The sequence below is a fragment of the Notamacropus eugenii genome, chromosome 6 (genome assembly GCF_028372415.1).
Source record: "Notamacropus eugenii isolate mMacEug1 chromosome 6, mMacEug1.pri_v2, whole genome shotgun sequence".
NCBI lineage: Eukaryota > Metazoa > Chordata > Mammalia > Diprotodontia > Macropodidae > Notamacropus > Notamacropus eugenii.
Window position 1 is genome coordinate 118,937,701 of NC_092877.1, and position 288,358 is coordinate 119,226,058.

Here is a 288,358-nt window from a genome sequence, read left to right on the forward strand (position 1 = left end):
TGCAAGCAGCTAGAAAGAAACAATTCCAGTATTGTGGAAATACAATCAAGATAACACAAGATCTAGCAGCTTCTACGTTAAGGGATCGAAGGGCATGGAATAGGATATTCCAGAAGTCAAAGGAACTAGGACTAAAACCACGAATCACCTACTCAGCAAAACTGAGTATAATACTTCAGGGGAAAAAATGGTCTTTCAATGAAATAGAGGACTTTCAAGCATTCTTGATGAAAAGACCAGAGCTGAAAAGAAAATTTGACTCTCAAACACAAGAATGAAGAGAACCATGAAAAGGTGAACAGCAAAGAGAAGTCATAAGGGACTTTACTAAAGTTGAACTGTTTACATTCCTACATGGAAAGACAATATTTGTAACTCTTGAAACATTTCAGTATCTGGGTACTGGGTGGGATTACACACACACACATGCACACACGCACACACACATAGAGACAGAGTGCACAGAGTGAATTGAAGAGGATGGGATCATATCTTAAAAAAATGAAATCAAGCAGTGAGAGAGAAATATATTGGGAGGAGAAAGGGAGAAATGGAATGGGGCAAATTATCTCTCATAAAAGAGGCAAGCAAAAGACTTCTTAGTGGAGGGATAAAGAGAGGAGGTGAGAGAAAAACATGAAGCTTACTCTCATCACATTCCACTAAAGGAAGGAATAAAATGCACACTCATTTTGGTATGAAAACCTATCTTACAATACAGGAAAGTGGGGGGATAAGGGAAAAGCAGGGTGGGGGGGATGATGGAAGGGAGGACATGGGGAGGAGGGAGCAATTTGAGGTCGACACTCATGGGGAGGGACAGGTTCAAAAGAGAATAGAAGTAACGGGGGACAGGATAGGATGGAGGGAAATATAGTTAGTCCTGTACAACACACCTATTATGGAAGTCATTTGCAAAACTACACAGATTTGGCCTATATTGAATTGCTTGCCCTCCAAAGGGAAGGGGTGGAGAGGGAGGGAGGTAAAGAAGTTGGAACTCAAAGTGTTAGGAACAACTGTCGAGTAATGTTCTTGCCACTAGGAAATAAGAAATACAGGTAAAGGGGTATAGAAAGTTACCTGGCCCTACAGGACAAAAGAGAAGATGGATCCAAGGGCAGAGAGGGATGACAGAAGAGAGAGCAGATTGGTCATAGGGGCAATTAAAATGCTTGGTGTTTGGGGGGGGAGGGGACAAAAGGAGAGAAAATTTGTAACCCAAAATTTTGTGAAAATGAATGTTAAAGTTAAATAAATAAATTAATTTAAAAAATAAAAAAATAAAAAAAAAGAAAAATAGTCTAGTCATCATCTTTCAGAAAATTATCAAGGACAACTGTGCTGATATTCTAGAACTAGTGGGTAAAATAGAAATAGAAAGAATCCACCAATCCTCTCCTGAAAGAGATCCCCAAATAAAAATTCTCAGGAATATTATAACCACATTCCAAAGTTCCCAGGTCAAGGAGAAAATAATGCAAGCACCCAGAAAGATATAATTCAAGTATCATGGAGCTACATTCAGATAACACAAGATTTAGTAGATTCTAGATTAAATAATCAGAGGAATTGGGATGTGATATACTGGAAGAAAAACTAGCTAAGATTAAAGGCAGGAATCACCTACACAAGAAAACTGAGAATAGTTCTTTAGGGGAAAACGTTGTTCTTTCAGGGGAAAGAACATTCATTGAAGTAGATGATTTTCAATTATTCATGATGAAAAGACCAGAGCTGAATAGAAAACCTGACTTTCAAAGACAAGACTCAAGAAAAGTATAAAACAGCAAAACCAGAAAGGAAAATTATAAGTAATTTAATACATTTAAACTGCATACCTTTCCACATGGGAATCACTCATACCTGTGAATAAGAATGGATTAAACATTCCACTGCATGAAAATATCTGACAGATTAAATAAGCAAATAAAGCCCCATGAATCTTGTACTTACGGGAAACAAACCTTAAAAACAAAGACATGCAAACAAGAAACCAAAATAAAATTTACTAGGCATTAGATGAATTCAAAAAAGCAGGAATCATAACTATGCCACCAGACAATGTAAAAACAGATATTGACAACTGAAACTACATTGTACTGAAAGGAATCACAGAAAGCAAACCAATATCAGTAATAAACATGTTCTCGAAACACTTTAGTCCAAAAAAAGAGGCTGAACTTTGAGAAGTGAACATTGCAACATTACATGTAACAAATATTGCTCTGAAGGATAGATAACACCCACTCCACCCCTTTGCACAGGTAAGTTGACTATGAGGGGCCATCCCTTGAGTAGCTACTTGAAAAAGATTATTAATTGAATAGGTGTATCTCACTCAAAGTGAGAATGTGATAAGACCTTAGTCTGAAAGAGCCAGGGTCTCCCATTGCATCCTGGGCCATCTCCAGTCATCCTGATGACTTAGGTGAGGAAAGTGAGGTTGGTGACTTTGCACAACCTTCCCTCAATCAAATCAAAGTCAGCTGCAAGTCATGTCATCATCTTGATGTCATGGTCCTCTTTGAAAATGAAGGACAAACACAACCTGTGAGTAGCAGCTCCTCTCCTCCTCCTCCTCTTCTTCCTCCTCCTTCTTCTTCTCCTTCTCTTCCGTGTTCTACCCTGGGGAAGGTACCTTTCATGCCCAAAAGTTGCCTTTTTTCCTTGGGGTTTACTGGTTATATATCTTGCTCAAAGATCAAGCCTGAAATCCAGTTCACTCTGGAGTTCATAGACTAACCAACAAATCCCCACTCACCTAGCACAGAGTAATTGTGATTACCAGAGAGTAATTTTTTCCTTTTACTCAGGGACCCTGAGGGTCTTCCCCTCCCAGTTTGATTTTTTTTTTTTTTTGATTAAAGGAAGGGACCATCCCTTGAGTAACTACTTAAAGGAGCATATTCAGTGAATGGGTGTATCTCACTCAAAGTCAGAATGTGAATAAGACCTTAACCTGAAAGGGCCAGGGTCTCACATTGCATCCTGGGTCAACTCCAATGATCTTGATGAATTTCAGTCCACTGGACCCAGATGACTCAGAAAAAGAAAGTGAGGTCAACCAGGTTAAGCCTGTTTGCCTCAATTTCCTCATCTGTAAAAGGAGGTGGAGAAGGAAATGGTAAGCCACTCCAATATGTTTGCCAAGGAATATGCTCCAACATGTTTGTCAAGAAGCATCAAATATGACTGAAACTACTGAAGAACAACAAACTCAGAAAATGAAAAGGGAGGCATAATAAAGGAAGTTATAGCAATGGTAAAAAACAAAAAAATAATAAAAGCAAAAGAATTAGGTAGCATAAGGGCAAGTAGGTACACACTACACCTATAATTCAGAAGTTGATGAATAAAAATAACTGTGCTGACCCACATAGCCTCTAACTTCTTTGTTGTTCCTAATATATACCATTCCACATCTCATTTGTATAACTGTGTAAGCCTGGGTTATACTCCTCATGCCTGGAATATATTCCCTCTTTTCTTTTATATTTTCAAATTTCTAGTTTCCTTTAAAGGCCCACCTAAGTATTATCTCCTCCAGGTGGCATCTCCCAATAGCCCCAGCAATTTAATACCATTTCTCAAAACTACCTTGCATAAATTTTATAAATGCTTAAGAATGTACTTGTCATTTTTGTTGATTAAATGAATTTTAACTTTTTTTTCATATGTCCAGTCCCTATGACATAATAGGACAGGCACAGGTGTTAAAGGACAGATCTAAATAGAGAACTTTTCAACTTTCATTCTCCATTGTTCTCACCTTTTATTAAAAGCAATATATGTAATTTTATCTGTATAGGCAGCTTCCAGTGAGAAAACATCCACTATCATGACAAAGCAGCACCTAATTTGCAATTTAGAGTGTTAGAGAGATATGTGAAGTTTAAGTGACTTCTAGTGTCAAAAAGCCAGTACATGACTTGAACCTAAGTTTTGCTGCCTCTAAGGGCATCATCTATACTCTGTAATGAAATCACAATGGTTTTGACATTTTCCCAGTGTTACACAGTCTCTAAAGTCAGATTTCAGAGTCAGATACTTAGTGACTTTATTTTTTTATTTTTATAATTTCTTAGCTTATTTTCTTTTTGCTTTCTTTTGTATTTTTTATTTTCCACTATTACATATAAAAACATTTTTGAATATTCTTCTTTAAAATTCTGAGTGCCAAATTCTCTCTCTCCTTTTACTAAAAAAAGCAAACAATTTCATATAGATTACACATATTTTGTATAGATTACACAAATTTCCATGCTGTGAAAGAAAACACACCCCCCCCAAAAAAGTATGCTTCAATTGACATTCAAACATCATCAGTTCTTTTTCTGGAGAAGTACATCTTTTTTTTATCATGAGTCCTTCAGCATTGTCTTCTTTTTGGGGGGGTTTTAGGGTTTTGTTTTTTTTTTGCTGAGAAAAGTCAAGTCATTCACAAGTGATCATCTTACAGTACTGTTAGTGGGTACAGTGTTCTCTTGGTTCAGCTCGTTTCAGTTTGCATCAGTTTATGTAATTCTTTCCAGGTTGCTTTTATGATTTCATCCTGCTCATCATTTCTTAGAATACAATAGCAATCCATCACAATCATATACTACAACTTCCTCAGCCACTCCCCAATTGATGGTTATCCCCTCAATTTCCAATTATTTACCACCACGAAAAGAACTGCTATAAATATTTTTGTATATATGGTTCATTTTTCTTTTTTAAAAATCTCTTTGGGATACAGACCTAGTAGTGATATTGCCAGGTCAAAAAAATTTTCATGACTTTTGGGCATAGTTTCAAATTTCTTAACAGAATAGTTAAATCAGAATACAACTCCTCCAACACTGTGTTAGTGTCTCAATTTTTCCATATACTCTCCTACATTTGTCATTTTAAATTTCCGTCATATTAGCTGATCTTAAAGGTAGGGCGTGGCACTTCAGAGTTGTCTTAATTTCTCTGAGTAATAGTGAGGTAGAACTTTTTAAATCTGAGTATAGATATCTTTGATTACTTCATCTGAAAACTGTTCATATGCTTTGACCATTTACCAATTGAGAAATGGCTTGGATTCTTATAAATTTGACTTAATTCTCTATATATTTGAGAACTGAGGCATGTATTAGAGAAATTTGCTGTAATTTTTTCCTTGTCAGGATTACTGTGCATTTCCCTCTATCTTATTTTCCCTTGGGTTATCCCATTCTCTCTCTCTCTCTCTCTCTCTCTCTCTCTCTCTCTCTCTCTCTCTCTCTCTCTCTTTCTCTCCCTCTCTCTCTCTGTCTCTCTCTCTCTCTGTCTCTCTCTCTCTCTCTGTCTCTCTGTCTCTCTCTCGTCTCTCTCTCTCTCTCTCTCTCTCTCTCTCTCTCTCTCTCTCTCTCTCTCTCTCTCTCTCTCTCTCTCTCTCCTTTCATCCTGTTCATCCTCAAAAGTGTTTTGCTTCTTACTACCTCCTCTTCTAATTGGCTTTTTGTAGTATCAACTCCTGCCCCTTCCCATATCTCTTTCCCCTCCTACTTTTCTCTAGACTTCTCCAATCTACAAATACACTTATCTTCTCAACTGAATGTGCATGTTATTCATTTTTTGAGCCAATGACAATGAGAGTAAAGTTAAATGTTCTACCATTCTATCTTTCCCATCTTTTCCTCCACCATAAAATTTCTTTGGAGCCTCTTTTAATTGAGATAATTTACCTCATTCTAGCTCTTCCTTTCCATTTCTCTCAGTGCATTTCTTTTTAACATCCCTTAATTTAATTTTTTTTTAGATACCATCCCATCAGATTTAAATTCATATCCATGCCTTCTGTTTATGTATATGTGTACTCTTTTTAATTGCCTTAATAATGAGAAAATTTCCAAGAGTTACAAGTATCATCTTCCCATTGTAGGAATGAAGCAGTTTAGCATTCTTGAATTTCTTATAAGTTCTCTGTCTTATTTACCTTTATATGCTTCTCTTGAGTCTTGTAATTCAAAGTCAAACTTTCTATTTAGCACTGTTCTTTCCTTTAGGAATGCTTTAAATTTCTATATTTCATTGCTTGTCCATTTTTTCTTCGAAAGTTATGCTGTGTAAATGATTCTGTGTTGTAGCAGTAGTTCCCTTGACTTCCAGAATATCACATGCAATGCCTTCTGATCTATCAATGTAGAAACTGCTAACTCTTGAAATCCTGACTGTGATTCCATAATACTTGAATTGTTTCTTTCTGATTGCTTGCAATATTTTCTCCTTGGCCTAGGAGCTCTGGAATTTGTGTATAATACTTCTGAGAGTTCTCATTTTGGGATCTCTTCTAGGATGTGATCAGTCGATTACTTCAACTTCTATTTACTCTCTGGTTCAATGATATCGGGACAGTTTTCTTTAATTATTTCTTAAAAGGTGATGTTTAGGCTCCTTTTTTTTTCTCATGGTTTTCAGGTAGTCCAATAATTCTTTAACTATATCTCCCAGATCAATTTTTCCAGGTCATTGCTTTTTTCAATGAGATAAATCACATTTTCTACTTTTTATTTTTTTTTATTTTTGTTTTATTGTTTCTTAATATCTGATTGCATCACTACATCCCCAATTATAGTTTTTAAGGAATTTTTTTAGTAATCTTTTCCATGTGTTCAATTCTACTTTTTAAGTCCTTCTCTTCAGTAGATTTTTGTGTCTCTTTCTCCATTTGACCTATTATGTTTTTTTTTTTTAAGTTGCTATTTTCTACAGTAATTTTTGTGGCTACTTTTCTAAACTATTGACTTTTTTTAATGATTTTCTTGCATCACTCATATTTATCTTCCCATTTTTTTCCTCTTCCTCTCTCATTTGGTGTTTAAATTCCTTTGTGAACTCTTCTTCAACTTTTTTTTTTTTTAAGCCTGAGCCAAGTTCCCATTTTTTTTTTGAGGTTTTGGATTTTGACTTTGTTGTCTTCTTAGTTTGTGTTTTAATCTTCCCTGTCACCATGGTAACTCCCTATGGTTTCAGTTCTTTTTCTATTGCTCATTTTTCTCCATCATTTCTTGATTTTTAGCTTTATGTTAAAGGTAGGCTTTACTTCCAAGGTAGAGGGCTATCACACCAATCTTCAGGTTTTTTGTGAACCTGCTTTCTGAGGTAGTTCTGGGAGTCTGTAAGTTAACAGTTTTTCCAAAGTGGTATGATCTAAGAAGAGGTGTATTTACTATTATCCTGGCCTATCCTTTGGCCTGCAAGAAACCACAAGCACATTTTTCCATCCTGGAAGTGTGACGAGTGCTTCCACTTCACTGAGCTCACTAGCTCTAGTGTGGTAGTGCCCCTCCTTGGCCTGGGACTGTAACCCAGAACTGTGAATTGGATGTGAGTAGGCAACAGAGTCTGGCACTCAGTGCCTGCAAAAGGACCCCAGTAATCTCCTTCTGACCAGTTGTCTGACTCCTTGCCATCTTTGGGCTAAGAGCTCCAGAAGCCAATACTACCATTGTTGATTCAGTTACCCCCAATGCCTGCTGTTGGTTTGCTGGGTCTCAACCTATGCTGACATAGCCAGAGCCAATTCTTAATGTTTCTTAGGGTCAATATTCACCACTCTTTACCACCTAAGTGCTTTATAAATGCTATAGCTATTACTACTACTACCACTACTACTACCAGTACAATTATTATTACTACTACTCCTATAACAACTACATTTACTACTATTATTACTATTACTACAATGACTATTTTCTTTCACTGAAGCACTGAGTGTGTTATTATTCTTTGGATTAAGTTTCTATACTGGTTTTGTCAGCCTGTGTTGCCTGTAGAAAATCTCATCCAAAACCAAGAGGATTCAAGAAAGCATAAAAATTTCTATCAAAGTATAACAAGGAAGTATATGAATTTCTATACAACAGTACAAGGGAGATAGAAAGGTACAATAGTATGTTTCAGTACAAAAAGAAGCACAATTATTTATATCCAATAATTTCTGTTGTTAATAACAATAGATAGAATCTGTCTTCTATATGAAACTGCAATAATCAGAATCTCTCTTTTCTAGTATCTATTTCCCTTTGCTTGTATTCAGTATTTTATACCAATAGGCTTATGTGTGTGTGTGTGTATGTATGTATGTATATATATATATATATATATATATATATATATATATACATATATATATATATATATATACACATACATATATGTATATATATATGTGATTTTTCTTCTGTGTGAAGCCATCTTAATTACAAAGGCCTCCAATTTTATGTGATCACCTAGATTTTAAGCTCTTACGCTTTTTTATTGTAAAGTGCCTTTTAAAATCCTTCTTGAATTCTATCAAGAATGTTCTATGGGCTTGAGACAAGTTCATTTTCCCTTTTGAAGTTTCAGATATGAGTCCAATGTCAATGCTGTCCTCTTCCGTATTCATATTTTGGCCTTCTCTGTCTCCATAGTAAGATTCTATGGTCTTTACTTTTTATTTTTTTTTGCTTCTTGCTCATGGTGATTGCCTTTTTCCTAGCATTTAAAGTGGATCTTTCCTTCTGGGGCACAGGAGGCTCTGTCCCATGCTTCTTGTGTTGAGAATTGGAGGCTTTGTGTGCTGTGGCCTCTGGTTCTTTGAGCTAGAAGCTAGAATGCTGCAGCTTACCTGGTGCTGAGCTGCTTGGGGTGTGCCAAGGCCAAGACCAAGTGAAGTCTTTTTGAATTTCCCCAGGGTTACTCTCAAGGTGTGTAAGGGAGGGGTGGTTTGGCCACAGGAGGTCTCCTCCTCCTCTGAGCTAGAGCACAGGCAGTCTCAGTGAATGGTGAGGCACCATCTTCAATGGGGTCTACCCAAAACCCCTTGCTGCACTAAAGGATTAAACGTGTTTTTTGGGGTCCTGGTGTTGGCGTTTACAGGCTACACACCCCTGTCACTCAGAATCTCCTCCTGATTTGCTGAGGTAGAGCTGTCTGGGACACCTCTAGTCCGCCATTGGTCCCCTTTAGCCATGGCAAGAGAATCTCTTCTCCTCCATCTCCTCAGTTTCCTGACCTGATAGAATGCAGTGCTCCTTCTGCTGATCCCACTATTTCAGGATTTTTCCTGAGAAATATTCTCTGAGTTTTTCAAGGTCAACAAGGGGAAGATGAGAGCACTTACAGTTTACTCTGCCATCTTGGCTCCCAGAAGTACAAGTGTGTGACTTTCAAACTTCTAATCTGTGGGCTGATAGTCTCAGGACTGGCTGCTGCTGCTACTGGGGTCCCTGTGTTTCTCTTTCACTAAGTTCTGCTGGACTCCTGTCCTGTGCTGATATGTTTGAGAATCCACATTGCTGCTTCTGCTTCAGTTCATCCCAGAGGTTCCTGTTCCAGTCTACCATGGCAGAGTGTGTTGCACTGGTGCAGCCTGTGGTCTGTGTGCTCCTTCAGCCTTATGTAATAGAGCCTTCCTGTCAACTTTCTGGGCTCTCCTGGGCTGGAAATCTGCCACTCTCTGTCTCCTAGAGGGATTCTGTCACTTTATAATTTGTTCAGATTCTCTTTTTAGAGGTATCTGAAAGAATTTGTAGTAGGGTTTAGATGAGTCCATGCTGTCATCTTGGCTCTGCTCCCTAGAGCATAATTTAGTACCTAGTATAGTTCCTTGAAAAATTTCTTGACAATTGATTAAATGAGCCTGATATGTAAAGTTCTAAATTTATCTAGGTTTTAAAATTATAACATATTTTTGTGCATTACTTTTTATGATTCTCTTGGCCCTCATTTATAACCTTTCTTTTATATTCTATCATTTTGGTAACACAAAATGAAAATCTGTAGTTACCAAATAGAGCTCTAATCTCAAAATGTCTTCAAATCTAGACCATAGCCCTGGCTCCCTACTTAATCTGGGTAAGTAAAGAGATTTGTTCTTTCTTTGGTTATTCTCTCTAGCCCATCCTGTATAAAGCAGGATCAAACTGTGATCTGTTGAATCTAATCATCGACTAACAATCTAACCATTGAATCTAACCATCTGTTAATTTAGGACATTATTTTTTATTATTTCCATTTGCTACATCCCACAGGAAGTCAGGGCACCATTCCCCCTTGGAAAAGTCTGACACACAATGTATTTTAAAGCCTTTTATTCCTAAGGTAAGAGATAATATAACACCCTTTAATTTAACTGAAGATCTCTCTCATCATGATGATTCTATACTGCTTTAACTTCACAATGAGCAGATGTTAATAATAATAAAAAATACAACCTTTTATTCAACACTTGAATTAGTGGGCAAAAATCTTCCCCTAAAATTCATTGTCATTACTCTCAATAATAAGGATATTTGTTCAAAGAATCAATTTAAAGATGAAAATTTCAAAGAGCATCTAGAATATAACTCAATATTTTCACTTCATGAATTCTCTACAGATTAGTACTAAGAGAAAATGATGGATAAATATGATTTGTGAAGTACGCTATTCATCCTAAACATATTCAGTTTTGAAAAAATTCTGTAAAGTACAAAAGATATTTCCATAGTGCTTTAAATTTTGGCATATACGTGTAAATGTATGTGTGTGTGTATGTGTATAGGTATGTATGTATATGTGTTTACATACATAATTTGTTTCATAACAACCATAAGAGTTAGGGACCATAAGTATTATTCTGTTTTACAGATAAGAAAACTGATGCTATAAGAAATTTTGAATTTTGTCCATGGCCACATGACTCTGAAGTGTTAGGGATAAAATATGATCTTAGATAGTTTTACATAAATAGATAGATGGATAGACAGAGGTCAAGCTAGCTTGCACCATTTCACAATAGTAGATTGAAAATGTTTTAGTGGGAGCATCTGTGCCTCAGAAATCAGACAACACTTAAAAATCAATACTTGTTGGTTAAACTTAAGAAAGTGATGGAGTAGGGTGTAAGAGCCAAGATGCTGAATCAGAAACAACAACCCAGTCAAATTCTCCCAGCATTCCACTCCAAACAACTTTAATGTCTCAAATCAAATTTTGGAACAGTTGATCCAACAAACCTCAAGATACATTTTTTTTTCAGTCTAAGGCAACTTAGGTTATCAGCAGGAGAAGCCTGTGACATGAGGGTTGGGGCTGGACCAGAGCGCATGCAACTCAGGATAAGGAACAGTATCAGCAGCAAAACCTTGGAGGGACAGCTGTGGCAGCAGCAGAAGCAGCTTCATTGTCTTTCAGCACAGAGATGACAAGAGAATTAGACAACTAATTCAAGAAATTATGGGTGACTCTTTGCTGGCACTGGCTATAGCAGGTGCTGATTGACAACTGTATCACCCATCAGTGGTTCTGGTTCACAGTTTTAGGACAGAGAAGTGTACTTCTGGTCAGTCACAAAAGAGCAGGGACTCTGGTCTCAGTTCCAGAGCAAAGAGAAGCAATAATGCACACTGTTACAGGGGATGACACCTTTCTTGGGTAAAGAGCAGAGCACAGACCAGAAAGGCAGTAACCTGTCCCTGAATCACACCACCCTGGAAGCCCTAAAAACTTGTAGACTCCCTAGAATAAGATCTGAAAACAGCATCACAAAAAAACCTGACCCTCTGGACAGAGCTTCCTGAACCCAAGTGCACAGAGCCCAACTTTGAAATGAAGTTCAAAGACAAGAAATAGGCTGGAAAAAATAGCAAAAGGAAAAGAAAAGAAAGGGAAAGGAAAGAAAAGAAAAGAAAAAAAAGAAATATTTGACTGTGAAAAGCAATATAGTGGCACAGAAGAAGAAGCCATAAATTCAAAAAAAAACAACAATGTGAAAAGAGTTATGACTGAAACCTCAAATAAAGAAAACTAAAACAATGCTAATTGGGCAGAAGGCTAGCAAGAGTTCCTGGAAGAGTTAAAGAAAGGGATGGTAGAGAATAAATTGGGAAATGAAGCGAGATTAATGCAAGAAAATGGTGAAGGGAGAATTAGTAGCTTGGTAAAAAGATGCACACAAAAACATACTGAAGAAAATAATATCTTAAAAAAAAACAGAATGTTCCTAGTGATTTAGTAAAAAAAAAAAATAAAAAAAAAAGACACAAAAGATTTACTGGAGAAAAGAAATCCTTAAAAATTTGAGTTCACCAAAAGAAAAAGGAGATAGAAAAGTTCACTGAAGAAAAAAACTTAAGATTAGAATTCAGTAAATGCTCTCTCTCTCTCTCTCTCTCTCTCTCTCTCTCTCTCCATATATATGTAATATATTATATATACATATACATATATAATATATTATACATATACATATATAATACATATATTATATATAATATACATACATAGATACATACATATATATGCATGTATACATAAATTTGCAAAACATATATGTGAACTATTTCATAGGAAAAAGAACTGACCTGGAAATCTAGGAAACTGAGGAAAGATAATTTAATAATTATTGAGCTACTTGAAAGCCATGATCAAAAGAAGAGTCTAGATATTATCTTTCAAGAAATTATCAAGGAAAATACCCTAAAACTGATGATAAAGATAAGACAGATTAAGGGAGTTAATGGTCAGAAACAAAACAGACATTTTAGGAGGAATAAGAGACAGAGAGAGTGAAAGTGTGTGTGTGTGTGTGTGTGTGTGTGTGTGTGTGTGTGAAAGAGAGAGACAGAGAGAAAGAGACAGAGAGACAGAGAAAGAGAGTAAGAGAGAGAGAGAGAGAGGAGAGAAACAGAAGAAAATATGAGGAAGGAAATACGTAGTTAGTAGTCCTAGCTCTACAGGAGCTAGATGACACAGTGAATAGAGAGCTGGGCCTGGAGTCAGAATACTAAAAACAAATAAATAATAGCTTTGAAAAATAAGAAAGTAAATGAGAAAATTTTAATTATGAAAATAAAACTTAAAAGTATGTCAGGTGAATGTCCCCCCCAACCTGGAAAGCCAGTTGTTAAATATTTAACAGCACACTCCTAAATATAAAGGTTTTATGATATATTTAATTTCATTTGGATCATTTCCTGGAAAGTAGACCAGTAGGAAGTTTTGCTTCTTTCCTTTTCTATCTATCATCACTAACTGTTTAAATAGCTAAGTTTCATCCAGAATAGTTGCCCATTACACTACCTTCCCTTACCTAGTAAATTCCCAGTTAGACATTGGGAAATGGAAAATTTTGTTGTGCAAACAAATTCTTTCTCAGGAGAATAGTAATGTTAATAAGTTTGGGGGAAGAAAATAGTTATAGAGTTGTGTTTTTATTGTGTTTATTTTTAGTTTGTATTTCTTTTCAACAAGAACAAAAAACAGAATTAATTACTCAAAACCAACTTATGTGTCAATCACTTTTGACAATCTGCCCTTCCTAAATTTTAAGCACTTTGATGGCAGGGACTGTGTAGTGTTTGATCTTTATATGATGCTAAACGATTCAAAATGAACCCTTGTGAGACCTCAAGCATATTACATACCAAAAATTTATTGGAAAACAATGACAAAAATTTAACAAGTAAAAAGGTATAGAGGATAGATTCAGAATGAGGAAATAGGTCCCTGATCCACTGAAATAGCTAAGGAATTGTTACTTTACATTTCCTTGGAGTCAGAAACACTGATGGCATCAACTTCCAACTTGGTCACTTATTCATAGTGTGATTCTGTGCATCACTTAACTTCTAACTATCCAGGCAACTCTCTAAATATTCAAGCTACACTGAAGGTTCCCATATGCATTGGAAAAGGAAGTTCCTCAATAGGAATTCTTCAGTGATAAAAACACAGGTGAAAAAAGTACCAACTAGATTGTAAGCTTGAGAACAAATATTGCATCTCCTATGTCTTTCCATTGTTTGTTAACAAATATTTGTTTATTGCTTGACAGAACTGCTCTCCGTAAACACTTCATGAATTGACTTATTTATTTTAGTGTCTCTTCTATCATTTTTGCTCATGCTTAAAATTGACCTATGATTTTAATGTTAAAAATGGAAAAATAGATATTTTAATAAAATATAAAAATAAAATCTTTACATTATTTTGCTTGAAATATTTTTATAAAGCTCTAAATTGAAGTATAATGAAGTTACAATATCCATTAGATAAAAATTATGAAAAATGTGCTTCATTGATCTATTCACCCATACATATATGCCACAAGTAAATGAGTACGTCTGTGAAAGAGAGTGCCACAGGTGGTTTAACTGATACAAAAAAAGGAATGAGCATCATCACTGCACTAATGGAGTGATCTAGCTGAGGAAATTATACATGTATGCAAAGAACCACAATGCACAGTAGAAGAAAAAGTGTAAGAATAAAGACAAAAATTAAGTGTTATATGGAAGTGGGAGTGATTGCTTCATGATTAAGGCATTAAAAAATATTTCCTGGATGAGATGGCATTTGGGCTGGAATTTGAAATGTGTGTTGAAAAAATAGAAAAATGCATTCTAGCCAGAGGCAGTAACATAACCAAAGGTGAGATGAAGAGAGTGCCCATGATGAGGAATGGTTTAGAAAGCAACATCTGGAATATAAGGTGAGTGAAGGAGAGTAATGCTAAATGAAGCTGGGGAGGCAATGTGGGGACTAATCATGGAGACCTTCTAAATGCACTTGGACACCACTGAAAGTTTGGGAATGGGAGGAGGTCATGATATTATCAGTGCTGCATATTCATAAAGTTACTTCATATAGATTAGAGTGTAGTCAAACTAGAAACACATTTATCAAGGGAAAAAAAGCTTTAATAACAATTCTGGGGTGGGGGGGGAAGTAATCAATTTCTGTTAGAAGTAGAAAATGTGAGAAGAAAAGTTTTCCTTTCTTTGAAATGGAGGTAACATAGACAAGGTTTGGTAGTGAATGGAAATGGATCAAGGAAATGAAAAACATCCAAAATAATACTGGGAACTAAAAACTACTGAAGGTTTTGACTTCAATAATCAATCTGATAAAGTCATTTATTAAGGTTCTATGAAGTATTGGGCACTACGTAAGAAATTATAGATAAAGTTAGAAGAATCAAGTAATCACTGATTATAGGGACCTTATAGAAGCAGATATTAAGAGAAGACCAAGTTTAGGGGAAGGATGATAAATTAGTAATAGAATTTTTTCCCCTAGAGTTAGTTATTTTTGAATGGTAGTTGACTAGAAAATTAATCTCACCTGTTACTGAGCTATTTTCAAACAAAATAAGTTTTAAAGTGTTTTGAGGGGGAAAACCATTATTTAGAGGACTAGCATATTCTATTTAAATTAATATGTATGTATATATATACATACATATATATGCATTATCATAAGTGGATGTGAGTGGTTGTGTGCTAACTACCTTTGTTAAGAAAAACAAACAATTTGTAAAGAAAAATACATCATCTTTGTTGATTATTTGTAGAACTTCAAAGACGTTATATTAACTAAATGAATTCAGACATTTTGCCTAAATGCAATAGAAACACATTCTCTGCTACAGGGGAAAATAATTTAAAACAATGTGAAAGGTGGACTTTCAACTAATGTATTGTTAAATTCATAATGAAAGGCTATATGTGAGCAAAATTCCTGAAAATGGAATTTAATTTTTATCATATTTCTCAAGAGATATTAGTCACATTACACTATAAATCACGTAATTATTATAATTACACTTTGTAAATGATGTTCTGCTAAAAAAGAATTGTGTAAAGCTGGCATTTCCAAAGCAGTTAAATGTGTTTTATGTTATTACTACATATTGTTATTATACTGTGACACAATGTCGCATAAATAGGGAAAGGAGTAAAACACAAATGTAATCATATGTGATTTTGCTTTTTGCAAAGATGATTCAAACACTGTCATGGCCCTTGTAATTTTGAAGTAGAAGGCTTGCTTCAAAATGTTGCAATATTTTATGTTTTATGAGGGCAATAAATGCATTACTTTGTGGAAATAGATTCACCATCTCATACCAGTGATTAAACATTTCCTCAAACCTTAATAGCAACATATTTGTTTTAAGAGTTCCCTGGAACTATCTGATTATAAGCATAAAATACTTTTTTTACACAAATTAAGTTAGATCTAAATAATTGAAGTACTATTTACTGTTCATGGGTAGGTAAAGCCAATATAATAAAAATGGTAATTTTACCTAACTAACCTATTTATGTAATGCTATCTCAATTAAATTACTAAAAAAGTCTTAATGAGTTACAAAAAAAATTATCACCAAGTTCATTTAGAAGAATAAAAAGCCAGGAGCTTCAAAGAAATTGGGGAGAGGGAAGATGTAAAGGAAGCAGATCCAGAAAAGTATCAGACCTTAAACCACAGTATATACAAACTGAGAGCATTTCTGAACTGCTTATAAGGTGAGAGCACTGTTGAAGTACAAAATGGATCATTTTAATTATTTTAAATTAATTTTTGCAAAAATAAAACCTATACAGCCAAGAATAGAAGGAATGCAGAAAATTGGGCGGGAGGGGAATCTCATAAACAAATTCTCAGAATGGGATTGGGTTGGAATATTGATGTGGTACAGCAAAGATGAAGCAGTTGATTTACAAATACATAAAAAGACTTTGATTTATGAAAGAAGATGTTATCCACCTTCAGAGAAACAGATGACAAGTAGAAATGAGAATAGTATGATTTTACAAAAATGTGTATGAGTGTATATGTATATATATATTTTTTATAGATATCTATGTACATGCATAATATATGTGCATATCTATGGATATATGTATATGTTCCCACAGTTGTGTGTATATACTAATATACACATACATACATACAAAACGTATACATATATATGTATGTGTGTGTGTGTGTATGTGTGTATCTCCATGTACTTAATTATAGCCTTCTTTGGAGAAGGAAGGGGAAAATAAATTAAAATGTATGCAGGAGAGAACAAAAGAAAACCTACAAGGAAGCAAAGAAAAGCTGTAAAGCTTTGAAAAACAATGTGTAGTATTTATTATATAAGTTTTCTTGAAATGGAACTTTAGCACATTGTACTGAAACCACTCTTATGTTCTTCTGTGTATATGGCAACATTTTTTTCTTTTATTTTACATTTAAGTTTAAAATAAATTTTAAAATTTGTAAAAAAAAAAAAAAAAAGAATTCCCTGAAATTGTGAGAGAAAAAGAGTGATAAATTAGTATGAATATTATTAGTCCTATTGTTTTTCTATTATCATAGGTCTATCCCATTTCATGATTTATTTAATATGCATTTATGATCTTATTGATAGACATATGAGAACAAAAGAGGTTTTTTTTTTTTTAAGTTACAGATTTTTGCAAATAGTCTTGAATAACAAATTGTATTTTCAAGGTCATCCAATTTAGTTAGAGCTATAGAAAATATAAAATCTTGCTATATTTACTGTTTGTTGATTACAATACAAGTTGGTTCTTGCCCTTTGTTCTCTAACAGGACTAAAATAACATCACTATGTTAGAGTCAAGTTGCAGTGTGTCCAACTGTAACTGATCAGACCAATAGGAGCTTGGCATGTTCTACCATGGGTTGAATACAAATATTCCATGTGAACCTTTACATTAGATTCTCTAAATCTGCAAACCTTGCATTTCTTTTGAGCTATTTCAGTTTTGCTTTGCTCATAGAGCACATTGCCTTCTATGATGTGAGCATGCCATGCTGAGTAGTCCTGTACCAGTATCTACTATGTCACACAATTGATTTCAAAGTTATTAAGAGAAACCTTGAGAGTGCCCTGGTATTGGTCTTCTGACCACAATATGTATGCTTGCCCTGTGTGAGTTCTCCATAAAATCAACTTTTTGAAGGGATCATAGGGCTTGGAATATGATATTCTCGAAGTAATAGGAGATGGGATTAAAATCAAGAATCCCCTACCTAGCAAAACTGAATATATTTCTTCTGGGGAAAAATGGATGTTCAATGAGAGAGGACTTTCAACTATTCTTCATGAAAAGATCAAAGCTGAATGGAAAATTTGACTTTCAAATACAAGAGTGAAGAAAAGCATGAAAAGGTAAACAGGGAAGAGAAATCATAAGGGACATCTTAAAGTTGAACTGTATACATTCCTACCTGGAAAGATGATACTTGCAATTCATGAGAGCTTTATCAGTATTAGAGTGATTGGAGAAAGAGAGAGAGAGAGAGAGAGAGAGAGAGAGAGAGAACACATGGTGAGTTGAATTTGAAGGAATGATATTTAAAAAAATAAAATTAATGGATAGGAAAAGAATGCACTGGGAGAAGGAGAAAGGAAGAGGTTGAATGGGGTAAATTATCTCACATAAAAAGGCAAGAAAAAGCTTTTACAGTGGATGGTAAGAAGGGGGAGGTGAGAGGGAATGAGTGAACCTTACTTTCATTGGATTTGGCTTAAGGGGGGAATAACATATACACACAATTGAGTATGGAAATCTATCTTACCCTACAGGAAAGTAGGGGGGAAGGGTATAAGAAAGGGGGAAATATAGAAGGCAGGGCAGATTGGGGGAGAGGGTAATCAGAAGCAAATGCTTTTGAGAAGTGACAGGATCAATGAAGAAAATAGAATAAATGTTGGTAGGTGTAATAGGATGTTGGTAAATGTAGTTAGTCTTTCATAATACAACTATTATGGAAGTGTTTTGCATGAGTACATATGTATAACCTATATAAAATTTCTTGCCTTCTCAATGAGGCCATGTGGAGAGGGATAAGGCTAGAGAATTTGGGACTCAAAATTTTATAAATAAATGGTAAAAATTGTTTGTACATGCAACTGGGAAATTCAGTATACAGGCAACGAGATATAGAAATCTATCTTGCCCTAAAGGAGAAGTGAAGGGAATAAGAGAAGGGGGCATGACAGAATGGAAGGCAGATTGGGGGAAGGAGTAATCAGATTGGACACAATCTTGGGGTGAGAGTGGGGATAGATGGGGAGAAAATTTAGAACTCAAAAGCTTGTGGAAGTGAATGTTGAAAACTAAAAATAATTTAATATTAAAAAATATTTTTGGCAAATGTACATTTTGCATTTGAACAATGTGGCCACCCCATAGGAGTTGAGTTTTCTGCAGTAGAGTTTGAATGCTTGGTCCAAGAAAAGACCATGGTACCTGGTATCTCATCCTGTGAGGTGATCTCTAGAATCTTCTTAAGACAATTCAAATAGAAGCAATTCAGTTTCCTGCCATGGTGCTGGTATACTGTCCAGATTTCACAGACATATGACAATGAAGTCCACACAATGACTCAGTAGACCTTTAGTTTGGTAGTCAGTCTAATACCTCTTCTCTCCATACTTTTCTTCAAAGCCTCCCAAACATGGAACTGGCTCTGGCAATGCCTGTGGCAATCTCATTATCAATGTGTACATCCCTGGAAAGTACACTACCAAGGTAAGTGAACTTATCCACAGCTTTCAGAACAATAAATAAACAACAAGGAAACAAATAAATGAAGAGATAGATAGATGAATAAATCAATTACTCTTTAATAAAACAAGTACCTTTGTACTTTAAAATGTTACCTATGAGAGGTTATTGTAACTATTGAACAGTGTGTGTGTATGTGTGTGTGTGTGTGTGTGTGTTCGTCCATCATTGCTGAAGAAGACCATGCCATCAGAGAAATAATGACATGACTTGCACTTGACTTTGTTTTTGAGTGAAGGAGGACTGTGCAGGTCACCAGTCTCACTTCTCCTCCAGAGCCACCTGAATCCAGTGACCAGATATTCATCAGGATAACTGAAAATGACCCAGGATGAGGCAGCAGTTGGGGTTAAGTGACTTGCCCAAGGTCACACAGCTAGTGAGTGTCAAGTGTCTGAGGTGAGATTTGAACTCAGGTCCTCCTGATTCCTGCACTGGTGCCCTATCCACTTCACCACCTAGCTCCCCATTGAACAGTGTAAATATTTTTTAATAGATTGCACTACAATCTTGGTAAGAATCACCACAAGTACTAGGTTTGCATGATCCTGAATGTAACATGGTCATATCCATCTTTCAATGTTTGTTCTTGATCAGGTAGGAAATAATGAAATCAGGAAGAAAGTATTATAGAGGGTTATGCGTGTGTTCAAAAATTATATTACTTAGAGTTCTGGAAGTACATTCTTAGCTGATGGGGAAATCAAGATGCCATATTGGAGAACATGGCAATTTTATGAATCTTTTGACACAAAACTTCAAAGTGGTAACACATTATTACTCTTTGATGAGATTTACTAGAGTAAGTGAGGCCCCAGGGGAGTGATGGAAGAGATATAGATATAAAACTTTTTGCCCTGTAATCTATTTATTTTGGATCATTTATCATACCCCAACCTACATGGAGCTTCAGCTTTAGCTAAATTATCACAGAGGGAATCCCAAGAAAATGAGTGCTTGAAAGTTTTTCTTTTTTTTAAGTGTATGTGATCATTCTATGAAAATCAATGCTCTGTCATCAGAGAAACTGGTTTGTCCAGGTGGGTTGGTTGTTGTCCATTGTTCTCCAAGAGGACCAAAATGACATCACCATGATAAAGTGAAGTTTCACTGAGTACCACTGTGGCTGACCAAACCAATATGAGCTTGGAATTCACTACCACAGATTTGGCACCAATAGTCTGTGCGAGCATTTGGGGTGCTTCCTCCAAATTTGCGCATCCTATGTTTTCTTCATGCTATTTCAATTCTGCTTTGCTCAAAGAGCACAGTAACTTTTCTGATGAGGGCATGCTATGCTGAGTGGTCCTGTGCCAGTGCCTCCCATCTCCTACAATCAAATCCAAAGTTCTTGAGGGAGACCTTGAGTGTCCTTGTATTGTTTCTTCTGACCATCATGTGATCACCTGCCCCATGCAAGTTCTCCATGGAATATCTTTTTGGCAAGCATACATTTTCATTCAAATTATATGGCTAGCCCATAAGAGTTGCTCTCTCTGAAGCATAGTTTCAATGCCTGACAGTTTAGTTCAAGTACGGACATCAGTGTCTGGTACCTTATCCTGCCAGGTGATCTTCCAAATCTTTCTAAGACAGTTCAAATGGAAGCAATTCAGCTTCCTGGCATGGTGCTGATAGACTGTCCATGTTTCACAGGCATACAAAAATGAGGTCACCACCACAGCTCTGTAGACCTGCAGTTTGGGAGTCAGTATAATACCTCTTCTCTCACAAACTTTTCTTCAGAGCCTCCCAAACACTGAGCTAGCTCTGGCAATGAGTGCATCAACCTCATTGTCAATGTGTACATCCCTGTAAAGTACACTACCAAGGTAAGTGAACTCATCCACAGCATTCAAAACTTCTCCATTTGTTGTAATTGATGGTTCCACATAAGGATAGTGTGGTGGTGACTGATGGAACACCTGTGTTTTCTTGGTGTTAATTATTAGGCCAAAATTAGCACAAGTAGCAGAGAATTGTACCACACATTGTTGCATCTCAGCTTCAGAGGCTGCATTGAGTGCACAATCATCTGCAGACACAAAATTATGCACTAACACTCCCTTCACTTTGGTCTTGGCCTTTTCAAATTGAAGAACTTGCTATCAATACGGTAGTTGACCTTGATGCCTTTTTGATCCTCATTGAAAGCATGTGACAACATGGCTGAAAACATCATGCTAAATAGCATGGAAGCAAGCAACACAGCCCTGTTTCACTCCAGTGGTGACTGGGAATGCAGGAGAGCTTTGTCCATTATGTCTGCCTGGGCAAACATGCCATCATGAAACTGACATGCAATGCTGATGAACTTCTCCAGGCAGCCAAATTTTGACATAATTTTCCATAAGCCCTCATGACTAATAGTGTTGAATTCCTTGGTCAGATCTGCAAATGTGTACAGAACTCTGTTCTGCTCCTGGCATTTCTCCTGGAGTTGTCGGGCAGCAAACACCATATTGACTGTTCCTCAGCCCTTTCTGAAGCCACACTAGCTCTCAGGTATATGACCATCTTCCAGGTGAATGATCAGCCTATTAAGGAGGACTCTAGCAATAATCTTGCAGAAATGACTAAGATCACACTTAATGACTAATCACAATGACTAATCACAATGACTGTGACTGTTGCAGGATAATCTATTCCCTTTACCCTTATGGAGATGGACAATGGAGGCATCCTTGAACTCCTAGAGGATAGCCTCCTCTTGCCATATAACCTGGAAAATTTCAGTCAACTTTTGTATGAACAATGGTCCCCCTACCTTGTAAGTCTCACCCACTCAGAAGAATCAGGCAATGAATGGGAAAGATTGTTTCTCAGAGGTGCTTAGAGTTTTTCTAGTTGGGTAGTAATTTAGGTAGGTGATACTGGAAAGAAAGAACTTGAAGAGAGTCCAGACATGCAGACAGGGAATGTCTAGCAGGTCCATCAGTAGATAAAAGTCAGGCCTGATGAAGGATAATTATAGAGGAATCTAGAAACAGGAAAGAGGAAAAGATAAAATTAATCAGATAAGCAGTTTAAAGCAGGGAAACACAGAAGTTGAGAGCAAATGGATAATCTGACAGAAAGGTAAAATGCAATATCAGTGCAGTCTAGCAAAAAATAATAGACAAAAGCCCCGAAAGGTGAATGTTTAATGTCAAAAAATAGAAGAGTTTAGCCTGGACTCAATTATAGAGATTGAAATTTGAAAGTAGGGCTCTAGTCCTCTGGAAAGTAGAAGGAACAAGGGAGGCTACTGAGAGTAGTGCAATAGGAGAATGATATCCTGAGGAAAAATCTTGTGCATACTTGATACTAAATTTAAATTCTATCTTGAAATATTGGGAAGATAGGATTTAATGGAGCAGAATAGGATGAGTATTCTAAGATTAAAGTAAAATGACTAGGCATAAGTGTAGGTGTGGATGGAAAAGTACAGGACAATAGGGTTTGTATTACTTTGTACTAGGAAATAGTGTTGCATAAGCAGGGCAGGAAAAGGGCAACTAGGTAACACAGTGGTTAGAGCAACTGGCCTTGAATGCAGAAAATATCTTCCTGAGTTCAAATCCAACCACACTAGCTGTGTGACCCTGATAAATCACTTATCTTCTTTACCTCAGTTTCCTCATCTGTAAAATGAGTTGGAGAAGCAAATGGCAAACCACTCCAGGATCTTTGTCAAGAAAAACCCAAATGGGGGTCACAAAGAGTCACAAACAACTCAACAACAAAAGTAAGTATGACAGGGGCAGATTGAAATCTAAGTGGTATTTAGATTATAAATGTTAGGTGAAAGTCAACCTTTTGTATGATCTTGAGAGGAACAAGGTCATTTGCATTCCTCAGTGTCCAAATATTCTAATATCAAATTTAAAAAGTCAAAAACAGCATTTTGTGAATGGATTTTGTGTCATTTTGAAGATTTAATTCAACAGCTAGAGATCTGTTACCATTTACAAATTATAAGCAAATAATTTTATATCAAGATGGCAAATTACAAAGGGATATATGTGCTGTTTTTCAGATTAATGTGGTTGCAATGACAAGCAGCATGATCCCAGTGTGAGGAAGAGTTGGGTTCCAGTCTAGCTTCTGCCACAAAGTTAGTTTATGACCCTGAGCAGGTCACTTATTTTCTAAGTTCCCTGAGGCAACTCTCAAACTATTAGTGTCAGAAGTATTGCTGACCTACATGGGTAAAGGGAATGTCCAAAATAGGAGTTACCTTCACCATTCAACTCATAGGTCTAGTCCATTTATTTTTGACTCAGCAATATGTAGGAAAAATTGAAATTAGAAATTGACTATATAGTGGAAAACACAGTAATCCAAGAGGAGATTGATGAGGGCAAAGGAAACAGAGAGAGGAAGTTATGAATGTATGAGATAACATAGATTCAATAGGATTTTGTGCCTAATTCACATATGTTAAAAGTGAAGAAGGAGGTAAAAAAAAAAAAAACAGATGTGGAAACTCTGAGAATATCAGATCCATGAAGAGAAATAAGGAATTTAGGAAAAGAGATTGGTTTGAAAAGAGATGTTTAGTTTTAGACAATGTGAGCTTTAGGTGACAGTGGGTCATTCATATAGAACTTCATTTGTTTTAATGGTAATTTAAAGAAGGAGATCTTTTATATTCATTAATAGGCCCATGTGGCTTGCGTGGGCCACATGGAGGTCTGAGTAGCCTGTGGTGGGAGGAGTTTGCTGAATAGGTAGAACAGGAGGAGTGGAACAGGAAGAGGCAGAGTTAGAGCAGAGCTGAGAGAAAGTTAGTCTTGGGAGCACTCAGAGCTAGGAAGGATTCAGGCTGCTGGCTATTGTGAATGAAAGAGCTTGCTTATCAATTTGTTTAAGGAAGCCTGCTTATGTTTTGTTTAATGGAGCTGGTTTGTGGAAAGCCTAGCAGGGGGAAGGCTTGGAGATCATGTTGTTCTCTATATTGTTATTATGTATAAATTTTTGTTACTGTGATGAATTTGGCTTTCTGGTGTCTGAATAAATGTTTTGGTTCTGTCTTCTATGTGGAGACTGTTATTTCGCAATTCAGAATTGTACCAAGATATTCATGGCCAGGGTAAGCGTTAACTATTGCATTGGTGCTACATTTGTTTAGACATGACCCTGGGGAAAGAGTACTATGAGACTGTGCTTGATTCCATTAGGGGCTCAGAAGCATATCCTCACCATGGTTGTCATGCACACAAAGGGATACTCTGATGTATCATCTATGGCTCCTGGAGCATCATGCATGTTTTATGGAGGCAGCTCTGCCCCTTGGTCCAGTCTCTTCTGTAAACTAAGAATTAGGGTTCAAATTTATCCTATCAGACTCTTGGTTTGTCATATACCTATGTACTAAAGACTTTGTCTCTTGTTTTATCCCTTCTGTTTCAATTAAGGTCGTTCACAAAAGTATACTGCATATGACTCTTTAATTATAGCATTAATATATTACATATATTATATATTAAATAATATAGAATATACATAATATATATAATATATATCTAATATTATAATATTTTTTAAAAAGCACCTTCAATATATCAACCTATCAAAATAACTAGTAAAATTATCTCCTTTTAGACTCCAAATTCTCTCCAGATCAGATAACCATTGTTTTTTGTGAATTTTTGTTGTTCAGTCATTTTAGTCATGTGCAACTTTTCATGATCCCATTTGGGATCTTCTTGGCAAATATACTGGAGTGGTTTACCATTTCCTTCTCCAGTGGATCCATGGCAAGCCCAAACCCAAGAGCACAGGTCTTTACTCCAGGCACTCTAAATGAAAGCAGGCAGTTATTTATATCCAGAGCTCTTCCACTTATAACAAAACTTCCTGAAAGATCTTTGTCCAAGCAGTAGAAGAGACTCAGGCACCTTAGGGACCTTCAGTTTGTCTGTATTTTGAGGTAGCTTGACATTGGATCCCTGTGGATTGGTGGCTGATTCCCTCCTGTTCATGACCCCATCTCTGCTTCATTCCACATGAATTCATCACTTAAGACTAGAATGTAACACATCTAAAGAGCACATTGCCTTACTATTAAAGTCTTAATCCGTGAGAGGGCAAGAGAAGGCATGCTTTGTGCTGAAGACAAATTTGTTCCCTTGACCATAGTTTACCACTGTCCTTTCCATTCTAATGATACTATGTTCAACATTAGGCAAGTTCGCTTTTCTTTTCATTCAGACTTTTTCCTTGGTTTGTTCTTAGACACATCCCCAGAAACCTACCCTTTGTTCAGGAGCAGATTGAAGAGGAAGTAGTGGGGGTTGGGAGGAGACTTATACAGCAAATTAAATGGGCAAATTAAATGCCTAAGTGAAAATTACTGTGCAATGGGGATCTATAAAAACATTTAGCACATTTGAGAGATTATTGAGGCAGCTAAGATGTACTATCATAATAACTGATATTTAATAATATCAATAATAATAATAATATTCCATGTTATTTCAGAGGATAAAGATCACCTCTGAAAAGACAAGGATATCTTCATGAAAGAGATGCATAAATATATATATTTAGAAATGGATTATATGAAAGTGGAAAAAGAAATATTGCATGGTGATTACTGATATTTTATATTACTTTCTGTAAGGCGTTTTTTTTTTTAAATGAGTGATATATTCACCAGTTTTTTAGATCTCTTGAGAATTTATCCTACAATCCCCTCAAAATTGTTTTATGAGCAATATAGACCTCATCTCCATTCTTCACTCTAGGCTCTGTGATGTCAGAGTACAAATCCGTTAGCCTCATGTTACTAATATTTAAAATAATTTTAATATATTTCCATTATTTTTATTTTCTTTGTATTTCCAGTTTCATCATGAAATGTCTCCAAGATGGTTTTGTTCAGTTGCATTTCTCACCAAGGTGTAAACTTGTTTTTCTTCCTCTGATTCAATGAGAGGATGTGACTTATCATCTTCCACCATCATCCTATGATTGAAAATCAATTAATATTTTAAAACTGTGTTACCACCATTATCTTTTCTGGGGAAATAAATCAAGTTTTTAATACAAGAGATTTTTACCTCATTAGAACAATTGGATTGTATCAGTTAACCTTTATAAGAAGTAGTGAATCAGTGCTAATGTTTCTTCTTTTTCTCACTTTCAGTTTTTCAATGTTATCATTATATTAACAAGGTCAAGTTAAAATTGTTTAAATTATTTTTACTATCATTTCTTTTTAACTTTATTCAAATCTTTTATTTCTTTTGATATTTGCTATTACAAGTCTGACTGCACATCTAGTAGATTTAAAACTACTCCCACATTAATAAGCATTCATTTTCTGTTCAAATCAATTTCACTTTTGTGTCATTTGATATATACCATATTCACTACTTCAACTCTCTTCTCAGAAAAAAAAATGTTCATGATATAGCTGTGAATTTCCTACATATTCTTTATGTATTCCTGTATTTCCTACTCCTGAAAGACATTTTTCAATATATCTTTATCCATCCTTCCTTATGGACACATTTTCAATGAAATCAATTGTTATTAAAATGTAAACTAATTTAATTTGTTGGGGTCTTGTTACATTATTCATGAATATCCCTACCTCATTTTCCTCTGTGCTGGAAATTGTTGTATAAGCTACAATCATTTTCTTGGTGGTCTCTTTACAAATGCTTATCACGTGTAATGCAAAATTAGTTGACCAAGGGCCCCATGAAATTACGTTTATGAGTCCTTTTAGAAGCTTGACAGAAACAACTCTTCCAACTCCTTTGTCTCTTCATGGAAAACCAATAAGTTTATCTGCAATTTAAACTCCCTCTTTTCAACTGAGAATGCCAAGATTCATATGAATCAGTTTCTCCAATAATGTCTACTTACTGGTCAATAGATGAAAATCTCATATTTAAAGTGCCAATAGCTAAGTTAGCATTCTTGAATTGTCCCCAAACTGGATGATTTTCTTTGTGCCCTACTTTCTGCCACTCTGTTAAAGTCTCTGTGAGTGAGCCAATTAACAACCATTTAAGGGCATGTTATGTGTCGGTCAGTGTTCTAAGCACTGGAAATCAAGGGAAAAAAAAAAAGAGAGAGAGATCCATGTACTCAAGGAGCTTATATTCCGTTGAGGAAATACAACACAGAAAAGGAAAGGACACCCTCAGGACTAAGGGCCAGTTTGTCTTTGTTTTTTGCTGTTTCATGAGTAGACATGGCCAAATAATTTATCATTAATTGAAGATGAACCTCTCTTTAATTAGCTAAGCTGTTCTTCAGAAACAGATATAATCTATTAGAATTATAATACTCAGAGCCCTTCAAGCCCAGGAGAATCCCCCCAAAATCTTGCTCTCTTGGCACAAGCTTATAAAAACCAGGGTCACTTTCATGCCACATTAAGGCTTTAGAGTAAGGTTTTGTGGAGAGTTATAGCATTTAGTCAACAAAAAGCTAAGGCAAAAATTTAGTGTAAAACTAATCAGGAAAAAAGTAATACACCATGAATGCATTCTGCACCCCCCAAGCCCCAAAATGAGAGAGACTCTGCAATATTGACTCTGCCAGAGTTCTAACATTCAGTAATATCCCATCAGTGCACACTAAAGAAAATGGAAAGCAAATGTCATGCCAAGATTAGACATTTGCAGTTCTGTCTGCTTTTCCAACTCTCATCACACAGAAGCACTGGGGACTGAAACAACATCATTTTAAACTTAAAAGTAAATTTTGTCATGTGAAAATTGAAGATGAAATAAATCCTAGATAAGCATGGCCTTTTCTCTTAGAAGGAAAAAAAAAGTAAATTGGATTATAGGGATTAAATTGCCCCACTGCTTGGAGGGATGCAGAAATGTTCTGATCTGGGCTAGGCATTTGAATTGTGTGCATTTTTTTTTTTTATCTAGCAATGTTTCTGCTATGTTCTAGTGCTGGATAAACAGAGTTATGTAAAATAAGCTGTACTTAAATGAGGTTAAGATTAAAACGCAATCCCTTCTCCATCCCTTCCTCCTCCCCCCCCCAAAAAAATCAGAAAATGCAATGCTAAATCTGTTACTATGTCCTTAGACTGTTCTGATGAAAGACATTAAATGTATTCCCAAAGACATGGGTGAGAAGTAAAAATTTTAAAGTGTACTTGAACAGGGTTTGTTTATGTCTAGTTCTACTTGATCTCCCTGCCATTATTTTATCCTTCACACTATTTTGAAAGTGAATGTGCTAGGACTCAGACCTGATTACATGTTTTCCAAGCTCAAAAACCTTCACTGGCTCTCCATTACCTATGAATAAAATAAAATTTCTTCTGGAATTCAAGGCCCATCACAATTACACCATAGCTTACCTTTCTAACCTTATGTCCTTTTTATACCCTGTTCCCTCCATCCAAACTGGACTATTCACTTTTTTTTTCTTTGATTCTATCTACCCTTTATCTCCTCTACATTTTGTTTATCTGGATCCATTTTTTTCCATCCCTTATCCCAAGGCATTATCTCTCTCCTTTAGCAAGGATCTCTATTGTTTCTTGTTTATTAGGTTTTCCCAGACCACTCATATAGAAGCAATGCTCTATTGTTTGAAACTCACACTCCTCCAAGCTCTTCTAAGAATTTAATAATTTTTTAGCATGTATTATATTTATTCCTGAACGTGTTACATTCTCTATGTCAGATCATAAGATCCTTAAAGTCAGGAAATGTGTTGGTTTTGATCTTTTATCCTCAATACCATTTATGCACTATGACCACACTAAATCTTCACTGAATTATTAGATTTGTTGAATATAGTTCTTTTAATTTATCATTAAAGAAATTCTGCACCAAGTCGCATGTCACATTACACATAGAGTTCAAATTCTTACATTTTACTTGTTCAGTAATTTAGAACAGTTACTTTACTGATGATCAAACCTATCATGGAAAATTACTATCAATTTTCTGTGTCCTGCTGTATCCTAAGGCTTTGTTTTTGGGTTATTTGTTCTTGTTGTTGTTTTGTAGCATGATTTTTTGTTTCAAACACTTATGTACTTTCCTATTTCTCTCAAGATTTTTAAGGTTTGGAATTATTAGCCACTTATTTATAGTTGGAAGAACAATATAATAAAACAGATAGAGTTCTGGACCTGGAGTTAAGAAGAAATTGGTTTGGGTCCCAACGAGTATATAGTCAGCAGACACATACTACAACATTGTGTTGTAATGAGAAAACCATTTAACCCATCTGAAATTCAGCCAGCTCCCACACTGGGAGTTCCTACACTGAAAACTGACATATAGACCCTCTTAACACACAATAGTGATAGAAACTGAGCAAAGGAAGGTTAGTTAATATAACAAAAGTTACAAAGAGAGTTTGGAATCCTTTAATTATACTTTACCACTAATAAAGCCCAACAGCAAGAGATAGAAAAAGAAATCCTGTTTAAACCTATGGTAGTCACTATAAAATATTCGAGAGTCCACCTGCCAAAACAAACCCAGGGACTATATGAATACAATTACAAAACACTTTTCACATAAATAAAGTCAGATCTAAATAACTGGAAAAATATCAGTTGCTCTTAGGTAGGCTGAGCTAATATAATAAAAATGAAAATTTTACCTAAATTAATTTACTTATTCAGTGCCATACCAATGAAACTACCAAAAATTATTTTCTAGAGCTAGAAAAAAATAATATTAAAATTCATCTGGAACAATAAAAGGGCCAGAATATCAAGAGAATTAATGAAAAGAAATGCTCCGAAAGGTGGCCTAGCCATACCAGATCTCAAATTCCGTTATAAAGCAACAACCATCAAAAGCCCTCAGTAGTAGCTAAGAAATAGAGGAGTAAAATAGTGCAATAGGTTAGGTACTCAAGACACAATAGTCAGTGAATATAGCAGTCTCCTGTTTTATAAACCCAAGGACCCCAGCTTCTGGGATAAGAACTCACAGCTTGATAAAAACTGCTGGGAAAACTGGAAAACAGTGTATTGAAAACTGGGCATAGACCAATGCCTGACACTGTATACCCGAATAAAGTCTGCACCAGGCCTGCCCAGGGCCGTCGCCTAGAAGCTTACCTCTCCTGTAAGCCACCCGCTGTACCATTCTTCCAGTGGTTCCGGCCCCCTCCTGTGGGGGAGGGAAATGACCAAACAGTACACCCGAGGAGGTTGCTTACTGCACTTTATTGCTTACCCCAGTGCTCCCGACCTTCCCGTGTTCCCCCTTATATACCCTGCCATAGCTCCTCCCATGTTCCGCCCTGGAGGCAGAGTTCAGCCCCGTAAGGGGCGTTCCCAGCACCCGAAGGCGGGTTCTCACCCCCGGGCGTCTCCGGGCTCACCAGGGGGCCACGGTCCAGAGCTCAGCCCTCTACAAAAGTCCAAAAAATGGGTATGTGATATAGGTATAAAGGCTGATACTATAAACAAGTTAGGGCAGCATGGAATAGTTTATTTGTCAGATTTATGGAAAATGGAGAAATTTATGACCAAGAAAGAGATAGAGAATATTATGAAATGCAAAATGGGATATTTCGACTACATTAAATTGAAAAGTTATTTTTCACAAACAAAGTCAAAGCAACAAAGATTAGGAGGGAAGCAGAAAACTGGGAAATATTTTTTACAAACATTGTTCATGATAAAGAACTTATTTCTAAAATATATAGAAAACTGAGTCAAATTTATAAGAATACAAGTTATTCCCCAATTGATAAATGGTCAAAGGATATGAACAGGTGGTTTTTAGAGGAAGAAATTAAAGCTGTCTGTAGTCATATGAAAAAATGGTCTAAATCACTATTGACTAAAAAGATGTGAATCAAAACATGGGGCAGCTAGGTGGTGCAGTGGATAGAGCACCAGTGCCAGAGTCAGGAGGACCTTATTTCAAATTTTACCTCAGACACTTGACACTCCCTGGCTATGTGACCTTGGGCAAGTCACTTAACTCCAATTGCCTCATCCTGGGTCATCTCCAGTCATCCTGATAAACATCTGGTTACTGGATTCAGATGGCTCTGGAGGAAAAGTGAGGCTGGTGACCTGCACAGCCCTCCTTCACTCAAAATGAAGTCATATACAAGTCATGCCATCATCTGATGGCATGGTCTTCTTCAGCAACGAAGGATGAACACACACATCCAGAATCAAAACAACTCTGAGGTACAACAACACACCTATCAGATTGTCTAACATGACAAAATAGGATGACAAATATTGGGCAAGATGTGGGAGAGTTGAAATACCAATTCATTGTTGGTGGAGCTGTAAGCTGATCCAACCATTCTGGAGAGCAATGTGAAACTGCCCAAAAGGCTACAAAAATGTTCATGTCCTTTTACCCAACTCCATCACTTCTAGGGCTGTATCCCAAAGAGATCATAAAAATGGGTAAAGGACCCACATGTACAAAAATATTTATAGGAGCTCTTTTTGTGGTGGCCAAGAACTGGAAAACAAGGGGATGCCAATCAATGGGGGAATGACTGAACAAGTTGTGGAATTTGAAGGTAATGGAATACTATTGTGCTATAAGAAATGACAAACAGGTGGACTTCAGACCAGAAAGACTGATATGAACTGATGCTGAGTGAAATGAGCAGAACCAGGAGTACTTTACACAGTAACAACCACAATGTGTGAGGACTATTTTTAATAGACTTAGTCCTTCACAGCAATGCAGGGACCTAAAACATTTCCAAAAGATTCTTGATGCAAAATGCCTTCCACATCCAGAGAAAGAACGATAAAGTTGGAACACAGAATGAAACAAATTATTTTCTCTTTTGTTATATTTTCTTTTGCTTCTCCTCATGGCTTCTCCCATTTATTTTAATTCTTCTTTGTGACATGAATAATGTTAAAATGTATTTAATAAGAATGTATTGTAGAACCCATACAAGATCATATGCCATCTTGGGGAGGGAGGGTGGAAGGAGAGGGAAAGAATTAAAATTTATGGAAGTGATTGTTGAAAACTGAAAAGAAATAAATTTATGTTTAAGTAATTTCTACTTTACCAAATCTATCCTTTACCTTGGAAGCTAGATGGTTTAGTGGATAGAGTATTGGACCTGGAATCAGGAAGACATCTTTGACAAATTTGACCTCAGGTACTAACCAGCTATATGACCTTGATCAAGTCACCTCATGCTGTTTTCCTCAATTTCCTCCTCTGGAAAAGGAAATAGTGAACTGCTCCAACATTTTTGCCTGAAAGTAGCCATGGATAGTCAGACATGATTGAATAGAAACAAAATTATTTTCCTAACACAACCAAGAAGGAATGAAAAGAATGTTTCCATCAAAACACATGACAAATAGGCTAGCATTGCTAAAAGAAAGAGTTTACATTAAAATATATATTGAACATGATATCATCTGCCTTTGATGTTCCAGAAGGCATGAGATATTACCAAGTCCTGCATGGTTATCTTATGAATTTCAGTTTCTAGAATACTGTAGTTATCCAAACAAGTGTCAAATAGTGAAATCTGATTAACAGAAATACCAGATTACAGGTAGTTTGTGGTTGCTGTTTTTGCTTTTTGTTGGTTTGGGGTTTTTTTGTTCGTTTTGTTTTTTTTATTATTATTTTTTGCCATAACAAGTACCATGTTCATAGAGCATTACAGTGAGATCTAAAATCTGTTATAAATATGCTAAAAAGCTACCATCAATCTAGGTTTATTCAGAACAGAAACCAGAGGTAAAAATCTCCATATATCTTTACTTAAAAACTCTGAGATTCATATTATGACATGATTTCTAAAATTTTTTTGATTAACCCTACTTCTGAAGAATTTTCGTATATCTATCAGATTATATTTGCTTGCTTTGAAAAAATTTATTTGATCTGCTCTATCATATTAGCTTCTAAAAAACCAAGTAAAGGAAAGGTTCTTAGTGGTATGCATCTCATAATCATTTTATTTCTGTTTCTTGATTTACTAATAATGAAAACAGATGAGATAGGGAGCTGATATGTGATTGGGCAAATGGGTCACATGGAAGCCAGTTCTTTTAGTTGGTTTTTACATTTTTTGTAAGGGTATTTTAATGATGTCAATAGCAAGTGACATCCTAAAGTAGGGGAAAAGGACAATCAATTGCATGTCAGACTCATGTTTGTCTCTGGGATTTGTGGAGAGATTCTAGTTGCAATGATATGATCTAATAGTTTTCTTCCAAAATTTAATTCTCTTTCCTGTATGCCTTATGTAATAATATTAGCTATACCGTCAAGCCCTTCTCTTTCCTTCATTATTACTATCAGCAATTGTAACAGCAAGTACTTAGAAAAACATTGGATTATAGGATTTGGAGTTTGAAGGAACTTTCTAGATCATTTAGTCAATTCAAGTCTTCTTATATACAAAAGTTTACATGAGCAGACCCAGAATCCAAAAGTCCAGCAACTGTTGAATACTGGCATCTAAACAAAACATTTTTATAAGATAGAAGACAGTTCAAAAGTCTTTAGCACCTCCCCCTTTATTATCTATAATAGAAAGTGCAAGCTCCTATCTAACATTTAAAACCTTCTATAATCTGACTCGAACCTATTCAGCATTTTTTGTTGTTTGCATCATCCCTTCACATTGCAGCTTAGCTGGCGTTCTTTTATTTTATCTTCATCTTCTGTGTGAGGTTATTCCCCATGTTTTGAGGGGTTCCTTTGCCTCTGCCTCAAAGAAACTCAAAAAACTCTGCCTCAAAATCTTTACTTTTCTTCATATCTCAGCTCAGAGACTAACGTCTCTTTTCTCTAACTTTTCTAGCATATTTTGTCTGTACCTCTCCTTTGTTTTGATAAAACTAAAACTAAAACCATAATACTTACATTTTATTTCATGTTTTTTATCCCCGCAGCTGAGTATAAACTCCTTGAAGATAAAATCAGTGCTTTATCAATAACTACTGCACTGCCTTGAACATTTCACATTTTAATAAAGGTTATTGAATGGATTTGAACTGAATTTCTTCCCAAGGGGTAGTCTATTCCCTTAGGGAGCTAATAATTTAATTGAAATCTACTGTCTAGCTAGAACTAGATGGTTCTATGGCATCATTCATTAAACATTCACCCTGCATGCAGATGAGAGTCCAGTGACCATGTATGCCATGTAGCCCTGAAAGAGACAGGTTAAATGAAGGATAGCTTCTTATTATAGATTCCCCAATTTAAATGGACATGATAAAGCCATCTGGGCATACACACAGATGCACAGCTTGGCAGCAACGGCAGCAGTTTACAGAAGGTCATATGCTAAGTTTGGCCGTAGAGGCTCTCCCTTTGGGCTAAATTTTCAAAGGACAATACTGAGCAAAAGAGACAAGGATTTAATGCACATGGAAAGTTAGCAACATTTTTATCTGATATATTTGAAATTAATTCTACTTTCCCTATGCAGTGAGATCCTGTCTTCTGAGCACAATGTGAAAAACTCAATTCAGATCATTTGATTTCCAGTCATGTTCCCTCTGACATGTAAGTTAGTTGATTCATTGAGTGAGTCGTATTTGTACCCTAACTAGCTCTAAGGTAAACTTTGTTATTTGTTGAAAATCTAGTCTTTTCTCAATGGAAATCTAAGTATATACACATTACATATTGTGTATATGCAAATCCATGTACAATACATCCAGTCTTGCTATAATGTTATTCAATATTTCATTTTAAAAATAGACTACAGCACTGATTTAGACCACATTATGCTAAAAATTAAAGAAATAACAGGAGACATTTGTCATAATTTCCATTTCATCTAGGACAGTTCTCTGATTTTTTGAGCATTTTAAGTGAAAACCACTATGTTATAGTGGATAGAGGTCAGCCAGCTTTGAAGCCAGGACCTGTCTCTTATCTGTACTTGACATATGAACCTGGCAACCCTCTAATATTATAAATCTATAGAAAAGTTGCTCATCTACATCAATGAATGGAATTTTCCATACCAGGGAGTTCCCTAAACTGTTGAAATCACAGATCAAGGTCAAATAAGACCACGAACATGCAATTCAATCTTTATTGTATCCGTCTGACCAAGATTTGCCTTCCCATTTTTTTCTCTTCAATGTAGTTATCAGCAAATCCATTTTAAGGAGACATTGGTATGAGGAGGTAGATGCTCTACAGCGTCTTTCCTAAAGTGTAATGGTAAGCATCCCAACATACACAGGGGGGCCTGCTATCACAGTTTCTTAGATCTGCATTCATAGAAGGAAAGGCAACTTTTGAGGGGTTAAGAGTCACTTTAATCAAGCACATATATCATTCACTTAGATCAGGGGAGTTAACACCCTGAACTTCAAAGAAAATACACAGAAATCAAAGATCAACAGACACAGGTTTCTCTAACTGACCATAATTCAATAGGCATGTCCAACTGTCTGACCATGGTTACCAGAGAGGAAAGCATAGACATCTCAGTTTTTCAAGCTGAGGGAGAAGGGAAGGGAGAGCTCCTTTGCAACTTCTCAGAGTCCTCTTCTGGCCAAACAAACACTTCCACTCAGCCCCAAAGTAAAAACCTCAACTCAGAGTATGTATACCTTTTTTAGAGCCAGAAGACATCACAGCCTTTGAGAACCAGTACCTCATTAACAAAAAAGGCCTGGAGGCCTTCCTACAAATCTTCTCTAATCAAACTCCCCTTAATGGGCAGACCCATTAATGGATGGGGAAGATCTTTAATCACATTAACAGTACAAATACATGTACTGTTTCCAGTTAAAGAAACTTGTTTCTGTACTTTACTTGTAGTAAAGACTCGTTATTGATAAAGGCAAGATTCAATCAGAGGCACTTGATTTTACTAAAACAAAAATAGCAAAATATCCTATTTTGTTTGCCATCACGTAAGATTCCAGCACTTTGGACAATTACTCCAGGGTACATTTAACCTTTTTTTTTTTTTTAATTGCAATACATCATTACTTTACTGCATCACATACCTTCCCTCATCCCCTTTAACATGCTATGTGGGATATATTAATTTATAAAATTATAAGGTATTTCAGTTTAGATTGCATTTTTTTTTTAAAAAGTGCTGTGATTCAGTCTGATACTGTCTCTTGGTATGACAAAATGGTTTTCACATATCATTGATATAAAATTTAGCTGCTCTAGAAGTGGTAGTTTAAGTATAATAATGCTCTCACCATTTCCTTTGCAAGTTTAACTAGTATAAAGTTATCAAAACAAAGCAAAAGTTTGGAGAGAACTCTACCTCTCTCTCCTGAATCCAAGCCTTTTCATTAGCTGCCCCTATTTCTGAATACTCTCTTGCCACCTCTTCACTTCCCTGGCTTTCTTCCATACTCAACTCAATTTATACCCTCTGCAAGAGGCCTTTCCTTCCCAGTACATTCTCAGCATTAACACAATTACTATTACCTTCCCTCAGAAATTCCCTTCAGTTTACTCTGCATATATTTTGTTTGCACATTTTACTTTAGGTATTGTCGTCCTTATTGAATTGTGAGTTCTTTGAAGGCTGGGGCTATTTGGCTCCCCCCTCTCCTTTCCTCAATCCTCAGTGCTTACCAAAGTATCTGACATGTAATAGACACTTAAAAATGGGTGTTAACTGACTAAAAGAGGTTTAAGTTATAGGTTTGAGTACCACACACATCTATCCTATCACCCCCACATTTGTCTCAGGCCTGCATCACACAGCAGGATTTCTTTGCCTCTAGCTTTATCTGGAAACATGAAAAGCTAATGTCCTCACACTACATAAGTATTTTGGCTTTTTTATAGCAGTCAGGCTGCATTCCCTTGGTTCATCATGTCTTAGTGGAGCAGGAAGTCTATATGCTTCATGGTCATGGTCACAACAACCTCCAGTGGGGTTGAACACAATAAAGGTTGTCTACATGTTGAAAGATGATTTGCAAATAGATGAAGAAAATCTGCAATCCTGACTCCTTTCAAGTGCTCTGCACATCACTGCATCCCAGAAACAGATAAATCAGTGTATGTTTGAGGTCGTTATTGTATATAAAAGAATGTCTTCAGTGAATTTGGTAGAAAGAAATCAAAAAAGTCTTTTAATTCCAAAAAAACAACAGGAGAAGAGCATTCTTCCCTTTACAATTCTGTGAGTTTATTTTGGCATTAGGTTGAAAGAAGGGTAAATAATGATGGTAAAAATTTCACCAATTTATGGCATTAAATATTACAGAATGAATGTATGAAGTCAGGAAAAGAGAAAAAGGTAATCTTCAACTGGGTGAATTACAAACCTCAAAATCAGTTGCCAGGCATACTAATACATGTGTGTTATCTGATTTCCTTATTCTGGTTATAGTAATAGCATCGAGCCTGCCAATGGAGGGGCATATGATGCCCTTTAGAAAAGAATGTGCTAAAGCTGAAAATTTTGGCTCATTTTCATGTACTTTCCAGGGAGCCAAACTTCTAGATGTTGTGCCCTTTTCTGTGAGTGGAGCTAGCTGAGAAAAGTGTTTGGAATCCCACACAGTAGAAGTGTGTGGTTATTCAGCCTGAACCCATGATTCATTCATGTGGAGAGTTTACAAAAGAAGATAAGTACACACATGTTTGTCAGAAGATTAAGCATAGGAAATATGTGTGTATGTAAGTATATATATATGCATGTATATATATATGCATATATGTATATATTGTGTATATGTTTATAGAGATATGTATATATAGATAGCTATGCAGAGATATGGATATATAGATATAGATGTATAAAAGTATTTCGTAATTTTAACAGCATTTAGCAACAGATTATATGAGGTTTTAATAAATATAAAGACATAAAGAAATAAGAAAGAAGAACCCATATATCAGGGGTAATACTCTCAGTTATTAATGATAATAAATCACAAAGTACTGATAATCAAAATAGAAGCTAGTGCAGAATCAGTTCCTCTTCAATGATAAAATGCATTCTGTGATTATTTTGAGGGAAAAAAATCAACTTTATGTTATTTCACTCATAATTTTAATTTGGATATATTATATATATATATATATATATATATATATATATATATATATATATATATATATATATATATAATTTTATAAATTTGTTGACAATAGTAATAGTAGCAGCAGCAGCAGCAGCAATGACAGTAGTATAAGTTCATCTGTTTGTTGGTTTGGGAACTCACTCTCCCAATATGGATCTCAACATACCTACAAAGTCTAAAGACTCTTTCTTGCCTGAGGCCCACAGAGGATAAGTAAGAATAGTCCTGGTCAAACAGCTAGTAAATGTCAGAAGTAGAATCAAGTCTGTTTGAAACTAATCCAAGCAATTGATCTAATCTTCCACATTGCCTATATTTTTCATTTCAATAATATCAATTAGAATTTGGTTCTGAAGTGTGTGAGGATAAAACATCTGACACTATAAATTTCATTATGAATAACGAGTAAAGTTTATAATATGCAAACATGAAAGAATTTTTTTATTAGAGATATAATGAATTTAAATGTATCTGTCCTCTCCTCAATTTTGGTATTCTCTTCTACTATAGATTTGGGTCCATCCATGCCCATTCATGATGACCACAGTGTATATATTACTATGAATTTACCACATAGTGTCTACCCAATATACTGGATGTTTTTCTCATTCTATGTTGACTTTATGAAGACTATCATCCTATGATTAACTCTTTTCTTTTCCCTTTTGTACACTTCTCAAGTATAACCTTTTAGTTCCATTTTTCAAAGTTCCTCATTGCTTTATGCTGCAGCATGCTTAACCAACTCCATGAGCCACTCCATGGGTCACTCCATTGCCCTCTGTACAATATTCTTTTTTAGCAACTCACAGACTACAGAGTTCCACGTTTCACAGTGGTGGGACAATATTAGTATCATATTGATATTAAAAAGGTAGACCTTTGTTTCTTGAAGAATTTTGGTGGTAATTAAAGGAACTTCTCAATATCCTTGAAAGCTATGAGAATCACTATACTTTTTCTTAATAATTCTGGACCCAATTTGTTTTCCTTCTGAACTATCACACACATATACACATATTTATGTATATATGCATATGTATGTATGCACACATGTATATGTTTTGTATGTATGTACATATACACATGCATCCACACACATGTGTACATAAATATACACACATGTGGGGGGGGACTTACAACTAAATCACCTCCAGACATTTTGAGGATTAAAATAAAAGGAGGAAAACAAGAAAAATTGAGATCTGTAAATAAGTAAGTAGCAAATTATTTTCACCATCAGTGAAAATAGAGTTGATTACTCTTGATGTTGCCTTTACCATATCCCCTGGAATATGGTGAGGAAATTTTCCAAATTCTGTTGAAATCTATATTCCACCAGTCTTAAGATCTTAACAGAAAATCAAATGAAATTGATCTGGATTGAGCTGATCTTGAATTTATGCTAACTTTTAGTATCAATTCTTCCCTTTCTATATGGCCGCAAATGATTCCTTTTTGCTTTTTTAGTTTAATATTTTATTTCCACCAAATTTTATATAAAACAATTTTACTATTTTTTTTGAGTTCCTAATTATCTCCCTTATACCCTCTCTCCTCCCCCATAGCCTCATTGAGAAGGAAAGCAATTTGACACAGGTTACATATGTGTAGTCATACAGAATATATTTCTATTTAAGCCATGCTGTGAAAGAAAACACAGGCAAAAAAACCCCAAGAAAAATAAGGAAAATAAAGAAAAAAGTATACTTTCACCTACATTCAAACTCTATCAACATTTTCCCTTAGGATGGATAGCATTTTCATCGTAAGCCCTTCAGAATTGTCTTGTATCATTATATTGCTGAGAATAGTTAAATTATTCACAGTACAATGTTGCTGTTACTGTATACAATGTTCTGGTTCTGTCCATTTCACTTTGCACCAGTGCATTTAAGTCTTTTCAGGTTTTTTTTTTTTTTTGAGAGCATTCCACTCATCATTTCTTATAGCACAATAGTATTCCATCCAAATCATACACAATAATTTACTCAGACATTCTCCAAATAAGCAGAGTCATGAAAGCAATATACATAAAGTTGCAACAATGAAAATGGAAATAACTACAAAACAATTGAAAATGCATTTTATAAAATTACAAAAGAAATAATTTTAACCTGAAATAGTATATATGAGAATATATAGCCTCCTGTTCTCTTGCAGAGATGGGTCTCTTTTCTTGTGGAACATTGTACATATTGTAAGATTTTTGTATTTATTGGTTTTGCTGATATTATTTTCTCTGTTTCTCTATTTTTTTCAAAAATTCTTTCTAAAGGATAGTTCTCTGGCAACTGAGAGAGGTGAGGTATGGGAGAAAATTTAGGTAATGTCAATATAAAAATATCAATAAAATGTATTTTAGAATAAGCCAAGTAGCACCCAAGTTTAAAAAAAAGTGAATAGCAAAGAAAATAAAGCAATCTCAGTCACATTTCCAAATCAATAGTAATTTCATCCTTCTTCCCCTCCTCTCACCAGTAGTTTGGGAAATGACTTCCAAAAATCTTGTGGCTCCAATCATTTCAGTTCCCTCTCTGAAACTGGAATGAATAGTTCCTAATGTTCAGTTTGGATAGTCTCAAAATCACTGCTTGAAATATGTTCTCTGTGTTATCTGATATCTACTTTTCCATTCCCAGCATCCATGATGTTTCTTATTTGACTTTCCTCTGCTATTCTGTATCACTTCTGGACTTGGTAGCAAGCAGACAATAAAGTTATCTCAATTCCATGTTTTATTCCAGAAAGAATTTTGTATCAAATCTAACAATTAAAAAAATACTTAATACCACTGATCATTCTTGGAAGTGTTCCTCATGCTCAGAGATTCAATAGCTACTTCTATTTATACACCTTGTTGCTGTCTCTTTTCAATGACACCCCTTATTCCCACCTCATGTAGCTTACTGGGAATTGAAGTGATAGCTCTTCTAATAAGAATTAAATTCCAGGTATCTGGAAAATGTGAGTCTCTCCTCCCATCTGTCTAATATTAATACATATTAGCACATATTAACACATACCATAATTTTTCAAGAAGTCAATTTTTATTTAGTGGACTTCTATTTCTTCCTCCTTTTTTTTTTAATTCGATGTGTTTGCCCCCAGTTCTGAAACACTTCCTCCATATTCCACAGTTGGTTAAAGATCACTGCCATTTATCATCCCCACAAGGTGTTTCAACATTCTTAAATATTGTTAATTAGGGTCTTGAGACTTCAACTTGGGGAGTAAGGAGGAGGCAGGGGTTTTCTTATTTCCTTGTTTCTCTTAGGTTTCAATTCTGTCAGTCATTTTTGGTCTATATTTCTCAGTCTGAATTTCACTCTTCTTGACAGAGAAAACAAAATTGAAGTAAGATTTGGAATTTTTTCTTCTTCTCTCGGTTTCCATTTTGATCATGTTAAACCATCAAGAGCAGTAAGTCTTAGAGAGGTAGAAAGATAGAGTATACAGAGAGTATACAGTGCACCTTGAAGAGGCTTAGTGGAAAGAACATCAGAGTTGGAAGCTTTAGGTTTGAATTTTAGTTCTGATACTTGCTAACTGTGTGATTATAAGAAAAAAATCACTTAAACATTCTGGGTCTCAGTTTCCTCATATGTCAAAGAAAGAATTCGAAATAGATGATCTTTCTTTTCTATTGGTAAATTCAATGTTAAACTCTTTAACTTTCATTTTTCCTTTAATATAACTAAAATTCATTATTCTCATTGTCCTTATCATTCATTACAAACTTCAATTGATTTTAGAATCTTCCTTAAAGTCACATTGCTATTTCAATGCAATGAGGCTGTCTCAATACGTGACTCTAAAGGAGGTGAGAATAGACATCTCTAGTATCACCTCCCCTCATCCTTCTACAAGGGAGACTTCATTTCCTGCAAGGAGGGAAACAAGAATTTGAGCCAGAGTTTGGTTATTCTGTCCTCCTCAGATAGAGGGGGGGAACCAAATTAGAATTATATCTGCTCCGTTAAGATTATTCATCTAATGAATATAATTTTTAGGGTTCAAGTTAAGCTACTGATTGCTATTTCTTAATGTGGAAATGGGAGACAAGCTTCATTTGTAAGTACTGACCTTTCCTTCCCACCGAATACAAGCTCCACAATGAACACAAATAGAAATTAGTGAAAAAGTCCATTTAGCCAAGTTAACAGCAAAATAAACCAAAGGATACATGCAAGAATACGTACCAGAGAACAGAGAGTGGAAGAGTTCTTCCACTGGGCCAGGTAACTCAACAGAACCAAGAGGGAGAATTTTAGATCTTACCCAAAGGGAAATGTTCAGAAAATTCTAGTGTAGCAAACTGAGAAAAAGGACATCCTTTTAGTTCTACATATTGGTTTCATCCCACAGTTTTCCCCCCTTCTTTTCATCACTGAAGGGAAGTTGAAAAGGAAAGCCTTCTTTCTTGATGATAAAGGTTAAAATGACTACACACACCTGAAAAATAGTAGATTTATATTTTCTCCTACTCTCATTAACTTTGCTTGCTCCTCATGCAGGTCCAGTGCATTGATTTCCACCAATGAGGAAAGACTCCCCATGATTACATTTAAAAAAAAAAATCTCATTCCTTACCCTTACTGCCATCATTTAAACTTCATCAATGAGTTTCCTGTGCATCCATACTGGTCACTTAATAGGGCATCAACATCCCTTCTTATTGACGTCATCTATATCTCAGTTGTGAAAATACGGTTCTTTGTAAGCATCTCATCTCCCTTACAGTGATTTGTCCTGTAGAAATCTAGGACATGGGGTAAAAGGAATTATTTATTTGAGCTCTTTGAAATCTACTCTCCTGAGTTCTATAATGTGTCAGATAATGCCTGATTTTCCTTTCTTCATCTATCAAGAACTCTAATATGCCATGATGATTTTTCCCCGAGTTTTCGTCATTGCTACTAGAGCAACTAGTTTCTCATCATTGTTCAGAATCAGGCCAGAATAAAAATTCTACTCATCATTTATTCTATATTTTGAAGAGTGAATGCATTATTTAAACAAGGCAACAACAAAGATTTATTAAGGTGACAGATAGTTCATTAAACACTTACTTTGTGCCAGTCACTGTGCTAAGTTCTGGAAATTCAAATACCAACAGAAAAGACAGCCCTTGTCCTCAAACAGCTTACATAATTTAAAATATAATCAGCTGCTCTGCTTTCAGCAGAAAGACTTCCAATTTAGTTGAAGTCTCCCATCATTGTTGTATCATTCCCCATCCCAAGTTTGTGATTTACTTCTAGAATTTACAATACATTTCTAGAATTCACAATCCTTTAGACCGGTATAAGGATAAAACTCAATATTTTTATTTTAAAAAATCTTTTATAAGTATGGTTGTCAAAAATTTATTGTAGGATAGCCACATTTTCTAGGCTATGATAAGTAGGCATGACTTTGGCCAAGTTGTTTAGAATATGCTTAGAAACTGATGGGCAGAAGTTTAATCAGATTGTATCACATTGCAATGGAGGAAGTGCCAGTTTAAGAATGAAAAGATTTGGTACTGAGTCTAGACCCTACAACTCAGTAACTGCAGTGACTTTAGCTATATCCTTTGTTTTCTCTGTATCCTGGTTTCCTCACTGTTGAAACTGAGATATCCACTGCCCTATCTACTCATTGAATTGTTAGGATTGAGTAAGCCCAACCTATAAGAAAGTTGCCTGTGCTATGACTCTAACACAGAGAAAAATAATAAGGAAGAAAAGAGTAAGATACTAGAGAACACAATAAATACATAGATGATAACAATAATAAAAATAAGGATATAAGGGGGGCAAGATTGTATAGTGGAAAGAGGATGGGTCTTAAGTCAGGAAAACCTGGATTCAGGTTCCATCTTTGCCACTTGCTGGCTAGGTGATATTGAGCAAATCAGTTTCCATGCAATTCTCTAAGTTTATAAGTTGTAGAGAAAGTGGTTTGCTCACCAAGAGTTCCACACACCAATGAAATCACAGTTTTCATATAATAAGAATAATACTTCAAATGTTCCTGACATCTGAATACATACTCCCTCTATTAATACAACCTTCCTCCTTTAGGCAGTATCCCAGTAGGCAGTTTTTTATGATTGCTGAGACTAAAATAATTCATTATATGATGGACAGTCCTTAAGGATGAGCTTCTTCAAAGTGAGTTACTACAGACTAGTCTTTGAGCCCTATCATATATATTGTATATAGTAATATACCATCTTTTACTAGGTTAGTGTTATACCACTTCCCAGTTTTACTAGAACTTGACTAACACTTTATTGGTATAGACTTTGATAAACCAGTGCCATCTCGATATTACGATGAGGTACTGGAGTAGTAATTTAGATGAGGCATAATAGTCAAAGTAAAAAATATATATATTTATATAAGAATGTTAAAATTGTCATAGAATGGAATGAGGAATAAAGAAAAACTAGATACAAATAAGAGGGAAAGCAGAATACAGGCACCAATGGTTTGTGCATTTAATTTTCCTTAAGTGAATCAAGAAAAGAAAGAACAAGTGAATCCATTTCTTGGGGGAAAAGAGGAATGTGGGAATTAGCCTCTATCTCAAAGAAATTAGAAGCAGAAGGGAAATTGGAGATCAACCAACTCAAGGATTCTTCACCTGGGTAAATTTTCAGGGATCTATAAACTTAGGTGAATAAAATACATATTTATTTTCACCAATCTCTAACTTAAATTTAGTGTTTCTATAAATTATTTTTCCCCAGAGGAGCAGTCCCTAGACTTCACCAGACCCCAAGAGGGTAAATGATGCCAAAATAAAAGATTAAGAACTCTTGATCTCATACAATCTCATTTTACAGATGGAGAAACTGAGGATTAGAGAGGGTAAGTGACTTGTTCAAAGTCATATAGGTGACCTTATAAAGTTGCAGAGCTGAATTGCAACCCAGGTTTCAGCACTGGACTTCGAATACTGTGTTCTGGGAAGATTTCCAGTGAGAATTGTCTTCACAAAGGATCAAAGTCCCTTATTATTAATTCACCTGGAATGAATCCAGGAACAAATATGGTAATTCAAATCGCAGGAAATAAGATATTGCTTTTAAGCTCCAGCTCAATAGAAAAACCAGATTTATTTTGGAGACTATAACAGGGGAGAAGAACTTGTATTACTGGATGAACTTCATGATGAGTTCAAAAGCAGAAGTTATACTAACCATTTTCTTCAAGAAGTAAAACATAGATATACAAGAAATAATATCACAGATTATATTACATATTAATTATTACAATAAAGTTAATATGTGTGTGATGGGAATAGTAAATGTGAAATATTATAAGGAGATGACAGGGTTAAAAATCTCTGGCTCTATTCATTTAGGAAAAGGAAGTATTACAGCCTATATAGGGATAAGAAAAGATATCCTATAGATGTGGATCAAGAAATCATTAGAGTACAATGAGAAAAAAAGTGTTTTAGATATGGAGAACAAGAGCCCAGCAGTCCTTCCCTTTAAAAAAAAAAAAAGAGAGAGACTGTATATAACTTTTGTGGGGGGAAAGGGCATATCTTTTCAAACTGCCCAGGAACTCCTCATAATGAACGGGAGAAAGGAACTGCTGGGCCAACTTCAAGGGCTCAGAAAGAGAAAGGAAATGAACAATGTACCTTGTAATATCTGTTCAAATGGATGCAAGGAAATCTCCCATGGCTGAAGGAATAACAAGATGGGGTTTGAGGAAGAGGCAGGAAAATAACTATTTTAGGTGTCAGTTTGTAGTGGAAGAAAAGAGAAGTAACACACCTAGAATTGAACAAGTGATGCCAAAAGAGCAAAGTAAGAAGATAACTTGTTTTAGAATAAATCACTGAATAAAATATACATTAGAGAAAAGGAAGGCATTTAAGGGGAAAAAAAAACTAATGAAGGGAAAGGCCCACTATGAGAATGAGGACTATATGAAAAAGAATATAATAGAACGTGCTATAAAGGAAAGATAAATGGGGAAAAATATGGGATGTGGAGGGAGTAACAAAGAAAGTTTTGAAGAACTAAATAAAATTAGAAAGATAGGAGTAAACTAGAACCTACTGTAAATTACAAAAACAAATTATACTTAGTATAAAAATATAGACAGCTAAAGTTGTGTCCTATATGGTTAAAAGTGAAAAGGATATACTTTTAGGAAAAACACACACATGCATGCATGCACACACACACACACACACACACATGCACACACACACACACACACACTGAAATGAGGAGATATATTTGCTGTGTGCAAACTGACTGTGTCCTGAGATCTTTATATTTGTTAATAGGGGTAGGCAGAAAGCTAATAAGGATGGTTTTGTTATTAGAAACTATGAGACCATGAGGCGGCATGGCATATTAACCAGAAAGCTGACCTCGGATCCAAAATGAGCAGGAGGCAATTCTTGCGTCTGACACATACTGCTACATGACCCTTGGCAAGTCAGTGGACCTCTTAGAGACCCCAGACAACTCTCTGAGACAATAAATTTTAGAGTAGATACTAATCTGCATTAATTAGGGGAAAGAGGTACTTCGAAACTCAATTCCCCTACATTCACCTATACCAATGAAATCAGAGACAACTAAATAAACAGACATACAGTTGAATTTAGAAGAGAAGGAAATATACCATTTACCAAAAGGAAAAAGGGAGGGAAAATTATGTTAAGACTATATGTGCATGAGTGTGTGTGTGTGTATGCATGTATAAAATCAAAAAGGGGCAGATCAGGAAAGAAGTCTGTGTTTTAGTGAACTGAGGTGGAATGAAATATAACCTGACCAGTCCCTATATTTAGCATTAGTTGGTAAGAATGTAGGATTGGAAGGTTGTTGCTTAGTTACTCATACTAAAAGTCTGGAACATACTCAGAAAAATAGGAAATGGGAACTGGAATTAATAGGATTTACGTGTGAGAAGAAGGAACTCAACACACTGGGTAAAACATATATAGAGAATCATACGATGGGAAAGTAGTAAAGAAATTGTGGTCTACATCAATGGAAAGAACATTTACGTCAAAGAAGTCAGAGATCCAAAAAAACACCAAAGGATGTGCAAAAAAGAATGGAAATTAGGGAATATGTTGCCAATTTGTTTTAAACTGGAAAAATTTGTAGAGATATAAAAGTAATGAAAAATTTTTCTATCAAAATAGGAAGAAATCTGTACTTATTTTCATGTCCTATACTCATGGTTGGAGGCCAAAATTGCTCTTAGAGCTAATAGGCAAGAATCACATAGCATGCCCAAGAATTCAAACAAGTAACCTTCCTCCCATTTTACATAACATGCATGCCAAATGTGAAAAACTCTTGCAGTGATTTCTCCATATTTTTATTCAAACAATTTCTATCATATTGATCTCTCCTCTCTGTTTGTATGTGTATATTCTTCCTATACATAGCAAGACTGTAATTACAATTATACTTGTCCTAGAAGTGTGAACTATTAAAAGAATAATCATCTTGATAAATTTTTTAAAATGTTTTTATGTTTAGAGAAAGTTCTTCTTTTTGAAACTGTAGTATTAATCTGAAGCTATCTCCACAGAAAGCTGATGCCTTCTTATGGTACATTAGTGATCTTGAGCTTTTGAAGGCTATGTTAGCTAAGTGTTAGCTTATCAGGTTTTAGCAGATTGGAAAAGCTTTGGATATGTGTCTCCTGATCCTCTGTGTCATTGCCCAAGTATTAGCATAGTCATGTCTTAATAGATCTATGAATTGAAAATCTATTTGTTTGGTCTGCACTTTTCTAGCATTGCTGGGATAATGAGTGTGTGGGATCGGAACCCAGGCATATACATTCCTACAGATATTTCCCCTATTTAGGGAGATTTTCTCATATTCGATGATTCTTAATGTCTTCCACTCTCATCTTCCAGGTAAAAAGTTATGTATAGCTTACATAATTTCTCATATGGTGTGAATCTTGAAAAGATGCATGGGGAAGAAGCATGTGATTTATGTTATGAATAAGTTAAAAGACAGGTAATTGAGTGCAGGCTAAATATAAAAAAAAATTAAAAAAATTCCTCACAAGTACATATTAACACAATAGAATTCAGAAACTTAGCTACTGGCACAATATTCTGAGAGGATGCTATTAAAGCTGCATCCTCCCACAAAGCAGTTTGTGGTTCACTTTGGCTTCGAAATATCATGCCACTCCACACTCCTGCTCTGCCACTTCCACCACCAGTGGCCCCTGAGTCTATCCCTGCTACAACAACACTCTCCAGTGCTGGCAATGATGTTCTGGTGGACACTGCTATTCCTTGAACTCACAAGGTCACCTCCTACCCTGGACACAAACATTGCAAAGTTCTTGCTTGATCACCTAGTCGGGAAGAGAATCCAAAAGAGGCAGCAATAGCAAGGATTCAGAAAGAAAGCTTATCTCAAAGAAGTGAGCAAGGTTACCATGATGCTGGGCTGAGGATATCATGTACCTTGGAGAGTCCCAAGTGAGGATCAAGCTGAAAGCTATCTTTTATTTGAAAACAGGCCATATGTTACCCTTCTACTCCTGACTCTGGGTGACTTAAGGTGTAAGGAGGTCTCTTAGGATTTGCCTAATTGTTCTACAATGCCAAGTTCTTTGACACTTGGGCTACTTCATGATCAGAAACAGTAAGTCTGTCATCTCCAAAAGTATCAGGCAATGAGAAGTTATTTCCTTGGACCCTCTGGAACTTCCCAGTTGCACTTGGATCAAACACTCTCAAAAATATTCACTATATACTCTCCCTACATTTTGTACCTAATCTATTTACCTGTTGAATGTTCTTCCTCATGGTAGAATATTAAAAAAAGTAATCGAGGGCAGAAACAATTTCTGTTTTTGTGTCTGAATCTCCAGTGCTTGAACACAGTATTCATTTAAGAAATCCCTGTTGAACTTTTTGTGCCAGGCCTAGAGGCCTGAGGGCTACCCGAGTCTTACCTTACCTGTCCCAGGTCTTCGGTTGGCCAAACCGGATAAACGTATGAGAGAAGAGACTTTCCGGAGTCGAACAAGGGTTAGGCTTTATTCAGGGTCCTGGTTACATGTGCAGGGGGAGGTCTTCCTTAAGAGGGAGAGAGAAATCTCCCAAGGAGGCAAAGATCTTACGGTAAGAGATTGGAAGCAGAAGTGTAAGTGGGGAGAGAGGGGGAGGGGAGAGCGAAGAGAGGAAAAACGGAGCCTTCTGTCCTGTCAGAGCCCCTCCGCGCTAAGAGCGCCTTCAGGCTTTCCTGACCCTATTTAAGCTCTCTGGCCGTGTAGTTTGCACCTGAATACCGTGCCTGTTAGATAACAATAGGTGTGCCCAGATCCGGGACAGTCTCGAGGGCGGGGATGCTCCTCCCATCACGTTTCTCACGGGAAGAGGTGGAAATACACGAGATAGCTCGGTCTCACTCCTCGATTCCCTGCCGTTTCCTGGGAGGCCTCATGAGAACTCTAAGATTTAGAAGTTCCCACCTTTACCCACCTGAGACTGTCCACATGGAATTGAGCTTCCATCCCCAACATTTTTGCAATAGTCATTCATAAAGGTTGTTTAAAAAGGGAGTGTAATCTGTGTCAATGGAGAGACTATCTATATCCTCTAAATAAAACCATGGATCTTTGGAAGTGTTCAAGCAAACTGAAGTAAATGAGTATAACATCCTTTTATATTAAATTAATTCTAGAGTAGGATGATATCAGAAACAGATAAAATGCATATTTATCTCACAGATACAGTCTATTCCTATCTTCATGTAGCCTATTTCCTTTAGGATAATGCTATTCTATATAATTTTCATGAGTTATCTGTAATCATTGGTCCTCTGGTTTGACTGAGGTGAAAAGATATGAAGCTATTTCAACATATAAGTGTAGATTTTCCCTCAATACAAGCATCTTATGTAAACTATAATTTTCACTGTTGCTGCTTTATTGTAGTAAGGGAAAAAATTCATTGCCTATGGAGCTTATGGTGCAAGGAAGTTTCATGATATTTTTTTCCTACTACAAAGAAGCAACAACAGTGAAGGAAATATCCTCATCAAAGTCCAAACCAAAGAAAGATCCATGACAGGCAGTGACATTACCTAAATGCTTCTACTTGGAGACAATAATCTACAAAGATATTTAACCCCAGAACAACAGGCAATTTTCTAAGTGAAGTTCACAGCAAATTTTACCTTAACAATAATCCTCTCTACAATCTCTTTCCCCTCAAGTGTACAATGATAATTTTCAAGCAATGGGATATGCTGTTACCAAGACTGCTTGAAAAAGTAACCCCCACTCCAATTTCTACCAACTCGCAAGTCAGTTTCTCCCAAAATCTGTTGGAGTATTAGGGTTCCTGGGGACTTTTGGCCTTGTTTAGAACATACTTTTAAAGATGAATCACCCCCAAGAAACAAATATAGAGTTGTGCTGCAGGGAAAAAAAGTAATTGGGATTGACAACACACATATATTAAAGGAAAATTCTTGGGACAGTAAATAAAACAACAATTTGTGAAAAATGACTCTTGTACAATGAAAACAGAATCCTTGTTGCTGCTAGAAATAAAAGGCACACAGTAATTCTTGATAATGATTCTGGATCACCTCATCTAGGTCAATAAGGACAGAGATCCAAAAGAACACCAAAGAATGTGTAATAAAATGGAAACTGGGGAGTATAATGCCAATTTAAAAAAATACTGTAAAAAGTTGGCACATAGCCACAAGAATGTTATCAACAGAAAGAAAAGGGGGAGAACACAAGAATTCCATTTGAACATAGGAAAGGACTAAGAGCTAAGAATAGAAAAAATAGAAAGGTTAGGAAATAGAGAGGTAATGGTAAGAAAGTCAAGGAAAAACAAACAAAAAAAATAGTCATAATATAATGTTCCCTATGGTTACACACTCAATAAGGCTAAAATGCAACACCCCCTTGCAATGCCCAGTCCAAGACTCATTTTCTCAATTTAGGACTACCTACCCAGTACTTTGTACTGTCTTGTTCTTTTTATATATTGTACAGCTCAGCTGAGAAACGGGGTAGGGTAGGCAGATAAGAAAATTCTATGAGGGAGATATTTAACTCTATCTGTCTATCTATCTGTCTGTCTGTCTGTCTATCTAGTAGATGCATTATGCTTAATGAATGGGTCCCTATCTCTCAACATCTAAGCCTAGAGCAATACCACAAAATTTCCTATTAAGTCGTAGATGAAATATGCATCTATTTTGGAGAAGGGCATTCTGTATGTTAACTACATAATGTCAAGTCATATCCACTGACATCTAATTTGTTATGTGATGACACAGGGATTATGGCAAGTTAAGCTATTTTTAAATTTAAACGGACACTTTAATTGAATATGGATGTATTCTAAATGGAACAAGCAAACACCCAGTATATGAAGAGTTACTGTCTATGTGAAAGAAAGATGTTCTATATTAAGAAGATGATTACTATTATTCAAAACAGGTACCCTGTAATCTTATGAAATAAGAAGTACTTCTGAAAGAATCTTTCACAGATTTATTGCTTCTATCACTTTTCTCCCGAGCACTCACCAAACCACTCTGGTTCTCCAAACTCTCACCCTTCCTTGCTGTATCCTGTGGTACAAGGCAATCAGCACAGCTGACTGACTGAACATTAAGCATTCCAACATTTGCATTAGACATGCAGCCTTCTGAGATGTGTCTAATATGCACATTGCTAATTAAGTCAGCAAGCCACACCTGGGCCTACTGTCCATGGCCATGAGAACATTTTCAAGAGATAATTTGAAAGGCAATTCATTAAACTTTGTCCCTCTTTCCAAATCAACAACAACAAAAATATACAAAGGAAAACAGATTTTAATGACTAATTCGACTTCGGAGGAGAACATCTGCCATGGAGCTAAATTTGGTTTGCTTTCATTTTTTGTTTTGCAAAATCAGATACACTCCAATCTGTCAAATGCAAAGGAGCATGTAGGGGCACAAAGAAAGATGGCATTCATAGAGAAGAAATGGGTTGAAAGAAAAGTCTCTTTAGGAGGTAGGTTTATGCGCATAGGGTACCTGAGAGTTCCTGAGCATGTGTATACATATGCACAGTAAACTGAAGGAAATTGAAATTATAATATGTATTAACTTTTTCCATTGTAGAACATTTTAAGATAACTTGAATCAAATAATCTTTACTTTAGAGGGGAAAATAAGTATCATAGAATCACAGGATTCAAACCTTAGAAGGGCTCTCAGCAACTATCAATTACTCAACAAGCAATCACCTGGCTTTTCCTACAAGACATCCAAGGAGGGGATACTCACTTCCTCTCAACTTCCACTGTTCTCTTCCACTGCTCTGCTCAAGTTGTCTTTCGTCCTGTCACTACTGTAATTGGACAACTTCAACCAGCAGGTGTACCTTTTTCTCATCAGTGCTATCCCTCAGCTTAATTTCCCTCTTACCAAAAGTTCAGCTCTATTGCAAATGATACTTTTCACATGCTTTCCTGGGGTATCAATCTACTAATCTGGGCCCCCTGGATTTTCTATATAGGCCAAAACATGCACCTTTCCTTAATTTTACAAAATTTGCCTACTTTTGCATGTGGTCTCTGCATTCCAGAAGTCTCCCAGGGTAGATCTAGAAGGGCATGAATTCCTTCTTCTTATATAGTTCAATTGAATCTCTGCTGTCAACCCCTAAGAGGATTATGAATCAGTACTGATTCTCTTCCCTTGCCACCAATGCCATGAATGGTACATCTCCTGCTGGCATTAGTACCGTCTGCTCTGCTGGGTTTTGGGGTTCCAGGAGTCATCATCACTCTTTCACTTTCTTCATCAATCCCCTGTCTTCCTCTTGGGCTGAGCAAACTTGATTAGATCTTCAAAAGAGAGGAAAAGTAGGGTAGCTCTAATTGCTAATGGGGCAGGCAATTTAACAGTGGCCACTACATTATCTAATCTGAACCTGAATCTGCTTGTTAGCTCAACTTCTCTCCCTACCCATTTTGAATTTGATAAGCACACTCTCCATTCTCTGATCTGTCATCAATAAACTGTGTTACACAGTCTATGCCTAAGAATGACTGTTCTCATTATATCCTCAAGCTAAGCAAACCTCCAACCATTTCTGTGATCAAATAATGGTTGCAAGGACTGACTTGTGCTTCCATAATTTCTTCTGACAGAAGGCATCAAGTGGCAACAGGGGTAGATAACAGGTTGAGTAACACCTGAGGTCATATCTTTACTGGCCAGCACCAGCTGTAAATTGGAAAACCTCTGAGATCCATTACTATCTGCTTCTCAGGGGCAGCCGCCAGTGTTTGGCTCCCAGTAGTTTCCATTGAATTTCTTCAACGTGTTCTTTGGACTGATGACCTCTGAAGTTAGAAGACAAGATGATTCCACTGTCCAAATGTTACTCTTGGAGCTACACTGGGTACACACACTAAGCTCATCTTTGGCTTGTGTCCTGGAGATGACTGGGTTGTTTTTCTGCTACCGGTATTGACTTACTAAATGGAACACTGGCACTCAGTGCCTCAGAGTCCCTACAGAAGCGCGTGTAATTATATTCCAAAATGTATCTCAGAAATTAGTGAAGCAGCACCAGTGTCTAGGCACAAATCTCCAGAAGGGTAATAAGCCAACAAACAAAAACCTAAACACTGAAGGGTGGTACATAGGAGAATAAATGAAATATGGACTTTTCCCTCAAAAGATCATTTATCATTCTAACAAAAAATGTTACTGGAGAAAGTAATGACTAAAAGTTTCTTCAGTGGTATTTCACTTCATTTTACGTGATTGTATTTAAAGCATTTTAATGTACTTCCCCTAGGCTAAGTGCCAAGGCAAAAGTTAATGGGAGCTGCAGTTAACTGTACAACCTAGAGAAATTAATATGACTAATATTGACACTAGTTTGCACTTTTTCTTTTTTCTTAAGGAATTATAGGTGCTGTGCTACAATATTTGAGTTGAGGACATGTGATGTAGAAGCTGGCCTCATTACAATATGACAGGATGGCAGGAAGTAATCAGCCTGATTCCTGTCTCCCTCTGTTCCTCTAGCCCACTGGACCACACTCCTGCAGAGCTACTCTAAATCGCTGCAGTGTGTGAGTGTGTGAGTGTGTGTGTGTGTGTGTGTGTGTGTGTATCAGAATGCCCTGCTCTGTGAGTATACAGAGAAGCAGATGAGAAGGCTGCGGGCTGGGTCATCTGTCAGCAACCACGGAATTCTAATATTATTGCAGAAAGATCTCATATCCTTTAATGATTAAAACCAAATGAAACATTTGGAAAAGAGAGACAATATTTTCTATTATCAGAAACTGTTCAAATGTGTCTCCATTAAAGAAAAAGACTATTCAAAAGAATGAATAATTGTTTGTATCTGCATATATGAATGTTATATATCACACATATATATACATATGCATACATATGTGTGTATATATCACTTATATCATGTTACATCATATCATATTATGTATTATATTGTATATTGTATTATCATATATTATATAATATTATTATATTATAGTAAGTTCCAGTGGTCTTAATTCATTCACCAGGAGTTCCATTTCTTAAGGAAACAGCAAAGTTTTTTTTAATAAATAACAGTTATAATATAATATAGAATATAGTTTAACATAAATAATATATTATATGATAGAAATAATGTGATACAGTATAATGAAATATCATATAAAAATAATGTTTTTAAATTTTTGTTACTACCTCCAGCATCTAGGACTGTGCCTGACATTAAACAAATTCCTGTAGATAGACTATACGATTTTACTTGTAAACTAACTTTATCCAAGTCTGAGTCATATCCTAACTTCTAAAAAAAAATTGAATACACTGTTACTAAATTTAGATAATTCCTATGAGTTGCTTCTACTACCCATTCAGTGCAGGCTATATAGTAATTTTGTGTTTCAGTAGCTGGAGGTGTAGTACATAGAATGCTGGGCCTGACTTGAGGAAGACCTGAGTTCAAAGCTGGTTTCAGATCCTTATTATCTGTGTGATTCCACGCAAATCACTTCATCTCTGTTTGTCAGTTTCCTCAACTGCAAAATGAAGATAAAAGCACCTTTATGGGATTGTTGTTAGGAACAAAGGAGATAATAACTGTTTAAAAAGAAAATACTTAGCCCAGTATTTGGTGCTGCAATAAATCCTATTTCCTTCCCTTAAATCCAACCATTTCCTAGTTTTGTCCATTCTACCTTGACAGTAGGACATATCTATCTTGTCTCTCTACTCACATGGCCAGTGTCCTAATTCAGGCTCCCATTCTTTCTTTCTGGTTCTATCATAACAGCTATTTAACTGAATTCTTTGAGGATAATAATCTTCATTCAAAAAGCAATAAATGAAGAGAGAAAGAAAAGGAGGATGGAAGGAAAGAAGGAAGGAAGGAAGGAAGGAAGGAAGGAAGGAAGGAAGGAAGGAAGGAAGGAGGGAAGGAAGGAAGGAAGAAAATGTCAATGAAGTTTTTTAATCTACTTCCCCAAAAAAACACAGAAGAAATTTCAAAGTTCAGAAATAATACCAGTAAAATTGTATTAGAACTATAGGATTACAGTGAATGTATGTGTGTATGTATACACACAAAAAATATGTGTATATATGTATATGCATATGCATGTGTAGAGTGTGTATATATATACATATATATGTGTGTGTATATATACATATATATATATTTAAAAACAAACTTTTCTGTTGTTTCTGTGAAGAAATGAAATGAAAATATCCATAGCTCTTCTGAAGTATTAAAGAATGGGAATCTGAGGGGGAATGATAAATGTTATGGTGTATAAATGGGATAGATAATAGTTGTTATGAATGATGTTTTAATGTAATGAACAACCAGAATATCTTATAATTCATAATGAAATATGCTACTCACCTCCTGGTAGACAGTCAATAGACTCAGAGTGAAGATTGCTACACACACACACACACACACACACACACACACACACACACACACACATTTGATATGGCTAATGAGAAACTTTGTTTTGTTGACAATATACATTTTTAACAAGGATTTTGAGGGTTTTGTTTTTTGCTTCCTTAATGGGGGCAAAAGAAAGAAAGAGGGATGAGGATAAGGCTGCATTGTTTGAAAATAAGAAATACAACTGAAAATACAATTTAATTTAAAAAGAGGTTTAGTTCATTTCTTTGGACTGAAGAAAAAATATGACTATCTCACAAAGTAACATAACTTGTTCTGAAGAAATATTTCTCTACCTTCTCATGTGGTCAGTTCACATCCCCTGTGAAATAGTCTTTTCTATTTATTGCAACAGATTTGATCATGGAAAAGGTGGGAAAATGTTATAAGAGACTGGAATTTTTTTAGTCATTCTTTTTGCCTTGGACTTCATCACTAAATTCTATTATGAGCAAAATAGCATAGGAAAGAAAGTGGTTAGAGGCATATTCAGAGATGAGGACCAATTAACATGAAAGGTTTATCCTTCCTTCTAGTCAAGAGGGCTGCTTTACTGTAATGTAGAGGATACATTTCCAGAATTATCCTAAGGAAGTGCATTGCCATGAAATTTTCAGCTGTTTTGCCAACTGTGGAATATCATATTTATAGGTTGAGAGGCATATCTGAAATGAGCTTCTGAACCTTTCAGAGTTTCTAACATAGGTTTGGTACAAAACACATTTTCATTTGTCACAATCTGGAATGTGGAAATACCCTCTTGGTGAAACAGTGTCAAATGTGACAGTCTGTGTGGTATTAGAAAAACATTTACTTTATTTTTTTTAAATCCATCCATCAAAGAAATGAAAGGAGATTTTGATGGACTGTACATATATTATAGTGTTAATGGATTTTGTCAACATGGACATACTATGAGCCTTTTTATGATGGGAATGTAATAAGTTCTTTTAAAACAAAAATAAACAAAACAACAAAAGAATGAGCCCTTGCTTACTACAGTATTGATTCTTCATTGGTTTACATCAAAATGAAATGAAAGCCAATGTTATTAGCATGACAAAAAAAGAAATTAGGTTTGTTGTTGTTGTTGTTTTTTTTAAATCTACTATTCTTTCACAAAGCTAAAGAAGGCTTTTAGGGGCAAAATATCTATTATTTGGAAATAACCCATGCTAGTTCCTGAGAGGCAATATAGTTTAGAACACCTGCCTTGAGACCAGGAACACTTGTGTTTCTCCCTCTGACACGTAGTGGTTATGTGACCCAGAGCAGGTCACTTAACCTCTCAACGCTCTAGGCAACTCTCTAAGACTATAGAGTTTGCAGACAGTGACAACTTGAACTGGGGAAAGGAATTTCCTCACTCAGTTCTCTGTGATGAAATCACAGATCCCATTCTTATCCCTTTGCTAAGACTGACAATTGTTGGCTGTCTGACCATCCCAATTCAATTAGTTAGTGCTCAAGGTAAATCTCTAAGACTATGAGTTAATGATCTATAACAGGGGAAAGAATTTCCAGAAAAACAAATTCCCTACAGCCATGAAATTAAAGAAAAAAGGAAGCAAGGAAGAAAGGAAGGAAGGAAGGAAGGAAGGAAGGAAGGAAGGAAGGAAGGAAGGAAGGAAGGAAGGAAAGAAGGGAGAGAGAGTACAAGAGATTGAAGCAGGGAGAAAGAGAAGTAGGGAGAGAGAGAAAGATAAAAAGGAACAGAAAAAAGAAAGAGAGAATTAAACAGGAAAGAAAGGGAAAGAAAATAAGAAAAAAATAAAAAATATATCTAATTAAAGGAAAGGTAAAAATTATATTTTATTACTATTTTATGACAAATCTGCCAGCTCAACTGTATATGCATTAAAGTTTTATTCCAAATGAAATAATTATTATGACATCTACCTTCTCCATCTGCCTTCTCATGCATCACTATAGAATTTCTTATACCAGAAACTATATGATTGTCTTTCTGTATAATTTAAGTCCAGAAATGATAATGCAAATGGTATTTCCACACAATACAGTCTACGTATAGAGTGAGGTACATGGAAATAATGTTCTTCTTTAAAGACTGTCTGCCCTATGTCATCCTTTTGCCTTTACCAGTCCGTTTACAACCCATCTCTCAAAGCACAAAGCCTGTGATGCCTTCCCTCATTGTTGACAGGTGGAAATAATCAATTCCTTTATTGAACTTGGGTGGCTTTTAAAAAATACACCTTTTAATACACTTTCACACATTATTGTTTGTATCCATATTTCTTCTCTACTAGAATATAAGCTCCAGATGGGCAGGGGCTATATTTAATTCTTTTTGTATTCTCAGCATTTAGAACTGTGCCTTACCCTCAATTGACCAATAAATCTTGTTTGAATTGAATTGGAAATACGGGAAGTAAGCCTTACTTGTCTTTTCAAATCTGATGGAAGAGAAAGAACGAACGCAGTAATTGGAGGCAGAGAGCCAAAGTACAAATCCCCAGCTCTACTACTTCCACCCTACATGGCCTTAGGCAAAACATTTGATTTATTTATGCCTTAGCTTCTTCTTCTCTAAATGAGAAGGTTGAACTAAATAACTTCTAAAATTTTTTCCTATTCTAAATTTAAGATCTATGGTTCTATTCTTTGAACTTGAACTTAGAACTAGGGATTGGCAAGGCTGTTATTTGTAATGCTAAAATAGACAAATGTTAACTTGACAAGATCTGATTTAGATTTGGAATTATTTTTGCCTGTGAACTCAACACTGAGGTAAACATTTAGGTGAATATGCCCCAAATGAGACATTCATTAACTAAGACATTTGTTTTCCACCATAGCTATGGCAAGAAAATGACTCTTGAAATGAGGATGCCATTACTGGGGTGTGAATTTTCATTTCAGGTACAGCCTTTTCATGCTTCATTTAGTTCCCTTGTTTGGATCAGAAAATAGCAGCGGGAGTCATTCTGAGATTATGAGAAAATGTCACTGTGTCGTGAAATAAAACCAAGCACCCAAGGTAATTTTAATGCCTAAAATAATATGTTAACCATGCTGTGGATTTGAAAGTATGACATAATTTGAGACTCCATTATGATCTCCAGTTCCCAAACTGGTAATCTCTAAAATTTGACTTTACAGTTGTATAAGTAATTTTTTTTTTTTTTAATATATTAAGGTCCATTTCAACTGTAATATTCCCTGGCAATTTACCCTGAGTCCCCCAGCTGGTAATGATCTATTCCTCATCTGAACTTGAAATTTCTTTTTCTATAGGGGATCCTACTCTTATTCTCTCTTTGCCCTCCCACTATCACTCAACCACCTCTTTTGAAGTAAAGCGACCATTATTACCTTCTTCTACTCTGTTGCCTTCTTCTTTAGGTATTGAAAACTATCTCCCACTTTTCTGAACACTTTCTGCACTTGGTTTCATTTTTTCCTCACTAATACTTCTCCCAACACTTGGTGCTTATCAAAAGAGCACTGACTGTGAAGGCACACAACAGGGATTCAGATTCCACCTCTGAGACTTACTACCCTTGAGACTTTAGCTAATTCAGCTCCCTGAGACATGGTGTCCTCATCTCATACCCAGAGGGAATTACACTAGATGAAATTCCCTTCCATCTCTACCATGATCAATATTCATGGTGATGACCTAGCCAACAACCTAGCATCCAAATTCCTTAATCTCCTCCACTTCTCTAATCTTCAAGAATACATGACTTCAGTTCCACCACTCTTCTGAATCTGACTTTGAAATATCTTCAGCTTTATTTTATCCTATTCTTGACAAATACCATAGCCCAGTCAAACTGGACTAACAGTTCCTAATCTCATCCTGATCTCTCCTGCTATCATATAATTTAGAAAATAATTGTCCCATGTAAGGGACAGACTTCCTTTACATTTCCACCTTTAGCATCAATAAGGCCAAGTTAAGTTATCTTTTGAACTCCAACATGGATCCTTCCCTCAAATTCTTCTAAGAAAAGGTTTCCCCTCTCTTCAAATATTTTATACCGCTGTTTGTCATCTCTTAGGAAAGGCATACAGTTCTCACTTTTCAGAAATAATTACTTTTGTTTATATCTCATATGTCTCCATTACAGATAATTAAATACTTATCTAATTCTCCTTACTACCTAGAGAATAGATTCCTTGAGGACAGGAATTTTGCTGAACTTTATCTCTGAAACACCAGAATTGGGTGCATTTGTATCTGCTAATCTGAAATAAAGAGGAATGTCAAAGCAGTAAAAACGAGGGTGTTGAACTGAGGCAAGCGAATTGCAATTTGGGATATCATGCAGCACTGAAGTGTTAGAGCGCCCCCAGTGAGCAGAAGGGGCACTGCAATACACTTGAACACATGGAGCCTCATGGAAGGCACGCACTCTCAAAGTTATCACGTTAGTTGTTTTGCAAAATTGCTGAAAATCCATAGAAAAGGCTGGAGAGGCTCTGGGAGTGGTGACATCTGATTAGAACAGCAAAGTCCAGGTGTAGCATATAGAAATCACAAGATAGGCTCCAAATGATTGATACCTGCTTCAACCATGGGGTCAGGGTTGCCCCCCCCAATGGCCCCAGCATTCAAAGTATTATACACACATGTACATATATACACACACTAACATACATACATGCATATGCATGTGTGCATGCAAGTGTATATGTATGTGAATATATAGTTAGTTATATATAGCTATAGTTTTCTCTATATGCATGTATATATGTATATGTATAATACATATATTTCTATATATGCGTGCATATATGTATACATAATACACATATTATATTACACATGTAATATATATCATATATTGTATATGCATGTATACATATATGCGCATACATGTATATATACACAGACAGAGAGACATATAGAGGGGGAGATACACACATGCACAAATATATCTGCACACATATATGTATGTAGGTGCATACTGCAGTGTGTGTGTGTCTGTGTGTGTGTGTGTACGTGTGTGTGGGTGTACACACTCTCCTGAGTGAGGATTCTTTAGTTTCTGCCTTTGGATTACCAGCACTAGCTCATTGTTTGGTCCATCAGAAGCACTTCATAAATGCTTATTGCCTGATATCTCTCGAATTAAATAAAACTTAATTGAATTCAATTATGTTCTACTTTGTAATACATGGAGGAAATGTAGAGATCTGGGTTTGCTAGTAGTATGTAGAGCAAAGGTCACCAGTTCTATTTGCTCTATCTCCGTCTTTTTCATTCTGCTCCCTTATTGAACTGTGGGAAGCCATGAGTGGGACAGGAGAGTGAAAAGGAAATCTCTTTTTCTCCAAAGAGCTCCTCTGAAGTTTTCCTAAGCAGAAAGCTCTGGAATGATTAAAAGGGACCCAGTATAATGACAATGGAATATGATCAGACTTTCAATTGTCTCACTTGCTTACTTAAACAAGAGTTTAGACTGAAGCACTTGGAATGGCGGCAACAGAAAAAAAGAATTAAAAAGACAATTTAAGCCTGAGGGTTTCTGCAGGCTATAGTAGATTACCTGAATGGGTGTGGCGCTAATAGCTCTGGGCTATGGCTAAATGAAAGAAAAACCTAAGACTTCTCCTTCGAAGAGGGATGTTGTATAACAAAACCAGTTAAATGCTGAAGGGAAAGTGAGGAGAGGAAGCCAGTTCCTGGCCATGGAGAAGAAAAAGAGTAACAAAAAAGTGAAGACATTTAGATATAGATCGTCAATGAATTAGAATCAGATTCAGAGAATTTCAGTACAACGTTACTTCAGAGAAATTTCCCCTAACTTATACATATAGAGGAATCTCCACAGCGTAAACCCTAGTGATCTCACAACCTTTGCTTAAAGACTTTAGTTGAAGGAAACCTCCTCTGCTTCAAAGTAGTTCATTGATTCTGCTTTTGAATAGTCTAATCAGGGATGTGCTGATAAATATTTAAGAAATGGCTTTCTGGAAATACATGCATACACACACACACATACATACATACATGCGTATGTGTGTATACACACATTATATATAGTCAGACAGACAAATTTAATTTGCATTATTGATGTTTTCTACTTCACTATCTTCAGTCTAGACAATAAAACAATAAAGTAAATCTGGATTTTTATCATTTGCCAGTTTCCCAAATAAATACTTTCACTGAAAATTTAACAATTGGCTCTCAGATGAGCTGTCTTTCATATACCACTGGCTCTAATTGTTAGGAACTCAAACATTCTGTGCTTCTATGAATTTTTTCCTTATGAATATCACCCTGAAATTTGCCTCTCAAATTTCTTCCCAATACTTTCAGTTCTTCCACTAGGGGCTAGTGGTACACATCTTCCATTTGACAAGTCCCCAGATACTTGAAGAGAGCCATTAGTGCTGCCCCAAATCTGCTCTCAAGGACCTTCAGCATCCTTGTGTTTCTGTGTACACCCAACAGTTTTATGATTTTCTTCCTTAAAGGTAATGCTAAAAACTAAACATGATATTCATAATGTGCTCTGGTCAGGGTGGAATGGAGCGACAACATCACCTTCTTCATTCAGGGTACAATGCATGGTATTTAACTAATACAACATAAGACTTTTTATACAGGAATATATACTTCTGATGGGATGCTTGGATTCCAGTTACAAGATCACATTTCTCCCTAGCTCCATCACACTATTCCTGACGGTTTTCTCCCCAGCCCAAGGACACTATACCTAGCAATTACTCATGAGTGGCATCCAGTAAAACAAACTATCTTTCCCCATCATAGGAATAAGTTGACCTCTGAAGAAATTCTCCTATAAAAATAGGTCTTGTAACCACAGAATTATTATGTATTGATTTTCAAAGGTATCATATTCAATTTGATGTGGTACAGGCCCAAACTGAGACCTTTGTCTCTTACCTCTCTTATCCCATTTGTCTAAAGGGCCCTGGAAAATCTCCCCTTGAAAGCTCTTTAGATTCCCCCACTTGATCTGGCATTCTCTTGAGGCCCATAAGCTTTTCATTATTACTAGGACCAAATCTCTGTTATACTTCCCACCCTTGATCCTATCAAAATCCCATTCTCCAGACTACTGGACACTCCCATCAAGACCATCCTTGGAACCCTCAGACTACTAGACCACCCCAGATCCCTCCCATAATTTTTCTGAATATAAGATCCTTCTTGTCTCCATGAAGGCACTCAGATTCAATCTAGCTCAGACTCAATCTAGCTCAGATTGTATCTGGCCCACTTGTTAATATGGAGCTTCTTAAGAGTCAACCCAATATGGTGAATCTTTAAGAAACTTTCTTTTACTTTGGCTGAAAGAAGGCTTGGGTTGAATCCATTTGAACAGGGCCCAGATTGTCAGTATTTTGGGGTCCCAAGCAACCTAAACATCAACAATTCCAGAAGTCAAGCCTCAACTCTCAAAACTATCTTACTACAGACAGACCAAAAATATACCCCTTAGAAACTCCTTCCCCTGGTTTCCAGTAGTGAATGATGCCAGTGATCAAGGCTGTAAGTTATCTCCTAATGAGCATATCTGCCAGATAATCCAGCACTTTCCTATATAAACTTTAGCATTACTCCAGTTAAGTTGCAAGTTCCTTAAGAAATGCAAGTTCCCAAAGTAGCTCTGACCACCATTCTGGCATTACAATAAGCCTTTACCACCTTGACTTGAAGAATGCTTGAGTCCAAGAATTCATTCCAGATGACCCTCTCCTGTACTTCAGTACTTGAGGGGTCCCTGAACGTCTCAACCCTACACCCTATCAAACTGCATCATGTCTTTGGTGCCCAATATGGGACACAGTTTGAGGTCTCAAGCATTCTCCAAGTCAAGTTAAACTCCACCCCCCTCCCCTAAGATTTTCCTCCCCCTCAAGGAGCTTCTTAAGCTTCCCTTTTCCTTACATGGTAGTCAGGTTTCTACCCTCAAGCACCTAAGAATAATCACATATGTATAAACTTACTTCTCCCAACAAATAAGGGGTATAATTCTCCTGTCTCTTTGCCCTTTAATTCCTAGAGAGGGGAAAAGGCTCCTAAATTAGTTTGGTTTCCCTAGAGCACTGTCTCAGTTCCAAGTCTAAAATTCTCCTTCGGATCAAGCCCAGATACCCTGGGTTCTCAGGGCTTCCTGGAAAACCTAGCTTGTACCATCCCACTCACATTTCTGACTCCAAGGTTACTGTGGTTGGAACTCTCTGGTCCAAAAGGATCATCTCTGTCCCTGAAACAGAAGACAAATATCACAGAACAGAAGTAATCAACACCAGACTGATTTATCAGAGATGGGGTAAAAGAGAGATAAGAAGAAGAGATCAAGTCCTTCACCTCTCACTGGTTTGGCTCATTGTGTCCATGGTAGGCAGAGCAGATAGGAATCATCAAAAAGAACTGAGCCAAAGAGAGGGTGACAGAAAAGAGCACCTAATGAAAAAAGCTGTTTGATTCACCCTTGCCAGTTTTAAAAATTCAAGCAGTCAATTAAAACAGGTACCTATTTGAGGCAATCTAAACATTCTCCAAAGGCACTTCAAGGGTATATTCATTAATTAAATTAAGCATACAGCTATAATGTCATTACCCAGAAGCCTCCAGAGTTTTAATCCCAGCTCTTCAAAGCTTCAAACTTCCATTATTTCCCAGTTTGCAATGCTTTCTGCCTTCTTTTATAACCTGGAACACTTGGCATCTGCAGCAACTATTTTATACTCATTTATTGTCCCAATTAATAAATAAATATGCATTTATCAGGTGTATACTCTATACTGTACTCTGGGTGTCTGAGCAGCCTTTTAAGGATCACACTGTTCATCTCCTGGTGTGAGGAAGGGGCTAGAAAAGGTACCCTGAATATTGTATGCTTACCCTCTGGCCTGATTACCATGGCAGGCAGGGAATCACACTATGTGGTCACAACACCGAAAAAAAAATATACAAATTGTACAAAAACATCTGCAAAGATGATTCCACTCACCATCAACATATGGAACATGCTGCTCTTGTTGCAAGAGAACTCAACAGGTATCGCACCTAAATAGCAGCCCTGAGTAAAACAAGGCTGGCAAATGAAGGCCACTTTTCTGAAGATGGAGCTGGATATACTTTTTTTTCTGGAGTGAATACAGTGAAGGAGAGCACTGTGAAGCTAGTGTGGGTTTTGCGATCAAAACTAAACTGCAGTCAAAACCTTCTCATCACCAACACTGTTTTCCTCTTATCTAAACACAATAAAACTTCATGGATGCACCCTTGCAGCAAACATTGGCATCTAATAGACTATGTGATTCTAAGGAGAAGAGACAGACAAGAGGTGAGAGTGACAAAGGCAATGTGTGGTGCAGAGTGCTGGACTGGTCATAGACTTATCCTTTCTAAGCTAAATATTTGCATTCATCAAAAGTGCTACCTCCAAGACAAAATGACTACCAGAAGAATCAATATCAACAAATTAGAGCACTTCTCTGAGCATGAACACTGTTGCTGACTTGGAGGGAAAGTTGAGCCAACACTCACTTGGCAACAGTGGAGCAGAAAACGAGTGGACAACTTTCAGAGATTTGGTGTACAGCACTGTATTTGCTAATCTGGGTCAGAACACTCTCAAATACCAAGATTAGTTTGATGAAAATGATGGGGAAATGCAGAAGCTGCTAAACAAAAAATAAGAACTCCACAGGAACTCCACTTTATCAGTAGGATAGTTCATCCACCTCTAAGAAGGCAGCATTTAATTCCATCAAAAGGAAAGTATAAGCAAAGCTTAGAGAGATGCAGGATTCCTGGTTCAGTAAGAAGGCAGATGAAATTCCATTTTATGCTGATAGTATCAATCCAAAGCACTTTTATGATTCCCTGAAAGCTATTTATGGACCAAAAACCTACGGTGCATCACAACTACTCAGTGCTGATGGAGCCACATTGATTAATGATAAGGACATGATCCTACAGAGATGGGCTGAACACTTCCATAGTGATCTCAACAGACCATTATCAATCAATGCTGGGGCCATTGACCATTTACCTGAGGTTGAAGTCAGTCCCTCCTTAGCTGAACTTCCAACTAAAGAAGAGGTTTTGATGGTCATTAGGCTTCTTTCATGTGGCAAAGCACCTGGTACTGATTCTATTCCAGCTGAGATTTACAACATAGGGGGACCATTGTTCATACAAAAGCTGACTGAAATTTTCCAGGTTATATGGCAAGAGGAGGTTATTTCCCAGGAGTTCAAGAATGCCTCCATTGTCCATCTCTATAAAGGTAAACGTAATAGATTGTTCTGCGACAATCACAAGGGGGTCTCTCTATTACTCATTGCTGGCAAAATTCTTGCTACAGTCCTCCTTAATAGGCTGATCATTCACCTGGAATATGGTCATACACCTGAGATCCAGTGTGGCTTCAGAAAGGGTCAAGGAACAGTCAATATGGTGTTTGCTACCCAACAACTCCAAGAGAATTTACAGGAACAGAACAGATGTCCATATACAACATTTTTAGATCAGACCAAAAGTCTTTGACATTGTTGGCCATGAGGGTTTACAGAAAATTATGTCAAAATTTGGGTGCCTGGAGAAGTTGATCAGTATTGTATGTCAATTTCATGATGGCGTATTTGCCCGGGTTTTGGATAATGGACAATGCTTTTGTGCCTTCCCAGTAACTAATAGAATGAAACAGGGCTGTGTGCTTACTCACATGCTTTTTAGCATGATGTTTTCAGTCAAGTTGACATATGCTTTCAATGAGGATGAACACGGCACCAAGGTCAACTACTGTCTTGATGGTAAGTTCTTCAATTTGAAAAGGCTACAAGCAAAGACCAAAGTGAAAGGAGCATTGGTGCATGATTTTCTATTTGCAGATGATTGTGCACTCAGTGTAGTCTCTGAAGCTGAGATGTAACAAGGCATGGATCAATTCTCTGCTGTCTGTGCTAATTTTGGCCTAATAATCAACACCAAGAAAACACAGGTGCTCTATCAGTCACCACCATGCCATCCATACATGGAACCACTGATTACCACAAATGGAGAAGTTTTGAATGCTGTGGATAAGTTCACTTACCTTGGTAGTGTAGTTTCAAGAGATGTACACATTGACAATGACGTTGATGCACTCACTGCCAGAGCTAGCTCAGTGTTTGTGAGGCTCCAAAGAAAAGTTTAGGAGAGAAGAGGTATTAGACTGACTCCCAAACTTAATATCTACACAGCTGTTTTGTTGACTTCATTGTTATATGCCTGTGAAACATGTACAGTCTACCAGCACCATGCTTAGGAACTGAATTGCCTCCATTTTAATTGTCTTAGGAAGTTTCTAAGGATCACATGGCAGGATAAGGTACCAGATACTGGAGTCCTTGCTTGAGCTGAACTGCCAATTTTTCACACTATGCTTGAGAGAGTACAACTCCAATGGGCTGGCCACTTTGTTCTAATGTAAAATATATGCTTGTCAAAAAAGACTATTTTATGGAGAATTCACATGCGGCAAATGATCACATGGTGGTCAGAAGAAGTGATTCAATGACACTCTCAAGGTCTCTTTCAAGAACTTTGGAGTTGACTGTGTGACCTGGGAGACACTGGCACAGGACTGCTCAGTATAGCGTGCCCACATCAGAAAGGGTGCTATGCTCTATGAGTAAAGCAGAATTGAGACAGTACAAAGTAAATGTAAGATGCACAAATCTGTAGTATTCACCCCAAAAATGCATGCAGATGATCTGTGCCCAACCTGGGGTAGAGCATTCCGAGCTCCTATTGGTCTGATGAGCCACAGTAGGACATATTGAAACTTCACTTTATCATAGTGATGTCATTTTTGTCCTCTTTGAAAATGAAGGACAACAACCAACTTCATACCAGGCACTGTGAATAAAAGTAGAAAAAATGAAGCAATCCCTACTTGAAAGGTGCTACTAACATTCTTCTTGTGGTTTTCCTTTCATGTGGACTAGACTCACCACACAACTAAGATCTACACTGCAATCTTTGCATAGTGATCATTCTTTCCTCTCCTCTCACCTTCTTAACGTCTTACAATCTCCTTCTGATCTTATTCTAAAAGATAATTGCTGTCTCCAAATTTATTTGTGATCTCTTAGTTGCAAAATCCAATTGTTTTTTCTGCCTGCATTCTCCTCATCTCTCCAAGGTCTTTGAAACTATTGATCATTCTCTTCTTGACACTCTTTTCTCTCTAGATTTTCTGGACCTCCCTCTCTCATTTTTGTTTCTCTACCTATCTCACTGCTCCTTTTTTGTCTTCTTTGATGGATGCTCATCTAGATCATGCCCTCTTAGTATAGGTATCCCTCAGAGTTCTGTCCTTATCCCTCTTCTTTTCTCCCTCTATATTATTTTACTTGGTTATATAATCAGCTACCATGGATATAATTACCATCTCTATGCTGATGATTCTCAAATCTAACTACCCTGTCCTAATCTCTCTTCTGACCTCCAACCTCACATCTCCAGCTACCTTTCAGATATCTTAGTTTAGAGGTACAATAGATATCTTAAACTCAATATGCCTCAAAGGGACCTCATTATTTTTCCCCTTAAGCCTTTCTCTCTCGTATATTACCTATTATCATAGAGGGCTATAAGAGTGTAAGGAATGTTCAGGAAAAACTCGTGTTTGGGTTACTCATCTACCATTGGTGACCACCTACCACCTAGCTCTCACCTGTGGCTTTATGAAACTGTAGCATGTGCTGTGTCCACACATAGTGAATCCATCTCAGCAGATATACTGAACCAAGTTAAAGATAACAGACCATGGTGGACAGGGAGGGTGTCTACCCCATGTGAAACATGTGAAGATTTCCTCAATAGAATAGGTAGATATGGTGTACATCACATTTACTTCTCTGGTCCATAATACTCACAAACATTAGTATTGATTTGATGAAGATAATGGGGAAATTAAATGAAAAAATGAGAACCCCATGGTTTACCAGTTGAATAGTTCTTCCATCTCTAAGAAGGTAGCATTTAACTCCATCAAAAGTAAAATGAAAGTGAAGCTTAGATAGATGCAGGATTCTTGGATTAGTAAGATAACAAATGAAACTCAGTGTTATGTTGATAGTAACAACTGAGCTTTTTTGGCCATAAATAACCTATGATGCATTTCAACTACTCAGTGTTGATGGGGTCACACTGATCAGTGATAAGGACATGATTCTAGAGAGATGGGCTGAGCACTTACTTCCATAGTGTTCTAAATATACTGTCTTCAACCAATGATAAAATCATTGACAGTATTCTTCAGGTTGAAATCAGTCCGTTTCTAGCTGAACTTTCAAATGAAGAAGAGCATGAAGTAGCCCAAAAGAAATGTGAGATACATAAATGTAGAGCTATCTTCATCCCACATGTTCATATAGGCTATTTATACCTGACCTGTTGTAACAGCAAGCACTCTAGCACACCCAGGATGGCTGCTAGCATAGGTTCTTTAATCTACTTTTCTTAAAGAAAAGGCAACTTTTAAAGGGGTTAACAATCTACTTTAATTACTTTCACTATTTCACTGAATGTGGAGAAAATAGAAGCAGAAAAAATAGCATAAAGCCCAACAGAGAGGGCTCTGACTGCCTGAATCAAAACAATATTTCTATATGCATGTTAGATACAAGCCTGAATTGAGAAAACCTTTACGTCTAAGCAGGCAGGGAGCTCTGAACATATGGCCGCTCAGAGTCTCAACCAGGGAATCACAAGGTCCTTTTCATAAGCAAGCTCTGAAAGTAAAATACCAATTGAGAGTATATATACACTTCTCAGAGCCAGAAGGCATCACAACCCTCATGACTTAATGCCTAATTAGAAATGAATAAAAGATGTGAAAACTTTCCTACAAGCAAGGATCTCCTAATCAAGCTTCCATTAATGGGCTCCATGTGAGACCTTTTAATGGGTGGGGAAGATCTTAAATCCCATTCACATTATAGCTGTGATAGAGCATTGCCAGCTCATACTGTTCTGATCAACCCAGTCAGACACACTGTAAGATGACCCCAATATAGTGATATAATTTTGGTCCTCTCAGAGTATAAAGGACAACAACAAGAGGGTAACTTTCTCCTCCTAGTCCCTCAGACTTGAAAATGAGGAGTCATCCTGTATTCCTCACTCTCTCTCACTATCCATATTCAAGTTGTTGCCAAGACTGGTTGATGTCACCTGTGCAACATCTCTCAAATATACCGTTTTCTCTCCTCTGACACTACCTACACTTTAGCACAGGTTCTCATCATATCTGAATTATTGTAATAACCTACTGGGAGTCTACCTGGCTCAAGTTCCTGCACACTCTAATCCATTTTCTATCCAGCAACTAAAGTGAATTTCTTAAAGTGCAGATCTGATCCTGTCATACACACACAAACACACACACACACATCCACACACACACATCCACACACACACACACACACACACACACACACACACACACACACACACACACACAAAACTCCAGTGGCTTCCTATTGCCTCTGGAGTAAATACAAAATCCTCTGCTTGATGTTCAAAGCCCTCCATAACCTAGCCCCCTCCTACCTTCCCTGTCTTCTTACACATTACTTTCTGATAAATATTCTCTAATACAGAGGCATGGTCTTATGACTGTACAACAAACAAGACATGCCATATGTAGACACCAGGCATTTTCTCTAGCTCTTTTTCATTCCTAGAAAGCTCACCTTTCTTGGCCCTAGATATTGACCTGTCTGGTTTCCTTTAAGTTCCAACTAAAATGCTACTTTTATAAGGAACTTTTTCTAACCCCTAAATTCTATTTCATATCCTCTGTTAATTATTTCCCATTGAGTCTGTATATAGTTTACTTTGTACATATTTATCTGCATCTCTCCCAATATGTTATAAGCTTCTTGAAAAAGGACAGTCTTTTGCCTCTTTTAGTATATGCAGCACTTAGCACAGTGGTTAGAATATAGTAGGTACTTAATACAGGTTTATTGATTGATGAATTGTTTTACACAAAGTCCCCAGCAGAGGTCTTGGCATGGATTAAGGACTAAGTATTTGTAGATGATAATGGCCTACCTTGGAAGGAATGGCCTATCTTGGAAGGAATCCAAAGGAAAATAACCCAACCCATACATGAGCTACCTGTGTGACTTTAGGCAAGTTAGTTCTCTTTTGCAGACCTCACATTTCTCATCTTTATAATAAAGGAATTGGAATAGATGATCTCAATGTTTTCTTCATATACTATATCCTCTGACATCTAAAAAAGTGATTTTTGTATCCTAAACCCTTAACACAGTACCACGTACTGTTGTATTTTGATTACTGATCTCAATAGGTTTATGCAAACTGAATGTAATAATTTTATTTTTTCTTAGTGATTTCTAACAGTCTGGTTACAGAGCTGCATAGAATTTTGCCTTTTAAAAATTTTTAAGAGAAGGACAGCAGGAGTAAGGAAAACTGGGAAGCTTCCATGAGAAGAATGAGATATGGCCCTATAGTGTAACACACAACAAATCCTTGACTAGTAAATGAAAGGTGGTACCACCACTTTTGACTGTAGTTGAGATAAAAGTAGACCAACTTTCAGAGAGGCACAAGGGACTTATAGTTAGGAGAACACTCTGGTCTTAGATATTATACATAAAAAAGTAGAATAACTGGTAGAAGACTTTCTACTCTTACTGTTAAAGAGTTTTAGACATTGAGAGGCAGAGACAAGATGGTGGAGAAAAGCCAGGAAATTGCCTGAGATCTCCCCAGGTTCCCTTAAAAACAACATTAAATCAAGTCTTCAAATGGATTCTGGAGTGATATAAACCACAAAAAGACAGAGTGAAACAATTTCACAGCTTAAGACAACTTAGAAAGTCTGTGTCACTTGGGTAAAAATGAGCATGCATCCCTGTGCAGATAGTGTCTGGGAAAGCCAGTGAGAGGCTCTTAGCTACAACACAGATCAGCAACTGAGACCCCCACAGCCTTGCTCAGCAGTATAGTGGCACAGCAGACCAGCTATGAGGACTCCAGCCCCAGCATAGAGGGCAAATTGCCAGCTTGGAAACTTAGAACAATAGGCAAGACTAGACTGGGTCACCTCAGGGCAGTGGGAAAGCCATCAGCACTGAGGCTACCACAGAAAGCCAGTGACCAGGCCCCTTAGTCCCCCGGTGCAAGAAGCTTGGGGCAATGTCTCCTATACACCTAGAGCAGCACTCTACTTTAAAACTTATGAAATAGGCTAAAAATGAGCAAAAATCAGAAAAAGAATCCTGCCCATAGAAAGCTACTCTTGTGACAGGAAAGATCAAAACACAAACTCATAAGATGACAACAGTGCCAAAATGCCAACATGTGAAGCTTTAAGGGAGAATATAATTGGTATCAGGTCCAGAAAGCCTTCTTGGAAGAGTTCAAAAAGAATTTTAAAAATAAAATAAGAGAAGTGGAAGAAAAAATGGGAAAGGAAGTGAGAGTTATGCAAGAGAGAGTGAACAGCTTGGAAAAGGAAGGACAAAAATTGATGAAAGAAAATAACTCCTTAAAAAGTAGAATTGGCCAAATGGAAAAGGGGACGCAAAAGCTAACTGAGGAAAGCAATTTCTTAAAAATTTGAATTAGGCAAGTGGAAGCTAATAACTCTGACACATCAAAAATCAATCAAATGAAATTACAAGAATATGTAAAATACTTCATTGGAATAAAAACAGCTTACCTGGGAAATAGATTCAAGAAAAATAATTTGAGAATTATTGGACTACCTGAAAGCCCTGATGAAAAAGAAAAAGGTTAAATATCCTTTGAGAAATTACCAAGTAAAACTGCCCTGGTATCCTAGAACCAGAGGGTAGAGTACTCATTGAAAGAATCTACTGATCACCTTCTGAAAGAGATTCAAAAATGAAAACTCCAAAGAATATTTTACTAAATTGCAGAAGTATCAGGTCAAGGAGAAAACACTCCAAGTGGCTAGAAAGAAGTAATTTAAATATCATGAAATTGTAGTCAAAATTACGGAGGACTTAGCAGCTACTACATTAAAGAATTGGAGGGCTAGGTATATGATATTATGGAGGGCAAAAGAGCTAAGATTACAACTAAGAATCACGTAACCAGCAAGTATAGCCCTTTGGGGTGGGAGAGGGGAGAATGTACATGTGATGAGATAGATGAATTTAAAGCATTTCTTACGAAAAGACTAGAACTGAATAGAAAATTTTACTTTCAAATACAAGATGCAAAAGAAGTATAAAAAGGTGGCAATTAGGTAAGATTAAACTATATCAATATATGAGAAAAATGATACAACTTCTAGACACTTTCTCATTATTAGGTCAGTTAAAAGGAGTATACAAAGATAGAAACTAGAGGTGTGAGTTGAATATGATGGTATAATAATCTAAAAAAACTAAAAGGATGAGAAAGAAGAATGCATTGGGAGAAGGGGAAAGGGATAGGTAGAATGGGATAAATTATCTTATGTAAAAGAGGGCTGAAAGAGATTTTATAGGAGAGGGGAAAATAGGGGTAGGGGAGCAATGCTTCTTATGCTCATTGGAATTGGCTCAAAGAGGAAATAATAATATACATCTCAGTTGGATGTAAAAATCTATCTTACCATACAGAAAAGTAAGAAGGGAAGGGAATAAGAGAAATTGTATGTGGGTGTGGGAGAGGGGGAATTGATAGAAGTGAAAGCAATTTGAGGGAGGTAAAAGTCAGAAGCAAAATATTTATGAGAATAGACAGGGTAAAAGGAGAAAGTAGGGTAAATGGGGGGAGAATAGGATGAAGGGAAAGACATAGTTGATAATCATTACTGTAAATAAAATTTATAATGAGTTTCTGTGATGAAGATTTCATTTTTCACATGTACTGAACACTTAGTCAAATTATTAAAATAAGAGCTATTCCTCAATTGATAAATGATCAAAGCATATGAATAGGCAATTCTCAGAAATAAAAAGGTAATCAAAACTATCTATACATAGTAATATTAAAAATGCTCTAAATCACTACTGATGAGAGAAGTGCAAATTAAAACAACCCTAAACCTCATACCTGCAGATTGACTGATATGACAAAAAAGGAAAATGACAAATGTCGGAAGGGATATGGGAAATTAAAACACTAATGTACAATTGATGATTCAATACTGATTCAATCATTCTGGAGAAATATTTGGATCTATGCCCAAAGGGCTATAAAATCATGCGTACCTATTTTCCAAACAATACTAATATTAGATCTTTATCCTAAAGAGATAAAAATCAAAAAGGAAACAGACCTATGTGTACAAAAATATGCATAGCAGCTCTTTTAGTGGTAGCAAAGAATTGGAAATTGAGGGGATGTTCATCAATTGGGGAATGACTGAATGAGTTGTATATGATTGTCACTGAATAATATTGTTTTTTAAGAAATGATGAGCAGGTTGATCTCAGAAAAAACAAAAAACACAACATTGAAAGTCTTACATGAATGGCATTGTCCATCTTCAGAGAAAGAAATGGTAGAACCTGAAGGCAAATCAAAAATATTTTTTCTTTATTTATTTTTCTGGAGGTTTTAATTGTCTGTATTTTCTTTCATAGAATTACTTAGGTGGAAATGTGGTTTGCTTGACTGCACATGTACACCTCTGTCAAATTGCTTGCCTTCTCAGTGGTGGGGAGGGGAGAGAATTTGGAACTCAAAATTTGAAAAAGAAAGAATGCTAAAATTGTTTTTACATGTAATTGGGAAAAATAAAATATTAGAGGCAAAATAAAAGAAAAAGCATTTTTCTCCCCTGAATTGTATGAACCAATATTTTTATTTCTCACATTTTGGCACAGTCATCCAAAAGCATTTTGAGAGTGTTACTTGCCCCTTTTCCCAAAGATAGAGGAAAAAATGGAAAGTACCCAGTCTTTTCTTTTAATGCTGATCTGTATGTACCTGAACTATAGCTCTTTCTTTCTAATTGATCCATTGTCAGGTAGGGCTTTCTGGGGTATATGAAAAAAGCTTGAAAAATTGGAAATAAAAAGTATCACTGACTTTTCCAAGGTCTAAGTTCATTTCCTTCCTTTAAACCTGAATTTTCTTATAAGTGCTACAAATTTTTTAAAGTATTTTATTGCTAACTTATGCCAATCCTCCTTTCTTCAGTATTCATTTGGCCTGAGTCTTTTCAGTTCTGGCAGGAATAAGATGTCCTGATGCTTTCATGTCTTGATTTTCAAAACACTCATGCCGTGTCCCCTTAAATCCTCCCTATTTAGAAATATTAGAATTTTTTCTTGAATCTGTAAATGCAGTCATCCCGTTCCTGATGGCATTTACTTTTTGATACCTTTCTACTTTTTCTAGCAATCATCTGAAATCTAGAGAGAAGAATTTTTCAAAATCTCTTTTCTTAGTTTACTGTCTAAAGAGGCACTCTCAAGAGACCAACTTCCCACAGGCCATCATGCATAATGTGAAAGAAACCTTCTGAATTATTGATCTAGCAGAGACATAGACACAATGTGTTTAGCTTGTATAGTGTGTTTACTATCAGTTCTCTGATTTACCAGGTTCTCTAATAATGCTCTCACTTTAGGTGACCAGAAATTGTAACATATTTGCAGGTTAATAAATATTGACTTTCAGAAAATTGTACCTCAACATATATTTTATTTCTCAGTTTTCTGAAACAGTAGTAAGAGGCACTAGTTGCTTCTTTGCCTGTATTTGATTACTTGGAGTCATCAGTGTCTAACAAAAAAAAGAATCACTGCACAGAAAGAAATCAAAAAGTATTTGTCATGCCCTGCCACATACTCAATACTATATTAGGTAGTAAGAAGAATAAGAAAACAAAAAATCCTACCCCTTTCTTCCAAAATGATTCACTTGAGAAAACAACACCAAAATATGTGAAACAATTAGGAATTGTTGTAATAAGAAAATGATTCAGTCCTTTGAATGTTAAATTGAGTGGTAAATATTTCATTTATGAGAAAAAAGAAAATAAATTGGGCTAGAAAAGTTGGGGATGTATGATAAAGATACAAGGCTTCTGCTAGATTTTAAATGGTGGATTTAATTTAGTCAGGTAATGGGAAGAAAGGAAGACATTCTAGGTAGAAAGAACATAATTAAAGGAATAGATTTGGGAAGGAACAGGGAAACTTTTCTGGCACAGAAGAATATGACCTGGACAAAACTGAAGAATCAGTGTTGGCAAGAAAGCTGAAATGAATTTGGATATGTATAGTGGTACCAAACATTGAAAATCAGAAGGAAGAGTTTAAAATTTTATGCTATAGGCAATGAGGAGTGATTAGTATAGAGAAGTATCAAGAACTGGAAGCAAAGTCCTATCTTGACAAACAGTTAAAAAGTCAACAATTTGGCTAAGAATATGAGCAGACAGAGTAAAAAGAAAAACTCAAATTATAGAATCTTACTTTGGTGACAAAAATCAAAACATACAACTAGAAAACAAAGTCAAGGCCTCCAAGAAAAATATGAATTGGTCTCAGGTCATGGAAAATCTCAAAAAGGTTTTTGAAAATCAAGTAAGAGAAGAAGAGAAAAAATTGGGAAGAGAAATGAGAATGATAGAAAAAAAATCATGAAAAAAAGAGTCAACAACTTCCTAAAGGAGACACACAAAAACAATACTGAAGAAAGTAACACCTTAAAAATAGACTAATCCAAATGGCAAAAGAGTTCCAAGAACCCAATGAGGAAAGTAATGTCTTAAAAAGTGGAATTGGCCAAATGGAAAAGGAGGTCCAAAAGCTCACTGAGGAAAATAATTCCTTCTAAATTAGAATGGAGCAAATGGAAGCCAATGACTTTAGGAAAAATAAAAAAAAATATAGAACAAAGGTGAGAGAGGAGTATATTGGAAAAAGGAGAAAGGGAGAGATAAAATGGGGCAAATTATCTCACATAAGAGAGAGAAGAAAAAGATTTCACAATGGAAAGGAAGTTGAGAGGAGGTGAGAGGGAATGAATGAACCTTACCCTCATCAGATTTGGCTTAAGGAGGGAATAACACACACTCAATTGGGTATCTTACCATATAGAAAGGTCAGGGGGAGGGGGATAAGGGGGGGAGAATAATAGAAGCTAGGGTAGGTTGGTTGAGGAAGTATTCAGAAAAATCACTTTTGAAAAGCGATAGGAGCGAAGGAGGAAATAGCATAAGTTAGGAGCAGGATAGGATGGAGGTAAATATAGTAAATCTTTCACAACCTCTATGAAGGTGTTTTGCATAACTGCACATGTATAAGCTATACTGAATTGCTTGCCTTCTCAGTGAGGGTGAATGGGGAAGGAAGAAGGGAGACAATTTGGAACTCAAAGTTCTAAAAAAGAAATGCTAGAAATTGTTTTTTTATGCAACTGGAAAATAAGGCAATACAGTGTAGAAATCTGTTGTCCTATAAGAAAGTAAGGGGGAAGAGAATGGGAGGGTAATATAAGGGAGTATGGACTGAGGGAGGGAGTAATCAAAATTCATGCTATTTTGGTGTGAGGGGAGGAGAGTGATGATGAGAAAATTTGCAACTCAAAATCTTGTGGAAATGAATGTTGAAAACTAAAAATTAATTAAATAATAAAAAATAGAATGAGAGGGATGAATCTAAAAAAAAGCAAATGGATGAACACAATTGGCAAAAACAAATAATAAAATAAAACAAGTGAAAAAATATATAAAGGAGTAATTAAAGAAATCATCAAATCATATCCAATGACTTAACAATGAAGTCAAAAATAATAAAATACATAAAGCCAGGCATATATAAAAAAATAAAAATAATACTAACCAGTTCAGGATGTAACAGAACTGAAAGAGCAACTATTTATATGTAAAAAATTGTTTTTGGAGACTATATAATGAATAAAAATCTTGGCTTATATAGCATCCTAGAAGATACAGGAAAAGTAAAAGAAAGACAGATATATTGGAGAACATAAATGGAAAGAAAAATCAAAGGAACAAAGGCAGGAAATAGTAAAAAGATGTGATGCAGAGTGCACTATTAAATAGAAATATTAAATGTGATTCACACTCATTAAATCATTAATTATAAACACAAAGAACAAAATACTCCAAGAATCAAAGAGGGGGAAAAAAGAGGACCTATTTTTAAAATAGAAAAAATTATTTTCAAAAAAAACAAATAAAATACATCAAATTTGTACCCAAATATATAAAAGTCATAATTATTTTGGACCCTTGAATCACAAGTCTTTGTGTAAAAACTAATTATACCTGGAAGATTTTATGAATACATTTTTTGAAATTAAGGAGAATTCTGAAACAGCTAAGGAAGAAATCAAAACTGACTGAATAAGTTCTTAACTTAAAGAAAAACCTTTAAGTCTATGATGATTATATTAAACATACATATTGCTTATAATTAAGTGTATCTATATAATGTATTTATTTGTGTATGAATAAGAATTAATGAAATTTTGCCTTTGTAACATCTCTTTTCTATATGACCTTATCCCCTCTGATACTGCTACCATCACCCTAGTATAAGCTATCATCATTTCACATTTGAACTTCAGTATAGCCCCCTGGTTCTCCCTCTCTCAAGTCTCTCCTCACTCCAGTTTATCCTCCACTCAGATATCAAATTAACCTTTCCTAGAGTACAAGTCTGACCATATTATTCTCTCCCTTCTGCTCCCTCACTGCAATAAGTAACAAACTGAAGTTGTTCCCTATCACTTCTAGGATTAAATATAAAATTCTCTTTTGGGCATTCAATCTTTCAGACCTAGCCCTGTTTTACCTTTTCAGTATTCCTAGACTTCATTCCCCTCCAGTGATGAATCCAGTGACACTGTCCTCCATGCTGTCTTTTCTACAAGATTCTCTAGTCTCCCAACTCCAGAGCAAATGACAACCAAACTCTCAGAGCTCCAGATGAGTTTCTAAAACCATAAGGTACAAATTAATAGCTGAGCTGAGCTGGTAGAGGAAACTTCCCATGAGGAGCCCACTATTCCACTTAAATAGGTGCACTCCAAAAGAAATCAAAATAACTACAGATGGTTAAAGTCTATTTCCCTCCCTCTAAACAAGATCAAAAATAAGAAAATGAAAGAAATCAAGATTATTACTTATAACAGTAATTGGGAATGACCTAAATTAATCCCTCAAAAGACATAGATTTAAAGTACACATCAAGAAATAAAAGCTTTCAATATGTTGCATGTTTAATTTATTTGTTTCATCCTTGTCTTTGTATCCATAACACAATGCCTAGCACATAGAAGGAACTTCAGTAAGAAAGCCAATAAACACTGACTAATCATCTACTATGTTCTAGTCACTGTGCTAAGTGCTATAGAGACAAAGAAAGACAAAGGATAAATCCTGCTCTTAAGGAGCTCACAATCTATCGAGGGAAACAGTATGAAAACAAATCTATAGATAAAAGATAAATTGGAAATAATCAATAAGGGAAAGACATTATAATTTAAAAGGATGAAGAAAGGAATAGTACAAATGTTTGTGGATTTGCTCAGTTGAGAAGTAGTAAATGTCATGAAAATTGAAAAGGAATTTATTTTTACAGTGATTTGATTAAGTTAATATTAGAAAAATCAGAATATTTAAATGACAATAATGAGAATATCCCATATCAAAATCTGTGGGATGTAGGCATAGTTATTATTAAAAACAATTTTTTGTATTTCAGTGCCTGTATTAATATGAATAAAATGAAAAAAATGACCTTTCATTGACTTTGTACTACAGAAACAAAACAAAATAATAATCCAAAAGAAAGTAAGAAAAGAGAGTTTATAGAATTATGTAGGTTTTAAAACAGCTCATGAGGAGGAACAAACTTTCTATGGAACTACCTGGAGCCATCTATGCCAAGAGTTTCGAAATATCTTTTAGTCCCCAAACCTCTCCTAGGGTAGATTCAAAGATGTTTACCATGATATAGTATAATTTCCCAATCCTTGTTATGTGAATGCAAATAGCTTTGCTTTCACATTCTCCCAGGAGGTATTGATAGGGACTTACCTTTTGACTCTCTTTGAGATGTATGACATTTTCACCTTTTTTTATATGGATTCTGAGAATGTTATAATACTTGATACATGTCATTTTCATTTGTGGTGCTTTAGGCATCATAACATAAGGAAAAGAACTGTGGGTTTGTAGTCAAAGGACCTATATCCAAATATTGCCTTTGATGGTACCTGAATGACATTGAGCAAGTCACTTAATATTTCTGGGTTTCACTTTCCTCAGCTGGAAAATGAAGTGATTGTACTAATTGACCTTTGATAATCCCTTCCAGTTCTATATTAATGATACTATATCCTAATTAAATACTTCTTGTTTTTGAATTTTTGCCTCTGATACGTCTAGCAGCAAAGTCATATGTATTGGCTCACCCATATTTTAGTTATTGATGTCACCTCAAAGTGGCTATGTTGAATTTGAGAATAGAGTGCATATTTAACCAAATGGCCCTCAACGTGGTGGTGTGTGTGTGTGTGTGTGTGTGTGTGTGTGTGTGTGACTTTCTCTTCCTCTTTTTGTCATTCTTCTCCTACCCAGAGCAGAACAACAAATAATTTAATGGTCTAGTAATATCAATAATACTTACTCCATTAAAAGTAAAGAAGGCAAGGAGGAGTATTTCTACTGTGGAGCTGGAGCTCCTCAAGAAATAACTTGATATTGAGAAGGAAACAGTGGAAGTCTTATGGATCAATGACCATTTCATTTTGTTGCCCTGAATGAAGTTGAGTCCCTAGACCCAGATCTATATCACACTGGGGTACTGACATCCTGTTGCCAACAAATACTTTTTGAATCTTTCAAAGAATTTCAAAAATAAGAATCAGTTTTAGAAGAACATTGACTTTGATAAATCATTCTCATCTTTAAGCAGATTATACAAGACATGTTATTTCATTAGTTCACTTGGTAAATTAATACCTTGATAGATATTTCTCTGGGATAAACCTTTGGAAGCCTGTAACTTTCTTAGTTGTGGTTTGTACTAATTAGAGTGATAAATTAGCAAATTCATTGCATATTGGCAAGGAGCAATGGGAATTCAGGATAGTGGGTTATCACATTTTTGACATACACATATAGTCATGTGATCTTTTTCTCTCTCTTTCTCTTTCTCTCTCTCTCTGTCTATCTGTCTCTTACATAAAAACATTCCCAAATCTTAACAGTTGATTATATTTGGATGAAAAGACCATTATTATCTTCCACATTGCCTAATTACATCATCCAAAGAAGAAGACAAATAGACCACATAATTCACTTCAACTTTATTTAAACAATGCTAGCCCTCAACTTCATGTATTAATTGCTATATCTCTAATCAAACTAGACATTAATATGGAGGTTAAAAAATAAATCCATAATTCTTATTTTCAATTTTTTGTAAGAATATGCTAATATACTTTGAAATCCTTTATGTTAGGATCTTTTTTCCAAGTGGAAAGAAATCCTTTTAATGACTATAAAATAATGAGTTTATTACAAGAATTAGTAGGTAACAATATTAGAAATGATATGTGGAATAGAGTGTGTTATCTTCCAAACAGTATTATACCCTTAGCAACAGGTACTCTGCCTAAAGAATGTGCATTTTGATTATTGAAACCTGAAAAGATTATTTTGGGGTTTATGGGCTAGATTTTTTTTTCCTTAAGGACCATGCCTCAAACCTAAATTATGGCTTTTATTTATTTGACCAACTATAGATCCTAGGCTAAGCCCCACTTAGTCATTGTTTTGACCCTGATTGACTCAAAATGAATGTAGATAGCTATTGTTTTTGTTTTGGCCAGAAACTCTAAGGGTCTTTCTCTCCCAGATTGACCTTTTTTTTTTTTTGCCCAGGTAAAAGAGGCCATTCTCTGCCCTATTTTTTACTTTGTTTAGGGATTACTGAGAACTGTTAAAGATCTTAGCTTAGAAAGGCCAAGGTCTCCCATTGCATCTAAGGTTATCTCCAGTCATTCTGATAGGAGAAAATGAAGCTGGTGACTTTGCACAGTCCTCCCTCACTTAAATCCAATTCACTTACATGTCATGGCATTACCTCCCTAATGTCATGGTCCTCTGAGAATAAAGAACAAAAATGTTTCAATTATTAGTATTAATTAGAATTAGCCATTGTCTTACAGGTCAGAGAGTAGTGATCAAAGTCTTACATAATATGCCTCCTATTAATTTGGCATTCTAACTAATTCAGTGGAAATGAAAGAATAATAAACTTAAAGCCATAGAAATTGTATATTACAGAATTATGGAGAATAAACCAGATCCCAAGGAAGAACTGTGAGAAGGCACCTTTCCCCCCACTCTTTTCACAGGACCAAGGTCCATGGGTGTGGAATGCTGCATTATAGTTTCATATGTTTCCAATTTATTGATTAATTTTACTGATTTTTTTCTTTATTTCCTTTTTTTTCCTTTAAAAATAGTCTTTGTCATATGCAGTAGTTCTTTGAGAGAGTCCAGAGGAGACAGAAATCTAAGCAAATTCAAGCAAAGTTTTCAAATATTCATGTTTTTTAAATATAAGAGCCTTGAAGGCAAGAACCATGCCCTTTGTGGGTGCAGGGTATATCTTTGGAGAGACAGCAAAGGTATAGAGGATTTATCTTGAATCATGAATAACTGAGTTCAATTAGCTTATGACCATGCCAGCTAATTTCTCAATGTGCCCAGGCAAATATCACAAATGAAATAACAATCTTAAACTCTTTTCCTCTAAAAATAAAAATTCTCAAGATGTAGGTATATTGCCTTGAATGGAATAGCTGCTTAACAAACATATGTTAAAAGAATAGGTTGAGGGTGGAGTCTTTATATACATTTCTACAAGTAGAAAAAAAAGAAGAAAAAAGATCTATAGCTCCTCATTTATTTTCATTCTGCCAGAGGCATCACCAGCCCAATTTGTTCTGGACTTTGTCCTAAGGCACCAACATTAGACCTGCATCATGCAAAATATTAGAGATCAGCAATAATGTGGTCATATAGTGGCCTCAGTAGACTAAATTCTCTGTCCTCATGCCTTCCCCTCCTCACACATACACTCTCTGGGTATTTCCCATATGCCAGTGTCCAGTCACTACTCTGACTTCCACTCTCAGATACACAGAGTAAAATTTGAAAGAATTTTTTTTCTGAAGAGAGTTGAATACACAGTTATCTGAAATAATATAAGATAAAGTCAATTTTTAATAACAATATGTAACACAAATTCTGTGTAGAGTACTTCTTGCTTTTCATCAAGCCTTTATCTTTTCTTTGGTCATTGTTCTCCCTATTTTCTGTTGGCTATTGAGGATCACATAGTAAGTCGGTAAAAAATCTCCCAGGGAGAAATCAGAGTCAACTTTTTGAACTAATTGTTACATAGAATGTCAATAAGCTCATAATCTTTAAATAAAAATTTAGATGAGAGGAATTCTCTTTAAATTTTCGTTGTGGAGAAAGACATCCAACAGAAAACATTTCTACTAAGTCCTTCTAGAGTTCTCATATTTAAATTATAGGCCTAAGAGATTAGGAAATAGTTTAGAAATTTCAGATTGGAAATTCTTTAAAAGTGCTATATCGCATACATTTAAAGGTAAATCAATAAAGTTATTTGGACTTAGACACAGACTGTCTTCCCTTATTTGACCAAATGCTGCCTTAGATAGAGCCTTTGTTGCAAAGTAATGAGATATATTTCTATTGACCATTGATTATTATTATTTTTCAACTATTTTTGATACCCACACACCCCCTTCCTCAATCAATTTCCTATCAGGGCTAATGGGTTTGCAATTCATTTATAATGATCATATTGGCAGGGTTCAGCTGATGTTGTCAAATACTCAATAGGAAAGGTTTTTTTTCACCTTCCTGAATGCCTCTCAACTGCAGGAAAAATGTTACAGTTGGTTGAAAGAGCTAATTGGAGCCAATTACAACTTGAATGACCAGCAGTGGCATTAAAATGCCTGTCAGATCTACCATATCTTTGCAAGACAGAGGTCTTACTTACCTACAAATATAATGTATTGAAACATTAACTATTTTATGGAATGGAAGACAACAGCCACTTAGATTTAAAAATAAAAAAAAACTTTTCCAAATCAATTTTGAATATAATATTTCACTAGCTAGATCTCAAGTGAAACACCTGTTTTGTTTTTCAAACTTAACACAATGTTGAGATAGAATGACAATGTATGACAGAGTACTGATGCCCTCTTAGAATTAAGTATTGTCAATCTATCATTTCTCAAATTATATGCATTGACCCAAAACTCTTACTATTTTGTATATCAGAATGATCCTCAACTGTCTGAATCTTCTCTGATTTGGCTTTGCTTTCATCCTATTATATTCAAAAAAGTATGATTGATAACTTTATAAAAAAACATTCTTGCCACTTCTGCTTTTCTATCATCAGCTCATTAGACAGCAAGCCACATACCATTTACATGCCCCCAAACCAACAACAATGTTGTCATATTTGGGCAAAAAGTATGTGATTATCTCCAGAAATAGACAGTAACCTCACCTTATATTGAGAGAAAAAAGTATAATGTAGTATCTCACTAAAAAGTGCTCAGCCAGCCTACCTGACAAACAGAAAGATATCTAAATGAATTTGCTTTACTGTAAATACTTCCTATATTTTTATAGTATCAGGAAAATGGATAAGTGTAACATGGGTGTCAATCAATGATTTATTGAGTGCCTATAAGGTTCTCAGGTGTGTGCCAAGTACAATGGTTGAAATGAAATAAGTATAATCCATAATCACTCAAGAATGATGCATAACAGACAAATATAAAGTCTTATACTTGGGTGCAAAAACTTCACAAGTACAAGATGGGGAAAGACACAGATATGTAGCAGTTTGTCTGGAAAAAAAACTGTATATCTATATCTACATATCTATATCTACATATCTATATCTATATAGATTTGTAAACTCAATATGGGTCAACTATGTGGGTTTAGTCTGTTTGGTTGTAACCTATGACACTGATTGGTGAATTAATTTCTTCTGTGGAAACTTCTTGTATTAAAATAGATTGATCTACACTTGACAAAATCCTAGAGGGCAGCCTACATCACCAAGAAATTCGGAAACTTTCCAAGGATCGTACAGCATATGTTCAGAGAAGGCTCTGAATTCAGATTTTCCTGACCTACTCATCCAAAGTGCCCCTCATTGGCTTTACCAAACACCATAGTCCAATCAATTGAGGAACTCAGGGAAATGGGGAAAAGCTATTTTCTGGTATCTGACTTCACCTCAAAGATAGCTACTGGCAATCTGTATTAGATATTATTTCTTCTCTGACTGTGTTTTCTCCAGTCTCTCTGTTCTCCTTGGATAATGTACCTTCACTGTCTCTTAACTTTCTCTTTCCATCATGTACCAGCACCCATTTAGCAGCACAGATTTCCACTATAGGTTTATCACAAAGAGTGTCCACAAGGCCAGGGAAACCTTTCTTTACATGCCTATGAACATCTTGCCTTCTCCTTTCTTCTAATATTTCCCCCTTTAAACTTTAAATGATTGCTTGAGATATATCCACCTAAGGTTTCTTTTTAGCAGTTCCATTTGAGGTTCAACATGTTACAGTGTGTAGAATGCTAGCCTAGGAGTAAGAAAACGATGGGTTCCAATATTCCCTTGCTCACTTAATTACCTATGTAACCCTGGATAACTCAATAATCCTGTCTGACTCCGTTCCTTTAGTTTTAAAATGAAGATGTTGGCCTAGGTTGTCTTCAAAGACTCTCTAGCTCTAAGTCTATGGTCCCCTAGCTAACAGCCGAAGACCTATAGATGCATTTATCTGGATACAGGGGTCTATGTTTAATTCTCTCAACTCCTATGCCCTCTTTTGAAGTAACCTCAGATGGAAGTTATATAACAATTCTATAGTGAGAAGCTATGAGTCTTTTATATATGGCTAATAAAATAATCTAGGAGGACACAGTGTCCAAAAATAACTTTAGACTGTCTGGTCAAAACTGTCTGCTATAAATATTACCTGGTGGGGTTTTCCAGAAGTTTTAAGGATGGAGCATTTTATAAATGGGGAAAAAACTGCAATTAGAAAATATATCACATTCCAGTAAATAAAAGTAGATGGCATTAGAAGGCATTAACATAACCAATCTTCTAAAAAATTCAAAGACCCCAGCCTCAATTTGTTATGTTCCAATGTCAGCCCATAACGCACCATTTTGTAAAACTCAAAGCTATAGTGTTAAACCACAATTTATAAGGTGATAATCAATCATTTCTGACAACTAGAAAACAACAACATTAATTAACATTTTAAAAAAATAACCTTCTTTTAAGATGTGCAATTCTAAACAAATTACTTTTTTTTTCTAAAAAGATATATAATGATAAAACACTTCATGGAACTGTTTGTCCTTACTCAAATTCGGCTATAGTTATGACCCTGAGAGATGATTAGTAAATTAGACTTTTTAATTAGCATTTTGCATAATTCATTGAAATTATAATGTACTCATGCATTCGATTGTCAAGGTGCAGATGTGCTAACATGGAGTTATAATTTTCTCATTTAAATGACTTTTAGTAAAAATCTCAAGTTTTTTTTAATAATTCTACTGTTTAGAATCCACTATCCCTCATTTAAAAATTTTAAAAGCCATATGAGTTCAGAAGTAGATTTTGGAACCTGCTTGCATGATTACAGTAGTCTTTTGGGGAGAAAGGGTGGGTGTAGAGAGAGTTTGATATTTATAGCTTACTATTCATTTACAACTACTAGGACTAAAGTTAAAAAGATATTTCTAACCAAAGTGGTTTTCTATTTATGTGTAATGACTTAATTGCACAAAAATTAGTCCAAACACAAAACTAAAAATAAAACTAGCTGGAAAGAAAGTTGTGTCACTGAGTACCCTGCAGAGTCATGGCCCAATTTATACTTGATTAAGCCCTGGCCATGGAGTAAGCAACTTGAAGATGTCAATGAGATTGGAGAGGAGACAGTAAAAGTCAAAGAAAGATCTATTGTGTCGAATGATGGTTGCAAGGTTATGCCACAAAATATGGTTAAAAGAATGCCTTTGCCCACTGTGAATAAATATGAAGAAGAAAAGTAAAGCAATCCCCCAAGAGGATGGTTATTCCCCAGAAACAGCAGGTTGGCCCTGGAGTCTCCATTTGGAAACCTATAATGACAGTTGTGGCTGATAAATAGAACTAAATATTAAAGAGATGAGAAAATGAAGGGACCAGAATTCTTGGCTGCCAGTCACAATTATGTGTGAGGAAAACCTCTCAGCTTCAAGGTGGGAACTTCCTATTTGTTAGTGTAGATTTCCTTGTTAATGGTACTAAGAACACCAGTCACTGATGGCTGTTATTACTGCTAACACGTGAGAGTCAGTATGAAAAAGGTTTCTCAGAAGGAGGGTACATGAGGAATGAGAAACAATATTTGAGATAAATGTTTCCTCTGTGTATATGTATCTCTGTGAGTTTTTATTACCATTTTTCTTTTGAATATAGAATTTTAAGATTTGTGGAAAGTAAAATTTGGAAATTTAGGGACCTAGTGTACATATATACATGCATCTGGATGTATGTATAACCTATATACCTATAACTTATTCCACAACCAATACAGAATTTAAGGTCCTTGAAACATTTTTATGTGTTTGTATTCCCATTTCCTAGCACAATAACTGGCATATAGTAAGCACGTATTAAAATGTTATTGACTAATAGAGTGATATGTAAATACATACACACTCATTTATGTGTATGCACACATATTTTTCTATCTATCTATCTATCTATCTATCATCTATCTATCTATCTATCTATCTGTCTATCTATCTATCTATCTACATACCTGCACATACATATGTGTATATACATATATATGTACATCCCTTTTTCTTAAGATTTTCATAATTTCATAAAAAATAAATGACAATTTAAGAAAACACTTGGCAATGTACAGATGTGCATGCATACATATATTTTTGTATACATTTTTTGGGAATTTGAATGTCATAGTAGGGGACCAGTCTTGGAATGAGAAAGACTCGAGTCTGAAAATAATACCTGTTTGTGATACCTACCAGTTGTGTGACCTTGAACAAATCATTAGCTTTTCAGTGAGTTAGGCTATTCTCTAAGTCTCTCAGTTACAGTGTCATTTTCTACCCTGGTACTGGACTGCACCATCATGTTACCATATTTTGCACTTTCTCCACCCCACTCTTTTGCAACTTTTTTCTGTGTGTTGTTTTCCCTCATTAGATTGCAAATTTTTTGAGGGCAGGGACCGGTGTGAGTGTGTGTGTGCGCGCGTATGTTTGTTGTTTTGTTTTGTATTCACAATGCTTAGCACAATGTCTGGCACCTAAAAAGAATTTAATAAAATTTAGTGACTAAATGATTGACTATGTGGTTAGAATGAATAGTTCCCTATACTAGTGAAATCACAGTTTTATACACACACACATATATATATATAAGTATATATAGTGTGAGTGTATGTGAGTGCATATGTGCATATGACTTTTTGGTTAACTCTTCAACTTTCCAGAAAACTTATATTACTGTGCATTCAAATGGCTAGCAGCATGAAAAGACCTTTATGTGGTTCTGACATGCCTGGCTTCAGTCTCTGAGAGGTAAGCCTTCACAGAAATTTTATAATATCTGGCTCTAAGTAACTCATAAAACGAAGTGAAACACTTTCAGCAGCCCAGATGAATAGACATTGGCTGATATGGAGTTGCAGCAATGCATGGGCAAGTAGCACTTTACTGTTTCTCGTTATTCTTCCATCACAGAATACCTGGTTTTTCCATTAAAATTTTATATAGTATTTTTTATATAAGGTGTGGCACCAGTAACAAAATGGCCAGCAGATTGTCGTTTTAACAAGTGGGGACTTTGGCCACATATGACCCCAAGAGATATAAAAATGATGTTTTATTTTAGATTTTAAAAATTTTTATCATTTCTTTTCTAAATTTTTAATATTAAAAATAATTTTAGTTCCCAATCTTTCCTCTTCCTTACCCATTGAGAAGACAAAGAATATGATGCCCATTACATACGTGAAAGCATGAAAAAATATATTTTCACATTAGCCATAATCATAAAAAAGCAGCAAAACTGAAGCAAGAAAATTATACTTCAATTTGCACTCAAAGTTAATCATTTCTCTCTCTGAAAGTGGACAGGAAGTTTTATCAGGAGTTCTTCTAAATTGTCATGGATCATATATTGATCAAGGTAACTAAATCTTTTACAGTTAATGGTCGTTGCAATATTGCTGTTTCTGTGTCCAGTGATCTGGTTCTGCTCATCTCATTGTCAGTGTGTCAGTTGCATTGGTTCATCTTTCTAACATAATCTACTCACACCCATACACTCTATTTGGAATCCGTCTAACTGCCCTAATAATGACAAAATTTTGATAATGATAAAGTTTATGTATATGTATATGTATATATACACATATACATATGTATATTTATATATATGTATATATATATATGTGTATATATATATATATATCACCCTCCCATATATACAATTTTATGTGAGCAGTATAATTTTATCGAATCCCTTATGATTTCTCTTTCATGTTTACCTTTTTTATGCTTCTCTTGAGTCTTGTATTTGATAATCAGAATTTCTATTCAGCTCTGGTCTTTTCATCAGAAATGCTTAAAACTCCTTTATTTCATCAAATTTTCTTTTTTATTCTTCTTGAAGAATTAAAACCAGTTTTTCTGGAAAAGTTTTTCTCAGTTGTAATGCTAGCTCTTTGGCCTACTTGAATATCCTATCCTAATAACTTCTAAATCTTGTGTTTTCCTGACTGGCTCCTTTTATGTGGAAGCCATAAAATTTTCTGTTATCTTGACTGTGGCTCCACCAAATATGAATGATTTCTTTCTGGCTGATTCAAATATTTTATCTTTAAACTGACCTTTGAAATTCGATTATAATATTCATAAAACTTTCCATTTGGGGATTCATTTCAAGTTGTGATCAGTGAATTCTTTTAATGAGATTTTTACATTTATATCAAGAATAAATCCAACAAAATTAAAAGAAAGAAAAAAATAGAAGAAAATGTAATATATCCCATCAAGAAAACAACTGCTGTTTTAAAAAATTGAGAAGAGATAGTTTAAGAATTATTGAAATATCTGAAAGCCATGTTCAAAGAAAGAAACTGAGGATTATATTTCAAGAAATTATCAAGGGAAACTATCCCAATGTTCTACAAGCAGAAGACAAGATAGAAATTGTTTTATTATTTCTTGATATCTTCTGGAGTCATTATCTTCTAATTGCCCAATTCTTATTTTTAAGGAAAATTTCAGTGAGGTTTTTCTCAATGAATTAATCTTTTTCAGTATACATTTTTTTTCCCATTTGGCCAGTTCTGCTTTTTAAGGAATTTTTTTTTTTTTGAGTGAATGATTGTGCCTCTAGGCCAATGTTGTTTGGTAAGGTGTTATTATCTATACTATTTTGTGCCATTTTTATAAAATTTTTAATTCTCTTTTCATAATTTTCTTTTATAACTCATTTATTTAATCAATTTTCCCTCTACCAGTCTTATTTCTTTCTTCAATTCATCTAGGAATTCTTCTTGATCTTGTGCCCAATTTACATTTTTCTTTGAGAGTTTATTTGAAGTTTTTCCCATATTGATGCTTTCTTTTGAGTTCATATCTTGGTCTTGTCTGACATGATAGTAATTTTTTTTAAGGTCAAGTGCTTTTATTTGTTTTGTTTACTTTTTCAGACTATTTTTTTGTCTTTGAATTTTATGCTAAAATTAGGTTCTGTTCCCCTATGTGTGTGAGTGGGGCTAGAAAGGGGAGGGGGGAGCTTTCCTAAGCTTCAGTTTTCTTTCTAGTGCTGTTTTCAGAACTGGTTCTGAAGTTCTGGAAGTTCTCAATGCTTCCAAGTTGGTGTGATCTGGGGAGAGGTGTGGTTATTGCTCTTCTGATCTGTGCTGATTCCTACCCTGGAAGGGCCCTTATACTTTGGGATTATAATTCATAGTCTTTCTCATGGTCTCTGTATCTACGGGACATAAGTGGTACTGCTTCTCAGGGTGCCAATCCTTTGTGACTGAAATTCACCCTGAACCATCTTGACTGACCATATTCCTCTCCCCCCTTGAACTGTAACACAGATAGGCAGTGGAGCTGTCAAACATTGTCAGGTCCTGCATCCAATGTTAGCACAAGTTCCCCTATCATCACTTTCTAAGTAGTTCTCAGGTTTCCTTACCATCTCCAGCTTTAGAGCTCCCAAAGTTACTACTGTTTTTGTCACCACTGCATAGTCCCATCACTGGTGATACCTCTAAGTGGGCTCCAGACCTCATATCACAGATCCTTCCAACTTCCTCAGTCATCTTGTGTTGAAAGAATCTCTCACCCTGAACTTTTGTTGCCTCTGTCACTTGAGAGTTTGACTGGAGGCATTATTTTTAAGTTGTTTGGAGGATTATTGGGAAAAACTCACTGAATGCTTCCTGTACCCTTCCATCTTCCCTCTACCCCCTCCATCCACCTATAGGTCCCTGACTTTAATTCTATTAACCTGAAAATCTTTTGTTCATAAGAATTATCTGTTACATTTCTCTTCTTAGAGATATTACACAACTAACATTAATTCCATGCAGAAGAATCCTGAGGCAAAATCGTGGAAATTTCTGTTACTTATTCATCTCCATTCTGAGCCCATCAGTGCTTATCTCCATTCACTTTCACAAGCATGCAGAGTTCTCACACATTCACAGTAGGTCAATCCTTCCTTATTTATAGGAAAATGTTTTGAAAGCAAGGTGGATCTTAACTATTCCAGGAACACAATAAACACAGGAATTCAAGCACACATATGTTTTAATATATTGTGCACAATGAGTAATTCAATTTCTTATCACAGAAAGAGGATGATCAATCTTGGAACCCTGTACTATAGTCTAATTTCTTCTCTTTCTTGTATTTTATTTTTACTGCTGTTAGAAGACCTGTGTATCCATACAAATACATATCTTCCTTGGTTTTAGAAGAACTTGTTTTTATTTATTACCATCCCCTTAGTCACTGAATTGTTCCTGCTTAAGGTTGTGGTTTAGTTCATGTGGTAATTCTTTTAACTTTCATGATTCCTCAGTCCCTCCTATCATTAAGTCAACAACTTATAAGCAGTGTGGTACAATGGGAAGGGTAGTGAATTTATAAGCAAAGGGAGAAAATAGCATGTGGGCATTGGGAGTTGAACTTGGATTAAATTCCTGGTTCTGCCACTTGTTACCTGAGGAAACTCGCAAAAGTTGGTTAACCTCTCTAGGCCTCAGTTTCCTCATTCATAAAATAAGGTTACAATGGATGGACTCTATGGACCCTTCATACTCTAATTCAATGATCCTAAGTTACTAATAACTTACTGTTAATTATTTGAATGTTCCATACCTTCCAGGAATATTGACATTTTTCAAAAAATCTCCCTAGTGAATGTCTCTATAATGGTGGCATTTCATAAATTGAGATACCTGGAAGGAAAAGGAAAATTAGAGATAACGAGGCTTTCTTAAAGTAGACCAAGTCATACTAAGTAACCATATATTTGCGTATATATAAGATTATGTGTGTACGTGTCTATTTCCTAATACCAAAGTCTCAGGAAAGAGGGGCTTGAATATTTTTAGAATTCTTTTTTCAAAAGGAAAATAGCTGAAAAATGAGAGATATAGTGGAGAAAGCTGTAATCTATTTAGAGGCTGTTTACTTTGTTTATAAATTGGCAGTCAAAATGTCTGTTCTTTTCATTTTTAATTAATCTAATTATTTGATAACATTGGTATACTTTTCTCAACCATAGCCTTAAAGGCTAAGGTTTAGCCTTAAAGGGTAAGCATTACTATTCTAATCCATTGTCATATAACCACATTATTTTAAGAAGATCCATATTCTTTTTTTGGATAGAGTATCATTACTGTACTTAGCAGCCCTCTGAGGTTGATATGTGATATACATGAGAAACCTAAGTTTTAGAAATGTTAAGTGATATGGTCAATCATGTATGTGTTCATAGTCAAAAGGATTTAACAAACAAAGAGCTGAATATTCAGGTATCTGGTGAATTTGACTAATGTGGACAATGTCTGAATTATCCAGCAACTCTATGCCTACAGTTGAAACCCATATATTTGGACAAAGATCCAGGTAAAAACTTGAAAAATCATTTCTGTGCTCTGTTTAACAGTTCATATAATAGCCCAATAATAGACTGCAGTTCTTGGCCTGATCATGATTACTTTAAACTTGAATCTGAAGAAGAGAGAACAATGTGTAAATAGACCTTAAAAACAAATTTCAGAGAGAAATAAATGACACAAAGTAAAACAAAGCAACATAAAGATGTGCGTTGTGGCTATTGGAAGATTAAACTATAAGAGGGATCAGACAGTGTGTGTGTGTGTGTGTGTGTGTGTGTGTTTGTGTGTGTGTGTGTTCCCCAAAAGACAGAACATTGACAGATGGAATGGGTAGAAGCTATAGTAGAATACATCTCAACTTATCATCAAGGACTTCCCAACAATTAGAACCAACCACAAAAGAAATAAAAATCTGGAGATAATATGTTTCTCTTCATTTGGATATTCCATCAGAAGTTTAGTAGGGATAATGTCAAGGGGTTCACATTTGAGACCAAAGATGTCACCTCACATTCTGGGATTTTGTGATTTTTGACTTAGAAAAAATATGTAATCATTTCTTCAGATCTTTATTAATGTTATGTATTGTGGGTGACAAAAACTACTTCAAGTATCAGCCCTTCTGATTAAATTTCATTCATATCATTGAGACTTGGTAGGATGCACATTAAAATTAGAATAGAACAGAAGAGCATATTTTATTCAGAAGTAATACTTCTCATCAAACAATAAGTAGAATTTTATGTCAAGAAGATGTATACATATGCAGAAATTCAAAAATCAGAGAGTGAAAACATAGTAGAAAACAATTAGATACTGATGAAATGAGAGAAAAAATGTTGAAATATACTATAGCCAAGCTAGAAGACACAAGTGATACTCCGCTACTAGGCATGACACAACTGAGTATTAGAAAAATATATTTCAGTGATTCAGCTGTCTAGCAATCTGAAAATACTTTTATCATACTAAAAATCTAGCATTTGAGAAATATCTGGCCTACCTAGCTGATGACTTTATTTTTCCACAGGTTAAGAAGCAAGAAGATCCCCTATCCTGGAATTAAATCTATCTAAAAATGAAGGACTTATGTATAAAGAGAAAGAAACGTGATTTTTGGAAGACGAGTCCCCATTGTCATCTTACCATTCAGTAGGACTAAGAAAAGTAGCTCTGGGCATGGATGGACAGAAAACTTGGACCTTACTTAGTTTAGGAATGAAAGTGATAGATACTGCCCTACAATTAGAAATTTTATATGAGTATGTAGCTCAATAAGCCTGAGAAATGCTCAAAATAGATTGCATAATCAATGATACATTGGAAAGAGTAGCACAAGTTTGGAAAAACAATTTCATTGAGATGAAATATTAAGGTAGAAAAATAAACTTTCAGAATTTTGTGCTTAATGCAAGAGGAGTTTTCTTTTTGAACCCAAGATATATTTGCTGTTTGGAGCCAATGTATATTGTTGAATAACAAGGAGAATTTACTTCTACGTATTGTTTTTTTTTTCTTCCATTTCTGTTATCAAGCAGAATGATATCTAAACTGGAAATGGTAGTTCAGAGGAAACTGACGCCCACATTAAGAGAGGAGATAAGAGGAAAAGATTTGTTTTTTGTGTGGTTTTTTTCTCTTTTGTTTGTTTTACTTTGTTTCAGTTTTGATGAATTCAGTTCTCTGGATGTAGACAAATTATATCGCAGGATACTGAAATAACTTGTAAATGTGATTGAGTGGTCTCTGTAATTCCTAGAAATGATAGAAAGTAAGAGATGTGCTAGAAGGCTGGAGATGGACTGATATCCTGATTATCAAAAAGATATGGGGTATATTATTTTCTGGAAATTATACCCTAGTGAGCTTGACAATTAATTTAAAAATTAAAGGGTAGGTTTTTTTTACAAGATTTATAGGCACTTAGAAAAGAAAAAACTGTCTACATGTATTTCTCTGAGAATAAACCATATTAAAAATAAACACATTTTCTTCCATTATAGAGTCTCACCTGGATTTATTTTAATAGACTTATTCTTGCTTACTCCTTTTCCAATCTCCTCTTCACTCAGATGATATATCTCATGCTCATGTGATCATGTTTTGGACTCCTACTCATAATCTCTCATTGGACCTCCATTTCTAGTGGATAGATGAAATGCTTCTCATAGTCCTTCCTTCAAGCAAGTCACAGCAGTACCTTTCTCATGTCATGGTCCCCTTTGAGAATAAACGAAAAACAACAGCAACCTTTTAAAGTATTTGATAAGAATCTGTTGTGCATAAATCTTGAAGAATTAGAGGGACCTCAACAGAAGAAGAGGGGATGGGAGAAGGGTAATCTATTCCGTGTACTGAGATAAACAAAAGCTTAGAAACAGGAAAGGGTGGGAAGAAAATAGAGGACAGAGGATTTGATAACAAGAGAAAAGACTTGAAGAAAAGTAGTACTGACTACAAAGCTTGAAATCAGTTCATGGATCACCCTAATTGTCAAGATCAGATTTTTTTGTTTTTGTTTGTTTCTCTGCTTCATTTATTAGACAATTAGAAGTCACTAAAGGGTTTTGAGTAAAGAAGTGATGCGGTCAGAGTTATGCATTAAGGATATTACTCAGGCAACGGTGTGCAGGACAAATTAGAGAAGAGATGTTCTGTAGGAAAGAAGTCAATTATAGCCTATGTCATCGCTGAGGCATCCTTATCCAACTTCCACTCCTACTATTCCATGATACTCCCAGAGATTGGCTCTATCTGTCCTCAAGTTTCCAGTTAGTGGTAACTATCTCACTTCCATTGAATGACCAATCACAGCCCCAATCTAAGCCCCTGAGACTCATTGTTTAGATTTTAAAGACTTAGAACGAGTATAAATAGAATTGTTTTCTGTTCTGTGCCAAAAAATTAAAGAGTCTTCCCCTCCCAGACTAATATTTTTGAGATGGAAAATTTTGTCTTAATTCTTACCTAGCCTTTAATCATTAAATGGGTGTTCCAGTAGACAAACTCAGACTTGGTCGACCTTAATTTAGAAAGGCTACTTACTGTCCACCACTGCCATGGTTAGTCATCTTGATTTTACCTTGCCACTGGACTTTGTTGATTTTGGAGGAGGGAGTGAGACTGCTCCAAGCAGCTTTTAGACAGGTATATTTACTAAGCTGTTACAAAAACAGTTACAAAATATATCCCCACAAAAAAAGAAAAATGTGTTATACTCAGTTACAAATAAATACAGAGTGCAGGAAAAAAAATAATTTCAAGCTTAGAGAGCACGTGGCAAAGGATAATTCCAAACTGATTTGAGAAAGTCCTTTTTCCCATTCATGAAGTACTTCAGAAGCTTCCCTTAGGCATGGTGTAATTGGTTTTCTGGGTTCCTTGTTGCCCTAGGAGATCAGTGCTCAGGAATCAGAAGGAAATCCAAAACCCATCAGATCTTTTACAAATTTATAAGCTTCTTCTCTGGACAAAGGGGAGACACCTGACCTTGGCCAAAGCCCAGATCCTGCTTTCCCCACTAGGCAGTTTCTCCTTAGAGGAGTGTTGAAAATCCACATTGACTCCTATTGCTGGAAACCAACCCCTTTCCAACTTGCTTGATAATTTATAGATGACCCCTGGAGCCTGGCCAGGTTTCTTTGGGCTCCAGAGTAGCTTGGCATTGGAAGCCCCCCAATATTACAATTCCAACATCTTTGCAGACTTATTTCACAGAAAATCCCTTCATGTATTCAACATCTTAGATAAACCATACAGCATTCTACCCCCCAATGATATGATGCATTCTCTCCATGCATTTGCACAGTCTACATAGACACTTTTCCTGGATTAAATGTTACTTCTATCTCACAAAGTAAAGCTGGAAATATTTTACACACTATTTAACCCCACTATATGTTTCTTTCTCCACTACAATTCTTATTTTATAATATTATTGCTTCATGATTTACAGATAGCATTACTAGAAGAGCATAACGATTTTTAAAAAGGGAAGTTTTTTGTCTTCTTACTCTTAAAACACTGTTATTAATATTAGTTTCAGTGGTGGAAGGCAGGAGGAAGGAGAAATAAAGATGATATAAAAACAAAAAAAATTTATTTTTTTTAAAGATCAACTTTGTATTAAGGATCAACTTGGGATAATTAAAAATGCTACAAAGCTTCCCTGATACAATTTTATCACTCTCCCTCTTATGTAATTCTAGAACCAGTTCATCCTTCTTTGGCAATGGACATTGTCTTGGTCAAGTAGCATAACATCTCTAAGCCTAAGTTTCCTTATTTGCAAAACAGGGCTAATAATACCACTAACAGCAACTTCAAAGATCAAATAAATGACTTGCTTATGAAATTTATTATTGCATCATAGCTTATACAATAGACAATTTTCATCATTTTATGCTTCCTTTACAATATGGATCGAAAATAAAAACTCATATATAGTTATATATCTTATTGAGTAGGCCCTATAGGATTCTGGGATTTCAGCCTACAAGCATATTATCCAAAAACAGAAACATTTGATGGATCTTATCACGTATAAGGACTTTCCTTCCATTTGGACTCTGCTTTATATCCTTATATACCATCCTTATAGTATGCTATATAACCTTATAGTACAAACAACTTTTGTGAGTATGCTTTCTTATTTTATGAGAATTACCACAAAGTTATCATAATGATTGCATTTACAAAGGAAAGTTGTAGGATCTTAACATGTATTAGAGACTTCTTGCTAAAGGAAATCCTTCAAAACTTTGTGCCCTGCTGAAGACAATATACACACATACCGCACACACACACACATTTAATGAATGACAATCACACTGGGTTCTTAAATTATCTTAATTCTTAAATTATCTACAATTTTCAGTCAAATATAATGTTGTAAAAATGTGGTTTGTGGCAGAAAACTGAATCTCTCTTCCCCTGTCATATTTGCCTCAAGGATACTCTTGGAAAGTGCATAGCTTATTCTCATAAAGGCTTTCTTGACATGAGAACATAAGTACACGAGTAGGCAGCTATTGATTTCTTTTTGTTTGCCTTTTTTTAAACAACATTATCCATGATCTTTTCTAGTTACTTGATCTCTTCTCTTTTGGAATCAAGGAATCTTGAAAATAATTCCTCTCTGCTCAAATCGTCACCTCCGCACAATTATATTCTATTTGTAATCTGTTTCAAAAATTTGCTTTTCCTATTTTTAACTGCTTTCATATCATTTTTCTTTATATAGCCCTTTTCAAACTAGTCGGAGTATAAATTTTGTGAATTTCAACTAGCTTGTTAAAAGAATGTTTACTGATTTCTTTTCTTTTTCCATGTTTGCTGTCCTTCCAGTTTAATCTATAGATGGTGGTGGAATGTTCTAGCATTGTTGGTCAAATGTGAAACCTTTTGATTTTTTTTTCTCTTTTCACTGTTCCCTGCTGTTTTATTAGGCTATACTTTGAGGTTTCATTAGATTTTTGATCATGATGTTATACATATTAATTCCAAAAGCATAGATGGAAATTCATTTAACCTTTCCATCCTGCAAGATTCTTGTCTACATACTCTTAGATCCTCCATTGGATTCCATTGTATGTGTCTATCAGATGTGGTGAAGAATTCTCTAGACTAGTAGTATCAAGCTCAAATAAAAATAGAGAACATTAAACTATACATAAAGATCCCTGGGGCTACATATTGACTTGGTTTTTAAGATGTGATCTGCCTTATTTTACTTTTATTTAATTAACAAACATTTCCCAATTACACTTCAGTCTGGTTCAGGCTGCAATCAGGAGTTTGGTGGACCATGTGGTCAGTGGGTCACATGTTTTATGCTTCTACACTAAATCACTTGACATTATAAGGCCACCAATAGAGCTTCAGCTATTACCCTTCACCCTTGCTATTAATCCACTCATTTTAAAGCCATTGAAAATATCTTTTATGGCATTCTGGCACAGAAGTGTTTGTTTGTGTTTATGTCTTCTTGTGTATTTTCATCAATCATATGACTCTCCATTGCTCTTTGAGTGACCAGTAATTTTAATACTTAAAAGACCAGAGTATTCCACAATGCACAGTTTCTGTCTTTTCTCCCCATAAATATTTACAAGTAAATTTATATTTTAAACCAGTATTGCCCTTGGCTTCCATTTGTCCCAAGAATGAAATATTTGCTGTCTGAAGTAGTTTCAGCCCTCTCTTGCTGTATCATTTTCTTTGGGGTTTTGATTGCTTTACAAACTTTAAATGTCCATACAAAATGATATTGTGTAATAAATGTTGACATCCTTTTCTTTATCCATTATCCATTTTTACACCATTGACTTATTTGAATAGGTCAATCTGGAGCTGTTCTAATTGCATGTCATTAGTTCTTGTCATCTTTGGCTTTGCTTTTATTTATGTGCTGATTTTGACCTTTTCCCTAACAAGTCACAGTATAACTAGACAGATATTTGCTTCTGAAATGATTCCCACATTGAAAACTAAGTATTTTTAGCATGTTAGTACATTTAAATAATTTTGGTTACTATTCCCGTTTGTTCACCATGTTAATGGTGTCACATGAAGTTAAAAATCTTAGGCTGTTAGGCAACAGTGGCTTATGATGGTAAAATGAATTAAGGAAGACTTGCAAATCATTAAAGATGTACCACAAAAAGACTATTAAAGAGAATACCCGTATTGATGGTATCACTGATCTTTTCAAGTATTGAAAGAGTAGGCTTCTTGGTCCTGTTGAGATATGTCAAATCCTAGATCAAATACACCTTCTCCATAGAAGCTCTCCTGTTCTTACCAGCTAAGCATAACCTCTCCATCCTCAAAATTTTCATATTAACACTTTGTTAGCATCTCTCCCTTAGCTCTATTACAGCACACTCTATCATTCTTCTTTGTATATTTCTCCTTGAAAGGTTTCTAGTGCTTTCTTTGTGGACAAGACAATAAAGTACAAAAAAGTATCACTAGATTCACTTAGTAGAAGTCAAATGATTACACTAGATTCATTGTTGTTAAATGTAATTAATGCCTTGTCCCTCCCCCAAACCCACAATTTTTCTTCAGGGCACTCTACTGGAATGTAAGTTTCTTGAGGGAGGTAACAGCTTTTTTATATTTTCTGCATGACATCCAACATAATACCTAGCACATAGAAAGCACTTCATACACTCTTATTGATTGATTGAAATTAGTGGAAGATCATTAGTAGTATAACTCAGGGAAATACCCTTGCCGCCATTTTATTTAGCATTTGAAAAATGAAAAGAAGAGTTGGAAAGCTTATTACCTTTCCCAATGACTCAAAGCTGGGAGGAACAGTTAATACACTCAATAACAGACAGAAGGGGAAAAATGGATCTCAATAAAGTATAACCAAAGGATGAATCTGATAAGTTAAACCTAAAATTTAAATCTCTATACAAGTTAAAAAATAATCTACATCACAATACAAGAACAGAGAGTGAGGAGAGCTATAGGTACAGGTAAGTCATAATTCATGTGAAAAACATCATAGGGTTTAGGTGGACTTCAAATTCAATTAAAGTGTATTAATATTGGTTTTAAAAATTAATCCACTCAAGCTACATTTAGAGAACAAAAATGTCCAGTATTATATATGATAAAAATCCCACTATACTCTGCCCTAGTTTGATTGTATCTGGAATGGTGCACTCAATTATAATTGATTTATTTTAGGTAGGATATTTGCAGTTCTATGACCAAAATATAGGAAAAATAGTTTAAGGAATTGTGACATTTAGTTTTGAGGAAAGAAAAACTGGGAGAATCACAACATACACACACACATAATGCTAGAGGTTAGATGTATTCTCTTTAAGTACATTGTGAAGGTTTGAAGCAGAAAGACAGGTTTGGATTCTGAGTTGTTAGGTAATAGTTTCTTTGTTTTATTTTCTTCTGATTTCTTTAAAGTCAATTTTTGTTTCACTCAATATTTCCCTTTCACATTTACATTCTTTTAGCATTCTTTTAAAAAAAATAACTTCCAATTTCTCTCCCTCCTCCCACACTTTTCCACCCAGGAGACAAGTAATGTGACATTGTTTATACATGTGAGGTCCTGAAAACCATATTTCCATATTAGCCATGTTGAAAAGAAATCACACATATTAAGTGAATTTGCCTCAGAGTTCATGCCTCTCTCTCAAATTAGGTAACACTTTTTATTATGGATTCTTTGGAATTGTCTTGGATCATTACCTTGATTAGACTAATTAAGCCTTTCACAGTTTATCATCCTGACAATATTATTGTTATTATGACAATGATCTCTTAGTTGTATTCACTTCCTTTTGCATCAGTTCATTGAAAACCTTTCCAGGTTCTTCAGAAACTATCCTGCTCATCATTTGCTGTAACGCAATGATAATCTATCACAACCATACACCACAAATTGTTCAGCTATTTCCAAATTGATAGGGATCTCCTCATTTTCATATTCTTTCCCATCACAAAACAAGCTGCTATACATATTCTGCACAACTAGATCTTTTCTCTTTCTCTTTGATATATTTGGGATACATACTTAGTAGTACTATTGCTAGATCAAAGGATACCCACAGTTATATATTGGGCTTATTTCCAAATTGTTCTCCAGAATGGTTGGGTAGTTCAGTGCATTAGTGTCTCATTTTTTCCACATCCCTGCCAGGAGTTGTGCTTTCCCTTTTCTGTCTTGTTATCCAATCTTATGGGTGAGAGGTAGCATCTCAGACTTATTTTAATTTGCATTTCTCTAATCAATAGTGATTCATTGGATTTTTTTTATGTGACCATTGATAGCTTTAATTTCTTCTTCTAAAAACTACTTATTCATGTCCTTGGCCTATTTATCAACAGGGGAAGAGCTCTTATTTTTATAGATTTGGCTCATTCTCTAAAGTTTTTTTTAATTTGAGAAAGAAGACCTTTAGCAGAAAAACTCGTTGTAAACCCTGCCTCCCACCCCCAGTTTCCTACTTCTAATTTTGGCTGCATCAGGTTTTGTGTGTGCATGTGTGTGTGTGCAAACAATTTTTTTGTAATCAAAATTATTCATTTTACTTTAGGGAAGAATTGCTAAGGATTATATCTGTCCTTATAGGTTGAACATGAAATAGTTTGTGCTCTAACACTGTTCAAGTAGAGCCTCGATAAGTACTTACCAGTTATGCTTTAGAGAAATTTATAGCATATATGGGAGGGTGGACAAGAGGACTTCTGAGATTCAGTTTTGATCTAAAAGTCCTATTCCACATCTCATTCTCAATCCTTAGGGAAAATTCTCTTGGAAGACAATTCTAGGATTAAATAAATAGGAATGATACTTCATTAGGTAAACCCATTTAATATACTCAACAGGCTTCCATTCTACAACAGTTTACATTACTTAGACTTTTTAAAAAATCATTAATAGTAATCTTTGTAAGATAGAAGCTAAAATTGTAAGTTACAAGTCATTTATTTTCTTTTATTCTGCTCAATTGTGCTTTAAAATATGCTAAACATTTCTATGCCTTGGTTATCAGAAAGATTTACTACTATTCTAAATACAAGAAGGCAGCATTCAACACTTACTTAGGAATCATATTTTGCTGAAAAAATTGTACGATATGTATTTCAATTTTCCTTAATATTTAGTGTGATAGCTTCCATATTAAAATAGCATTAAGTATTATATACTCACTTCAATGTATACCCAAAAACCAACATCACAGAAGGAGAATTACTTTTGCAATTTTATCTCACTGATCATTTCTGATGAAATGTGTTGAAATTGTGGTTTGACAGAAGAATATCGGTCACTGTAATAGTAATTTAAAATAGAAAGATCTTTCTCATTAATTAATAGATCCATATGATCTGCTTAAATTGCATGGAAGCCTAGGTCACATGTGGTAGGAGGATCTTGCTGATAACACAGAATAGGAAGGGTGGAGCAGAATCAGGAGGAAGTGAGTGAGTGGGGTCAGGCAAGAGGAAAAAGAACCTAGGCAACTGACACAGGTCAAGTGATACATTGTGACAGTAGATAGTGAGAAGGCCTTGTTTGGGGGAGGGGAGGTCTGAGACTGACACATTGTGACAGTAGATAGTGAGAAGGCCTTGGATGGGGGAGGGGAGGTTTGAGAATGGCTTTGCCCCCTGCTGTGATCATGTTTATTAACTTGTTGGTCACCATGATGGATTTGGCTTTCTGGTTCTGGGATTTGGCTTTCTCGTGTTTAAATAAATGTTTTTCTTCTGCCTTCTATATGGAGAGTCTTTTATATTTTGTGATTGAGAACTATGCTGGCATACTCATAGTAACTACCAGTGTACCTTGGCGATACATTTGGCAACATGAACAGGATCGAGAGGAAGACATTAATATTCCAGGATGAGAGAATTTACTGTTTTCCTCACTGGAAAGGGAATGGGCTAAAAGCACTGGACCCTGTGAAAACTGGGAGGAGAGGTGACAGGAAGGGGAACCTAGAGATTTGGAAAGGTGTTTTCAAGGAATACCAATAAGACCAGGGAAGGAGCTGGCAGGGGCAAGTAGGAGAGGCTGGATTTTATTAATGGCTTAATGTATTATGTATAGAAACAGAGATGAGCTGCTTAAGGAAAAAAATCAGATGGAAAATGAGTACAAGAGTAGTCTGGGGTGGGGGGGTGGGGTCTCAAGTGGAAGGAAAGGTTGTTCATTTAGCTCGGAAAAAGCTGAAGCCTAACAAAAGAAATGTGCTTTTGACCTTTGTACAGACTCAGCCTTGTTGCCACAGTGACAAAGAAAGTGAAATAATTTTAGAGGAATAAATTTCTCAGTCAGAAGCACTTCAAATAGTGAGGCCGAAACAGGAGAACCAAGGAGGTGATTCAATGTTTAGGGAAATAATTGAGGGTTTTACTCAGCAAGAGGTCACATAAATTTGGAGTAAATTCACACAAAGGATAGGAGAATCATTAATATCTTGGATGGTGAGAATCAGTGACTATGAAACTGGAGGAATAGCTATTGAACCCATAGACTGCCTGAAATTTATAGGTATTAGTCAGAATCCTTTTGTATGGCAAACGTTTAGAGACTACAATATGCAAGGAGGCAAAAATGCAATTAATCTGTTAGCTTTAGCTGCAGTATCCTACTGACTCTGTGTGGCCTGGTGGAGACAGCCCCTGGTATTCACGTAGGGACTGTATGAGAAAGTCAAAGGAGGAGGTAATGAAGACTGCCCTAATGACCAGAAATGCAAATGCATACTATGATACTCCCTTTGTAGTTTACCGTAGGAATATAACAGTGAAGACAGCTCCTCCTACTTATAAGAACTTGATTTTGACTCTAATAATTGGGGAAATAGGGCACCCTCTTTCAGAGGAACTCAACAAGATTTCACACTTGGATGACTTAGGAGACTGGGGAAAAGACACTGATGGAGAGAGAAGAGTAAATAACCAGAAGATTCAAAATCAGAAAAAACTGACAAGGAGAGAATTGTTTACTCTATTGAGATTGGGGGTAGATTTTAGAAGTATAGATGGTATTCCAACTAATGAACTATACAGAACGTGCTGAGAAAAGGAACTTGATACTAGATGAAATAGAGAAGTAAGAACTGCCCCTATAAATCTTACTGAACCCTTGTATTCAAGTTTGTCTCCCCTTCAGGGAGAATAGGAAGTTGGCCAAACCCCAGTTCAGGTTAGGATTAGCAGCCCAAGGAATACATGTATTGGCTGGAGTGATAGATTCCAATTATCAAGGAGAAATTATAACGTTTCAAACTTAAGGCGATGGACCCATATAGTTTTGTAAAAATAATAAAAATCATTCAAGTGTTTATTATTCCTTGTGAAACAAGACCACTTGTGAAAATTTACTCTCCCTCTGAAATAACTAACAGAGGAACTGAAGAACTGTGTTCTACTGATAGAATAAAATCAGAAGCTAGAGTATGGGTAAAACAGAAGTCATACGATGTTCCAAATGCTACAGAAATTATAGCACTGGAAAAGGTAATACTGTAACTGTTGTTTCTTCAGGAGAGGATGATTACCAAATTGTACCCTTAACTCATAGATTCTACCATGAATGAGGCTGTGATAGTGGGTTTATGGACTCCAGAGCCACAGCTGACCCCACTCTACCCTACTTCTGATTATTGTTTCTGTGTTTTGCTGGTTTGTTTGTTTGTTTTTTTGACTTTTCATCTATTAAACTTGCTTGCAAGTTTTGTTCCACATAGGCTTAGTACCCTGCACTTGCAGATGCCTGATTGCTTAAGTTGGATGTCACTTCCTATCCATGACAGTGATGTGTCATCTCTGGACCTGAAGTTGATCAAACTCCAGATGCCAGCTAAAAAATTGATCTCTCAAATGGGATCACTTGGGGCAGGGACAGCTCTATGTCCAATTTCAGCAGGAAGTAGTTGTAGAAGAAGAGACTTTTGTCCCTTACCCCAAGATTTTGGCCCCCATTTGTTCAGGGGGAATGATGGGGAGCTTGTAATAACAGTGACTTAACCAATCTATGTAATGAATATGAAAGATCTTGGGGCCGAATGTAATAGTAATTTAATTAGAAATATCTTTCTCATTAATTAATATGCCCATATGATCTGCTTAAATTGTCTGGAAGCCTGGGTCACATGTGGTAGGTGGAGCTTGCTGAAGATGTGGAACAGGAAAGGTAGAGCAGAATTGGGAGGAAGTGAGTGAGTGGGGTCAAGTCAGAGGGGAAAGAACACAGGCAACTGACACAGGTTAGTGACAGTGAGAAGGCTCTGGCTGGAGAAGAGGAGGTTTGAGAATGACTTTGCCCTCTGCTGTGATCATGTTTACTAATTTCTTGGTCACCATGACAGATTTTGCTTTCTGGTTCTGGAATTTGGCTTTCTAATGCATAAATAAATTTTTTCTTTCTGCCTTCTATATGGAAAATCTCTTCTATTTTGTGATTGAGAACTATGCTGGAATATTCATAGTCACTACCAGTGCTGTGAATATTGCCTTGGTGATATAGTCACTCATTAAACAAGCACAGAGAGCTGAAGAAGCTTCCAAGATGGCCAACTTGATTGTCTGGAACAATTATAATGTCCCCACCCAAATAGCAAAATAGGAAAGTTAGGAGTAGACATGGATTTAAGAGGAAAGAATGAGTTTTTTTGTTTTGTTTTATTTTGTTTTTTAATTTGGATATGTTGAATTTGCTGTAATTTCCAGATAGGGAAAGATATCCAACAAGTAGTTGGAGATGAAAGTCTAGAGTTTAGGAAAGAAATGCAGGTTGGGTATGTAAATTTGAAAGTCATCTATGGAGAAATTACATTTGGAATCCTGAGAGACAATGAAATCTCTAATAAAGAGATCATACCTGGATAGAAGAGAAAATGAATGAATTATATCTGAAGTTCAAGCTTGATTAACTATTGCCTATAGAAAGGGAAGCAAGTTACTATAGATGTTGCTCCTGATCTTCATTTTACATGATGAACAGAAAGGAAATTAGAAAGATTCAATAGACAGATTCATCTACAATTATTTTTTTTGATATCCAAAATAATTGAGAGATATTTTGCTTAGCAAATCATTTGAAAATGAAGCAAAGAAAACTACAGGGAGCAGGGTCAAGGTGGAGATAAAATAGTGGATTAAAAGCAAGGACTTGCTTGAGCTTTCCCCCCAAACCCCTCAAATATCTATAAACTTTAAACACATTCTGGAGCTACAGAACCCACAGGATGATGTGTGAAGCAAATTTCCAGCCCAAGACAATGGGGAAGGTTGATGGGAAGCAACTATCATGCCAGACTGGGAGCAGAGCCATAGTCCAGATTGGGCTATATTGCCACAGATGAGGCCTGAGCAGACCTTGGGGGACTGAATCCCTGGCAGAAGTGGTGGTTTCCAGAACTCTTGACCCATAAACACCTAGGACAGTACAGAAGATCAGTGGGAAACCTCTGTTGGGCCTGGAGGAGAGAGTAGTGTGGTTTAGGTCGAGTGACAGGGCAGCAGAGGGTACAGAATAGCCTATGGCTTCCTCAGCAGCAGCAGTGGCAGTGGCATTTCTAGAGTTCTAGGCCCACAGATTCTGAGGGAATTGAATGGCTGAAAGTACATGCCCCCATCCCCACTGAAAGCAGAGAACTACCCTGACAAAGAGCTCAAAAATCAAGTATCTGACTGGGGAAATGAGTAAAAACCAGAAAAAAAATCAGACTATGTGTAATCTTACTTTGGTGACAAGGAAGATCAAAATATACACAAAGAGAAGACAATAAATCAAAGCTCCTACATCCAAAGCCTCTAAGAAAAAAATATATATATATGTATATATACACATATCTGTATATATATGTATATATACATATATATATATGTAATTCAGTCCATGGAAGAGTTCAAAACAGGATTTTGAAAATCAAGTAAGATAAGCAGAGGAAAAATTGGGGAGAGAAATGAGAATGAGACAAGAAAATCATGAGAAATGAGTCAACTTCTTGCTAAAGGGGGAACAAAAAATGCTGAAGAAAATAACACCTTAAAAAAAGACTAACCAGCATGGTAAAAGAGATCCAAAAACCAATGAGGAGAAGAATGCCTTAAAAAGAAGAAAAATAATTCCTTCAAAATTAGAATGGAGCGAATGGAAGCTAATGACTTTATAAAAAATCAAGAAATTATAAAAGAAATCTAAAAGAATAAAAAAAATAGAATACAGTGTGAAATATCTCATTGGAAAATTGATCCAGGAGAGACAATTTAAAAATCATGATCAAAAAGCCATGATCAAAAAAAGGGCCTAGACATCATCTTTCAAGAAATTGTCATGGAAAACTGCCCTGATATTCTAGTACCAGAAGGCAAAATAAATATTGAATGAATCTACCAAATGCCTCCTCAAAGAAGGCAAGGAAAACTCCTAGGAATATTGCAGTCAAATTCCAGAGTTCCCAGGTCAAGGGGAAAATATTGCAAGCAGACAGAAAGAAACATTTTGAGTATTGTGGAAACATAATCACAATAAGACAGAATCTAGCAGCTTCCACATGAAGAGATCATAGGGTTTGGAATATGATATTAAAAAGGTCAAAGGAGCTAGGATTAAAACCAAGAATCACCTCCCTAACAAGACTGAGTACAGTAGACCCTCAGTTTATTAATGTAATTCTGAGATTTGTTTGTCATGCAATTTGTCTTGCAAAGAGAATTTTCCCATAGGAAATAATGTAAAGTTGGATGATTGGTACCACATCCCCAAAAATTTTCATATAAAAATAATTATTTACAATTTTAAGTAAGTACTTTGTCCCAATGAGCCTGAAATACAATAGTAATGATTATTATAAAATACAAACCAAAACCAAAATAAATTTACCTGCACTTTACCTTTGAAAAGAGTCATGCCTGGCATGAGAGAGATGAAAGGGAAGAGGATGAAGTGTTATTGCTTGAAAGGAGAATCTTCTTCTATAAGAATATTGGGGAAAGGGTCAAAAGAGGGAAAAGAATGAATGGGGGCCAGAATAGGATGGAAGGAAATATAGTCAATCTTTCACAGCATGACTGTGAATGGAAGTGTTTTGCAGGACTTACATATGTATAACCTGTAATGAATTTCTTGCCTTTGCAAAGGGGGTGTGTGGGGAGGGAGGAAGAGAGAGAAGTTGAAACTCAAAGTTTTAAAAATGAATGTTAAAAATTGTTGTTACATGCAACTGGAAAATAAAACATACAGGCAAAGACACCTATCTTTCCCTACAAGAAAGTAAAGAGGAAGGGGATGAGAGAAAGGAGGGGTGTGATAGAAGGGAGGGCAGATAGGGGAAAGGGGTAATCAGAATGCACACTGTCTTGAGGTGGGGGGAGGGAAGAGATGAGGAAAAAATTTGGAACTCAAAATTTTGTGGAAGTGCAGGTTGAAAATGAAAGATAAATGAATCAATTAATTAGAATAAAAGAGAAACTGGGCATCTGAGAGTCTTGTGGAAAGCTAAGATGACATGCTTTTTATGTCACAGTAAATATTCAAAAACAGCTCATTTTAAGTAATCACAAGGCAAATAATATTTTCACTGGTGGACTAGAATTATTTAACATCTAAAAGTTAATAAAAACTATTGTAGCCAACCCCTGATTATTTGTGAACAGTTTCTTTTCCCCATCTGCCAGGCCTAGAGGCCTGTGGGCTACCCGAGTCTTCTTACCTCACCTCTCGAGGTTTTCGGCTGGCCAAGCCAGATGTTCGTATGAGAGAAAGGACGTTCCAGAGTCGAACAAGGGTTGAGCTTTATTCAGGGTTCTGGTTACAAGTGCAGGGGAATTCTTCCTTAGGAGGGAGCGAAGAATCTCCCAAGGAGGCAAAGATCTTACAATAAGAGATTGGAAGTAGAAGTGTAAGTGGGGAGAGAGGGGGAGGGGAGAGAGGAGAGAGGAAAAGCGGAGCCTTGTGTCCTCACACGTGGCCCCTCCGCCCAAGAGAACTTTCAGGCTTTCCTGACCCTACTTAAGCTCTCCCGTCGTGTAGTTTGCACGTCAATACCGAGCCTGTTAGGTAACAACAGGTGTGCTCCAATCCGGGACAATCTCGAGGGCGGGGAGAGCTCTCTCCCATCACGTTTCTCACGGGAAGAGGTGGAAATACACAAGATAGCTCGGTTCACCTCGATTCCCAGTCGTTTCCTGGGGGGCGTCGTGAGAACTCTAAGATTTAGAAGTTCCCACCTTTACCCGCCCGAGACTGGCCACACGGAATTGAGCTTCTAATCCCAGCATCTCCCCTTCTTTGTTTTGCGCGGCGCGCACATGGCTCTAGAGCAAATAGTGGCTGGAGGCTGAGTGGATTAGGAAGGCCTTTAGCATATGAGTACCCCACAACAAGAACTTCATTTACACAAAAATCTGCAGCTAGCACAACTGACAAAGAGAGGCATCAAATAAAACAAAGATGAAGCTAAATGGCTGAGTTACAGCAAGAGAAAGGGCAATCACATTCCAAAGCATATTCTAAGAGAAGCAGCTAGTGCTGGCGCCTTACACATCACCACCCCCTCAGTCATGCAAATGGATCTCAACGGCCAAGCCTGAATGGCCAAGCCTGTGGTATTCAGGCGAAAAGTTGGTCATCTCCTCCCCCCCCCCCCCAATGTCCTGGGTTTGTGATATCAAAGTCCTCCTTCAGCCGCTGGAAAGAGATGCCTAGATGGAGTGGTCAGCAATGTCAGTGGTTGGGATGAGTGCTGCTTCCTCTCTGGGCAGCAGGGTTAAAGCTGTTAGCAGCAGACTCAGGTGGTGCATGATCCTTCCCCGGGGTCTCCGGGCTTTCCGGGGTCTCTGCCTCCTGTGTCTCCGCCGTCTCCGACACCGGTTTCCACCTACGGATCCTTCTAATGGGAATCCACGCATCCCCTTTTCCTGTGGAGACACAAACATACCCTGGACCCCATATTAGTATCTTATACGGACCTTTCCATTTCCCTGAGGCCATATCCTTTACCATGGCCCATGTGTCCTTATTTCCAGCCTGGGTATTACTTTCCTTGCGGAGTTGTCGTGGAATAGTCACAAAATGTCTCATAGCTGGAGTAGTATGTGAGTTTTTTGAGATATGCAAAAAATTGTGTGTATACACAGCTGTATCAAACTCTGATTGTGTTAGGCGATCTCTTTCTCCCCTTTTTTGTTTAGCGAGGATCGCCTTTAAGGTGAAGTTGATAAGAATCCATACTGGCTGGTTACTTTGGTATAGCTGCTGCCAGGTGCTCACAAATGCTTGATTAACATCTGTAAGGAACCTGAATTTCCCGGATTTTTTCTTTATAACAAACACAGGAGCATTCCAGAGTGCTGTGATGGCTCTATATTTCCTTTTTTCTAATTGCTCCTTAACCAATAGTTGTAGTGTCTGGAGTTTTTCTGGAGTCAGGGGCCATTGCTCCACCCAAATCGGGGTGTCTGACTTCCAATTCAAGTGTGGGGACTCCAGTGCAACTGCAATGGCCCTTACTAAAAATTTGATAGCCTCATCCCCAGGCGGCTCATGATGTCTCTGCCCCAGATGTTAAAACTAAGTCCTGGAATCACCAACGGCCATACGGTCCCTTGGCGATCCTCTGCCCCCCACTTTACTGGGTGCATTGTCTCTAAGGTATTTTGGCACCCTCCTATTCCCCACACTGGTCTCTGGCTTTCTTTGAGCTTCCAGTGCCGGGGTACTGAGCGACCGCTAAGGCAGGTCCTATCCGCTCCAGTATCAAGGAGGCCAGTCATGGGAATTCCATTGAGCCAGATTGTACACTCAGGTCTATTCTGTCCTATTTCCTTTAGTAACTGGATTTGAACTGAGTGCTTTAAGGGAAGGGCAATAGCTATGGGAAGCTGATCCTGGCCCCTCCCTGTACTTATTTCTTTCTGTCCAGGGGTAAGGCAGGCTCTGGCTAAGCTCTTCCAGTCATTAGGAGTCAGAACGAACTGACCACTGAGAGTCTCAAGCATGGCTATGACAAAGGGTGAATTAGGGCCGTGCTTGGTACAAGCCTCTTTGAGAGTCGCCACTCTCTTCCACTCTATAGGTATGTGGCTCCTCCGAACCCCACCGGGGACACTGGGGTCCGCTATTTCTAGCACAGGAAATGTCCCTACGTCTTCTCCGTTCTCTATGGCCTTTCGTATTCCCTTTTCCAAACTGGACTGTGGCCCTGGACTGTCTGACCAATGGAGCATGCTATAAGGAGGCGCAGAGGGAAGACACGGCGTATGCTCCCCTGCTTCGCCTTTCCCATCAGCTAGATGGAGCTCCGAATCTATTTTTTCTCTACACTCCTTAACTTTCTGCTTACCAGGGTTCTCCCCTCCCCTCTCTCCGTTTCCACTCTCATTCCAATCCCGCCCTGGCCTCTCTGGCCCTTCCAAAAGGCTCTTAATTACACTGAATATCAGGAAATCTAAATCCTCCAGCTCCTCGGGGCATAGTTGCTCATAAGCGGTCATTTGTTCTCCGACCGCTCCCCATCTTTCTCTTGATATTCCTGTCTGCTCGAGCCAAGGAGAAACTTTCCAAATCGTTTTACAAAATTCTCGGAGGTCGTTTAACTCTATAGTGACCCCCGCCTCCCTGTATTCCCTGTAAAGTATCTCAGCCCAGACCTCCTGTTCCTCTGGCTTTATTACTGGCAATTGATTCCCCATCCCTGCCCTTTTCCCATGGGTGTGGGAAGCTGCTCTCACTCTTTCTCTCCTTCTGAATCTAGGATTCAGGACTCGCGTCTTTCACAGCCCCTTCCGGGTGTTCCCAGGCACCCAGGATATCTGTGCTCCTGTCCCCTGTTCGGAGACGCCAACTGCCAGGCCTAGAGGCCTGTGGGCTACCTGAGTCTTCTTACCTCACCTCTCGAAGTCTTCGGCTGGCCAAGCTGGATGCTCGTATGAGAGAAAGGACGTTCCAGAGTCGAACAAGGGTTGAGCTTTATTCAGGGTTCTGGTTACAAGTGCAGGGGAATTCTTCCTTAGGAAGGAGTGAAGAATCTCCCAAGGAGGCAAAGATCTTACAATAAGAGATTGGAAGTAGAAGTGTAAGTGGGGAGAGAGGGGGAGGGGAGAGAGGAGAGAGGAAAAGCGGAGCCTTGTGTCCTCACACGTGGCCCCTCCGCCCAAGACAACTTTCAGGCTTTCCTGACCCTACTTAAGCTCTCCCGTCACGTAGTTTGCACGTCAATACCGAGCCTGTTAGGTAACAACAGGTGTGCTCCAATCCGGGACAATCTCGAGGGCGGGGAGAGCTCTCTCCCATCACGTTTCTCACGGGAAGAGGCGGAAATACACAAGATAGCTCGGTTCACCTCGATTCCCAGTCGTTTCCTGGGGGGCGTCGTGAGAACTCTAAGATTTAGAAGTTCCCACCTTTACCCGCCCGAGACTGGCCACACGGAATTGAGCTTCTAATCCCAGCACTCATCAACTAGCAAGGCTATTCTATTCCATATCGAATTATTGTTATAGTGGACTTGGTGTCATGCAATCCTCTCTTAATTGAAGTTAAAGCAGATACAGTGTATTAGGAAATAGGGATTTTTATCCTTTTTGACAACTGGGTAAAAGATATTCCTCAACTAAAGTCTTGCTTATATTCCTTATCACAGTGTGAAGGTGACACTGTCTTCTTAAAAGCATCACCCGCAGAGTAAATTCTGGGACATCTGACCAAGTTATAAAAGCTCTGAATGCATGTCTCATGATAGTTTGTATGTGCATTGACTGAGGGCTAATGTAATTAAGTTCAGAAAGGGAGGTTATCAGGTTGCTCAGAGATCAATGTAATTGGGGACCACAAAAAATCTCGATAATTTTTCACTGAATTATACAAAAGTTACCATCTGTAGCAATGCTGACAGCAATGAAAACAAATTTCCTTGTAGTACTGAAGAAGTATGGAGCTAAACAGTCACCGAATGTATATTAAACATGCAGAAGATCCTTAGTTATATGCTCAGGCCTCAAGGGGGATATAAAGAGAATAAGAGACATAGGGCCTTCCCCACAAGAAAATCAGAAAGATTAAATAGGAGAAAACAAAACACATTAACCACCACATTCACCTTATTACGATTTACATAGAAGAGGAGGATGTACTGATGGTTTAAAGAAATAGATTGAATCAGGGAAAATTTTCTAGAGGTTAATGTTTTGCTTAATTCATTTCATGGAAGAAATTTTCCACAAAAGTTGTCTTGCAAATATAAAAATTCCCAGCCATAAGATCAGAAGCAAAAGGTGGATGCAAAAAGAGGGGATAATGCAAGCATGTTTAGATAATGTGATCACTGTATTTTTCTTTTGTCCTAGACCTATGATTTCATTTCTATAAGTAACTCTCAATTAGGAGACTTTCTTCTTGTAGATCAGCAATTGGTCTGCAGTTTGTAGCTTAGAGGGTTGCTCTGCATAATACATAGGATACAGGACCCTGGGCATAAGAAATATGAGATACAACTGTTGTCATTAAGGCAACCTACAATCCTGTTGAAGGGATAGGACCAAAGGAATAAATAATAAATATAAATGATAATAAATCACATTTCTATAAAGCTTAAGATGTACAAAACACTTTTCCCCAAATTGTTTTGTAAACTAGGGCATGCAAAGTATTGTTATCTTCATTTAACAGAAAAGGGAAATGAAATCCATGGATAATTGACTTATCCAGGCATCAGATTGGTCAGGAATTTTTTCTTAAATGTAATTAATGTGTTATTTTTTAAATCACAATTATTTCCCAATATCTTCTCATTTTACCTATTAAGCCTTGCCTTATAAGAAAGGAAAACAGTTCCACAAAACTGATAGACAAAATGATCACATATGGAACAGTGTCCCACAATATTTTGCTGCTATAGCTCCCCCCACGTGTCTTTATAGAAGAGAGGAGTATATTTCATCTTCTATTTGGTGAGACCAAGATTAATCTTTAAGGGTAACCTCAATTGTTTTTAGTCATATTATTGTAACCTTAGTGTACATGGGGAAAATATAAAATCTGAAAAAAGATTTAACATAAACAATAGGAATTTGAACCAAAAGATGGAAGAGATTCAGATGGAAAGCAATGCCTGAAGCAATTCTACCTAGGGAGGTTGATACTATGGCTTTCCCTATCTTCATAGGAGGTCAGAGAGAATCTTGAACCTGAAAAAATTTGGAGGCTCATACTGGCTGAGGCTTTGGCAACTTTTGGAAGGGCAACTTCTATACTAATGCAAAAAAGGGTAAAGTTTGACATTCAAGTGCTAGACACACAAGAAATTTCTAACCCTAAAAAAAAAAAAGAGGTAACAGGCAGAGATAAGGTTTTGGTGAGCAGGAAATTGAGGTTCAAATTAAAATGAAAATCTGCAGACACTTCATGTTTGACTGGCTCAGTTTTCCAAAGATGTTTGATTAAGCCTCTTAGTTTTTGAAGAGGGAAATGGCTAAGACTCTGTGGACTGGCATACTCTCTTTATGGGAGGGAAAAGCCAGCAAGACTTTTTTCTTGGTATGACAGCCAGTATGTGTCCTGATTTCTAAAAGACTTGTCCTAACTCAGTCTTTTGAGCTTTAATGGTAGAGGGACGTACTCTTCCTCTTCGAAAAAAATAGGCAGCGTAGCAGCTAAGGACTGGATGAAATTAGGAGAATGAAGCACAGACAAGTTTCCTGATCTTCTACTTAGTGGAATCCACCTTCTAGTCCCCAGCAGTGGCCATAGGGTAAGTGAAATACCAAAAAGAAAATGATCATGAAAACAGAAACTGCAGTACACAAAACCAGTAGGAGGCAGGCTCAGATGGAACACTATACTTTTTTTTTTTTTTATTAAAACATTTATTGTTTCTGACACTGAAGAGTCAAAAGTCTCCTGAATTTCTCTTTAGACATCTACTCTGCTTCTATATGCATGCCTCCCTGTATATGTTCTTTAAATGTATCCAATCATGTCATTGATAATGCATATATTAGTAAGTGGCAGGACAAAGTGAGAAATGTGTTGCTACTTTCCATACTTTAGTGTTTCGTGAAATGTCTTTGTTTTGAACTAACTGTGTACTCTGGCTAATTAGTAAAATCAAATATTTGGAGTGTGCTCATGAACTATACTTTTAAGAAGAAGGAACTGCAGAATATTAAGAACCTTGGTCATTAAGTATCAGAAGATCAGTGTAAACGTTTTAAAGAGGCTTCCAGTCCCTGTATGTATGCTGTTTACCTAAATCTGTTAACATCACTCTGTATCAGTTCAGACAAGCCTTTCTATGCCTCTGAAGTTTTGCAGTGCAATAGAATTCCATCAGAATAACATATCACAAATTATTTGTTTAAACAATAGAGATCCAGTTGTTTTCCAAGTTTTTGCTATCACAAAAAATGTGGCAATGTATGTTGTATTGTGCATGTATGCATTCATATACATATGTATACTCATATGCCTCAGTGTGTATATAGAGACACAGATGTATACAGAGAGACATATGTATGTGTGTATATATAATGTATGTGTGTATATAGAATGGGTGTGTGTTTATGTATTTATTTGTGTGTTTATGTGTGTGCAAAAATATGTCTTGCCTTTCTAAAAGATCCATAGCTTAATTCTTTGGGCTTAAGCTAAAGGACAGTTAAAAAAACCCTACTCTTCCTCTTATAGAAAATAGACAGCATATGAATTGACAGTGTGCATATACACGCATGCAAAAATACAAAATGTACACACATACATATGTATATATGCCATTGTATCTACATATACACATATCACATATATACACATAAAATATATATGCATTTGTGTAAATATAGATGGTTTTGTTTGTATATATGTGGCTTATAAATACACAAATTTTGGTATAATGTGTGTTCATCTATGTGTATATATGCATATATAGCATATGCATGTACATGTACAGGTTACATATGTATATGTATTATTGTATGTGAATATAGATACATATGCATATACATGCATACATACACACATATATATATCTACATATTTGAAGGTATATATGTGTGAGCATATACACATGTAGAGTCTCCTGGTCTTTAATTTCCTTGGGGTACATACTTGGTAGTGGCATCACTGAATCAAATCTTATTAACAGCTTAGTAGCTTTTTCCCTTTAAAACTGAGTCCTGTTTTCAAATGTGTATCTGCTAGCTGTAAAGCCCATGTTCTTCTCATATCACGTAGTTTCTTCTCAACATCATACATGCAGCAATAAAGATAAAGCAAAAATCCAGTGTAATAAATATTGTGCCAAATTGCTTACAAGGAGAATAACTGGAAATAAAGGTGGAGTTCTGGTGCAGTAAGGAAATAGACAAATTTTATGTGCCTATCTAAGGTCAACATCCTTAATTGTTGCTATAAGAAGTTTGTATGTTGATACAGACATCCTCCAAGGGTTAAAAAAAAATGGCATGACAAAGTAAAATTGATGGGTTTGGAATTCCAGGAAGAAATAACAGGTGTAACACGTGTAGCAGTGCTTCTGATAGGTTCTTGTGTTCTAGGGAGCAAATTTTACAGTAGAAACAGAGGAAAAGGCAGAATATTTAAACAGTGCTGTGAAGAAAGATGGCTGGATTTGGTAACTGGTTATGGTGGCAGTTTTGAAAAATGTATAGATGAATGCTATTCTTTGCAATCATAAAAATGATAGTTTTCAATATCTACTATGTGAAGAAATATTCGGAACTACAATCAAGGGATGACTGAAGTGATTTCTGCTTTCCTAAAATTGAAAGTACACTTATATTTTTCAAAGTCAAATATGCTACTATCAATCATCATTCATTTTAATAATACATTTTTTCTCCGTGACATGTCTCAGTCCATATTATTAACTACTCACTTAAGTTGAACTACTTGAAGCATAAGCTTTTAAGCACCTTAACTCATATATCAGTCCAATAAAACATTTCCCTATTTGTCTTCGCCCCTAAATGTCTGAAATAGTTATGAACATTTTCTGCATATGTGAGCACATCTTTAGAGAAGTGGCAAGAGGCCAGCCAGAAGGTGGCAGAGATTCAGGAACCATTTAACTTAAATCTTTCACCTCTATGTACTTAAGGATTTCATACAACAACCTTATTGACAATGTATTCATCCTTTCCCACCAGTGCATTGCATTCATCCTGTTGTCTGATGGGATGAAAAATAAGTAGATATTGACAATGAAGAAAGATATACTATATCTATATGAAAGAGATGGACAGAGAAGGAAGGTAAGATATATGATGGAAGTCATTTTCAGAGACAGGAGAATAAACAAATGGGTAAGGAAGCAAACCAGGGTGAAGGACAAAATGCAGAAATTATAGTAATGTATTTGGTGTTAAGCTGATCAGGTCAACTGAAGATGAAAACAAGGTAGATAACTGGTGGACAAGAAATAACAAAAAGGATCAGGAAATTAGAGAGGGAATGTGTTCTAGTTCATATGAATTATTTGTTGTAAGCAGCATGAGTTACCTAAAGAATTAAGAAAATTCAATGTTCTTGGGTTATTTTTTAGGGGTTTTTTTTGTGCTCTTCCTGTCTAGGAGTGTTGGCAAACACCAATCTATGAACTGTGTGTGAATACTTATGTATATCCATACGTATAACACATACATAACATATAAAGTTTAACAGAATGCAATTTTTGTGGTTGATGTGGGTAAGTGGATATAAAAATCATCACATAGAGATAATCATTGAATCTATGGGAGCTGCAGACATCAACAAGTAAAATAGTATGGAGGGAGAAGAGAAGAGGGACTGAGGGACACCCATGATTAGCCAGCATGACCTGGAAAAAACTCCAGTAAACGTGATTGAGGAGTGGTAAGGTGGATAAGGGGAGAACCAGCATAGCATTATGAAAGCCTAGAGAGAAGAGAGTATCAAGGGGAAGCCTTAGAAGGATGGGGATTGAGAAAATCCCATTGGATTTGGCAATCTGGAGTTCATTGGGAACTTTTGAAAGAGCATTTTTGGTTGAAATGATGAGGCTATAAGCCAGAGTGGAGAGTTAAGAGGAAAGAAACAGGAGAGGAAAGAGAGGTATGTGCTGAAGATGGCCTCCTCAAGGAGTTTAGTCCCAAAAGTAGGGGAGATATGGGATGAAAGCAGTGGCAGTAGTTTCAAAAGGAAAAGCAATATGCTCATAAGTGTGGGGTTCTTCCTCTTCTCACATTAGAAAAATACGTGGGGATTTAGTGGAATGAAATTTCCATATGAATGTGATGGCCAAAATGATAATGAGATCTTAAGTTGTAAGATCTCATACACTGAAAAATTGTAAGATGTTCACAGGATAATTAGGATGGTGAAAGGCATTAAATCCAGGCTATATGAGAGTCCGTTGAAAGATCACCAACTTTAACTTGGAGACTCATTAGGGACATGACAGTTCTATTAAAGTATTGAGTGACAACTCTATGACACAGGTATTAGACTTATTCTTTTTAGACCCAGAGAGCACAACCTTGAGAAATGGTTGGAAGACAAAAAGAGGGAAATTTAGACTTGATATACAAGAAAATCCTAAAGCTATCCAAAAGCAATGGAATGGGCCCTTAATAGGTGGTGAACTCTCTCCCCACTCCTTAGAGGTCCTCAAGCAAAGACTGGTCAATCCCTTGTCAAATATGTTACAGTAGAGATTCTTTTCAGATATGAATTAGACGATATTGCCTCTGCGATCTGTGTCAGTTCTCAAATTCTGTTATTCTGTGACCTCTTACACTCAGGGTGCTTTTTCATTTTTTGTGAACAACATTTCCAACACTGTAAGTCAAGTTTCTATAGTATATCTTCATTCCCATACGTTGAACAGACAGACCATATGAACCATATGGTCAGATGTTACATCTCCTATCACCGTGACTGGATCATCCTATTGACCATAGTAGAATGCTTTTTACAGCAACGTAGTTCACACATTCAGCCTAAATACTTTCCTTTACAGAAACAATGGTTCTCAACCACAAATATTCACTTTATTCATTTCCCATTATCAATTTTTACCTGAAGAAGTTTTAGAAATGCATAACATGACTTAAAACCCAGAGTCATCAAAAGCTCTGCATAAGTGGGAAACTAAGTGCTTCATAGCACCAAAAAGTATTTGAAATGACTTATCATGTCTTTATATCTACCTAAACCCAGCTCATCAACTGGACCACTAGGAAATGAATAAACCAGTCAAGAGAGCCCTTCACAGGTGAAGTCAACAGAGCATTAGATCTGAAATGAAAAAGAATAAAGTTCAAATCCAGTCTCAGACATTACTAGCTATGTCACCATAGGCAAGTCACCTGTCAGTCTCAGTTTCCTCATCTTTAAACTGATGATAATAACATCTACCTGACAGGGTTGTTGTCAAAATATATTTTGAAAGATTTTGAAAATTTTAAAGTATTTACTTTAAAGTAAAGTAAATTTTAAAGCTAGCTATTTTTATTGTTACTGGTGAGGATCAGCACTATTGGAAATGGAGCCATGTTGAAAAACTCCAAGTCAATTCTTGGTCAACCACACTAATTATTTATAAATGATGACAGATTTTAATCCAGATCTTCCTGCCATCCAGCCAGAAATCTGTTCATTATGTTGTCCAGCTGCCTTGGGGGGACCTTTCAGAGATGTGGTTTTATAGATGGATGCAACTAGTAGAATATTGGCATTCCAAGGATAGTAAAAGAAAAAGAGGAAGTTCTCTGGCAAGACAGTTAAATCATTTAAACAGTATTATGGAAAGACACGAAAAAAATATTCAAGATAAGAATGCTTTGAGGCATTAAGATCTGCATAAGTAGAAAGATCTATTAAAGTACCAACACATTTATTAGAAAAGTTTTTTTATTTTAATTAATTTAATTTGTTAATTGTAGGAGGGGTATGCAAAATCTTATAGAAAAGAGATAGAATAGTAGAAAGTGAAAAGCACTGGATTTAGAGGAAAGAAAACCTACATTCAGATCTCATATTCACTGCTTATTAGTAATGTTTTGAACAATTTTAAGGTTCTGTGAACTTAAAAGACTTTCTTTTGTTTCATCTATTTAATGGAAAAGCAATAAATTACTTCAACGATCTATTGAACTTTACTTTAATTTCTTCTTGTATATCTTATCTATTTCATTGATCTACTATTCTAATTCTTAACCACAATACCTATCTTTGATGAGTACTTCTTTAAAATATAGTTTGAAGTCCCTTTATAGTCCTACATCCATAATATTAATATGCCTTTAGTTTTTGTCTTCCTATATGAAAATATTGTTTTATATTCTATTTATGTATTTCTAACATGTATCCTATTGATTTATTAATTTCCAATGATAATTTGATTGATTAATTGATTTTCAAATATTTGATAGATTTGAATGAGATATCACTTTGCAGTATTTCTGTCTGGAGCTAAAATTTCCTATGTAGCAATGAAGATTAATTTAGAATATTTATTAAGGTGGCATTTTAATAATATTAATTTTCTTCATTTTTGATGATTCTCTTTGATTTTAGAAGTACATTGTCATATTATCAAGAAATAGGCTTAATATTTCCTCTTCACCAATATTAGTGCTTTTAATTTATTTCTCCTATAATTGCCATTGAAATCATTTCTAGATGTGTGTCCTATAATATTTGTGGGAATGAAGCATCCTTCATTTACTCCTATAGTTATTGGGAACTGTTTAGTGTTTCTCTGTTGCAAACGATGCTAGCTTTTTTAAAAGTAATGATTTAAATTCTTCCCTCTTGCTGAATATTCAATTATTTCCTTAGATACTTAGATTAAGTTTTAAAAAAAAAAACAATATTTGGGGAAGATTTCTTTGGTTTTCACAATAATATAATTTATTTTTTATTTTCATTTTTATCAGTAAATATGTTGTTGTAATCAACTATTCTTGGTCTGTGATGTTTTATTTTGTTTTTCTTGCTGCCTACAGAAGTTGCAGTTTGATATTACAGTCCTGAAGTATACCTACGATATTAGTTGGGAAGCTCAAATTAGGGTTTATTTAGGGATTTTCTTTATCTGGTCATTATCATCTGTGTTGAATCCCCCAAAGATCTATGCCTGCATGAGATCTTTCTTCCGGGCGCGAATGAATGAGGCAGGAGCAAGGATGGTATACACTCAGTTTATTCTCAGCTAGCTCAGAGTATATATAGGCATTTTACTTCCATGCATGCAAGAAGCTTGTATATACTGTGTACTGAGCTTACGTGTTTGGCTGTTGCTTCTCTTGCTCAAGATAATTGTGAAGGTTGGTTATTGCATAAGGGTGGTCCATCATGTAAGTCATGCAAGACATGACTGCCCAAGAAATTTCTCCAGAGGACACCATGACCCTGATAACCTGAGAGTTCCAAACCGCTCACACATCTACTTTTAATATTTGTGGGTAATTTCGTATTTAGATTTTTATGACTTTTTTGAAGTCCTTAGATTTTCTGTATACTTCCTATCCTCTAAGGTTATCATTCCTGTTTTGTAAGGTTTCCATGTGTTGTCCCTATATTGTTGAATTTTTCTGATCACTTACTTTATCTTCTGAAACCAAATATTTGCATTCCAGTTCTGTCATTCTTTTTTTTCCACAAAATCTTTGAAGTCTCTACCTTTGATTTTTAATTTTCTATGCTTATTAGACTTGTGATTTGGTCCTTAATTCTAATGTTTTGCATTTTTTGATATTTCATTTAATTTTTTGATTACTCTTATGAACAAATCCAGAGGATCCTAAATTAATTGAATTTAGAAACTTTGCTCAATTTGACCTTCCAGGTTTCATTTCTCATAGGATCTCAGCTCATTTTTTCTTTTGTTTGTGACGTGTTCACTGAGAAGTTAATTCTCGTTGTAGATGTATTTCACCTGAGTAAGATATTATCTTTCTCTGCTTTTCTCTGTCCTCTTTAGTCATTCTGCTGTTGTTTATGGGGTGTTTTTCTTGCAAAAGTGCTTCTTACAGTCAGTCCTTCTCTTTCCATATGCTCATCATTGCTTTAGTCCTCATTCATCTCCTTCTGCCTATTCTTTTTCTCAAACCACCAGTGTTAAAAATCATCTATAGATATTAAATGGTTAGTTACTTATTTGGATTTTGCTTCAGGAAGACTAGTTGGCCATTGTATTAGATCTGTTTCTCCATCAGTTCCATTCTTTTGAATTCCTCCTTCTTTTCTTTGACTTTTTTTAGTTCTTAAATTGACCCTGGCAGCATGATTCAGACAGGCTTCAAGAAAATTCACTCACCTCTCCCTATCCCTTTTGGGGAAAAGCCTGAGAAACTTTTGCAGTTCCCTACCTTCACCTTCATCTCAGTCTTCAATTGCCTATCTGTTTCTTCTTTAATAGTATAAAACACTAGTAACCAGCATTATGCTTCTGATCTACTTGCTCAATAATTTCTTCTAGGCTCTACAGTCAACTCCATCCCATCTTCTTGAGCCTCAGGACTATTACTATTCATGAGTTTCAACCCATTTTGGAAAATGAGGTTTCCCTTTAGACATCTGAAAAGGGTTATGTCTTAAAGTCTAAGTCTAATATCAGTCATCATAAAAAGACATCTGACCAGTGAGACCAGGAGCTTTAGGGGGAGATGTCAAAATTAGGATCAATAGTGAGAGGATCTGAAGTTTAGTTTTGATCAGTTTGGGAATGCTTTGGCACAGTGGATAGAATGCTGGATAGACTGGAATCATGAGGACTCATTTCCCTGAGTTCAAATCTGATCTCTGACATTTACTAGCTGTGTGAACCTTGGCAAGTCACTTAACTCTGTTTGCCTCTGTTTCCTCATCCATAAAATGAGCTAGAGATGGAAATGGCCAACCAGAAAACCTCAAATGAGGTTATAAAGAGTCAAACATGACTAAGCAAACATAAACTTTATTTTAGTTTAGTTTTCCCATCAAAAATTATCTTCTGGTAAAATGTTTCAACTTTCCTCTTTGAGATGCTATAAATCTTATTTCATTTTGGTACATTTTTCTTGTTTATTTGAAATGGTTAAAAAGTGTTCTGCTTTGGGTTTCCTCTCACTCTGCCATATTACCAGGATTCTCTCTACTTTTTTTTTGTTAATGTATCTTTCTAAAGGATTATTTGTTTTAAATTATAGGTTCTGAATTCCAAGCAGAATATTAGGGTCACTTTACCTAACAGTCATCGTTTTACTCTAAAATCTGATTTTTTTTTTTACTTTTTTTAAGCATATACGTACATATATATTTTTGTTTTTGTTTTTTTCAGAAGATGAAATGATTCATTGGTAATAAGTTCAGATCGGTTATTTCCAAATTTTTAACAATAATTTCAGATGTTATAGTCATAATTTTGTAGCATGACTACTTCTGTAAGTGTGGCATTTCTGGGATCAAAAGAGGGATCTAAAATATACAAGAGATTATTTTTTATGTTCCACATAATTTTTCAAAGGAAAATTGCAAATGAGACTCTTTTCTTACTTCAGAAATTGGATATATATTATTAGGTTCCTTTCCCTTTTCCCTTCACAAGGATCCATTCCAAAGAAATATTGGTGAATTATCCAAATGGATATCATGAACGAATTCTTAGGTAGAACAGTCTTTTCATCATGAAACATATAAGCTATATTTTATTAATTTAAACTTAAAATTAATAACACTGAATTGTAATTATTGGGAGACCACTGTCCTAGAAGACATGAAATATGACAAGTATTAGAAACCAAAAAAAATTTCTAAATGAGAGAAAGCATATGAAGTTCAATTTGTTATAATTTTATCAATAATATCTCAGTGATACTCAAGACACATTGGTTCCTAAGTGTTCTTCAAGCAGGCAGACACCTAAAATAAGAGCAAACTTACTTTGAACATATTAGTTTCAAGAGGCTTCAGCTTCCCATTTTAATTGAATGTAAATGATGCATTCAGTATGCAAGGTACCATCCTTTCAAAAGTCTTGAAAGAGGAAAAAAATGTATGTGTTCTGGAAATAGCACATTAAAAAGCTGTGAATAGCCTAGTTATGCCACTAAACCAGCATAGTGTGTATGTTAGCAGATCACCTCAGTGAACAAGATGTATTATAATCAGGATGTTTATCATGCATAATTACTGAACAGGAGCTGTATTATACTGCACTGACAGCCTCTGATCTTCAGCTATAGATTTATGCTCTTTTACATTACTAAGCAGGGCCTGTTCTGTAGTGAGCTGCCAGGAGCTGATGGACTGCCCTCCAGAGCATTCTTGAGAAGTACTGTAGAATTACTAAAAGGGACAAAGCTTCCTATCACAAAAGTGATAGGACAGAAACACAGGCATCCAGGAGGAAGAAACCTATGGGCATCTACAAAGAAATCTTGTTTAGAATTTAATCTGGGATGAATGGTGTTCAATCTGATAGATTGGGGAATGTGATATATGCCAGGATTAAAGGAACAATGTTACTCATTTTGTTCCTTTTCCAATTTTCTTGTTTCATTCTTTTTAATATCCTATAACTATAGGCTGTAAGGTTTCCAGAATTAGGCTTTGACCTGTTTGGAGTCTGGAGAAAATAAAATAATATCTTGTAAGATGGCCAGATGATTCCTTTCTTGATTATTTTCACTGGACAAAACATATTTGCTCTAGACATGATAAAGATGGGAAATGGCAGGTAATATAATTCCACTCTCAAGTAATCCTAGTAAGAAACTAAATGTGGCTTCCACCTTACTGTCTGAATACACACTCTGCTTAATAGGACTTTGGAAACATTAAACGCTACCTACTTTCAGTACACATATATAGAGATATCATTTTTATTTTGAAAAAAAGAAAATAAAGTACCCTAAACATAAAACTTCTCATCACCCCTAAGTAATTTAAGATTACTTACCTATTGGATGAGTTTGAGAGAGTATTGAAAATTTACTTCTCTTTAACATTATTGATTACTATTTACAGATTTAAATTTTGGTGAACAGCCTGGTGAAAATTTTGATATTTAAACTGCAGAGATTTGCCTCTCAGCACTGTACTTCAGGAGATTATGTAGATCAGAGGTGTCAGACTCAAATAGAAATGGGTCACTACAGTGTACAGAAGGATCTCTGCAGGTGGCATATTAACTTGGAAAGTCATATTAAATATTATTCATCTCTTAATGTATTTTTATTTATTTTGTTAAATATTTTGTTAAAATTATATTTAATTCTAGTTTGGGCTTCACTGGTGACTTGCTGACTGAAATGCCCCAAGAGGCACTGCCTGTTTCACACCTGTGGTGCACATGACCTGTAACAATCATTTCCTATGTAGAATTCAGGATGGAGTTTGTATTGGCACTACGAGCTTATCAATGATGTCTGATGACAAGGAAATTGCAATTATCCATAATAAATCTTGTCTCTAATGAGAGGGCAGGCAATTCCTGACTTAGTATGATTAGATTACAGGAATTCTACAGCATACTGTACTAGGCTCATACGTCCAAAACAGAAATAAAGAAGAAAAGGTCATATATTTATAAAAATATTTATAGCAGTTCAATTTGTCTTGACAAAGAAGTAAAAGTTAAGGAATTTGTCATCAGTTAGTAAATGACTGAACAAATTGTGGCATATTAATGTTATGGAATACTATCATAATGTGAGAAATTATAAAAGTAGCACTTTTAGAGAAACCTGAGAAATATTTATATGCAGAGTGAAGAACCAAGGGAAGAATTTATACAAGAAATGATCATAGCAATGATCAATCACCATTCCAGAGGACTGGTGAGGAAGAATGTGACAAGTGATGGATTAATATCCAAAATGAGACATTGTATTTTGGCTATGGTCAATGTGGGAATATATATTTCACTTGACTGTGCTTTTAGTTATAAATATTATGCATTTATTTTTTGCATATATGCATATATATATGCCTTATAAATATTATGCATTTATTTTTTCCCCTTCCCAGTTCATGGGGAGTAGGGATAAGTTGGAAGGAGAAAAAATAATTGTTTGATAATTCAAAGTTATAATTAAATTTTAAAATGTAAATATTCATATATATTTAAATTTTAACAACCTTCAGTGGATAACACAGTTTCTCTAAATTGCTTTCCAGAATGGCTGAATCAACTCATAATTCTATTAACAGTACCTCAGCGTACATTTTTGAATCAACTTCTTATATATTTTAGAAATATTGGAAATATCAGAGCAATCTGCAGCATAATTTCCCCAATTAACTCTTTACCTCCTGACTTAGTTATATTTGCTTATTAAGAAAAATAAATTTTATGTAATCAAATTTATCCATTTTATCATTGACAATACTCTCTGTTCTTTGTTTTGTCATAAACTTTTCTTGTATCCACGGGTGTGAAAAATAATTTGTTCCTAATTAGTTTTTTTCATGAAAATCATTTATATTTGTCATGTATCTACTGGATTTTATCATCATAAGGTGATGTTAATTTCTTCTCTAACTGCTACCTAGTTTTACCAGCAGCTTTTTTTTTATCAAATATTGAATCCTTTCCCCATTAGCTTAAGTCTTAGAGTTTATCAAACACTAAGCTACTGCTTATTTGAATTGTTACATGCTATACCTAATCTGTTTAACTTATATACCTACTTTCTTCGTTCCTTCCTTCCTTCCTTCCTTCCTTCCTTAACAGTACCAAATTAATTTAGTGATTACTTCTTTATAATATAGTCTGAAATTTGAAACTGCTAGATCTCTTTCTTTCCAACACATATATACATACACAAGTATATATGTATATATCCATATTCATACATACAATATATACATACATAAAATGTATATACAGAATTTAAATACATAATATGGAATGTGTGTGTAAATATGCATAGATGTATGTGTATGTATGTATTTCCCTGGAGATTTTTGAACATTTTTTCCTTCCAAATGAATTTTATAACTTTTTTTCTAAATCTCTAAAGTAATATTTTATTAGTTTGATTGGTATGGCACTGAATATAAAGTGTAAGGGAATATATCATTTAATATATTAGCTGCACCCTATCCATTAGCAATCAATATATCTCCAATGATTCAGTCCTAGTGCTATTTGTACATACAATGTTTTGTAAGTGTAGTCATATAGTCCTTTTGCTTATCTTGGTATATAGATTCCCTAGTATTTTATACATTCTATTGTTATTTTAACTGGAATTTCTATTTCCATCTCTTCCAGGTCACTGATAAATTAAAGACCCAAATAAAGTTTCTGCTCTCAAAGAGCTTTTCACAGTAACTCATATCTCTTAACATCAGGAAATCTTGATAATGGGAGGATCAATAGTGAGTTGCCTGAGGATAGTCCATGAGATCAAATCTGGTCTCAGATACTCACTAGCTGTGTGATCCTGGGCAGGTTACACTGTATACCTCAGTTATTCATCTATGAAATGAGTTGGAAAAGGAAATATCAAAAGATGCCAGTTTCCTTGCAAAGAAAACTCTACCTGGGGTCATGAAGAGTCGAGCACAATTGAAAAACAATTGAACAATAACACTGTTTTCAACAGCTCATATAAAACTTCTTGAGTTGATGGTGACTTTGATTTTACAGTATTGTGTCAGTAATAAGTAAAGGCTTTCTTTAAAAATCCATTCTGTAGTTTTCTTTCATTTTATTTAATCTCTTAATTCATTCACAGTAAAGATAATAATGCTCAGATTTGTATTTTCCTCCATTCACATCCTTTCTTCTATAAGTTAGCACTTTGTCCCTCTGCCTCATTGACAACACTTTTTATGCTTGTCTTTTGTTGAAAGGTCTTTGTCTATAACAAATGACAACAGGCTAGGCACTTAGTAAATGCTGCTTGAACGGAAATATAAAAGCGAAATAAAAGAGGGAAACTATTTTTAAACAATCAATTTAGGTTGGGATATAGAGAGTGTGAGGTGTAATTTTGACAGGAAGGTGGCAGTATCCTAGAGATCATTGGAGATGGAGCTTGAAGCTTCTGAGAAAAGTCAGTACTGAGATCTAATTTGGGATTCATCCATATAAAAACATTTTGGAGAAGGTTGGAAATTGAATGAAATTTCCAAGGGATACAATGCAGAGTGAGAATAGAAAAATAAAGAAAACCACATGGGTATCATATATATCAAGGACTTAGGAAAAAGAATGAAGAACCAAAGAGTCTAAGTGAAAGCTTGTGTGTGTGTGTGTGTGTGTGTGTATACATATGTATATTATGTATGTATACATACACTACATATGCATATACACATACACACACACACTCCTGTTTAAAAATACACCATTGCAGACAATAGATATTCTTACTACATCTTCAAGATTCGTATGAAATGCTGAGATACTGCCAGTTGTTCTGGTAATATTGAAGGTAAGGGAAATAGCATTTTTTAATTGTCTACTATTTGGCAGGAATTAAGTATTTCACATATATTATTTTATTTGACCTTCACAATAACCTTTAGATATAAGTTCCATTATAATTTCCACTTTATAGTTGAGGAAACTGAAGCAGATAGAAATTATGTGCTTGTCCAGAGTCACATCACTAGTAAGGATCTGAGGTTGGATTTCAATTTAGTTCTTCCCAGTTCCAGGGCAGCACTCTATTTACTGTACCACCTAGTTGAGGAACTAAGAAGAGAGAAGATTGGAGAGAAACTAGAGAAGAGATGGAAAAGTAGTGTGAAGAGAAACATCTCGTGGAAAACTCTTTAACTCAGAGAATGAAGAAATGTTATTTTAAAAAATGGAAAGTTTTAACTGTCATATTACCTGCCCTGACTTAGAAATATATTCAGTGAGGTACTGAGAGAAAGGACTAAAAACTTGTTACATTTTTTTTAAATCAAGAGCTGAAATATTGTAAAAAATGTATTATTATTTTTAACCTTATTTTAGAGACACCTAGGCAGAACAATGACTAGAGTGTTAGATTTGAAGTAAAAAATATCAAAGTTTAAATCCAGTTCAGGCACAACATGACAGTAAACAGAAAACTTAATCTTGTCTCTCTCAGTTTTTTCATATGAAAGATGGGGGTAGTAATAGTACTTTCCTCCTAATACTGGTGTGATTATAAAATTAGATAATATTTGAAAAGGGTTATATAAATAATAGCTATTTTATTAATAAATTTTATAGACATTAACTTTAATATTTAAGTTTAGGAGTTTAAAGGTTTTGAAATGTAAAAAGATTCAAGAAACTTATCATAAAGGAGTTTCTCTATTTTTGTCAAAGAATTAAGAGCATTAGTTCATACCTTGACCTGAGTGTGAAATCAGTATTGAGCAAAATTTGCCTGAGCAATTCAAGGCATTCAAACATAAAACAAATAAAGAACTCAAGTTATAAAGTGTAAGCCTTTTATGGGGGAGGCCACATTATTTTCCCAAAAACAATTTGTTGACAATATCTTGTCAATAGTAGTACAATCTAGTACAATTGGAAATTTTCTGCAATAAAAACAGTTCATAGAAGGAACTTATAAAGGCCTTTGGTGGATTCTAAGGTCTAGTCCTTGTATAAAGAAGACTTGGTTTCAAATTCTGCCTTTGATGCAAAGTGACTATTGGGAGGCATAAGCAAAGGGCTTCATGTCTAAGGGTCCACTAAGATGTAAGCTACTAATCTCAATGTTTTGTTGAGTTTTCAGATTGGGAAAGGGAGGTCTTCTGCACTAATTAATTCACATGTCTAGAGTAAAAATAAGGGGAGAGGGAGAGAAAAGGATTTAAATTGCTTGACAAGGTACTCAGGAAATTCTGTCAAACGTAATTATTTTCTTTGGCAAGTGAGCAAGAAGGCTTGATTACAAGCCCATATTGATTTGTAGTAGTAATTTATGCAATAGTAATTTAAAGGGAAAGATCTTTCCCATTCACTAATAAGCTCATGTGACCTGCTTAAATCACCTAGAAGCCTAAATCACATGGTGGGAGGAGCTTGCTGAATGAGTGGAACAGAAAGACTGGAGCAAAACTGGGAGGAAGTTCGTGAGAGTGATTAGGGCAGAGGAGAGAGGATACAGGCCAGCAGGCATAGCAAGGCTCGTGAGTGTTTGCTTGTGGGAAAGTCCAGGCAGGGGAGTGGGGAACACTTGGAAATGCTTTAGTCCCCAGCAGTGCTAATGTGTATTGGCTTCTTGGCTACTATGACAGATTTGGCTTTCTGGCTGGGATGTGGCTTTCTGTTGTCTGAATAAATGTTTTCTTCTCTCTTCTATATGGAGAGTCTTTTATACTTTGCAACTGAGAACTATACCAGCATATTCATAGCCATCCTCAATGCTGCGAATGTTGCTTGGGTGATAAAATATGTCAAAAAGAACTACTCAATTTTCTTAATTTTCAAAATGACCTGAAGCACTCATCATTCCATCCTAAATGCCAGTTTCAGTGATCACAACTTTACTTTAGTTATATACAACACCAAGAGTGTCAAGATATTTTGATAATGGGCCTTCAGGAATTTGTGATATGAATTTTTTTCTGAGCTACTAGCATAATATCTAATCTATTTCAAATAAATAAGTAGATTGAAAAAATAGTGTTAAGTGATATTGGTCTAAAGAAAGTTGTGAAGTAGGTAAAATTTGTCTGTGGTGCTTTCCTATATATTCTGTTACTTTGTTTTCTTCTTTATTTTTCTTTTAATAAAGCAAAAACTCTTGTGGGATTAGATTAGAGAATTGTGGGATAGAGAATCATAAGATAATAAACTGAGAGTTGGGGGAGACCTTCATCCAATACAACCTTTATATTTCACAGACAAGAAAACTAAAGGACACAGTCCCAGGAAAATGGGCATCTCCTAGGGACTAGACTTCCATTTTCTTCAGCATAGCCCTGAGCAAAGGCAAAAGGACTCCACTGGGCCTCAGCACACATCACGCACAACCAGTAGGGAACCAGCTCAGCCTCAGATAAGCTACCAGATCCCTGCAGCCTCCAGCAGTGTCAGCCACTCCCCAGCAAACTTCCTTAGCACAGCACCAAACATAAGGGTCCACTGGGGGCATCAAGGCAATATCAGTGTAACACCAGGTAAGCAGTTAGGGCTTAAAGCCCCTGGCACAAGAAGCTTGAGGCAGTGCCCCTTTCATCTGAGGTGCAGAGTTCCAATTTAAAGGAAAGGTAAAAATTAAAAAAAAAAAAAAGAGAAAAAAGAGAAAAAAAAAATCTGACAATAAAAAGTTAGTGTGGTGACAGGGCAGATCAAGTCAAAATACAAACCCAAAAGAAGACAACAATGTCAAAATACCAATAGGCTTGAAGAAAAATGGGAAGTGGTATCAAGCGCAGAAAGAACTCAAAAAGGAACTTAAAAATCATCTAAGAGATGTAGAAAAAAATGGGGAAAGAAATGAGAGTAATATAAGAGGTTTTTGAAAAAAGAGTCAATAGATTGGAAAACTGTTTTGAAAAAGGGTAGAATTGGCCAAATGGAAAAGGATACAAAAATCTACTGAGAAAACAATTTTTTAAAGAGTACAGTTGACCAAATGGAAAAGAAAGTAAAAGATAATTGAGGAAAACAAGAACTTAAAAGTTAGAATTGTGCAAGTGGAAGCTAATCACTCAATGAGACATTCAAAAATCATTCAAACATATTCAAAAAAATGAAGAAATAGAAGAAAATGCAAAATATCTCATGAGAAAACTAGCTGACCTGGAAAATAAAACCAGAGGAAACAAGAAGAGAATCATTGAATTACTCATTTGCCTTGATATCCTGGAACCAGAGAGCAAAATAATCATTGAAAGAATCTATAGATCATCTCTGGAAGGAGATCCCAAAATAAAAACTCGTAAGAACGTTGCAGTAAAGTTCCAGGTCAAGGAAAAACATACTACAAGTGGCCAGAAAGAAACAATTCAAATACCAGAGAGTCATAATCAGGATTACACAAGATTTTGGCAGCCACAACATTAAAGGATCTCAAGGCATGGAACTTAATATTTTGAAAGGCAAAGGAGCTAAGACTACAACCAAGAATCACTTACTCAGCAAAGTTAATCATAATACATCAAGGGAAAAAAATTCTCATTCAATGAAATAGAAGATTTCAAGCTTTCATATGGAGAAAACCAGAACTACACCAAAAATTTGACCTCCAATATCAAGACCCAAGAGAAATATCAAGTAAAAAAAGAAAAAGAAAACAAAAGAGATTCAATAGAACTAAACTATTTACATTCCTAGATGGTGAGATGACACTTGTAATTCTTTAAAATTGCATCACTACAGCTAAAAGCAATATACATTGACAGAGGGTAGAGGCATAAGGTGAATTTGAGGAAATGACATAAAAATAAGAGATTAGTGGGTGTAGAAAGGTGTAGAAGGAAGGAGGGAAGTGATAGAATGGGATAAATTATTTGACATGAAGATCCACAAAGTGGAGGGGAAAATGGGAAGGTGGATGATGAGCATTGCTTTAACCTTACTCTCATCAATATAGGTTCCCAGGGGGAATCATACACAGCTAGTTGAATATAAAAATCTATCTTACCTAAAAGGGAAAAAGGAGGGGAGGAGACCAAGTAAAAGTGGGGAGTGGCAGTGAGGAATGACAGAAGAGAGCATAGATCAGGGGAGGTGGTAGGCAGAAGCAAAACACCAGTGAGGAAGAAAAGGGTAAAAGGAGAGAGAGGAAGATTAGAATGGAGGGAAATACACAGGTAGTAATCAAAGCTGAAATGTGAATAGATTGAACTCTCCTGTAAAACAGATGCACATAGCAGTGTGGATCTGGTTTTTACCAGAATTGTACAAAATGTTGTTTACAAGAAGCATAGTTGAAGCAAAGAAACAAACACAGAGTAAATGTAGGGTACTGGAGCACAATCTATTACGCTTTAGCTGAAGTTTAAAAAAATAAGGCAAGGGTAGCAATCCTGATCTCAGACAAATTAAAAACAAAAATAGATGTAATTGAAAGAGATAAGGAAGGAAACTGCATCTTGTTAAAAATGTACCATAGACAATGAACCAATATCAGTACTAAATATACATTCATATCAAATGGTAAAGCATCAAAAATCATAGAGGAGAAGTTAAGTGAGTTACATGAAAGAATAGATAGCCAAACTATACTAGAAGGGGACCTAAACTGCCTCCTCTCAGAAGTCAATGAATCCAACCAAACAATAAACAATAAATAAACTATGAAGGTAAGTAGAATATTAGAAAAGTTAGATATGGCAGACCTTCAGCACGATTTAAATAGTAACAGTAACATCATAAGCAAATTTAATGAACAATGTGTCTACCTGTCAGATCTATGGGTAAAGGAAGAATTCATGACCAAATAAAAGATAGAGATCATTAAAAATGTGAAATAGATCATTTTGATTACATTAAATTAAAAAGCTTTTCTGCAAACAAAACCAATGTAACCAAAATTAAAAGGAAAGCAGAAAGATTTGAAACAATCTTTAAAGCCTCTCTGAAAAAATCTTCATTTCTCACATATATAGATAACTAAGTAAAATTTACGAGAATACAAGTCATTCCCTAATTAATAAATGGCCAATGGATATAAACAGGCAGTTTTCAGACAAGGAAATAAAAGCTATCTACAGGCATGTGAAGAAGTGTTCTAAATCACTTTTACTTATTTTTATTTTTTTTATTTTTTTTAAATTTAAGTTTTCAACATTCATCCCCACAAAATTTTGAGTTCCAAATTTTCTCCCCTCCTCCCACCCCAAAATGCCAAGCATTCTAATTACCCCTATTACCAATCTGGCCTCCCTTCTAACATCCATCTGTTGCCTTATCCTCATCTTTTCTTTTGTCCTGTAGGGCAAGATAAATTTTTATACACCATTACCTGTATTTCTTGTTTCCTAGTTATATGCAAGAACAATACTCAACAGTTGTTCCTAAAACTTTGAGTTCCACCTTCTCTTCCTCCCTCCCTTCCCACCCATCTCCATCGGGAAGCCAAGCAATTCAATATAGGCAATGTCTGTGTAGTTTTGCAAATAACTTCAATAATAATTGTGTTGTGTAAGACTAACTATATTTCCCTCCATCCTATCCTGCCCCCCATTTCTTCTATTCCCTCTTTTGACCTTGTCCCTCTCCAAGAGTGTTGAATTCTAATTGCCCTCCCTTTCATCATCCCCCCCAACCTGATTATCCCCTTCTCCCCCACTTTCCTGTATTGTAAAACAGATTTTCATACTAAAATGAGTGTGCATTTTATTCCTTCCTTGAATTGAATGTGATGACAGTAAGCTTCACATTTTTTTCTCTCACCTCCCTGCTTTTTCCTTCCACTGAAAAGTCTTTTACTTGCCTCTTTTATGAGAGATAAATTGCCCCATTCCATTTCTCCCTTTCTTGTCTCAATGTATTCCTCTTACTCCTTTATTTCACTTTTTAAAGATATAATCCCATCCTATTCAACTCACCCTGTGCTCTCTGTCTGTCTGTGTATGTGTGTGTGTGTGTGCGTGTGTGTGTGTGTGTGTGTGTGTGTGTGTAATCCAACCAACTACCCAGATACTGAAAAGTTTCAAGAGTTACAAATATTGTCTTTCCATGTAGTAATGTAAACACTTCAACTTTAGTAAGTCCCTTATGATTGCTCTTTACTGTTTACCTTTTCGTGCTTCTCTTGATTCTTGTGTTTGAAAGTCAGATTTTCTTTTCAGCTCTGGTCTTTTCATCAGAAATGCTTGAAAGTCCTCTATTTCATTGAAAGACCATTTTTTCCCATGAAGCATTATACTCAGTTTTGCTGGGTAGGTGATTCTTGGTTTTAGTCCTCATTCTTTTGACTTCTGGAATAATATATTCCACACCCTTCTATCTCTTAATGTAGAAGCTGCTAGATCTGGTGTTATCCTGATTGCATTTCCACAATATTTGAATTGTTTCTTTCTAGCTGCTTGCAATATTTTCTCCTTGACCAGGGAACTCTGGAGTTTGGCTACAATGTTCCTAAGAGTTTCTCTTTTTGAATCTCTTTCAGAAGGTAATCTGTGGATTCTTTCAATATTTATTTTGCCCCCTGGTTCTAGAATATCAGGACAGTTTTCCTTGATAATTTCATGAAAGATGATGTCTAGGCTCTTTTTTTGATCATGGCTTTCAGGTAGTCCCATAGTTTTTAAATTGTCTCTCCTGGATCTGTTTTCCAGGTCAGTTGTTTTTCCAATGAGACATTTCACATTATCTTCCATTTTTTCATTCTTTTGGTTTTGTTTTGTGGATTTCTTGGTTTCTCATAAAGTCATTAGCCTCCATCTGTTCCATTCTAATTTTTAATGAACTATTTTCTTCAGTGAGCTTTTGAACCTCCTTTTCCATTTCACTAATTCTGCTTTTTAAAGCATTTTTCTCCTCATTGGCTTTTTGAACCTCTTTTGCTAATTGAGTTAGCCTATTTGTAAAGGTGTTATTTTCTTCAGCACTTTTTTGGGTCTCCTTTAGCAAGGTGTTGACCTGTTTTTCATGCTTTTCTTGCATCTCTCTCATTTCTCTTCCCAATTTTTCCTACACCTCTCTTACTTGATTTTCGAAATCGTTTTTGAGCTTTTCCATTGTCTGAGACCACTGAATATTTATTTTGGATGTTTGGGATACAGAAGCCTTGACTTTTATGTCTTTCTCTGATGGTAAGCATTGTTCTTCCTCATCAGAAGGGATGGAAGAAGATATCTGTTCACCAAGAAAGTAACCTGCTATAGTCTTATATTTTCCCCCTTTTTTGGGCATTTTCCCAACTAGTTCCTTGACTTTGGGGTCCTTTGTCAAGAGTAGGGTATATTCTGGGGGTCTGTAAAATCTCAGTTCATCCAAGGTGGTACAATCAAGTGTGTACACTGGTCTGGGAGAAAGCAGAAATTTTTGTGCCCAGAATTTGAGTAAGAGTTTTGTCTTCACAACCACCTCACCTCTAGTTCAGCCAGGCTAGCACTGAGGGCTGAGATTCAGATAAGCTGCAAGGGCAGGGCTGCCATTCAGTGTGAGATAAAGATCAGCTGCTCAAATCCCTCAGGAGTATTAGGTGGGGGCAGGGCTTCTACACAGGGCTGAGGTAAGAATCAGCTGCTCAGTGCCCCCAGGGGTTTTACAATCCAACAATGGATGCGGGCTGCTCTAGGGGCTGCTGTGGAAGGTGCTGCAGCCTGACGATTGGGACCTCTACAGGCTGCAGACCAAGGCATAAGCTATGGGAAGACCCTTCTCCCTTCTTGGCCATCTGAAAAAACCCTCGCATTGACCATTGGTGCCTGTGGATTGAGGGATCTACAAACAGCTGCTACTATGACTGGGGATTCAGCCCCCAAGGCCTGCTCTTATCCTCCTCCCAAAACTGCACCCTGCAGCCAAGGCTGGGCTGGGCTCTGCTGTGGGTCCAGTGTGACAGATGTTTCCTGTAGGCCTTTCAGGTCACCCTGGGCTGGAAATCTCTTCTACTCTGTTCTGTGGCTTCTGCTGCTCTAGAATTTGTTGAGAGTCTTTCTTTGCAGGTATTTCATGGGCTGTGGGGGAAGAGCTAGCATATGTATATCTTTCTACTCTGCCATCTTGGCACCGCCCCCCAAATCACTTTTGATTAGAGAAATGCAAATTAAAAAAACTCTGAGTTACCATCTCACACCTATCAGGCTGGCTAGTATGACAGAAAAGGAAAATTATAAATGCTGAAAAAGATGTGGGAAAATTGGGATACTAATGCATTGTTGATGGAATTGTGAACTGATCCATTTAGTTCTGGAGATCAATTTGGAATCCTGCCCAAAGGACAACCAAATTGTTTATACTTTTTGAACAAGAAATGTCAGTACTAGGTCTGTATCTCAAAGAGATCACAACAAAGGGAAAAGGACCTACATGTGTAAAAATACTTGTAGCAGCCTTTTTTGTGATGGCAGAGTATCAAAAATTGAGGGGATGCCCATTAATTAAGGAATGAATGAACTAGCTGTGGCATATGAATGTAATGGAATTCTGTTGTGCAATAAGAAATGATGAACAGACAGATTTCAGAAAATCCTGGAAAGAGTTTATAAACTGATACAATGTGAAATGAGCAGAACCAGGAAAACATTGTACATAGTATCAACAACACTGCGTAATACAACTATGAATGACTCAGCTCTACTCAGCAACACAGTGATCGGAGACAAATACAAAGCAATCAATGAAAACATTTTTTCACATTCAGATACAGAATTGATGGACCCTGAATGCAGATTGAAGCATGTTGTTTTCCTTGCTATATTCTTTCTCATGTTTTTTTTTCCTTCCTCTTAATCTTTTTTCTCTTTTCCACAACTCATCCTAATATGGAAATATTTTTACATGAAAGCATATGTATAAACTTTACCAAAATGCCTACAATTTTTCAGAAGAGGAGAGGAGAAGGAGAAAAATTTGAAACTCAAGTCAAAGTGAATAATAAAAATTTTCTTGACGTAACTGGAAACAAATAAAATACTATTTTGAAAAAAATCCCATCTACTAAAAAAATAAAGAAAAAATATACTAAAGTCCAGGAAAGCAAAATGACTTTCCAAAGTTGCCCAGTTAGCAACACAACTGGAATTTAAATCTGATCATATAAAGTCAAATCCTTTTCTCTTTCCATTATATCAAGTTTACTCAGTTCATAATTATACCTATCATGCTACCTGTTCTTTGAAAGGGAGTTAAGATGTGACCCTCTTGAAGGAATGTTAGCATTTTGAGGTTTCAAGTTCTAGTGGAATTAATTTTTTTGGAAGGAGAGACCCTTAACAGCTGCCTGTAATAATGTATGTCCAGCATTAGTCCTTCTCATGAAGCTGACCATGAAGATATTAATTCATTTTCTGATTTGTGACCATTGATAATGTTCATGTGATTTGTCTGGAAGATTTGACAGGGAATATATTATTAAATGCAATTATATTTTGCTCAGGTTATTGACGAGATCACTACAGAGTATTTCACTGGTAAAATGTTTGTTAATTTCAATAGGCAAAAATAGGATATGTTTGTGATATGAAGGTTATAATGATCACAAGATCATTCTATGTATCTCCTTAAAGGATAGCATGAAATGATTAATTTCACATATTTTAGAATATTTCTAGTACAGATTTTATTTAATAGTGTTTACTTCACAACTCACTGTAATATTTCTGACCAAGACTAGGGAAACATATTTAACTGTAATTGGAAAAAAATGCTAAGCTTTTAATAATATATTCTTGATCAATTTGTATAGCAAATGAATACCTAACATACTTTCAGAGGTGTCTGGGGCTAACAGGTATCTTTTTGAAAAGGCAGTAAATAAGTAATTAAGCTTTGGTGTATAGATAACACAGATGGATAAATTGTTAATTTATATTTTTATTTGGTTTTTTTTTTTTTAATGTTTGTAGTTTTTCAAAAGGCAATGAGCCAAGTTTATGCTTTGAAAAATGTTCATGCTTTTCCTTGAAGATTTTTCAATTGAATCTTATATGTATACCTGGTCTCCCCACCAAAAATAAATAACTAGATAGTTATGTGCTTAGATAGTTCTGATTTTAGAAATTTGAATATTGGAAAAAACGACTTAAGGAATCCGTCCGCCAAGAAAGGAAGAGCTTCTTCATCTTCAGCTCTTGTTGAGTTATGTGGCCTCAAAGCCTAAAGTCAAATTGTCCCTAACAAGGCAAAACCAACCAAACAACAACAAAAGTCGTGCTATTATTATTAGCAAGGACTGTCTTTTACTTTAAAAAAAAATGTATCCCCAGGGCTAGGTACAATGGTCTAGCATATAGTAGGTTCTTAGTGAATAATTGTTGACTGTTCCTCTTTATTAGAGTTGGAGAAACTGCTTTTATGTCACTTTCTGTATTGTACCTGGATGATGGGGGCAGAAGGGGATGATGCTTTCACCTGCTTTTCCTTCTCTAGGATCTGCTCCAGACAGGCTGCCTGCATCTTTTTCAGCTTCTCCTGTTATCTCCTCAAGGTCTCTGCTATCTTGGTGGAAAGATAAGAAGCCAAAAGGGGATCCCAGAAAGCCTCAAGCCTTTTTCAACAGGACTCACTTGACTCTCCTTTTTTCCAGTCTCTGCCCTCCCAATTCTCTGGCCTCAAGAAGGCTTCTCTTGCTTCCTGTCCTGCCCTATATACCAACCCACCTCCACCAGACTACCCCTGACAAGCTGGCCAGCAGACAGATTATTACCACAACTTCCTGCTATCTGATCCCAAGATAATACAGTGATCAAGTCCAGAACAAGAACAAATTCTGGTCCAGAAAGTATATCGGAAAGGAAAAAAAGTCCTAGTCAGTATAGGACAGCCTCATGTATCCACCCTGAGGATCCATCCTTGGCCTATAGGTGGGCATACTTTTGATGCAATTTCTTCTAGTGCTGGGCCCACACGCCACTGGATTTCTGTAGTTCCCTTTCTTATTTCTTGTGCAGTCCCAAGGATCTCTTTACCTGCTATAGCTGCTATAAACTATCTGTCTGCAGTACTGTGGAACCCAAACTGGACAGGTATGAAGTAGAGGATTGACACAGCTGGTTTCGGCCATACAAAGTATGTGTGCTCCTTAAGGAACCAGCAAGAAAGATGGCAGTAAACTAGCAAAAACTTGAGATAGTTAAGAAATACTACTTAAAGGGATTGTGAGTTGTGTGTAGTAAAGGATGATGAATTAATATGTATTAAATGTTTGCTATGAGTCATACATCATGCTAGATGCTAGGGATAGAATGACAAAAATTTAAAAAGTATCTACCTTTCAAGAGTCCTTCCCAAAATTCAAGGTTCTTGAACCCATGTTATTTTATGTGAATATTTAATGAATATTGTTTTATTTCCCATTTATTTTGAATGTATCCCTTTCCAGTCAAGTGAGCCATGCCTCATAACAAAAAAACAAAACAAAACAAAAATATTTTTTTAAAAAGAGGGCAGGGGAGGGACAATCTAACTAAACTAACCAACATATTGAAGGTGAACGGATACTTTGCATCTCATTTACCTGTACAATCAGGCCATCGTGCCATTTTACCTGCCACTATCATCCTGCTTCCCCTTACTTGAACCAATGTGCTGTATACAGGGCCTTTGAATTAGACTGTTAATCCAGTCAGTTTGGAAACATGTTTTCCCTGCCTGAGCCTTTTCGATTGGTGGCTCAGGATAGGTTTCTGCAGCATACTACCTTTGAATGGTTCCAAGTAACCAAATCAAACTGCATGTGCCATCCTACAGAGAGATACAAATGAAAATATTTCCTCCTCTTAATAACTTTACATTCTATGCCTTGTTGTCTTTAGCAGTGTAGCATTTGTCTCTTCAATTAACTTGAATAATTTGTTCAATTATATAGTTTTCCTTGTTCCCGTATTTTCACTATGGTACGTTCAAGAGATGGAGGAGGCCTAATGAATGCTGTCAGATAGGCAGATGAACATGAGCAAGCACTTCTACTTAACTATGAGAAAGAAGTACTATATTCTATGGTTATTTTGAGACATCATAGCTTATATATTTTTCCATCATGCCATTTTTCTTTTTCACTTCCACAGTAAGGATCATCTGAAATCTAAAGATAGACTTGAGGCTATAAATTGTGTAATATGCAATAGGAAACCCAAGTTCTTTTTGTTTTTCCATATATGTATGTGTGTGTATGTATAATATATAAATTATATTTATAGATGTATGTACCTTTGTATATACATATTTATATCATATATAATACATATATATATTTATACATAGAAAGAGAGAGAGAGAGAGAGAGAGAGAGAGAGAGAGAGAGAGAGAGAGAGAGAGAGAGAGGAAAACCTTTATAAAAGCTCTTTGTGGAATGTAGATGACATTGGATTTATAAAGGTCTTATTAGTGGAGATTAGCTTTAGCAAACTCTACCAAGATGTAAAGGCTGACAGTATAGTTCCAGTAATGGATTTTTTCTGAAACTTAAAGGAAGGAGTTCATCATCAGCTTACTTACAGAATCATGGAATTACCTGCTAAAGTAATTCTCAGAGAACATCAACTGAGCCAATAAAAGGTTGTAATCAGCAGTGTAGAAGGGAATGCTACACTGAAAAACATCAAAGATCTGTGATGTATTGAAACTCAAAATGAAGAAAAGTAGCTGAGAAATGAATCTGGCTTTAGAGAAAATGGGGATCAGGCAATACTAACATATTACTTACCATCACAATTCTTTGTTATCTCAAGAGGTAGAGGCTCAAATTACTTAAATTACTCTTAAGGTGCTGCATGTCTCTGAGCTATCAGAGTAAGATCCAAACAGTTGCTGGTGATATTCATTTTAGAATTTTGTAAGTTGCAGTTTTTCTTGTAGAACTATTTTAAAAAACGGAGTTTGCAAGGAAGAAAATAAAAACAAACAGGTTACTGTGAAAATGATGGATAGACTGCAGTCATTCTCTCATGAGAGAGAGAGATGTGTTTTTTCCACTTTGAGAGATAGTTCTAGACTGAAATCCCCTTGCCTTAGAAAAATATATACTGTATTAGTCTCAACCATAAGTGCCTTTACGCTCCCATGGCCTGAATCTTCCCTGGGGTTTCACACACAACTGCACATTGGGGTCAATTTATTTCACAGCTTCCACTGTCCTGTATGTTTGAGGAAAAGTGAAAACATTTATTGAACTGGTTAATGGTTATGGTTTGCAAATACTTCCACCAACATACATATTTCTCTTCACACCCCAAACTCTGAGGGGTGTCCTGTGTTTTTTTTTTTCCTTTTTAAAAATAATACTATTCCCTGCCTTTTTCTAACTTGTGTTTACCTAAACAGGTTTCTCTTCCATTCCGTGTCATGAGGAGCTATTTCACCAATTCCTGAGCCATACCTAGCATGATGGAAAAAGGAATGAATGTATGCCAATGCTGTTTGGGCTATATTCATTTATCCTTGCACCATTTTACTTATTTTGTCATTGTTGTTTCTTTTATTTTGTTGTTTTTAATCCAGACTTGTAATTTCTTCAGTGTAGAGGACTTCTGGTAATGAACTTTCTTTACCAATAAATAGCTCTGCTACTTATTGTCTTAGAGTTGCCTGAAGTACTGAAAGGTTAAAATCAAGGACCCACATTACTAGTATGTGTCACAGGCAAGACTCAAAGACATTTTTTAGCTCAGAAGACAGATCCCATACATTACATCAGTGATTTTCAAACTTTTCTTTAATAGTAGGATCCTTCAACTTAAACAAAACTTTGGTAGAAGTCTCATAGTAAAATCCCCTAAAATTATGATTTGTGCCATTCCAGAGTTCTTTCTTTGCAGCATAGTTTGAGAAACTGTACTATGTCATGATTACATTTTTCACTCAGGACCAATAAAGAAAAGTTGCTTCCAAAAGTTGAGGAAGCATCACCAACTCTCATGTTAACCAGTTAACCATTAGTTCCCTAGTACCTTAGGGAGAATCCAAAATTTGTGGGGCACGCAGTCTGCAAGTCTCCAATGTATCATAGTGGTTGATCAACTTACTACATAAAGAAGAACAATAACAAATGTCATCTCTTAGAAAATCATCAAAAGATTTCTAGAAGCAAATGATCAATCTATGTGGCCATAATTTCCTGACTACATCGAAGTTTATCTTAATTCAGAAGTTAAGCAGGGTTAGGACTAGATAATACTTGTATAGACGATCACCTGATGAGATAGATGCTGCCCTGCTAATTGAAAGAAGTACTGGAACATTATACAGACTCTGGCAAAAGATCTAGAGCCACTCAAAATTATTTGACCTAGTCATCTACTCAAGAGTTGTGCTCATCCTTTGCTGCCTAAGAAGACCATGCCATCAGAGAAATGATGACATGACTTGCATTTCACTTTGTTTTGGTTGAGGGAGGGCTGTGCAGGTCAGCAACCGCACTTCTTCTCCAGAGCTATCTGAATCCAGTGATCAGATATTCATCAGAATGACTGGAGATGACCCATGATGAGGCAATTGGGGTTAAGTGACTTGCCCAAGGTCACACAGCTAGTGAGTGTCAAGTGTCTGAGGTGAGATTTGAACTCAGGTCCTCCTGACTCCTGCATTGGTGCTCTGTCTACTGCACCACCTAAATGCCCCACATCTACTCAAGAAGAAAACAAGTGAATGAAGAAGGCCTATTATCTAGATTAAATACACAACCTATAAAGTTTATTCATTAACATAAATAACTTGTGATAGAGTGTGTGTCTATGTGTATGTGTGTGTGTGTGCGTGTGTGTAGATGTGTGTATAGGTGTGTGCAGATCTTCAAACAAGCAATTGGTTGGGTCAATGTAGAAAAGTGGACTGGATTGCTTTGGGGAAATATAAAATTATTTTCATGGTCCTAAATTATTTTTTCTTCCTAAAATAAAAGTCCATCTTGTTATTATCATTATTCTGCTGATGTCATTAAAAGGCTGAATCACAGAATGCAAGTCTTGAAAGAATTAAAAATAAACCACACAATGAGTAATGGAAAGATGCATAGTGAGTATGAACAAATTTCACACATAATAAATAAGAAAATCAAAGAACCAGAGCAAAAAATATAGATAGATAGACAGATAGATAGATAGATACATAGACAGAGATATGGTTATGTATATATCACTGAAAAATGGCATGCCTTATACATATTAAGACTGAGGAATGACCATAACATGGCTCCCCATATCCTCATGATATTAAGAGAAAGTGGGGAAGTTCTCCACACAGTTATCTTATGGCAAAGTTATTTTAATTTGTGAAAAATGATATCATGACAAACTCATGGAACTCACTGGTGAAATATCAGGCAAGGAATATCAGGTCGTAGGATGGTGTAATTTGCATTATGAGTGAGAATATCCAATTCAGTGTTATCCTAGGTCCATGTAATTATCTGAGGATGTAAACATGGCTGTATTTAAATGGCTATGTACTAGCTATAATATCCAGAGGTCTGTTTTAGGATATCAGTTAGGTTCTTGGCCCTTTTAGGACTTCTTTTTTAACCCCAGTAGCCAGAAAAAAATGAAAAAAATTCTTAATAAATATTTATTGATTCTGCTCAATCAAACAGGAGGAACAGGAATTTAAGATCAGAATTTTGAAGAGGAAGAACCTCCAACTAAAAGTGAAATGATAAGCCGTTAAAAGATGAGTTATAAACAAAGTGGTGAAAAAACAGACATGTCTCTTGAAATTGTCCTCTTTTCTCTCATCTCCGACAAGATATGTATTCAATTTAATAAGCTGAAAAAGTCTCCTAGTAGATCAAGAGATAATTTTGAAGAATTCATAGCACTTTGCTTAATTCTCATGTTATATGAGCACTTATGTTGCTGTCAAGTGATTCACAGGATCACAAACTTAGTAGAAGTTACCTCATAGGGCATCTAAATCAACCCACTCATTTGATAAATGAAGAAAATGATGCCCAGGGATGTTAAGTGACCTGCTCATGGTCACACAGATTACAGGGACAGGTTCTGAACCCAGGATCTGACAAAGATGATTTTAATTAGATTCCTATACTGCTCCAATCAGTATTAAGTGGTTCATCAAGGTTCCAGAAGTAATGATTGTTAGTGATTGTTAGTAATATACTCATCTAGTAATATGTGTTTAATCAGTTTAGTCTACTAATGTTAAGAATAACATCCAGTAATGCATATTTTACATACACCATACAGGGATAATTAGATAAGACAGATTCTTTTTTATAGGAAGCCTCAAATTTTATAATCTTTGAATTCACTTTTCAACACTTATTTACCAGTCATGAAGTTCACTTGCCTAAACACAAGAATGTTGATGATCAAACCCAGCATGGGGGGATGACTTGATGCGATAAGAAAAGTTCCCTGACTTATTTTTGTATGTCCAGACCACTCTCTCTTGCCCAGCATGGGCATGGGATCCTCTTATGACCATTTGATTAGTGGAAATAACCCTTGTCTTACCCATTCTCTGAACACCCATCATGATGCATCATTTCTGGTCCTCCTAGAGGGTCAAAAGCAAGGCTAATCAACCAAAAAGACTAAATTTATCTTGCCTCTTTTAGTGTCTGAGTATCAATGTCTATAAAAGTAAAGCCTTGGGAAGAAAGGAGTACCTCAGATCATAAGGAAAATCTGAAGTCCCATTCATTGAAGGTGTCCAATCCCTTTAATAAATGGTTAATGCAGCCTGATGTCTTTCTTTTTCTTGACTGCATTAAAGGGGCCATGCCCTGGCTACTTCTTGAACAGGCCTATTCAATGAATGGGTGTTGCCTCACCCTAAGTGAGTACCTGCAAAGACCTTCACCTAAAGGGCCCAAGGCCTCCCAGTGCATCCTGGGTCATATGCAGTCATCTTGAGGAATATCAAGTCACTGGATTCAGATGCCTCTGGAGGAGAAATGAGGCTGGTGACCTGCACAGCCCTCCCTCACTCAAAACAAAGTCAAGTGCAGGTGATGTCATCATTTCTCTGATGGCATGGTCCTCTTTGGCAATGAAGGATGAACACAATGGCTCAGAGCTCTGTCTCAATGTTTTTTCTTGCAGATTGGATAATTTTGCCCCCCACATTTATCTAACTTCAGATATATGGGCATACCACATTTTATTGTGCTTCACTTTATTGTCCTTTTTTAGATATTGTATTTTTGCTATTTTTTTTTACAAATTGAAGGTTTGCTTTGAGCAAGTGCCATTTTTCTAACAGCATGTGCTCACATCATATCTCTCTGTCTTTCAATATATCAAATTTTTCATATTATTATATCTGGTATGATGGTCTATGATCAGTCATCTTTGATGTTATTATTATAATTGTTTTGGGGTGCCAAGAACAGACTCCATATGAGACAGTGAACTTAATCGATATATGTTATGTGTGCTCCAACTATTCCACTTACCAGCCATTCCAGTGTCTCTTCCTATATCCTGATACAAGGCAATATTGAAATTAGGCCAATTAATAGCCCTGTAATGACCTCAAAGTTTTCAAGTGAAAGGAAGACTATGTGGCAAACTTCATTATTTTCTTATTTTGAGAAATTGCCGCAGTCACCACCAGTAACCTTGCCTTCAGCAACCACCACCCTGATCAATCAGCAGCCATCAACATTAAGGCAAGGCTCTCTATCAGCAAAAAGATTACAACTTGCTGAAGGCACAGATGGTGGTTAGCATTTTTTGGTAATAAAGTATTTTTTAATTAAGGTATGTAATTTTTTATATAATATAATTGAACACTTAATAGACTACATTTTAATGTAAAATAACTTTTATATGCCATAGGAAACAAAAAAAATCATAACTTGCTCTATTGCAATACGCACTTTGTTGCAGTGGTCCAATTCTGCAATATCTCTGAGGTACGACTGGAGTATTCTTTCTACTCCATCACCAAAAATCAACAAGCAAAAGACTGCTTCATGTCAAATCTTTTTGAAATTAACGTATGAACCTTTTAGTCTTCAGGATCATTCAGAGCTCCCAAACTCCATACTTCCTGCCCTCCATTAGAAGTGATACCAATGGCTAGACTTTGCAGAAAGTATCATGGTAAAGACAGAGATAACCACAAGCTCTCAATTGTTTTTCCTTGAAATTGGTACATAAAGGAATATAGGTATATAGAGTCATTTAAAACATAATTCCTGGGCTCTATTTGTAATGCAAAAGATTGTGAAAATTAGGGGGAAGAAATTGTCTTCTGACTCAGGTGAAAACCAGGTATTTTGCATTTGAGGACCTCCATTAAAGCTCCTGGAAAGCAGAGAATTTTTCACTTTTTCTTTGTTCCTCTCAGTATCTAGCACAGTGACTAGCAATTAGTGGATACTTAATTGCTTGATTTAGCATTTTTCAGATTGGAATCTCAGAATGTCACTGGCAACTCACTTTGAACCTTAATTTTAATTTTTCCTTTTTCTTTTCCTCTGTATAATGAGTTCATTGGATTAAATAATTTTTTGTCTCTTCTAGATATAATGTTGTATGATTCTATAAATACTATGATCCCACATTTATTGTTAATCATATCAGAAGGCATTTCCTTTCAGGGTGTGATCTCTCCCTATTAGGATATAAAACACCTTGAGGGCAAGAAATTTATTTGCTTTTATCTTTGTATCTTCAGGACTTAGCACCATATCTGACACATAGTAAGTGCTTTTATACATGATTTTTCATTCATTCAATCAAATATACCAGTACTTAGAGCCAAACAGTATAACAAAGACATTGTTAACAAAATGGGACTTTGTTTCTCTCTAGGCTGATGATTTTCAAATCTACCTATGCTGGCCCTGTCTCTCGGCTGACCTCCACTTTCACATCTCCAACTGTCTTGCAGACATCTCAAACTGGATGTCCAGTAAATATTTTAAACTCAACATGTCCCCAGTGAAACTCATTGTCTTTTCCCCAAACCTTCCACCCATCTACCTTTCCTTTTACTATAAAGGGCAATATCATCATCCCAATCTCATAGGTCCACAACCTAGAAGTCATCCTAGACTGTAATCACTTATCTCTCACCCTTCAAGCTTTTTCTGAGGCTGGTTGATTCTTCTTAACAAAAGCTCTCAAATTTGACCCCTTCTGTACTCTGATAATACTGCCATGCTAGAGAAGGCACTTATCACTTCATGCTTGATTGTTGCAATAGGCTGCTGGTAACTCTGCTTGCTTTAACTCTCTGACCACTCACTCTGTCCTCCATTCAATCACTAAGTGATTTTCCTAAAGTATAGATGTAATCACTTTATCCTTTCTACTCAGTAAAATCCAGTGGCTTCCTATTATTTCCAGGATCAAATAAAAATGCTCTGTTTAACATTCAAATACCCTCATATTCTGACCTTACCTAATCCATCTTAATTCCAGTACCTTCCCTGTTAATTATTCTCATTTATCCTCTATATGACTTTCTTTGTATATATTTATTTGAAGATTGTCTCCTCCATTAGATTATAAGGTCCTTGAGGACAGGGACTGTCTTTTGCCTCTTTTTGTATCACCAGCACTCATCACAATATCTGACACATAGTGCATCCTTAATAAATGTGTATTAATTGATTGTGTCAGGGAAAAAATAGGAACATTAAAAGCACTGAACTTTTTTTTTCCAAATAGAAAACAATCAGTTTTCTTTCTGGTACTCAATTCTGAATCCAGCACACTGTCCATCTACACAATCTGTCCAAAATAGTTTTTATGACCTAGCTCTGTAGACCATCCATCTACCTGCACACCATGGTCTGGGCAATAGGCATTCTTCATCTATTAATTTTGATACTCAGTATTTATCTAACGTGTATACTTTACTGAAAAAATGAAAAATAAAAATTATTACACTTCATAGTAGAGGATATGGAGCATTCCATTTGTAACAAGCAATCTCTCTACATGTACATAGTATTATATATACACACATACATATGCATATGTGTGTATACAGATACATATTTCAAATGCAATAAAATAAAGAACAAATAAGACCAATATTGAAACCTAATAAAATTTTCACATAGATTTTTATGCACGTATTTAGAAATGTCTCAAGAACCTTCTGTTTGTGACTGTGTGGTGCTTTGTCTTATCTGTTACATGAGCAGGTATTAGAATTCTCAAATCTCAATTAAAACTAGATGAGTAGAAAAGAGATTTTTAAAATATGATGCAGTAAAGTCTTAAAGGTGGATAGATCAAGAAAATAAAATTTATTCAAGAAGATTTAGGGAAACCAATATTGAAACTATGTCTGTCTTCACTCTACAGGTATTTTAGTTATTAATTTGTGCTACTTTACATTATTTCCTAACAGTTTTCTTCTTTTGGTTCCTGTGAATGTCTTCAGAATTCAGTTAACCTGTAGACTCCTTGAGGTTGAGGAATCTGGCCTTAATTAATCTTCATATTCCTGCACTGGCATCTAGCAGAGTGGTGCAATCATTAGGTGAATAAATGTTGTTGACTAGCTAAATCATGTCAAAAATATCAAAAACGAAGAACATTATTTTTTATCTACTGGATGCCAAGTGTCGCAATTGTCATTTTTTTTTTTTGTTGTTACCATCCAAACATTTGGCATAATGTCAATGTTATTCCAAGTTAATGACAATAACAAGGCCAAAAATAAGAACCTGGAAACCCAGGAGCATGAGCAAAGAACAAAAAACTTACTGAAATAGGAAAGAGGAAAACTAATAGTAATAGTAGTCGCAAGTCAGAAATAACACACCTGAACTTGAGTAATTTACTTAGCCTTAGCATAGAGAAAAGTCTAGATTGTCTGTTTTTCCTCTGATTTGGCATAAGTGAGAAAAACATTTTGACATCCCATCTCCTCCAATAGGTTATTTCCACACTCATGCCAACTATGTCCTCTTTAATGTCTTCTAATTACTGGCGATTTCTCCACTGTCCACAATCATGGCCAAGTCTATTCTCCATTCTCCATGTTCATTATTCAGCATCAGTTCTGCTTGTCTTTGTTTTCAAGGAACAACCTCACCCCTCCCCAGAATAAGCTGATCTCCTGAAATTTCATCACCAACTAAGATGGACTCAAGTGTGGATATTCAGCATTTTTCAACTGACCTTAAATTGTTTCTTCCCTTTGATTAGAAGGTTGGAGAACAAGGCGTTAATTCCTTCCAAAATCTTTCTTCATATAGGGCTCCCAAAACATTCCTACTAACTCCATTCTCCATCAGCAGATTTTCTTGGCTTCAACAATAAGCCCCCAAACCCCACCCCTACACGTACACACACGTATCCATCCATGTTTTCAGCATCCATTTGGGTGTTATTTTCACCATCACCCCCATTTAGATTTTAGCTTCCTTGAGGAAAGGAAGTCTCTTTTTTTTTAATTTGCACTCCTCCATGATTAGCACAATATGTGACCAAATAAATGTTTATTGAATTACTGAATTTCTTCAGTGTCTCTCCAATCCTTACAAAATCCCTTTTTTGATCCTATCATCCCTGGTGTCTACAGTTCTATATCTCTCTTCCATTTCATTCTTATATTCCTTGAGATGCTTCATTTCTTCTCCCTCATTCTAACCCTTCCAGAATTTTCTCTCTCATTTGTTCCCCATTTCTAAAGTATTACCAAGTCTTATCATTACTATCTTCACAACCTCTCTCACATATTCTTTCTTCTTCCTCTGACATTGCCACCACTCTGGTGCAAGTCCTCATGATGCCATTCCTAGACTACTGCAGTATCTCTCTTTTTGGATTCTCTGATTCAAATCTCTCCCTATTCTATCTTCCACTGAGCTGCACAAGTGATTTTCCTAAAGTAGAGTTTAACTTTATTATGATACTCTTAAATCAACTTCAGTGGCTCCCCACCAACTTCAAGGATCCACTATGGCTGTGTGGTACAATAGTTAGTGTGCTAGACTTGGAGTCAGGAAGACTTGAGCTCAAATCTGGTCTTAGACACTTACCAGGTATGGGACTTTAGATGAGTTACTTAACCTCTATCTCCCTTAGTTTCTTTAACTCTAAAATGAGGATAATAATATTACTTACCTCTCAGGGTTGTTGTGAGGATCACCTGACATATTTGCAAAGGCCTTAGTGCAGTAACTAGCACTTAGTAGATGCCTAATAAATGCTTCTTCCCTCCCTTTTTTTTTTTACTCTGTGTTCCATTAACTCTGAATTTCTTATTCTTCCTCATATTCATGGCCTTTCATCTGCCAACTTCATCATGTCTTCCCAGTGGCTATTTTCCTTGCCTGTAATGGTCTCCCTCTTCACCTTTGTCTCCTCAAGATGCAGTTCAAGATCCATATTCTACATGACACCACTCTAGGTCCTCTCCGTCATAAGATGCCCTCTGAGATTACCTTTCATTTGCACTCTATATGTCTTATAGTCTTCCCTTTAGTTGTTTGCAAAGTGTCATTCTCTCAAGAAGTTTAGGCCATGAATCTTACATTTTTCCTTCCTTATATTCCCAGTGCTTATCACAGTGACTAATATGTAGTACATTCTTAATAAATGCTTATTGATTAAGGATAAAGATGATCTTGAATTAAAAAGAAAGATCAAAGAATAGTTTGCTTCTCCATTCTGAAGGACTGCAGATGTGGATGTTTGTTAACAGGCCTATGTATGAGCATTACAGAAACATATTCAATACAGTATAATTAGAAGTTTAATTAGATCATTGGAGTGTGAGCCATCACACAGGGAGTACGGTTCCTGGGGCAATAGAAATCTCATGAAGAGGTAAATTCTGGTAAAGCATTATTACCTATTAAGAGTTTACCAAAGTAGATAGCATTGCCAATGGCCTTTAGAAACTGTGTGTGACTTGATTATCCAATAAACCATGCTAAAGTGCTTATTAAGCTGTTTGACTACATTGTGTTAGCCATTGGAGTCTGTTATTTGTTGAACTATGTACAAAAGGACATTTTCTGGGTAGGGTATCCTTTATTTCACCACATTTTGTCTCTTTGCTTACGTATTAGTACACAAAATTTGGTAATTAGCAGTGGGTCTTGGTTCATTTAGTGTGAATGAGCAAGATCTCAGCTACTAGAGATTCCATTAGGGTGTAATAGCTCTCTTGACCTCCACCTAGGAACATGGCATTATGACCACCATTGGGGGCAAATGGTGATGGCTGTAGAATTCTCTTTCTTCATGGAGCTGTAAGTGCCTTATATGCATTAATTTGTATTAATGAATGAAAGAAACATTAGATTTCTTTTATTTATCAGACCTACACTGTAGCAAATTGTTGAGTGAAAGTACAGTTCTGTGGATTTTGAGTCACAAATTGTAGTCAGCAATAATATTTTTGCCCTTTCTCTTATGAATAGGATTCTTCAAATATAAAATAAACATTTCAAATTGCTTTTCCTCTCAACGTGCAGGAGGAAAAACAATTTTCTGAAGTTAATAACATTTCTGAAAAGGCTGGGGGGAAATCATGCAAAACTAAAGCATAGAGTGTGCAAACCTGTTAGACAAAAACTTCTTTTTACTTCTTTTATATTCCTTTTGTTTCTTCTAATACATTCAGTGTGTTCTTTAAATAGGTACCCATTTTATTAGGCTGGGCCATCTTAAACATTACGGAGTCAGTGGGAATATAATACAGTCATTCACACTACTATATCAATGACATTGGCTAGCCAGAACAGGTTGTTTTTTTTTTTTTAATGTGCTTTATCTTTAGGCAATACTGAATATATGACCTTCACATATACAAGCCCTGCTGCTTTTGAGTTCTGGTCTGATCTAAAAATATATATAGTGATGTTTTAGACAGCATCGTTTTCCAAATTATACTTCTATTTCCACACTTTCATGAGGAGTGATTTCTCTAAAATACTGAATATGATTATTCCAAGGAAAGGAGTAATAATAGTTAGTATTTATTTAGCACTTTTTGATTTGTAAAGAGCTTTATATATGTTATCTCATCTGATCTTCCCAAATGCCTTGGTAGATAAATGCTATAATTATCCTTACTTTATACATAAAACATCTGAGGCTGGAGGATTTCAAGTGACCTGTCCAGGGTCCTCCTGTATATTCTATTACTATTTGACATTTCCATATTGCTTTAAAATTTGCAAAACACTTTGAATATATCATCTTTTAACTTAATAAGAAACTTCAGAAGTAGGCACTATTCTTACTCCCATTTTCCCAAGTGAGGATACTGAGGAAGACAGGGTAAATAACTTGCCCAGGATCACACAACTAGAAAGTGCCTGGGGCTGTACTTGAACTCAAATCTTGCTAGCTCCAAGTCCAGCACTTTATCCACTGTTCCACTAAGCTGAATGGAACCTAATAATCATCTAGTCTACTCCTTCAGTCTATGGAAAGGGGAATTAAATCCTCAAAAACTGGTATTAAAAATTGTGGAGCCAGTCAGTGCCACAGTTGATTTCAAAAACTAACTCCACTTGTGATAATTTTCTTCTCCACCACCCTTAATCTCATAGATAAGTTCACCATCTGAGATCTGCTTATGAAAGTCCATCAATGTGTTCGGTGGACAAATATTCCATTTTGGGAATTAACCAATGGAAGATACCAATGACTTTGTCAAGAAAGGCAACATGGTGTTGTGAAAGAATGCTGCTGTGTCTTACAATCTCATCTTCGCACACAATGCATGAATGTTTTTGGGCAAGTTATTTTACTATCTTGAGCCTCAGTATCCTGTCTGTAAAATGAGAGAATTGGCAAATATGATCCTTTCCAGTACTAACTCATTCTAAACAGATAGTGTCCCATATTATGTACATATTTTAAAACAATCATATTAACACATGGCAGAGTGAGACCAGTTTACCCTTAGCTGGAAATACAATTCAGTAGGGATTTCTGTCTTATATAACCTTTGGTTATCTTTCAAAGATTTTTTTTTAATATTGCCATAGGGCTTATTTTATTGGTGAGGGAAATATGTGTTATTAAGTGTTTAAGGTTGTTGGGTTTTTCTTTTCCTTTAAAATAAAACTCTTTCATAGTTAAACCATTTCCTTGGGACCTAAATAAACAGGAAAATGGGAAGAACAGATTCATTGGACTCAAAATATGTTAATTATTTCATTTCTTCCAATGACCTAGGAATAAGTAAAATTCAATAAGAAAAAAAGTTAGGAGATGTACACAAAGATATAGTTTTGTACCAGAAATAAAGAGAATCTGGTGGGAAATTTTCTAAGAACATTTTGAGAACATAAAGCACAGGGACTATGTGATCCTGAACCAGGGCCAGTATAATAATCAGCTGAGACATTTGTACCAAAGGGCTAAACCATCTGCAACAACCGGGTTGTGAACTTTTTTCAGGAAAACCAAAAAAGACAGAAATATGAGATCCAATGTGAGAGACAGCTTCCAGTAGCTAGGAATAATTGAGGAAAAGAAGGAAGAACCAAACATAACAGTCTAGAAAGCCTTTATCTCAAGACCAGAATCTTTAGAATCCAGATATTGAGGATCTCTCCATGTCCAGAGGGCCAGAGAACAAGTATGGAGTTCATTGGACCCCTACACAGCCAGACATGTTAAGAGTGATGACTATTGCAGGCATTATCCCAAAGGGACTTTCAGTTCACCAGCAGTGGAGCAATGAGAGGCAGGGAATCAAAGAAAGAGTCTACCACAAAGTGGGGCTCCCACATTTAGCACTGAGGTGAGAGGCTTAGCACATAATTACCAGTCTTCCTGAACCAGACTTATTATAGGCAGAAATTCAGAGCTTTGTCTAGTATTCAGACTAGATAGAATTAGAGTAGCTGAGTCTGAAGAGAAAATTTGGAAATAAGACAAAAAGAGGGGGAACTCAGAAAGATCAAGGCTTTGTTGCCTGTACCTTAGACCAGGATAAACTGTTCATGATTCTTTAAACTTCTAAGTTTTATCTTTATCTGTTATTTCAACTCTCAGTCTGCATCATTGTAAGATGCAGTAATAACACTTTTAAAAAATCTATAAAGGTTGTTTGCTGTTTTCAGACCTCAGGGCAATGAAGAAGGAAAAAGTCTGTATCTTTTTCCACAAGCACAAAAAGATGGCAAGAAATCCTCACCAAGAGACGATTTCACAGTAGGAAACCAGTAGGGAGTATTCCTAGTGGTGTTGATAACCTATTTGAACCCACTCATCAATTATTAACAAACTGCTACTTCCAAGGTCACCCTACATTCAGTAACCTCTTTTAATCTGAAATTCACTCAATGCATATATCGACCACCCAATCAAATTCTGATAAATGTTTATCACCGTTCAGGACACTTTTACTTTCTTCCCTGAAATCAGTACCTAACTCACTGTCTTTCTTTCCTCTCCTACTCCCTCTTCATGCCAGAGAACTTTAACATAGGTATATATAGTCCTTGAAAAACACTAACCTCCAAATTTCTCATCTTACTCATTTCCCAAGAAGTTATTCCTCTGCTCTTCCTTAGGTTAGACAACATACTTACTTTCATTTCAAATCTTTTCCCTTCCAACTCCTTCTATCTTCTGGCTCTCATTGAAACTTGGCTCCCTCCTTATGACATAGTCTTCCTTGAATCATTTCCAGCACTAGCTGCCCCTTCAATTATTCCCTAACTCACAGGTCCAGGACAGAGAACTGAAATATTCTGCTCCTCGTTGCCATTTCCATGTTCTTCCCTTACCTCTACATTCAGTACCATGTCCTCCATTTAGATTCACTCAATTTGCAACTACCACCCAATCAAAATCTTGATGGCTCTTTTCTGCAGACTTCTAAGACCCCCCTCACCCTTGCATAATGAGTTCAATATCTGGTTCACAATCTTTCTCCCCTCCTCTATTGCTATGCTCATACTAGGTATACCATCTTCATATTGATATTATGATATAAATATATTATAATAAAATAATATTAACATAGATATAAATAGTCCCAATAAAACACTAATCTCCCAGTTGCACATCTTACATATTCCTCATTCCTCACCCCAGAACAGATACGAACAAAGATGGTCATAGTTTTGTTCCTGCCATCCCCCACAAAAAGTACTGCTTCTGATGCTCATGACTGAAATTTCATTTTCTGATCACAATTTATTACCATTTCAATACTTATTTTCCCTTTTAATACCAATGCTTGCTCATTGCCTACTCCATGACCTTCAATCCCTAGACCACTCAACTCTCTCCCAATCCATTGCCCTTTTAACATCTCTATGCTCCTCCTTTCTCCAACTTGACCACTTGTTGAGCCAGCTCATCTTTAGACTGTTCTCTTCTCTTAATATTCTTATTTCCTTATCATATTGCAAAGTCTCAGTCTTGGATCACTCTTGTCTTTGACCTTACATGTGTGCTGCTGAGCAAAGGTGGAGAAAATTACACAACTGCGCTGACTGTATCTACCTAAAATTTATGTCCCATAACCTCCAAGTGGCCCTCACTGCTGCTATGCAATCTTTTTTAACATCTCCTTAATTATCTCACTATCCCACTCACCAAAGTATCTCTTCCAAAACTTTTTCTCCATCCTGAAACCTCTCATGTCTCTACCTTCCCATACCTTCTCAGCTGAGAACCTTGCCTCAGCTGAGAATCTGTTCCCTGAAAACAATTGAGGCATTCACTAAGAGCTCCCTTTTTCCCCTCTTCTTTATTTCACCTCACTCTGATGCCTTTTGTCACTACCTCCTCCTTAATTCTCATCCAATGTGAAGAGGTGGTCCCACTTCTTACAAAGACCAACCTCTTTACCTATCCAAGTGATCTCATTTTATTCTATCTTCTTTGACACATTGTTCCTTCTGTGATCCCGACTTTCTATCCCTTTCTACTGCTGTTTCACCTTTGCCTACAAACATGTCCATGTCTCTCCACTCTTTGTTCTTTATTTCATCCTTCCATTTCTGCTATGTTCCCATATCTCTCAAGACTTTTGAGCTAAATCTCCTTAAGGAAATTATCTACGATAGGTGCCGCTACTTCTTACCTTCTCACTCTTCTTAATGCTATATAGCTTAGCTTACCAATATTCAAACAAAATGCTCTCTCAAAAACTCCCAGTGGGGTCTTAATCACTGAATCTAAGAGCCTTTTCTCAACCCTCATCCTTCTTGACCTCTACAACCTTTGAAACATTTTTAATGTAATTTTTTTGTTACATTTTAAGTTCTGAACTGTCTTCCTCCCTCCCCATCCTACACTATAGAAAACCATCATTTGGAACAAATTTATAAATGTATGTAACAAAATGCTACAAAGAATCCTATTTATCTGTTCTTTCTCTGGAGTTGGATAGCATTTTCCTTCACAGATCAATTATGGTTGATTTGAGTGTGGTAGTCATAACAACTTGGTTATTCAAAATTATTCTCTGAAATATATTGCTATTATTCTCATTTTTCTATATGTCTTGCAAGGTCATCATGTCTTCCAGCCCGTTAGTATATCATCACAGTCATATACCACAACTTGTGTAAGTCATTCCCTAATTGATGGGCATCCCTTAAATTTTCAGTTCTTTGTCACCACAAAGAGAGTTGCTGCAAATGTTTTAGAACATATTGGTTCTTTTTCTTTTTCCCTGATCACCTTGGGGAACTGACTAAACAGACTTTGCTGGGATAAAGAATATACATAGTTTTTATAGCTCTTTGGGCATAATTTCAGATAGCGCTCCACAATGATTGGAACAGTTCGTAGCTGTACCAACAATACATTAATGTCCTAACTTCTACATCCCCTCCAACATTTATCATTTTCCCTTTATATCATTTTGGCCAGTACAATAGATGTGAAATCATTTCTCAAAGTTTGTTTTAATTTTGTGTTTTTCTTATCAATAATGATTTAGAGCTTTTTTGTATAATTATGTATAGTCTTGATTTCTCCATCAAAAACTGCCTATTCTGATTTCTTCAATTTATTTTTCTTATCTTATTGTTATTGCTAGCATTTCTAGTACTTTTAAAAAATAATATTTGTTATCTATTGCTCATCCTTGTATCACTTTCTCATCTTAGCTGGGAAGGCTTTTAGCTTATCCTGGTTACAAATAATGCTTTCAAATGGCTTTAGGTAGTTGCTTCTCATCATTTTAAGGAAAAAATCTATTCATATCTATGCTTCAGAATGTTTTTAATAGGAATGAGTTCTGTATTTTGGCAAAAGCCTTTCCTGCATTTATTGAGATAATAATATGATTTTTGTTACTTTCTTATTGATATAGTCAATTATGTTGATAGAATTTTTTTCTCATGTTAAACTATACCTGTGTCCCTGGTTTAAATTCCATTTGGACATTATGTGTAATACTTGTGATATATTGTTGTAGTCTACTGGATAGTATTTTATTTAGAATTTTTGCATCCATATCATTAGTAATATTCATCTATAATTTTCTTTCTCTATTTTTGTTCTTTCTGGTTTAGGTGTCAGCTTCATATTAGTGTCATAAAAGGAATTTGATAGGAATTCTTCCTTGTCTATTATTTCAAATTATTTAATACCGAATTAATTGATCTTTAAATGTTTGGTAGAATTCATTTTTAAATCCATCTGGTCCCAGTGCTTTGTTTTGTTTTTCTTAAAAAGTTCATTTCTGGGCTGTTCAATTTTCCTTCACTTAAAAGAGGGTAATTTAGATATTTGCCTTCCTCTTCTGTTAATCTAGACAGTTTATATTTTTGTAAATATTTTCCCTTCCTACCTAAATTGTTAAATTTATTGACATATAATTACACAAAATAACTCCTAGTAATCGCTTTGATTTCAACTTCACTCGTAATATATTCACCATTTTCATCACAATTTGGTTTTCTTTTCTTTTTATCATATTAACCAATGGTTTATCTATGTTATTGTTTTTTTCATAAAACCAACTTCTAGTTTCATTTATTAGTTTAATTTTTTCTCTCAGATTCAATTTTATTAATCTAATCTTGCTACTTAGGATTTCCAATTTAGTGCTTAGTTGGGGATATTTACTTTGTTCTCTTTCTAGTTTAATTGCATATCCAATCCATTGATCTGTTCTTTCTCTATTTTATTGATTTAAGCATTTTGAGATATAAATTTTCTGATTACTGCTTTTTCCATAAATTTTCACATGTCATTATTATCATTCTCTTTAATTTATTTCCTATAACTTTTTCTTTAACCTGTTCATTTTTAAGATTAAGTTATTTTGTTTACATTAATTTTTAATCTGTGTTTCTATAGATCCTTAATAAATATGATTTTTTGTATTAGAATATTTTCATATTTAATATTTCTGCTTTTAGCTATAAGGTTTTATGTACTAATATATTCTTTATTTTTATAAAGGTACCATATACTGCTGAGAAAAAGTTGTATTCCTTTTTGCTCCCATTCAATTCTATCCAGATAGCTATCATTTCTAGCTTATCTAAGATACGATTCATCTCCTTGACTTCTTTGTTATTTACATTTTGATTAAATTTATCTAATTCTGAGAAGGGAAGATCAAAGTTCCCCACTATTATAGTTTTATAATTTCCATCTTTAATTCACTTTTTTCCCTTAAAAATTTGGATGATCATAGAAAATTGAGGAAAATTTGTAGACAGTTTCTCAGAAAAAAGATCTCAAACCTCAAGTACATAGTGTTGTCAAATTTATTAGAAAAAGAATCATTCCTCAATTGATAAATGGCCAAAGGATATGAACAGGAAGTTTTTGATGAAAAAAATCAAAACTATATATATATATATATATATATATATATATATATATATATATATATATATATATATATATATATATATCACCACATAAAAAATGCTCTAAATCATTATTCCTTGTTATTCTTTAGAGAAATGCAAATAAAAAATTTTGAGACATCATCTTATGCCTATCAGATTGGCTAAAATGATAGAGGTGGAAAATGACAAATGTTGGAAGGAATGTGGAAAAATTGGGACGCATATTCTGTTGGTGGAACTGAAAATTGATCATTTCAGACAGTAATCTGAAATTATGTCCAAAGACTCATAAAACTCCGCATTCCCTTTAACCCAGCAATTTACTATTAGGTCTGTTTCCCAAAGTGATTAGGGAAAAAGGAAAAGAACCTATACATGTTAAAGTATTTATAGTAGTTTTCTTTGTTGTGACAAAGAACTGGAAATTGAAGGCATGGCCATCAGTTAGGAAATGGTTTAAACAAATTGTGGTCTATGATTGTGATGATATGCTACTGAGCAATAAGAAATGATGAGATGACTGATTTTAGAAAGAAACATTGAAAGATTTGCAAGAAATAATGAAAAGTAAAATGATGAGAAACAAAAGAAATAGTAATGTTGTTCAAAGAATAATTGTGAACAATGTTATTCTGACTATTAAAGATGCTCAGATCAACTATAATGGACCCATGAAGGAAGATGCTATCCACCTCCTGAGAAAGAAGTGATAAGTAGAATTATCCACAGCATAGTTTTACTTATATTTACAAATCTTTGTAGAATGATGACCTCTACTGTGGGGTGAGGAGAGAGAAAAAGACAGTTTAGAACTTCAAATATAACAAAAAATTAAATTTTTACAAAAACAAAAGACAAGTTCATGCTCTGGCATTTGGTAATATAGGTTTCGTATTGAAATATCTTCATTATTTATAGTACCTTTGATCATAATACAGTTTTCACATTTGTCACTTTTAATTAAATCTATTTTTGCTTTAATTTTGTCTGAGATAATGTTGGCTACCCTTGCTTGTTTTGCATCAATTGAAGCATAATAAATTCTACTCCAGCCCTTTATTTTTTCTGTTTACATATCTTTCACTTTTAAATGTTTTTCTGGTGAACAATATATTCTTGTATTTTTTTTAATCCATTCTGCTTCCAGTTTTGACCCCATTGATTATGTTTTTCTCCTTAATATTCTGTTGTCTCCAGGTTTTCATGACTTTCTCCTGCTTCTCTCCCTACCTATCTTACCACTCCTTCTCTGTCATCTTTGCTAGATCTTCTTCCAGGTCATGCTGCCTAACTATAGATGTCCACCAAGCTCTATCCAAGGCCTTCTTTTCTTCTCCTTTTATGCTATCACTTGTATGATCTCATCTTTTCCCATAGATTCCATTATTATTGCAATGCTGATGATTCTCACCTCCCCTATACAACTCTAACCTCTCTCCTGGTCTCTAGTTTCTTGTCCCCAACTGCTTATTGGAATTTTGAATTGGGCATCCTATAGAAATCTTAAAATCTTAAACTCAAGGTATCCAAAACTAAACTAATTATCTCCCCCAAAACCCCTGCCCCCTCTAAACTTCTTTATTACTGTTAAGGTACTACAATCCCTCCAGTCACTTAGGTTCACAACCTCAATGTCATCCTTAACTTCTCACTTTCTCACAGTCCATATTCAATCTTTTTCCAAAACAAGCCAATTTTACCTTTGTCATATCTCTCATATAGTCTCCCTTCATGCTATTTACATTGCCCTTACCATGGTTCAGGCTCTCATCACATAATATCTAGACTCATGCTACCTGCTGGCTAGTCCTCCTGTCTCAAATGCCTCACTCAAATGCCAACCCATAATTCACTCAGCTATCAAAGTGATCTTCCTAAAGCTCAGATCTGTCCATGTCACCCTCCTATTCACTAAACTTCCATGGTTCCCTATTACCTCCAGGTTCAATACAATGTATTCTAATTTTAAAAACCTTTCATTACTTGTCTTCATCCCTACCCTTCTAGATTTTGTATTCCTTACTAACACCTCAAATACTCTTTGGTCCAGAGATATTGACCTCCTTGTTTCTCACATAAGAAAGTTAATCTCTTAGACCCTGGGTATTTTCACTTGTTGCTGCCCACCTCCATAATTCCTTTGTCCTCTTCACATCTCACCCGAAATCCAGTCTTCAACAAGAAGCCTTTTCTAATCTTCCTCACTGATATTCCATTCCTTTTCTATTAACTGCAATTTGTCCTGTATGTATCTTACTTTTATATAGATGTTTGTTATTTCCCCCATTAGATTATGAGATGGAATTATCCTGACAGCAAAAACACTACCAGCCTTTTTTTGCATCCTCAACACTTAGCATGATACCTACTACATAGTAGGCTCTTAATAAATGTTTATTGGCTATTTAAATAACCACTAAGTCAAATTCTGGAATTTACAGGTAGAAGCAATAATATGAAGAAGCAGCAAGATTTCTATGCTTACATATTTGGTTCAGTTTTGCTGCTTGAATTCTATCCCCTGCCTTCCTAGCAACCTTTTGTCCCTCCTCCTTTCCATTTTTCCCCCCACCTCAGGCTAGCTATGACTTTCAATACCCAAAGTTGGAGTGAGCTACAAGTCCTAACCTCCATCCAGCAGCCTGGTGATTTCTTGGATGCAGAATTTTCACCTTGGCATTTAAGGCTTTCCACCATCTGAATCTAAACTATTATTTCTTGGCTTATTGTCCACTATGAACTCTACATTCTAGCCAAACTGTACTATAAACTATTCCCAAATTCAAGTGTCCAATCACATGCTTCTCTGTATTCAGAGAAGCTATGCTTTTCTGACATGGAACATGGTTACTTCCTATCTTTTCCATATAAGATTATTTATCCTCATTCATAGTACTTTTAGCTACTGACTACTTTGGGTAACCTTCTCTGATCCTGTGTTTTCCAGAATGAAATGATCTCCTCTTTCTCAAATATTCCCAGAGTATCTTTTCTGATTTGCTCTTTTCCCCTCGTTGTTCCTTCTATTGTATTAGGCTCATTTTCACCCAACAATGTAAGCTCTCTGAGGGGAGGGATAGCATCATTTTTATCTTTTCTCTTTATTCCTCCTGTCCAACACAACTATTCTGCATATAGTAAAACATTTATTGAATTTAAGTAAATAGATCCAAAACCTCATTCTAATCTCATTTAAATTTCATTAACCCATTTTAACTATCCTAGTCCTGGTTCCTTGTCCTTTCCCCATACACCACTTGCCATTTGTGTTCCATTACAAACACATTAAGTTTTAACTAAACATGTTGACTGATAATGACATATCCACTCAATCTATCTGCATACAACATAAGACATGTGTCTCTATCTACATATCTCTCTATATATATATATATGATTTTTAAAACTCGGATATTTTAGCAGAATTGTTTTTCCATTTAGTTTTGGTTATATATGGGGATGGCATTTGTTTCATTCAATAAAATTCATCCAGTCAAATTAATGTCATACTTCTCACAGGCTGGCAAGTAGATTTATGATGTTTAAGATTTCAAATTGTAGCTTGAGATCAAATATACACACATACATACACACGTGTGTATATAAATAGATGTATATGTGGGGAGTCAAGATGATGGATTAGAAAGATGGACATACACTAGCTCTTCCCCCACAGCCCATAAAATACCTGCAAAGAAAGACTCTCAAAAAATTCTAGAGCAGCAGAAGCTAGAGAACAATGGAGTGGATGAGATTTCCAGCCCAGGGTGACCTGAAAGGCTGACAGGAAAGGTCTGTAGTACCAGATGTGGAGTGGAGCCCAGCTCAGCCTTGGCCGCATGGCAGGAGGAGGACCAGAGCAGGCCTCAGGGGTGGAATCCCCGCGGGTGGAATCCCCAGCAGCAATACCAGAGGTTTACAGATCCCTCAACCCACACGTGCCAAAAGTCAGTGAGAGGATTTTTTTTCTGACTTTATGAGAAACCAAGATATCACAAAACAAAACCAAAAGAATGAAAAAATGGAAGATAATGTGAAATATCTCATTGGAAAAACAACTGACCTGGAAAATAGATCCAGGAGAGACAATTTAAAAATTATGGTACTACCTGAAAGCCATGACCAAAAAAAGAGCTTAGACATCATCTTTCATGAAATTATCAAGGAAAACTTCCCTGATAGTCTAGAATCAGAGGGCAAAATAAATATTGAAAGAATCCACCTATCACCTCAGGAAAGAGATCCAAAAAGAGAAACTCCTAGGAACATTGTAGCTAAACTCCAGAGTTACCAGGTCAAGGAGAAAATATTGCAAGCACTGAGAAAGAAACAATTGGAGTATTGTGGAAATACAGTCAGGATAATACAAGATCTAGTAGCTTCTACATTAAAGTATTGAAGGGGGTGGAATATGATATTCCAGAAGTCAAAAGAATGAGGACTAAAACCAAGAATCACTTACTCAGAAAATTGAGTATAATACTTCAGGGGAAAAATGGTCTTTCAATGAAAGAGAGGACTTTCAAGTATTTTTGATGAAAAGAGTAGAGCTGAAAAGAAAATCTGACTTTCAAACACAAGAATCAAGAGAAGCATAGAAAGGTAAACAGAAAAGAGAAACCATAAGGGATTTACTAAAGTTGAACTGTTTCCACTCCTACACGGAAAGACAATATTTGTAACTCTTGAAACTTTTTTCAGTATCTGGGTAGTTGGAGGGATAATACACACACACACACACACACACACACACACACACACACACACACACAGAGAGAGAGAGAGAGAGAGAGAGAGCACAGGGTGAATTGAATGGGAAGAGATCATTTCTTAAAAAAATAAAATTAAGGGGTGAGAGAGGAATACATTGGGAGGAGAAAGGGAGAAATGGAATGGGGCAAATTATCTCTCATAAAAGAAGCAAAATAAAGACTTTTCAATGGAGGATAAAAGGGGGGAGATGAGAGGGAAAATATAAAGCCTACTCTCATCACAGTTGACTCAAGGAAGGAATAAAATGCACACTCATTTTGGTATGAAAACCTATGTCATGATACAGGAAAGTGGGGGAGGAGGGGATAAGTAGGGTGGGGGAGATGATGGAAGGGAGGGCAATAGGAGGAGGGAGCAATTAGAAGTCAACACTTTTTTGGGAGGGACAAGATCAAAAGAGAGAATAGAAGAAATGGGAAGCAGGATAGGATGGAGGGAAATATATTTAGTCTTACACAGCATGACTATTATGGAAGCCATTTGCAAAACTACACATGTACAGACTATATTGAATTGCTTGCCTTCCCAATGGGGATGGGGGGGGGAAGAAGGAAGAAAATTTGGAACTCAAATTTTAGGAATAATTGTTGAGTATTGTTCTTACATACTACTGGGAAATAAGAAATACAGGTAATGGGGTATAGAAATTTATTTTGCCTTACAGGACAAAAGAGAAGATGGGGATATGGGAAGGGAGGGATCTTAGAAGGGAGGGTAGATTGATGGTAGGGGTAATTAGAATGCTCAGTGTTTTGGGGTGGGGGAATGGAGAGATGGGGAGAAAATTTGCAACTCAAAATTTTGTGGAGATGATTGTTGAAAAGTTAAGATATATAAATCAATGGAAAAAAAGAAGGAAAGGGAATGTCCTAGAGGACAGGAGATAAAGGTCACATGGAACTGGATTGGGTGATAAATTTGATAGCTTGAATGTCAAAGGAGGAGAGATTATTTAATGATGGTGGTAGAGTGTCTGGAAGTGGCAATGGGGAGCAAAGAGCACCCCAAATCTTTCTCTACAACTACTGAGCTGGGAAGTATGAAAGAAAAATGTAGTCAGTAATGGAAAGAGTTGCAAGAGTATTGGTGTCTTCAGGAGAGACCCAGGTCTCAGTAAGAGTCAAGAAGATAGGAGCGAGAAAGGAAGTCATTTGTTCAAGATAAAAATACAAGGAGAACGCATCTAATTCTACTCCATCAGAGACGTGTATCCATGTGTATATGCACACAGGTGTATATAAGTATATGTATGTGTGTATGTATGTATGTAGGCAAAAGCTTCAATTCCCATTTCCATCCATTTCTATCTGACTTCAAAACAACAATGTGAAGGTAGGACAACAAGAATTAGAAGATCTGGCTTTAGATCCTCATGTTCACATTCTACCTTTATGAGGATAGGCACAATAGTTAACTTCTTTAAACCTCAGATTACCTACTGGTAAAATAGAGATAATAACACCACTGCTATCTGCTTCCTAGGGTTATTATGAATTGAATAATGAGTATGAAAATTGCTTTTACAAGTCTAATATAATGTTAAGTATATTCGGGACTGATTTTAAACATTCAAGCGAATATATATGTTCTTGTAGGTATGTATATATGTTTCTGCTAATTTTAATTGCGATATTCAATTCCTCGGGAATTGATTGAAAAGCAGAAAGCTGTATTGGGTTGTTTCCTGAGGGTGGATTATATTCCTTTCTCTAAGTCCAGAATTCAGAATTACTGTACTAAACATTTTAGTTGGTTCTACTTCCCGTAACTATATATTTTTTATACCTTTTTGGCTACAGTCTCATCTATAAAGATGTCTTTAAGTTCCATGATAAAGCAGGTGAACTGCTTTATTTTCTTTATTTTATTTTATTTTATCAGGGTCTGTTAGCCCCTCTTTTCCTCTTTGGGTATGCCATACCTATTGAAGCTACTAAAGGGTTCATGTGGGCATCATTCTCGTTGTCAATTACAGATTCCATTTTCTCACCACTTGAGCATCAGAAAGAATTATATCTCTTCAATGAAATTTGCATATCTATGTAAATAGGCACTACTGAAAAATGTGATTGAAAATGCAGAATAAAATATAGCAAGTTCCTAGTATTTTCATTGGAAATAAGAAAATTACTATTTGTAAGTGAGCAATGCCACAATAATTTTGAAAGTCAGCATAATACTAAGATATACGAGTAAGAACGTGACATATAGCAGTCAAAAGAGAAATATTTCCTTACCACTCAAACCCCCATTTAAGCAGTATATTTAATTAGATCTCTGTATTCTTAAAAGGACCCCAGATCAACTCCAGAGTTTGAAGACAACAATGATAATATATGAAGTTATAGAATACATTTCCCATCAGGAAGATTTCAAGGAATTTGAGATATATATTTAGAAAAAAATAAAGTTAATTTCTTAAAACACAATAAAGAGGTTTTAGTGAGGAAAGTATTGACCAGTATTTCGTATTACTCTTGAGATATTTTTGATATACTTGAAAAAACTAAAGAAAAGAAATATGCTTTAATGAAAGTCAGAAGTATTTTGGTTGGGCATAAGGAAGATTTTAATGATGATGATGATGATGATGATGATGATGATGATGATGATGATGATGATGATATATACACATGAAAAAAAAATTAATGGAAATTATTTACCTTCATCCTTGTACATATCTTTGATGGAGAGATTTAATTTTTCCTGGATAGTAGGGGTTTCTGATTCTAGCTATAATTTATGTGATATTGGGCAAGTCACTCAACCTCTCTGGGTCTCTAATTTCCTTACTGAAAAAATAAATAATGGGTTGAACTAGAAGGTACCCAAGGTTCTTTACTGTGATCTTTTCTGATCCCTTCAGTTTCTTTCATTCTAATACAACTCACTAATAGATTTCATGCAGATTATAAAGCACAAGAGAATATACAAATGCATATTCAGATATTATACACCCAGTTTTATTTTCCTGAAGGAATTTCTCCTTTATCAGCTAAGACAATCAAATGAGAAAAGAAACTTTTTTTAATTCATCCCTGTATTAATGATGTTACTTATTTTTTATCCCTTATAAATATAGTAATGATTCTATACATTACAGCTTCCTAATGTTGCTTCTATGCTTTAGGCTTTCATGGTAGAACTCTCTCATATTACCGTATTGCAGTAAAGGAGATTGTTGATATTCATTTTTATTATTATTTTCCCCAAACAACATTACAAAAACAATTACCACTGATTTATTCGTTTCATAAGACTCCTTTGATTTTCAAGGATTTCTCCCTGCTGACTGTCCAAACTGGAGACTGGAAAGGATGGGAATGGAAAGGACTGGGGCATGCAAATTGTTTTATATTTATTCAATGGCATTGGTAGAATTAGATTCAGTGTTTTGTATCTGAAGGACTAATCCTCCACAATCTTGACATATCTTCCAGGCCTTTTCATTAACACCCATCAATTTCCATTTTGGCACCAAACTGTAGTGTTGTTCTTTTATCTATAGCAAAACCTTGTCAGAAGCCTAACAAGAGTTTGCCATCAACAATATGTTTAAATGTTTTCAATACAGCTGGAAATACTTCTTTTACGTCTTTGTCAATTCATCCAAGTGGAGTCATCTCATTAAAAACAATCAGGAACTTGTAAATAGAATCATATGATCTAAGAGTCAGAAGAGACCTCAGAGATAATATAGTAAGATCCCTTAAATAAACATGGACTTCTGTAGATAGGAAGCTCACTGCTACCAAGAAAGTATCCTTCATGGTTAATAAGTTCCTCCATTTTTCAATACAGTAAGAATGTATGATTTCATCAGTTTGAAGAATGCTCACTATAGAAACTCCCTTCACCAATACAGGTTGTGCATGTTAGTATTTAGTATATTCAGTCAATTTGTTAAAAAAAATTAATAAGCTCTTACTATGTGCCAGTCACTATGCTAAGTTCTGGGAATGAAAAAAGACATAGGAAAAAAGACAGAGAGTCCCTTGCCCTTGAGGACTAACACATGTAAGGGAGATAAAAGGGGGATAGGAGTGAGAGAGAAGGTACCATTTGAGGGATCATGGTAGGGAAATTCCCATGGAGATGAGTCAACAGTGTACTTGGGGAGAGAGAGAGAGAGAGAGAGAGAGAGAGAGAGAGAGAGAGAGAGAGAGAGAGAGAGAGAGAGAGAGAGAGAGAGAGAGAGAGGAGGGAGGGAGATGAAGACATTTTTGGTTTAGGCTTCTTCCTAAACTGAGAGATTCTTGGAGGAATTGACCAAGCAGATGGTGAGGCCTCATGGATGAAGAATATTTTCAATGAGAGAAGAAATCCAAGAATGAACTGAGTTTCCAGGGCAAAGAGGTTTCTGTAGCATGGCAGAGAGAATACCATGGAGATAGGTCTACAGTCCAGCTTGGAGGGCAATGAAATAATGTGAGACACATAAAAGTTTAGTGAATTACCAGGATCAAATGGGATTTGAACAGTCATTTTAATTACCAACCTAACCTAGCCCTCCAGTCACCATGCCCTTATTTGGAACTGCAATCTGCCAGATTATAATTTGTGTTCATTGGTCCTAGAGAGTACTCTAGGGGCAAGTAGAACAAATCTGATCTCTCTTCCACATGACAGTCTTTCAGTACTTCAGCTCAGGAAAGCAGATGAGAAAGCAAAAAAAAAAATCATTGAAAAGATAGGAAGTTTCCAAACCAATAATAAGAAACTTAATATGGATCTTATGTTATAGAAAAGCAGACTTTCATAACAATACTTACATAAATCAAAAATCAGTAAGGGAAATAAAGCAGCACATACAATAAACTAAGAGAAACATGCCTACAGAAATGACTCATCATATAGGTAAAGAATGATGGTCAAACATTTTAACATAACAGAATGACAGTTACGTTCAAGGGATGTGGAGACAAAAATGCAATGGTCACTGCCCTAAAGGAGCTGGCATTCCATAACATGAGACATTTTTTCACAATAGACACAGAATAAATATACTTTCTTGGAAAGAGGGAGTTATACTAGCTTCTGTCTTAATAGTAAAGGTTTCATATGGAAAGTGAACTCAACCTAACCTTAAAAGAAAATACAGAATCTAAAAGAAATTGAGAAGGTAGTGAATTCCAAGCATAGGGAGCAATCATGCAAAGGCATAGCTATGGTATTTGGATCATGTCTGCATAATAAGTTGTGAACACTTTATGGATGTCTGCATTTTGTATGTCTGTATGCTAACCTGTAAATTCATTGGTGTAGAACTTACCCATGGGGAAACTTCATCCACTGATGCAGGGCAGCAACTGTTCATCCCTTATAGTCTAAGAGAGTTGCCAAGGGTACTGAAGACTTAAATGATGACTATAGTTACTTAAAAGATATGTGTCAGAATCAAGCCTTAGATCCTGGTTCTTCTTCACTCGAAGGCTGAACCTCTGCCAAATACTCCATCATACTTATGCTGTTTCTTATAATTTAACAGTTAAATGGACTATGGTTCTCATCAATGTAGGTCCTCTCTCCAAAGAAATACATAGCAACCTATCCATGCTTTCTCATTCTTTGCTCCTCTTCACCTCAGCCTTCATGATGGATATATACTCTCTGAGTCTTCTAATATTACATTAATGCAGGGCTTGAAGATATCAATTTATCATCTATCTCTCTATCCAATGTAGTGGGACTAGAGCTATCCATATTTTATTTTTTTCTTGCTAATTGACCAGTCCAACATCTTCTCTGATCATTTTTTTCTTAAATTATGTATCTTTATGCCACTTCTTGTGTTTAAGTTTGGGCCAGATCTGTGATAGTCAGCAGTCTGTAGAACTCTCTGGGAGGATACTTTACCAAACAGACTGGAAACTTGTAATCTTAGAGAACTGTTTGGGGCAATAAGAGGTTAAATGAATTGAACAGTACCATATAGCCAGGGTGCATCAGAGAGGAGAATCGAACCTTAAATTTGTTGACTCTGTGGTCAACCTTCTATTCACTATTCCACATCGTCTTCTATGCACAGAGGTTATTTTTGGAAATATCTTCTGTAGCCTTGGAAAATGAGTGGTTTTCATGATGAAAGCAGGCTTATTGCTTTATCAATAAAAGTTAACAAGTACACTTGAGGACACTTATTATAGGCCATTTTGGCAATTCTAATTTTTATGTACTTGTTTTTCCATTAAATGGAATTAATCAAATCACTTATCGTATGTGCATATCTTGGTAGGTTTTTAATAGTTCATATGTAAATGTTGACTAGCATGAACGATCAAATGCTAGATCAAGGTCATAACATCAAAGTATATTGATTTTTATACTTCTTTATACAGCACCTTCTCAGATCTCTAGAGTGACCATCTGTAGAAAGAGGAAGGTATGATTTGGTACAAGCAAAAGTACTTAATGAAGTGGGAGTCACTACAGTATTACTTACTGAAAACAAAATCATTATGACATACAAGAGCTAAACCAAATTCTAGAAATCCATGTCTGACCTCACTGATATATTAGAAAAATTCAAGAATAAATAAATTGATGCATATAAATGCAAAATAGTTATTACAATTCACTTCATAGTGTCAGAATTATGGGACTACACCCTCATATGTCTTCACTAACAAGATAGAAGGAATTGAATGATAGAATTTTCTGACTGTCTGATTCTATCACATGCAAATAGGCAGTCTCTGACCAAGTAAATATCATATAGTAGTGATTTATGAATTTTTCAATCTTGTCCAATTTAATAATAGAGACATTCTTATCTTAATATAGTTTGTCTCTGTAAGGCTTTTTATGACTTCTTCATCTGAACTTTAATCAGATTTGATTTTTTTCCAATTTATACAATTAAAAATAGGTTTTCGTGTTAGCGTGAATACAGTAGTAACATTTTCTGACATTTTTGTACTTACTTAGTACTTAATTTTACCCTAGTTATATGAAAATAACTATTTTTAACATTTGTCTTTACAGCTTTCAATTCCAAATGTTTTCCCTTCTTTCCTCTCTACCCACTTTCCCTCCCTTCCCTGATTGAGAAGGCAAGCAATCCCACATAGGCTATATATGTGGAGTCACGCGAAATATACCCATAATAGTCATGTTGTGGAAGAAAACAGATTTTAAAAAAAACAAGAAAAATAAAAAATTGAAAAGAAAAGCTGCTTCAATCTGTATTGAAGCACCATCAGTTCTTTCTCTGGGGATGGATAGTATTTTTCATCATAAGTCTTTCCGAGTTTTCATGGATCCTTGTATTGCTGAGAATATCTAAGTCATTCATGGCTGATCATCCTACAATATTGCTGTCATTTTGTACCCATGATGTTTCATTTTGTCTCAACCCATGTAAGTCTTTAGGTTTTTATGAGAGCATCCTGCTCATCACTTCTTATGATACAATAGTATTCCATCACAATTACATACAATAACATATTCAACCATTCTCCAATTGATGTTCATCCCTTCAATTTCCAATTCTTTACCCCCAGAAAAGAAGCTGCAACAAATATTTTTGTGCATATGAATCCTTTTCCTTTTCATTTTTTATCTCTCTTGGGATACAGATCTAGTAGTGGCATTGCTATGTCAAAGGGTTTTATAGTCCTTTGTGCATAGTTCCAAATTGTTATAAAGAATGATTTCTTAATTCAGAACCCTAACAATAATATATTAATGTTTCATTTTTCCCACTTCCCCTCCAGTATTTGTTATTTACCTTTTCTGTTCTATTATCTAATCTAATAGGTATTACATAGTACTTCAGAATTGTTTTAAATTGCGTTTTTCTAATCAGTAGTGAGTTAGAATATTTTTTTCATATGACTATAGATGACTTTAATGACTACATCTGAAAACTGATCATATTTTCAGATCATTTACCAGCTGGGGAATGGCTCTTAATTTCATAAATTTGAGACTGTTCTCTATATGAGAAATGAGACCTTTGTATTTCAAAGATCTGAATTTATAAATAAATAAGAGTAAAGGAATAGGATGGGGGTGCTATAGAAGGATGTCTAGATTAATGGGAATGGGATAAAAAGGGAATAACACATATAACCAGAAGGGTATATATATATATATATATATATATATACACCTGTTAAAATCAGATAGAAACAAGAGGGCAAGGATAAAGGGAGAGGAGAAGGGAGTCATCTTTGGAGGGGAGGTAGGTTAAGTTATAGGAGGGCAAGGTAGCAGGTAGAAATAAAGTAGAGGAGTCAGGAGGTATAGGAAATAAGAGATATACACAAACATAAAATAAAGATCAGTAACCAGAAGAAGTAATCATGATCTCAAAGATAAAGCTAAAATAGATTTAACCAAAAGAGAAAAACAGAGAAACTATACAGTGTGTCAGTCATATTAATCAATATTTTCTAGATTATTTAAAATAGGTAGGCAGTGTAAGGATAGAATATTGCCGTTGCCTAGAAATTCATGAGATGGCAGACAGAAAAATATGGAAAGACTGGGACTTATAAAGGGAGATGTTATCCACCTTCAGAGAAACAGGAAAAATAAGTATATTATGGTCTTACATAGATGCATACGAATGAATATGACTAAATATGAGTATGACTATAGATATCTAAGTATATGTATACGTATCTGTCTATATGTATATATGTGCATTTATACATATATAGATACATGCATTATATATTTATGTATATGTGTATATATATTATATATAATATATATAGACATACACATTTATATGTTTATGTACGTGTGTGCATGTGCCAGCGTTTAACTGTATCCTTCTTGAGAAAAAGGAGAGGAAAGGGAAAAAAGAACAAAGTAAAAAGTGCACAACAGAGAACAATAGAAAACTCACATGAAAGCAAAGAAAAGATGGACAGCTCAGAATCAAATATATTTATTATATAGGCTTCCTTGAAATGGAAATGTATTGCTATATATTCTGAATCCTCTCATGTTCTGCTGTGCACATTTGGAATACTTTTCTTCTTTTGTATTTAAGTTTTAATATTTACATTTACAATGTTACTTTTCTTATTGTATATTTGAGATTAAAACTAATTTTAAAAAATAGGGCTGATGTTGCAATCTGTAATTAGGAGTAGATTCTATTAGCAAAATCATTAAAATTTTGAAATATTTAAATACTGATGTTACCCAAATTATTTATTTTAAGCAAATGAATTTTCTGTAAATTCAATAAAATGTGAAAGAAAGAAAATCCTAGAATAATCTGCATCATGGAGAGTTTACCTATTTCTAACAAAGAGATTTTCTTTTTGCTTATTTTTTGATATTAAGACTTTGTTAATAAGAGTATATATAATGATGTAGTGAATCATACAAGGTCATAGGAATTCTGATTTAGAGAGTAGACAGATTGAGGGGGGAAGGTTCTGTTCAGTTGAGACAGTGGCACATAGCTGTGATGATTCAGAAGTTCACATTGGAGGAAAAGGCCCTCCTCATTATATTGCAGCCTTATGACCTCTCAGTGGAGAATTGAGTTAATTCCATTTGTTTTGGCAGTCAGGAGATGTAACTGAAAATATGATTTTTTCTACCAAAAGTATTCTGTGAATATCTGTACCAAAAATGTATATGAGGTGTAATTTTCAAATTCATATTTCGTCAGTTAAAATTCACGTTTCTAATCTCCTCTTTGGATCAGCAGTTTGCTGAAAAGTGGCATCTTTTACAACGATGACAGCCTGGGACTTTGATGCCAAGGACTACAGATTCATTGTCATCTGGCTTTAGTACTGGTTTAGGAGTCAGGGGAACATTGCAACAGTTTATCTGCAAAATCCTCTTTATAAAAATGAAAAAACCACTAATAATATGGAAGAGAAAAGGATTTTTAAAGATTTCTGTGAAGACAGAGATTATCTTTACTTGAATAGCAATCTTTTTCTTTCTGACTATATCTTTAAATGAGGTTTTGATCTCCCAAACCATTACAATGCTCTGCTTTGCCAAACTCAAAATTGCAATGGAAACCATCAAATTAAGATTTACTATGTATTCTTCTCTGTATTCAATATTTCACACACACTCAGTATATATTTTTGCACATCAATCCTATTTTATTGCAATCTGCATTGTTTTGTTTTGTTTTTTTGGCGAGAGTGTTTTCATACAGAGGCATTCTGATTAATGTAAAAATCTTTTTTAACAGATGAAAATACTCATTACCAATCCTGATTTAGAAAAAATGCAGGTAATTCAAAAATAGAAAAGAACTATGCTCTAAGAAGTACTAGATGTACAAGCATGTTATTTTTTTTGTAGGTTCTCTAAAAGTATAGACAAAAATAAGAAATATTTTTTATAACACCCTTTACTTGTATTTGTAAATATCCCTTTATAAATCAGTAAGGTATTACTTTCTATGAATAACAATTGGGGAAATGGATTCACAGGCTATGTCTATATAGCTTTATGATTTGATCAAATAAATTTCACCATTTGGCAGAACTATTCATATGCTTAGCTTTCATTCTAAACCAGTTCATTTCATACATGGTGTTGACCTAGTCTGAGGCGTTCCAAGTTAGGGGATGGCAAAATTCACATATGATATGCCATTTCTTCATTTAATCATGCTTAATTGAACATTAAGAAGGTTTCTCAATTTGAAAATTTGTTTCTTGAATTCAATGAGACTTTCAAAATGCTTAAAACTAAGTTAAAATGAATATGTTAACAGTGTTTTGTAAGCTCTGCTTTTTGGTGTTCTTTAATAAGGTTCCCAGAAGGGAAAAAATGACTACAGAAGGTAAAGTGAATCATCTCCCCTGCTCTGACATCTGAATATTGTCCTAGCCAGCCATGGTGGGCCAATAACAGTTTGGATGTTCCCTGATAGAAAGATGGTGGTGATGAGAAATATTAAATAATTAGTTCTTTTACTCTTTCTGTCCCACACCTCTTTTCCTATCCTTAAAAAAATCAGATAAACTTTCTCCATGATCTCACTGATTTGAGAACTACCTCAAATACTTGAAAATCATGAACAATCTATGATTGTCCAACATATGGTACTTTTGTCTTTATGTGTCCATAAGTTCTATTTTGGGCTTCTCTAAGCTTTCTTAGGGTTTCTCAGCAGAACACATGATTCTTCCCCTTTGTGGGGAGGGATGAGGGAGAGAAGGGTGTTATTACTATCTTACCCAGATCAGAAGTTCAATACAAAGTGGCCCAGAAGTTTTGGACTGCTCCATTTTTCCAATCTGGGCCAGTTTAGCTCTCCTTAGGCAGTTTGGTGACCTCTTAATCCTGAAGGATCCCCATATTGGTGCCAGTAAGTACAAATACTTGATTCACTTCTACTCTGCAGCATTTCAAAATTCTAGAATTCACCAGCTCCAGCCACCCTAGCAGCTTATTCTACAAGCCTGCACCACCACATCTAGCCCACATGATTTTTTCTTACTCTAGCTATGTAACTGACTCATCTTCTTTTTCTTGTCTTACACTTTCTGGCAGCAATCTTTATGATACTTCTCCTGCATATGCCCTCATTTGTGATGGGTTGTAGCATCCAAGCTTATCATGAAATCTCTACTGCTTTCCCTATGCTGTGCAGCTTCAATTCTTCCAAAATTGTAGTATTCCATGACTTACAGCTACACAATATCTCTGGGAGAATAGTGGCTTGAAAAAGAATGATCTTTATTTCAGGGAGAAGTTTAGGGTTATTAAAAACAAAATCAGAATTACACAATATCTATAATATATTCCAGTCCACTCTCTTCTCCCTGTTCATTTCTGTGCTTAGCTCATTGTCCATCTGCAGTGTCTACTTATAATGTATATATTGACAGATGAGCTCTAGGGGTTATCCATCCAACTGCATTCCATACCTGCAGCAACAGACATTCTAATTTCATTTTTCCTCAAAATGTGTAAAGTTAAGCTGAATTCTTTTGAGTGATTACAGATCATCTTTAAAAGTCTCTTCAGTATTCTCTGATGATATAATCAGTGTAATGTCATCCTCAAATGGTTGTATCTGGATAACCTCATCATCTAGAAGAAATCCCTTTGATTTGGATTCTACCGTGGATGTCCTCTATGATAGTAGCACCACCTCTGCTAGCACAAATTTTCTTTTATACATCACTTGGTTTTAACAGTGAAAAATCATAAGCTATTTCTATTATATCTTACAAAGAAACATGTAAGATTCCAACATATGTGTAGAAGATAATTGCTGGAGAACAGGCTTTACCACCATGTTTTGCTTTCTTAAACAAAAAGCTTTCTTTTAAGTCAACAATTAATGAGCATCATGGGACTCCATAGTCGCTTTGTCTTTTAGTAAATTGTGCTGTTGTAAAGAAATTGTATATTGTAGAATACTGTTTGCAAAAGTCTGCCCATTCCCTTTCTATACATTAAGGTTATCAGAATGTATGAGTGGTTTATTTTCCTAAAATTTTTGTAGATATGGGAAAGTAGTCAGAGGGACCAGTGGTTATTGATAGTCTCTCAGTCACTTTCTTGAGACGGTGTTAATATAAGGACTGTGGAACTTTTTTACTTAATATAATTATTACTGTGCATTCTTTTATATGCCTTAAAAATTAATTGCTTAAATTTATAAAAATTGTGTCATTTCCAGTACGGGAAAAAAAAAAACTAAACCAGAAACACACCTTGTGGATTAGCAGTATTAAATCTGTCTAGGGACAAAGAAAATGAACTGCAAGGTTATAGGCACATTAATATTTATTCTAAGGTTTGTCAACAACAACAAAATCTAGGAAATGTGCTTTCTATTCCACTCATGTGGGTTGGTGGTACTGGGGGTTTTGGAAAACAAAGTTATGGGAACTATATTCTTAATGTTTAACCTTCTCCCAGAACCAAGAGAGTTAGCTTCTACCTGAAGAGATTTCAAGAGAAAATGTTTCATTGATCCTAGCATTTCTCAGTAAAATTATCTACCATTCATTTCCTGGCATACTGTCCAGTTCTGTTTTAAGTATCCCCAGTGGTCACTCAGAAACCATTTCCATTTGAAGGTTATTTCAAATGTCTTTTCATAGCAATCTCATTTGTTTTATGCCTAAAGTATTATACAAGTACCCATAATTTTAGGAGTAATGCTATACTGGACAAAACCTCTATACAAGTGGAAAATTCCTATTCATAAGTAGAGTAAGAAGTTGAAAGTATACCATGATTTATTGATTAGACTCAAGCAAAGCCTCCCTAGACTGGAAGACATTTTTAATATAAGTAAATGAATGGAAAACCATAACTCAACAATGTACCTCCAGAAATCTACAGAATTGTTGAATTCCCTAGAGAATAAAAGAAGTGGGAGGCATCATAAAACTGTGGAAAACCTTGGTGCATAGGGCCAATGTTGATATGTCCCAAAAGAATAGTTTTTAATCTAGATTAATGAGTAAGAAAAATAATAAAGATAGAAAGATTGAGGTATAAAATGAGAGAACCATTAAAACTAATGAAAGAGCTATCTTATACTTTCTATTGATGATTATAGAATGAGATACATGCATATTTAATAGTGAAAGATTTTACTTCTTGCATTTCTATAGCTGTCAGTTGTCCATTAGGAATATAAAGAATATAATACTGGAATAAATGCACTTTTCTTACTATATGGAGAAATGCTAATTGGACTCATTAAAGTAAAACGTAAGCTTCACAGATCAGAAGAAATAATTTTGGAGACAGAAATAATACACTGTAGACAAAGATAAAGTGAAAATGTCTTCAATTTATGGAGGGAGTAAATTTAGATTCTTTAGACAAAGTGGTTCAACTGATCCATAACAACATAGCATATTTAGAGACTATCAATACACAGTGGAAATCAGAATTATAAACTCCATAAGATGCTAATTCATAAACCAAAAATCTATGTGAACATAATAATAAGGGCCTTAAACTCATCAAAGCAAAACTAAAAATCACCCCCCAAAAGGTTTTGATGTGCATAGTTCCTAGATGTATGCATTACTCAAAATATTTTCTGAATGGATTGTCCCAAGTGAGTTTTATCTCAAGTTATCATCATCATTATCATCATCATCATCATCATCATCATCATCATCATCATCATCATCATCATCATCAGTGTTGACATCATCATCATCATTATTATTGCCAATTTTTAAGTTAAATTTTATTTTACAATATGGTTTTATTCAGTTCAATACTACTTTTAATATATTGCTTCATGAATGTGGATACATAGTTATATAATTCTTTAATTATGTACATCATGGACCAAATAGTGTTTTATCTCTCTAAAGACAATTAATAATCTAATGAAAACTTAAATAAACTAAAATTGTGCATTATTGGAAGTCACTTTCTACTTCCATACCCCAAAGGAGTATTTTCACTCTATATCTTAGAGGGAGTACAGGAGGCAGATAACTACAATGATCCCAAAAGAAGTAGGGAGAGAGATAAGAAATGGTATTCATGTTATTGCATGAAAGATTGGACATCACTTTGCTGGCTGGAAGAGACCTAAACAATCGCGTAGTCTAATTTATATCTACTTGAACAAGAACTGTCTCTACATTGACCGCTACAAGCGTTCATTCAGTTCTTGCTTGAAAACTTCCAATGAGAGGTAATCTCCTACCTTCCAAGTTACCCAATTCTATTTTTGATTAGCTATAACAACTGGTCATTTTTGTTTTCCTCTTCTCGGACCGTCTAACTTTGCCTATTTGCAGTTTCTGCTTAGTAGTTCTGGCTCTGTTCTGTAGGGTCAAGTTGGAGAAAGTTCACTCTTCCATGTGAAAACTCTTCAAAGACTTGGAAACAGATAATGTGTTTCATTTCTTCAGGAGAAACATCTACATTTCCTTCAATAATATTAAATAATATGATCCAGAAGAGATCTCTGCAGCTTATCAAAATCCTTCCTAAAATGTATTGCAAAAAGCTTACACAATACTTAGCGTGAAAAATGTGGGAATATGTTTACTTCATAATAATGTAATGAGGTGACAACAGAAATGGTCCAACCAAGGCTGAGTATGGTGAGACTCTCCCCTGCCTAGTCCTAAAGACAATATCTTTTTAATGTCATCTAGCATTTTATTAGCTTTCATGAGTATCATCCTTTTTTTCACTTCTGTACAACCTCCAGACCTTCTTCTGATGTACTGCTGTGTAGACATATCATATATTATTATAATTGTGAAAATGCACTTTTAACCTCAGTGCAAATTTTTATGTTTGTCCCTATTAAATTTCATTATTATTTGTCTGAACTGAATTCATCTTTATTTGATTTGGCTAAATTTTCTAGCCTGTCAGTTTTTATTGAATTCTGAGTCTCTCATGCAGCATGTTAGCTATCCTTCCTCGCTTTGTGTCATAAACAAATTTGATAATGATGTCATCTAAGACTTATTTTCAATACATTTATTGGAATATTAATTAGTAAAGGGTCAAGCTTGGATCCCTAGGGCACTTCACCAGATTTCTTCTTCTCCCAGGCTGGCATGGAATCATTAATGACTACTCCTTGGGACCAAATTTTCAAGCAGTTCTGAGTTCACCTAACTACATTATCCATCCACAGAGCTCTATCTTTTTGCATGATAAGACCATGAGATTTTATAAAATTTTCCTAAAAATCAAGATATATTATATGTATAGAATTCCCCTAATCTAAATCTGCATTAACTGTCAAATAATGAAATAATGTTGGCTTTGCATGGCTTATTTTTTAGGAAGCCATGTTAGCTAGTTCTGGTGATTGCACCTTTCTGTTCTAGAGCTTTGCCAAACATGGCTTTAATAAGATATCGTGGACACGTTTTTTTTAAAGAAATAAAGGCAAGCTCACTGGACTACAATCTGCAGACTACATTTGGATCTTTTTAATATAAATATTTTTCCAGTGATTCTATATGACTAGAAGCCATGGAATGGCAAAATACTGAATAACTGCAACCCCCCAAAAGCCTGGCAGATCAACCTATGATAAATATTAATAGACTCTTGCATATTATCAAGGCATCTAGGTCGTGCACTGGATAGAGAGCTGGATTACTTAACCTTATTTGACTCACTTTTCTCATTGGTAAAATGAGCTGAAGAAGGAAATGACAAATCACTCCAGTATGGTTAGCAAGAAAACTCCAAATGGGATCATGAGGAGTCAGACATTACTGAAAAAAAATGACTGAATAAAAACCAAAGCATATTACCACTGAAGGATTGTATAAAATGTGATGTAGTTGATATTTTTTTTGGTTTGGAGTTTTAAAATCATTACAATAAGAAACTCTCAGAGAGGAAGCTTCATCTACCAATGCAGATCTGCAACTGACAAATTAAGTAGCTTGCTCAGGATCACATGTCATACGTGTTGGAGGTATGACTGAATTCAGGTCCTTCTGGCTCTGAGGCCAACTCTCTGCTACACCAAGTTGCCTTTACTATAAAAGATAGTATGTGGCTGAAAAGAGGTAGACTGTTTATGTAATGAGAATAAGGGATAGGAACTATTCAGTTCACTTGCTCTATTGGCATTCAGGTAATGTCAAGAAATTTAGAAGATAGTCTACAGTACTTTGTGTAGACCTTTGTGGAGGATTTGTAAAAAGATATAGACAAATGTCAATCAGTAGATAAAGGAGTTAATAGGTTATGATCTGCATAACCAGAAGAGGTATCCACATCAAGGAGAGATCACATTAATTAATGTGGCTATTTATCTAATAGATACCATGTGTGTTTAAGGAACTAAAATATCAGCACCAAGCCAAATCATTTAAAAATAAAGGGGCTACAGAAGGACTTGCAATTTTATTTAATAAAGAAATAATTATTGATAGAAATTGAAGCAAATGACCTTAACAGTTAACAACAAAGATTGGAAATTTTTTTCATAAACTGTTATACAATCCAAATTGTTGGGTTTAAAAGATTAGTGATATCAAATTCTGTGTAAATAGTAACAACAATATGAGGATCATTAGACCTTGTAAAAGCAGGCTTATTCAAAGTAGTAGTGAAATGTAAAAGTGATTAGTCACATGGTAAGTGGGAAAGGCTTTATGAAGAATTTTGAACATAGAAGGTAAGGGTAGCAACAAAACTATGAAAATAAATGGGAAGACTAAGTAAATGAATTTTATAAAGAAACTTTTCAGGGTACATTTTACTTAAACCTTTTTCCTTGAAACTTTGTGATTATTAAGATATACCATCAACTTGTCCCTCTTTTAACACTGGATAATAACTGGTGCTTATACAAAATGGAACTCTCATCATCAAAGCTGAAATAAGATAATGTGAACATAATAATTGACCTGGGAGTTTGTAAAATAATTTTGTGTGCCATGGACTCTTTGTCATTCTAATAAAGTCTTTGGACCCCATTTCAGAATAAAGAGTTATGTTTTTTTAAAATGATAATTGAAGGAAATGCTAATTTTCAGTTATAGGTTAATGAAAATAAATGCATAATTTTTTCCTAACAAAGTATATGCAGCCTATGAGATATGTCCATGAACCTGTAACATCAATATGATATTCACAGTGCCCATGGTGGCTATAAATATAACGGTGCAATTCTGAATTGGGAAATACAACAGATTCTCCACATGGAAGACAGAACCAAAATATTCATTCAGGCCCCAGAAAGTCAAATCCATCATAGTGACAAAAATCGATACACAATAAAAATGCAGAAGACAGCACAAGACCCAAACCTTGCCCCTGCTAAGCTTCCTACAAACCAGCCATTAAACAAAATCACAAACCAGCTCTTTCACTCACTCTAGCCAGCAGCCTGCTTGGCTGCATCCTTCCAAACTCTGACTGCTCTCATGACTAACTTTCTCTCAGCCCTGTTCTAGCTCCATCTCTTCCTGTTCCACCCATTCAGCAAACTCCTCCCCCATGTGACTCAGACTTATGTGACTCAGACTTCCACATGACCCAGGCAGGTCACCTGGGTCTATTCATGAATGGGAAAGATCTTCCCATCTTAAATTACTATTACAGGACCCTAAGTTAAGAAGCCCCATCCCAGAAAAAGGTGCAGAGAAGAATAAAGAAAGGAAACACAAAGATTGCACAAGAGGCCAGATATGTAGAAGTGCAAACTAAAAATGAGTTTTTAAAGTAAACAGAAAAAGAAGACACATTATCAGAACCTTCCTAGACCCTGAAAGCAAGGCGAAGGATGCTTTATTTTATAGCACATTTATTTCGGTTCTCATTTCCCCCAAATAACACTTGTGTTTTCTCTTCAACTTTGCTCCTTATCCCATGTAAGAGTTAGAGTCTAGCTTTTGGAGGCCATTTATTTGCTTATTTTGGATTGTATATTCCATTAAGTTTATTCATGTCCCTTTGCTGCTTAAAACCAAAGAGGGTGTCCCTTTGATATTTTCACTACAATTTTTGAGACCTGTTTTGGTTGAATTAGACATTAAATGGCATACCTATTTAGTGGCAGATTGGCAATATAACAGTGCATCATCAATCCCTCTGGAAATGGCATTTTGTTACCTTCATTACATTTTAAAGTTGTAACTGAGATCTCACTACCCATCAGATATAGCGTAAAATGTTAAGTGAAATTATGAGATCTGTAAAAATAACCAAAAATCTTTCCCACACTTTAAAGGACACATCAAACATAATGGTTTATTAAATCTTGTTGTAAAAATCTCATAACTTCTTCAATACTTATATTTATGGTCGTAGAGAGGAATGGGGACAGTGAAGGGAAACCCTCTATCAGACCAGAATGTAACCTATCTATGATTTCTTGTCTCATGAGATTCTTATCTACACCTTTCCCTAAATCTTTTGCAGAGTATCTACCCAAAGTACTTACGGCCACCTTTCTCTCCATCTGTTAATATTTTCTGTGTTCGATTGCAATATCTACGATGTTCATCTGCATAAAATCTGCAATAAAATACATTTTATCCTCAGCATACAATAACATCATCTGTTTATCTGGTCTTCCATGTCCTTGATGATGTCTCTTAAACTCCTTCTCATCTACAAGTCATTATTGACAATATACTGACTCTTCCTCATGTTCATGGTGTGTATTTACCTTACCTGAAGTTTTTATTCTACTATTCTGATAGGTGCTTAATAATTGCTAGACACATAATAGATGCTCATTGCTTTATGTGTTGTGTGAGGGAAGGTGTCAAGTCCTTGAAACTGCATGTATTCCTTAAAACAATTATCTTGGTGTCTCATTCACTATAGACATTCAATAATATTTCGTGGTTAATTATATGATGATTGTTGGCACATGGTTCAGCATTCTGCTTAGAAAGAGGTTATTTCATGGCAATAGATGTGCATGTCAAGATAAGATGCCATAGGGTCATAATTGTCTTCAAGTGATTGACCTATACCTAGCACAAAATTAATAGACCTTTTCCCCAGGATGACAACATCAAGAAGAAACCACATTTCTTCCGTGTTGTCACAGCTCAAGATCATGATTTTTCTGTTTCACAGTCCTTTCCTAGCCTACACTGATTTTTCCAATGGATCCTCATAGTATAGTTGTCATACTATCTTTTCCCCAGGACTGCCCTCCTTCTACTCAGACTCCAAGAAGTATTTGGGTAAGTCTCTCTGAGGAAGAGACTGGTTCCTTTCCTGAATAACTATTCCAGAAGTTGGAACATACTTTACATTATCACTACTTTCCTCTATGCTAAGGCTGCTCCCTCCTTAATGCCACTCCAATTATTAGCTAGTTACACATATATACATATGTGTATGTAGGTGTTGCAACAGCAAGGACCCCGACATACACAGGAGAGCCTGCTGCACAGGTTCTTAGATCTGCTTTTCTAAAAGGAAAGCAACTTTTGAAGGGTCAACAATCTTCTTTAATTATAGTCACCAACAGAGAAAATACAAGCAGAGAAATAAAGACCAATAGGGCTTCAAATTGTCTGACCATATGCAATACATATATCACAGACCAACAGACAGATCCAACTATCTGACCGTTATATACATACATAGTTACCAGAGAGAGAAGCACCAGCATCTGGGTTTTCAAAGCCAGGGGGCTCCTTAATGGTTACCCAGAGCCTTGTCTGGTCAAACAAACACTTCCAAGGAGCAAGCCCCAAAATATAACCTCACCTCAGCGTATATATGCACTTTTCAGAGCCAGAAGGTACAACCTTCTGACTCAGCGTCTCAAAAGAAATTAACAAAAGGCATTGAGGCCTATTAATGGGTTGGGAAGATCTTTCAGTCTCCACCCCCCACCCCCGCCACTATTAACCTTACATTAACATTACACGTGTATACAAGCATACAAGCATATGTATATATGTGAAAATCTTTTTGAAGATGAAGGATCTCTTCAATGATGCTATAAAGAATGAATTCAAACTCATTGAAAGTAATATTGCAAAGTTTGTTCAAAAAATTAAAGATCTCATCACCTGCTAGTGGGATTAATATTCTTGCAAGAAGTTTTTTGATACCTAAGAATATTTTGCACATCTGATAGGTTAGTCAGTCAGTAAATCACTTATTAAGTACCTACTATGTATAAGAAACTATGCTGAGTTGTACATATTAAAGACAGAATTCAAACCTTTATCTCTCCTTATTCTAATCTAGAGTTTTGTTTTTTCTTTTTTTATTTTATTTTATTTCTTTTTTTGTTTTTTTCTTTTCTTTTTTAACAAGGGAAGTTATTGAGTAGAAAAGAAACACTGAAAGAAAAAGAAAAAAAAACACTGAGAAATTCCTAAAAAGTGAGTCAACTCTGTGTATGTGTGTGGGAGGGGGGGAAGTTCAGGAGATGGAACAGATATTAAATGTAGACACCCAAATTAAAAAAAAAAAAATAACACTTCCTCATCTTCCCTCCAAACTCTCTCCTCACCTCATTATGTAACCAGGAATTTTTCAGACAAAAACATCCTTATACAACTAACCCCAACATGCTTCCTTTTCATCTACCTTTCTTATTAGTCTCTTCTTACTTATTAGGAATGTGACTGATGAGGGTGTGAAGCATCATCAGCAGTAGTCACCTCATGCAGTTCATCTGCATGACACCGAAATAAACTGAAAGTGACTGAGCATATATTACTCCTATGAGGAAATATCAGCAATAGAGAATTAATTGCATTTCAGATCCGACAGTACGTTATAGATTTAGTAACCCAGATCATGGATATTTTATTGATTTTTATGTGTGACTAATTTGTCTTTACTTCACTGTGACTGGAGATAATGTAGAACATGTGTTTCTCTCCTTCCCCAGCGACCACCCTCCCTCACCCCAAGCAATGTCACTCACTGATGTTGTCTCTTTCTTTTTTTACTTTCTTTAAAAAAAAGATTTGAATTATTTATTATTTCCAACATTTGCATCTGTGTGAATACTTTAGTTCTTGTTATCACATAAAGTCATCTAAAAGACTCTAAATGAATGAGCATTTGCTAATAAATAAGAAATTTTAAAAGTGGTACATTTTAATCTATACCCATAGAGTCCTCCAGATGACCTCAGTAATAACAAACACAAAAGCTTCTGGGAAAAGCAGCTCCTGGCCTTCTCTTTCATGTTTCCTTAGCACAAAAAAGCTGCTGATGGGGCTTAAGATTGTTCAGTGCAGCAGAAATATTTGCTTTCAGGGATCTGTCACCTTCTTAGTGGGGTCAACATTCCTGTAGGAAATTATTCAATAACTAAAAAAGTGAAGGTCTCTGGGAAAGGGAGAAGGGTATCATGGGCAGAAATATACTTAAAGACTTTTGTTGCCAGCTCTTTTCCAGTTCATGTGCATCAGAAAGTGCAAGACTGAAAGCCTGAGGGTGAGGCGCCACCATTTCTACTTGTTGTTCCTGGTTTAAGTTCCAGGGGGGATTTGGAAGAAAGGTAAAGAAAGTAGCTAGTACTCTCCATGAAGAAAATAATGGAAATCTTTGTGTGTGCACCCTGCCTGCACTAAAGTAAAGCTTTAGAATCTGAGGGCCATCTTTTTAACAACTATGGGAAATACCCTCAAATCACCTGTTCCTGTTTTCTTTATTCACCCTATTTTTACTTAATAAAACTCTCTAAAAATCTCTTTCATGACTGAATTATAATTCTTTTTCCACATATTAAGGGGGGAAGATAAATCCCACTACTCTGTTGAACAAGAAAGATGATTTTGTGCATTGTATTTCCTACCCTCTTTTCTCATATGCTGCAAAAAAAAGCCCCATCTCTTAGTATTCCCACAGGAACATAGGCATTTGCATATTAATTTAATTGTGTGTGTTCATGCAAAACTATTCAATTCACAGAAAACTATGCACAGTTATTAAAATTAATTTTCAAAAGAAGAACTATTGTTTTCAAATATAGGAGTTGTCAAAGCTTGTGTGCCACCATACATTATCTACTTCCTCTTAGGAGTCTGGAGCAGGTGTTTACATCATGGCGCCTGCACTACAAATGAAGGAAGATGTCTCATAAAGTGCTAAAATATTAACTTAGGAAACCAACTGCATCTTTGACAAAGATGCCATCGGTCTTGGGACATCTGTTCACCTTTGTATTCATGCAATTGGCATGCATTCTCTTTGAAAGTGGAAAGAAATTTCTGGATATTAAGAAGATTCTGACCTTAAAAATAGGGGTATTCTTTATCCTCTGATGCTGAAAACTTTTATCAGCTGGATATCAGCAGTGAGCAAAGTTAGAGAGAGTCTGTGTAAATCCATACCGCTGTCTGCAGGGGAGACTATGTTGGATTGTGTGACCCTTTAGGAGTATATATGTGTGTTTGTAAAGAATTGGATTCTGGCAAATATCACAGCTATTTTTTCATACTGGTTAATGATACTACTGAGTTATAGAAATTCAATGGTTTATTTTCAAAGTAACTGTTTTTTTTTAAATATAACCTCTTTTTTTTCTTTTACTCCAAACTGTTTTCTGTGAAAAGATATACTCCATAAGCTTTTTTTCTTCAATTCTAACCTGAATCTGTCCAAAATGCAAATGTGAAAGGAGTAGGCAATCCAATACAAATGAACATTGGTTACAAGCCTACTGCGTGCAAAGTAAAACTAGGTACTATTAATATCAAATCAAGAAGGAAACAGTCAGTGAACTACAGGAGATTGAATTCTGTTTGTATGAATTGGGAGTGAGAGGTGGGTAACACGATCAGAAATGTTATTTCATGGGCTCAGGGAACTCCCAGGAGGAAAATCCCTCTATCAATGCAGATCTGCAACTGTTCTGCAATTTATAGTCTTAGTTGTCTAGGGGCACTGAGAGGTTAAGTAACTTCCTAGAAATTATAGATAGACGATCAGAATTAACCAGAGGTAGAAATTTAACTCTGGTCTTCCTGACTCTTAGGCTGGCTTTGGATTCATTACTCCCTTCTATCTCTTACCCTTTAGTGGACATAGGAAACAAAGAGATCTAGATGGTATGTCTAGGAGAAACCTGGTTAGAAGTAATCTCTTGTTTACTAGCTTTGCAAGATTAAACAGTGAAGAACTTATTTTTGGCATTAAAGATGACTTCTGAATAGGGTATGAAATCTCCTTTCACTGGGTACTCCATTGTTCACTTATACCCCAGTGACAATAAGAATGGTTCATTTATACAGTTGGTCTATACCCTTGGATTTCACCTATTAAAGAGGAGATACAGAGAAGGCTAGAATCAGAAAGCTACCTACAGAGAAGTATAGAGATTCAGCCTGAGTCCCCTGGAAAGGAAGCCTGTTTTCCTATTAGGTCCCTTTGGTAAAATGTGTGGCCCAAGAAGAGAAATCATAACCATAGAGATGGTGGTAGCCAAAGGCAATAAGGGAGAAATTAAAAAATTCTTAGACAATGTTGAAATTCAGTACCAATTACAGAAATGGCAAGACAAAGCAGGAGCTGGAATCACAGCACATTAGTCATAGAAACCACTTTGTTGAGGCTGGACCTTTCACTTTACTGAAATTATAAGCTTTATACTTATGCACAGACAGAGAAATAGGAGGTATACTAAGTATGCAAGATTTCCTGAAGGAAATGGGGTTCATCAACAGAAGAGAGATTGATTCTCCAGTGGTTTCCCTTCTAGGAACAACTAAATTCTAGAACAGCAACAAGTTTCTGGAGGATTCAATATGTCCTTGGAGGAGCTGGGACTGACCAGAGCAAGGATAAGAATTTTCTTAATTATATGACTCAGGTATGGATCCTTTATGGGTCTTTTTGTTGTTTTGCTTTGATTTGTTTGCTTTTTAATGAAGGGAAATAAACTCTTATCTAATATTCGCTGTACTGTTTGCCTGAATGCTTATACGGGGCCAAAACAACCAATTTAATGTTTCTTGAGAGACAAGAGGAAGCAAACTATATTGTGACATTCCCATGGAAAACCTGGAGAGGAGGAATGAGTCAAAGTACATGAGATGTCCCAAGACTGAACCTAGTCATAAAAAAAATAATTTGAAGAGGGAAAGAATGTTAACAATAAGTGTGAGGTGGGGTCACCAGCAAATACTTCATATAGAAGGTGGTATTTCATCTAGTCTTCAAAATAATATAGGAATCCTAAGGGGACAAAGAGGAATCAAGAATGTTTTCCAGGCACAGAGGGAAGAAAAAAGTGGAAACCAGATGATATAATTTGGCTTTAAGTACTGACACTCAATATAAAATTGACTTGTACTTTGGAAATCAAATGATTATAGACAGAAGAGAACGTCCTTTACATTTCTCCTTCAGAGTTCAATTTGTCATCACTCATTAGCTGGATACCAGCAAATCTTCCTGATTTAAAATCTACTGGCCTCAGATATTTACTAGGTGTGTGACCCTGGGCGAGTCACTTAACCCTATTTACTTAACTTTCCTCCTTTATGAAATGAGCTAAAGAAGGAAATGGCAAACCACTCCAATATTTTTGCCAAGAAAACCCCAAATGGGCTCACAAAGAGTTAGATACGCCGAAATGACTAAACACCAATGACAGCATCTGCTTCATAAATGGAAAAAAGTACTCTCTTTAACCTACTCAATTCAAAATTGATTACACAAGCAGAATTAAGACTATTCAGTTTATCTGGGATCCACTTATCAACCATAGGACTTATCCACAATTGAACTTCTTAATTTGCAAAATATAGTTAAAGTTTACAGCTCCTAAATTCTCCTTCTTAATAGAGAAAATATAATCCAATTTTCCCATACATACTGTTATGTGATAAATATTTCCTTTCTGAGTTCATGTGATAGGCAGCTACTTTCAAAATCGATCTCTCACAAAGTAGAAAGAATAGAGGTTAAAAACCTATATTCTATTAAGCTTAAAGGTAGGCTCAAGTTTCAGGCAAAAAAAAATCTGGAAAAAATTAGTATCCTAACAAAGTCTCTTCTAGACAAAATTATGTTAGAGTTATACAGAAATAATTGTTTTACATACTGAAATGTTGTACTTTCCTCTTAGGCCAAAAAATGTTTAAGAAAAGACAGATTCATTATCACAGTTCCTTCAATGTCACAAAGTTGAACAAACAGCAAAATAGTCATAATCTCATACATTCCCTAAGGAAATAAACCTCCATAAACAGACTCAACAGATAAACTAAGTCAAGTTACGTACTAAACTACATTTAAAGGGTTCACTGAGGAAAAGGGGATTTGTATGTTACTGAGTTTACCAAGAAGTTAGGGACAGTTGATATTTTTCCTCTGGCTTCTGAACAGAGGAATGTTGAGACTTTGAAAGACTTCCTACAAGTTTCAGTCATCTTCTTACAGAAACATTCTTGACCTTTCTAAATAATAAAAATCAATGGAAGAAAATCAAAAATTCTCATAATAGTTAACACAAGGTGTCCTAAAAGTCTTAGTGCAGTTTTATATGAATGAAAGCTTAGAAGCTTCAGTAAGATTTTTGGAACAATTAGTATAGTAATTTGTCTAGGAGAAGATTAGCATTTTAAGTAAGCATTCATAATCTGATTCAAAGTGACTTCCATTGATGTCAAGGCCTTTAATATTCACTTATAAAGATGACTGACCACCTTCCTATCTTCTACATTAATGACATTATCGAGTCCTTTGAATCTGCGTTTTGCTGCCTTACATTGGAGGTATTAGAAGAGATTTTTTCTGAATTTTCCAAGGCTTAATCAGGATGTTTTGGGTATCTCTTCAGAAGAGGAAAATTTAGACCTCAGATCCTTCTCTGAGAAGGAAAGTGGAACTATAGAAAGAAAATTGACCCTAATACCAGTGGACCTGTAAATTGCTGATCCGGGGAAGGGCCCCTATCTTCCTCTGACCAGCAGTTTCTGTCTCTTTTCCCAGAAAGAGATAATTTCAAGGCTACAGCTTTGTTCTCATATCCGAATAAAACACATTTCCTATATTCTGGGTCTTCTGTTGACCATACTGGGGATCCCAGCTTGGAAACTGGCCAGTGGTCTGTCTCTGCTTGCTACAGGTGGCTTAAACTGAACCTGCATTTTTTCCAAGAAAATGCTGAACTGCACATGCTGTTCCCCTCTGATGGCTACACACCCCAAAGCTTTTCATCTGTTTCAATGACAGAATGGCTAAAACAGTAAACAGCTTGTGACTCATTGTTCCATCTATGTACTTAGCTACCCCTCATGAGTATATGCAATCCCTATTGTAATTCCCCTCCTGGGGCATCCCTGTTTGAAAAGACAGCATGCTGTCCCAAATTGCAATTCCTCAACCCTGAATAAATGCCTCAGTTTACTTACTGATGACCTATCTTGTCTGAGTTTTTTTTCCAGATTCTGAATACCAATCTAACTTTTGACATGTGTTAATGTTGTGACTCTGGGAAGGCATTTAATCTCCCTGGGCATCAGTTTCCTCATCTGTAAAAAATTTGCATTTGGATTGGATAACCTCTTTCAGTTCTGGATCTATAATCTTAAGGTTCTGACCATTTCTTGGTAATTACAGTATGAAAAAACTAACATAAGCCTATGATCCTTGGTATGAAGTACACATATACATATACAAACATACACACATGTATATATGCTTATATTTGTATCTATGTATGCCTGTGTGTATATATGTATGTGTGCATGCATTTATCTATATTTATCTATCTATGTTCACAGAGAAATAAGAAGTTGAGTACAGGTTACAGGAAAGAAATACAAAAAGACCTCTAACACTTTATTTTTAAAAAATCTATCTGTAGGACTAAAATGAGTATAAAGATACTTTCACAATTAGCATGGATGAAGAAGGAATATTAAAAGATTAAAAACTGGAAGGGCTAAGTGAAATGATTCAAAGTTCATCCCATAGATTGGCACACTCAAGTCCAATTTACTGATTTTGTCTCACCAACATTTCTCAACCCAGAGAAGTAAGAGCCTTCTTCTGTTCTTTGTGTTTAGCTCCTTCAAAAATAATATTATGGAGGCAGAGTCAAGATGGTGGTTAAAGGCAGGGACTTGTCTGAGTTCTCTTCCTAACCCCTCCAAATATCTTTAAATAATTACTCTAAACAAATTCTAGAATGGCAGAACCCACAAAAAGATAGAGTGAGGCAATTTTTAAGTCCAAGACAACTTAGAAGATCTGCAGGAAAAGTAAGTTGCACCAGAGTGAGAGAGGGGTGCAGTCCAGTGTAGTCCACACCACAATAGTCCCAGTCCAAGCAAACCAGTAGAAGGTTTAGGGCAACTGAGTCAGTAGGAGTATTGGTGGTTTCCAGACCTCTCCGGCCACAGATGCCAAAGACAACTTAGAAGGTCAGCAGTAAATGTCTGTTGCATCTGGGGGAGAGTGGAACACAGTCCAGTGCAGGCCATGTCAACACAGACCTAGACTCAGCAAACAAGAAGCAGGCTTCAGGAATCACTGATTCAGCAGTAGCAGAAGCTTCTTCTGGAACTCTCACCCCTCAGATGATAATGGGGTCAAACAACTGGTCAGAAGGAGGTCACAGGAGTCTCTTTGCTAGCTTTTAGGCAGAACTTGTTGCTTTGTCCATACTCAGGTCAGGATCACAATCCTGGGTGACACTGCTCGGGTGAGGAAGAACACTGCCACAGCAGAGCTTGCTGCCACCTGGATCAGGGAGCCTCCTCTCAGTTCCAGGGAAGAAAAGAGCTTGTGGTAACTCACATGTCAGAGCACAGGCCAGGAGATGAGTAAATACTTCTTCTTAGATCATACCACCTCAGAGGAGTTGAAAATATGTAGGTCCATAGAAATATCTCTGAAAATAGCTGCACAAAACCCCTGAAGATTGGGACAGTGCTTCCTCTGCCCTGGAAGCAGAGTCCAACTTTAAGAAAGAGTTAAAAGTCAAGTAAGAGTCTGGGAAAATGAGCAAATAGCAGAAAAAATATCTGACTATAGAAATTTACTATGGTGACAAGGAAGATCAAAACACACACTCAGAAAAAGATAACACACTCAAAACTTCTATATTCAAAGCCTCTAAGAAAAACATGAATTGGTCTCATACCATAGAAAAATTCAAGGATTTTGAAAATCAAGTAAGAGAAGTAGAGGAAAAATGGGAAGAGAAATGAGAGTGATGCAAGAAAAATAAATAAACAGATTCATAAAGGACACACATACACACACACACACACACACACACACACACACACACCCCAATTCTGGAGAAAATAACAACTTAAAATAGAGAAGTCCAAATGGTAAAAGTGGTACAAAAAAAGACAATAAGAAGAAGAATGCCTTAAAAGTAGAAACGGCCAAATTGAAATGGAGATACAATAACTCACTGAAGAAAATAATTCTCTAAAATTTAGAATGAAGTAAATGGAAGCTAATGATTTGATGAGAAATCAAAAAACAATAAAAGAAAGCCAAAAGAATGAAAAAAAGAATATAATGTGAAATATGTCATTGAAAGAATAACTGACCCAGAAAGTAGATTCAGGAGAGATCATTTAAGAACTATTAGACAACCAGACATCCCTGATCAAAAAAGAGCTCAGACATCATCTTTCAAGAAATTATCAGAGAAAACTGCATGGATATTCTAAAGCTACAGGACGAAATAGGAATTGAAAGACTCCACTGATCACTTCCTCAAAGAGATTCCAAAATAAAACACTCAAGATTATTATAGACAAATTCCAAAGCTAAAAGGTCAAGAAGCAAATATTGCAATTAGCCAGAAAGAAACAATTCAAGTATCATGCAGCCACATTCAGGATAAGACAAGATTCAGCAGTATATATATATATATATATATATATATATATATATATATATATATATATATATATATATATATATATATATATATATATATATATATATATATATATATAAAGTTTCAAAGGATGTGGTATGTTATATTCTGGAGAGCAGAGAGCTAGGATAAAAACTAAGAATCACCTACCCAACAAAACTGAGTATAATCCTTCAGAGGAAAAAAAGGATATTCAATGAAAAAGAAGACTTTCAAGCATTCTTGATGAAAAAACTAAAATTAAATAGAAAATTTGACTTTGAAATATAAGACATAAGAGAAGCACAAAAAGATAAACAATAAAGAGAAATCATAAGGGACTTAACAAGCTTAAACAATTTATATTCCTACATGGGAAGATGATATCTGTAGTTCATAAGAACTTTCTCATTTTTAGGGCAAATAGAAAGAATATGTATAGACAAGGGCAGAGATGGAAGTTTAATATGAAGGGATACCTAAAAAATAAAATTAAGAGTTGAGAGAGAATGTACTTGGAGAAAGGAAAAGGGAAATGTAGAATGTGGTAAATTATGTCACAGAAAAGAGGCAAGATAAAGGTTGTACAGTGGAGAGAAAGAAGGAAAAGGAGGAAAGAAAGAGGGAGGAAATGGTGAATTCACTTTACTCTTATCAGAATTGCTTCAAAGAGGGGATAACATACACACTCAGTTGGGTATAGAAATCTATCTTATCCCATAGAAGAGGAGGCGGGGAAGGGCATAAGAAAAGGGAGGGAACTGATAGAAAGAAGGGCAGATTGGGGAAGGGGTAGTCAGAAACAAAACACTTTTGAGAAAAGACAGGATGACTGGAGAGAGAATAGGATAAATGGAGGTGGGGATAGGACAGAGGGAAATATGGTTGGCAATAGTAATGGTGGAAAAAAATTTTGAAGCAATTTCTCTGAAAAAGGCCTCATTTCTCACACATATAGAGAACTAAGTCAAATTTAAAACAAATGAGAGCCATTCCCTAGTTGATCAAAAGACATTAAGACTTTTCATATTAAGTAATCAAAATTAGTTATAGCCATATGAAAAAATGCTGTAACTCACTACTGATTGGAGAAATGCAAATTAATATAATTCTGAAGTACCATATCACACCTATGAGATTGGCTAATTGAATAGAAAAATATAATAAAAATGTGAAAAAAGGGGGTATTAATGCATTGTTGTTGGAGTTGTGACCTGTTTCAATCATTCTGTAGAGCAATTTGGAACTGTGCCCAAAGGGCTATAAAACCATGCATATAATTTGACCTTGAATTACTGTTGGGGGTGTAAGCTCAGTTCCATGTGGACAGTCTCGGGCGGGTAAAGGTGAGAGCTTCTAAACCTTAGAGTTCTCATGAGGCCCCCCAGGAAACAGCAGGGAATTGAGGAGTAAGATCTCGTGTATTTCCGCCTCTTCCCATGAGAACGTGATGGGAGAGAGCATCCCCGCCCTTGAGACTGGCCCGGATCTGGGCACACCTATTGTTATCTAACAGGCACGGTACTGAGGTGCAAACGATATGGCAGGAGAGCTTAAGTAGGGTCAGGAAAGCCTGAAGGCTCTCTTAGCGCTGAGGGGCCCTTACAGGACAGAAGGCCCCTTTTCCTCTCTTCGCTCTTCCCTCCCCCCTCTCTCCCCACTTCCACTTCTGCTTTCTTTCTCTTACTGTAAGATCTTTGCCTCCTTGGGAGATTTCTCTCTCTCTCCTAAGGAAGAGTTCCCCCTGCACATGTAACCAAGACCCTGAATAAAGTCTAACCCTCGTTCGACTCTGGAAAGTCTCTTCTCTCATACGTTTATCCGGTTTGGCCAGCCGAAGACCTGCGATAGGTAAGGTAAGACTCGGGTAGCCCTCAGGCCTCTAGGCCTGGCAAATTACCACTACTCAGTCTATATCCCCAAAGAGGGGGGAAGAAAAAAGGGAAAAAAAACCTATAGGCACAAAAATATTTACAGCAGCTCTTTTCTGAGCACAAAACTTGAATATTGAGGAAATGCCTATCAGTTGGGGAATGGCTGAAGAAGCTATGATGGGTAATTGTGAAGGAATATTATTGTGCTGTGGTAAATGATGAGTAGGATGCCCTCAGCAAAGCCTGGAGAGACTTGTAAAAGTTGATGTAGAGTGAAATGTACTTTATTCAAAGCAGCAATGATATTGTGAGGTTATTAGTTGTGAATGTCTTAGATGGTGTCAAGCAGTACAGTAATTCAGGAAAACTCTAAAGGATTTATGATGAAAGATGCTGTCCATCCCTTGAGAAGGAACTGGTGGTGTCTAAATACAGATCAAAGCATTTCTTTCACTTTATTTTTCTTCATTTTTTGGTCTATGTTTTCTTTTACAATATGTCTAATATAAAAATGCTTTGCAAAACTACACATGTATAGCCTTCATTGAACTTTCTTTCAAAAAGGGGGGGGGGGGGACTGGGGAGGGATGAAAGGAGAGAATTCAAAACTCAAGGTTTTAAAAAACAAATGTTTGGAGTATGGTTTCCATGTGACTGGGAAAAAGAAAATACTGGAACAAAAGAAAAAAAATATATGGATTAAAACTGAACAGTATGACAGGGCACAGAAAATGATGATTTTTATCAACAGAGCATACAGACATTAATGAGATCACAGATGCCTTGAAATATTTGTCTACCTGTCTCTTAAGCTGTTTTATGACTTCCAACAGTGGAAAGGACTCATCTTCATATCTCTGTACCTTGCTAAATTGTTTTCCCCATAATTGGTATTTAATAAATGTTTGCTATTTAATTAATTTTAAAATGCATATTCAAAAGTGAATATATCACAACAAAATCAGTTAAGTATAGAAATATAACTAGCTCTATAGGCAGTAGAAGGGGAAGGGGGAAAGAAAAGGGAGGAGAGGCTATAAGGGAGGGAAGAAGTAGTAAGGAAAAAGGCGAAAAAAGAGGGAGGCTGAAAGAAAGGATGGAAGATTGAGGGAGGAGGTGGTCAAAAATTAAAACTCTTTTGTGGAAGAGAAGGGAGAAGGGAGAATTAAAAGCATAAATGGGGAGAAAGTGGATGGAAGGAAAGACAGAGATATTAATCATAACTCTGAATGTGAATGTGATGAATTCTCCCATAAAATGGAACCCAGATAGCAGAATGGATTAAAAATCATGATTCAACAATATGTTGTTTACAAGAAACACATTTTAAATGAGGGGATATACACAGGGCAAAGGTTAAAGGTTGGAGTAATATATATGGTGCTTCAGTTGATGTAAAAAAATTCAGGGGTAGTAATCCTAATCACAGACAAAGCAAAAGCAGAAACAAATATAAACAAAAGATAGAAGGAAAGAAATTATATTCTTTTAAAAGGCACCATAGACAATGAGGCAATATCATTATGAAACATATATGCTCGAAGTGGTATAGTATCCAGATTCTTAGAGGAGAGGTTAAGGGAGTTACAGGAAGAAACAGACAGCAAAACTATACTAGTGGGGAACCTCAACCTCCCCCTATCTGACCTTGATGAAACTAACCTCCAAATAAACAAGAAAGAAGTTAAAGAAGTGAATAAAACTCTGGATAAGGTAGATATGGTAGATCTCTGGAGAAAACTGAATGAGGGGAGAAAGGAATTTACCTTTTTCTCAGTGGTACGTGACACATATTCAAAAATTGACCATGTACTATGACATAAAGATCTTACAATCCAGTGCAGAAAGGCAGAGATAGTCAATATATCCTTCTCAGATCATAATGCAATAAAAATTATATATAATGAAAGACCATGGAAAGATAAACCAAAAACTAATTGGAAACTAAATAAACTAATCCTAAAGAATGAGTGGGTTAAACAACAAATTATAGAAACAAACAGTTTCATTCAGGAGATTGACAATAATGAGACAACCTGCCAAATCTTACGGGATGCTGCAAAAAGCTGTTCTTAGGGGAAGTTTTATATCTTTGAATGACTACATGAATAAAATAGAGAAAAAGGAGATCAATGAATTGGCCATGCAACTGAAAAAGCTCAAAAAAGAACAAATTGAAAATCCCCAAGTAACTACCAAATTAGAAATACTGAAAACCAAAGGAGAGATTAATAAAATTGAAATAAAAAAAAAAAAACTATTGAACTAATAAATAAAACTCGGAGTTCATTTTATGCAAAAACCAATAAAATCTATAAACCATTGATCAATTTGATTTAAAAAAGAGAAAGAAGAAAACCATATTACCAATATCAAAAAACAAAAGGGTGAACTCATCTCCAAAGAGGAGGAAATACAAACAATAACTAGAAATTACTTTGTCCAACTGTATGCCCATAAATTCGATGATCTAAATGAGATGCATGAATATTTTTAAAAGTATATATATATATATATATATATATATATATATATATATATATATATATATATATATATATATATATACATATATATAGATATATATTGCCTGGATTAAAAGAAGAGGAAGTTGAATACTTAAATAATTCCATCTCAGAAAAAGAAATTGAACTAGTCATCAATGAAATCCCTAGGAAAAAATCTCCAGGGCCAGATGGATTTACAAGTGAATCCTATCAAACATTTAAAGGAGAATTAATTCCAATACTAGATAGACTATTTGGGAAAATGGGGGAAGAAGGAGTCCTATCAAATTCTTTTTATGACACAAACATGTTTCTGATACCTAAACCAGGAAGAGCCAAACCAGAGAAAGAAAATTATAGACCAATTTCTCTAGTGAATACAGATGCAAAAATTTTAAGTAAGGTATTAGCAAAAAGAATACAGCAAGTTATCACAAGAATAATACATTATGATCAGGTAGAATTTATGCCAGGAATGCAGGGCTGGTTCAATATCAGGAAAACTATTAGCATTATTGATCATGTCAACAACAAAACTAACAGAAACCACATGATTATCTCAATAGATGCAGAAAAAAACTTTTGACACAATACAACACCCATTCCTATTGAAAATATTGGAAAGCACAGGAATAAATGGAACTCTCTATAAAATAATAAGCAATATCTATCAAAAACCATCATCAAGGATTATATGCAATGGGGATAAGCTAGATACATTTCCAATAAGATCAAGGGTGAAACAAGAATGTTCATTATCACCACTGTTGTTCAATATGGTATTAGAAATGCTAGCTATAGCAATAAGAGAAGAAAAAGAAATTGAAGGAATTAGAATAGACAAAGAAGAAACTAAGTTATCACTCTTTGCAGATTATATGATGATGTACTGTGATAATCCCAGAGAATCAAGTAAAAAAACTACTTAAAATAATTTTGGCAAAGTTGCAGGTTACAAAATAAGCCCAGATAGATCATCTGCATTTCTATGCATTACTAAAAAATCCCAACAGCAAGAGATAGAAAGAAAAATCCCATTTAAAGTAATGATAGACTCTACAAAATATCTGGGAGTCTACTTACCAAAACAAATGCAGGGAGTATATGGACACAATTACAAAACACTTTTCGCACAAATGAAGTCAGATCTAAGTAAGTGGGAAAACATCAGTTGCTAGGCCAAGATAATATAAATGAAAACTCTACCTAAATTATTTTACTTATTCAGTGTCATACCAATCAAATTACCAGATAATTATTTTCTAGAGCTAGAAAAAATAATATCAAAATTCGTCTAGAAGAACAAAAGGTCCAGAATATCATCAAGGGAACTAATGAAAAGAAATGATGGAAAAGGTGGCTTAGCCCTACCAGATCTCAGATTGTATTATAAAGTAGCAATCACCAAAACCACTTTTTAATGGCTAAGAAACAAAAGGGTAGACCAGTGGAATATGGTAGGTACTCAAGACAGAGTAGTCTATGAATATAGTGATCTACTGTTTGATAAACCCAAGGACCCCTGCTTCTGGGATAAGACCTCACTGTTTGACAAAAATTTCTGGGAAAGCTCAATAACAGTGGGGCAGAAACTGAGCATAGACCAATGCCTGACAACATACACAAGAATCAAGTCCAAATGGATATATGATCTAGGTATAAAGACTGATACTATAAACAAATTAAGGGAGCAAGGAATAGTGTATTGTCATATTTATGGAGAATGGGGACATTTTTAATCAAACAAGAGATAGAGAACATTATGAAGTGCAAAATGGATAATTCTGATTATATTAAATTGAAAAGCTTTTGCACGAACAAATCCAATGCAACCAAGATTAGGAGGGAAGTAGAAAACTGGGAAAGAATTTTTGCAACTAGGGTCTGATAAAGGCCTCATTTCTAAAATAAATAGAGACCTGAGTCAAATTTACAAGAATACAAATCATCCCCAAATTGATAAATGGTCAAAGGATATGACCAGGCAGTTTTCAGAGGAAGAAATTAAAGATATCTATAGTCATATGAAAAAAATGGCCAAGTCACTATTGATTAGAGAGATCCAAATCAAAATAACTCTGAGGTACCCCATCATACCTATCAGATTGGTTAACATGACAAAATAGGAAAATTATAAATATTGGAGAAGATGTAGGAGAGTTGGAACACCAATTCATTGTTGGTGGAGCTGTGAACTGATCTAACCGTTCTGGAAGCAATTTGGAACTATGCCCAAAGGGCTACAAAAATGTGCATACCCTTTGACCCAGCAATATCACTTCTAGGATCTAGGATCCCAAAGAAATCATAAAAATGGGAAAGGGTCCCACATGTACAAAAATATTTATAGCAGCTGTCTTTGTGGTGGCCAAAAACTGAAAGTCAAGGGAATGCCCATCAATTGAGGAATGGATGAACAAGTTGTGGTATATGAATGTAATGGAATACTATTGTGCTATAAGAAATGGTGAATAGGAAGACTTCAGAGAGGCCTGGAAGGACTTATATGAACTGATGCTGAGTGAAAGGAGCAGAACCAGAACTTTGTACACAGCAACAACCACAGTGTACAAGGAATTTTTGTGGTAGACTTAGTCCTTTATAGCAAAGCAAGTGCCTAAAAAGTTCCCAATGGGCTTTTGAGGGAAAATGCCTTCCACATCCAGAGGAAGGAACTATGAAATTGGATTGCAGAATGAAGCAGACCATTTACTTTTGTGTTATGTTTTGTTTTGTTTTATGGTTACTTTCATTCATTTCAATTCTTCTATACAATACCACTAAGGTGAAAATGTATTTACCAGGTATGTATGTGTAGAATCTAAGGGAAGGAGTGAGGAAGAAGGGGCAAGGAGAGGGAGGGAGGGGAAAAAATCTGAGATATATGGAAGTGATGATAGAAAAATGAAAACAAATTTAAAAAAAAAAGTGAATAAATTTTTTACCAAAACAAATTTCTTTATTTGTGAGTGTAGTAATTGTAAAATGTAATACTTAGAACGGTAACTTCTTTGGAAGTAGAAGATATGAAGGCTTTTCTTATTGATTAAATACATTTAAAACTTCAATTTAAACCAGATAGTCTGTCTTATACAATATTTTGGGTCTTTAGTCTTATTCATGGGCCAATCACAGGTAACTTTAAATTAAATGTGAAATCACCCTAGGAAATATATTTGTGAACTTAATCCAGATTTCCTTTTTGTTCTCTTTCTTTAATTTTAAAAAATAAAAAAAATAGTATAAAAAATCTAAAAACATTAGCTGTTGAGCTATAATAAATAGAAGTTGCTCATGGTCATTTAAAGGTAGAATTTAATTCCTGGATTTAAAAATAGACTTTTCTAAAATACTTGTGCTCATAAAGCTTTCACTCTGCAAGTTGCATTGTAGTTAAATTCTGCCCCTAAAGACAGTGGAGCTGTGTTCCAGGAAATAGGGTCACATATTGACTCTTTCTGAATGTGCATTGTACTTACAATCATGTATTCTCTATGTTAAAAAAGTAGACTTTCACCTCTTTTAAAAATTGATTTAACGAACTAAGTCTTTCCCCTCTTCCCATGCATGATAGGGATTTTTTTATGACAAGTAATCTCTTAAATCTGGGGGGCAGGGGAACTATGATGAAGGTTGGGCCTTTCCCAAATGGTAGACTTATTTAAAAACAATGGTTTTATTTGACCAAGAATTTTTGTTTCTTGTACACACTTCAGTAGCAAAAAACAATTTTTAACCTATTAACAAGATAGTTCATTCATTTGTTTTTTAATTGTTGAAGGGAGTATGGTATCTTTTTTCTTAAACAATGTTCCTCTATGATCCACACAGATACTTTCCTGTTAAAACAATAATAATAGCAAGGAGGAGAATCACATAATGACATTGCTCCAAAAAAACAGTAAAGTCTGAAAGCTCCTGAATCTAGGAACATTCCTACATTCCATGGCTATGAGAATTATTCATTCCCAGTCAAAATCTCAAAAAATATGGATAACAATTTAAATGCAATGGGAATGTTATATCTAGTCTCTTTAACTACAAAGTAGCTAACTAGATTTAGATCCACTGACTTGATGCTGGTTCTCTAATCTTAATCTGGGATCAAGAAAATCAACAGGAAAATGAATTTTAGATGTGCCACCTCTTTGAACTCAACCTTCTCAGAAAAGATAAGTCAAACAATGTATTTTTGTGTGAATTGTTGGTGCAAACACCCTGTCATTGTTTGTTAAATCTGGTAAGGAGAGATTCCCCTGATGCTCTTGTCTTTCCCCCTTTAGAAAGTAATAAAATTCTTAAGAATGTCAGCCTTCAGGACATTAGAGAAAGTAAACACAGCTAAAATATTATTGGAAGAATATACTCTACTTTGCAGAAATAACCACTTATCTCACCACAATTCCAAAAGTTCGGGATTCTTAGTCTTAACAATAATAGATTACCCAAGGGAAATGAAAAGATGTTTCTCTATATTTCCTCTGCAAAACGATTGTAACATGATTCTTGCTTAGCATGGGTATGAGGAACATTGCTGATGCAAGGCCTTCAGCATAGTAGAGATATTGTTCTTTACTAAAAAGTGACTTTCTTTGTGATTCCAGACTTTCCCTAGAATCAATTCTAGACATGTAGAGTAAGAGATTGAATTTGGAAACTTTAGACACATAAGGAAAACTGAATCTTCAACATATCTCAGATTTCTACCTTGCCTTCCTAGAGTCTCCACAGAATTTCCTCTTGAATGAAATTAAGGCCTTTCTCTTGGTTGAGATCTCATTTTCCTTCAGTCTAAAGAGTTGATTCCCTGCATTTTCAGATATGTTGGCCTAAATACCCTCCAGTATCTCCTCCAGCTGTAAAATGATGACCTATGACCCTAGAATCTGCTAGAGATGAACCTAATGATTACACTCTCTTAGTTCAACATTGGGAAGAAACAAGACACTCACATTGTTGAACAATTAACAGAAGAAGGATTGTTGGGGCATAGGCAAGATGGTGGGTGGTATACAGGAAGAACTCAGCCAAACTCTCCCAAAATTCCTTGCCATTCAACTTTAAAATAATGCCTCCAATCACATTTCTAGAGTACAAGAGCCAAGAAAAGGTCAGGGTGCAACATTCTTTCACCCAAAGACTTACAAGTTTGAAAGGAGAGATGGGTGACATTAGGGTGAAGGCTGACCCAGAGGACATCAGGGTGGTGGGTGGGGGACTAGATGATGGTGACACAAGGAGCAGTTTCATTAGCTCTCAAGCTGGATCTGGCAAATGGTGAGAAAGAGATTATAGAGGCCCTCTATACTAACATTATTGGCAGGACTGACACTGTTTGGCAACTCCATTGCATTTATCCACTATTGGATCACAGTTCAAGGATGGAGAGGAGCACTCAGTAAATATGGACCTTGAGGAGTTATATTACTTCCAATCCCAAGGAATTGTATTAGGGCACTGTAATGGCAAGCAAAATAGGATCTTGTGCTGTTTTTGCTTTAGTATAATCAAGAAGTATTAATTCCTCTATCTGAATGTGACTGAGGAGGATCTTTCCCACCCATTATCAGGCCTGGGAAGATTTGTAAGAAGATCCACATCTTTTGTTAATGAGACTGTGGTTCCCAAGGGATGTGAGGCCCTCCAACTCTACAAAGTGTGTAAAGACTCTGAGGTGCAGTTTTATTTTGGGGCTTACTAACTGGAAGTGTTTGTTTGACCAGATGAGGACTCTGTAAGCCACAAAGGAGCCTGCAGGCTTTGAAAACCCAGAAGTTCCCTCTCTGGTAAAGATGTATGTATGTTAATGGTCAGAAATTTTGGAAGCCATGTCTGCTGACTATTGATTTGTCTGTATTTTCTTTGAAGTTCAGGGTGATGACTTCCTTGAACTAGGTGAATGATATATGTGCTTGGTTAAAAGAATGATACATGTGCTTGATTAAACTGATTATTAACCCCCCAAAAGCTGCCTTTCCCTTTGTGAATGAGATCTAAGAACCTGTGATAGCAGCCCCCCCTGTGTATATTGGGGTGCTTACTGACGCAGGAACTTTTATGGATATGGGCATGTGTACTTCAGCTCTTTGAGAAGGAGTATGTGAGCCCTGTATCAGTGGACCAGAGCAAAATACTTAACTCTTTGGGAAGTATTCAATCCAATCTCAGCTACACAAAAAATATAACTTGTGGTAAGTTCTAAGAGACTATGACTCATATGTGATCAACTTTTTTATTTTTTTGGTTAAATCAAGTTGTTGTTTTGGTGACATGCAAATTCACTCAACTAGAGAGTGTTTCCTTAAATTGAAGGAAAATATTATATATTAGACTGACTGTTCAAGTAGCATGGGGTTATCAGAATGTAAATTTTTGGGCTCCACTTACTTCTGTAATATTGAGAGTAGAAGAAAAGATATAATCTGCCAAAGAGTTGAAGAAAATTTGAAATAAAAGGAATTTCTTTACCGTTATCAGATTTTATTAATATTAATAGCACTAATTCAGTTCCTGAACTTCTTTCATTCTGGAATGAAATTAAACAAATTATTACCAGAAAAAAAATGGTAGAAATTTTCAAAGATGTCCATAACCAGAATTTGAGTTTCGATACAGGATATTGTATTAGGCACAATATTCAAAGAAATGATATTTTGAGACTTCATATGAAAACATTATGTCCATATCTGAGTCTGTGTACAACTGTCCTTGTATTTGCTATGGTGGTAATAATCTAATATTCACGATGACCGACATAAATAATGCCTAAGAAATAATTTGTTATTAAAATTCTACCTATCTTACTCTGAACTGTGGCATTAACTGAATCACAGAATCTCAGACGGTATCTCAGTCAAATAAAATCTGACTACAGATTCCTTCTGCAGCATCCCCAATCAGAGTCATCCAAGGGTACTATAGAACTTAATGATATCTTCACCTGCAGGTAGATTAGACAATGGCGAAGCCAAGCTATTTCTTTGTCTTTATTATCAATACTGTTTAAGGAAGTCCCATAATTTGTCTGCTAATTCAAAGTGGTTCCCATCAAATATCAGGACATGGTCTTGTTCACTTCAGTTCACTTAGTACATATGCCATACTGGAGTTAATATTCATAGTTAACTGAAACTGACCACATACTTTCCTTTGTCTTGAATTTTATTTAAGTAAAGACATGCATCCTATATTCACTTGCAACTTTATCCCTAGTATCATGTCACAGAATATCTGCCCCTGATTTCAAGGAAAGAATTTTAAGGAGAATGTGATTTGTCTTATTATATTTCTGTCTAATTCAATGCAAAGGTGCATTAATCTTCTTAATCAATTATTTGAACAATAATCCTATGATTTAGTATATTTTGAATTTACACAGAAAATGAATTGTTTTCATACTTCTGACAAGTAAAGTAGCCCTTTAAACGTTGGCACCGCAGTGCTGTTAATATCGTTTTTATTTTAGAATGCTTATTCATTTTTCAGAAATGGCAGGTTTAATTTCTTCCCCTTTATATTTGTTATAGTGCAGTTTGATAAATTACGTTTAAGTGATCATTGTATTTTCCTTATGTATTTTGGAGAAAAACCTAAAAGCAAAAGATAAATTATATTTTTTAGTTACTAGTTTTAATATTTTCTCTCAGGCTTTTACCTGACAATTGATAAGATTAACCCATTCAGACTTTTGCAAGTTACTTATCATTTAAAAAGAGATTCAGGTAGTACTACTGCTAGATTTCGTTTTGTTTCATAAACATTGTAATGTTCTCATTTTCCATTTCATGTTAAATGGGAGTTATTTATCACTTATTTAATTAACTGAAATATAATAATTCAATGGTTATGAAGAATTGCTATGGGTAGGCTTGAATTGCCTTTTCTATAAATCTATAAATGTGTATTTTTAATTTTAATGTATTTCCTTTTTTTCTTATACCATAAATCTTACTTTAAAGTAGCCATGGGTATTGAGGATCGGCAAATAAATTTCTTGCCACCAAAATTCAAATGGTTTAACTTTAAAAAAGACTCTAACAGAGATATATTACCATCAGCTTTATGTTTTCACCTAAGAATCATACAGGCTAAAATTTTACAAGTGAAATCAAAAGGAATGGCCAATTATTTCTATTAGATAGAAAGACCAAAGGAAATTGTCCTGGTCAGGGGACATTTTTCAAAGAAACAAATATGCATGCATTAGGAACTCCACCACAAACTTAGAGTTTAAAAAAAGATATATACAGGAAGTAGAAGAAAGAGCAGGACATGCAAAGACTGTTTTTCAGTGAGGTACTGTTTTCCAAAAAGTCCTAACCTGATTGCTGGTTTCTCAAACAAAAACAACCACAATAACTGGCATATATAAAGTAATAATAGCAAACATTTATATGGAGTTTCAAAGTTTATAAAATATTTTGTATAAATTATCTCATTTGATATGTAACAAAAATTTTCAAAGTGCTTTATGTACTATACTGTATATTATGTCAACCTTGTAATAACCCTGCATATTAGTTAACATTATTATTCCTATTTAACAGATGACTAAACAGACATTCAGGAGGATTATGTGATTGGATCATTCTCAGTCAAGTAGCAAGCCTGAGAGGCAGAGTTCAAACCTAGTTCTTCATTCCTAGTGGAGCACTCTCACCAATACAGTCAAAGAGCACATGTTGCAGTGACTGGTTCTACCATTCTGGAATCTCTTTAAGCATAGTCCTCTTAACAAAAAAGTGTGCTTTCTAAGGACCAGTTTAAGAATGGAAATGCTAACCTCCAATAGACTACCCACCTGATCATAAATTATTTGACCATGACAACCCATGAAACAAGAAAATACCAAATGCTCTTTAGTCCTGTATGAATCCCTACAGTTTCTATACTGATATTTGCAGAAAGACAGAAGATGGAACTGAGATTAACAAATTACAAAGATTTAGTTTAGCTATAAAACAAAAGAAAAAAAACAAAAACTGTTGTTATTCCAAATGTGAAATGATTGTCCAGTGAGGGAGAGAAAAAAAAATGATGCATATATTCCTAGATCTGGAATTTAGGTGTTAAGTCTTTGTGTGTGTGTCATAGGCCCCATTTGGCAGTCTGGTGAAACCTATGGACCACCTCTCACAACAATTTTTTGATTGTTTTGTTTTCTGAATTTACAATTGCAGGAAAAGCTAAATTTCAGTTAGAGCTTAGTGAAAATAAAAATGCAAATTCCTCATGAGAGTTCATGAACCCTTTGAGGGTCATAACACAGGATGAAAATCTGTGACCCAGTAGAATTGAATCAGACAAGCCTTGACAGTCCTGCTATAAGTTAAACAAGGAGACAGGATAGATCTAAGTACAAGAATTGCCTACAGGGTTTCCTTGTAGTGGAAAATAAATGCCTTGGTAGAGTTGATTTTATTGTGCAAAAATAAAAGGTAAAGAGACCAAGGGGTGTAATGCCACTTTAGGCTTGGTTATTTTATTTTGTAGTGTTCATGATTTTAAAAAAATCATGAAAAAAATTGGAGCTTATGAACTACCATCTGTTACAGAGGATGATGAAGCATAACAATTCTAAGAATAATTTTTAAGACCCTCTAAATTAAGCCAATCCATATTTTGATGTTTGGTGACTAAAGCAAAGGAATGAAGAAAGAGGAAAGATGGAGAAAGTATGAAAAAGAAGTTGGAAAGTAAAGGTCAAGAATGAGAAATGAGGGAGACCAAAGACTTTTAGATTTTGCAAAAGCCTCATCCTCTAAATCATGACTATTTTCTTCAAGGAGAGACTTGGGTGTCTCTAGACATGACAAGTGCAGAATAATAACACAAATCTGAAAATTTTTGCAAGAAAGTAACAGCTTCTGAGTCAGATCACTAATTTGTTGCAGCAAAGATCAATATTAACAGCAAACTAGACAAAAATGAGACATGAACATAATGTACAATTAGACACCTACAATTTGATCTATTTAAATAAGCTGTTATTTCCCTCCTCTTGAGAAAACAGAAACTAAACAATAAATATGGAAACAGATGCTTACCATTTCCAAAAGAAGTTGAACCAATATAGTTTCCCAATATTTTTACCTAAGGTAAGAGTGAAAAAAATAAAGGTAAGAAAAATATTATACAAACATTGGTAAGGGACTCAAATGATTCAGGTCTTTCTGGCAAGACAGAAGAAAGACAGAAAACTCTTAGAATTGAAAAGATCTGCAAATATTTTTATAATAAACTCTTTTTCTCTATCAAGGCCAGATAAGTCATCACAAAAATATTTTAATATATTTTAGGTGTGCCATATTATAAAGTAAAAGTAACAGTAAAAAAGCCAAAAAAAGAAAAAGGAAGAGCAACTTTACTCAACCAAGACCAAGTATAGAAATAAGAGGATGAAAACAATACTGAGATTTTGGGGAAATTAATATTTTTTGAAAGCTGGGGAGAGTGGCCCAAGTCCAAATATCTCGGGGACAAAATGTGTATCTTAATAACAAAAAAGGAAACTGAGAAAATACTGAAAAGTATTGACCCATATTATTTTACCCTCTCTATAAATATTTTATGAGAAAAATCTACACAGTCATTGAAAGCATCCTTGATAAATGTTTCAGAAGGGAAGACAAAGATCTTTTTGCAGCATAGTCTTCAGCAAACCACTTCTTCCCACACTCACATCTTTAACTAAATGGTATAGATTTCATTGTACTCTTTCCCCTTATGTATATGTGAAATTTATATCATATTATCATTTTTATTATCATTTTTCTCTATGTATATGTGAAAATTATATATATATATGTGTGTGTGTGTGTGTTTGTGTATTATTCCTTGAAAATGTAACTACCAAAATGAATTTACATGATCACTCTTTGATTATTTGATGATGAAGGGAAGCATAAAATAGATGCATACACTAATCAAATGGCACTGCCATGGAAGATGTTGAACACATAGTTCAAATGAAAGAGGAATTGTGTGACATTCTCCAAACACTTTTTTTCAAAAATGACATTGTGTGAATGTTACTAATCCCTGGCACATCACAGAATCTACTCAATAAGATGCATAATTATTCAAATACACAAGCAAAAAGTGATGAAAATGACTCTTCTGGACTATGATAGGCAGTTAGTCGAATAACTCATAGGTCTAGTTCATATTTACCTGTGTATGTAGCTCTTGGGCCTGACTCATACTTATGGGGCTTTAAGAATATTTATTTTAGCTTCAGAGTAATTTGTGAACACATACCCATTAAAACCATAGCTTACATGCCCTTATGTGCTTATTATCTTCATCATCAGTCAGAGGATAATACTAGTTAGCTGATCAGTCAATAAACATTTATTTAGAGCATACTTTGTGCCAGGGACTGTGATAAGAAAGGCAAAAGACAGTCCCTGCTCTCAAAGCACTCACAGTCTAATAAAAGAGACAATATGAAATCAACTATATACAAACAAGATCTATTCAGAAAAAATTGGAAATAGTCAATAGTTGGAAAACTATATCATTAAGGGAGATAATCAATAGTTCTTTACAGAAGGGAGATTTTTGAGCTAGGGCTTGAAGGAACCTAAGGAGGTCTGCCTATATAGATCACTTAATGAGCCTATACTGCTGCCTTTATGGTTTGTTTTTGTTTTTTTTTTATCCATTGAGATCAAAATCCTATAATTTTGGTACTGTACATTATCCAACAGAAAATCTTCATTCTTTTCTTACATATGTATGAGTCAGACACTTTGGATGCAAAATGAATCTCAGAGGACATGTTGGATTGCCTTTGGGAAACTGCAATGTTTTATCACTGAAACAAAGGTCCATTTTTAACAGCAGTATTCTACTCATTGTGCTATATTGCAAATTAGTTAACAAGAAAAGGAGAAACAAATGGTGAGCATAAGTAGATTGGAACATGTTACTAAAGAAATATTTCATAGGAGAAGTTCTAAAGGATATGATCAGGATTATATAAAGCTGTAAAAGAGAATGATTATTCAAACAATGAGCAAACTATAATCCATGATCAGCCCACATGCTAAATTGGTTTCTATGGAAAGAACTGTAGTGGAAGTACATATTACATTTTATAGGCCCATTTTTATATGGACAAGTGTGGTCCAAAATTAGAAGCAATGATCAAATTGTGATCTAAAGTGTAGAGTACACCCACACTGATGAGATCACAAATCCATCAAAATATCAGTGTGATTTTATAAAAATAATTATAAAAAAGTTGAGATTCAAAATAAGCACAGACTTATGATGAACCCTAAGGATAAAAAGTGATGTGTGATTTTTTAGATGTTTTTGTTACAAGAGGAAGGTCAAGGAAGGGATTCACCACTGCTTACCATGGATAGGAAAGTGTTAATCAACAGCAGAGGCAAGGAATGATTTCTCAACTCTATTTCTGCTCCATTACTTCTGTCCACAAAAACATTCTTCAGATTTATAATTGGGAGAAAATATTAACAGGAGGTACTCAAAATGAGAAAGTTAATGGCTTAGGATTCTGTCTTTTTCAGACTTTATCTGTAACATTTTGTTTAATTCTGGGCACTCTATTCCATGAAAGATTTTAACAATCTATAATCCTCCAGAGGAAAGTGATGAGGACAATTAGATGGCTGGAATCTATACCATATGAAGATCATTTGAGGGAACTCAAGATATTGAGTTCAAAGAAGTGATAGTGCTTATACTGTCTTCAACTATATTAAGGATCATGATATAGGAGTAGTTTGTCTTTAGAAGTAGAATGAAGAAAAATTGGTTACATGTAAGATGTCACATGAAAATAGATTTTGGCTTAAACTAAGGAAAAGACTTACTAATGGATTTTGTTTGTCCTTTGCTTTTGGAGAGAACTATGACATCAGGGAAATGATGACATGACTTGCAGTTGACTTTGATTTGAATGAGGAAGGGCTGTGCAGTGTCACCAGCCTCACTTTCTCCTCCAGAGCCATCTGGGTCCAGTGGCCAGAAATTCATCAGGATGACTGGAGATAGCCCAGAATGCAATAGCAGACCCTGGTCCTTTTAGGCTAAGGCCTATTTAGGCTCTCACTTTGAGTCAGGTCAACTCAATGAATAGGCCCCTTAAAGAAGTGAGTCAAGGAAGGATTCCTTTAACTTAAAAAAAAAATCAAACTGGGAAGCAAAGACCCTCAGGGTTGCTGGTCAAAAGAGAAAGTTACTATTGATATTCACTCTGAGCCAGGAGGGCCTAAAATATATTTAATTATATATATAATATATATTATATATATATTATATATATATATAATATTATGTATATATATAATATGTATTATATATATATAATATTATATATATATAATATGTATTATATATATATAATATTATATATATATATTATATATAAATATAATTAAATGAAGCATGGGCAGAGACCTATCATGGTCCAATGTATGAGCAGCCATCTTTATATAGAAGCTATGTATAGCTTCGTATAGAAGATTGATTGTAAGGTGAGGTTGAATATAGGATGCATATTCAGTATGGGTCAGACCAGAAGACAAGGTTCCTTCCAGTTTTGAGATTCTCCAAAATTTTTTCTATAAAATCCCCCTCCATCCCCTTCCCTCATTCCTTCCTCTCCTTCTTGCATCCTCCCTCTCCTTCTATCCCATTTTTTCTCCCCCCCCCTTAGTTTCTCAATTGTCTCTATCACTCTATCAAATATATACTTGCAGCCTGAAATGTGTGAATAGGTAGAGTTACACCTGCTCCAATTGTTATAGCCCATTATATTGCCTTTATATATTAGTTACACACCATGATTTCATGATACCTTTAAAAGTATCAAGAAAATGTATCTGATTGATAAGTAAATATTGCATTTGCTCGAAGTAAATGATGGAGAGCCAGGTTAGAGGATTGAATAAATTCTCCAATAAAATTACATTTGCTAAATGTGTGTGTTTGTCCTTCATTGCTGAAGACCATGCCATCAGAGAAATAATGACATGGTTTGCACTTGACTTTGTTTCAAGTTAGGGAGGGCAGTGCAGGTCACCAGCCTCACTTCTCCTCCAGAGCCATCCGAGTCCAGTGACCAGATATTCATCAGGAGGACTGGACATGGCCCAGGATGAGGCAATTGATGTTAAGTGATTTGCCCAAGGTCACACAGCTGGTGAGTGTCAAGTTTCTGAGGTGAGATTTGAACTCAGGGCCTCCTGACTCCTGCACTGGTGCTCTATCCACTGCACCATTTAGTTGCCCCATTTGCCAAATGGTGAACATCATACAGATAGAGAGAGAGAGAGAGAGAGAGAGAGAGAGAGAGAGAGAGAGAGAGAGAGATACACATGTACATTTGTTGATTTAGGCTCTTATCCATGAACATACATTAGGTAATAAAGGATACATCCTTACGGTCAAGAAAAAGCTAAGCAACATCTTAAAACTATTTGCTATATTTAAGAAAATAAGCACATGTAGAAAACACAGGATCATTAGAAAGAAGAAAAATCACCTAAATGGCATTATTTAATACCATTTCTGAAATGTCTGTATCAGTAATATATTATTTGTTTTACAGGAATTGCTATAAAAATATACTAGTAAAAGCTTTAGTCATTTATTATTATTCCCATTGGCAAGACAGACTAAATTTATTTTCCAATATATTTCAATTCTTTGGCATTTTTAGATAATTTATTTACCTAACACAACTCAGCTCAAACGCAACATCTGCTTTCTTTCTTTTCATACCCATTAAGGGAGAAAGAGTAGGTGGGGAAAGAGCTCAGACTACCTACTTATTTTGTCCCTCTGCAATATTAACCATAGCATACATTTAATAGCTTGAACATTTATTTATACTAATATGAATGAATTGTCTGAAATCTGTTCCTAGTTTAATTTCACATATGCTTGAGCATGTATTCCTACATACTAACAGTAAATGGAATTTTTTCTGATCATAGTCCTGTAGCTAAGCAGGCTCTCTTAATATCAAGAACATTTTTTTGGTGTTAAGGAGGAAAGTGAGAAAACTGAAATAGAACATTGACTTTTCACTTGACTTTGCTCTGTAATGGGAAAAATTGTAGAGTACTAACAGTGATTCACATGATAAGAGAGATATTTCTGAATGTGATGAAAAAATGGAAAAAAGAACCTATGGAATTGGACTCTTCATAATAAAACAACTACTAATAGGGGGAAATGTGAATTTATTTGAAGACTAGGATTCAAGCTGTGAATCCAAATGAGTTACTTGGTATTGGATGTCAGTTCAGGGCTTTTGATGGCATTGGAGTGATTGAACAAATTCTAACTTCAAGCCATTAAGAGGAGGAAAAAGTGGAGATGTAAAATGTGATAAAAATTTATTTAAGTCCAAACATGAAAGTTAAAGAATTCCAAACAAAGAGCTATATCTTAGGCACTATAGATTTTAAAAATTCTTTTTTGTTGTTTTTCCATTTCATTTTTATCATGTTTGACATTTTAAAACCTTCAATTTTGTTATATCTCATTACCCTATTGCTCTATGTGAGGTGATGAGATTTCCCTGAAATGTACAGTTCAACATTTTAGTATGAGCAATTGAAATTACAAGGTTGTACTGATAGAGCGCTGCGGAGATTGTCTCAGCTTGGCCTCTATGCTGAGTTGGCAAGCAGGTAGCTTGTTGTGATGAAGTAAGGCGAAATTGGTGCCCAATCATTGGGGAAACTTGTAATGATGTATGAAATGAAAAATCTCTGCCCACCCCACACAAGGAGAATACAAACTTGGCTACGTGCTGCTATTTGATTTAAAATTTAGCTTAGCTTCAGAGAAGGGTCCACAGTGAGGTCAAAGCTCTAAGGAAAAGAGAGAAAGAGATAGATAACCTTGGTTTGGGAAATGAAGGGAAATGATGAGCTATGGTATATTTTTTCTCCAGAATTTATTGTTGCTTCCTTTTGAGGAAATCTAGATCTTTTCCTCACAAATAAGCCCTTAACTTCACTAACATTGTCATAGAACAAAAACAAGTAAAAAAAAAAAACACCCCATATTTCCATACATTGGAATAACCTATTCAGCTCTTTCATATGTTGATCTCCACTATATTTTCTATTAGATTCTTTTAGAATCCTTCTGAGAGGGATTTTTCTATTGTTTCTTTTCTGGTACTAAATAGGAGATTATGATAAGCAGAGTCTAAGCATGATTGAAATTCTGTTGGCTGAATATCAATATTACATAGAAATTGATGTGGCTCTTAAAAGCTGAGATCTGTCTCTGAGACACAGCCTGTGGTCATTTTATAGCTATGGAGGTTAATAGCACAGAGACTTACTTTCCATATTAGATGCATATTTAATAAGTCTCAAGATGTGAAAATTAGGTATCTAACTAAATCAATTAACTAAACCTTGGAAACTTTGCATGGGCTAAATATGTATAATTTCATATGTACTGCTATCCAGTTAAAGGATAAGGTTAAAAATGTAGCCTAGAGTTTAAATGTGCAACCAATGATAGGGTATTTGGTTTTCTTGTCATTTCTGTGATTAATTCACCTAAGAGAAAAAAAAACCCAAATGGTTTAAAATTAACTGAGAGGTAAAAACATAAAAATCAAATTTCAAAAAGCAAAAGATAATGGAATGAAAGAGGAGAAAGGGAAAAAAGAAAACTGGAGGAAGAGGAGAAAGTAAGGTTTATGAATTACAGAGAAGGTAGATGAGAGAATGGTTTCTCCTGTTTAAACATGTTTAAAACAAATATGACTGAATCTAGTCTATAAACTGCAAACACATTACAGCCCCCTCAATATCTAGAGTTGCTTCCACTTAATAATTTTTTTTCTCCTTTATCTCCTTAGGATGCAATAAGATCGTTTATGCATTTGTTTTACCTTTTATCTTTGCTCAGTACATTTTCCCCCTTTGACTCTAAGCAAAATGGGATGTAACAGGAGACTGAATGCATTTCCCTCCAGATCTATACAGTTCATATCTGATTTAAGATTTCTTCTTTGGTGCAATTCAGTTGAGAAGTCAATTCAATTCAACTCAGTTCATAGGCTCATAGGATTCTGATATGGATGGAATTTTATGATCATCTATTGTAATCATTTCATTTTATAGGTAAGGAAACTGAGTCCTATGTAAGTTTTCTCATTTTTAAAGCTAGTCAATAGCAGAACCTAGATTCTAGCCTAGATTTTAAATCCAATTTTATTTCCCATTACAACAAATGAATTTAATTCATACATTTATTATATATTCAGGAAAGTTCTAATTTCTATGCATAAAGGGATTGGAGGTTGGTGGGGGAAAGAATATTGGCAAAAATAACTTAAATTACTAAATACTTTTTCTCTTTATCACAGCCCTGTATGGTAAAATGATAAAATTTCAGAGATGGAAAAGAAATAAGAGGTCATGCAGAGCAAAACGTAGTTGAATGAATCCCTTCCACCCTCTGCCTAAAGACTCCAGTGATAGGAAATTGACTATAATAGGGAGGTCTCTAAGTTTTAAGAAGTTACAAGGAGTAGAAATTTACCTCCCTTCATTGAAAGAGAATAAATTTAATCCTCCTTTGATGTGGTATAATGGAAAGACCACTGGATTGTAATATGAAAATCAGAATTCAAATGCTAACTCTGACATTTCCTGTGGGGGCCTCAGAAACAGTATTAACTCTGTGTGTATTTATTATACAATTTGAAGTTAAGAAATCCCTTAAGTTTTTGTCCTTTTTCGACAAAAATAGGTTTGTTTAAAGTTTTTATTGTTGTTCCTTTTACTTTTGAGTTTTGTTTTTGCTGTTGTCAGATTTTTATTTGTTGTTATTGGGAAATAAGAAAGCTGAAACTTACAATTATAAATGAGTTCAAGTCTCAAGATACACATGTGAACTATTTCCCAATTAAGGGAGAAAGAGTTGGAAGCTGTGATTTAGGAACTACTCATCCTAATCTCTGAGAAACAGTGAAGAATGGGATAATTTTCAGAGATGGACAAATATCTCAATTTTCCACATGGAACAAAACGAATAATAAAAGGAATAATTAAATAATAAAAGGATTAAAACAATCATAATAATGTCAGACTCTTGTATGGTGCTTTACAGTTTATACAAAATGCTCTGTATTTTGAAAACTTAAGTATGGTAACCTTTTTGTTGATACTCAGCAAAATTCAAGAATGGATGATTGAGCAGTTTGTTTGTTTGTTTGCTTTTAGCGTTTAATAAAGAACGATGTCACTAAGAGCACAAAGCTACACTTAACACTACCTTCACTTCATGTTCTGATAAATTCACTAGCCTGCTAGTCCAGAAAATATTGTAAGAAATGAATATAGATTTCAGGAGGGTGTTTAATATTTCCTAGGGTAGTTTCATGGATAAGATAAAAAATTGTAAGCTCAATTGGCTACCAAAATAATTATCCTTAGGAGACATAAGATAAAAAGATAATTTAATATACAACTCCTTTGTCATCTCAGTAAATAAGCAAGAAAAGGGAGAAAAAAAAACAAAGAGGTTTAATTAATGTAGCAATGGCAAAAATGAAGAAAACTGAAAAAATCCAGCACAAAGTAACTCTTGACCACATAGTCTCTTGTCAGTCATGTGGGATACAGTTTTATATTGACTTTTTATGTTCAACCCTTGAAATATCCAAAAGAACCCCAATGGCACATCTGGTTGAGAAGATCAAAGACTCAACACAAAGACTTTGGAGGAGAAAAAGGAAGAGGGACAGAACATTAGTCACAACGATTTCATAATATTAGTGAGGGGGGATAACAGATTGAATGACTTGAAGTTTCATAATTACTCAGTTAAAAAGTTTCTCTGAATTTCTCTTTAGCAGTTTTCCAGGGAGTGCTATCTAAATACATTCCTATTTGCCCCACTCCCATCAGTTCTGCCTTTGAAACTGAAGAAAGCCAGTTTTATGTTTTTATTTAATTAATTTATTTAACTTTTAACATTCATTTTCACAAAATTTTGGGTTCCAAATTTTCTCCCCATTTGTCCCCTCCCCCCACCCCAAAACACTAAGCATTCTGATTGCCCCTATCACCAATCTACCTTCTCTTCTATCATCCCTTCCTTCCCTTGTCCCTATCTTCTCTTTTGTCTTGTAGGGCCAGATAACTTTCTATACCCCTTTACCTGTATTTCTTATTTCCTAGTAGCAAAAACGGTACTCAACAGTTGTTCCTAAAACTTTGAGTTCCAACTTCTCTTGATCCCTCCCTCCACACCCATTACCTTTGGAAGGCAAGCAATTCAATATAGACCACTTCTGTGTAGTTTTGCAAATGACTTCCATAATGGTTGTGTTGTGTAAGACTAACTATATTTCCCTCCATCCTATCCTGCCCCCTATTGCCTCTATACTCTCTTTTGATCCTGTCCTTCCCCAAGAGTGTTGACTTCAAATTGCTCCCTCCTCCCATTGCCCTACTTTCCATCCTCCCCCCCCCACCCTGCTTATCCCCTTCTCCCCCACTTTCCTGTATTGTAAGATAGGTTTTCATACCAAAATGAGTGTGCATTTTATTCCTTCCTTTAGTGGAATGTAATGAGAGTAAACTTCATGTTTTTCTCTCACCTCCCTTCTTTTTCCCTCCACTAAAAAGTCTTTTGCTTGCCTCTTTTATGAGAGATAATTTGCCCCATTCCATTTCTCCCTTTCTCTTCCCCATATATTTCTCTCTCACCACTTAATTTCATTTTTTTAAGATATGATCCCATCCTATTCAATTCACTCTGTACTCTCTGACTCTGTGTGTGCGTGCATGTGTGTGTGGGCAATCCCACCCACCACCCAGATACTGAAAAGTTTCAAGAGTTACAAATATTTTCTTTCCATGTAGGAATGCGAACAGTCCAACCTTAGCAAGTGCCTTATGACTTCTCTTTGCTGTTTACCTTTTCATGCTTCTCTTCATTCTCGCGCTTGAAAGTCAAATCCTCTTTTCAGCTCTGGTCTTTTCATCAAGAATGCTTGAAAGTCCCCAATTTCATTGAAAGACCATTTTTTCCCCTGTAGTACTACACTCAGTTTTGCTGGGTAGGTGATTCTTGGCTTCAGTCCTAGTTCCCTTGACTTCTGGAATATCGTATTCCAAGCCCTTTGATCCCTTAATGTAGAAGCTGCTAGATCCTGTGCTATCCTGACTGCATTTCCACAGTACTTGAATTGTTTCTTTCTAGATGCTTGCAATATTTTCTCCTTGACCATGGAGCTCTGGAATTTGGCCACAATGTTCCTAGGAGTTTCTCTCCCTGGGTGAGGTGATCGGCGGATTCCTTGAATACTTATTTTGCCCTCTGGTTCTAGAACATCAGGGCAGTTCTACTCGACAATTTCATGAAAAACAATGTCCAGGCTCTTTCCTTGATCATGGCCTTCAGGTAGTGCTGCAATTTCTAAATTGTCTCTCCTGGATCTATTTTCCAGGCCAGCTGCCTTTCCAATGAGATATTTCACATTATCCTCCATTTCTTCATTCCTCTGGCTCTGTTCTGTGATTTCCTACTTTCTCATAAAGTCATTAGCCTCCATCTGTTCCATTCCAATTTTGAAAGAACTGTTTTCTTCAGTGAGCTTTTGAACCTCCCTTTCCATTTGGTTAATTCTGCTTTTTAAAGCATTCTTTTCCTCATTGGCTTTCTTAACCTCTTTTGCCAATTGAGTCAGCCCATTTTTCAAGGTGTTATTTTCTTCAGCATTCCTTTGGGTCTCCTTTAGCAAGGTGTTGACCTGCTTTTCATGCTTTTCTTTCATATCTCTCATTTCTCTTCCCAGTTTTTCCTCCACCTCTCCCACTTGATTTTCAAAATCCTTTTTGAGCTCTTCCATGGCCTGAGCCCATGGTATATTTATTTTGGATGTGTGGGATACGGAAGCCTTGACCTCCGTGTCTTTCCCCAATGGTAAGCATTGTTCTTCCTCATCCAAAAGGAAGGGAGGAATTATCTGTTCACCAAGAAAGTAACCTTCTATAGTCTTATTTTTTTTTCCCTTTTCTGAGCATTTTCCTAGCCAGTGACTTGACTTCTGAGTTTTCTTTGCACCCCCACCTTGCCTCCAGATATGCCCAGCCAGTGCTTGGGGTCTGAGATTCAAATGCTGCTTCCCAGCCTCAGGGCTCTGGGCCAGGGCGGGGCTGCTATTCAGTATGAGATTAAGTTCAGGTGCTCAGGTGGGGGTAGGGCCGCTACATGGGGCTCAGTTCCCTCAGGGAGTTTATGCAGAGACCTTCAACAATGGATCTGGGCTCCTGCCTGCTTGGGGAGCCCCTGTCTGCCGCAGCCCCTGCTGCTGACTCCCGACGAGGCCTGAGTTATGGGGACACCCCACTCCCCTCTCGACCAGCCAAAGAGACCCTCTCACCAACCCTTGTCACCTGTGGGTGGAGGGACCTGCGCAGGGGGATTCTGTCCCTGAGGCTGTTCAGATCTGTTCCTCTTGGTGCCGCCTGGCCAAGGCAGGGCTGGGCTCTCCTCTGGGTCTGGTGTGCCACAGACCTTTCGCATCAGGTTTTTGGGTCTCTCTGGAACAGAAATCTCATCAGCTCCATTGTTCTGTGGCTTCTACTGCTCCAGAATTTGTTGGGAGTTCTTCTTTACAGATATTTTATGGGCTGTGGGTTTGGAGCTAGGGTATGTGTGTCTTTCTACTCCACCATCTTGGCTCTTCTCCCAGAAAGCCAGTTTTAAAGAGAAAGTTGGGATCCATAAGAGTTGGACAGGAAAGATCAGCCCCTTTGAATCTCCCTATGGCAGCTTCCCAATTAATCTTCTTTATACCTTGAAGACCAAAAATTTCATCCAAATGCATTTTCTGACAGAAGATAAAACAGGTAGCAAAGTATGGAAAAGTGGTATAAGAATCTGGGCTTATGTAAGGGAAAGAATTTATAGTAAGAAGCATTTTCACAGCAAGAAAATCATAGAAAAATAATCAAGAGGAATGTAAGAGAAAGGCTAATTAAGAGGAGAAATTAAGAAATAAGTAAAACAGGAGTCTTATTTATGAACAAATACTTTGGAGCAAAGTAAATTGAGTCAAAATTCTCTGAAGATGATGAAAGTATTATGAAAAAAAAATATTGCAAGACCCTCAAATGAAAATGGAACAATTATAACAACTTTTGAGGGACTTAAAAACATGAAAAATTAAGTGGAAATAGAAAAGAAACAAAAATGAAATTTAGACATATTGAGGAAGAATAAATGTGTACAACAGAATAAGGAATTTAGAACAAAGGATAGAGACATATGCCAAGTCTCTAGGTTATAAAAAAGAGAAGAGAATTAGAATATAAAAGAAAATGCCCAAGGAAAATCAATTGAACAAAGTTTAAAATAAAACATCAGGATGGGAGGAACATGAGAGCACTGCAATCAGAATTACTTAACTTTATGATATGATATAAAAGACTTAAAATTATAGTACTTCCAGAAAAAAAAAGGAAATCTCAATATGATACTTTTGGAAAATATAGCAATTTTTTTCTAGAAATCTTGGAAACAGATGTTTCAGAAACATTGAAAAGAGAACAATAGAATATATTGAATATGACTAAAAGGAAATATTATATTAAAATCACCAAGAAATATCATTGTTAAGCTTCAGAATTACAATATCAAGCAGTAAAATTTGTAAGCAGCAAAGGAATAAAGTTTGATATAATAAGGACAATTAATCAGAATAATATTATTTCATGTTTTATAAGACATCAAAGGAAAAACTAAAATATTATGTTCTACAAAACAAAGAAAATTAACAGTCCCAAAACACATATTATAAGTTTGTGAATACTCATTGAAGAGCTTATTTCATTTTTAGTAAAATGGAAGAATTCATTTTACTCATTCAAAATAACTGAGAGGCAAATAATGCAAAACATTTAAAAAACAAGCAAACTGATTTAAAAAATAAACATTTCAAAAAGCAATGCATGACAGGGAAATGAAGTTAGTATTTTCATTTAGCTATGGTTAGATAAAGAAATGAATATGTAATAGGAGAGTCATTTGTTTTAAATGACTTAAATTTTTTTTAAATGTCCTTAAAAAGCAAAGAAAATAAAACCTCATGTATTCTGGGGGTCATCAAGGAGGCAGCAGAGCACCAATGAGTTAAGTAATCAGAACAGAAGATACAGGAGAAAAAAGCAAAATAAGAACAGTAAAAAGAAATGAATTACTATTTGAGGGACAAAAATTTCATTGCTTCATTAGTAAGTCAAAGGATTGGATAGGGTGCCTTGGAAAAAAACTAGTAAGAACTGGAGAGAAAATATAGATGAAAAGATACCAGTTATCTGCCTGGGCAAAATTGCTAGCAGAGAGAGAGGGGATGGAATGTTGGTAGGAACAGAGGGAAAAATGATCACAAGGAAGAAAAGTAGGTGAATCATATTGGCAAAAAAAAGAGCTCTTTAACAATATTTAAAATTAATGGGGTAAGACAACACTTTTGAAGTGAAATATCTTGGGACAACTCTAAAACTTCTAGTGGACAGCTAGGAGAAAGAGGAGATGGAGAGAGAAACTCAGAGTTGAAATTGAGCAAATTAAGTAAAGGGAAGGAGAACTGGGACAGGGAAAGAAGCTTGGATGTGATTATTTAACCAGAACGAATCACAGAGATTTAATGATAGTACTTATATAAGACTCTAAGAATTACAATAGGGTTTTGCAAATGTTTTTTCACTTTATCTTCACAAAAAAATAGGGGACGTAGGTAATATTATTATTCCCATTTTACATGTGTGGAAACTGAGGTAGTTGGAGGTTAAGTGACTTGCCCAGGATCACAAAGCTAGAAAGTGTCGCAAGTTATAATTGAACCCAATTCCTAAATACTTCAGATTCAACACACAATTCACTGCACTACCTGTGTATGTGTTCGTCCTTCATTGCTGAAGAAGACCATGTCATCAGAGAAATAATGACATGACTTGCACTTGACTTTGTTTTGAGTGAGGGAGGGCTGTGCAGGTCACCAACCTCACTTCTCCTCCAGAGCCATCTGAATCCAGTGACCACATATTCATCAGGATGACTGGAGATGACCTAGGATGAGACAATTGGGGTTAAGTGACTTGCCCAACGTCACACAGCTAGTGTCAAATGTCTGAGGTGAGATTTGAACTCAGGTCCTCCTTACTCTTGCACTGGTGCTTTATCCACTGTACCACCTGGTTGTCCCCTAGTTACCACTCAAATTAACTGCTTGTTCAAATAATTTATGCAGAAAATAATTCACTATGAAAGAAGTGGATTCATATTTCTACCAGCAATATAAGGATGATTCAGCAATAAAAAAAGATTTATTAATCATATGAACAATGAAAATAAAATTTCAATATTCAGTGAAAAAAAAACTTTGAAATATCCAGCATACATTATATGTTAAAAATACTAAAAAAGCTTAGTCATGAAAAGTCTCTTCCCTCTCTTTCTGTCTCTGTGTCTGTCTGTCTATCTCTATGTATGTATGTATGTAGATAGATAGATACACCAAAACAAGTTTGTTAATTGAACAATTTTAATTCAAAAGTGTTAGAATTATTCACATCAGATAAAAACTAGAAACATTACCAGTATACAATGGATGTAAAGCAAGAATGACCCTTGCCCCATGATTATTTGACATAATTCTAGAAATAATTCCTAGAGCAATAACAAAATCAAAGCATAAATACTGGCAAAGAAGAGACAGTTTTGTGACATGATTGTGTACTTAGAAAGCCCAAGAGAATCTGTGACAGTTTGTGATTTCAGTAAATAAAGTATCAGTTTCAGAATACAAAATAAATCCATAAAACTTATCAATTATCTGCATGAGAACAACAAGAACCAGAATAAAATTATAAGAAAAATAAAAATAACCACATATTTGAAATGTATCTCTTTTTCTTCTCTTTTTTTCAAAAAAAATTTAGATTATTTTAATATTGAGATTAAGTATCAATTTTGAGTTCATTGTGGTATATATTGAAAGAAAGAAGTTGGTTGGTCCAAAACTAATTTCTGCCAATCTTCTTTCTAATTATATATCAGTTTTTGCAAAAAATGGGAATTTTTTTTCTTCACCAATTTTTGTTCTTGGGTTTATTGAACACTGGCCTACTATTTTTACTTGCTTCTGTTTCTTGCTTATGTGATCTGTTTCAATAATATACTTTTTTCTTCCCTCGATTTAAAGTAAATATACAGACAAAAGCCATCAATAAAATTTACTTTTTGATACAACAAAAAAAAATCTTGATAGTAGTTAATCTTGCCCAGTAAAATTTCTGTTATGACCCTCTTGTTCATCATTTTGATCAATGACCAAAAGCAAAGGAAAGCATTCTTATTAAAAATGTAGATGGACAAAAATCCTATTACATTGAATAAAAGGATAAGTTTGTAAAGATATCATTAAACAGTGATAATGGAAAGAAAAAAACATTAAAAAGTCATAAAGATTCAAAAAATCACACATTACAAAACTGTATGTTGTTTTATTACATCGTCTAATACATCTAATACCAATATCTAGTGCATCTAGATATTCATTATGAGTAAAATTTTATCTGACAGCAATTCACATGTAAAAATATTTTATGATTTTAGTAAAATGCATGCTTTATATGGTAAAAATGATACCAAGAATCAGATAATAAGGAAATACATTCTTTCTTGTTGTTCAGTCATGTCTAACTCTTTATGATCCCATAGACCAACTGTCCATGGATTTCTCTTGGTAAGGACACTGCAACGATTTCCCATTTCCTTCTCCAGTTTTATGCAGACAGGGGTTAAGTTGGTTGCCTGGGATCATACATATAAGTATCTGAGGTCAAACTTTAACTCTGGACTTTCTGGTCCTTTCTGAGTGCAAACCCAGTGCTCTTATTCACTACACCACCTAGCTGACTCATATTTTTGCAATCCTTAAAGAATCTATTATTAGGGGACAGTAAAAAAAAGTATATTGTTCAGACAAAAAAATAGGAAATAATTCTATTGTACTCTGCACTGAGTAGACTACCCTAAAGCAGAGGTGTCCAACACATCATAAGCTAAAATTGTAGAACCTTAGAGATAGAAGGAATGTTAGAGTCATTATAGTCTTAAGACTAATGTCAACTAGTCCAGGAGTGGAGAACCTTTGGCCTTGAGATTGCATGTGTCATTCTAGGTCATTGGGTACAGCCTTTTGACTGAGTCCCAGTTTCACAAAACAAATTCTTTTATTAACGGGATTTGTTCTGTGAACTTTGGATTCAATCGAAGGGCCACACTTGAGGACCTAGAAGGCCACATGTTGCCATGAGACTGGAGGTTCCCAACCCTTGATAGCTCATCTTTCCTCTAAATTAGCTATCCCTTCTTTTGTAGACCATATTGACTTCAGATACTGACCATAACACTTCTGAACATTGATTGATGTGTAAGTGGAGAATATTTTTAAAAATAAATTAAAATAATGCATAAATGATATAAATGTGTGGTTTTCCAAATTATTATGTGGACCACAGACTTTTGTATATATGATTTAGTGAACCTTGTTTCTGAATTTGATACTACTGCCCTAGATCAAGGCTTCTTAAACTTTTTCCACTTTTGACTCATTTTCTCTCAATAAATTTTTACACTACCTGGAGTATATAGGTACATAAAATCAGTATGCAAATCAAATATTTACCGATAATAAGTCATAAAGAAATTTGTTTTATAGCAATTCTTCGCTATACATATAATTTTACCATGTATTAAGGACAAAAGCAAATTTGCATACTAATGAGATGGATGTGCTTATTAAGTTTTACATAAAGAATTAAATCTTGGGAGAACATTTGATATCGCAGGATGCAGAGCATCTTCAGCAGTTTTTCACGATTGATCGATATTTTGATTTTATAATTGTCAGTCATGAGAATGTTGTTTCACATAAATACATGGTACCAAATGGCAGAAAGTATGTTTAAAGACACTTCAGAAATTGTTGGAAATTCTGTCCTAATCCCAAATCAAAATTAATTTAACATTTTTGTACGTACAGTAAAAACACTGCAATTCATAATGTACAATAATCTTGAATCTGAGTCAAGGTGTTTGTGGCAACATTCATTGGTGTTGCATAGTGCAATAGCATGATTTGCGCAAAGTGTGCATGTTGTATGTTCAGACTCAAAGCTGCAAGGAAGTTTCATGATGTAATACAGGAAAGCACTTCCAGAAATACCTCAGATTCATTACATCTTTGATTTTTAATTAATTTTTTGTCATTGTGCATTCAGAAACCTTTTAATGTTGTCAATTTTTTTTGCAACCCCCCTAGTTTCAGTTACATGATGACCCCATATGGAGTTGTGACCCACAGTTTAGGAAGAGCTGTCCTAGAATACTGCAGTCAGTTTTGTGTGAGGCTTTTGGTCCAATAAAATTAATAAGAATGATGAGAAATATAGAAATCATATCATAAATTTGATTAAACTAAGGCTATTTGGGAATATCTCAAAAATCAAAAAGGAGCTTAGGGAACAAAAAAATTGAAGGGATCCATGGCAACCATCTTCAAATATTTGAAAACTCAGTAAGTGGAATGTATATGCTCCTTTGAGGGAATGATCTATTTTTAATTTTCATCTTCATATCTTTAGTACCTAGCAAAATGTTTTATACAGAGTTGGCATTTAATAAATGTGTATCGATTTGAGTTGAAATCAAGTGGAATAGAAGCAATAGACTTACATGATATTCCTTCTGAGGTCAGACCTTTGACAAATAATTAGAAGTTACAGAGAGGAAGAATCCAGCCTCACAGAAGGGAGAACTTTCTATCATTTCCATCTATCCAGCAACTGCATGAGAACTCACATATGATAGCCAGTTCATTTTAATTGGAAAAAACCAAGCCAATGCTGAATGATTGTCTTCGAAGAATGTTATAAAAAGGGATTATTACTTTAAAGGAGGATGGACTAAATGACATTAGACTTGAAACTACAATAATTCTAACATTCCTTCCATCTCTAAGGTTCTATGATTTTAACTTAAAAGTGACAAAGGGTATTTACCTGGATTTCTTTAAAGTGCCAAGATAACTTTTCTCCCTGTCTTGTTCTTTTAAACCTGTTCTATAATATAAAAGAGAACACGAATAAAGGAACATGCCTCCAAAACTTTTCATTATTAATGATGCTTTATGACAAAATTGGAAATCTATTACTGTATCCCAAGGGGGTCATTAATTTAGAAGACTAGGAATTTTGATTAAAAGGGAATGAAATGTCTGATGTGGAGTCTATTTATCAGTTATTATGATATTAAAGCATTCTAATCACTGTGGTACCTAAATTAAGACTTCACAACCTAAATGTCACTTCATTTTGCTTCTTGATGTGGCCATGTTATAAAGGCTTATTATCTATGAGTGATTATGTGTACATAAGTGTGTGTGTGCATGAGTGTGTATTAGCATATGTGTTTCCATTATAATGTGTTGATCTCTGAGAAGAAATACTGTGGCAAGAAAGTATTTTGCCACAAATGTTTCTCATTGAGGTTCTAATGGCAATGTCAGGTGGGGAAGTACATTAGTTAGAGAGTAAAAATTGAGGGTTTTAGTTAGGGAATTTGAGAATATCATGATACAATGGTTTAACAGCAACTCTCAGAATTAGAAAGCTTAGATTTCAAGCCCTTCCTCCAGTTGACTATGTGGCAGTAGGCAAGTCAATCTTTTAGTACTAAAGGCTATTCTCATAGATTGTAAATTAAAGTAAAATTTTTGATTCGTATCAGTGAAAGGAGTTTATACACTGGAGTTTCTCATCAATGAAATCAGAGTTTGTGACAAAACAATAATAATATCAATAGTAAAAATTAGAGAATAGTTTATTTCAACATAACTGCTTATTTTCAAACCACCTTTTAATTATAATATATAGGTAATTCTTAACTGGTTAGCATTTTACTGGAGTTTTCACCCTAAAATTCTTTCTGTTTCCTTGAAATACTCAGTGAGATCAGAATCAGACATAACACCAAGGATCACATATCAGTTTCCACAGAAGAGTCACTTGTTTCTTTTGGTTAAGGGAGGAGTAACACTTAGTCATTGAATATCCATTAAAGATCCTAGTAAATGAATGCAATATTATGTATTTCTTATTTTAGTTTTTCCCTAGTTAAAGGTAAAAGCAATTTTTAATATGTTTTCAAAACTTTGAGTTCCAAATTCTCTCTCTTCCACCTCCACAACCCACCCCTCACTGAGAAAGCAAGCAATTCAATACAGGTTACACCTTTGTAGTCATGGAAAGTATTTCCATAAAAAACAATTTCCATAATCTCATGTTGTAAGAAAAAATAGACCAAAAATACCTAAAGAAAAATAAAGTGTAAGAAGCAAGCATGCTTCAATATTCATTCAGATACCATCAGTTCTTTCTCTGGGGATGGATAGCATTTTTCATCATCAGTCCCTCAGAGCTGTCCTGGATCATTGCATTGCTGAGAATATTTAAGTCATTTCGAGCTGATCATCTTACAATTTCGCTTTTACTCTGTACACAGTATATTCCCCTTTGCATAAGGTCATGTAAGTCTTTCCAGGTTTTTCTGAGAGCATTCTACTCATCATGTATTATAGCACAGTAATACTCCACCATAATCACATTTGTTTAGCTATTCCTCAATTGATAAGCAACCCTTCAAATTCCATTTTTTTTATTCTCTGTTGGGATTCAGAAATGTCAATAGTATTGCTAGGTCAAAGGGTATGCATGATTTTATAGCCCTGTGGGCATAGTTCCTAATTGCCCTACACCAAGATTGAATCAGTTAACAACAATGCATTAATGTCTTATATTTACCTCACTCCCTCCAACATCTGTCATTTTCCTTTTCTGTCGTATTAGTCAATCTAATAGGTATGAGACAATACTTTAGAATTATTTTATTTTCATTTTTCCAATCAATAGTGAGTTAGAGCATTTTTTCATAAAGCTATAGATAACTTTGAATACTTCATCAAAAAACCACTCATATATTATTATCATTTATCAGTTAGGGAATGGCACTCATTTTTATAAACTTGACTCTGTTCTTTACATGGTTGAGAAATGAGATCTTTATCAAGAAAACTTGTTTTAATTTTTTTTCACAGTTACCACTGCTAAATGTATTTCCCTCCATCATATTCCCCCCATTTATTCTAGTCTCTCTCTACTTTCCCCCCGTCCTTCTTCAAAAGGGCTTTGCTTCTGACTACCACTTTCTCCAATATGCCCTCCCTACTATCATCACCCCTTCTCTTATACCCCTTCCCTGCTATTTCCCTGAAGGGTAAGATAGATTTCTTTACTCAATTGAGTGTTTATGTTATTCTTTGTTTGAGCCAATTCTGATGAGAATGAGATTCACTCATTTCACCCCACCTCCCCCATCTTTCCTTCCATTGCAAAAGCTTTTGTTTGCCTCTTTTCTGTAAGATAACACCCTCATTCTACCTTTCCCTTTCTCTTTCTGCCAGTATATTCCTCTTCCTCACACCTTAATTTCATTTTTTTGGATAATATGCATTCATACCCAACACACACACACACACACAACACACACACACACTAGTGCTCCTCCTTGCTCTGGGACTGCCATCCAGGACTGTGACCCTGATCCAAGTATGGGCAAAGCAATAGAGCTTGCCTAAGTGCTAGCAAAGAGATGACTATAATCTCTTTCTGTCTGGTTGTTCAACCTCCTTATGATCCATAGGTCAAGAGTTCCAGAAGCAGCCTCTACCACTGCTGATTCAGTGTCTCCTAAGGTCTGTTCCTCATTTGCTGGGACCTGGACTATGTTCCTCACTCACCCTTGTGTAATAGACTATTCCTGACAAACTTGCATGTTATCAGTGGCTAGAAAATTGTTTCAGTCCTTCTTTTTGTGGGTTCTGCTACTCTTGCATTTCTTTAGAGTCAAAGATCTTTCAAAAGAAATAAAGAGGGAGAAAATATGGTGGAGCAGATGAAGCACTGTCCCAAACTCTTCCAATGTTCCCCTCCACACAGAATTAAATTAATGTTTCAAATCAAATTCTAGAGTGAAAGAGAAGCAAAAGGTTGATATTAGATATCCTTCCAGACTGAAGCAACTTTGGAAAAAGGAAAGAAAGATCTCTGATGTGGGGATAAAGACTAGCCCTTATGGATGAAACACTAGCAGTGGGACTAGGTAGTGGGGACAGAAGCACCAGTAGTTTCAGGAGCTCTCAAACCAAATGCAGTAAGGTGACCTTGCATCTAGGCACAAAGATATTATAGGAGATCCTTGTGCTATTTGACAAATCTATTGCTTGTACCCATTTCTGGGTGAAAATCAAGGGCAGAAAGGAGCATAAAAGTATAAGTCAAAAGGGAACATGAACCCTCAGGAGTAATATTACTTTTGGTTACATGAGCTCGGGGAACTTGAGGAACAGTGTTTATTGTGACCCAGAGGTAGCAGGGTCCCTGAGAGGAAGTGTCACTTCTTGTTGTGAAGTATCAGGCACTTTGAAGAACAATATTGTTTCTGGTCCCAAGGGAGCAGGGAACTGGAGGAGCATCATTGATTGTAATCCCAAGAGATCAGAGGACCTTCCTGATTAAGGACCATAGTGAATGCAGAGGCCAGTGATTACACTTATCCCCAGAACACCCAGTCTTGGAAGCACCAAAAATTTCAAAAGCCCTAGGAATATCTCTAAAACCTGCAGAGCAGTGGGTGAAACCAAGACGGCAGAGTAAAAGCAGGGACTTTCCTGAGCTCTTTCTCAAAGTCCTCCAAATGCCTGTAAAAATGATTCTAAACCAATTCTATAGCTACAGAGCCCACAAAATGAAAGAGTGAAACAAATCCCTAGCCTAGGACAACCTGGAAAGTCAACAGGAAGGGTCCTTTTCATCAGGCAAGGAGTGGAGCACAATCTGGCATGGGCTGCACTGGCACAGACAGGCCAGAACAGGCCTCAGGAGGCTGAATCACTTGCAACTGTGGCAACTGTGGAGACTTCTCAAAGCACAAATGCCAAAAAGTCAGTGGGAAAACTCTGTGGGACCTACATGAAAAAGGTGTCATCTATCCAGGTCCAGCCCCAGTCCCAAGGCTGTGGTGGTGGCAGCAACAGCAGCAGAGGCTGCATCCAGAGTTCAGTAGGGGAACAAACAGTTGATACAAAATCCCTGAAACCTGGGACAGTACACCTACCCACATCCCCACCCGCATTGGAAGCAGAGTCCTACCTTGACAAAGTGTTGGAACGTCAAGTGTTTGACTGGGGAAATGAGCAAATACTATAAAAGAACTCAGACTCTTGAATCTTATTTTTTTGACAAGGAAGATCAGGGCATGATCCCAGAGGAGAAGAGTAGAGTCAAAACTCTTACATCAAAAGCCTCTAAGAGGAACAAGCCATGGAAGAGCTCAAAAAGGATTTTGAAAATCAAGTTAGAGAAGTAAAGAAAAATTTGGAAGAAAATTGAGAGTGAAGCAAAAAATTATGAAAATAGAGTTAACAGCTTGCTAATGGAGACCAAAAAAAAAATACTGAAGAAAATAACACCTTAAAAAATAGACTAACCCTAACAGCAAAAGAAGTCCAAAAAGCCAATGAGGAGAAGAATGTCTTATAAAGCAGAATTGGTCAAATGGAAAAGTAGGTCCAAATGCTCACTGCAAAAAATAATTCCTTCAAAATTAGAATGGAGCAAATGGAAACTAATGACTTTATGAGAAATCAAAAAATAATAAAACAGAAACAAAAGAATGAAAAAATAGAAGACAATGTGAAATATCTCACTGGAAAAACCACTAACCTGGAAAATAGATCCGGGAGAGATAATTTTAAAATTATTGGACTACCTGAAAGTCATGACCAAAAAAATAGCCTAGACATCATCTTTCATGAAACTATCAAGGAAAACTGCCCTGATATTCTAGAAGCAGAGGGTAAAATAGAAATTGAAAGAATCCACCAATGGCCTCTAGAAAGATATCCAAATAGGAAAACTCTTAGGAGTATTTCAGCCAAATTCCAGAGTTCCCAGATCAAGGAGAAAATATTGCAATCAATCAGAAAGAAACAATTGAGTATTGTGGAAATACAATCAGGATAACACAAGATCTCAGAGGTCTTCAAATATAAAATTCTGGATGTCAGAGGTGGTAAAACTAAAATCAAGAATCACTTACCCAGCAAAACTGAGTATAATCCTTCAGGAGAAAAATGGACATTCAAAGAAATAAGCAGCCTTTCAAGTGTTCTTGATGAAAAGACCAGAGTTGAATAGAAAATTTGACTTTCAAAAGCAATAATCAAGACAAACATGAAAAGGTAAACAGGAAAGAAAAATTTTAAGATAATTAATAAAGTTAAACTGTTTACATTACTACATGGAAAGATGATATTTGTAATTCATGAGACCTCTCTCAGTATTAGGGTAGATAGAGGAACTAGATAAATAGATAGGTAGATAGATAGATAGATAGATAGATAGATAGATAGATAGATAGATAGATAGACAGACAGACAGACAGACAGACAGACAGACAGACAGACAGACAGAGACAGAGGGCACAAGCTGAGTTGAATATGAAGGGATGATATCTAAAAAATAAAACTAAGAGCTCAGAGAAGAATATATTGGAAGAAGGTAAAAGGGACAGATAGAATGGGGTAAATTATCTCACATAAAAGAGACAAGAAAAAAGTTTCACAATGGAGGGGAAGAGAGCAAAGGTGAGAGGAAACCTTACTCTCACTGGATTTGGCTTAAGGAGAGAATAACATATGCACTCAAGTATCTTACCCCACAGATAAGTAGTGGGGGGGGGGGGGAAGGTATAAGAGGGCAGGATGATAATGGTAGGGCAGATTGGGAAAGTGTAGTTAAAAGCAAACACTTATAAAAGGGAAAGCACCAAAGGAGAAAATAGAATAATTTTGGGAGTGGGATAAGATGGAGGGAAATTTAGTCTTTCACAACCTAAATATTATGGAGGTGTTTTGCATAACCACACATGCACAACCTATATTGTATTGTTTGCCTTTTCAAGAGGGTGGGTGGGGAAGGAAGAAGGGAGAGAATATGAAACTCAAAGTTTTAAAAACTAATGTTAAAAAATTGATTTTACATAAAATTGGAAAGTAAGATGTACAGGCAATAGGGTATATAAATCTGTCTTGCTTTTCAAAAAAGTAAATGGGAAGAAGATAAGAGGGGGACGATAAAAGGGAGGGCAGACTGAGGGAAGGGGTAATGAGAATGCATGCTATCTCAGGGTGTGGGGAGAAGAAAGATGGGGAGAAAATGTGAAACTCAAAATCTTGTGGAAATGAATATTGAAAACTAAAAATAAATAAATTTAAATCTTAAAAAAAAAAAGGCAGAGTAAAAATAACCTGAAGCATGAGATAACAAAGACCAACTTCAGCATTAACTTCAAGATAAATAGCATAGAAAAATGAGCAAAACAAATAAGTAAACAAAAAGAAACAAACAAAAAATGATCATAAAAAAGCAGCTGTGGTAAAAGGGAAGATCAACATACAAATTCAGAAGGAGATAATAAATTTAACAACAACAAGTAAAAATGTAGGGAAAAAAACAATGCGAATTGTACACAATGCCAACGAACATTCTTAGAAAAATTAAACAATGATTTTAAGAATCAAATAAGAGTGGTAGAGAAAAAAATTAGGTAAAGAAATAAAAACAACAATGAAAGTTAAGAACAGACCAATAATTACTTGGTAATTGAGATGCAGAAAACCTGAAGTAAATAGTACCTTAAAAAACAGAATTACATAAATAGAAAAAGAGGTGCAAAATGTCACAGATCAAAATAACTTCTTAAAGCAAACCTTTCCAAATGGAAAAAAAGAGGCATTAAAGCTCACTGAAGAAAATAATTAATTGAGAGAGTGGAAACTAATGCCCATAATGAGGCACCATGAAACAATAAAACTAAGTCAAAAGATTGATAAAAATGGACAGAATTGTGAATATCTTATCAGAAAAACAATTGGCCTTGAAAATAGATTAAGAAGAGATAATTTAAGAATTATTGGATGAATTAAAAGCCTCAATCGAAGAAAGAGCATAGATATCCTATTTTAAGAAATTAGAAAGAAAACTGCTCTAATGTCAGAGAATCAGGGGGTAAAATGAAAATTGAATGAAAATACCAGTCAACACCTAAAGAAGATCCTAAAAAGAAAATTTCCAATAATATTAGAGTGAAATTCCAGACCCATAAGATTAAATAGAAAATGTTATAAGTAGTCAGAAAGAAATAACTCAAATATTGTGAAGCTACAGTCAGGATCACACAAAATTCAGTACTTACCATACTGAAGGAACAAAGAGTTTGCAAATGATATTCAAGAAGACAAATGAGATGGAATTACAACAAAGAATAATCTGCATGGAAAAACTAAGAATAATTCTTCAAATAAAAAGAGATATTTAATGAAATTGAAATTGGAGTATTACTGATGAAAAGAGCAGAGCTAAATAGAAAATCAAAGTTTCCAACATAAGACTCATGAGAAGTATAAAAACAAAAGGTAAACATGAAAGAGTAAATATTAAGGACTCAATAAAACTAAATTATTTACTTTTCTATAGGGAAAAATTATAAGAACTTTGTCATTATTAGAGCACTTTGAAGGTTTTTTTAAAAATAATACAAGAGCATAGGAGTGAGTCATTTATGTTGGGATGATAAAAAAGAGACATATAATGAAGAGTGAAGGCCTAGGAGAAGGAGGGAGGGAGAATGGGGAAAATTGTCACACATGAAATAGGTGCATAAGGAACAGATGTTATGCTGGAGGAGGAAATGTTGGAGGGCTGGGCAATGCTTGAACTTCACTCACTTTAAGTGGTTCAAAGAGGGAAAAATGCATATATATACTCAACTGGCATTAGAAATTTATGCTATATAACAGCAAAGTAAGAGGAGAAGGGGAATGGGGGAAAGGGATCTGATAAAATATCTGGTAAAGTAAAGAAAGCACTGATTAGAAAGCATATAAACTATGGAAGAGTGATAGGATGAAAGGAAAGGGGTTAAATGAGAAAATAGGATGGAGGGAAATGTAGTTTTGTAATCATAACAGTGATTACGAATAGGAGGAACATCCATAAAATGGATGCAGATAACAGAATAAATTAGAACCTCAACTTGTCCCTCTCAGAGCTAGCTAAAACTAACCATAAAATAAATAAGAAAGAAATTAAAGAGATGAATAGAGTTACAGAAAAGTTAGATATGATAGACCTCTGGAGAAAATTGGACGAGTATAGAAAGAATGTAGTTTTAATGCAGCTGTACATGGGAATGCACACCAACTGTACCAGTAGTAGGGCATAAAATCTTCAAAACAAAAGCAGAAAAGCAGACATGAGAAATGCACCCTTTTCAGACCATAAACATTAAAAATTACATTAAATAAAAGACCATGGAAGCAGTAAATAAAATTAACTGGAAATTAGTTACTCTAATCATAAAAAAATGGGTCAAAAAACAAATCCCAGAAACAATCAATTTCATTAAGAAAATGACAGCAATGAAACGACATTACAAAAATTGTGGAATGCCTCTAAAATAGTACGTAGAAAGAAATTATTATCTCCAAATTTACACATCAATTAAAAATAGAAAGAGCAGATCAATGTAATGGTCATAGGATATATAACTGAAAACTGGAAAAAAAAGGAAAAATTAAAAATCTCCCATTAAACAAACTGAAATGGAAATCATAAAAATCAGAAGTAAGTTTAATAGAATTGAAAGTTTAAAAAATGATAAAACCCCTTTGAATTAAGGAATACAACTGATGAATAAATACAACAATAATCTGGTTTTATAGAAAAATAAAACAGATAAGCCATAAGTTTATTAAGTTTTAAGAAGTAAAAGGAACATCAACTTAACAATAACGCAAATCAAATGGGTGAATGTACCAACAATGAAGATGAAATTAAATAAATTGTTAAGAGTTATTTAGCCCAATTTTATGTCAACAAAACTGCCAATCTGGACAGACTAACAGAAAAGAAAATGGAATTCTTACATAATCCTATGTCAGAGAAAGGAATTAAAAAAAAAATTAATGAGCTTCTCAAGAAAAAATTTCCAGAACCAGATGGATTCAGAAGTAAATTCTACCATGTGTTTAAGGAATAATTAATCTCAATACCATGTAAACTATTTGAAAAAAATAGTCAAAGGACTTACCAAATTCTTTTTGTGGCACAAATATGATTTTATTACCTAAAACAGAGGAAGAAAAAACAGAGACTGAAAACTTTAAAGTAATTCCCTTCATGAATATTGATGCAAAGGTTTTAAATAAAATAGTAGCAAAGATATTATAGTAATGAATCACAAAGATTATGCACTATGACAAGGTTGGATTTATACCAGGAACACAAGGCACATTCAATATAAGGAAAACTGTCAGCATGACTGACCATATCAATAACAAAAATCATATGAGTGTCTTAATAGAGGTAAAAGAAAATTTGTGACAAAATACAATATCCATTCCTATTAAAAACACTAGAAAGCAAAGAAATCAATGGAGTCTTTCTCAGAAAAAACCTAAAATTGAGAGTAGGTGTATTTATAACAAGTCTAAACATGAATCATTTCAAATAAGATAAAAAATGAAGCAAGGATGCTCACTATGACCACTATTATTCAGTATTGTACTAGATATGCTGTATATGGCAATACAATAAGAAAAACAAATGAAGAAAAAAAGGACAATGCAGAACAAAACTATCACTTATTGCACATTATATGACTGTATGTTTAGAGAACCCGAGATTCAAGTTAAAAAAAAAAAACTACTTAAAACAATTAACTTTAGCAAAGTTGCAGAATTTAAAATAAAAGCACAAGTATCATCAGCTATTCTGTGTCTTACAAACAAAACCAAGCAGCAAGAGATAGAAAGAGAAACTCTCCTTAAAATCAACTACAGACAACATAAAATACTTGGGAGTCTAATTGCACAGACAAACCCAGGGATTATAGGAAAACAATTAAAAAACACTTTTCACTCAGGTAAAGATAGATCTAAACAACAGAAAAAAATATTCATTATCCATGGCCAAGCTGAGCCAAAAATGATAATTATAGCTAAATTAATGTACTTATTCAGTGGTATAATTATTTTATTGAGCTAGAAAAAAAATGATAAAATTCATCTGGAAGAACCAAAAGACAAAAATACAATGGTAATCAATGAAAAAAAGTGAAGTTAGGTGCCTAGTCATTTTGCTATTTGGTCATTTTCAGTCATGTCCTTCTGTCTTCATCATCTCATTTGCGATTTTCTTGCAATTATACTGGCATCATTGGTCATTGTCTTCTCCAGCTCATTTTTCAGATGGAGAACTGAGGTGACTTGCCCAGGGTCATACAGTTAGTAAGTGTTTGAGATCTGATTTAAACTCTGATCTTGCTGACTGCAGGCCTGGTATTTTATCTACTGATCCACTTTTCTTCCCACAACAATCTATTGTTTGATAAACCCAAATATCCAGGCTTTGGGAGTAAGAATTCAACATTGGCAAAAGTGATAAGAAGAGCTGAAAACAGTTTGGTGGAAACTGGGCATAGATCATCATCTCACATCTTATACTAATATAAGGACAAATAGGTACATGATTTAGAAATAAAGGGGAACATCATAAGTAAATTAGAGAAGCTTGCAAACATGTGACTTTCAGATTTATGATAAGGAAAGCGTTTATTACTAAGCAAGAGAAGATCACAAGAAATAAAATGGATAATTTTGCTTACATGAAATTAAAAAGTTTTCATGCAAGTAAAACCAAGAGAGCCAAATTAGAAGGCAAACATAAAATTTTTTGGAAATTTTTAGGAAATTTTTATAATAAAGACTTCATTTCTTAAATATGCAATTTTAATTTAAAATTTATTTAATTTAATATTTAATAATTTAATTTAATATTTAATTTAATAGTATTAATTTTAAAATGCAATTTTCCCATGTAATTAAGAAATATTTAATGAAATAGGGAACTGAGTCAAATTCATAACAATAAGAGCAGTTCCCCAGTTGATAAATACTCAGAAGATATCGACAGTTTACAGAAGAAGAAATCAAAACTATCAACAGTCATTTGAAATAATTAAATGAAATATCAACTCACACCTATCAGAATAGCTAATAAGAGAGCAAAAGAAGTTGACAAATACTGGAAAAGACATGAAAATTTTGGATACTAATGTACCATTTGTGGAATTGTGAATTAGTTCAACCATTCTGGTGAATAAATCAGAACTATTCCCAAAGCCTGTGAAGCTGTACATACCCTTTGACCCAATAATGCCACTAATAGGTCTATATCCTAAAATGATTATGGAAAAAGGAAAATGACTTATGTGTATAAAGATATTTATGGTATATTTTTATAGTGGCAAAGAATGGGAAATTTAGGTTATATTCATCAGTTGGGGAATGGCTGAACAAGTTGTGGCATATGCTTCTGATGGAATACTGTTGTGCTACAAAAAATGGTGAGCAGTGTGGTTTTAGAAAAGCCTAGGAAGCCCTATATGAATTGAAGAAAAGTGAAGTGATCATAAATGGGAGAACACTATATGTGTATACATACATACATACATACATACATACATACATACATATATATATATATAAATGGCCCTATTATCATCATAAAGATGATCAACTATGAAAGATTTAATTACTATAATCAGTACAATGATCTAAGACATTCCAAATGGACACATAATGAAAAATGCTATCTACCTTCAGAGAGACACTCAAAGAACTAAGAATGGAAATAGAAGTATAATTCTCTCATTTTTTTTCTTGCTTTATTTGTGATATGCCAAATATGGAAATATATTTTACATGAATTCATATGCATAATTGATATCAAATTTCTTGTCTTCTGAAGAAAGAGGTAGTGGAAGGGAGGATGAAGAGAATTTGGAACACAAAATGATAAAAAACGTAATTTCCCCATGTAATTAAGAAATATTTACTGAAATAAAGATGTTAGGGGAAAGTCTGATCCAAAATTATGGGCAGGGTACCAAGTCAAGTGCTGTTTTAAAACATCTGATTGGGGGCAGAGACAATATGGAGGACTAAAGGTAGCAACTTTCTTGAGCTCTTCCCAAAATCTCTTCAACTATTTATAAATACTTATAAAAATGGCTCCAAACAAATTCTAGAGCAGCAGAACCCACAAAAAGATAGAGTAAAAGAAATTTCTAGTCCAAGACGGCTTGGACTAGAGCACATTCCAGGAGAGTACCAACCACCTCCCCATAGATCATATTACCTTGGAAGAATCGAAAACATGTAGGTCCTTAAAAGTGTCTCTGAGAATAGCTGCATAAACCTCTGAATCTTGGGACAGTGCACCCTCCAACCTGGAAGCAGATTCTTACCTTAACAGTGAGTTAAAAAGGCAAGTAAGAGGTTGAGAATGTGAGCAAAGAATGGAAAACAAACTGACTGTAGCAAGTTAGTATGGTGACAAGGAAAATCAAAACACCTACTAAGAAAATACAACAAAATCAAAGCTCCTACATCCAAAACCTCCAAGAAAAATATGAATTGCTGTCATGTCATGGAAGACATCAGCAAGGACTCTAAAAATCAAGTAAGAAAAGTAGAGGAAAAATTGGAAAGAGAAATGAGAGTGATACAAGATAATCATGAAAAAAAGTCAAAAGCTTGGTAAATGGGATACAAAAATTGCTGAAGAAAATAACACCTTAAAAAATGGACTAGGCCCAATGGCAAAAGAAATGCAAAAGTCAATTAAGAATAAAATGTCTTAAAAAGTAGAATTGGTCAATAGAAAAGGAGATTGACAATCTCTCTGAAGAAACTTATTCCTTAAATATTAGGAGTAAATGGAAGCTAATGGTTTTTATGAGAATTCAAGAAATCATAAAGCAAATCAATAGAAGGAAAAAATAGAAGAGAATGTGAAATATCTCATTGGCAAAACAACTGACCTGGAAAAGAGATCCTTGAGAGATAATTTAAAAATTATTGGACTACCCACAAGCCCTGACGAAAAGCAAAAAGAGCCTAGACATCATCTTTCAAGAAATTATCAAGGATAAATTACTCTGGTATTCTGAAAGTGGATGATAAAACAGAAATTCAAATAATCCACTGATCACCTCCTGAAAGAGATCCCATAATGAAAACTCCTTGGAATATTGTGGCCAAATCCCAGAGTTCTTAGGTCGAGGAGAAAAATATTGCAAGCAGCCATAAAGAAACAATGCAAGTATTGTGGAGCTACAATCAGGATAACACAAGATCTAGCAGCTTCTAAATTAAGGATCAAAGGGCTTGGAATATGATATTTCAGAGGACAAAGGATCTAAGATTACAACCAAGAATCACTTACCCAGGAAAACTGAACATAATCTATGATGAGGAAAATGGATATTCAATGAGATAGAGGACTTTCAAGCATTCTTGAGAAAAGACCAGAATTGAGTAGAAAATTTGACTTTCAAATGCAAGATTCATGAGAAGCATAAAAAGGTCAACAGGAAAGAGAAATCATAAGGGACTTACTAAAGTTAAACTGCTTACATGGGAAGATGATATTTGTTATTAATAAGAACTTTCTCATTATCAAGGTAGTTAGAAGGAGCATATATAGACAAAGGGTGTGAGTTGAATATGAAGGGATGATATCTAAAAAAATGAAATTAAGGGGTGAGAGAGGAATGTACCAGAAGACAGAAAAAGAAAGACACAGAATGAGATAAATTATCTCACATAAAAGAGGCAAGAAAAAGTTTTTACAGTGAAGGGGAAGAGGGATGAGGTAAGGGGGAGTGAATGCACCTTACTCTCATCAGAATTGGTTCAAAGAGGGTGTAACATACACATGCAATTGGGTATAGAAATCTATCTTACCTAGCCTTCAGGAAAGTCATAGGAGAAGCAGATAAATGAAGGGAAAGGAGTAGTGATAGAAGGGAGGGCAGATTGAGGTAGAGGTAGTCAGATGCAAAACACTTCAGGCTGAAAGGAGAGAAAAGAATAAATTAGGGGAACAAGATGAAAGAAAATAGCAAGAGTAACTGAAAAAAAATTGAAGTTTTTCTGATAAAGGTCTTATTTATTAAACATAGAGAACTGAGTAACATTTATAAAAAATGAGAACAATTCCCCAACTGATAAATGAGCAAAAGATATGATCAGCTTTCAGATGACGGAATCAAAGCTATGGATAGCCATAAGTCTTATAAGCTGATTTAATAAGTACGAGGTAATACCTCAGAATTTTTTAAAATTGGCATATCTCTAATCAACAGTGAGCTAGAACATTTTATCATATGACTATAGACATCTTTCTTGCCACTGCAACCCCCTTCCCCTTCGCTCTAAAAGTTTCTATAATCAATATACTAAAGATCCACTTGTTTTTCCTTCATTGTATAGCTGCAGAACTGAGTTTATAAGAGGTAATGATTAGCTCCAGTCTACCTTTACAGACAGATTTCTCCCTGTCCTTCACCACTTACCTACACAACCCTGTGTTTCAGCCAAACATGACTCATTAACGTTCCCTGTCCATATCCATGGTTTCCTCAAGGCAGTGCTTTAAAAAAAAGGTGACAACAAACTAACCTTCTTGTAGAGTATCATTTTTTCACTTCAGATTAACCAACACCAGACCACAAAGTAAAACACTTTTGGTAACTAGCATATAACAGAGCACATTTCAGTCTGATCTTTCATGTTAGATCAAATGAACATCAAGATTAGATAGTTAACCTATATTCTATAACCCCAAGGTATTTTCTTCCAAGTGGATTTTTAGTATATGCTTATAAATGCTAATCAAAAAGATGACACTAAATACATATAAAAGACTATAAATAGGGAAAATTTTTTCATTCATTTTGCACATTCAATCCTGTAATTCGTTAATTATTGATTTCATTCAAATTGAAGTCGATTTATTAATTAAAACTTTGCAAGCAAGGATCATTTAATGTATTTAGATGCTGATAAAATCTTCTTCTACTAATTCTCTTATCATTATATGCCATCTTCCATTCCCAATACTTCCAAAATCTGAATCAATTTAATCTAAAGAACATTTATTAAATAACTTCTATTTACAAGGTGTATGTTCTAAATAGGTTAATAGGTACTTTCCTCTCTCCTCTAATAAGATCAGTACATAGTTAGACAAATTTTAGGTTCTGAACTGCTACTCAAATCACAATCTTATATATTAAGAATTATTGCACAGATGCTAAGTTGCTACTTCACAAACTGTCATGAAGGCAAGCCCCTCTTTTTAAGGCAAATTAACTGCATCCTCACTTTGTTAAATCCAATGTGTGGAGCAGAATGATAATAATTTATCTTTATAATCAGCTTTAAAGTTTGCAAAACACAGTGATTAGTTCACTGGATGTGGAATCAAAAAAGACCTGCATTCATATCTAGATACAGACATGCATAATCTGTGTGATACATGGCCAGTCACTAAACATCTGTCTTCTTCACTTTCCTCAGTTTTAAAATGGGCATAATAATAACTCCTATCTCTCAAATTTGTTATTAGAACAAAATGAAATATGTGTAAAGCACTTGCAGTGCCTGGCACTTAGTACGGATTTGATGAGTACACATTTCCTTCACTTAAGCCTCAAAACAACCATGTAAAGGAGTTGCTGCAAGTTACTTTAGAGAGATTTAAGTGACTTGCCTATATAATACAACAAGTAAAAAGAGGCAACATTTGAACTCAAACAATCTTTATAGAACAGCTCTCTATTTATTATATGTTTCTCATGCCAGTTGAATCAGGAAGCACTACAACAGAACTCACCTCTGACTACAATAGCATTCCAGCAAGACAGGCAATGGAGGATCTGGGGAATGCTAGAGAAACTGAAGCTTTGGAGATATTAAATTGAGCCCAAAAGATGGTCAACTCCTCTACAGATTTTCAGTTCTACCTCCTTAAATATTATTCAATCATCAACTTCATACTGAGTCTTTGACTTTAATCTCAGTTTTCAACAACAATGTAAACTCTGCTACACACATATACACTCTCCCCCTCACCAAAATCATCATCTCCCTTCTGTCATTCTCTTGATGACCGTAAAATGATTAAGAGGGAGGCAGAAAATATGCCAGTCATACGGCAGCCTTATCTTTCACTTCCCTTTTCCTTTGTCCTACATAAAGAATACAAAGCCTTTGGTGACCAAGCCAGGGGATTTGTCCTTAATGTACCCCTGTATTTTGCTTGGATTGAACATTGCCTCCAGAGAACTGAAAAGTAGCCACATCATAGATAATCTGCCTCATCAAGCACGACTTGCTTTAAAATTCCCATCTTAAGTTCTCATGTTCTCTGAATCAATTTGTAAGCAAAATAAAGAAGATGAGTATGTAAATACTACAGAGCCAAGGTAGTATTAAAATATAGAATTGGCATCCATAGAAGAGTTGGTGACAGGAAATAAGAGGACCAGCTCAGTTACATACCAATGCTAGATGCCAGGCTCAGAGGAAAAGCAAACAAACTCAAACTTTACAGTCTGCTTGATTTAGAGAGTCTCTTTTAAGGCAAAACAAAAAGCATTCTGATATGCCTTAAAGATGGATTGGAGATGGGGGAAAATTACAGAAAATTCTTTTCAAAGTTAAGTACTTATATGAGAAAACACCAGCTGATACCCTTAAGCACTTCCCTGCCACAGAACACTTGCCCTGAGTGGGTGGTCTATTTTAACACTGCAGTGAATGTGCTTAGGGACCTTGCAAGAATGGATTCTCCTTCTTCTCACCACAAGCATTCTCTGGGTTTGTCATATCTACTAGCTGTTAGCTGCAGTTGGAGTGGCAGCTGAGTGAAGACGTCATTGCTCTTCCGTGCTTACTGAAATCTAAGGAAAAGCCAATTATCCCAGCTTTCTCATTGTCCTGACACCTTTACAAGGCCACCTCGTGTGAGGGAGGGAGGCTAGTGGTATTTCTGATTCATTAAAATCTATGATGAAAATGAAAGTCAGTCCAAGCAGATTGTACACTTGACCTGACAAAGAAAACATATTCTAAGCAATGCAGAATTATATAGCATGAGTCCTGCAAGACTTTGAAAACTTCCTCTACATCAGGTTATTTGTTAATAGTAATAACAGTATAGAGGGCTGGCTGGCCTTGGGCTGAATTTCTGCCTTTGACACAGTCTGGCTGTGTGATTATGGGCAAGACATTTAAACATCCATGGCTTAGACAATTCCCTTAATCTATTAGTTACAGATAAGTTATTGCAACGATCAATCCTTGTCCTGGGTAACAGACATAATTATCTCCTATTGCTAGACAAGTGGATTATAAGGAATGAGCCACATTGCATATACTATCAAAAACAGTAACTTTGTCAGGGAGGTTTTGTTTTCCTTTGTTCTCAGTACCTTCTTTCTGAGATTATATCTGATTCATTCACAGTAATCTCATGAGACAGAGGGTATTTTTTTGGCTTTTCTGGACATCCCTACTGATTAACATATATGCTTAACATATATATGCCAAATAGCAGGTTTTCAATAAGTGAATGTTGACATGACTTGACAAGAAAGAGCTTAATTATGTTGGGGTGAAGGAAAGTAGAGAAAGGAAAGCAAAGAAGTGCATACCATGTGCCAAGAAATGTGCTGAGTGCTTTATAAATATCTCATTTGATCCCCACAAAGTTCCTGGAAGATAGGTGCTATCATGATCCCCATTTTACAATTGTGGAAATCAAGTCAAAAGTCAAGTGATTTGTTCAGGGACACACAGTTCATAAGTGTCTGAGATCAGATTTGAACTTAGGTCTTCCTGATTTTAGGTCTAATGCTCCAAAAACTGTTGTCAGCTAGCTGTCTCAACTGGATGAGGTTGAAATATCGGTACATTATTATGGTAAAAAACAAAATCAAATTCAGTCAACTTAAAAAAAAAGACTACATTGAGGTACTGTATTTTCTGGCTAGAGATCCTGGCATCTAATGAGGTCATCACAAGCATTCAAAAGATATGAAAAGATATTTTTCAAAATAAGAAAAAGAACTGAATGACTGCTTCTTAGCTATGAACTTTCAGCTCTTTTGTTCTCCTTGTTCTCTATGTAGAAACTACAGCTGAAAATAGTCCATTTTAATCCATTCCCTCAATTGTATAACATTCTGATCATAAGTCACTAAATCTCCTCCATTTCTTACACTCTGGGGTCAATAGGGAGACAAAACTCTCAAGCTGGCATCAAAAAAAACATTTCTGGTCACTTATAAGTGTCTACCAGAAATGCTAAACTAGGCTTCTCCTTTAGGTTGAAAGTTCATAGACAACTTAACAAGATCTTACTGAAAAATAGTCAATTCAGTCCATATAGGCAATAAGATTTTCAAAATATTTCTTTTGTACTAGGCTTGTGACATAGGTAGTGCAGCCAAACTTATGCCATTTTCCAATTCATAGTTATGGCTATTGTATGAGGTAAGGTTCAAACCAAGGCCTTAGAAAAACAAATTCTTTTCTTTATCCATTAAACCGTGTTACTTGTCATCGCTGAATATGACTAAAGAGTGCTAAATGGAGTATTAAAGACAAGGTTTTAGACATCTTAATTCTGTATGGTCAAGTAGTTCTCCAATTAATTTGCTGAATTTTGAAACTGAGTTCTCAAAATCTTGATCATTACCAGAGTATATCCTGGTAGGGAAGGCATACATTTTGCTACATCAATTTGACCTTTCATTTTGAATTGGAACTCTGTGAGTGACCCAGAAATGTATCACCCCAGGTATTCTTCCAGGTACAAAATTGCAGTCACAGAATTATAGAAATTTAGAGATAAAATGGAACCTTAAAGATTATCTAGTCTAACCTTATCATGAATGACTTCCATAAAGTAATAAGTCCCTGTACAACTATTCCCATAGCTAGCAAGAATTGATTTTATATTTTATATTTGATTTCATTCTCTAATTCATTCTATTCTCTAACTGCCTGAACCATGTTTCTCTTTTCTCTGAGTTAAGTTCAGAAGTTCATGAGTGTAGAAGTCCAGTTTTCCTCTTTGAGTTAAGTTTAAAAGTTGTTTCCCTAGAAATCACCTTAATTGAAAGAAAACCACTATTTTGGTACCGCTAACTTCCTTAGCTCAATTAGAAGAAATCCGTTTTCCTTGACGGTTACAATTATTTGCCAGTGAGTCTGGTTTGTTATCTCTGCAACACTGATTGTCCTTCAAGAAAGTCTCGTCTGTCATTACTGTCACACCAACTAGCCATGCAGGTGGACACAACCAATGAGCTTTCCCTAGCAAAGAGATGGAAGAATAAATAGCTATTAGCATCCCAGACTTCCATTCAATCATTAATCATATCATTTTTCATAATCAATTACACTTCAGACTGTATCTGATCAAATTGTTTTTCATCTGTCTTGCTTCTGGTTCCATGTTCTCCTGTACTCCCACAAATTACATGAAGGTTAGTAATTCCTCTCTCGTTATCATTTAGCTTGCTGGAGAGCTGATAGAAACATTTTATTTGTAATTTCCAGCCTTGCCAATAAATTGAACATACTCAGAACTTTGTGCCTCAGACTAGCTTAATTTCCATTGCAGCACTAGGGACAACGAGACATAGTGGAGTAGAAAATGCACTGAATTTTCTGTAAGGTAAATTCTGAGTTTGGACCTTCCTCTGATACTTATTTGCTCTGTTATCATGGGCAAGTCATTCCATTTCCCTGAGCCTCAATTTTCTCATCGTTAAAACTGGGGAAAACAATGACTGCACTGTCTATATAACAGAACTGTTGTATCATGTGCTGTATGCAGAGTACTTTATAAACCTTCAAGCATTTTATCAGCATTAGCTATTAGTAAGCAAATAAGTGGTTCCAGTAGTCACTTAGGAATATCTGTTAACCATCAGATTTTTAGGTAATTGAACACAAAAATAGGCCGATTTACTTGGGCCAATCAAAAATGCAACTTGAAGTCAGCCTAAATTTAGTTTGTGAACCAGCAATTGAGACAGAAAATGGTTCTATGTTTCCAGGACCTGCATCAATATAAGTAGAAGCCAAGAGCATTTAGCATTGTATCCTGTACTACTTCTGCTACAGTTAGTAGAAAAACATATTTATCCCTTTCACTGGATAGTAAGCTCAATGAGGATGTTACAGTTACTATTACTTTATATTCCTTTATGTCCATGCTTAGCTGTCTACTCTATAAATAATTATTGATCTGATAATAATGTGGGAAAATCGTTGGTCTTGGAGTCAGTGAGTTTGAACTAAAAATTTACCTCTCTCACTGCCTGTGTCACCCATTCTCTCTAGTCCTTGCTTTTCTCATCTTTGAAAAGAATGTGGTGAAGTAGATTTCCTGCAAGGTGCCTTTTGATTCTAAGTCTATGATCCCCATAATAATTGTGAGCCAACATTTTATTGAAAAGGGAGGGAGAACATTATGAAGTTCTTTCTTAATGTGATTTTAACATAGTGACCTAAAATTTTCACTCTTTATTGTACATCAGGTACATGGTATTTTAAAGATCTTACTGGCAACCTAAAACAAACAAATACTTTGTGTATCATTAGTAAGTGGTCAAAGTTCACTAGCGTGCCTTCTCAGCAATCCTCCATATTTGCTAGACCTTAGGCTAGTCACTAAATTTATTGGTTCCCATTTTTCAGGCAACCAAATGAGTATGAAGGCAGATGCCTGTTTAAGAAATTAAGAATGGATTATGTATTACCATACCACAAGCTTTTGAACTCTTCCTTCAGAAACAATACAGGCAATTAAACATTAATGAGATTTTATGCTTGGAATGTTATATTTTGTTCATTTTTGAATCTATGTGTGTGTGTATATATATATATATATATATATATATGGTTATTATATGAAGAAATCATGGTCATTGAATCATTTCAATTTCACTGCTTTTTAATTTTTTTCATCTGAACCATTTTCCCCTAATGCATACTTTCATAATAAATTTATTGAAGTAATAACTAATTAAGAATATCCACACAGTAGTTTATAAGGAAAGTATAATTTGAAAAGTTAATGGTGTCATTGCAAGCACTTACATTAATTCTGAACTTCATTCTCTCCTATTATGTCCAAATAAAGAAACAATGTGCTTTCCATTACCTGATGTGAGAGATCATACTCAATTTCAATTAAATACCTGTGGTTTTTCCTACCTGGCTTCCCTCCTAATCTTTATTCCATGCATTGAGGGAATGGGCTATATACCTAGCAAAAGTATGGTTTGAGTTTTCAAAAGTTTAATGCATCAGTTGAAATCCAGACCAATCCCCCTCCCTCCAAATGTTTTGCACAAGACCAGTGATTTCATTAGTATCGCAAACTTTCCACGACCAAACCCTTTCAGTGGAGAAGGAAAATTTTCCTGCAGTTATCAGTCTTGTGGAAGGGATCCTGGAAATGTAAATCATTTGTTCATGTTCACATAGCTAAAGTCCATGAAATATAGGACTTGAACTATTGAAGTTATCTTTACTCCAAAGTCAGATCTCTACCTATTGAAACATGTTGCCTCTCATAAGCCTGAAATGAAAGATCATCCATTTGGAGAAAGACTTCCTAATAGCTGATATATGGCCACTCTATCTATTTTGTTTACATCAACAACAGATTCAGACAGTTGCATTGCAGTCAAATTGCCTTTTTGATAACTGGTCCTTGACCCAGTAGAAAAAAAAATCAATAAATGAAAGCTAAAACCATATGTTCATGAATAGACATTACGGCAGTTCATTCAAAAGTAGCACACGAGATCTACCATTTCCTGTCTTCAAAGACTAATGATCTAGCAATATTAGACCTACAAAATATTGTAATCAGTCAGGCAATCACAATATTAACCTTGCCCTAAAAATATTGATAAAATGTAGATTATTAATAATTTATAGGGCCACTTGACAGAAAATGTATTGATGATGATTTACAGATGTTTAAAGCCATAGTTTATACATAAGCAAGTGCTAGAATACCCTTAAATATTTTTTCTATGCTATTATGAAAACACCACCTCCTTACTTGCAAGACTAACATGAAATTCTTCATTGATAAGTATTAATATATATCTAATAGAAATAATACCCTTGACACATGTGGGGCCTCTATCAGTCTGGCACTGTTAAGGGAGATTTTGGGAAAGCCTGTTAAATTAAATAACATAGATCTCATCCTGGTTAAGTTTATTGTTCCCCTTCCATAGAACATACAACAAAGGGATGTCAAGGCTGGACTCATGGCTCTTTTACTTCTCACGGCCGTTTCAGTATGTTTGCATGGTCTCAATAAAATATCAAAGTTCTGGAAAGTTCCTCTGAGTGAGACACTTCAGGAGGGCACAGTTGCCCTTATTAGTGCCAAGATAATTGCAGAGGTCATCAAAATATTTAAAGAAAATTAAAGTTGTGGCATTTCACTGATGTGAGGTTAAAACCATATGCCTGAAAAAGAAACTTCAAGTTTTCTCCATCTAGGTTTTCCCTTTTCTCTTCTTGCTTCCTTCTTTTGTCTTAACCTTTGGGGACTCCATTAATATCCTGGTACTTGAGATTTTTCTCCTTCCTTCCTTCCTTCCTTCCTTCCTTCCTTCCTTCCTTCCTTCCTTCCTTCCTTCCTTCCTTCCTTCCTTCTTTCTTTTCTTCCTTTTTACTTCCATGCTCCCATCACACAACTAGCTAATGAGCTTTCTTGTTTTGCAGCATCTTGGAAGCTCTCCAAACAGGTCTGCTTCCTGATATATTTCCAGGTGAATTTCTTTGCAAATAAGGAGCAATGTTGCCTTGAATCAGGTCAGTGTTTTAAGAAGGCCAGCAACAATATTTATTCATAATGGGTGGTACTGATGTGGTAAAATTCTGTTGTCAAGACAAGTGGACACTGAATATGATTCATGAACAAGCTATAGGAAAGCTCATTATCAGGCCCTTGGGATAAAAGATAAGCAGAAATTGATGGTCCTCATTTTACCCTTCTCATATTACCATTCCATCTCTGACAACAACAGCATATGAAAGGAAATATAGAATAAGGTCAAGAGAAGAGCTCTTAAATATATTGCTTATTACTATTACTGATTATTTTCCATAGCTTTACTGTGGGATGCCTCTGGTTTGATGCTTCAAAGATGATGAATCTTGGAATTTTAAGAATTTTTTTCCTTGACTGCCATGTACTTAAAATTGTTATCCATGCAAGAAAATTTTTCTTACTTCCTCAGTATATGTCAAAGATGACCTTTCTCTTTAAAAAAATTACTTTCTTTGAAATGAGATGTAGTGAGATGGGTTGTTAGTTTCTTATTCTATATTCAGATGTGAAATTGATCCAAGCTATGCTTTTTATTTGGCCAGAGTTCTAATACGTATGACTATAAAACTCACAAAAGAAGAGGAGAGGATGGAATCTGTCATTATTTATGGAAATATCTACTATTCATAGAGCCATCTGTTGTGAATGATTCAACTTTGAGAAGCGTAATAAAATTCAAAATCACAATGTCAGAAAACCATGCATCGCTCCAATAGAGAGCATAACAAATGCCTCTTGTTTTTTAACTTGTATAAATCATTTGACAGATTGAGGGGTAAAGACAGATTCGATTTCTTAAGATTTTTCCCCTAGTTATACTGATTCATTTCATTTGTTCATTTTGCAGTCCCTTCATTATTCATCATTTCTATTTGTTGCTGTTTCTCTTTCTTTAATGTTTTTAATGTTGAGGAATGGTGGATAAAGCTAAATATTTTCATACTCAAAAATAGCAATGTCCAATTTGGAAGCTTTTTAATAACTCCTACTTTTTGTGGTTGGAGTGAGGTTATTCTATTACTTTTCAGATGGCAGAGGTAGACAAATATAAAGAACTGATTCTTTAGGAAACTGTGCAGTATATTGGGAAAAGTACTGTTCTGGAGATCATAACATCTTAGTTCTAATTTCAGCTCTGTTACTTTCAGCAGAATATTAAACACATCCTTTAGCTATTCTAACTTATTTCTTTATGATAGTAATAGCCAGCATTGATATATCTACAAATACCATTTCATTTGATCCTCTTGACAATCTAGTGAGATGTGCTATTATTACCATCCCATTTTATTGAAGTGGAAACTGAGGTTAGGTGACTTGCCTGGGACATCAATACTAGAATGCATGTGAGGTAGAATTTGAAGTTTATTATTCCTGACCTCACACTCTATCCACTAGGTCTTATTTATTATAAAGAATGAGGGCTAAAGATGATCTTTAGGGTCCCTTGTAATGCTGAAATTCTATTTTCCATAAATTTCAGGATGACAAATATAAATTGTCTTGTATTTGGAAAGTGATCATGGTTCCTTTCAAAGCCCCCTTTTCTTACTGATTTTTTGACCTCTGTGCCCTTATGGAAATAACTTTTTGGTCACATTATTCTGAATTCATCCTTGTTAGGCAATGGCAACTTCCTTGCTTATGAAGCTGAAGAACAGAAACTTATGGGGTCCTGAAGAGTTTCCTGCTTATGGTACCTTATGTGAGGAGGGAGGTAGAATGGATTGCTCCTTTGAGCCATGATCATTGTGGGTGGATGAAGAAAAAGGCTGTGGAAATGACAAAGAGCCCAAGCATCCTTGTGCATTGAATAGGATGAGTGAAGAATATGGCGTCGTCTTCATGTGTTATCTCAGAGGCATCCTCTCACAGGACCATTATTGACCTGCTTCCTCCTCTCCCTGCAGCCAGGTTACCTTTGGGCTGCCAAGACCACTCCCTAACACCATTTTAGTAAATAAGACCCTCTGCATAACTTGTATTCTAAGCTTCATGTTCCCTTGTTTCACCGAACACTTGCTAATACATAATTGCCTTAAGTTTTCTCCTGTTTTGTTAAGATGTCCCAAATAATGGCCAGACTCTTTTATGAAAAAACTCCTATGATGAGATTATGGCCCTAGGGTAGGGTTAGAGATTCCCCCTTCTTCTCTTGGTACCTACAACTTGGCCCTTCCCTATGCCTTCCAGACATGAAATCTTTCTTGCTGAAGATTACAAGCTATTTTACTGGTAAGTAAAAAGCAGAAAGTCAATAAGATGAATTTCACCAAGAACTTTCTCTTCCTATTTAACACATTTTTACATTTTTATATTTTTTTACATTTGAGCAAGACTTTTATGAGTGGGATAGGCTGGACATCTTTCACTACTGAATTAGATAGAGTAACAAAAAAACATAGCATAGACATGGCATAGTTATAAGACCTAGAGGGGACAGCCACTTGGCACAGTGAATAGTCAGGAAGATGCATCTGACTTCAGCTTTGGCCCACTCCAGAGATCTGGTTGTATCTTTGCAAATAATAGGAAATGAAAGTGTTTTTGTTTCAAAGGAGTTTTGAGAGAAAAATTTTATTTCCCAAATCTCTTTCCCCCAAAACTGCTAATTAATTTTTGCCCAGGGAAAACCATGACTTCAAAGTCCTTTTTTTGGGGGGAAGTTATAATAATTTTTATCAAAAAAAAAAACAAAACAAATCCAAGTCCAAAATCTAAGACATAGGGAAGTGATTGTTGAACACTGAAAACAAATAAAATAATTCAATTTTAAAAAAAAAGATAAATGAACTTACAAACCCCCCCAAAAAATCCTACCCCAATGACAGAATGAATTGTGTATACCACCATTTGATCTTAGTATTAGCTTTAAGAAAACAGATGAATAGCAATGTATAATATGAACTTTAGAGAAACAGAGAGGCGTTTGGGTTGAGAAACTCTTCTTGAAAGAGAAAAGGTATGTGAATTTCATCATTTGTAGCTATGGTGGATTTACTTTATTCTCTACCACAACTGCAAACGCAGAGAGAGAGAGAGAGAGAGAGAGAGAGAGAGAGAGAGAGAGAGAGAGAGAGAGAGAGAGAGAGAGAGAGAAAGTATAATGTATATTCCTTGAAAAAATGCTTTTATTCTCAGTGCTTTACACATAGTAAAGAATATTTTTTTTAAATAACAGTGACAACTCACTGAGCCCCAAGACTACTCAAATGAATCAGAACACCTAGAAAAAGCAAAAGCAAACTCTACATCTTTTTCCTCTGTCAATTGAGGATGAATTTGGAAATGTGGAAATATTCTAAGGAGAAATGATAAGACATCGAGGAAACTTGGCATATCCAAGAAAGGCTAGGAGAAATTGGCTCAAACTTCTGGCTATGTTAGTTGCCAGACCTTTGGGAAAATTATAGACATTTTTGAGTCAACCAAAAAAACTAGATTATCTGGTAAGCATCTTGAAGAACTTTTCCATGAAGCAAATCTCTGTATTCCAAATTTTCTTCTTTGACGATAGTTCTAGCTTATAACCCGATCAGAAAAGAAGAATTCTTTCAGGAACTTCCAATTTACTTTATTTTATAGACTTTTTTCCCTGAGAAATCTTGAAAACAAGAAATTTTCCAAGGAACAAAATCTAATAACTGTTAGTTTAAAAGATAATTATTTCTAAATATTTTTAAATATTTTAAATATTTTAAAATATTTCAATGGAATTTTATACATATCAGTTAATGGTATATTTGTATTAGGTTCATTTTAAAGGTAATTTAGATATATAGAAAATGTTTAAGATTAATTTGAAGCATGTATAACAATATTTTTCACCTAAAAAAAAGTTTCAGTTCTAACATTCTGAAGTCATTATATTTGTTTGCAGAAAAATATTGTACTGATCATATTAAATTTTTGAATATTTAAGAGACTTTAAGTGATATTCACCATAACCCCCAAAGAGTCTGATGTAACTATCCATACAAGTAAACAAAATGGATGAAAAATGTCCATTTCTCAAGCTATAATATTTAAATGTATAGTCAATAAAGTTTATTCATTGGTTCATGCATGTTAGACATCTAAAAGAAGGTGTGCCATAAACTGGACACAAAATGAAACAGAAAAAGAAAAAACTAAGCTATGTTGCTTTTTTTGACAATTTTACACCCTAGTAATGCCCTCAGACTTTGCCTTAGGACACAATACTTCCCCCACTGACAGAGATTTTTAAGTGAAGGCTGAATGATCACTTGGAACTATTATAAAGCAATTTCTCTGGGTATATGTTGTCCCAATTCTCTTACAACTCAGAGATGTTGTGGTTCTGGAATAAATCTGTAGTAATACATTAGGTCAGAGTTCACACATAATTAATCTTAATAATAAAAATGAATGCATATATGTGAGTAAATGCTTATGTATATGAACGTATAAAATCTCTTGATATTCACAACCCTGTGAGGAAAGTGCTATTATAGGTGAAGAAAATGAGAAAGGTTCTTTGACTTGCCAGGGGTCACACAGGTAGAAAGTATCTGAGGGGAGTATTCTAATTGACGTCTTTTTCTTGACTCAAATTCTAGTTTGCTATATACCACCTAGTGGCGTAGCTGGGTGTTGCAGGGGATAGAGCTCTGAGTTTGGAGTCAGCAAAACCTGAAGTGTTCAAATCTGGCTTCACATACTTTCTTAGCTGCGTGACCCCAGGAAAGTCGATTAACTATTTGCCTCAGGGCCTCATTTGTAAAATGGGGGCACAGTGGAGAAGGAAATAGCAAACCAATCCAGCATCTTTCCCAGGAAACCCCATGGACAGAAGTCCATGGAGTCACATAGTGTTGGGCAGAACTGAAAGACTCTAGGGCAACAAAAACACACCTAGCATGCCTTACAATAATATACAGATTGGGAGTGTCTTTGGGTATGCCTGAGTGAAGGCACATGGCAATGGAACACATGTATCTTGGGTAAATATGTGGAGGGATTAGTCATCTCTCTAATGTTCTAGGGCCACCAATATAATTTTGCAATGGCAACATATTGATCATGTTGCGACTCACAATGCAGATTTCCATTGATGTGTATGTGTCTCTGCCAGTCCTATAGTCTTTCCTGCTCATGCGGTTATGGCAGGTGCTCTTAGAAAATCATTGTTCCTCTCTGTTCTTTCAGAATCTTTGTTGCACCTTACTCTGCTCATTCTGCAGAGATAACTTCAAGGTGCTGCCAGACATTGTTCCACCGCACACAAAATTATGAAACTTCTCTCAGCTGCCAATATCTATCTTCAGTTATATTCCTTATCTGATGTCAGTCAATACACATTATTACAGATCAAGAACTGTATGAAGCCCTGGGGACAGAATGACAGTAAAAAAAAAAAAACATGGCCCTTGCCCTCAAGGAACGTACACTTAGATGAGGAGGCAACATTTAAACAACTAGGTGAATATGAGCTATTTACATGACAGATAACAGATAATGTGAAGGGTGAGGCAACTGAGAGGATTGGAAAAAGTCTCCCGCAGAAGGTAAGATTTGAACTAAGTAATGAAGGCATATTAAGAGATAGAAATGAGGGGGTCAGGGCATTACAGGCATGTAGAATAGCCCGTGTAAAAGCATGGATATGGGAGATGGATTGTGGCTTGAAGAACAGGAAGTAGGGCAGAGTAGCTGAACTGAAAACTTAGTGCTAAAGTAGCCTGCTAATGGGCATTTAATAAAAGTAACTATTATAATACATCAGGACCAAACATAAATTAGATAGAGCTTTGCTTGTAGGAAGGAAAACGTATGATTTTGATTTCTCATTTAAGCTTTTTCATTTCTTTCCATTGAATCTTTTCATACTTCCACAGTTAGCTTCTCTTGATTCACAATTCGATTTTTCTTCTCCCATCCAATGTCACAAACTGTGTATAGACATCGGTTTTCATCGCTTGGCTATGAAACGCTCTCCCATCCTTTCCTGATGGGTGCTTGCATTCTCTTATTTTTTTTTACCGTTCCTAGTTTTCTCTTTTACACTCAGCATGGGATGCTTCCCTGTTGATACTGCACAGATGATATTTCAAAAATATGAACAGAAGTCATATCAAGCCCAAGAGTGATGTGGTTGGCATCAGTAACGATCATTAATAATGAGGAATCTCTGTGTTGTCAGTCTCACAAAAGACTTCATATTTTTTAGGCAAGGTATGTGTTGGGGAAAGGTCCAAATCCACAGCAAGATGACTGTTCTTGGCATATGCTGATTTCTTTTATGTTCCTACTCATTTCCTTCAGCCTGAACTGTGTATATAGGTTGCAAAGAGTTTTCCTATGGTTACCATGTCTGTGTACTGCAGCCTATCTTTTTCCTTAGCCCTTATTACAGTAAAAATAGAAATGGAGTAACATATAAGAGGTCATCTATCTTAAGGACATGATCAATTGCCATGTGCAAACCATATACACTGATTTTCATTACATTATAACTTATTATGACTCACACCTGAGAAATTAAATTAATTTACCTACTGCTCACACAGAATTCAGAATTTTCTACTATTGCTTGGTAGAAAATGTATGTAAGTGTATATTTGGAGAAAGAAAGAACAATAACCAGTTGTACTGATATTCAGGGAACTCTTTACCAATTTGTTTTTTAAAAGAAAAACAGAGGTAGGGGAGATCCTGACACTAGCCCTACAGTTAAAACTTAAGGCTTACGGAGAGAGGGATCCTAGTCCCCAGCATCTGGGTAGAGAGACCCTGGGGCACTGCACTGTGACGGTGAGAAAGATACCAGGACACTGGGATGCTGCCCTTATGTGAGAATAAAGGAGGTAGATGAAGGAGAAGTGCACTTGAGGTCTAGGCATTATTCATTTTAAATGCATTATTCCAAATGCTGTCTTGCCTTGATATCCCAGTCATGCCCCACTCCCATTCTCAACTGAATCCTTTCTCTTAACAAAGAAAATCTAAAAGAAAGACAGGTTCTTCCCCAGAGAACTGTGCCTTGTAATAAAACACGAAAATGGAAGGGGGGAAGTTGCTCATCAAAACAAATCAACAGATCAGCTAAGTTAAGGTATATGCGATGTTCCACACCCAGAGTCCTTCACCTCTGCAAAGAAAGGATAGAGATTTTTTTCCTGTGGCTTTGGGGGTAAAGTTTGATCATTATAACTGCTTAGAATTCAGTGGGTTTTTTTTTTTTTCGAAATACATTGTTTCTTTTTTGCATCTGTAAAAATAACATGAAGAATGTAAAAAAACTTTCGAAGGCTTATATGAACCAAAACAAAGTGGGTAGGATGGAAGGAAGGATATATCTGATAACGTAGTTGATAGAAAAACAAAATATATTGTGGGTTGTTTCATTTTTTCTAACAAAGTAGAAAACATGTTTGCATAATACTCTTCCTTAGTACCTTCCCACCCCTAAGTTACGGGAAAGGAGCTTTTCAGACATTTTGCTGACTTATTTCTGCACTGTTTAAAAAAGAAAAAGTTCCTTGCAAATGTAAACACACCAGACTTTAAAATTATACTAGCTTTTTAATACTTATTTTAATTTTCTTCCAATCATCAAATTCCACACCTTGGATCAACGACCCAGTTACCTCACCCTCCCTGCCCTTTTGAAAATTAATTGTCTGACCACAAATAAACAGAGGGAATTAATGGCAAATGGAAATGATATTATAATAAAAAGAAAATTAATTCAAGTTAACTGGAAATATGTTTGTGTATAAAAATAGAAAGAAGTACCATTTTTGTTTGTTTGTTTTCCATCTAGCACATGCCAGGATGCACACAAGCAAACAATTGATGCATAGTGGCAAACTTGTCTAGAGTCACACATCAACTTGTGTAGTGTATGGTTTTGACCTTGGAGTTAAAATCATGTATGAATTGAAAAGGAATGCATATCTCAGCTAACTCAACATTTATATGGTCTTGTTAGACTGAATCCTTAAATTCTTTACCACTTTACTTGATAAAGAAAGAGGGTATATTTGTAGGTTGAAATAGCTATAATGATTTATTAATCCATACAGTAAATTAACTAACACCAAGGGGGTAGAGACAGAGAGAGAGACAGAGACACAGACACAGACACACAGACAGAGGGGGACAGAAACAGAGGGAGAGGCACAGAGAGAGTTAGAGACAAAGGGAAAGAGACAGAGACAGAGAAAGAAAAGATATAAATGGATAAATAAATAGATGGAATCTTTCCTCCCCAGCGTCTATCCTTATGTGCTCTATGCATAACTGGTTTATTCAAATTTGTTTACACTGGATTGATATGTTTTTTAAAAGACGATAGCTTTTTCTGTTGAACACTGCTCAAGTTCCTCCACTCAAATATTCTTGTGCATTTCCAATCATCCTGGGCATCCAATATTCTGGGCAGTGCAGATTACTTGGAAGTTTTACTTGGATTCCTGAGTGGTGCTTACAAAAAGTAGCACATTTGCAATTAGTAGACATAGCTACCAGTAAAATTTGGAGTAAGTTGTTTGGATTCTCTGGACCTCAGTTTTCTCATCTATAAAAATAAGTGATTGAACAAGACCTAAATGGTTCCTTCCAGCTTCAAATCTACGATCCTGTTCCTATGACTTCGTATAACCAGCATCAAGAGTGAAGAAGCCAAAACATATTCATTCTCATTATCTTTTGTTCATAAGATCCGAATAGAGTTAAGATCAACTGAGTGAGAGTCTCTCTTTCTCTCCCTGTTTTAAAGTCCTGGACTGGATTAACAAAGACTTGTACCTTACTTTCTTCAACCTTATCACATTTCTCCTCCCGCCACTCCCCCACCTCATTTCCTCTTCCTATCCTCATAGTAAGCATGTCTGAAACAGGCTGAGGTCAGTGATAATATATCTCATTTCAGACAAGATATTTGAAATTCACTTCATCCTCAGCTTCCAGGCTAACACACATATAAACTATTATATCTCCTTCTCAGTCCCCAACACAACTATTATCAGCAGCCTAAACAGTCAGCACAGAACTCAACTCCTTCTCTTTGACATCATTCTGTGGCCTGCAAACCCAGCACAGGGCAAGGACAGGGTCAAGGGTGATTCCTCTTCAACACAGTTCTAAGCAAGGGAATCTGAGATGTGGTTGAGAATAGAAGAGACTTGCAAAGGTTTCTCCATTTCTGGAAGCTTGCCTATTATTTGCAGGAAACCTGGGGGTGGGGTAGCATGTTATAATAGAGAGAATGTTGGGATTCCAGCCGCTGGGAACTTGGTAATTCTTCAACTCACGGAATTTGGTGAGAGACCAAATGGCAAAGGAAGAACTTTAGGGCCTTCATCCCCTTTGACACCATGTGCCCTGGAGAAATTGGTTTTTGTCTTTGGCTTTTTCATTAATTGTTTTCCATCCTAGATGAAAGGAATAAAGTTTCTGACCTCGATCCAAAGAGCAAGTCACAGAAACCAGGCTGAATTTTACAATCTGCACATCATCAATGTCCTTAGGAACAAACACTGATCTTTGGAACTGACATGGAATCCTAGCCCAGGGGAAAGATTTCCCTGCCAGTGATGATACATCTGGAGATAAACTTGACTGAACCAGTATTATGTAGGAACCAAACTAAATTGTGAGCCTATTTCTTGAGACAACTAAGAGGTATAGGGGAGATTCTGCCTCTCAGATGTTGGAGGAAATGTTTTTAATATTTTATTCTTGCTGTGTCTTTAAAGTAAATATCCATTTGTAAAACTAAACAAACAATCAAACATACAAACCAAGTTGGATTTGGGACCAGAGGACCTAAGGTTTGAATCCTTGTTTTACTAATAACTCCGTGAGACCTTCAGACCTCAATTTCCTCATCTGTAAAATGAGAAAGCTGGAATATATGACCTCTAAGTTCTTTTCCAGCTCTATTTATATGGTTCTAAAGTAATATAAAAGAGTTTTGCAAAATTTTCAAAACTTTCTCCCTGCTTTCTTCCATCTACAACACACTCAACCCATTAGAACACCAACAAATGTGCTAGGGAGGTGGGGCAGGGAGCAAAGGGGAAAAGAGGCACTGCTTATAAATTCTTTGTCTCTGGGTCTTAGGGGAAAAGGGCATTCTACTTTCTATTTAGTTTCTGACATTCAGTTTTTATATTCGACTTTAACTCAAATTAATTCCTGCTGTTTGCATAGATAGCCTTTAAAAAAGCAAGCTTTTCTTAAAGTTGCTGAGTTTAGTCTCCAGGATCCTTGGTTACTGCTCCTGAGGATGGTGACATAGTCAGTGCAGGGACCACACATCCCATAACACAGCAGGTACCATCATTAGACTGGCTTGTGACACAGACTTCATTGCTAAAAGCAATATTTGCAGATAATTGCCCTGATGATTTGAAAATATATTTTGCCATCATGTCAACAGGGACAGCTGGAAAGGAAAAAAAATCAACACAAATGAGCATGACCATGAAAATTATCTGATTACCAGGACATTAATTAAAAGGAAAGATAAAACTGTTACGTTACTGAGATTCCTCCATAACCCATCATAAACTTATCATATGTCTTCCTATTTGCCTTTCTATCATGCTTTATAGGACTTGTTTCCTGTGTATCTATCTAATTTTGAACACACTAGGATCCTCACTGGAATTGATGGGGAGATGCAAGTTCAGAGAGACATAGTGGATAAACAGCTAGGGAAACATGAAGACCTTAGTTGAATTTCTGCCTTTGGCACATATTAATCATGCTACCATGGGTATATCACTTAGCCTGTTACTGCCCCCATGTAACTCTGCAAAGGAGTTGCTGATCTGCATGGTCAGGAGCTTCAAACCTGGATTTCTGTATACTGATAAAGTTAAAGGTCTAGAGAGCATCCCTCAGAGAATCTTTCAGACAATTCAAAAAATTTATCACCCTCGCTTCTTTTTTACAGTTGAAAGCAAAGGCATGCATTTTGGAGAAAGAATATGAAAATATGAACTTTTTTGTATTTTGATAATTAGGGACAGTATTCTGTCTTTGAGAAAAATTTGAGGGATGACCCCTCAGGAGTAAAGGTGGAAAAGGAAGTAGAAAATGGAGAAATGCAAGGGTCAAGTTTTAATAATGAAAAAATTAATTTATGTGGTATTCTACCTCCACTACAATAACTGATGTGATGTTTCAAAGAATAAGATAAAAAAAGAAATGGCTAAAACTAAGTCCTTGTGATGCTATTAATTTTGCTCTAAGATGAAAAGAGAAACAATGCAAAATAAATGAGCATGATTGATTGGATGACTCTAACACAGAGTTTAGATTTGCTTTGGAAAGTTAAAGATGCTGCATCTACTGGGTACCAAAACAAATGGACTCCAAATGAAAAAATTCACTAAGTCTTCTAGTTACTTAGTTCCTCTAACACAAAATATGTCTTTTGACTGATTTATCTTTCCTCAGAGAACTGGATAATATCTTAAATTTAATTGTTCCTATTGCTATAATTCCTAACTATCCTTAATTTAGCTGGTTAGATGATTTACCTCTTAAAGTAAAGTGTGATTGTGTGAGTACTACATTCCACTTCTCTATTTCTTTCTCCCATGCTTCTCCAGGTGTAATCAAATGAGAAAAGTCTGCTTTATTCCTTTTCTCAATGGGGATACAATGACTGGACTTGGAATTAACTCCCACTGTGGCAGTTGTAGCATCTGTCATCAAGATGCTATAACCCTGGAGATGTTGGCTGAGTTATCTGTGGAAATATATGAGAAGGATGAAAATTATTGATGAGTTTTTATATTTTTAACTATTTAAATATGCATATTATTTGTAAGACATTCTCCTTCTTCCACAGTGGCCTAAACTTTATTTTTTTGGCTTAATGTGAAGGGCTACATCTTTCTCTATATAGTTTAGTAATGCATATGATTTCAGTTTAGGGATTTGTTATTGTTTTTGCTATTAGAATAGATTCTTTTGTGTTTGAGAATTCTGATGAATTGAATAGTATAGAGACTTGGCCAGACAATGACTGGGAACTTTGGAGAAATCATGTGATGAAGTCACAGTAAAGAAAATAATTAGAGACAAAGATATCTGCAGATTATAGTCAATCCCTATGTAAAGTTTGTGAATTCAGGAAAAGCAATATTGCTTTTGGCAGATGGTGGTGCAGATGTAAGACTAGATGTGAATAAAGAGCCTCTCCCCATGTGTTCAACTTCTATTAAACAACACAGTTTTGCCAGGCCTAGAGGCCTGTATTGGGCTACCCGAGTCTTTCTTACCTCACCTCCGAGGTCTTCGGCTGGCCAAAACCGGATGCACATATGAGAGAAAGGACGTTCCAGAGTAGAACAAGGGTTGAGCTTTATTTCAGGGTCTAGTTACAAGTGCAGGGGGGTCTTCCTTAGGAGGAAGAGGGGGAGATTTCCTAAGGAGGCTAGGATCTTAAGGGCTTGGAAATAGAAGTACAAGCAGGGAGAGAGGGGGAGGGGAGAGAGAAGAGAAGAGAACGGAGCCTACTGTCCTCTTGGCTCCTCACATGCTAAGAGAGCTTTCAGGCTTCCTCAATCCTACTTAACCTTCAGCCACACAGTTTGCATCTCAATACCGTGCTGTTAGATGACAATAGTGTGCTCAGATCCGGGACGACCTCGAGGGCAGGGAGACTCCACCCATCACGTATCTCCTGGGGAGAAGCGGAAATACCCGAGCTAGTCGAGCTAGCTCAGTCTGACCTTCTCGAATCCCCGCTGTTCATGGAGGGCCTCGTAAGACTCTAAGATTTAGAAGTCCCACTTTTACCCGCCCGAGACCGTCCACACGGAATTGAGCTTCCAATCCTAACACAGTTTAATGGCACAGAATGCCAAGACATCACCCTTTTCTCAGGTTCTATTTCTCCAATACAATACTTGTCATAGGTCAGGTCACTGGAATTCCTTTGCCTAGACCTCTCTTTACTTTCTGCTTGAAATTTCATCTTTCAATAAGCTAATGCCTTTACTTTCTCTTTATTCTGGGAGAGATGTTTGCTGTGTCTATGTTCTTTGGAAATCCCACTTTCTGGAAAGAAAAAAGTACATTCTTTGCTCATAAAACATTCTTACAAGCTATCTTAGTGAGCATTTTAATCACCAAAGCTATCGAATGTCACTTGTTCACCAAAATACTAGTAGGAATGTAGATTTGCATTACTGACTTAGATGGAAATGTCACAAATATGGTTGGAACACACCTAAAGTACTTAGGAGACTGATAAGGACAAGAGTTGAAGTAGTCTGGGAAAGTGGGAACCAATATTCTGACAAAGGATTTGATACTGATAATAAAGTAGTTAGTGCCAATTATGAAATATGCTTGGTATAAAAAAGGGATAAAAATCTATCAATTCATTGGCCATAAATACTAGTTTATTCATATATTCCATGCTTGGGGCAGGCACTGATCATGATTTTCCTTCCATGAGATGTTGGGTCATCGGAAGATTTGGAAGAAAGAAATAGAAATGTATATCTACTATTTTAAAACATGAGACCATAGCAAAGCACTTCACATGGGTGGTTTTGTCCTTCAGGCTTGACACCAGAAAGGTTGAGCCAAGAGTGCAAATCTGATAATGAAAACTATGAGGACATGAGTTCCCCAAGGAATCAGGTTCAAAAGAGAACTGTTAAAGGGATTAGGCAGAGTGTTGGAAGATACACACATGAGAAGAAGAGCTCAGCAGAAAAAAACGTAAAAGTATTTAGAAAAATAGGAAGAAAACAGCAAAAAGCAACATAGCAAATGGATATTGTTAGCCATGGAGTCAGGAAAGTCTTGGTTCAAGAATGACCTCTGACAGTAGATGGATGAATCTGGGCAAGTAAAGAAACTCAGTTCCTTTGGCAGTCCACTGAAGTGGAAAGAGCTGGATTAGGAGTCAGATTCTGACTTTGATATTTTCCATCTATAATAACTTGGGCAAAGTCATATAATCTTCCTGACCCTTAGTTTCCTAATATATTTATGTGGGAGAAAGGGGTTCGATAAATAATAAATAATTTTTAAAGTTGAAATATTTCTATTCATAAGAATTATTGTTTTGCTAACACCGGAAGTTTGTGCAGATAAAATATAGAATCTTATGTGTAAAGTGAGGGAAATAGGTTATGTGACCTAGAAGATCCTTTCCACATCTAAATATATGAACCCGTGACATGCTCAGTCACTGATGGGCTGCAATAGCACTTGGTAGAGTGAATCCCCATATTGGAAGTTCACTCACCTGATGAAATCACAGATCTTCAGTATTTTAACATAGGGAGAAACCAATATTTTCAGTTAGGACATAAATTCTAAGAAAAGCAAAAAAATGTGGTGATTTGTTGTCATACCAAATTATTGAAACCAAGACCTAGACTAAACTCACACCTGAATTCCTTGCAACTTTCATAACTGAAGCACATTGAACTGGTCCTTCTAGCAATCATGTCAACCAAGCCATGTTGCTTTGCTACTGTCCTTTTTATTCCTAGAATGAAGAATGCTAAGTACACAGGAAAGGGACTCTGTCTCCTGTCTACATCAAGTGTTGAACCCAATAAGAAAATTAATTATAATCACATATGAATAAATATTACATTTTTTATTATTTATTGTTCATTAAGCCTAAACAATATACTTGGGGTCAGTCTGTCTTTAGCCACATAAGGTCTATGGATTTGTAATACAACTAAATTAGCAATGATGTACCAAGTGTGACTTGAGATTGACTGACAGATAGCAGGTTCATGACATTTCTTTTCTAGGATTTCCTAAATGGGGAAGATTTAAATGTCATCTTAACATTGGGTTCAATGACATTATTACCTGGTAGGTTTGTAGTGATATCAACCAGGAAGTATCCAAATTCAAGTCTCTTGAGCACCAGAGAGAGATCTAGTAGCACAATACTGAATTCTAAATAACTAATAATTGAAGATATGTGCCAATTGTGTTCCCCATATGACAAAACTATTTACCATATGGTCAATAGTTCTAAACATTATAACCAGAGCTTAGAAGAATTTGAACAGATCTGAGGGCTTGAAGTCTAGTACTAAAAATGATCATGTATATAATTCTCATTTCTTGTTCGAGATGGCTTATTTCCTTAGAAATTATGATAAATAATGGCGAAATAGAAAAGGCCATATTTACTTACATTCCATACATATAATTATTAATTGAATTATTTAATAAATGAACAGAAACAAATGAAACATTTAAATTATTTAGAAGAAAGTGATTTTATTATTCAAAATATAATTATTATATGAAAAGAAGACTAATGTAAAATGCATGAAATGATAGATATTTTTTCTACTGACACTTTTTTCAGTTTAAGAAAACTTTATATGTAAAGTCTTGAATTTAGAGACTCCCATATCTTTCACTGAATACCCTTTCTGTTATGTCTCTAGTTATCAGAATTCTGTAGAATGACAAGTACTATGTATGACTTGAGGAGTTTAAAACAAACTATTTTATTACTCATCACTTGGACATGTTTTATCCACCCAGAAAAGCTATAAATGTTAAAATGTTATTTTTCTGTCATCTTGCCTTTAGGTGGAGACAAGAATTTTTTTTTGGCATTGGTGAACATGAGGCCCTATTTAGTTATTTAGAAGTCACATCCCAACTATTTAAGAAAAAATGAGGTGGATAAAAGACAAGATTGAATTAAATGCCAACAAGACAGTATGGGAATGAAAACAGGTGACAGACAGACAATCCAGATAACTTCTAAAAATTGGTCCCTGAATTTGGCTGTAAGATTTCTGGTAGCTAAGAGAAAGAAAGAGGGACATTTTGTTGGGTAATAATATGATCCTGGAAGAGACTGGATACACGTGGTCCCAGACAATGTAGAAACTGGAAGCAGCAGTGGAGTGGTGAGGAGTTCCTGGGCTAAGAGAGAATACGTAGCAACATATACCCAAAGCAGTGGAGGATCACTGGGAGAGAGATAGATGTGGTTCTGGTGAAAAGTGACATCCTGGGACAAACTCACCCAAATACCGAATTTTTGGAAAATATTAAATTGGCTAAACCACCTGGAGAGATGGACAAGTACTCTAAATTCCAGGAGCAAGTAGAGGAATCCAAGACCAAGCAGAAAGAGATGCTGAGGAACAACAAGGGGAAAAACACCCTAAGAACTGAAATTATTGTCTTTGTTATCCTGAGCAAACCACTTAAATTCTCACTTTCCCAGAAGTAAACTCTTGAATACTATAGGCTGGAGAGAAACTTTTGATTTTCATTAGTAGATGGAGCTTCCTAAAAGGGAATTTGATTAAATTGTAGATCTCCAAGAGGATAATGATGATGAAGGTGACTGATGATAAGATGATGATGATGGCAACGAAGATGATATTGATGATTACGATGATGATGATGGTGATGGTGGTGTTGGTGGTGGTAGCAGTGAAAAAAGCAGTATATGATGGGGATTGTCTGAGAATCATGGATAAAGGAGATTTGGAATTCCCATAAGAAAGGCATTTCTCATTCATTCCATTTAGAAAGGGTGCTAATTTCTAAAGAAAACAGCTTCACTTTCAAGGTTCACCTACAGATTACAATACTCATTTCACCAATAAGAGCATATGGTTAGGGATTTTTATTTCCCCATAAGTTCTTCACAAGTTATTCTTTTTAAAGGAAACAAATAGCCAAATCACAAAATAACATCATCACATTATTATTACTGTCATTGTTTAGACTGGATTTGTGGCTTTCATGGTAGAGGGTGCTACATCAATAACCTTTTCAGATCCAGAGCCTTGGCTAACCATCATTCTGAATGGGGCCTGATATTTAGCGGTGCTTCACTACCCACTTTATGTAGCTCACCTTGTGAAAAGTGACAAGAATGCAAATAGGGAACAAGACCCCCAAATTCAAGAACCTTCTAATAATATTTTTCTTTCTTTGCTTCTATGTTATATGGCCCTGCTCTCATTTAGCATTTAAGAAGCTGCAGCTACACTACATTATCAAAGACATATTTGTTAAAACATGCATTTAAAAGGATTTGTAATTGAAGCACAGCTTTGATATATTTAATAGGATGTAAAACTGCCATCCCTTTTTAATAGGAGATGCTTTATGTGCATTAGCAGTAATATAATAATGCCTCTTCAGTGTGCTCTTGCCATTAGCAGTTTTTTCCCTCCCTTTCTTTTAGTTAATCTTAAAACTTTAATGTAATCCAAACACATTAACATCTTTTCTCCCCTCTCTCCACTTGTACAGAAGGAGGCTGTGAACTGAACTTTTCTGAAATGAAGGATATTTATTGGGTTATGGAACAATCCTGTCATCAATAGCTTTTCCCTCTGCATGGTTGAACAGATGGTCCATAAACAATGGTTCTTGCCTTAGAAATGCTAACAGTCAGGGAAACTGTTTGGAAGAAATGAAGAGGTGGGAGGGGGAGGAAAGATGGAAATTGAGTGAGAATGAGGAATGAAAAGGGAGACAATGCAGAAGGCAGAAAAGAGAGAATCTTAAGCAACATATTCCAGCTCTCATTTCATCCCAAGCCATCTCCAATAACTCTGTGTTAAAGTGAAAAAGCAACAGTCCCACTCTTTTAAGATTTAATAATGGCAGCATGATTATCAGAATTATTACAAAATGCTATTAGTGTCTCATGTTCCTTTCAGTCTCTGACTGCTTTACATATTTGAAGACATATTCTCATGCTTCGATGTATTTTAAATAGTGTCCTTGGAAAGTGAGACACTGAATTACATCAAGCAAGAATTGGACAAATGGGAATGATTTGATCTCCTTCCAAAAAAATAATACATTTAGGCTTGAAAAAAAAGTCATGTGGTAGACTTTAGTCAAAAACACAAGGCTGCGTAATAGGGAAAGAAGAAGAAAACTTCTTGGACTCAACTAATAGGAGGAAATGGCATCCTCACATAGTGCCATGCAACCTGCAAGCATCCCGTGAATATTCACAGATGGAGCTGATACTTTGTCTGAATTTAAACTCCTCCCCAGAGGAGGAGTGCCTTGCCCAGGCTGATGAGATCATGCCCTGGGTGGTCCTGGATCTCAGTCTCTGTGAGTTTCAACTTCCCAAACTATATACATTTTTTTTATTACTTTCATTTAAAGTTTTGAGTTCCAAATTCTTCATCTTCTCCTCCCTCGCTGAGACAATGAGCAATCAGATATGTTATACACGTACAATTATGTAAAAATGTCCATAGTAGTCATTTTGCATAAGAAGACAAATAAAAGAAAAAATGAAAGAAAATGAGAAATAATATGCCTCAGTCTGTATTCAAGCACTATCATTCTTTCTCTGGAGGCAGATAATAAGCTTCTTCATTAGTCCTTAGGTATTGCCTTGGATTGTTGTATTGCTGAGAATAGCCAAGTTATTCAGAGTTTTCTATCAAATAATATTGCTGTTACTGTGTACAGCATTCTTCTCACTTCACTTTGCATCAGTTTATGTAAGTCTTTCCAGGTTTTTCTGAAATCATCCTGTTTGTCATTTCTTGTAGAACAAAAATATTCCATTACAGTCATTTACGACTATGTACTTTTGATTCATTCATTCCTAAGGGCTATTGACTCATATGCTTATGACTCAGTTCATTCAGTCATTCAACAAACATGTATTAAATGCTTACTCTCCTGATCATTCAAGATACAAAGGGAAAACAAGAACAACATAGTTCCTGCCTTCGCAAAGCTAAAATTCGGATGGGAAAATAACATATACATATTAGGTACATAAAAGATAAATGTTAGATGCATGTTAAGCTGACATGAATAGACACTAACAGTGGGAGCAGGAGAACCACTTCCTTCTGTTTTGAGGGAAATTGAGAAAACCAAGTGTCAAAGGCAAAATGGTAGAGAATGCCAAGCATGGGGAACAGCCAGCTCAAAGATACAGAAAGAAGAGAAGTATTGTATACAAGTAGGACAAGTTAATTAAATGAATGATGAATCCATCTATACTGGCTAAGAATAGTTGGTAAGCAGGTTGCATTGATGCTACGTATTCCTAGCCAAAGTCATAATACACCTCCGGTCAAACAGATACGAAAGCTCCTGTCAACCAGAACTTTTCTGAGGCTAATCCAAATTTCAGATAGTCTCCAGAATAAAAAAAAAAATTAAAACAAACTATAATTCCCTGTTATATGACCACCCTGATGGAAGGATTAAATATTTCTCTGAAACTAATGACTTCTCATATCTCCCTAAAATAGGAATTATGTGAGACAGATACAGGAATTTCAGTTGTCTCTGAAGTCTAGGACATCAAGAATCCCCAGAGAAGTGAAAATTCAATGAAGTAACTGCAGGAAAAGCTATTCCCTAGTATCTAAATCAATCTCTCCGCATGCTTTCCCCATAGCTCTCCACCCTAGTAGCCAGATTATGCAAGCCTGCCATTTTGCAACAGAACTCAGCTCTACCCTGCCTGATCCCATTGGTAGAAAACTAAAAAGAAGTAGCTTGCTGGGACTGAACAGTAGTGTGGCAGGATAGTGTGCCGCAATGGAGCTCAGACAGAGAATTAAGAAATCAAGGAAAATAGCAAAGGGCATGTGCATGACTATGTGGCATTCCATCACACCAGAGAGAAAAAGCCTAGCATCAAGGTGAGGTCAGTTTTGTCCCCCAAGAAATCATTTGTGGCTCATAAGATATGAATTGCCAAGTTGTTCATCCTTTGTTTTCAAGGACCAATGACAAGAACAGGGTGATGTCTTCCCTTGCAAGTGAATTGGATTTAAGTAAGATGGAGTTGTGCAGAGTCATCAGCCTCATTCTCTCTTTCAGAGTCATCAGAGTTCAGTGTCAAGACACAGGTCAAGACAACTGGAGATGCATTTCCCCATTTCCTAGTATAAGAGGAGGCTAAGGTGATTTCACCGTCCAGTCCCCAGGAAAATCACAATCAAGAAGAAGTCAGAAAGATGAAAATGATTAAGATATTCAAAGATTTCTTTCACAGGGCGAAAATGTCAATTAAAGATCTTGAACATAAATACAATCTCACTCAAAATTTCATATGATTAATGTCGTTTCTGAATCACCAGATAGCTTTCTTATGAACTTACCCTCATCTGAGAATTCATAATTGCACTAAAATATTGCTTTGAAAGTGTACATTTACTAGTTCTGCCCTTATTTCCTCCAGTTTTCTGAATATGGTGTTTTATATACGTAATAATCAAAACAATGTGATTAATCTACGTGACAAATTAATTATACAAATTATATTATATTTGGGTGTGATTCTCTCATTTAGAGGATCTATGATTTTTTTTGGAAATGATAAATTCACAATTGCCTTATATTAGTAATATCATACGGAAGACTTGTGTATATGTGCATGTCTATGTGTGTGTGTGTGTGTGTGTGTGTGTGTGTGTGTGTGTGTGTGTGTGTGTGTGTTTGGGGACAATCTTCTGAATTTATGATTCCTTATATAGGTAACTCCTAGCATGGAATCTCTGTTGATGCATATTGGTAATTTCCCTAATGTAGACTACCAAAAATAAAGTACATATACACATGATGCAATAAAATTTATTTCTAAATTAAGAAAAAATACATTTAAGCTCAAGGGTTATACAAAAACAGGAAGCAGGCTAGATTTAACATAGATTATGAACCTTAGTCTATAACATTTAGGCTTAGAAAGTAGCATAGGGGGATTTAGAAATTAAGTGACTTTCCCAGGGTTACATATCCAGTAGGAATCAGATGTCAGTCTGTTGAGAAAAAAACACAACATCCTAACAATTAGAGCTATGCAAAAGTGGAGTGGAAAGTCCAGGGAATTGGAGGCCAAATAGCAGAGGATAAATTGTGCCTTTTTGGGTATAGGTCAGACATGACTATTTTTCAATTACAAACTGGCTTCTGAAGTCCCTTCCAATGCTAATATTCTGTGATTGTTTCATTAAGGGGGAATCACATTATTCAGAAGACATGGATGGTTGACATCCTGTGCCCAAATCAATGATATAACAAAATCAATTAGATTATCAAAGATTCAATCTTAAAAATAGATGAGGAAAACTCTCTTACTTTAAATTATGCTCACAAGTTTTAAGTTCACTACCATTCTCATAAGAACTCATCTGATAGTAGTATGTACAACTGTCTTCAAGAAAGCATTGAATATATTTTGCTACAGAGTTATGCAAATTTGTAACTGGGTTAGCTTCTATCATGGTAGCTATAAATAAAGCACCAAAAAAATAGAGTATGATATGGATGGTGAGGATGACTTTATTAGATAAGGAGTACAGCAAGTGCATAAATAGAATGAAGAAAGAGGATAAACCGATGTAACAAGTAGTATAGAAAATAGCAATGTGTTTTTATCAGGCCCAGGAAGGAGAAGTCAAGAATATGTTTTCTATACTTGGTCTCACCACTGACATATTTTGCAACCTCAAGGAACAAGTCATTTTTAACTTCTTTTAAAAAATTGTATCCCATCCATTTATGAAATAATTACTATAGAATAGTCTAGAAATTAACCTCAAACAGTGAAATGCATTATCAAATTTCTTCTGCTTTTATATTCAGCTTTATGTATAAATGTATTATAAATTCAACTGAAGCATCGTAAATATAGGAGACAGCTTTTGCCAAGTCGTAGAGTCTAGAGATGGAATGTTATGTGCAAGAAATAGCTATTCTTTCTGTTTCATTGTAATGTAGAAATTAAGGGAAACGAATGTGAAACCACTCATGAAATGTAAGTTATAAACAAACTTTGCAAGGCTTTTAGTTCCAAATAGATTTTATATTTTATCCCAGAGACAATAGGGAGCCATTGAAGAATTTTTAGCAAAAGTTTACCATGGTCAGACCTTTTCTTTAAGAGAATATCATTTCGAAACTGTGCAGAGCATGTATTGCAGGATGGAGAGACTAGAGAAAGGTAGACCAGAAAGGGGAAAAAAAAGGGGAAGACCTCCCAGAAGGGCACTTCATTCTTTAAAAAATCTTGCTATGAAGGATATATTCATATATCTAAGACATCCACAATAAAAATATGAAAATTAATGAGGAACGTTTTCATAAATAATCTCCATATAATTTCAGTTACATAATTGTCTGAAAGACAAAAAAGAGTACAATAACTCCTTTTATTCATTGTTAGCTGATTACAAAATAGAATTTGAGTAGAGCAAATATCTCAAAGGTTGGCCTACAAGCAGGCTCTTCTACTCACATATGTATTTTTCTAAAGAATTTTTATGTGCATTTATTAATTCTCCCATCCGCTGCTGCCCCTGTTAGAATAATGACAACAACAACAAAAAAAACCCTTGCAACAAAAACATGTGTTTAAGCATATAATATTTCTTGGTAATCTGTAGAGATAACATTGTTCAATTGCCTGTGTTCTCAATAATATTACACGAGGCACAGAACATTGATATGTATATTTGCAAAATGGTATTCACCACTATCATGGAAGGTGTCTTGTACAGAGTACAAATGGAAGAGAAAGTACCTCTGGGTGATGAGGTCTTTCTCTTACTCTTGCTAGTGGATGGCACTGTGCTTTTTCCTCCATTCCTCTTGACATCTTTTGACCTAAGATTTTCCAGTGCCTAGCCATGGTAGAAGCCCCATAAATGCTTTTTGATGGATTGATCCTTGGAGAAAAAGGTACATGATAAATGATAAAACATATGAAATGGAAAGCAAACAAAAAAAAAAAGAAAGAAAGAAAAACAATCCTTTTAGAATCAGATTTTCCATGAGATCTCATCCCATAGAAAAGTTAACTGAAGCTAAATGATAAAGCACAAGCTCTGCGGTAAAAATATATCACTAAGGTGAGGCTAAGTGGCAATGTAATCATTGGATAAGAGAGTATTGTCCATATCAACACTTTGGTGTTGGATTTTCTCTCCTGTTCTCATTTACACAGACATAGATACTGAAAACACATGGTTAGTATTACTTCATGCCTATCTGTTGGTTATTTATTTTTAGAAAATTTATATTTTGTTTTTAAATGCAATATGGGTTAAATGAAATACTAAATAAATAAATTTTTAAAAAATAATAAATGAAAGTACTAAATGAAATAAAATGCTAAATAAATAATTTTAAAAAGTAAAAGAGACAGAGTTTGTGTATTTCCTAGACTTGAGCATCTTTGGTGTATCTCTCCTGGTTCTGTTCTCCAGGTCAGTTGTTTTTCCAACTAGATACTTCACATTGTATTCTTTTTCTTTATTCTTTTGGTTTTGTTTTATGATTTCTTGAGTCCTCATAAAGACATTAGCTTCCATTTGCTCCATTACAATTTTTAAGGAATTATTTTCTTTAGTGAGCTTTTGTATCTCCTTTTCGATTTGGTCAGTTCTACTTTTTAAGGCATTCTTCTCCTCATTTGGTTTTTGGACCTTTTTTATCATTTGGCTTAGTCTGATTTTTAGGTGCTATTTTCTTCAGTACTTTTTGGATCTCCTTTAGTGAGCTGTTGCCTCATTTTTCATGATTTTCTTGCATCACTGCCACTTCTAAATTTTTCCTCCACTTTTCTTATTGATAATCAAAATCCTTGTTGAACTCTTCCATGCCCTGAGGCCAATTCATAATTTTCTTGGAGGTTTTGGATGTAGGAGTTTTAACTTTGTTGTCTTCTGAGTATGTGTTTTGATTTTTCATTGTCACCAAAGTAAGTTTCCATAATCAGAGGTTTGTTCTTTTTTTCCCTCTTGTTTTCTCATTTCCCCAACCTATTATTTGGCTTTTAAATTCTTTGTTAAGGTATATGTTTTCTTCTAGGGTGAAAGGAAAACCATCTGAAGTATTGGGAATTTTGTGTAGCTGTTTTCAGATACATTTCTAGGGAACTGTAAATTTTCAGCTCTTTTACGGCTTTTGGTAATATCTAAGGAGAATCTGACCTTCTAAGCTTTTTTTGGCATCTCTGGGCTCAGAAGTCTAGGAATCCTCACTGCTGCCAGTAATTCTGTTCCCCTGAGGCCTGTTCTGAGTTCACTGGACTTCCAGTCTGTGCTGGAGTGCATGCTTCCCTCACTCTGGTTTAACAGACATTTCCTGTTGTCTTTCCAGGATGTATTGGGCTGGAAACTTTGTTCACTCTTTCTTTTTGTGGGTTCTGCTGTTCTAGAATTTGTTTAGAGTCTTTTTTAAAAGATATTTAAAAGACCTTTGGGGGAGAGCTTAGATTAGTCCCTGCCTTTACTCTGCCATCTTGACTCCTTCTCCTGTCTCTTTTTCATTAACCTGAGTGATTGATATAGGGGGATACCACTATAACCTAGATAATCTACTACAAGAATAAATGTCCTAATGGGATTGTGGTCTCTTCCACAAAGACCTTTAGAACATAACTGTTTGAAAAAAAACCACACTCAGTAACCATAAAGACTTTGTTGTTAATTGCTAGCTAGGGACCATATAAACTAGTTACATCTCTGGAGTATTGTTTAACTAGAATTCAGGAAAGCATATACCATAGGGATGGTCAGATCCATCCTTAAAGTGGTCAGATTAATTGTTTCATACCAACCTTTAAGAGGACTAATCACCTAGTAGACAGAAATAGGAAAGGAAAAAGAAGTTAAATCAGCAAAAATGGCAAAAAAAAAACCCTTAAAAATGACATGAGATGCTCAGACACATTTATTAACATGTAAACTTGTCTTTGAGCTCTTGGTTATGAGAATCAGTTGAGAGAAGTGTTGATGTTTGGGTTAGGTTGAAAAAGATTAGAGAGGGAAACTATGACATTTGTCTCTAGGCACTTGAAAAGTTGTCAAATGAAAAAGGTATTAGATTTATACAGCTTGTTTCTTAAACTAGAAGTAGGCACAGTGTGCGGAAGCTCCAGATTTAAGCTTTATGGGAGGAAGAACTTTCCAGTAATTAGATGGAATACTTTAGTAGAGTCCTTTTGGGTTCTCATTTATTAGAAGACCTCAGGTAAAGGCCCGTAAGTAATAAAGAGAATTCTTCTTCAGGTATGGGCTGCATTAGATTTCTACAGGAATTTCTAATTTTGAAATTAGGTGATTGTGTAACTTGGACAGTCAAGCCTGATAACATTCTAATCCTTTACTGTCTACACATACATAATCTTCATTCTCAACACACACACACACATACACATACACCATAAATTATTTATTTTTAGTGTCATTGATTCCTCTTTTTTTCTCTTTAAAACTATCTACAAAGTTATTAATCTGATTTCACCAAGTAAGCCCCATCACAAGTATTTATTAAATACCTACTATGTTCCAGGTACTTTACTACATCCTACACATGGATACAAAGAAATGAAAAAAAATAATTCTCTCAAGTAGCTCACAGGGAGTAATCAAGGCCCTGAATAAATTAATCCTGCTAGCAAAACTGGACTCCTTTCAGTGAAAGATGAGATTCAGTAAACTCTGTCTACCCAAGTCATAAGTAAGCATAACTGAAAAATAAAAACATACTATTGAATACAGCAACAGTTATCAAGAAATGAAATTTGTATTACAGCTGATATCCAATTTGGAGTTTTATTCTTATATAGAAGTAGATATTATATCTACATTGATTTAGATGGGGAAACTGAGACATATGATTAAAATAGTTTGTCTCCGGTTACGTGGCAAATTTCTAAAAAGTTCAGGAATAAAACAATTCTAGATACATAATTTCAAGTGAAATATGTGACATATTTTTGCATAGAGTTCCCTCCACACACACTCACAATACCTCCCCACCCCCATACAACCTAGCTATGTAAAGACTTAGATGATCTCAGTGGGAAAGATAGATCTCCCTATGGTTTACATTTAATGAATACTTCAAAATATTTTTAAATATTGAAGATTTGTTGTATGCTCAAAATATTGTCACTAAACTCAAATGCCTAATTGTCTTTCCTCAACTGCATTTAACAACTAATTTAATCTTGGAATTCAATTTGATTCTGATTCATTTGCACTTGAATCCACCAAATGTTCTTTTTGAGGAGCTGCTATCTGATGTACATGAGGTTTTCTGAGTCACTAACAAGCCTTTCTAAGTTTAATCCCTAACTAAAACTCCCATAACTTGTCAAATGCAAAGAACCAGAAAACGTTTAGCCAAAATGGAGATCTATGCTACACCAGTACACTCAGAAAAAAGTGGCATGTGTGTGTGTATATGTGTGAACATCTATATCTATGTAATATGTATATATACAGAGAGAAAGAGACAGAGAGAGAGAGAAAGAGACAGAGAGAGACAGAGAGACAGAGAGAGAGAATTCTATTAGTTATATAAGCAAGCACACCCAGAAGCTTTTATTCAAGTGCATCTAGTGTATTTAACATATAAATTTTTAAAAAGTTCATGGCATGATTGTGGGCATGATTATTCCATGTCATTTACGAGACCAAATAAAAGCAAAACAATATTGTACACATGGAAAATAAATAACTTGAAACTATTTTACAATTTTGTTCATATGGCAAAATGTTTTTCAGGGGGAAAATGTATTTCCCAAGTTCCCTAGAATTCAAATCTTCAGCTCTGGTCTTTGCATCTCTCTCTTTAACCTGGGAAAAGCCACACACTCCCATATTACAGTAATGCAATCAGATTGAATGTCACAAGTCATGTAAGAAACATGTTGTTATTTGATATTTAATCTATATAGATTTTGCTCTGGTGTGTGTTGTCCTTTTCCATAAGAGGGCTAGAACACTACATAAATTGGAAATATTTTTTAACTCCCCCATCCCAGTAGAGAAAGCTCTACAACATAAGCTTTAAAGGAAATTTAAGAAAAAAGGACTTGACCTCTCGTCTAGGTACTCCTGGTGCTAAGATTATATAGGAGCTAAGGTTAAGAAAGCTAGGTAGAAACTATTTAAATGTAGCACTTGCTTCAAAGGTTCCCAAAAGACATGAAATATACTTTGCCATACATATGTGGGGTGTCTCACTGTCCTGGCTCGTAGCCCTCACACACACAAAGAAGGTGTAACTCATTACTTATTATCACCCACTGTGTCAACTACTCCCCTTAAAAACACTTGGTTCAGGAAGTTATATTGACAAGCCACCAAAAAAATCAAATAAACAGATAAACAAATAAAAAACAGAGCTTGTAACAAAGACTGTGAAAATCAAGAGATCCTATAATGAACTCCCCAGATGTAAGATATCCTATAATGAGCTCCCCAAAGATCCGTCTTGATTCTCAGTCACTTTCAATAATGACTTCCAGCAGATATTACCTCCTACATCTTTTTTCAGCATCTCCAACCCTTCCTGACACAAAATTAAGGAATCATGTAATTGATGGTAATGGTAAGAAATAATTTGATGACATTTTTGAAGAGAGTGCCTATATCAAAGCCATCATTTTTCCTTAAATCAAGAATTGGGTAAGGGATTAATGAAAGGGAATGTAAGTTCCATATTTAAAGCACTTTGCTAAGCCCTGGGTTCACAAATAGAAATTAAGAAATGTAAAATGTAAAGAATTCTACCCCTGAAAGTAGACTTCTTTCCAAATCACTTTACGCATTATTCTTGATGTTCTTTCTCTGACTTATTGACCCATCTTTGATTATTTCATTTCTTCTCTATACCTTCAATATAAGATTGACTGATGAAAGGGAAGGTGAGAGAATTCTGTTGGATTCAGTGTTTGTTTTAAAACTATGGTAAAAGGTTTGAGTGAAGAGATGTAACAGTAAGAACTCAAATACAACAGGAAGACCAGCTATCACAGATTCTTTGATCTGTTTTTCTAAAAGGAAAGGCAACTTTTAGAGGGTCAACAATCACTTTAATCAAGCACATATATCATTCACTTAGTTCAAGGGGAAAAGTCAGCACCCTGAACTTCAGAGATAATACAGAGAAATGCAGATGAACAGATAGTGCTTCTAGTTGCCTGACATGATCAATACATACATCATAGATCAACAAACAGATCCAACTGTCTGATAATAACATACATAGTTATCAGAGAGACAAGCACCAACATCTGGGTTTTCAAAGCCAGGGGGCTCCTTTGCAGTTGCCCATAGTCTTGTCTGACCAAACAAAACACTTCCAATCAATAAGCCCCAATGAAAAACTTCACCTCAGAGTACTTATACATTTTTCAGAGCCAGAAGGCATCACAACCCTTGAGAACCAGTGCCTCATTAACAAAAGGTGTGAAACTTCCTACGTATCTTCCCAAGCCCATTAATGGGTGGGGAAGATCTTCCCATTAAGAAGCAAAATTATATTAACAATAAGCAAAAATGCATTATCAATGGAGGAGAGCATTACAATTCAGAGTTAAGGTGATATGCCTCAATTATCTGTACATACACAAGGCCTTATTAAGACAAACATTTGATAGTTGACTATAATTGCATATGGAAAAATGTTAAACATTTTTTCCCTTTCATTTATGAAAAAACAAAAAAAATCCATAAAAGAAAACAATGTGCCTTTATTGCCATGTAATCTAACCATTCAGTAGGATTGCTACCAATACTCAGGTAAAAGCCAGAAGTTGTTACTGTTGAGTTGTTTCAGGAATGTCCAATTATTTGTGACCCCAGTTGGGGTTTTCTTGCTGAAGATACTGGAAGAGTTTGCCATTTCCTTCTCCAGCTCATTTTGCAGATGAAAAAATGGAGTCAAACAAGGTTAAGTGACTTGCCCAGAGTCACACAGTTTGTAAATATCTGAGATGGTTTGGACTCAAATCTTTGTGACTTCAGGTCTGGCACTCTATCCACTGCGTCACTTACCTTCTCATTGGAGTCAAAAGATTAAATTTCAAATTTTCATTCAGCTACTATGTTTTTGACTGAGGTAAGTTATTTACCCATCTCAGAATCTTCATTTATAATAGGATGGTTTGGATGTAGATGATCTCAAAATGGCTTCTAACTCTAAATTTTATGCTTCTAAAAATATTATCCAGATGGGCAATTCTTAATCCCGCTTCACCACTTCTAATATCTTGCTAGAGGTCACTAATCTCTGAAAGTTTTTCTCCATAAGAAACTCCTCCATAATCTGACTTTACAGGATTTTAATTTTGATTCAAAGTATGAGAAAGTGTGGTATAAAAAAAATTTGTATTGAATATGGAGTAAGGAAAGACCGGTTCAAATAGTATCTCTGATACGTAGTTTGGGGCACTGAATAACTGATTTCATCACTCTGAACCTTAGTTTCATCATCAGAAAAATTAAGATGTTATTATTATGAAGATTCTGTATGTGAACCTGTTTTGTAAATTTTAAAGTATTACATGTCAGCAATTACTAAAATGGGTAACGATACCAGAATCAGATTATTGGTAGCTTATATCAGAGGATATGCATTTTAAGGTCCATTGTTAGGACACAGATTTTCAGAAGGATAAACAGAAGAAAATAAGATGGAGGGAAATACATAGCTTTTAATTATAACTTTATATGTAAATGGGATGAACTATAAAATGAGAGCAAATTGCAGAATGTATTGGAAACCAGAATCTGATAATATGTTCTTTATCAGAGACACACTTGAAACAGAAAAACACACAGACAAAGTTAAAATAAAGGACTACAGCAGAATCTATTATGCTTCAACTATTATGGCAGGGGTGACAATTACTGTATCAGACAAGCAGAAGCAAAAATAGACCTAATTAAAAGATATAATCAGGGAAACTACATTTTGTTCAAAAGGTGCCATAGAAAATGAATTAATATAAAAATTTACAGTAAGTTTATCTAATGAACTCATCATATATAAGGAATTAAGTCAAATTGTTGAAAATAAGGGCTATTGATAGTCAAAGGACAGGAACAAGCAGTTTTCAGGCGAAATCAAAGCTATCTGTATTCATATATAAATATCCTAAAACACTATTAATTAAAGGAATTCAACCTAAAATAACTCTGAGGTATCACTTGACATCTATATAAAATAACAAATGCTGGAGGAAATCTGAGAAAATAGGTATACTAATGAATGGTTGCTGGAGTTGTGAACTGGTACAATTACACTGGAGACTAAGTTGGAACTATATCCATAGGACTATAAGACTATATCTGCTCTATAATACAATACTAATACTAGGTCTCTAATATAATGGAAAAGTACCTATATGTGTAAAAATATTTAAAACACTTCTTTTTGTGGTGGCAAAAAAATGAGAAACTGAGGGGACATCCATCAGTTGGGGAAAGCCTAATAAGCTGTGGCACATGATTGTATAACAATTCTATTTAGCTTGAGAAAAGAGGAGGGGGATGGATTCAAAGAACCTGGGAAGACTTTATAAACAGATGCAGAGCAAAATGCACAGAACCAAGAAATCATGTGTACAATATCAGCAATAATAATCAAATCAACTGTGAAAGACTTAGCTATTCTAATCAGTACAATAATTTAGGAAAATTTGGAAGGATTTATTATAAAAAATGCTATCTAATTCCAGAGAACTGATGGATTCTGAGTAGAAATTAAAGTATAATTTTCTCACTTTCTTTTTCTCCTTTTTTTCTGATAGGACTAACATGAAAATATATTTTACATGATTTCACATGTATTATTGCTATCTCATTGGTTACTTTCTCCATGGGTGGGGGAAGAGCTAGAGTCAGAGATAATTTGGGACTCAAAATTTGTTTTTAAATGATAAAATAAATAATACATTAGGAAAACAATTTAGGAGTGTTTCATATGCCAGGTCCTATGCTAAGTGGGGAAGATACCCCTTTCACCCCCAAAAGAGGAAGTAGTTCACACTGTTCACATTCTCATTTGAGCAAACGTACAAAGTAGGAAGTGAGAAGACTGAAGATATAGTTTGGAGAACAGAAGCAATCCAGCTCACTTGGTATGTAAATTTGGGGAAGAGATATATTATGAAATAAAGATAGGATGATGGTTGTGGACAAACTTTTAGAAAATCTTAAATGTCAAGAAAGATCATTCATTTACTATTATTATTTTTTTATCCTCCACACATTGAGGAGGTATAGAAGATTTTGAATGTGGAATATACATCATGAAGATTGTTTTGGCAGCTCTGTAAGAGAAGAATTGAAAAGATGGCTGCGCTGGCCAAGGTAAAGAGTCACAATGGCCTAAACCAGGGTGGTGGCTGTGTCAGACAAGAGACAGAAGCAGGATATGTTGTGCAGGTAAAGTGGATATAACATGAAAAATGCAAAGATAGGGAGGAAAGGAGAAGGAAGAATAAAGGTTAAATATGAGCTTATTAATGTGAACAACTTGAAAGAAGATGGTACACTAGAAAAAAAATTGGAAATTTTGGAAGAAGGCAAATTTTAGGAGGGAGATGCTCACCATATTGGACATATTCTTGATGATGACTATCTAGAGGTAGCCATCTTACCTATAGCCCACTCAAATAGGTATCTTTCTATAATATGAAAACTAACAAAGTGACAAAAAAAGATCTCCATTGTTCTTAAAAAATCCAACTATTTGTTTTATGTTGATGCTGCTTTAGTGGTATTTAGGAAACCAGTCTCTTGTAAAAATAACAAAGATTCTGAGTACAATTCTTACTCATTCCTGACTACAGAATTACTAATGTGATTCAAATATAAAAGTGGTAATAACTTCTAGGTTTTGGCTTTCAACTCTGGTCTCCTTATAGAAATTTAAATGGGTACCTACAATTCAGCATATTATACGTGAGGAAGAAAATAAGTGTAAGCCTAGAAGGAATAACTAAGCATCATTTAAATGTAGTCATATAGAAAATGTAGGAAGATGTGAAAATGTGCTCGATGTTAAAGATTGTCATGGAAGTCTTAGTATATTTGAAATTATATTGACATGTCTTCCCATAAATATGTCTTCTCAGAGAAACAGGAATTACCCTTTATATATCAGGAAGGTAAACCATGTGAAAGATTCAAATTCCATGTTCCATTAAGTAAAAGTCTGAAGTTCAGGAATTAATAATAGGTGGGGCTTTATTTAGTATGGCACAACTCAATTCATTATAGATTTTAAGAATTACAGATATGATTCTTTCCTGGTGACAACTGAGTGAAAAGGAATATACACATGACTGCAGAGTACAGGCTATTAGAACATAAAGTGAGAGCTGCATTTGGAGGAAGTTAAAGTAAGATGGAGGAGGTACTTTTTTCTTGAGTGGGTTTTTAAATTTGTTAATAAGGTCAAGCACTTCTAGAAAAAAAAAAAGACTCCAAAAAGCTTACTTTGAGTCAAAACCTTAAGAAGCAGAGTAGAGGGTAAAGAATACTGAATACTGGAAGATAAGGGATCCTGGGGCTGGCAGCTCTTGACTAAGAATAAATCTTATTTAAAGGCACTAAAGGAATTGTGGATGCAATTGTTAAGTCACTGTCAGTGACTTTTAAATTCTCCTGGAAAATGGGAGAGATGACACAGAACTTGAGATTGACAAATATCCCAATCTTCCCAAGGAGAAGAAAATTTATTCTTCAAAGTAATGTTGACCAGTGACTCTGATTCCAGACAAAATCCTAAATCAAAATATTAATCAAGGGATACTTTATAAGCACTATGAAAGGGAAATGGTCATTACCTAGGACAAGAGTAAATTTATCAAGACCAGGTAATATCAGACAAAAGTTATTTTTTTTTAACAGGGTCAATACGCTGATAGAACAAATAAGTGCCATAGATATTACACCAGATGATTCCAACAATATATGCTACAGTTTGTCCTTGTGTAGAAGAGTTTTCAATTCAGTTATTTTTTAAAATATTTGTTGATCACCGCCTATGTGCCCCGGAGCATGATTTTACAATCAGGTGAATTTTGAACAAGTTGAGTATTAAGACAAAAATATCAATTATAATAGATCAATCACAAATTAAAGAAAAATGTCTAGTAGAATTTTGTTGAAAATTTTTATGAAAGATTTGCAGGAAGGTGTACATGACATATATAGATGACATAAAGTAGAATAGAACAATGGAGACAATTAACAAAATATATGAAATTGAAGTCAAGGTAATTCAGAATCTAAATGCCATTCTAGGGCAAAAAGGAGAAGGACATTTAGAACAAAATTTCCTCCCTTTAATGGGTAGGAAATAACATATAAAAAAGAGTGGGAACCAGAGAATAAAGTTTGGGTCTGTCACATGACAAAGATGGTGAACTAAAACATTGTCTTCACTTTCTAGAAATAATGGTGGCATTGGCTTGATAATTGTTCATGGACTGAAAGCTGGAAAGCAGTGTGGAGAAAGAGAGAAGGGAGATAGGGGAATGTATGCTCCAGATGACAAGTTGATCAAGAAAGATTGATGGCTTGGCTATGAAACATTAGCTGGGACAGGATACATAGAATTATTCAGTGAATTTGCACTCGATCAACATTTGAGGGAAGCTCAATGTCAGTGTGAATTTTTAAAATCGTGTGGATTAACTGTCCCGGAGTAGAAGATGTTTTCTGGCAAACAATTAATACAAACAGAATGGATCAATGGTAGAAAAGGGATCTTCTAAAAACCAAAGCCAAAGGAACTCCAAGGTGATCTAGAGATCAAGGCTAAAAGAATAAAGCCTAGGGAAGAAAATCCTCAAAGATCACATAGAAAAAAAGGTTCTCTTCATGGGATCAGGGTACGATAGAGACATATCCCCTACATGTCTATAATAAGAAAATTCAAGGTAAGAGAAGTGACTTAAAGTAATGGAGAGGACTAAAATGTGAAAGGAGAATTCATTTAATAGAACAAGATAGGAGATAAAATCGGATTCCTCTTCTAGTCTATGAACTACTCATTTCAGGTACAAAGTCAAGTAACTGGTTGGGAAAATGCCCCAAAAGGGGGAAAAAACAATAAAAGATTACTTTCTTGTTGAACAGGTATTTTCTTCCATCCTTTCAGATGAGGAAGAACAATGCTTACCATAAGAGGAAGACATAAAAGTTAAGGATTCTTATTCTAAACATCCAAAATAAATATGCAATTGATTCAGGTCATGGAAGAGCTCAAAAAGGATTTTGAAAATCAAGTAAGAGAAGTGGAAGAAAAACTAGGAAGAGAAATGAGAGTAATGCAAGAAAATCATGAAAAGCGAGTCAGCAGCTTGCTAAAGGAGACCAAAAAAATGCTGAAGAAAATAATACCTTTAAAAATAGTCTAACTCAATTGGCAAAAGAGGTCCAAAAAGTCAATGAGGAGAAGAATACTTTAAAAAGCAGATTTCGGAAAATGGAAAAGGAGGTTCAAAATCTCACTGAAGAAAATAGTTCTTTAAAAATTAGAATGGAGCAGATGGAAGCTGATGACTTTATGAGAAGCCAAGAAATTACAAAACAAAACCAAAAGAATGAAAAAATGGAAAATAGTGTGAAATATCTCACTGGAAAAATAACTTGCCTGGAAAATAGATACAGGAGTGACAATTTTAAAATGATGGGACTATTTGAAAGCCATGATCAAAAAAAAATCCTAGACATCATGTTTCATGAAATTTTCAAGGAAAGCTGCCCTGATATTCTAGAATCAGAGAGCAAAATAAATATTTAAAGAATCCACCAATCACCTCCTGAAAGAGATCCAAAAAGAGAAATTCCTAGGAAGACTGCAGCCAAATTTCAGAGTATCCAGGTCAAGGAAAAAATATTGCAAGCAGCTAGAAAGAAACAATTCAAGTATTGTGGAAATACAATCAGGATAACACAAGATATAGTATCTTCTACATTAAGGGATCAAAGGGCTTGGAATATGATATTTCAGAAGTCAAAGGAACTAGGATTAAAACCAAGCAGCACATACCCAGAGAAACTGAGTATAATACCTCAGGGGAAAAAATGATAATTAAATGAAATAGAAGACTTTCAAGCATTCTTGATGAAAAGACTAGAGCTGAAAAGAAAATTTGACTTTCAAACACAAAAATCAAGAGACGCATGAAAAGGTAAACAGGAAAGAGAAATCACAAGGGACTTCCTAAAGTTGGACTGCTTACATTCCTACATGGAAAGATAATATTTGTAACTCTTGAAACTTTTCTCAGTATTTGGGTAGTTGGAGGGATTACACACACACACACACACACACACACACACACACACACTCACACACACACACACACAGAGGGAGAGAGAGAGAACACAGGGTGAGTTGAAAAAGGAGGGGGATCACACCTAAAAAAATGAAAATAAAATAATATTAAGAAGTGAGAGAGAAATATTTTGGGAGGAGAAAGGGAGAAATGGAATGAGGCAAATTATCTCCCATAAAAAAGGCATTTTTTTTTCAATGAAGGGTAAAGAGGGAAGGTGAGAGAGAAAAAGTGAAGTTTACTCTCATCACATTTGGCTCAAGGAAGGAATAACATACACACTCAATTTGGTATGAAAATATATCTTACATTACAAGAAAGTAGGGGAGAAGGAGATAAGTGGAGGGGGAGTGATGGAAGGGGGGACAAATGGGTGAAGGAAGCAATTAGAAGTAAACACTCTTGGGGAGGGATAAGGTTAAAAGACAGAATAGAAGAAATGGAGGGCAGGATAGGATGGAGGGAAATATAGTTAGTCTTATGCAACACTCCTATTATGGAAGCCATTTGCAAAACTACACATACATAGCATATATTGAATTGCTTGCCTTCTCAGTGGGGATGGGTAGGGAGGGAGAAAGGAAGAGAAATTGGAACTCAAAGTTTTAGGAACAAATGTTGTGAATTGTTTTTGTGAACAACTGGGAAATAAGAAATACAAGTAATGGGGTATAGAAATTTATCTGGTCCTACAGGACAAGAGAAAAGATGGGGATAAGAGAAGGGAGGGGTGTTAGAAGGGAGGGCAGATTGATGGAAGGGGTAATCAGAATGCAAGGCATTTTGGGGTAGGGAGACGAGAGAGATGGGGAGAAAATTTTCAACTCAAAATTTTGTGGAAATGAATGTTGAAAACTTTAAATTAAAAAAAATTTAAATGAAAAACAAAAACAAATTCTGAAATGTCAGAACATACAAAAAAGAGGTTCTATTTAACTTAGATTCTATTTAACTCTAACTTAAAAAGTTAGCAATAAATGGCTTTCACACTTGGGGGAGAGTAGAGCATGGTCTAATACATGCAACAACTAGTGAGAAAGAGATTACAGGTATCCCTTTGCTAGTTCTAGGTCTAGGAATATGGTGCATTGAACATACATGGATTGCAGTCCTGAGTCTCAGTCAGAATGAGGGGGAAACACTAGCACAATAGTACTTGTAGCCACAGGGAAAGGGAAAAAAACAAAGTCATCATAACCGTGAAAAAAAAATACTTCAAGTTTCCCAATAAAAGTCTTTTTTTTAAAAATATATAGAAAACTGAGTTAAATTTATAAGAATACAAGTCATTGCCTGGTCAATAAGTGGTCAAAGGATATGAAAAAGCAATTTTCAGACTAAGTAATCAAAGCTATCTATAATCTTATGAAAAAATGCTCTAAATCATTCTTGATTAGAGTAATGCAAATTAAAACAATTATGAGGTACCACTCCACACATATTAGATTAGTTGACATACCAAAAAAGGAAAATTAGAAATGTTGGAGAGAATATGGGAAAATTGAAACATTGACACATTGATAATGAAGTTGTGAACTGATTCAACAATTCTGAAGAGAAATTTTGAACAATGGTCAAAGGGCTATAAAATCATGAATATTCTTTTACCCACTAATACCTCTAGGGACTTGTTCTATATCCCAAAATGATTATATAAAATAAAAGGAAATGACTTATATGTACAGAAATATTTGTGCCAGCTCATTTTGTGGTGGTAAAGAATTGGAAGTTGAGGAAATGCCCATAAATTCGGGAATGACTAAGTTGTGATTTATGATATTGGTAAAAAAGAATTATGCAACAAGAAATGATGAGGAGAATGCTCTCAGTAAAACCTTGAGGTAAATGATTATTTCCTCTGTTGTTTAATGTTCAAATATTAAATTACCCAGTCTTTGTAGGACATTGTGATAGATGAGATTGCCAAAGTCTTCTGGGTGCATATTTCTCAACCTTCAGGGAACCCAATCCAACTAGAAGACCTTACAAACAAAACTGATTCTAAACACGTTCTTCTCCTTACCAAATAAGCCCCTGTCCTTGGAAACTTACATTAGAATTTATTGTAAATTAGCTAATGAAGGAGAAAACCAAGCAGAGTGTTCTGAGTAGAGGTGCATTCTTTCGTACAGTTTGCTGCTGGTGGCTAAATCTAATGATCAAAACATATTCTCAGCACAAGGAACTGGAGACTCTTATCCCACTTCCTCATTAATATGTCCACCTCCTTTTCTAAAGGTATTTAATCATTCAGGGATCTCCATGAGGGAGTCTTTGGTTATCAAGAGAAATCACTGACCATCATTTTATTATTTGTTAGCCTAATTAATAAATTGATTATTAATTACCAAGAAACTATCTCTTGGACTTTTCATTTGTTTCAACACAAAGGGCTTACATAAATTAATGCATAGTGAAATGAGCAGAATCAGGAGAATAATATATAAAGAAACAGTAATATTGTATCATTATCAACTGTGAATGACAGCTGTTCTCAGCAGTATAAGGATCTAAGATGATTCCAAAGGATTTATGAAGAAAAATGCCATTCACCCCCAGAGAAATAACTAATGGAATCTGAACACATACCAAAGCACACTTTTTAAAACTTTATATTTCTTGTTTGTTTTGGTCTATGTTTTCTTTTGCAACATGACTAATATGGAAATATGTTTTACGTGATTGTGCAGGTTAGATCTAGATTAAATCTTGTCATTTTATAGAGGAGAAAGGAGAATGTGAGAGAGAATTTGGAACTCATTTTTTTTTTAAAGAATGTTAGTAGTCACTGGATTCGTATGGCTCTGGAGGAGAAGTAAGGCTGGTGACCTGCACAGCCCTCTCTCACTCAAAATAAAATCAAGTGCAAGTCAAGTCATCATTTCTCTGATGGCATGGTCTTCTTTGGCAATGAAGGACAAACACAATCCTAGAACAATTGATGTTCCCATTCCATTTCCTTTACTGATTTGAAAAGCATGACATGGACTGCACAGTCTCAAATGGAGGGAGATCTGCACAAGCAGCAGCAGTTTGTCTAGCTACTGCAAACACATTATGTAGCTTTGTCTCTGAAGATGAAATAGAATGGATGAGACAAGGTGGTATACTGATGCCTGATCCTCATGTCAAAGAATAGAAAAAAATCAGGCCAAGAGGGAGACCACAGGAAATTCACCTGGAAGAAACACTAAGTCTTATTCAAAGAAAAGGATTGACTTCTGGGTAACATTTTTAGAAATGTATGTTGTTGTTGTTTTTTTTTAATCTGTGTAGTTTATTTTCAAACTCTATGATGTCAATATAATTGAAAATTAAAAACAATAACTTACACATACAGAAAAGAAAGAATGTTAAAATAGTTTTTACATAGAATTTGGTGAAATAAAATATTAAAATATTTTAAAAGATCACATACACCTAGAAACCTTGAAAAACTGAATATATGGTACAAAAATCTTGCACTTAATCTAGTATGCACCTGAATCAGGGTCTGAGGTGTTCAATCATGG